Consider the following 235762-nt stretch of genomic DNA (forward strand, 5'->3'; position numbering starts at 1 on the left):
ACCCTAACCCTAATCCTAACCCTAACCCTAACCCTAACCCTAACCCTAACCCTAACCCTAACCCTAACCCTAACCCTAACCCTAACCCTAACCCTAACCCTAACCCTAACCCTAACCCTAACCCTAACCCTAACCCTAACCCTAACCCTAACCCTAACCCTAACCCTAACCCTAACCCTAACCCTAACCCTAACCCTAACCCTAACCCTAACCCTAACCCTAACCCTAACCCTAACCCTAACCCTAACCCTAACCCTAACCCTAACCCTAACCCTAACCCTAACCCTAACCCTAACCCTAACCCTAACCCTAACCCTAACCCTAACCCTAACCCTAACCCTAACCCTAACCCTAACCCTAACCCTAACCCTAACCCTAACCCTAACCCTAACCCTAACCCTAACCCTAACCCTAACCCTAACCCTAACCCTAACCCTAACCCTAACCCTAACCCTAACCCTAACCCTAACCCTAACCCTAACCCTAACCCTAACCCTAACCCTAACCCTAACCCTAACCCTAACCCTAACCCTAACCCTAACCCTAACCCTAACCCTAACCCTAACCCTAACCCTAACCCTAACCCTAACCCTAACCCTAACCCTAACCCTAACCCTAACCCTAACCCTAACCCTAACCCTAACCCTAACCCTAACCCTAACCCTAACCCTAACCCTAACCTAACCCTAACCCTAACCCTAACCCTAACCCTAACCCTAACCCTAACCCTAACCCTAACCCTAACCCTAACCCTAACCCTAACCCTAACCCTAACCCTAACCCTAACCCTAACCCTAACCCTAACCCTAACCCTAACCCTAACCCTAACCCTAACCCTAATCCTAACCCTAACCCTAACCCTAACCCTAACCCTAACCCTAACCCTAACCCTAACCCTAACCCTAACCCTAACCCTAACCCTAACCCTAACCCTAACCCTAACCCTAACCCTAACCCTAACCCTAACCCTAACCCTAACCCTAACCCTAACCCTAACCCTAACCCTAACCCTAACCCTAACCCTAACCCTAACCCTAACCCTAACCCTAACCCTAACCCTAACCCTAACCCTAACCCTAACCCTAACCCTAACCCTAACCCTAACCCTAACCCTAACCCTAACCCTAACCCTAACCCTAACCCTAACCCTAACCCTAACCCTAACCCTAACCCTAACCCTAACCTAACCCTAACCCTAACCCTAACCCTAACCCTAACCCTAACCCTAACCCTAACCCTAACCCTAACCCTAACCCTAACCCTAACCCTAACCCTAACCCTAACCCTAACCCTAACCCTAACCCTAACCCTAACCCTAACCCTAACCCTAACCCTAACCCTAACCCTAACCCTAACCCTAACCCTAACCCTAACCCTAACCCTAACCCTAACCCTAACCCTAACCCTAACCCTAACCCTAACCCTAACCCTAACCCTAACCCTAACCCTAACCCTAACCCTAACCCTAACCCTAACCCTAACCCTAACCCTAACCCTAACCCTAACCCTAACCCTAACCCTAACCCTAACCCTAACCCTAACCCTAACCCTAACCCTAACCCTAACCCTAACCCTACCCCTAACCCTAACCCTAACCCTAACCCTAACCCTAACCCTAACCCTAACCCTAACCCTAACCCTAACCCTAACCCTAACCCTAACCCTAACCCTAACCTAACCCTAACCCTAACCCTAACCCTAACCCTAACCCTAACCCTAACCCTAACCCTAACCCTAACCCTAACCCTAACCCTAACCCTAACCCTAACCCTAACCCTAACCCTAACCCTAACCCTAACCCTAACCCTAACCCTAACCCTAACCCTAACCCTAACCCTAACCCTAACCCTAACCCTAACCCTAACCCTAACCCTAACCCTAACCCTAACCCTAACCCTAACCCTAACCCTAACCCTAACCCTAACCCTAACCCTAACCCTAACCCTAACCCTAACCCTAACCCTAACCCTAACCCTAACCCTAACCCTAACCCTAACCCTAACCCTAACCCTAACCCTAACCCTAACCCTAACCCTAACCCTAACCCTAACCCTAACCCTAACCCTAACCCTAACCCTAACCCTAACCCTAACCCTAACCCTAACCCTAACCCTAACCCTAACCCTAACCCTAACCCTAACCCTAACCCTAACCCTAACCCTATCCCTAACCCTAACCCTAACCCTAACCCTAACCCTAACCCTAACCCTAACCCTAACCCTAACCCTAACCCTAACCCTAACCCTAACCCTAACCCTAACCCTAACCCTAACCCTAACCCTAACCCTAACCCTAACCCTAACCCTAACCCTAACCCTAACCCTAACCCTAACCCTAACCCTAACCCTAACCCTAACCCTAACCCTAACCCTAACCCTAACCCTAACCCTAACCCTAACCCTAACCCTAACCCTAACCCTAACCCTAACCCTAACCCTAACCCTAACCCTAACCCTAACCCTAACCCTAACCCTAACCCTAACCCTAACCCTAACCCTAACCCTAACCCTAACCCTAACCCTAACCCTAACCCTAACCCTAACCCTAACCCTAACCCTAACCCTAACCCTAACCCTAACCCTAACCCTAACCCTAACCCTAACCCTAACCCTAACCCTAACCCTAACCCTAACCCTAACCCTAACCCTAACCCTAACCCTAACCCTAACCCTAACCCTAACCCTAACCCTAACCCTAACCCTAACCCTAACCCTAACCCTAACCCTAACCCTAACCCTAACCCTAACCCTAACCCTAACCCTAACCCTAACCCTAACCCTAACCCTAACCCTAACCCTAACCCTAACCCTAACCCTAACCCTAACCCTAACCCTAACCCTAACCCTAACCCTAACCCTAACCCTAACCCTAACCCTAACCCTAACCCTAACCCTAACCCTAACCCTAACCCTAACCCTAACCCTAACCCTAACCCTAACCCTAACCCTAACCCTAACCCTAACCCTAACCCTAACCCTAACCCTAACCCTAACCCTAACCCTAACCCTAACCCTAACCCTAACCCTAACCCTAACCCTAACCCTAACCCTAACCCTAACCCTAACCCTAACCCTAACCCTAACCCTAACCCTAACCCTAACCCTAACCCTAACCCTAACCCTAACCCTAACCCTAACCCTAACCCTAACCCTAACCCTAACCCTAACCCTAACCCTAACCCTAACCCTAACCCTAACCCTAACCCTAACCCTAACCCTAACCCTAACCCTAACCCTAACCCTAACCCTAACCCTAACCCTAACCCTAACCCTAACCCTAACCCTAACCCTAACCCTAACCCTAACCCTAACCCTAACCCTAACCCTAACCCTAACCCTAACCCTAACCCTAACCCTAACCCTAACCCTAACCCTAACCCTAACCCTAACCCTAACCCTAACCCTAACCCTAACCCTAACCCTAACCCTAACCCTAACCCTAACCCTAACCCTAACCCTAACCCTAACCCTAACCCTAACCCTAACCCTAACCCTAACCCTAACCCTAACCCTAACCCTAACCCTAACCCTAACCCTAACCCTAACCCTAACCCTAACCCTAACCCTAACCCTAACCCTAACCCTAACCCTAACCCTAACCCTAACCCTAACCCTAACCCTAACCCTAACCCTAACCCTAACCCTAACCCTAACCCTAACCCTAACCCTAACCCTAACCCTAACCCTAACCCTAACCCTAACCCTAACCCTAACCCTAACCCTAACCCTAACCCTAACCCTAACCCTAACCCTAACCCTAACCCTAACCCTAACCCTAACCCTAACCCTAACCCTAACCCTAACCCTAACCCTAACCCTAACCCTAACCCTAACCCTAACCCTAACCCTAACCCTAACCCTAACCCTAACCCTAACCCTAACCCTAACCCTAACCCTAACCCTAACCCTAACCCTAACCCTAACCCTAACCCTAACCCTAACCCTAACCCTAACCCTAACCCTAACCCTAACCCTAACCCTAACCCTAACCCTAACCCTAACCCTAACCCTAACCCTAACCCTAACCCTAACCCTAACCCTAACCCTAACCCTAACCCTAACCCTAACCCTAACCCTAACCCTAACCCTAACCCTAACCCTAACCCTAACCCTAACCCTAACCCTAACCCTAACCCTAACCCTAACCCTAACCCTAACCCTAACCCTAACCCTAACCCTAACCCTAACCCTAACCCTAACCCTAACCCTAACCCTAACCCTAACCCTAACCCTAACCCTAACCCTAACCCTAACCCTAACCCTAACCCTAACCCTAACCCTAACCCTAACCCTAACCCTAACCCTAACCCTAACCCTAACCCTAACCCTAACCCTAACCCTAACCCTAACCCTAACCCTAACCCTAACCCTAACCCTAACCCTAACCCTAACCCTAACCCTAACCCTAACCCTAACCCTAACCCTAACCCTAACCCTAACCCTAACCCTAACCCTAACCCTAACCCTAACCCTAACCCTAACCCTAACCCTAACCCTAACCCTAACCCTAACCCTAACCCTAACCCTAACCCTAACCCTAACCCTAACCCTAACCCTAACCCTAACCCTAACCCTAACCCTAACCCTAACCCTAACCCTAACCCTAACCCTAACCCTAACCCTAACCCTAACCCTAACCCTAACCCTAACCCTAACCCTAACCCTAACCCTAACCCTAACCCTAACCCTAACCCTAACCCTAACCCTAACCCTAACCCTAACCCTAACCCTAACCCTAACCCTAACCCTAACCCTAACCCTAACCCTAACCCTAACCCTAACCCTAACCCTAACCCTAACCCTAACCCTAACCCTAACCCTAACCCTAACCCTAACCCTAACCCTAACCCTAACCCTAACCCTAACCCTAACCCTAACCCTAACCCTAACCCTAACCCTAACCCTAACCCTAACCCTAACCCTAACCCTAACCCTAACCCTAACCCTAACCCTAACCCTAACCCTAACCCTAACCCTAACCCTAACCCTAACCCTAACCCTAACCCTAACCCTAACCCTAACCCTAACCCTAACCCTAACCCTAACCCTAACCCTAACCCTAACCCTAACCCTAACCCTAACCCTAACCCTAACCCTAACCCTAACCCTAACCCTAACCCTAACCCTAACCCTAACCCTAACCCTAACCCTAACCCTAACCCTAACCCTAACCCTAACCCTAACCCTAACCCTAACCCTAACCCTAACCCTAACCCTAACCCTAACCCTAACCCTAACCCTAACCCTAACCCTAACCCTAACCCTAACCCTAACCCTAACCCTAACCCTAACCCTAACCCTAACCCTAACCCTAACCCTAACCCTAACCCTAACCCTAACCCTAACCCTAACCCTAACCCTAACCCTAACCCTAACCCTAACCCTAACCCTAACCCTAACCCTAACCCTAACCCTAACCCTAACCCTAACCCTAACCCTAACCCTAACCCTAACCCTAACCCTAACCCTAACCCTAACCCTAACCCTAACCCTAACCCTAACCCTAACCCTAACCCTAACCCTAACCCTAACCCTAACCCTAACCCTAACCCTAACCCTAACCCTAACCCTAACCCTAACCCTAACCCTAACCCTAACCCTAACCCTAACCCTAACCCTAACCCTAACCCTAACCCTAACCCTAACCCTAACCCTAACCCTAACCCTAACCCTAACCCTAACCCTAACCCTAACCCTAACCCTAACCCTAACCCTAACCCTAACCCTAACCCTAACCCTAACCCTAACCCTAACCCTAACCCTAACCCTAACCCTAACCCTAACCCTAACCCTAACCCTAACCCTAACCCTAACCCTAACCCTAACCCTAACCCTAACCCTAACCCTAACCCTAACCCTAACCCTAACCCTAACCCTAACCCTAACCCTAACCCTAACCCTAACCCTAACCCTAACCCTAACCCTAACCCTAACCCTAACCCTAACCCTAACCCTAACCCTAACCCTAACCCTAACCCTAACCCTAACCCTAACCCTAACCCTAACCCTAACCCTAACCCTAACCCTAACCCTAACCCTAACCCTAACCCTAACCCTAACCCTAACCCTAACCCTAACCCTAACCCTAACCCTAACCCTAACCCTAACCCTAACCCTAACCCTAACCCTAACCCTAACCCTAACCCTAACCCTAACCCTAACCCTAACCCTAACCCTAACCCTAACCCTAACCCTAACCCTAACCCTAACCCTAACCCTAACCCTAACCCTAACCCTAACCCTAACCCTAACCCTAACCCTAACCCTAACCCTAACCCTAACCCTAACCCTAACCCTAACCCTAACCCTAACCCTAACCCTAACCCTAACCCTAACCCTAACCCTAACCCTAACCCTAACCCTAACCCTAACCCTAACCCTAACCCTAACCCTAACCCTAACCCTAACCCTAACCCTAACCCTAACCCTAACCCTAACCCTAACCCTAACCCTAACCCTAACCCTAACCCTAACCCTAACCCTAACCCTAACCCTAACCCTAACCCTAACCCTAACCCTAACCCTAACCCTAACCCTAACCCTAACCCTAACCCTAACCCTAACCCTAACCCTAACCCTAACCCTAACCCTAACCCTAACCCTAACCCTAACCCTAACCCTAACCCTAACCCTAACCCTAACCCTAACCCTAACCCTAACCCTAACCCTAACCCTAACCCTAACCCTAACCCTAACCCTAACCCTAACCCTAACCCTAACCCTAACCCTAACCCTAACCCTAACCCTAACCCTAACCCTAACCCTAACCCTAACCCTAACCCTAACCCTAACCCTAACCCTAACCCTAACCCTAACCCTAACCCTAACCCTAACCCTAACCCTAACCCTAACCCTAACCCTAACCCTAACCCTAACCCTAACCCTAACCCTAACCCTAACCCTAACCCTAACCCTAACCCTAACCCTAACCCTAACCCTAACCCTAACCCTAACCCTAACCCTAACCCTAACCCTAACCCTAACCCTAACCCTAACCCTAACCCTAACCCTAACCCTAACCCTAACCCTAACCCTAACCCTAACCCTAACCCTAACCCTAACCCTAACCCTAACCCTAACCCTAACCCTAACCCTAACCCTAACCCTAACCCTAACCCTAACCCTAACCCTAACCCTAACCCTAACCCTAACCCTAACCCTAACCCTAACCCTAACCCTAACCCTAACCCTAACCCTAACCCTAACCCTAACCCTAACCCTAACCCTAACCCTAACCCTAACCCTAACCCTAACCCTAACCCTAACCCTAACCCTAACCCTAACCCTAACCCTAACCCTAACCCTAACCCTAACCCTAACCCTAACCCTAACCCTAACCCTAACCCTAACCCTAACCCTAACCCTAACCCTAACCCTAACCCTAACCCTAACCCTAACCCTAACCCTAACCCTAACCCTAACCCTAACCCTAACCCTAACCCTAACCCTAACCCTAACCCTAACCCTAACCCTAACCCTAACCCTAACCCTAACCCTAACCCTAACCCTAACCCTAACCCTAACCCTAACCCTAACCCTAACCCTAACCCTAACCCTAACCCTAACCCTAACCCTAACCCTAACCCTAACCCTAACCCTAACCCTAACCCTAACCCTAACCCTAACCCTAACCCTAACCCTAACCCTAACCCTAACCCTAACCCTAACCCTAACCCTAACCCTAACCCTAACCCTAACCCTAACCCTAACCCTAACCCTAACCCTAACCCTAACCCTAACCCTAACCCTAACCCTAACCCTAACCCTAACCCTAACCCTAACCCTAACCCTAACCCTAACCCTAACCCTAACCCTAACCCTAACCCTAACCCTAACCCTAACCCTAACCCTAACCCTAACCCTAACCCTAACCCTAACCCTAACCCTAACCCTAACCCTAACCCTAACCCTAACCCTAACCCTAACCCTAACCCTAACCCTAACCCTAACCCTAACCCTAACCCTAACCCTAACCCTAACCCTAACCCTAACCCTAACCCTAACCCTAACCCTAACCCTAACCCTAACCCTAACCCTAACCCTAACCCTAACCCTAACCCTAACCCTAACCCTAACCCTAACCCTAACCCTAACCCTAACCCTAACCCTAACCCTAACCCTAACCCTAACCCTAACCCTAACCCTAACCCTAACCCTAACCCTAACCCTAACCCTAACCCTAACCCTAACCCTAACCCTAACCCTAACCCTAACCCTAACCCTAACCCTAACCCTAACCCTAACCCTAACCCTAACCCTAACCCTAACCCTAACCCTAACCCTAACCCTAACCCTAACCCTAACCCTAACCCTAACCCTAACCCTAACCCTAACCCTAACCCTAACCCTAACCCTAACCCTAACCCTAACCCTAACCCTAACCCTAACCCTAACCCTAACCCTAACCCTAACCCTAACCCTAACCCTAACCCTAACCCTAACCCTAACCCTAACCCTAACCCTAACCCTAACCCTAACCCTAACCCTAACCCTAACCCTAACCCTAACCCTAACCCTAACCCTAACCCTAACCCTAACCCTAACCCTAACCCTAACCCTAACCCTAACCCTAACCCTAACCCTAACCCTAACCCTAACCCTAACCCTAACCCTAACCCTAACCCTAACCCTAACCCTAACCCTAACCCTAACCCTAACCCTAACCCTAACCCTAACCCTAACCCTAACCCTAACCCTAACCCTAACCCTAACCCTAACCCTAACCCTAACCCTAACCCTAACCCTAACCCTAACCCTAACCCTAACCCTAACCCTAACCCTAACCCTAACCCTAACCCTAACCCTAACCCTAACCCTAACCCTAACCCTAACCCTAACCCTAACCCTAACCCTAACCCTAACCCTAACCCTAACCCTAACCCTAACCCTAACCCTAACCCTAACCCTAACCCTAACCCTAACCCTAACCCTAACCCTAACCCTAACCCTAACCCTAACCCTAACCCTAACCCTAACCCTAACCCTAACCCTAACCCTAACCCTAACCCTAACCCTAACCCTAACCCTAACCCTAACCCTAACCCTAACCCTAACCCTAACCCTAACCCTAACCCTAACCCTAACCCTAACCCTAACCCTAACCCTAACCCTAACCCTAACCCTAACCCTAACCCTAACCCTAACCCTAACCCTAACCCTAACCCTAACCCTAACCCTAACCCTAACCCTAACCCTAACCCTAACCCTAACCCTAACCCTAACCCTAACCCTAACCCTAACCCTAACCCTAACCCTAACCCTAACCCTAACCCTAACCCTAACCCTAACCCTAACCCTAACCCTAACCCTAACCCTAACCCTAACCCTAACCCTAACCCTAACCCTAACCCTAACCCTAACCCTAACCCTAACCCTAACCCTAACCCTAACCCTAACCCTAACCCTAACCCTAACCCTAACCCTAACCCTAACCCTAACCCTAACCCTAACCCTAACTCTAACAAAAATTCTGACAAAACTTGCAACTTCAGGACATTTACCTACTTCCAGCTTCCAAATTGACATATATTCAATGGTGACACTCTGACAAAAATTCAGACAAAACTTAGACTATACATTGATTTTTAACCAACTTCCAACTTCAGGACATGTACCTACTTCCAACTTCCAAATTGTAGACATCAGCCAATTGCTGTTGGTGGACTTAGATTATACATTGATTTTTAACCTACTTCCAACTTCCAACTTCAGGACATTTACCTACTTCCAGCTTCCAAATCTACATATGTTCAATGGTGACACTCTGACAAAAATTCTGACAAAACTTCCAACTTCAGGACATTTACCTACTTCCAGCTTCCAAATTGACATATATTCAATGGTGACACTCTGACAAAAATTCTGACAAAACTTAGACTATACATTGATTTTTAACCAACTTCCAACTTCAGGACATTTACCTACTTCCAACTTCCAAATTGTAGACATCAGCCAATTGCTGTTGGTGGACTTAGATTATACATTGATTTTTAACCTACTTCCAACTTCCAACTTCAGGAAATGTACCTACTTCCAACTTCCAAATCGTAGACATGAACCGATTGCTGTCGGTGGACTTAGTGTTTGAATACATTTTCAACTTCCAAATTACTGATGTTTAGTTTTACCATGGAGTACTACTGCCCCTAGAGGTTTTTCGAATTACACTTCCAAATCCAGACGTACATTTTTTGGACTCAGTGCTGCCGCCCTTTAGTACGGGAGTACAAATTTCCAACATCCAAATTCAGCATCCAAATTCGAGCATCCAACTTCAACATCCAAATCCAGGGTCCAACTTCAGAATTCGAAGGTCCGACTTTACACCTCTTCAATGGTGACACTCTGTCAAAAAGTCCAAATTGGAGGGGGGTCAGTCGAGCTGAATCTTGACTTTCCAAATCGGGTATTAAACTCCATGTTAAATTGGCCTCAAACCTTAACCCTAACCCTCGTCGGACGACGTGGGGAGATCCATGAGATATTTCAATTTTCATAACCCTACTACTTAGTTTTATTCATTGTTTTATTTTACTTTATTATTATTATTTTGAAGTCAAAGTTATTATGTTAACATATTTGCTTGTGCCCGTGCCATCCACTCAACCTAACCCATTTGACTTTTATACCTGACCGGCAGAAAAATACACAAGTAAACGCATATTATGCAACCATACAGAAATACCATACTGAGCAAGGTGTTTCAAAGTTGACATTGAAGACAAAATAACGTGCATTAAATAAAAAAATAAATACTTTAATCAGCCGCAATGAGCATGAGGCTAATTGGTTTTATTGTTGTGCGCACGCACACACACCACGGCGGGTGCTGACTGACTGCTCACACACACCACGGCGGGTGATGACTGACTGCTCACTCACACACACACCACGGCGGGGGTGTGCGCGCAGACTAAGCTGTGTGCGCAGGCTAGACTCACACGTATCGGTTGAGCCAAACATTGTCAGAATAAGTGATGCCAGTTCCTGATTGTGGGTACTGATACTGGCTAGTATTAACGGCTGCACACAGAAACATGATTTGCATGCAAATATGTTTCTCCTTTATTTTATTTATTTTTTGCATGCATCTCTTGCGGGCCAGAAAAAAATTAAGAGGGGGGCCTGGCCTACAACATCACATCATTCCTCATCATCTAAAGCAATACATTACATAGAAGCAATGCTATGAATATATATCCATAAAACACTGGACAATACAACATATTAGGTGTAAAAGCAGTTAACAGAGAGGGATATGCATTGCCATTAGACACACGCACACACGGTAGCTTACTTTGAGTTGAGTCAGCGCTGTCCTCCCTCCCTGTACTCGGCATCCTTCCACTCACACGTAAACTCTTGTGAGTCAGGTCCTTTTCAAAAGCAAGCTGAATCAGCTGGGCCTTGCGTCTGTGCAGCAGCATGCTCAGAGAAGACGTTTTTCAGCGTTGTTTTCACACATTGCTGTGGAAGCTCCGAAAGTTAGGGCAAGGGTGTAGGCTGCGAGAACAGTCGGCATTGCCTGGAGTGCACAGTTGAATGTGCTAAGGATGTTTGCTCTTGTCCATTTGCCGTCTTCAGGGGGAATCGTGGTGTCATTCATTTCCTTAACCAGGAACTCACGAGCCACAGTATATTCAGATTCAGCCACATCACTTCCAGCTAATAGCAGGAGGAAGGTAACCTTTGATGGGTCCAGGAAATTATCGGACTGATTATTAGACTGTTGGTGGGCTTTTCAACCACTTACGAATATCCATGATGATGAACTACAAATTAAAGTAACCTAGCGAAAACGCATCCAGCTTCACTTTTCAAAAATGCGCGCTAACTGAGTACGCACCTGCAATTGGAACAGCAGCAGACTCCATGACGTCACCCGCTCAGCTCGTCTGTTAACTGTACTACGGCCTCATGTAGGCATATAACTACTGAACAATATAAACAAATGATACAAAACACCAACCACTTTAGTTTTAAAATAGTATGTTAATATTTTGAATCACACGTACGGCAAGCCAGCTGTACCCTACATATAAACAATCAGTGGCTTGTATGAGATTGCCGTTTCTCAATTTTACGAATTACGAACGAGCAAGAATAGAAACACACGCACACACGATCAGATGGAAATTATATAAAACAAAAACCCCTCTTTCATTTTAAAATAATAGTTTGTAAATATGTTCAATAGGCCAGACATTCCAGAAACATCTCATTAGAATACAAATGAAAATATTCTACATTTATAGGCTACCACTGCATGGAATAAAGCATCTGTCCAACATGTGTCAATAACATAATAGTTTTATGTCAACAAATGTCAATTAAATCCCAAGTGTGGAAAACCAAGCCACATACTTCTCATCACAATCGTTATATTATTAGCTGATGCTTTTCATGACAAATCAGGCATTAAAAAGTGGGTGATTTACAAACTGATTATCCAAGGTGTTCTCAGTCAGTCTTATTTATATTCTCATTTGTCAACATTTGAATAATAACCAGTTCGATCTCCACTCCTTGAGCAAGACAATGTCGAATGTTGACAAATGAGAATATAAATAAGACTGACCGACAACACCTTGGATAATCACTTTGTAAATCACGCACTTTTTAATGATTTGTAATTGTAATAATTGTTACATATACATCATTATAAAAATCTCGCCAACGGCGGTGCCGGCCAAGAAAGGCCGACAGCGCGCGTCAGGAGCGCTCGGGGTTAGGCGTCTTGCTCAAGGACACTCGACGATCAGCTAGGTTATGAGCGGAGATCGAACTGGTCACCTTGCGATCACCAGTCGACGACGCTACCACCTGAGCTAATTGCCGCCCCGAAATATTACGCAAAATTTGGTAATTTTATCATCGTACTCAACTAAATATGGAAAAAAAATATCAGACTCAGTTATTATTATCATATTATTCCCGTGCCAGTACTTGTCCTGTACCGAATTGGACAGCGTTAACAGACAGTTCCACTGTGCTGACAACAGTTTGTTAAGGAAGAAGAGCACTTCACCATCACGAAAGGAGGAGTCGTAAATTATGCCAGTGTGGTTTCCAGATCGGCTGGGGGAACGTCGTCTGCTGATTACGTCACACAATATCATTGGCTGTACGCTTGAATGGGAGTACATTGTGATTGGCTGTACGTCGGAGAGTTGTGATTGGCTGTTTTACGCTATTGCTCTGGCTGGATCGGAGAGTTTTTTTCCGGTGTTTCGGTCATCGACAGCAGCTATGGAGAGCTTTTACGAAGAAATTAAGTATTTCCTACAAAATAGGCTTTACCACACCTTGACCAACACTAGTCAATAAAATACACAATAAAAGGTAAGTCACACAGAATTAACTTTACTTAACTTTCAACAGTACTTCAAAATAAATGTAGTATATATGTAAGTTAAAATAAAAGGGTTATCATACTGCTGGTTAGTAAAAGCCATCCTAAATAACTCGGTTTTTAGCCTAGATTTGAAGAGGCCCAGGACAGAAATAATTCATTAAAGTCCTGGCTGTGGCATTTAACTAACAACAGTACTTCAAAATAAAATGTAACGTAAATGTATTTCTAAAGCACATTTAAAAAACAACATTTCACCAAAGTGCTAAAAAAATAAGAAAAGAAATACAAAATAAAACAAGTAACATTCATACATTTAAAAAGACGATAATAACAGTAATAATAATAAAGACAGTAATAACAATTGTAATGTTGGCCAGTGTCACATGCTGGCTCTAGCATGAACATGAAATGGGGGAGACCACGCCGTTTTGTAATAATAAAGAATTTATTAAAGTAAGATAATTTTACAGAGAATGAAATTAATTAAAGATAAACAAGTGTGGTGTAAATCAGTTAAATGTAAGTAACCCAAAAGTGTCAAGCAAAGTCAGTCTGTGTAACCAAACAAAGGACAACGAAAACCAACACGCCGGGAGGAGGGAGCGCCCTTGACTGTTGCGACTGCAGGCTTTTAACCTGCTGCCAAACCCGGCACACCTGAACTGCATCACCTATTAAGAGAGAGGGAAAACAGGCAAACCAAACAGCCAGGGTGGAGTCAAAGCAAAGGATGGAGTCAAAGACTCACCAGGGTCGTCACACCAGACGTTGCCACAATGCAATAAATCAATGTACAATCAGGGTCAAAAAAATAAAAGATGTGATAAAGATGAGGTAAAAGAAAGGTTATATTAAAGGCAATAGAGTAGAGATGAGTTTTAAGATTTGATTTTAAAATAGCTACAGAGGGGGACGATTGAATATGCAGCGGCAAGCTGTTCCATAGTTTAGGGGCAACAGCATATATTGTATGTCAGTTACAAACTTAATTTTTTGACAGTATATCTGCACATCTTTGCTTTGTTGCAGATGTCCCTCTTGCCTGTCCTCCAGCCCCCACACGTCGAGAAGAGCAGACACACGTTTGTGCCCAGAGGACTTTACTCCGTGAGAACTGTCACATGTTGGACTTTCAAATGTACTTTTGGAAAATCTCATGAAACTGTTATTGCTGTAAGTATATACATATTTCTTTTCTTGTTTCTGCATCCAAGGGTAACCTTGGCTTTGTTAGTTTCGATTGAATTTGCATGTTAAGTATTACCTTAGTTTGTTTCACTAGTCATTTTTGTTGTACATAGTCACTTTAAATTGTCACCTTTTTTCCCCATTTGTATATAGTCACTGTTAGTACCTGGAAGCAGTATGAGTGAGCTGCATTTCTTTTGACTCGTTTTCTCATGTATTTTGTTAGTTTAGGAAGTTAGTTTTAGTAATTGTCTTTTTTATTATTTACTACCTAGGGTTTAGGTAGCTTTCATTTCAAATCGAGTTTGTTTTATTTGAATATTTTGGCCTTGGTTCACTCCGAAGAGAAGCTTCCTTTTCAGTTTTGTGTATTGTTTGTGTACGCGTGTGTGGACTCCTATTTATGTTAGGCAAAACATTTACATAAAACGAATTGAGATTTTTCTGTTGAGTATATGTATATATGCACAAATACACACACACAGATAAGTGAAAAATATCTTAAAAGTATGTATATATGTGTATTTATTATATATTATATATAAATATATGTCTATATATATATATATGTCTATATATATATATGTCTAACAGTCTGAGTAAATAAGACAAATACACACACTGAGGTAACTGAAAATTAGCTCAAAGAAATGGCGTCTGTCGTGAAAGTAGAATGTAATTTAGTTTGTCCGAGTGGCGTTGCTGTAGAAAGCGCATTGTGTGACGTAATCCACAGACGACGGACCTCGAGCCGATCTGGTGAGGGCCGCTGAAACCCCGGTGTCCATCCTCACCGGAAGGGGGGAGGGGGTGGAGAGAGAGAGGCAGCAAAAATGGGCGGGCCCAATGAGAGACCCACCAGGGTCGTAACATTGGGCTAATGCCCTTTGAAAAGGACTGTTTTATTGAGCTTCTGTCGCATGTTGTAAGCTTAGTGTGGTCATTTGAGCAATGTAATGTAGCCTTAGCTTACAAAACAAGGACACAACTAGTGTTAGCAGCGTATTGTGGTGGCTGTCTGCGTGTTGCCGATGTGCTCCCTGAGCACCAACACATCCTCTGACCCGATCCACATCCGTACAATGTACAAGACCTCTAGCAGTTTGATTGGCTGTGATGGTCTGAAGCTAGCTGATGCCTGGCAAATGACCCACTCTGCTGCCCTGACGACCCTCACTGTGCCAGGTGGTAGCTCTGGTTCTTGATGGCAGATGCAGCGTCTGTCACCAGGCTGGCACGGCAGACATCACAGTACACCTTCTTCAGAGCCCGTCTCACAACAAATCCTGAAAGATGGGTTAGTATAATATCATAACTTATAATAATACGCGTGGGGAAATTAAGGAGACATTTCTTTTTTTGGACTGTCAAGATTCTTCTCTCACAGAGTTGACTATTGGCACTAGAAATGTACACGAGAGCGTTGTCCACAAGACCATCGTAGCGGACGGGAAGGTAGCTGTGGTCATGTACTAGGGCAGGAATGTCAGCAAACGGGGATGGAAGATCTTCTCCTCCTGCTAGAGAGGACATATCTCCAGCTGACAGGCTTGTAGAGGTGTCGATGACTGCTGATAGGGACTCTGTCTCATCCTGTGCAGTCACATTGCCGGGTTAGGGTTAGGGATGGGAGAAATTCCATGTGTTTCTCTACGGGAAAGAGTTTGTGATGGTGACGGATCACAAGCCACTCGAAACCATCTACTCGCCAAAGTCCAAACCGCCAGCGAGAACTGAAAGTTGAGCTCTGTGGCTGCAACCCTATCGTTTCAAAGTGGTGTATAAGCCAGGCCCACAGAATGCAGCTGATTCGCTGTCAAGCCTCACAGTCAAACCGCCCGTAGAGAATGGCACCATGGAGGAGCGTGTCTACTACGTGGCTCAACATGCAGTGCCCCATGCTTTCACACCACGACAAACGGAGAACTTGTCGGCAGAGGACCACACTCTTGCTACTGTACGGAGCAGTATCGAGACAGGTGACTGGAGTAAATGCGAGGCGGCTTACAAAACAGTCAAGACTGAGCTCTCCACTGTTGGGAAAATAGTGCTGAGAGGTACCCGGATGGTCGTTCCTCAGGCAGCACGCCAACAGACGCTGATGTTAGCGCATGAAGGACATCAAGGAATAGTCAAACAAAAACAAAATCTGAGAACACAAGTGTGGCGGCCCGGAATTGATCGTGAAGCAGAGAAGTTAGTGAGGTCATGTCACGCTTGTCAACTCAATAGCTTCACTTCACAGGATGTTCCTACAACAAGGTCCGAGCTCCCTGCTAAACCATGGCAGACGCTCGCAATGGGCATGTGTGGACCATTCCCATCAGGAGACCATCTACTGGTGGTGACTGATTACTACTCTAGATGGGTGAATGTCGATATCCTCAGAAGTCCCACATCAGTTAACATAATAAAATGTCTGAAACACCTATTTGCGACTCATGTGATCCCAGAATCTGTAGTGACTGACAACGGCACGCTGTTCGTGTAAAAATAATTCAATACATATCTGCAGGAGAGTGGAATTGAACATCGCTGTGTCACGCCATATTGGCCTCAGGCGAACGGGGAAGTTGAGAGACAGAACAGGACACTATGCAAAGCCATACGTGCAGCTCACGCTGAAGGCAAGGACTGGCGCAGTGAGCTTTTTCTTATGGCTTACCGCAGCACTCCACACTGTGTCACCGGCCACAGTCCGGCCGAGCTACTTTTCAACCGGCAAACAACCAGTTGCAACCGACTGGACAGGATGCTGCTGTTCGCAGGACTGATGCTGTGAGGAAGGAGAAGGGACGTGTGGATGCAGACAGAATCAGAACAGCGAAGGACAGCACTGTGAAGCAGGGTGACAAAGTCCTGCTCCGTCAGCAGAAACAAAACAAACTGTTTACACCGTTCGAACAAGACCCCTACATTGTGGTGGACCGAAAAGGATGTTCAGTCATTCTTGAAAAGGACGGCAAGCAGATAATGCGTCATGTGTCATTTGTGAAGCGGTGGGTTCAGCCTGAACCAGACACGGTCGTGCCAATCGGTGTGGCTGGAGAGAGGTTGGTCTCTCACAGCACAGCACCAGTTGAAACCCATGAACAGGACACTAGACCTCAGAGAACCAGGAGAATGCCAACTCACTTTGTTGACTATCGTTTAGACAGACAGTGCCATAAAGGGGCAGAATAATCCCCAGCATTTGTCTTAATGGCAGGGTAGTCCACCCCTCGCCATTCAGGTCATGTTTTGTTACGTAAAATGTTAAGGTTTTCTCTGAATTTAAGATTATATATATATAGACATATTTCTGTGACAATCTAAATGTTTGATTACATTTCTAGCTGTGCCTGAATGTCTGTTAACTATAGAGTTATGTTGAATATGGTTATTCCCAAGGGATGGTGAATAAGTAGTTGGAAACGTTATTACAGTATTAATGCTGAAGGTGTTTGTTAAATTAATTTTGCTAAGAGTAATACATGTGTGTCTAAGTTACTTGATATACTACTTGATAGTGATATGTTATTATCAACAGGAATTAACTGAGTTTCTGTATAAACAGTTTGTATTATTACAATTCATATTGATGTAAGTTATCATCTAAGAAGGGGAGGGATGTAGTGTATGGCATCCCACGTCAGATGCGTGTTGACGTTCAGTCATGCGCAGTTGTAGGTTACCGGAGGTGGAGTAATAAAGCGAGCATGTGAAACGGTCCCGGTGTTAATGTCGTTAATATTAATACGGTTTAAAACACTACAGTAAGAAACACAACCGTTTGTAAATCCGTCAAGATTTCAGCGAGATAAGAGTATTAGCGTCTGTGCAGATCACTGACTTACGTCCGCTACAACAATTCCACCAGAAAGCTTTACTGTGGTAAGATGGCGGCCTATGGTGACGTTCTAGATGCCGCCGTAGGGCATCTAGTTAATATATATATCTATGGTCTCACCGCCCTCGTTTATCAATCTCCCTCTCGCGTTCAACCAGGTGCGTCGCATTATTCACTAACTTTCTCCACCCCATAGTAGACTCCGTTCATCACAACACTCGCCTGTTTTGTTCTTCATTTCAATAAAGAATCTTTGTTTAGCACTTGTCATTTATTATAAAGACCGAGCATCTTACATGCGACTTCACTATATGAACTCGGTACTAAATCTACCCTGTATTAACAGTAATCACTCATTAGTAGGACCGCTACCGACACCTTGTGGCAACATGTGGAACTACATATATCACCACATCCCCCTTTCTCTGAAGCATGAAAAACTAAACGCATCACAAGTGTCAGTAATTACCTCAGACAACTTTTCCATTAAACTGCATGGACTTCTTTTCTCATTATAGGTAGTAACAACAAACATCATAACTCATTCTTGGTATTTAGTTATGTAAGAAAAAACACAATGGCTAATTAATTACTGTAACTAAACTCAAACATTAATGCCATAACACATAACACATTAACTCATTTCTTTTTTTTTTTTTTTTTACAGGTCAAGTCTCTCAGGTTTCTTGATATGTCTAGCGGATCTTCTTATCAGCATTTCACCTGGAAGAGAAGTATTAGTTAGATTATCAGTGTCTGTGTCTGTGTTGCAGTGTGCATTATGTGTGGAGATTGACTCGGACTCAGCTTGGGTTTGACTGAGCTCTTGGTCTGGAACAGTCTCTGGTGTTGCTGGTGTTTTCAGGAGACTGCGCCGGTTTCGCCTGATGATCTGTCCTTCTGGTGTTTTCACAGTGTAGGACTGTGGAGCGACCTCTTGAAGAACAGTAGCTTTCGTCGTCCATCCTTCAGGACTTTCAATCCTGACTGCGTCGTCCCTGGACAGTGGTGGAAGCGGCTTTGCTGTTCTGTCATAGAAATTCTTTTGTTTCATTTTCTGATGTTTCAGCTTTTGTTCCAGCTTTGGGCGTTTCTTTTGCTTTGCAGAGGTTGGAAGTGTTGTTCGAAGCTTTCTATTCATCAGCAGCTCAGCAGGTGACAGTCCGCATTCCAGAGGTGATGCTCTGTAGCTCAGTAGAGCCAGGTAAGGATCGGAAGCACTGTCTGCAGCCTTCTTCAACAGCTGCTTCAGGATGTGAACGCCTTTCTCTGCTTTGCCATTAGACTGTGCATACAGTGGGCTAGATGTGACATGCTTGAAATCATAGACTTTTGCGAAGTCTTGCCACTCCTTGCTACTGAAGCATGGTCCATTGTCACTCATTACTGTATGCGGAATGCCATGTCTGGCGAAGATGGACTTGGCATGTGTAATGACACAGTTGGATGTTGTGCTTGAGAGTAATGCCATCTCAGGGTAATTTGAGAAATAGTCAATTACTACCAAGTAATCCTTTCCTTTCAGGTGGAACAAGTCCATTCCTACTTTGTGCCAAGGTGTTGTTGTCACATCAGTTACCGTCATTGGCTCTTTTGTTTGTTTGTTTCTGTATTTCAGGCATGTCTCGCATTTGCCTGTCATGTTGTTAATGTCTTTGTTAAGTCCTGGCCAGTATACTGTGTCTCTTGCCCTTCTTTTACATTTTTCGACACCTAAGTGTCCTTCATGAATTCTCTGCAGTAGCTCTTTTCTAAGTGTGCGTGGAATGACTATTCTGTTTTGTTTTAACAACAGTCCATTGACTACACTCAGCTCACCTCTGACGTGGAAGAACTGTGGACAGGATCCTGCAGCCCATCCATCCCGGATGTTCTCCATGACGCGCTGTAGCTCTGGATCTTTCACCGTCTCGTCGATGATCTGCCGGGTCTTGGCGTCGGACACAGGAAGCGCTGCGGACACCGTGTTGACGTGCACCTGGACATCTTCTTCAGTCGTGCTCGCACAACCCTTGATAGGAGCTCTTGACAATGCATCGGCGAGAATGAGGTGCTTGCCTGGTGTGTAGATGAGTTCAATGTCATACCTCTGCATCTTCATCATCATGCGCTGTATCCGTGGTGACATTTCATTCAGGTTCTTTTTCATTATTGCAACGAGTGGACGATGGTCAGTCTCAACTGTGAAGGTGGGTAGGCCGTATATGTAGCTGTGAAACTTTTCAAGGCCAAACACTAATCCGAGACATTCTTTTTCAATTTGTGCATATCTGCACTCAGTCTCTGTCATTGACCTAGATGCATATGCTACAGGTTTCCAGTGCTCACCTTCGGCTTGTAGTAGTACCGCACCGATTCCATCTTTCGAAGCATCTGTCGACACCTTGATTCTTTGGGTTGGGTCGAAGAATGTCAGCACAGGTGTGGCAGTGAGTGCATCTTTGAGCTTTAGCCACTCGCGCTCATGGTTGGCTGTCCAGTTGAAGTTGTTTTCTTTGTGGAGGAGCTCACGCAGGTGAGTTGTTTTCGCTGAGAGATTGGGTATGAATTTCCCGATGAAGTTTACCATTCCCATGATGCGTAGGACACCTGGTTTGTCTGTGGGCTTTGGCATGTTCATTATGGCGTTGATCTTTTCTTCATCTGCCTGTATTCCCTGAGCTGAGAGCTTGTCTCCGAGGAACACGATCTCTTGAGCAGCAAACTGGCATTTGTTTTTGTTGAGCTTTAATCCATTATTTTGTATTCGCTCTAGAACACTGGTCAGTCTCTGATTGTGCTGCTGGATTGTGGACCCCCATATAATTATGTCATCTACATAGGCTCTTACTCCATCCAGGCCTTCGATGATGTGCTCCATTGCCCTATGAAAGATTTCAGAGGCGGATATAATTCCAAAGGGGAGCCTCTGGAAACAGTATCGTCCAAAGGGTGTATTGAACGTACACATCTTGGTACTGCTCTCATCCAGCCTCAATTGCCAAAAACCTTGTGATGCATCCATTTTTGAGAAGTAGCTGGCGCCTGCCATCTCGCTGGTGATCTCCTCTCGCTTGGGTATTTGGTAGTGTTCACGCTTGATATTTTCATTTAGGTCTTTTGGATCCATGCATATCCTAAGCTCTCCATTCTTTTTCTTTACGCAGACCATGGAATTAACCCACTCCGTTGGTTCTTCGATCTTTTTTATCACTCCAAGCGCCGTCATCCGCTCCAGCTCTTTCTTCAAGCTGTCTCTGAGTGCCAGTGGAACTCTTCTTGCGGCATGAACAACTGGCTGTGCGTTGTCTTTCAGTTGAATTTTGTATGTAAATGGCAGCATACCAAAACCTCTGAAGACGTCGGAGAAGTTCTGCACGATCGTGTCAGCAGAGTCAGGTGAGTCAGTCATGCTGGTGTTGATCCGGTACACTCTTTTCACTAGCTCCAAGCTTTCACAGGCTTTGTCCCCTAGCAGTGAATCAAGTCCTTCAGGAACAACTGAGAAGAGCAGGTGATGCACTTTATCCTTGACTGTGACTTCCAGCTTGCATGTGCCTAAACACTCAATGCTCTGTCCATTGTAGTCTTTTAGTGCGAGTGTTTTCTTCTGTATTTTTGGTTTTTCTCTCATTGCCTTCACATCTGACATGCTAATCAAGTTTGCTTTTCCACCAGTATCTAGCTTCATTGTAACTACAGTCCCATTAATTTGCAGTGGTGCTATCCATTTGTCTGATTTAACAGCATTTATCTGTGCTTTTGGTTCATCTTCACAGTTCACAGTGGAAATAAAGAATGTCTCACCTAATTCCGGATCTTCCACGACATTCACCGATCTTCCTCTCTGTTTCTCTTTTCGTTTCGAAAAACACTGTTTGGCAAAGTGATTATTGCCTTGGCAGTTGCTGCACTGCTTGCCGAAAGCAGGGCATTCTCTGGGCTTATGCTGTGTGCCGCACCGTTTGCACTGACACTGTCCCGTTTTCTGTCCACTGGAATGTCCTCGACGTGCATTGTGGTGCTTAGAAATGGCGCCAACATCTGCCATCTCTCGCAGGTTAGCATTGCTAGTCGCTGCTTCACTGAACGTTCGCACATGCTTTTTGCTTAGCTCGCTAGCCTGGGCTATTTTCACCGCTCCATCTAGCTTTAGTTCAGTCTCCCTCATCAGTCTTTCCCTAACCTTCTTGTCATCAATTCCGAATACGATCTGGTCCTTTATCATCGAATCTTTGAGGGTTCCAAAATTGCATGATTGTGCTTTTATCTTCAAGTCTGTGACGAAGCCGTCAACACTCTCCCCTGGCTGCTGCAGCCTTGAACGGAATACGTATTTCTCGTACGTCTCGTTTTTTTTTGGTGAACAATACGCTTCGAACTTGGCTAGCACTGTATTAAACTTGGATTGGTCTTCCCCATCCTCATATACGAAGGTGTTGTATACTTCAATGGCTTGTGGCCCAGCTATAGTGAGTAATAACGCTACCTTTCTTGCGTCCGGTTTGTTGTCCAGCCCCACTGCCTCGATGTAGAGCCGAATCTGTTGCTGAAATGTGCGCCAATTACTGTCGACGTTTCCCGTTAGCTTTAGGTGTCCGGGAGGTCTCATCAAGTTCTCCATCGTCGAATTTGTAGGCGACTGTCCGCTTTTCGAGAACCGAAACTCACTCACTTCACGTCTTTTACTCCTGGTACCATGTTTTGTTCTTCATTTCAATAAAGAATCTTTGTTTAGCACTTGTCATTTATTATAAAGACGGAGCATCTTACATGCGACTTCACTATATGAACTCGGTACTAAATCTATCCTGTATTAACAGTAATCACTCATTAGTAGGACCGCTACCGACACCTTGTGGCAACATGTGGAACTACAGATATCACCACACATATCACACTCACACACACATCATAACACACTGTAGCGGGCCAGTGGGTGTGGGGTTTCCACGCTACCAAGTTGAATAGACAAAACGACCCAACACACAGGGAGCAGTTCAAAGGGAGGGTTTATTTACAGGGAAACTAATTATCACCAGAGTGAAACAAAGGGTAATCCAAAGTCTGTGTTCAGGAGTCGTCGCCGGGAGGGTCCTCAAACAGGAAATGGTCGGTACACAGGTTGTCGATCTAAGTACCAGGTTTCTTACCCTCTTGGCCGTACAAGGTTTACAGAAGCTCACGCAGAGGCTCTCTGTAGTCGGCCATACCGAGCTTCCAGGCGATCACACAGATCCTGCCTGCTCACTAGCCCTAGCCCTAACTCTCGCTTGTGGTAGCCTGCTCCTCTCTTTATCAGCAAGCACCCTATCTTAATGGCCTCAGGCCTGCCTCGTTAATGGGAGGAAGTCCATATATGGCTTGGGAGTGGAGCCAGCAGGTTGCAAGACCTACCACTCCCCTCACTCCCTGGCATCTGCCACAACACGTACACACATACAAGATACAAGATAGTTTATTGTCATAAACACAATGGAAACATAGTTTAAACTGGGCAATGAAATTCTTAATTTGCAAGTTCCTTTCACCCAAAATATACTTAAAATAAAAGTAGATAAATAAACTAAGTACATAGTGCAAATGAAAATAAATACAGTTCACAGCATTGCATATAATGCAAATACACTGTGTCATCAGTGTTTGAGAGAGTCATTCAGCAGCCTGATGGCCTGTGGATAAAAACTGTTTTGAAGTCTGGTTGTTCTGGCTTTCATGCTCCTGTAGCGTCTGCCAGATGGTAGCAGGGTGAACAGTGTGTGCTGGGGGTGTGTAGTGTCCTTGGTGATGTTGTGTGCCCTCTTTTGCCCCTTTCACACCGCCGCAAAATCGGGGCCGGTTCCGGGCCAGTTCGGAGCTAGGGCCAGGGCTTTGGTTTCACACCGCCAAAAAACCGGCTCCGGCCCCTAAAAACCGGTTCAACTCTGGCCCCACTTTAGAGCTGGGCTAGAACGAGAACCGCTTTTACGCAGGGGGCAGGGGGCGGGGTTATCCCAGGAAGACCAACGAAGGGCGGCATTTTTAAAACACCGAAGTAAACAATGGACGTGAATCCGTGTATGGTTTGTTCTTTGAATATTCCGATTTAAAACAGTCCTTTTTTGTTTTTTCTGATTTTGTTTCAAATCTGAATATTCAAAGAACGAACCATACACGGATTGAATCGAAGTCGAAATTGTTGTTGTTGTGTTTGAAACTGGCGCGAGGGTTCTTCTTCTGAAGGTACGACCACACCAACCGCTCGCGTTGGATAACGCACCTAACCTTGTTAGGTGCGTTGATGACGCTTGATCATTGTGTGGTGGTTCAACGCTTCCAACGCGCCAACGCAGCTAGATGAGTCCATGTCCATGCAAGTGAACGGAGAATTCCCTCTTCGTCATAACTATCAAACCAAACATCCTTCACATTCACCGAGCGAACATTATGAAAGTAAAATGCACATTTCTCGCTAAAAATGTTTCCATAAACACATTTAATGGCGTAACTATGTTACTATTTCCACCCAGAATAAAGAAAGATGTCGGCCGTATCGTATGCTTCTGTCCAAGCTCACTACTCTCTAAGCGGAGACGTTTGCAGTGACGTCATGACGTTGCTCTCGCCGGCTCCGTGGCTGGCTCTCGCCGGTGTGAAACCAACCGGTTCTTAACTGGGGTAAGGCTGGAACCAGTTTGGAACTGGCCCTAGCACCAGCCCGGAACTGGCTCTCGGTTCTTTTTGGTGTGAAAGCGGCATTTGTAACCCGGGTGTTGTAAATGTCTTGAAGTGATGGGAAGGCTGCTCCACAGATGTATTGTGCAGTTTTAATCACACGTTGGACAGCCTTCCTTACCTGTACCGTGCAGTTTCCAAACCACACTGTGATGGAGTTGCACAGGAGGCTCTCCACTGTACACCTGTAGAAGTTGCTGAGGAGTTTGGATGACAATCCAAATTTCCTCAGCTTTCTTAAAAAGTATAGCCGCTGCTGAGACTTCTTGGCAATGTGCTGGGTGTTGTGAGACCAGGAGAGGTCCTCGCTGATGTAGGTGCCGAGGAATTTAAAGGTTTTCACCCTCTCTACCTGAGTCTCGCCGATGTGTAATGGACTGTGCTCACTTCTCTTCCTTGGCTCCATAATCAACTCCTTAGTCTTCTCTGTGTTTAAGGAGAGATTGTTTGTGTGGCACCAGGACACCAGCTGAGCCAAGGTGTCAGTCAGAGGGAAGGTGTCAGTCAGAGGGAAGGTGTCAGTCAGAGGGAAGGTGTCAGTCCGAGGATGAGGAGCTTCTCAGCCAGTCTGGTTCAGGTCTGCGTTTTAAAGAAGTTGCATCGCTTAAGTTTACATTAAAATAATATATACACACTATCTATTTCTGCATAATATGTACTTATGTATTCCATTAATTTATTGAAGTATAATCTATGTTATCAATTATGTTATAAGTATTTTTCTTCTTTCTAGGAGCGTATCATGAGCGTTAACCACCTCATAGGGTTAGGGTTAACCACCGCCTAGGGTTAGGGTTAACCACCTCCTAGGGTTAGGGTTAACCACCTCCTAGGGTTAGGGTTAACCACCTCCTAGGGTTAGTGTTAACCACCTCCTAGGGTTAGGGTTAACCACCTCCTAGGGTTAGGGTTAACCACGTCATAGTGTCAGGGTTAACCACCTCATAGGGTTAGGGTTAACCACCTTGTTGGGTTAGGGTTAACCACCTCATAGGGTTAGGGTTAAGCCATAGGGTTAGGGTTAAGCACCTTGTTGGGTTAGGGTTAACCACCTCGTAGGTTTGGGGATGTCCTGCCCATTCTGTGGATGTACTGAACCTTCTTTGTTCTCTTCCTTCTCAACTCTCTTCCTATGTCACCGCTACTAGATCAACAACTCCAACTCTGCTAGTTGGAGAGGGGAGCCCTTCACTGTCTCCCTCTGCCTCACTCCCTTCCTCTCTGATATCTCCCTCTCCCCCCTCCCTCCCTCCCTCCCTCCCTTCCTCTGATATCTCCTTCTCCCTCCCTCCCTCCCTCCCTCCCTCCCTCCCTCCCTCCCTTTCTCTCTGATATCTCCTTCTCCCTCCCTCCCTCCCTTCCTCTCTGATATCTCCTTCTCCCTCCCTCCCTTCCTCTTATATCTCCTTCTCCCTCCCTCCCTCCCTCCCTCCCTTCCTCTGATATCTCCTTCTCCCTCCCTCCCTCCCTTCCTCTCTGATATCTCCTTCTCCCTCCCTCCCTCCTTTCCTCTCTGATATCTCCTTCTCCCTCCCTCCCTCCTTTCCTCTCTGATATCTCCTTCTCCCTCCCTCCCTCCCTTCCTCTCTGATATCTCCTTCTCCCTCCCTCCCTCCCTCCCTCCCTCTCTGATATCTCCCTCTCCTCCCTCCCTCCCTCCCTCCTTTCCTCTCTGATATCTCCTTCCCCCTCTCTCCCTTCATCTCCATCTGCACCTCTAGCACTTCATAGGGTTAGGGTTAGGGCTAGCTAGAGGAAGGGAGAGGTTCAACTTAGGGTTAGGAGAAGGAAGAGATTAGGGTTAGTGGAAGGTAGAGGTGCTTTTCGACTTTTATGACCTATAAACGTTGTTATAATGATTGATAGTCATGTTTAGCCATACAAAAAAAAGGATGTAGATTTTCGGGAAACTCTTCCTCTCATCTGGGCGCTTTCAGCCTTCTCTGTCAACGCTCCGTTTCGTCCTTCTCTGCCTTCTCGCCCCCCTCCTGCCAACCCAACTCCGTTGTGATTGGTGACCTTCCTTGCAGCGCGCGCGGGCAGATTTGACCAGGCATATGGGGGCGCGGCAGGAGTGCCTCTATGTAGATGATTTCCCGGAAATGTGAACGAGTGAATCGCAAACGTTGTCCCTTGTGTTTAGCGCTCTGCACAGCCACCCCAGACTGTCAGCAGGGAATGCGTCGAAATGCATGTACGGCATTATTTGACACTTTAGTATGGTTAAACATGACTATCAATCATTATAACAACGTTTATAGGTCATAAAAGTCGAAAAAGCATAATAGGTCCCCTTTAAGGTTATGGCTGGGGGAAGGTGCATCCTTTACCCTCCGCTCCATCTATACCTGGGCTCCGGTCCAACTCTTACCTGCCTCCAGTCCATAATCCCACCCAGTTCAGGTTTTTCTAGCATGTGACGTGCGCCCTTCAGCACGCGATCTGACAAGGTAAGACGAGATGATGCATCTTATTTACCAGCGTCTAATTACCTCATCGCACGCCCCTTAAATAAAGATTGAAAGTAATCTCACTCACTCTGGCCAAGAGTTGTAACAATGGACATCCCATAGTAGGACTTTTCAAAATAGTCTGACGATTTAATGATTATCTAGTTGTAGAGCATTAAATAATGGCTAAGGTAATTATGCCTCACATTCAGTGGTGTAGTCTACGTGATACGCAGGTATACGCCGTATACCCACTAACGCACCAGGATTTGCGTATACCCACTTAAAAATGTGCACGGATACGTATCAATCGTCTTGTGACAGATCTTTCACTTCTGTCTTTATTTTTCGCAAATACCGGTTGGGTATAACTGCAATAAAATACTTTAAGCAGGGGAAGATATCTCCTACATTCACCATTCATAAAATTTCCCCTGCCCTTTCTCTGTTACGAAGCGCGAAGCTGCCCCTGCAACTCTGCACGTTAGTTGGCGGGCCGAGCCCCTCCTTCTCGCGTGTGTGTGCGTGTGTGTGTGTGTGTGTGTGTGTGTGTGTGTGTGTGTGTGTGTGTGTGTGTCAGAATCAGAATCACTTTTATTACATCTTATTGTACAGTACACAATAGTAAAAGTGTGTGTGTGTGTGTGTGTGTGTGTGTGTGTGTGTGTGTGTGTGTGTGTGTGTGTGTGTGTGTGTGTGTGTGTGTGTGTGTGTGTGTGTGTGTGTGTAAACCACATAACAAGTATTCAACAGAAGACAATGTTTTAATTCCACTTTATATCTCCTTGCTACTTTTAGATGAGAACCCCTGGCCAGCCTTTCAGACTGGGTGTCAGGCTAGGGAATTTAAAAACAGGCATCCTTGGTTAGAGTGGAGGGAAAAAAAAGTTAGTTAAATGTCAGCCAACATACAGTTGGTATGTATTGAAATTCATAATGTTAATCACTATGCAAATGATGGTATGTTAGATAACAACAGTAAGAGCTCAAATTAGAGCAATTGAAAGAGTGAAACATTAGTCTCCTGTCATCTTCTTCTCATGCACTGGTTAGCCATGGTTGTAAACAGTTCATTAAATTATTTTGAGTAGATTTTGTCCTTGTTTAGCATGTGCTATTGCTACTATAGATATACAAAGGACAACTTGTCATTTTTGTGTTCTATTTGTTCATAGTTATTAAAACTGATAAACCTACTCAGCTTTCCATGATTGTTGATAATCGTTATACTCTTAAATCAGCGGTTTGTAGACCCCTGCGTTGGTGAGACACCCCATAAGCGCCACACACGTACACGTACCGGTGGGACGGGTTTGTACGAGGCTGGGAGGGAATCATCACAGTATACCCACTACAATAAAATAGGCGGCACCACTGCTCACATTCATTCAGCCTCACTGTGAAATCGGAGTAATCAAATTTTAAGCAGGATAACTGCAATTTCATCCGCATTTTGCCGTCACCTGTGCCCCACTTAAAGCGATGTGTTCCTTTCATTTTGCAAAGTATGACCATTAGAGTCCTTCCTTTAATTACTGGTCACTTGGTCAACTCTGACCTCTGGCGGCCATCCTTTTCTCTAGCAGCTCGACGTTATGCAAGATATTTTTTTTAACGATCTAAATATAGGTTAGGTTTGAAGGGGGTATATGAGAGACTGAATCGCTACAATCTTTACTTTTTTATTTGTATTACTTTTATTTTATAGTATGATTACTTTGATGGGAAGGGGGGGGCGGTTTGTTCTAGAAACTGTTGCCTTGGATGACGTTGCTTAGCAACATGGAAGCGGTGGTTGCTCCTGTTGCCCAAGAGAACATAGTAGTCCCGTGCCCTTCTGACAGCGCATTGAATCCAAAAAAAGTAGTCCCCTACCCTACTGAAGCAGTGAGCAGGCTCAGGTCAGCAGTGTAGTCAAGGTGCACTTGAAGCCCAACGCTAAACAACTGGATGGGAAGCAGAAATGAAAGCTACGTTTATCAGGATAACAATACAATATAAGCATAATTTAAAAAGCCATTAGAGTCCATTTAACTTGTCTCAATGGAGAATCTCCGTCGAAGCAGTGAACCACAGAAGGTAATTCTTAATTTAATTTAATAAACCGTGAACAACGTTTATTTTGTTCTTCAATACATTAATGAACATTGATTTATTAAGGAAAGAAGACCATTGACCAACAGCGGATCGGCTTCATTCGTGGTTTCTGACGCAAAAACGTTTTGTTGATTATGAAACAAATAACTAATAACCGTTTTATTTTTTTTAAGTTTAAAAATGATTTGGTGCATTTTTCCTGTACACGTTTGAGTGGAACATTCCGATATTGGATTGTGGTAAATATAATAAATCGACGTTGGTTATTATACTTATTTCATATATCAAGACGAGACGGCTAATGCCGCCTTCAAAACGCTCGGAATTTCCGGGAGTTTCGGAGGTTCGGACCTAAAGCTCGGAGGAAAGTGCTTTGAACAGTTTTCGATGTGAACGCATGCGATGTGAACGCATTCACATCGCTCGGAATCATGGGAAAAACATTTTCGCAACATCAGAAAGTTCTGGTGAACGACATCTCATGACGCTCTGATGATTCTACTTCCGTTCGGCAACTGGGACCAGATTTTGTTAAGAAAGTTGCCAAGTTGGTGACATATTGTTTATTAGTTACACGCATGAACATAATATCAAGCATGCATTTTTGTTTACCATTAAACGTTGTGTAGTGGTAAACCAGCTCTAGATAAGGGCAGGTGTAGCCCTCCATACAGTGGCGATACAATGCACTTCTCATAATTAAAAGCAAAAAGAAAGTAGGTAATAGGCTACAAGGAAATAAAGGCTGGCAAACTTGAAACTGATCCTACTAAGTTCTGTTTAGTTCTGACTGTTTTTATCGTATAAAAAAACCCTACTGTGAAGAACTTTTAGATTCCGTAGCGTAAGCGTGAGTGTCATCACTGACCAGGCCTCTTGTTATACCAGGACCATGAACGCGCCTTTTCTCCAGGTCGCATGACGTCAACCTAGCCCAAAAGCACTTTTAACATTTAAAATCAAGATTTGGCTGTTTATCTTCCCCTGTTGTGTTTCAAAAGCCTGGGCTTATTGGTAACCTCATACTATTCCTGAATATTGAAATTAATTTGCTTTTCAAGGTTCAAGCTTGAAAAACTATTATCCCAGCAGCTACTGAGGATTTGGTTGCACCACTTTGTGTTTCTATCTTAAGGATGGAGATGATAAGGGCCCATTAGGAACCCTTCCTATAGCTGCAGGCGAGGTACCGTCAGACCTCTACCAAGTAAGACATTTCCATCACTTCACTCCTAGAGACACAAACCTATAGACCTATACCGTGAACATTGGGGCGTCAGATCGCACTGAAGCCTCCATTTTGGGAGTATTAAGCATAGTAATGATAATGGTGTTTAGGTTATTATTATAATTAGCTTTGGCAGCTTTGGATAATAGCGTCTGTAAAACGAGTGGTATCTGATGGCCCACACAGGATCTCAGCACTTGACGTGGGTTCTCTCCTTCCATGATTCCAGAGTTTCCTAAGGCAGAGTGAGTATCCCCCCATCATCCAGAACCAGTCCTGTCGGACCCTGGGGGTCCCATACAAAGAGCAGCGCCACCACCGCACCCCTAGCGAGTCCATCGCCAACAACTACAGCCCCTGCGCCTGCGACCTGAGGGTGCAACGTCTGCCACAGCGCCGCCACAGGAGGAAGCACGACCCCCCTAACCCTACCACCTCCTGTATCCTTCAGTTACCCTAACCCTAACCCTCCCACCTCCTGTATCCTTCAGTTACCCTAACCCCAGCCCTAACCCTCCCACCTCCTGTATCCTTGAGTTACCCTAACCCTAACCCTCCCACCTCCTGTATCCTTCAGTTACCCTAACCCCAGCCCTAATCCTCCCACCTTCTGTATCCTTGAGTTACCCTAACCCTAACCCTAACTTTCCCACCTCCTGTATCCTTCAGTTACCCTAACCCCAGCCCTAACCCTCCCACCTCCTGTATCCTTGAGATACCCTAACCCTAACCCTCCCACCTCCTGTATCATTCAGTTACCCTAACCCTAACCCTCCCACCTCCTGTATCCTTCAGTTACCCTAACCCTAACCCCAGCCCTAACCTTCCCACCTCATGTATCCTCAGGTATCCTTCAGTTACCTTAACCCCAACTCTCTGGGTTATGTACCCTGGGAGAAAAATAACATTTCATGTTTTTTATGTTAAAGGCAAAATTCCAGAGAATACTAAAAACAACCACAACCTCAAGGTGGTCATTTTACCCTAATGTTAACCTCTACCACTAAGTGGTCATTTTATCTTGACCTCAGCCTCTTTAGTGGAGGGAAGGAGAAATAAGTCGACATTCAGAGGAAGGTGATTATGCACAAGAAATACACAATTAACTTGAGAAAATATAATGTGCATACTATACATTCTGTACTACTATAAGCTTTACTATACATAATAAACTATACATATTATAATACTACCTATGCATACTATACTACTTCATACTATACGTTATATACTATACTACTATATACTATACTATACAAACTACTTCTATATATAATACATACTATACTATACATACAATGCTTCTTAATACAATACTACTATATACTATACATACTATACCATACATACTTTACTACTTCATATGCATACTATACATACTATATACTATACTTTACATATTATACTGCTACATACTATACTCCAAACTATTATACTATACTTTAAGCATCTTAGAGTACCATATTAAGCGCTATACAAATTTCATTTATTATTGTACTATATACTAGTAGGTTTAGTATATAGAAGTATTGTATGTAGTAGTATAGTGTGTATAGTATATAGTAGTATTGTATTTATAAGTATATGTATAGTGTGTAGTATAGTATATAATAGTATAACCACTCTGTGAGGATATACGATATAGCAGTATAGTATACTGTACATACTATACTACTATATACTATACATCGACACCTCGCAGTGAGGATGATGATGTCCCCTCCTGGCTGTGTGCAGGTTCAGGTCCGGCCCCAGGGACCCCCCGGGCCCCAGGGACCCCCCGGGCCCCAGGGACCCCCCGGGCGCCAGCAGGCGGCCCCTCAGCCCTGGAGAGCAGCTGGACCTCATGCGCAGTGAGGAGCGGAGAAGGGAGGCTGCCGGGACGGGTCCCAGCGAGAGAGACCTGGAGGTGAGTGTGAAGGGTTAGGTTAGGGTTAACCCTAACCTAGACCTGGAGGTGAGTGTGAAGGGTTAGGTTAGGGTTAACCCTAACCTAGACCTGGAGGTGAGTGTGAAGGGTTAAGGTTAGTTAGGGTTAACCCTAACCTAGACCTGGAGGTGAGTGTGAAGGGTTAGGTTAGGGTTAACCCTAACCTAGACCTGGAGGTGAGTGTGAAGGGTTAGGTTAGGGTTAACCCTAACCTAGACCTGGAGGTGAGTGTGAAGGGTTAAGGTTAGTTAGGGTTAACCCTAACCTAGACCTGGAGGAGAGTGTGAAGGGTTAAGGTTAGTTAGGGTTAACCCTAACCTAGACCTGGAGGTGAGTGTGAAGCGCACTCTCTCCGGTTCAGCATCAGACCCATTCGGTGGCCTGGGTTCCCTACGGCTCGGTTCATAAGTACGGTCCCTAAGTACGGCCCGTAATTGGTCGGGCTAGCATGTCAATCAAGGCACTTTACCTGATTAGTGGTTGGGTCCTGATGCAGAGTTAATGGATGCTGTGTTCCAGGCCTTCTGAATAACAAGACTTTAGGGTGACGATATTGGCCCTCTTTCTGCATTCATGCCCACAGAGGTACTTCCACTACGTGACCAACGGCATCCCTGCCTGCATGCTGGCCACCCTGCCGCCCCAACAGATAGACAACATCATGGGGCTGCTACCCCCTGTGGCCAGGGACAGTAGCAGCACCCAGAGCCTGCAGGACGCTCTGCTGCAGGAGGTGAAGGCCGACTACGACTTCAGTCTGAGGAAGAGCATCGGTATGGAGCAGGTCCACGCGCTCATGGTTCCCTCATGTTGCACTTATTATGTTGCACTTATCGAGACATCAACAGCCTACACATTTCACTTATGGAGGGTTCAGGCACAAAGCTCAAGGTAAAGCAGCTACTTGAAGGACACTGTGTCTGGCCTTTCACTGAAGGGGACTTGTGAGGGCATCATGAAAGTCATATAGAAAACTCCATCAGCCATTGATCGAGCTTGTTTACTTACGCCTCTTCTGTTTTATTTTTTATTTTCGTCTTTGTCCTTTGAATCCGTTTAATGTGACTCCTGCCCTTAAAGTCCTTGTGTTGAAGTGTGCTCTATCAGCTAACCGTTAAGGCTGTGACCGAGACCTCCCTCTACATCACGTTCTCCCGTCCTAACCCTAACCCTTAACCTAACCCTAACCCTAACCCTAACCGTTAAGGCTGTGACCGAGACCTCCCTCTACATGACGTTCTCCCGTCCTAACCCTAACCCTTAACCTAACCCTAACCCTAACCCCAGTGGACTACATCCTGAGGGACAGGGCGGAGCGCGAGCGCCTGCTGATCTCCAGCCGGCCCCGGCAATACCCCCGGAGGGTGATCCGCAGCCCAGTGCCCTGGAGCAGCCGGTACCGGGAGGCTCATGGGTGGCAGAGCCAGCACCTCTTCACTACCAACCCCATCATGCTGCTCCTGCAGGAAGTCTGGTTGACCAGGTTGGACCTCTGACCTCTGTCTCTTAACGTGAGCCTGTTCCTAAACGGGGGCATTTATCACAGCTCATCTTTTTTTCTCCCCACTTTTCCTTGTCCTGGCCCTCTAAGCTTCTCCTCCCTGAGGTTTGTGAGGCTGAAGGACCTTCTCTCCTCCAGTCTCCCACTCCTTCCGTCTGAGTTTGGAAAGCTGGTGGAGACACACTGCCAGGACGCCAGGAACAACCTCGTCAGCAGGTGAGCTCGGTCGGCCAGAAGCCATTTAAAGGGTTTCTTTTTCTAGCGTTTGTTGATATTTTCAAGGGTAGCGCCCGCCTGGATACCATTGTTCTGTTGTTGTTGCCAACTGCGTTTCAGACAGCGCAAAATGTTCCCATGCAGCTTTGTTCCAACCCTCGGCAGAAATGTGTAGGGAAATAATGACAAACCAATACTTTATACTGGCAGGCGAACAAATTGTGAAAGTAGTTTCAGTTGGAGTCCTTACAAATAAAAATAATATGTGATCCATATTCCCAATAGAGCACTGCTAAGATCATGGTGTGGACAGAAAAATCCTGGTTCCCGGTGCAATCTGGACATATTTAACCCGTTGAAATAACCCTCATCGGGGTTAGGGTTAGGGTTAGCCTAGGTTAGGGTTAGGCTAAGGTTAGCCTAAGGTTAGGTTAAGGTTAGCCTAACCCTAACCCTCATTGGGGTGCTCTTCCAGGTGGCTTCCACATTGCTGCTCCCTGCTTGGGGCCTTCAAGGGGCTGGGGGGCCCTCTGGGTCCGCAGAGCGAGGAGGCGCCCTCCCCGAGGGACCACAGCGAGTTGTTCTCCTGCGTGGGGGCCCTCATGTCCCTGCAGCTCCGCAGCCTGGTCATCGCCTCGCTGCAGGACCTCCTCCACTTCATCAGCCTACACCAGGTCCTACACCAGGTCCTAGACCAGGTCCTACACCAGGTCCTACACCAGGTCCTACACCAGGTCCTACACCAGGTCCTAGACCAGGTCCTACACCAGGTCCTACACCAGGTCTTACACCAGGTCCTACTCCAGGTCCTACACCAGGTCCTAGACCAGGTCCTGCACCAGGTTTTACACCAGGTCCTAGACCAGGTCCTAGACCCAGGCCTAGACCAGGTCCTACACCAGGTCCTAGACTCTGTCTCTGATGGTGACGCATAGCTTAGTTTAGCTTAATTTAGCTGATTTAGATTATCTGAGCTGAGCTGAGTTTAGTCTAGTTTAGCTGAACTGAGCTTAGCTGTTGTTCCAGCTAGTGTACTTTGGTTTGGATTATTCTAGTTTTGGCTATAATAGCTTGGTTAAGGGTAGTGTCATCTTCTTGGGTTTAGCCTAGTTTAGTTTAGCGTAGTTTGGTTTAGTTTGGTTGAGGTGAGTTCTCATTTTGTTTCTCTGCTCCAGGGCGGTAATGACCTGCTCCAGGGCGGTAATGACCTGCTCCAGGGCGGTAATGACCTGCTCCAGGGCGGTAATGACCTGCTCCAGGGCGGTAATGACCTGCTCCAGGGCGGTAATGACCTTGCCCAGGGCGGTAATGACCGGGCCCAGGGCGGTAATGACCGGGCCCAGGGCGGTAATGACCGGGCCCAGGGCGGTAATGACCTGCTTCAGGGCTTTGACGAGCTGCGCTTCGTGCAGCCGCAGCCGCTGCTGCTCAGGGTGCTGGCCGACGGCCCCCGGCTGGTCTTCAGGCCCAGCCTGCAGGAGTGCTGGGAGCTCATCCACAAAGCCTTCAGCGACATCCTCCTCAGCGCAGAGCAGCTGCCGCGGGTAGGCATCCCCGCTGTAAACCCCTGTAACCCTGACCCCTGTAACCCTAACCCCGCTATAACCCTAACCCCGCTATACACCCTAACCCTAACCCCGTTATAACCCTAACCCCGCTATAACCCTAACCCCGCTATAACCCTAACCCTGCTATACATCCTAACCCCGCTATACTTCCGAACCCTAACCTTTCCTCCGAGTATTTCCAGGTTATCTCATTAGCAAAAAATATTTCCTAAGCAAAAAACCGAATCCGTAGGGGCCCTCGGTACACTGAAGACCTCCAAGAACAACTCTTCTTCATGGGTTAGATATACAGGGTTAGTGTGAGACATACAGGGTTACGTTAAATATACAGAGTTAGGGTTTGGCTTCATCTAACCAGGATGTGAGTCCCTTGCCCTCTCTGCTTCTCCCCCGTCTAACCCTAGCCCTGTATATCTTGACCCTAACCCTGTATATCTTGACCCTAACCCTGTATATCTTGACCCTAGCCCTGTAGATCTTGACCCTAACCCTGTATATCTTGACCCTAACCCTGTAGATCTTGACCCTAACCCTGTAGATCTTGACCCTAACCCTGTATATCTTGACCCTAACCCTGTAGATCTTGACCCTAGCCCTGTATATCTTGACCCTGTACATCTCAAACCCTAACCCTAACCCAGGTGGAGTGCGAGCCATCCCCACCGAGAGCTAGCCTGTGGCTGGACGCGGTTCGGCCCAATGAGGCGCTGGTCACCAGTATCATCCAGCAGGCCCAGGACATCTTCCACCGCAACACGCTGGGGCCCAGGCAGTAAGACGTAATGTTATAATACATGTTACTCTGCCTTCACACCACCGTGGGGCCGAGGCAGTAAGACGTAATGTTATAATACATGTTACTCTGCCTTCACACCACCGTGGGGCCCAGGCAGTAAGACGTAATGTTATAATACATGTTACTTTGCGTTACCAAACGCGAATTTGGTCGCCTGGTCACGTTTCCGCCTAAGTTTGGTCGCGCGACCAGTCACAAATTCCGTTGCGGTAGTGATTTGTGAATGTTTAATAAAATAGTTCAACTCGAGTGACGTATCCCGCTACTAAATCTGCTTGACACGCTCGCCCGTACCAGGGCGTTCATGCCGCGCCATTCATCAAGTCGTGCCTCAGGTTTTTCTATCGAAAAAAGTTGTCTGGTACGCCTCTCTACGTTGACTTTGTATGGAGTCTTGTCGCCCTGTCGCTTTTGGTGTGAACGCAGCTTTAGATGATATTAATTACATTGTCTTAAAGTCCTAACATTAGATAACTAGCTTTTCATTGAAGGGTTAGATCTCATTGATCACAGGAGCACAGCATGTTGAAAGATAAGACCAATAGAATTATTTAAATTATTATCTATTGGTAAGAGGCAGCAGAGAGAGAGGTTTGATAAGGGGCAGCAGAGAGAGAGGTTTGATAAGGGGCAGCAGAGAGAGAGGTCATGTTTCCCGAAGCTCCGCTAGGCATTGGAAAAAACTACTTGATTCATCGTTCAGATCTACTTTATTTTGTTTTATTTAGAGCTGTCAAGCGATTAAAATATTTAATCGTGATTAATCGCATTAATGTCATAGTTAACTCACGATTAATCGCAAATAATTTTTCTATGCTAAATATCCCTTGATTTTTTGGTCCCATAATTCTTCTCATTTTAATTCTCTTATCAACATGGTGAATTGCATCGGCTTGCCTTGTGCAAATGATTTTTTATTGATAACGACATTGGCATATACTGATCAAAACAGGACGATACAAAAAAAAGAGCCTATAGTGCAATTAAACGACTGCTTTGAACAAATTTCATTTGAACATAGCAGTCAGGCTACTGCTTCTTTGTTTTGAGCCAAAGAAAAAAAAAAATATATATATATTTTTTTATTTATTATAAAATAATTGCGTTAAATTTTTTAACGACGTTAAATTTGGTTTGCGTTAACGCCGTTAATAACGCGTTTAACTGACAGCTCTAATTTTATTTCATGCTCATAATACCTAACAGTATATAGTTTGTTTCCGTCATCCTCCATCGCTTGATTCAACAATACATTTTGGCACTTTTTATGACTCCCGGATCAGCCCGCAGAAAAAGCCTTGGACTTTCCTATCGCCAACATGCCTCTGTACTCGGATATCTCAGGCACGGAGACTGGGAAATGCACAGACTGCAACAGACAGTGGCTTTATTTGAAACGAATTAGATATTAAAAAAATTAAAAGAATAGAAATTAGAAAAATGCAAAGGACTCCTCCAGGATACAGTGCCGATGGGTGAGTTTGCTGAGCTAACTCAGACAAATACACAACAAGATGATCAAAGCTACACTGTATCCTTCCCGAAGCTGGACAAGAGAGAGACAGTTCCAGCTGCATCTCACTGGCACAGAGTCGGCGCTAAGCCAAAACAACATACCAAAGTGAATCTGAGGGAATCTGAGCGTTGAGTGAACAAGTTCACTCAACGCCAAATGCTAAGCTACCCAAAGTTAAAGTTGCATGTATCAGCCGGATTAGCCCGTCACTGAAATGAACCCTGCCGCTGAAGAACCGGTTCCTGCCACTTCAAGAGTCCACGAACGCGCCTGCCAGCCATGCACCCTTGAGCCCCCAGATGGACGGACAGTGCGGACAGAGACGGAACAAGAACCAGTCGCCATGGAGCGTGCTGCGCATGTGTCGGCCACCCGTGCACCCCTGAGCCCCGAGATGCGTTCGGATGGACGGTGCGGACAGAGACGAAACAAGAACCAGTCGCCATGGAGGCGAGCTGCGCATGCGTCGGCCACCTGTGCACCCCTGACCCCCGAAATGTGTCCGGACGGACGGTACGGACAGAGATGGAACAAGAACCAGTCGCAACGGAGCCAACAAGGGCCCATCTCACAGAAAGCAGATGAACCAGACACTCTGATTGTTGGAGACTCAACCATCAAGGATATAACCGGTAAGAAGATCAAAACATGCAACAATATGGAATGGTTAGTGATATCAACCAGAAACTAGCCACAATCATATTGGAAAACCCCAAAATCTCACAGATTATTGTGCATGCAGGATTTAATGATATTCAAAGAGAACAGTCAGAACTTCTGAAGAGGGATTACACTGATCTATTGGATACACTGGAAAAAATACACATTAAGGCATTCATCAGTGGACCCATACCAGCAGTTGACAGGGGAATAAACAGATTCAGTCATCTACTTGCACTGAATATATGGCTTTCCAGAGTCTGCAATGAAAGAGGAAGGGGCTTTATTGACAATTTCAACTTATTCTGGGGGCGCAAATATCTTTTCAGAGCAGATGGCCTACACCCAAACAGGTTAGGCTCAAAACTGTTAAGGGACAATCTTCTCTTCTCGCTTTCCCACAAATCTCCATGGTCTGACGCACAGGCCACAGTCAGAGCACAGGTTGAGAAGAAGCGAGACTACAGCTTCCCAAGATGTTCAGATAGTCCCAAACATCTACTCTGCCACTATCTGACACACAGATAGCAGACAGCCCACAGACCTTGAAGAGAGACAACAGCCCGCCCGACGCCATCAACACTGTGCCTTCCCCAATCGCTGATGCTGGCTTTGCGAGGAACGGCCACCCCCCTCCTCTGCATTCCTCCTCTGCATCGACGATGACGTCCAGCCTCATCTCTCCCTTAGCCACAAAACAACTCCAGCCCCAATGACTCCTCCCTTTGCGATTTTCCAGCTGAATTTAAGAAACTGGAATATGTTGGCATCAAACTTGCATCTGTGTCAATGATAGCATCGCCACGTCATGGCCACAGGCTGATAACACCCAAGAGGATGGCGCCCCAGCGCCCCCCCCCCCCCCCCCCCCCTGTACTGATAGTAGTCCTGAGTATTACTGAGACAAAAAAGGGTTCAGCCGTAGACACAGTATAAAGGAAGTTTCACATTATCCCGTGAACCCAAGCCTACGTCAAAACAGGGCAACTTTTGCATTCATGCTGTAACCACTAAGAGAGTAAACATAGGGAAACGTAGACACACTGCTAACCTCACAAATGTCATATCTATTGCCTCCAAACCAAAAACAACCTTAAAGCCTATCAACAACACCATCAGGATGGCTCTACTTAATGTGAGGTCTTTTAATAACAAATCATTTTTAGTTAATGATTTTATTACCACTTCTAAACTGGATTTTATGTTTTTAACTGAAACATGACTGGAACAAAATAACAGTGCAACCATTCTGATAGAGACAGCTCCTCCCAACTATAACTTTTTTGATGCATGTAGATCTGGAAAAAGAGGTGGAGGGGTTGCTGCTGTATTTAAAAATGTATTTCAGGGGAAACAGATGTTATTTGGGGATTTTCCATCATCGAATACCTTAGTGCTGTATTGAAATGCTCCCCCAGAGTTCTCCTATTAATTATTTACAGGCCACCCACATATTCTGCACATTTTTTCGTTGACTTCACAGAATTATTGTCTAGCATCTCCACAGAATTTGACTGTCTAGTTATAACTGGTGACTTCAATTTTCATACTGATGATTTGAATGACAAGTGTGCAAAAAAACTTTTTACCATTTTGGACACATTTGAACTGTCTCAACATGTGAAAGAGGCTACTCATTGTAAGGGGCACACTCTAGACCTGGTTATCACAAAGGGCCTCAATGTTTCTGATCTCTCTGTGACTGATCCTTCCTTGTCTGACCACTTTTGTGTTTTCTTTAACATATCTTTTATTCCTGACATACAGACAAAATCAAATACTGTGAAAAAACGGTATATCAATGAAGATTCTAATATACTTTTTAAGAAGGCCATCTCCTTGCTACCACCTCTCAACCCATGTTCTGCTGATGTCATTGCACCTTATAAGGTTAAAACGATTTCTGGAAAGCAAAAGGCACCCTGGAGAAAAGCTGCTTCTGTAACAGCACAGAAAAAAGAATGCAGGAAGGTTGAACGCATCTGGCGTAAAACAAAACTTCATATTCACCATGATATCTATAAAGAGAGCCTCCGTGCCTACAATTTAGCCTTAAAAAATGCTAGAGAAACATTTCTCTCCAATATCATTAAAACCAACACTAATAATGCAAAAACCCTGTTTGCAACTGTTTACAGACTGACCAACCCCCCAACACAAATTTCACCTGATCTCCGTTCCACGCAGAAATGCAATGAGTTTGCAGCTTTTTATACTGATAAAATTGAAGGCATCAGACAAGCCATCAATATCTCCACTTCAAACAAAAATGTTGGACTACCACCCTGTTCAGGCAAAAGTAACGTGGCAAGTATGGCATGCTTTAATGTTATAGACTCTCAAAATCTTGTGGAAACTGTGACACAACTAAAGCCATCCACCTGTTGCCTTGATACTTTACCTACCAACCTCTTTAAGAATGTCTTCGACTGCCTAGCAGTAGACATATTGCAGATAGTTAACAACTCTCTCCAGTCAGGCAATTTCCCAAAAGCTTTGAAAACTGCAGTTATTAAACCCCTTTTAAGAAAGCGGAGCCTAGATGCCTCTATTATTAACAACTTCAGACCAATATCAAATCTATCCTTCATAAGTAAAATCATTGAGAAAGTTGTCCTCCAGCAACTTAATCACTTCCTGGCATCAACTGGTTGCTATGACACCTTCCAATCAGGATTTCGACCCCTGCACAGCACTGAGACCGCCCTTATTAAAGTTGTAAACGACATCCGTCTTAACACAGACTCTAGCAAAACCTCAATACTAATGCTACTTGACCTCAGTGCTGCATTCGACACTGTAGACCACACATTACTTCTGGACAGGTTAGAAAACTGGGTGAGGCTTTCAGGCACTGTCTTAAATTGGTTCAGGTCCTACCTACAAAATAGGAACTACTTTGTTTCCATTGGCGACTTTGTATCAGAATCAACCAACGTGACATGTGGAGTCCCACAATGTTCAATCTTAGGACCCTCTTTATTCAACATTTACATGCTCTCACTTGGGCAAATCATGCAAAATAACAATATTGACCATCATTGCTATGCTGATGACACACATCTATGTATCGCTATCACCAAATGACGATGAAGAATGGATGTGCCGAAATTTCCTTCAACTAAATGAGGACAAAACAGAGATAATTGTATTTGGTTCTAAAATGGAAAGGCTTAAAGTAACCCAACACCTTCACTCTCTGTCCCTGAAAACAGAAAAAAGATTTACATTTCGACAGTCACATCAAATGAGTTACGAAATCGGCATATTATCACCTTAAAAAATGTATCAAGACTTAGAGGGCTCATGTCCACCGAAGACTTATAAAAACTTGTACATACCTTTATCACTAGTAAGCTTGATTACTGCAATGGTCTCCTTACAGGTCTCCCAAAACAAACTCTGAGGAAGCTTCAGCTTGTTCAGAAGGCTAATGCTAGAGTTCTAACAAAGACCAAAAAATTTGAACATATTACACCAATTCTGAAATCGTTACATTGGCTTCCTGTAGGTCAGAGAATTGATTTTAAAATCATGTTGCTAACCTATAAATCCCTACATGGTTTAGGCCTGATATGCTTCCACTACATAAGCCTTCTAGACCACTAAGATCCTCTGAGACCAATCTGTTAATTATCCCCAGAGTAAACACGAAACATGGGAAAGCAGGATTTAGTTACTATGCAACAAATAGCTGGAATAAACTCCCAGAGGATTTAAGACTTGCCCCAACTCTGAGCACCTTTAAAACAAGACTGAAGACTTTTATATTTGCTTTAGCTTTCTGCTAAATCATAAATACATTGCACTTTCTAAAAAGCTTTTTTAACTTTGCCTTTATTTTCTATTTTAATACTAAAATGCCTTCTTAACTTTCTATTTTACCCATTTCTTTGCATATGTTTTCGTTTACTTATCTATTATTTTATTTTGTTGTATGACAATGTTTATATGTGAAGCACTTTGAGTCTGCCTTGTGTATGAAAAGTGCTATATAAATAAAGTTGCCTTGCCTTGCCTTGCCTTGCCTTGCCTAAAGAGACTCTGACCTTCGTAGGTATGTGAAGGTGTATGAGGAGTACAGCCTCCTACTGGACGGCCAGGCTGACCGAGACGTGACCTCCTTCCTGAGCGCGGAGCACTCTCTGGAGGGCTTCGCCAGGGTAAACACCTTTACACCAATACTTAACCCCACTCTCCTATGAGACTCTGGGGGAAACACTTCAACAATCTCAGCCGGTCTACTGTTCATTCTTGTGGTTTGTTTAGAAAATGGAGGCGATCAACGACTTGCGGCGTGAAATCACCTCTCTCCGCGTGACCGTGCCTCTGGCGCTGTTCTGCCTGTACGCCGGTGGCCTGAACGAAGACCTGTGTGAGCGCGCTGACAGACTGAAGAAGAGGATCGCCACGCACCTGGTGGACGACAACAGGAGACGCAACAAGAGGTAGGCTTCTGGTCCCTGAGCGTACCCCAAGTGTCTCTGGTCCCTGAGCGTACCCCCAGTGTCTCTGGTCCCTCAGTGTACCCCCAGTGTCTCTGGTCCCTGAGCGTACCCCCAGTGTCTCTGGTCCCTGAGCGTACCCCCAGTGTCTCTGGTCCCTGAGCGTACCCCCAGTGTCTCTGGTCCCTCAGTGTACCCCCAGTGTCTCTGGTCCCTGAGCGTACCCCCAGTGTCTCTGGTCCCTGAGCGTACCCCCAGTGTCTCTGGTCCCTCAGTGTACCCCCAGTGTTTCGGTCCCTCAGTGTACCCCCAGTATCTCTGGTCCCTCAGTGTACCCCCAGTGTTTCGTCCCTCAGTGTACCCCCAGTGTCTCTGGTCCCTCAGTGTACCCCCAGTGTCTCTGGTCTCTCAGTGTACCCCCAGTATCTCTGGTCCCTGAGCGTACCCCCAGTGTCTCTGGTCCCTCAGCGTACCCCCAGTGTCTCTGGTTCCTGAGCGTACCCCCATAGTGCGTCTGGTCACTGTGCAGTGATGTAACTTTGTGCTTAGTGATTTAACCTGTAAATATTGTATGCTTGATATTCTACTCATCCTACTGCTAAACTTAACCTGTTTAGAACCTTCATGAAGGTTGTGATTACATACAATTGTATCACAACCTCAATTACATGAAATACTTAATCAATAAAGGCAGGGATATGCTACCAGGAAGGGATAAAGAAAACCTTCTGAGTTCCTGTCAATGAGTCAACAAATGCCTTGCTTTTATTATGTCTTGTTGTCTTTGTGATCTCATCTTGATCTTAAATCTCAACAAGATCTTAAATCAATATCAGCTCAGAAAGCGATGCTGTGTTTGGCGTTTCCTTGCCCAGCATCTGTCAGCGCTATGAAGAGATAGTCCAGACCCTGTTAGGGAGCCCTGGTTCCACGGAAGAGCTGGTGTCTCTTGCCCAGTACCTGAAGAACGCCAGTGAGGTCACTGTCCACCGGCTGAGGGAGGAGATCCAGGAGGCAGCCCATCGACTGAGCTTCCTCCTGGACTGCGCCGTGCTGCCTGGTGGGTGATATCGTTATTACTGAGACTACTTGGAAAGTCATTTTCACGTAGACTTTGCATATTGGTACATATACATGCACTCCCAGGGGTACTCCCAGGGGTTCCCCACTGGGAGTGCATTGTTCAGGTCATGGCTGTGGCTCAACATGAATAGTCTCCAACCGTTGTTGTTTCTTCTTCTTTGTAAGAAGATTGAGGTCAGTCTTTGTTGTCCGCTCCTCGTTCCTCCAGCGGAGGACCTGAGGCTGAACGCCAGCGTGTTCAAGTGGCCCGACAGCCTCCTGGCTGTGATGGACCAGAGCAAGACACGCCTGGCCTCCTGCAGCTCACAGGCTGAGGACCACGTCTCAAAGAGGTGACAGGGCCACGGTCACATGAGGATGGGGTGACCTGTAGGCCCTCCTGTGGTGTTGGTTGACAATATGTAGGATTTTTACATTGCTTTATTTTTACTACTTGCATAAGCTTCAAATTTAAATTGTCTCTATTATTGGAGCGCTGGCACTGCAGTGCTCACAAGCAGCTTAAACAGGCTGCAGTTCACTAACCGGCCCGAGTCCTAGACAATGATGTCACCTAACAAACAAGAACAGGGAGGAGCTTTCTTAGTAGGTGTTGAGAAGGTAGGTCTCACACCGACCAGCTGAGGACCACAATCCCAAAGGACAAGCTGAGAAGCTCCATGCTTCTGGTCTCTGTCACATGGCAGGATAACACAGCTGGAGCAGATGTTGGAATGTGTGGAGCAGGAGATAGAGACGTTCAAGGAAAAGGAGTTGATGAGTGTCACGGAGATGAAGAACAACACAGAGCACCTGGAGAAGCTCACGGCCGTCCTGGACACTGCCTTCATCGAGCTGGAAGTAAGACAGGCGCTACATCTCAACGCTGACCTTGTCATTTGGCTTCTGATGCATTTCATGCAACGCTTCTCATAGGGGAGGCTCAGAACAGTCCAAGATATCGATATCGCAGCAACTACTATGATTATATTAAAGGACATGCGGTTCCTATAGATTTGTTTAGTTAGTGCATCGCAACAAAGTTGTTGCTTTGATTTTAGATCTTCTTTTTCTGCTCCTTCTATTACCCTATTTCCGACAACATAATTAATCAATACAAGGTCTTCCACTGATTATATCGAGCGTTGAGAGGAATGAACATGTCCTCGTCGCCGTGCCAGGACATCCACAAGGAGCAGAGCCTGCTGGAGCAGCCACCCAGCGAGTTCCCTGTTCTGCAGACGCTGGTGGGCCTGAAGCAGCCTTACGACCTGCTGTGGAGTACCGCCCTCAGCTTCTACCAGCAGGCGGAGGTCTGGATGAACAGTGGGTCCCTTCACACCGCACGCTTTGTGTGCGCTTTACTTCTACTTGTTGGGTTCCGATATCGGTTTAATGTTGTATCTGTTTTATTATTGGTTGCTGTTTCTTAGTTGTGTTTTCCCTTGTTTTGCCGTAATATTACAAACAAAAATCGTTATTGAGAATCATATGTTTCCAGGTGGATAAATATTAAATACTAAATACCAAAGTCTTTTTTATGGATCCTAATCCTAAACCATTTTTATTCCATAATGAAGCTAACCAGCACCATGATGTTCTGCTAGTCCAGAAAGCAACATTGAGCTTGGAGATCCATGTTCTCTCCGTCTGATCCCAGGCCCGTTCCAGAAACTGGATGCAGAGAAGGTCTGTGAGCAGCTGGACCTCATGTGGAGGACCGTGTACAAGCTGACCAAGCAGTTCTCCTCTCTGCCGGGCCCCCGTCGCGTGGCAGAGACCTTCCGCAGGAAGATGGACCAGTTCAAACAACACCTGCCGGTCCTCTCTACCATCTGTAACCCCGGCCTCAAGGAGCGCCACTGGGAGCAGGTCAGCCTCCTCCAGGTCCAAGGACCTCTAAGGACCTGGTCCAAGGACCTCTAAGGACCTGGTCCAAGGACCTCTAAGGACCTGGTCCAAGGACCTCTAAGGACCTGGTCCAAGGACCTCTAAGGACCTGGTACAATGACCTCTAACGACCTGGTCCAATGACCTCTAAAGACCTGGTCCAAGGACCTCTAAGGACCTGGTACAATGACCTCTAATGACCTGGTCCAATGACCTCTAAGGACCTGCTACAATGACCTCTAACAACCTGGTCCAATGACCTCTAACAACCTGTTCCAATGACCTCTAAGGACCTGGTCCAAGGACCTCTAAGGACCTGGTACAATGACCTCTAAGGACATGCTACAATGACCTCTAAGGACCTGGTCCAAGGACCTCTAAGGACCTGGTCCAATGACCTCTAAGGACATGCTACAATGACCTCTAAGGACCTGGTTCAATGACCTCTAAGGACCTGGTCCAATGACCTCTAAAAACCTGGTACAATGACCTCTAACAACCTGGTACAATGACCTCTAAGTACCTGGTCCAATGACCTGGTCCAATGACCTCTAAGGACCTGGTACAATGACCTCTAACAACCTGGTCCAATGACCTCTAAGGACCTGGTACAATGACCTCTAAGGACCTGGTCCAAGGACCTCTAACGACCTGGTACAATGACCTGGTACAATGACCTCTAACAACCTGGTCCAATGACCTCTTAGGACCTGGTCCAATGACCTCTGAGGACCTGGTACAATGACCTCTAACGACCTGGTCCAATGACCTCTAAGGACCTGGTCCAATACCTGCATACCATGATGATTTAGAGATGTAAAATGACAAAGACTAAGTTTCAACCTCAAAAGACAAAAAGTCCTTCTATAAACTGTCTACAGATGCTAAAGTTTGTATCTTAATTAATGCAAAGTTTCCTCCACTGCCATTCCTGTTTCTATTCATTAAACGTGAATAACCGCTAAAGTCTGACTGCTCTCCGCTCACTCTGCGCTCTCTCACTCAGATCAGCAGCCTCGTGGGCTTCGAGGTCCGACCCGATGGGGAAGCCTCTCTGGCGGCCATGCTGGAGCAGGGCCTGTCCCAGTTCTCAGACAGGTAGGGGGTGGGGGGGGGCGCTGCCGTGGCCATAAGGAGGCCACGCTGGGAGGAGAGGGGGCTTTATACATTTAAACTTACGATCGATAAAGTTTATTGTATAATAATAAATTAAATAATTATATTATTTATATATTGTATTTTGTGTTGGAAAATACACAGCTTCCATTGAACACAACATTACATGATTAGATTTGATACCATCAGGCGCATCCTGAGACATGGTACTGAAAAAACTAAACCTCTGCACCAAGGCAACACAAAGCGGGTCTCCTGTGATAAACATGAGGCAGGTGTCCTCTGATACACTGTCCGGGGAAAACTCATCATGTCTTAGGTTGGAAGAGATTGGAGCTTCTGCCAGTAAGGAGTATTCATTGGAAAAGGTCATGGAGAAGATGAAGAGCGAATGGGAAGAGCTCTGCTTCTCCTTCACGCCATACAGAGATACAGTAGGTCCACTCACTCACTCACTCAATCATTCACTCACTCACTTACTCACGACTAAGGAGACTTGAAGAACAGGCAGGTCAACTTCATGTGTCTTGATTCAATAAACATTTTCAAACCACTTTCTTCACTTTTTAAAGCTCTTTCTGTTCAAAGAAATACAATTTGTCGAAACAAATCCTATAAATAAACATGTTAATGCATTGATCTGGTATTTCAGGGTGAATTGTTGAAAGGTTAGAGGACAGGAGCGTCCTGGATGCTTTCTGATCCAGTTGCTATGGTTACTATGACAGCGGCCTCATCATTTATTACTGAGCCACACTGAATCTTTCATGACACTGCAGGGAAGTCTGCCTGTTGGGTAACAGAGGAGTACATGCACCTCTGAGACGTTAACCTAACCCTTTATATCTGAAATGAAAAACGCATCACCAGTGAATCCAGAAAGTCTGACATGGCATCAAGTGTCACTCAAATGTAAATATTCCATAGGTTAGTTAGAGCTAACCCTAACCCTATACCACACCATCTCATCTAACTGCAGAGGTAGGAGGGCATGGTGGAGTGGTTAGTTAGTGGATAGTTAGTTAGTTAGTGCTAACCCTAAACCTCATCCCCCCCCAGGGCACCAGCATTGTGGCGGCGGTGGACGACATCCAGGTGCTGCTGGACGACCACCTCATCAAGGCCCAGACCATGCGGAGCTCCCCCTTCATCAAGGCTGTAGAGGCGGAGTGCAGGGTAGGGCTAACCCTAGCCTCTTCATCAAGGCTGTAGAGGCGGAGTGCAGGGTAGGGCTAACCCTAACCCAGAGTTCCCGTTGTCCGATAATTACCGGTCTTGGACCGGAAAAAAATGAGGAGGACCGAAAATTTTAAATGTCTCCGGTCAGAATGACCGATTGTAAATAAGGCCCCGTCCACACGGAACCGAAACGGGCGAAAACGATCCGGTTTCGTTTTATGCTTAATGTTCAAGGTGCTGGTTCTCCACAGAAAAAAGTGGAGCGCATCAACCCTGCGCTCATACAGCATGCGTGCTGTATACAAACATTCAGTCACGAGGAGATTCAACCATTGAGCAGAACAAAATTGAGCAGGTCCTATGTTCCGGTTTTCCCCAAAAAGGGTCCTATGTTCCCCTGTAGCCATACATACCAGGGAGCATAGGACCCTTTTTGGGAAAAGCGGGAAACGAAAAGGGTCCTATGTTCCCCGCAATCTATCAATTTTTAAAAATATTTAAACTTTGACGCGGCATTCGCGTAATGACAGCCAATCGGCGTTCAACAGTGTGACATGTCTAACGTAACAGCCAATCAGTGTTCAACCGGCCAAGTGCAGTGCAGACAGTCCGGGGTGAACTGCAGCTTGGAGGAGAAAGTGATTGTTGCCGTTTGCGACTCCCGGAGCTCTTTATATAATAGTATATAATATAATTGTATAATAATATTACGGCCAAAAGCTCTGTGCACCTCCGGATGGCCGTAACGCGGGGGGCTCTCGTAGGGATTGGGCTTCTCGGGGTTTGTTTACCGGCGTATGAATAGGCTATACTGCGTCAGGTTCTCCGACGTCTCTCCCTCTTCCACAAAAGGTAAAGACATGCAATGGTAGTTATCTCGGCCGGAATTTGGCAGTAATGGTGGAAAAAGTAACAGACCAAGGAACATAGGACCCTTTTTTGGGAAAAGCAGGGAACATAGGACCCTTTTTTAAGAAAAGGGTCCTTTTTAAGTGCAATAAACACAGACAATATCTGACCGTTTTTTTTCCAATTTGACCGGTAAAATGAAACCTTCCCGGTCACATGACCGGCACCAATTTCTTCTAGCGGAAACACTGCCCTAACCCCTTCATCAAGGCTGTAGAGGCGGAGTGCAGGGTAGGGCTAACCCTAACCCCTTCATCAAGGCTGTAGAGGCGGAGTGCAGGGTAGGGCTAACCCAAACCCCTTCATCAAGGCTGTAGAGGCGGAGTGCAGGGTAGGGCTAACCCTAACCTCTTCATCAAGGCTGTAGAGGAGGAGTGCAGGGTAGGGCTAACCCTAACCCCTTCATCAAGGCTGTAGAGGCGGAGTGCAGGGTAGGGCTAACCCTTACCCCTTCATCAAGGCTGTAGAGGCGGAGTGCAGGGTAGGGCTAACCCTAACCCCTTCATCAAGGCTGTAGAGGCGGAGTGCAGGGTAGGGCTAACCCTTACCCCTTCATCAAGGCTGTAGAGGCGGAGTGCAGGGTAGGGCTAACCCTAACCCCTTCATCAAGGCTGTAGAGGCGGAGTGCAGGGTAGGGCTAACCCTAACCCCTTCATCAAGGCTGTAGAGGCGGAGTGCAGGGTAGGGCTAACCCTAACCCCTTCATCAAGGCTGTAGAGGCGGAGTGCAGGGTAGGGCTAACCCTAACCCCTTCATCAAGGCTGTAGAGGCGGAGTGCAGGGTAGGGCTAACCCTAACCTCTTCATCAAGGCTGTAGAGGCGGAGTGCAGGGTAGGGCTAGCCCTAACCTCTTCATCAAGGCTGTAGAGGCGGAGTGCAGGGTAGGGCTAACCCTAACCCCTTCATCAAGGCTGTAGAGGCGGAGTGCAGGGTAGGGCTAACCCTAACCTCTTCATCAAGGCTGTAGAGGCGGAGTGCAGGGTAGGGCTAACCCTAACCCCTTCATCAAGGCTGTAGAGGCGGAGTGCAGGGTAGGGCTAACCCTAACCTCTTCATCAAGGCTGTAGAGGCGGAGTGCAGGGTAGGGCTAACCCTAACCAGCATCTGTCTACAGTCTGCTCTCTGTCTAACCTCCCTAACCCTAACTCTAACCCACTAGTCTGCTCTGTGTCTAACCTCCCTAACCCTAACCCTAACCCACTAGTCTGCTCTCTGTCTAACCTCCCTAACCCTAACCCACTAGTCTGCTCTCTGTCTGGGCCAGCAATGGGAGGAGAAGCTGTCCAGCATGCAGGACATCCTGGACAGCTTGCTGCAGTGCCAGGCCACCTGGCTCTACCTGGAGCCCATCTTCAGCTCTGAGGACATCAGCGCCCAGATGCCCGAGGAGGGACGCAAGTTCACCATCGTGGACGGCTACTGGAAGGACATCATGGCTGAGGCTGTGAGGAACACGCACGCAAACTCACTCACTCAATCACTCTATCACTCACTCTATCACTCACTCTATCACTCTCTCATGTACGCACGCACGCACTCACTCACACACTCACTCGCTCACTCACTCACTCACTCACTCACTCACTCACTCACTCACTCACTCACTCACTCACTCACTCACTCACTCACTCACTCACTCACTCACATAGCCACAGCGCCCCTTGACAGAAGGGGACTACAAGCGAGCGGCCGTTGTGTCTCAAGGCCTGATTCCACCGGCGGACGCGTTATGGCAACGTTACGGCAGATACACACCACAGCAGATAGGTTCCACTCTAATCAATGAGACCATTTTCACCGGGCGCGGCTGCGGAAAGTCTCAGCAGCTTCCCAGGAGCGGCTCGCCGTGCCGCAGCGCTATCATTCCGTAGCATTTCTATTTTTGCCGCAAGCCGTTGCTGAACCGCGTCAATTTCAACAGAGCACATCGAGCAGGGCAGGAAGTGAAAAAGTAAAAGCCATAGAGCATCCGGTCAATTTTCAAAATAAAACACAATACTCAGCTCATGTAGCCTATCACAACTTCACATCAACATTATTACGTCAGGACCGGTGGCACCAGGTTAGCAGTCAATCAATCAAAGGGTCTCAGAGGGTCGGCAACATGGACGACGAGAGACTCATTGTCGAAGTTCAGCAACAAGAAGTCATTTATGTACCAAATCATCCTTTTTATAAGGGCAATGGCCGGAAGGACAAAGCGTGGCATTTAATTGCAGTCGTTTTGGGAGTGGAAGTTGAGTACATTAGGTTTAGGATTATCGCGTGATCTCGCGTGAATACGGCTGGCTCGCAAGGCAGCGTTGCGCTGCCGTAACGCGCCCGGTGGAAATGCAAGCAGGGCAAAGTCGCAGCCGTTCCGTGCCGCAGCCGTAACGCGTGCGGTGGAATCCCGGCGTCAGGTGAAGGACCCGCGGGTGCTGGCGGCCACGGCGCAGAGCAACATGCTGGGCAGGCTGACGGAGGCCAACCTGTTCCTGGAGGACATCCAGAAGGGCCTGAACACCTACCTGGAGATGAAGAGGCTCTACTTCCCCAGGTGACCCACCTCATGCTCCTCATCCATGGACTACTACTATACTATAGCCTTCCTATAGCCTCTCTGCAGTCCATGTTTGGAGGGGGGAACTGGAGCATGGACAACAGAAGACTCATCATTAGGGAAGTACAACTGCAGCTGTGCTGCGTGATTGGATGTCTCTCTTGACCAATCAGCTGTTCGATGTTCCTGGTGTGTGCTGTTGATAATATGAATGTTTGCCATGCACAAGCTTCCCAACAAAAGCTTTACAAAATCAACAGTAAGTAGGATGAATAATTTAAGCAAAAAATCAACCTAATATAGTGTTCCCCCTCGTCATGTCTGACCCTTGATTTATTATGTGATTGGCCTACTCTCTATGGTCCTTCATTTTGATTGGCTCCCAGGTTCTTCTTTCTGTCCAACGACGAGCTCCTGGAGATCCTGTCTGAGACCAAAGACCCGCTGCGAGTTCAGCCCCACCTGAAGAAGTGCTTTGAGGGTATCGCCCGGCTAGAGTTCAGCCAGTCCCTGGAGATCACCGGCATGGTCAGCGCCGAGAGGGAGACCGTGGCCTTCTCTGCACGCATCCAGCCATCCGACGCTAAGGTAGACCCCACTAAGGTAGACCCCACTAAGAGAGACCCCCACTAAGGTAGACCCCCACTAAGGTAGACCCCACTAAGGTAGACCCCACTAAGAGAGACCCCCACTAAGGTAGATCCCACTAAGAGAGACCCCCACTAAGGTAGACCCCCACTAAGGTAGATCCCACTAAGAGAGACCCCCACTAAGGTAGACCCCCACTAAGGTAGACCCCACTAAGAGAGACCTCCACTAAGGTAGACCCCCACTAAGGTAGACCCCACTAAGGTAGACCCCCACTAAGGTAGACCCCCACTAAGGTAGACCCCACTAAGGTAGACTCCACTAAGGTAGACTCCACTAAGGTAGACCCCACTAAGGTAGACTCCACTAAGGTAGACCCCACTAAGAGAGACCTCCACTAAGGTAGACCCCCACTAAGGTAGACCCCACTAAGGTAGACCCCCACTAAGGTAGACCCCCACTAAGGTAGACCCCACTAAGGTAGACTCCACTAAGGTAGACCCCACTAAGAGAGACCCCGCTAAGAGAGACCCCCACTAAGAGAGACCCCCACTAAGGTAGACCCCCACTAAGGTAGACCCCACTAAGGTAGACCCCCACTAAGAGAGACCCCACTAAGGTAGATCCCACTAAGAGAGACCCCCACTAAGGTAGACCCCACTAAGGTAAACCCATCTAAGAGAGACCCCACTAAGAGAGACCCCCACTAAGGTAGACCCCCACTAAGGTAGACCCCACTAAGAGAGACCCCCACTAAGGTAGACCCCACTAAGGTAGACCCCACTAAGAGAGACCCCCACTAAGGTAGACCCCGCTAAGAGAGACCCCACTAAGAGAGACCCCCACTAAGGTAGACCCCAACTAAGGTAGACCCCACTAAGAGGGACCCCCACTAAGGTAGACCCCCACTAAGGTAGACCCCCACTAAGGTAGACCCCACTAAGGTAGACCCCACTAAGAGAGACCCCACCAAGAGAGAGCCCCACTAAGAGAGACCCCTACTAAGAAAGACCCCCACTAAGACAGACCCCACTAAGGTAGACCCCCACTATAGCTCCATAAGGTCTGATAGTAGCAGGCTAGGCTACGCTAGTATAGCTCCATAAGGTCAGATAGTAGCAGGATAGGCTACGCTGGTATAGCTCCATAAGGTCTGATAGTAGCAGGCTAGGCTACGATAGTATAGCTCCATAAGGTCTTATAGTAGCAGGCTAGGCTACGCTGGTATAGCATCATAAGGTCTGATAGTAGCAGGCTAGGCTACGCTGGTATAGCTCCATAAGGTCTGATAGTATCAGGCTAGGCTACGCTAGTATAGCTCCGTAAGGTCTGGTCCTAACGGCATGCTGCCCCCTGGTGGACCTCCAGGGCATGGTGGAGAAGTGGCTGCTGCAGGTGGAGAACATGATGCTGAGGAGCGTGCGGGACGTGTCCCACCAGGGCCTGCTTCAGTACGCCCAGGTAAGCCCAGCCCCCGGCTCCATGTTTTGGTCTTAGTTGTGGTCCTTTTTGTTATCTCCTCACACTGGGGACGGTTGTAACTTGTGTTAGGGTTAGTGGTTAGGTTTGCAATGGTAAACCACAATGACGCCACCGTTCCTAACCCTCTCAGCCCCTGGACAGAGCCCAGATGAACGTTGCCCCCTCCCCCCCTCCTTAGGTACCGAGGAAGGATTGGGTTCTGCGCTGGCCGGGCCAGGTGGTGATCTGTGCCTCCTCCATCTTCTGGACAAGCGAGGTGTCGGAGGCCCTTCAGAGCAACGGCCTGCAGGTCCGCCTGAAGCCCATTGGCTCGGCTTCGTAGCCCACTGTTAACGTTTAATCTCCTGTGAGTGTTGGAGCTGGTGGAGGTGGTGATATTCTCCTCTCACCCATAGGCCTACGTTGACAAGTGCAACGCCCAGATTGGTGACATCGTCGAACTGGTGCGCGGAAAACTAACTGGAGGCGCTCGGGTGACTCTGGGAGCCCTGACGGTGATCGACGTCCACGGTGAATACCCCCTTCCAAGAACTGTGCCAGTGAGCCTAGGGCTCGTTCATGTTGAGATCCAGAGTAGGGGCCGGCTAGGGTAGTGGAGTACAACTGACAACCCAAAGGAACGGGGTTCAAACCCAACCCTAGTTTCTTCCCAAGTTTCTTCTTGTAGTTTTTATAGCTTTTTATAGCTGCTAGGCGTAAAGAGTTCACCGTTCAAAGCGGGATGTTTATTGCGGGGGAGGAGCCGCAAATTTAAATATTGCCCCCGTGTGAGTCTAAGCAGTAGCATGAGTCTAATGCCGCTTTTCCACCGCACATGTAGCTCGACACGACACGCCTCGACACGACACGACTCGACACGGTAGCAGCACGGGTCCTTTTCCACCGCAAATAGTACCTCCTGGACGTGGGCGGGGTCGGCTGCGCGAAAGGGCCGTGACGTATTTTTGTACGCGACGAAAACAACACCGACGCAACCCACACATGGACAAAACCCACATAACAACAATGGAGGACATCGATGCGATGGTATTCGTGTTCGTATTATTAGCTGGCATGTTGAAGAAGTTGAAGAAGTGGAATATGTTGGCTGCGGCGCTGCTATGGCTGTTACCAGCATGGTTGCCATGTCGCTCTCGTGACTTCGTCACACTCTCTGGCCAATCAGTGGCCGGCCGTCTGCCGACGTCACCTTTAGCATCGGCTCAGCCGCTTGGAACCTAGAGCGAGGCGGTACTAGAAAAAGCAGCCACTTCAGGTACCAGATACCATGTTTTCGCGGTGGAAACGCAAAAAATGCGAGCTGAGTCGAGTCGAGTCGAGTCGTGTCGAGCTGGTACCATGCAGTGGAAAAGCGGCATTAGAGTCTAAGCAGTACCATGAGTCTAAGCAGTACGGTGAGTCTAAGCAGTACAGGAGTCTAAACGCTACAGTGAGTTTAAGCAGTACCATTAGTTTAAGCAGTACATTGAATCTCAGCGGTACAATGAGTCTATGAGTCTAAGCGGTACGGTGAGTCTAAGCAGTAGCATGAGTCTAAACGCTACAGTGAGTCTAAGCGGTACCATGATTCTAAATGCTACAGTGAGTCTAAGCAGTAGCATGAGTCTAAACGCTACAGTGAGTCTAAGCGGTACCATGAGTCCAACCCGCCCCCCCACAGCCCGGGACGTGGTGGCCCAGCTGGCTGCGGATGGCGTGTGGTCGCTCAACGACTTTGCGTGGATCTCCCAGCTGCGCTACTTCTGGGAGGACGGCGACGTGATGCTGCGCATGATCACCACCTGCCTGAAGTACGGATACGAGTACCTGGGGAACTCCTCGCGGCTCGTCATCACGCCACTCACGGACCGCTGCTACAGGTCCGCGCAGCCGGGGGCTGGGGTCACACACCTCCTTCTATGGGTTAGAGTTAGGGTTACCCTGAGATTCTGAGGTTAGGGTTACCCTAACCCTAGCCCTAACCCTACCCTAACACTAACCCTAACCAGAGAGGAGGTAGAAATCAGGGGTTCAAGTCCCCTTTACTTCTTTACACACACACACACACACACACACACACACACACACACACACACACACACACACACACACACACACACACACACACACACACACACACACACACCATGTTTGCCTCCAGGACGCTGATGGGAGCGTTGAAGCTCAACCTGGGAGGGGCCCCTGAGGGTCCTGCAGGAACCGGCAAGACGGAGACCACCAAGGACCTGGCCAAAGCCCTGGCCAAGCAGGTCAGACCTCAGAGCTCAGGGGGGGCAGCTGTATCGCAGCGGGCCGGCGGGGGTGTCTGTGTGACCATGTGCTGTGCCCCCCAGTGTGTGGTGTTTAACTGCTCCGACGGTCTGGACTACAAAGCCATGAGCAAGTTCTTCAAGGGGCTGGCGCAGTCCGGGGCGTGGGCCTGCTTCGACGAGTTCAACCGCATCGAGGTGAGCCCGCCCCCTGGTAGCACAGACCCCACCCCCTGGCAGCACAGACCCCGCCCACTGGCAGCACAGTCCGGGGGAGATTAGGGAAGGGTAAGGGTTAGAGTTAGGGTTAGCAGATTAAGGGTTAAGGTTAGCCGATTTTGGTAAATCTGCTGATTCTCTGCTGTGTGTGTGTGTGTGTGTGTGAGTCTGTCTGTCTGTCTGTCTGTCTGTCTGTCTGTCTGTCTGTCTGTGTGTGTGTGTGTGTGTGTATGTCTGTGAGCGTGTGTGTGTGTGTGTGTGTGTGTGTGTGCTTGTGTGTGTGTGTGTGTGTGTGTGTGTGTGTCTGTGTCTGTGTCTGTGTCTGTGTCTGTCTGCGTGTGCGTGTGCGTGTGTGTGTGTGTGTGAGTACCAGGTGGAGGTCCTGTCGGTGGTGGCCCAGCAGGTGCTGTGCATCCAGCAGGCCGTGGCCAAGGACCTGAAGAAGTTCCTGTTTGAGGGCACAGAGCTGGCCCTCAACCCCACCTGCTCCGTGTTCATCACCATGAACCCGGGCTACGCAGGCCGCGCGGAGCTCCCTGACAACCTCAAGGTACCGCTAACCTCAAGGTACCGCTAACCCTGACCTCAAGGTACCGCTAACCCCAACCTCAAGGTACCGCTAACCCCGACCTCAAGGTACCGCTAACCCCGCCCTCAAGGTGCCGCTAACCTCAAGGTACCGCTAACCCCGCCCTCAAGTTACCGCTAACCCCGACCTCAAGGTACCGCTAACCTCAAGGTACCGCTAACCCCGCCCTCAAGTTACCGCTAACCCCGACCTCAAGGTACCGCTAACCTCAAAGTAACGCTAACCCCGCCCTCAAGGTACCGCTAACCTCAAGGTACCGCTTACCCCGCCCTCAAGGTACCGCTAACCCCGCCCTCAAGGTACAGCTAACCTCAAGGTACCGCTAACCCCGCCCTCAAGGTACCGCTAACCCCGCCCTCAAGGTATCGCTAACCCCGCCCTCAAGGTACCGCTAACCCCGCCCTCAAGGTACCGCTAACCTCAAGGTACCGCTAACCCCGCCCTCAAGGTACCGCTAACCTCAAGGTACCGCTAACCCCGCCCTCAAGGTACCGCTAACCTCAAGGTACCGCTAACCCCGCCCTCAAGGTACCGCTAACCCCGCCCTCAAGGTATCGCTAACCCCGCCCTCAAGGTACCGCTAACCCCGCCCTCAAGGTACCGCTAACCCCGCCCTCAAGGTACCGCTAACCCCACCCTCAAGGTACCGCTAACCCCGACCTCAAGGTACCGCTAACCTCAAGGTACCGCTAACCCCGCCCTCAAGGTACCGCTAACCCCGACCTCAAGGTACCGCTAACCTCAAGGTACCGCTAACCCCGCCCTCAAGGTACCGCTAACCGTACAGAATAGAAGAGTAAAGACTAGAATAGTACAGAATACCATTTTATAGTATAAAATATAATACCACAGAATATTTAGTATACTACAGATCAGAATATAATATTGCAGCTACAATATAATATTACAGAATGTTATAGAATAGAACAGATCAGAATGTAATATTACAGAAGAGAAAAGGATGGTAGAATACTGCAGTAAAATATGTTAATTGTTTTTGATTGAAACAAGAAATGTCTTGATGTATTTGATGTTTAGGCCATAGTGGCAGATGATTTAAAATAGAGTAGAATGCAAGATAATTCATAAATAAAATAGATTAAAACTTTATGGTTCAGCCTGGGCATGAAAGAAGAGAGAGGTTCTGCTGGACATCTAGTCACAGTGTGTGTGGTACACCTGGTCACAGTGTGTGTGGTACACCTGGTCACAGTGTGTGTGCGGTACACCTGGTTACAGTGTGTGTGCGGTACACCTGGTTACAGTGTGTGTGGTACACCTGCTCACAGTGTGTGTGGTACACCTGGTCACAGTGTGTGGTACACCTGGTCACAGTGTGTGTGGTACACCTGGTCACAGTGTGTGTGGTACACCTGGTCACAGTGTGTGTGGTACACCTGGTTACAGTGTGTGTGCGGTACACCTGGTCACAGTGTGTGTGGTACACCTGGTCACAGTGTGTGTGGTACACCTGGTCACAGTGTGTGTGGTACACCTGGTCACAGTGTGTGTGGTACACTTGGTCACAGTGTGTGTGTGATAGGCTTTGTTCCGCACTGTGGCCATGATGGTGCCAGACTACGCCCTCATCGGGGAGATCTCCCTCTATTCCATGGGCTTCACCCAGTCCCGCAGGTACGTCTCTTCCTCTTCCTGCCAATGCTACGTGGCTACATGTGCTCAGTAATCCTAGCCACATGGCAGGTGCGTAATGCTCTCCTCTGAAGGTGCTTCAACACTTCTCCAAGAAACACATGATAACACGCGAAGCATTCGGCCATGTAGCATTTAGCAACATAGCATTTATCCACGCAGCATTTAGCAGCGTAGCATTGGACCATGTACCATTTCTCGGGGTCATCCCTATGTTCCCCAGGTCCTATGTTCCCCGGGTACGAAGGGTTAGGGTCAGGTTTTTGGTTAGGGTTAGGGTAACCCTAACCCTAACCCTAATCATAACCAATCGGAGGAGAGCCATTCTAACCAATCACAGGCGAAGAAATTATTAGCTCGCCAGATCCTATGTTCCCCGGTCACATACAAAGCGGGGAGCATAGGACCCGGGGAACATAGGACCCGGGGAACATAGGTACGCTTCCCATTTTTCCATGTAGCATTTAGCAACGTAGCATTTAGCAATGTAGCATTCGAACATATCGTATTTATCCATGCCGCACTTATCAACATAGCATTTAGCAATGTAGCATTTGATCATGAGGTATTTATCCTTGTAGCATTAGAAGAAGTAGCCTTTAGTCAGGTAGCCCGCTGGCTCTGCTCCACCACCATGTAACCAGAGTGAACCTCCTCAGCCTGGCCGGTAAGATCGTGGCCACGTACCGTCTGTGCTCGGAGCAGCTATCCTCCCAGCACCACTACGACTACGGCATGCGGGCCGTCAAGTCGGTGCTGACGGCCGCCGGCAACCTGAAGCTCAAGTACCCTGCGGAGGACGAAGGCGTGCTGCTACTGAGGGCCCTGATGGACGTCAACATGGCCAAGTTCCTGGCCCAGGACGTCCCGCTGTTCCAGGTGCTCCCAGCAGGGGGCGTGGCTCAAGCCTGTTCTATGATGGTCTAGATTAGGGTTAGGGTTACCCTAACCCTAACCCTAACCCTAAAGAATGTCTTTATTATAATGTGTTGAGGGATACTTTAAACTGAACATTTTTGAATTGTTGAAAATGTTCCTGGCCAATTTGACATGAAGTGAGTGATGCCGATGCTGTGGTTGCTCTTAAGGGTATAATCTCGGACCTGTTCCCTGGGGTGGTCCTCCCCAAACCGGACTACGATCTGCTCTTCAAGGCTCTCAACGACAACATCTCCAAACTCAAGCTCCAGCCAGTCCCCTGGTTTATCTGCAAAATCATACAGGTACAAGGACACACCTGGTGTACAGGTACCAGGACACACCTGGTATACAGGTACCAGGACACACCTGGTATACAGGTACCAGGACACACCTGGTATACAGGTACCAGGACACACCTGGCTAGAGGTCACCTGTTCTTGTGTTCCTTCTGCAGGTGTATGAGATGATGCTGGTGCGCCATGGCTTCATGATAGTGGGGGACCCCCTGGGGGGGAAGACCTCAGCGTACCAGGTGCTGGCGGGGGCCCTGGGAGACCTCTACGAGGGTACGCTGCTCATCACATTCCTTCCTACGGTCCACCCTGGAGACGACGCCCTTTAGTGTCTCAAACGGTTTCACAGCTCCACGTCATACGGCCACCCTAACATGGCGTGGAAGTATCCGTTCATCCACCTTTCAATGTTTGTCATCTGGTGTTCCCCACCCCCCGTCCAGCCGGGCTGATGGAGGAGTGTGCGGTGGACTACTGCCTCATCAACCCCAAGGCCGTCCCCATGGGCCAGCTGTACGGCTGCTTCCACAGCGTGAGCCATGAGTGGTCGGACGGCGTGCTGGCCACCTCCTTCAGGGGGCAGGCCGCCTCCCTCTCCGACCACCGCCAGTGGATCGTGTTCGACGGGCCCATCGACGCCGTGTGGATCGAGAACATGAACACAGTGCTGGACGACAACAAGAAGGTAGGAGGACGGAGCACAGCTAGCCTGGTCCCTCTGGGGTTCAGGCTAACCCACCGTAGCCCCGGGGCTGTGGGCATGGTCCCTTGGGTTCAGGCTAACCCACGTAGGCCCGGGGCTGTTAGCCTGGTCCCTCTGGGGTTCATGCTAACCCACCGTAGCCCCGGGGCTGTTAGCCTGGTCCCTTGGGTTCAGGCTAACCCACCGTAGCCCCGGGGCTGTGGGCATGGTCCCTCAATACATTATGGCAACCACCATGGAGGGTGGCTACAATATGTATTGACAATCTGTAAGCATTGCGATACTTTTGTGCGATTACCACTGTAGGATAATATTATTTTGCTTCCACTTACGTTTTGTTGCGATCTTTTGGTTAACCTAATAAGAATTGCAGAAGCAAAGAATCCCAATTCTCTCATTAATCACCCTTTACTCCATCCCTGATGGTTTCCTGGTGCACAGTATCCTATGTGTGATTGCTCGCGCTCTCTCTCTCTCTCTCTCTGTCTCTGTCTCTGTCTCTGTCTCTCGCCCTCTCGCCCTCTCTCCATGTTCTTCCTGATGCTCCTGGTTCAGTTATGTCTGATGAGCGGTGAGATCATTCAGATGAGCTCCAAGATGAGTCTGATCTTTGAGACGGCTGACCTGGAGCAGGCTTCACCAGCTACTGTCAGCAGGTACAGTTAACTAAATAACTACCTAACTAACTATTGAACACATCGGACTGATAATGAATCCACTCTTAATGTACAGGACTAGTGAACACATCGGACTAGTGAACACATCGGAATAGTGAACACATCGGACTAGTGAATACATCGGACTACTGAAGACATTGGACTAGTGAAAACATCAGACTATTGAACACATCAGACTATTGAACACAATAGACTAGTGAACACATCAGACTAGTCAACACATCAGACTAGTCAACACATCGGAATATTGAACACATCAGACTAGTGAGTCCATTCTTAATGTGGTAGCCCGCTTTAAATTTGTATCTCTAAGTTAGCTTATAAACTAAAGTGATGTTTATATCACAGACCTCATACGAGCTCAAGTCCAGCGGTTCGGTTTCCATTAATCAATATGTTCCGTATAATGCAATGATGGCAGTATCATTATAGAGCAGCAGAAACAGCATCATCCAGTTTTCCCTTAGTTGGTATTGTGAGTGACAGGTGGCCGGCCTTTGCCCCAGGTGTGGTATGATCTACATGGAGCCCCACCAGCTGGGATGGACCCCCCTCAGAGACTCCTACATGGACACCCTGCCGGACAGCCTGGGCGCCCAACACAGGCAGCTGGTGAGAGTGTCCCCACAGTGGGGGGTGGTGGGAGGATTAGAGCTTACCCGGCTCCATGCCTAGGGTCTGCAGCCCATCTTTGGGGATCCGGTATATAGTCATGGCGGTCAGAGTTTGAGTTGTGACTGTGAGTGCGTTATTTCCTGTAGATAATGGAACTGTTCGATTGGCTGCTTCAGCCGTGTCTGGACTTTGTGGCCCGGGATTGTCGCTTCCTGGTCCAGACCTCCCCAATCCACCTGGCTGGCAGTCTGATGAGGCTGTACAGCTGCCTGCTGGGTCCGTTCACCGCCGTCTGTCTGAATCCATCGCTCTGTGTGTGTCTGAGTGCATAGCTGTGTGTGTGTGTGTGTGTGTGTGTGTGTGTTTATGTGTGTGTTTATGTGTGTGTGCGCGTGTGTGTGTGTGTGTGTGTGTGTGTGTGTGTGTGTGTTTATGTGTGTGTGTGTTTATGTGTGTGTGTGTGTGTGTGTGTGTGTGTGTGTGTGTGTGTGTGTGTGTGTGTGTGTGTGTGTGCTTGCTCTCCTGACTCTAGATGAGGTCGCTGCGTCGGGTGCTGATGGCTCCGAGGGCATGTCCAGCCAACAGACGACCATGTGGCTGCAGGGCCTCTTCCTATTCGCTGTGGTATGGAGTGTGGGCGGGACCATCAACGGGGACAGCAGGAAGAGGTTTGACGTCTACTACCGTCTTCTGATCACTGGCGCGGAGAGCGAGCACCCGCCACCCAAGAACATCCAACTCAGCAAGAGCAACCTTTTCCCCGAGAGAGGTGCTCTTTTATTCAGACCCAAACCTCAGACATGAGCCGTGACATTAGAGCTGTTAGTAACGCATGACGTGTCCCGATGGCTTCTAGGCAGCGTCTACGACTACTACTTCCACAAGCAGGGCCCGGGACACTGGAGCCTGTGGACGGACTCGGTGAGCAAGGAGGACAGCGTCATCCCCGCTGGCGCCAACGTAAGGTCTGGTCCTTCACTGGGCGGGGGGCAGGCGGGGGGCAGGCGGGGGGCAGGCGGGGGGCAGGCGGGGGGCAGGCGGGGGGCAGGGGGGGGGCAGGCGGGGGGCAGGCGGGGGGCAGGCGGGGGGGCAGGGGGGGGGGCAGGGGGGGGGCAGGGGGGGGGCAGGCGGGGGGGGGCGGGCAGGCGGGGGGGCAGGCGGCGGGCAGGCGGGGGGGCAGGCGGGGGGGGCGGGCAGGCGGGGGGGCAGGCGGGGGGGGCGGGCAGGCGGGGGGGCAGGCGGGGGGCAGGGGACTTTCATTATCATCATCCCCCATTCAGAACCCATTCACAGCTTCCAAACATCGTTTTTAGTATTCTAACTGTTTCCTCTTGTCTTGTTTTTTTTTAAATATAAAAACTCATCTTAGACACGCTTTACTCTGCTAACCTCACCCTTACTCTTATACACACTAGGGTTGCCACGGTGTCAACTCTCCTCTCACACTCCGTGACAGCGGCTGGCAGTGCGCCAATTCTCGGCGTCTTATAACGTTCTATATATAATAGTATATATATAGTATAATTAAGCAATAGATCACGCCAGGCTGTGGTATGTGCTCATTATACCCCTTCACAGTGGTATAATGAGCACATGCCACTGACTGAAGTGATCTATTGCTTTTATACAACGGTTACTGTTATGGCGAAACGAAAGTCATAGACACACTACATTTAAAAAGAAACCAAGAAAGTCAAAATAGCCGTTTTGTTAAAGAATACAAAAAAGTAGTCCCTCCTGGCTGCCGCTATGCATCGACGGTCGCTATGCAACACACTTTAGCGTCCCTCCGAGAGAAGGCTCCGATAGAGCGGTTCGCCGGCAATTTATCCTATGGAGCAGTTCACTCGCCGTGTGCCTAAGCTTTCGTTAGTCTCTCCATCGCCTTGCTCACTCCCGGACTAACAACATTTACACCCTCTCCATCATCCAACATATCTTTTACTTTGTAACTGTTTCTACTTCCAGGCGCGGAGTGATATGCAAACTTTCACAAAATGATCGGGCGTCATAGCAGTTGTGTATACGCTAGTTATACAACAGTTGGGAACCAATCAGATCGCTGGATTTAGGTCCCCCATTGTATAATATAATTGTATGTATCATAATATCACGGCCAAAAGCTCTGTGCGCCTCCGGATGGCTGTAGTGCGGGGAGCTCACGTAGGGATTGGGCTTCGCGGGGTTTGTTTACCGGCGTTGCTATGGTTAACGGTCTGGTAAGGAAGCACGTCAATTCTCGGCGCGACAATTCTCCGGCACAGAGCAGAACTGTGGCCTATTCTACACATTATAATTTTCTTAATTATAATATGATTCATTTTTACTGAATTTGCTTTTTATTACTGAAAAAAAAAAAAAAAAGAAACGGTGTTGCCGAGTAATCGGTGTTGGCCTCAACACCGGTAACACCGGTAATACCGTATACCGCGGCAACCCTAATACACACTTAACTGGGCCAACCCTTACCCTGACCCTGACTCTTATGAACACTTTATTCTGCCAACAGTAACCCCCGCCCACACTCCTACTGGAGCAGACCCTGATATTAGCTCCTCTATCTAGTTTTCACACCCATTGGCTGACCAAAATAAAGACACATTACACATTACATCTTATTGCAGCTTTAAGTCATCTTTAGGATGTTGGAATCCCGGCAAAAAAGGCAGGGGTCGGTTGTTCCCTGTGTGCAGGTGTCTGACCTCATCGTCCCCACCATGGAGACGGCCCGCCAGCTCTTCTTCCTGAGCTCCTACCTGGCCCACGAGGTGCCCGCGCTGTTCCTGGGGCCCACAGGCACGGGCAAGTCTCTGATCAACAACAGCTTCCTGGTGCGGCTGCCCAAGGAGCGCTATGTGCCGAACTGCATCAACTTCTCCGCCCGCACCTCGGCCAACCAGACCCAGGACATCGTCATGGCCAAGCTGGACCGCCGCAGGAAGGGCGTGTTCGGGCCCCCCGTGGGGAAGAGGTGTGTCGTCTACGTGGGTAAGGAACACAGGAACCGGACTACTGTTTGTTTGGGATGGATACCTTGTAGAATGATCAGTGTTATGTGGTAGTGCTGCTGGGTGCACTTGGAACAGGCACAGTTTATCGTATTGAATTCCTGAAAGAGCACCAAGCCCTTCCCTCTCTTTGACCTTTGACCTGTGTCGCTAGATGACCTCAACATGCCGGCTAAAGAAGTTTACGGGGCCCAGCCCCCCATCGAGCTGCTAAGACAGTGGATTGACCACCACCACTGGTACGACCAGAAGGACACCTCCAGACTGGACATCGTGGATGTTCTGTTTGTGTCTGCTATGGGGCCCCCTGGTGGAGGGAGGAACGACATTACAGGTGACGACTGTTGAATTATCCCATTTAGGATCTTCAACCACTGCAAATAAACCTTAAAGTGGATAGATGTGAGTGAGCTAAAATGTCCTCTGGAACACCAGGTCGCTTCACCCGGCACCTGAACATCATCTCCATCGACTCGTTTGATGACGAAACAATGAGCAAGATCTTTGGTTCCATCACTGACTGGCACTTCAGCAGAGGCTTTGAAGCTTCCTTCTCCAGGTAACATCAAGACCATCTTCTTCAGGGGACTGGCCTGGAAATAAGGCCATCGATAAGCTGGTGTGTGTGTGTGTGTGTGTGTGTGTGTGTGTGTGTGTGTGTGTGTGTAGGCTAGGGAAGATCATGGTGCAGGCCACCATGGCAGTTTATAAGGACACTATGGACAGCTTCCTCCCCACCCCGTCCAAGTCTCACTACATCTTCAACCTGAGGGACTTTGCCAGAGTAATCCGCGGCGTTCTGCTGGCACCGCACACACACATGCAGGTAAGGAGAGCAAACTGAATGGATTAGTGTTGCTATACTGGGTGCATCAATTGTTTAAACGATTCACATCTTTGGTAAATTCACCTTTAATTTAAGGTGGTTTTGATTTGATTTGTTCTCACAGGAAGGAGACAAGCTGATCCGTCTTTGGATACATGAGGTGTACCGTGTGTTCTACGACCGGCTCATCGACCACCAAGACAGGGAGATGTTCTTCAACATCGTCCAAGACAGAACTTCAAGTTTCTTTAAGCAGACCATCGACAAGGTGATCGATTATCCTGCATCTCTGCACACGCACGACGCGAGTGCACACACATAACAGAACAATAAGGTTTGATCATAAACCTTTTCCATGCCCAATATTCAGCTCTTGGGTCACCTAAGCCTGAACGGTAAAGTGGCAGACGAGGACATCCGCAGTCTGTTCTTCGGCGACTACGGCAAACCTGACGCGGACCCCAAGATCTACGACGAGCTGGGCGACCTGCCAGCCCTTCAGGGGGCGATGGAGTTGTACCTGGACGAGTTCAACAGCTGCAGCAAGGCGCCCATGGCCCTGGTCATGTTCCGGTTCGCCATAGAGCACGTGTCGCGGCTCTGCCGCGTGCTGAAGCAGGACAACGGCCACGCCCTGCTGGTGGGCATCGGGGGCTCAGGCCGGCACAGCGCCACCAAGCTGGCCGCCTTCATCAACGACTACGAGCTGTTCCAGATCGAGCTGACCAAGGGCTACGGCCTGGCGGACTGGCGGGACAGCTTAAAGAAGGTGATGCTGAAGACGGGCGTGGGGGGCCGCCGCCTGGTGTTCCTGTTCGGCGACAGCCAGATGAAGGACGAGGCCATGGTGGAGGACGTGAACATGCTGCTGAACACCAGCGACGTGCCCAACATGTTCCCCGCCGACGAGCGCGCCGACATCATCGACAAGGCGCAGGGCATCGCACGGACGGAGGGCAAGAAGATCGACGCCACCCCTCTCTCCATGTACAACTTCTTCATCGACCGTGTCAGGGCCAACCTGCACATTGTGCTCGGTAGGGTCACGCTCAGGACTTACCCGTGGTTAAGGTTAGGGGTAACCGGTAAGGGTTAGGGCTAACCCATGGTTAGGCTTAGGGCTAACCCATGGTTAAGGTTAGGGCTAACCGGTAAGGGTTAGGGCTAACCCATGGTTATGGTTAGAGCTAACCGGTAAGGGCTAGGGCTAACCCATGGTTAGGCTTAGGGCTAACCCATGGTTACGGTTAGGGCTAACCGGTAAGGGTTAGGGCTAACCCACGGTTAAGGTTAGGGCTAACCGCTAAGGGTTAGGGCTAACCCATGGTTAAGGTTAGGGGTAACTGGTTAGGGTTAACCGGTAAGCTTTAGGGCTAACCAATGGTTAAGGTTAGGGGTAACCGGTAAGGGTTAGGGCTTACTGGTTAGGGTAGGGGCTAATCCATGGTTAAGGTTAGGGGTAACCGGTAAGGGTTAGGGCTAACCGGTTAGGGTTGGGGTTAACCCTTGGTTAGGGTTGGGGCTAACCCTTGGTTAGGGTTGGGGCTAACCCTTGATTAAGTTTTGGGCTAACCCTTGGTTAGGGTTGGGGCTAACCCTTGGTTAGGGTTAGGGCTAACCCTTGGTTAGGGTTGGGGCTAACCCTTGGTTAGGGTTGGGGCTAACCCTTGGTTAGGGTTGGGGCTAACCCTTGGTTAGGGTTGGGGCTAACCCTTGGTTAGGGTTAGGGCTAACCCTTGGTTAGGGTTGGGGCTAACCCTTGGTTAGGGTTGGGGCTAACCCTGGGTTAGGGTTACTGTGCACTCATAAGAGATTCATTCTTGAGCTTCCCTCTAGGACGGTGAATTATTGTGCCTTTGGTAACACACAATCTTTGCTCCAATTTGAAAAGCCATGAGTCCCATCGGTGACTCGTTCAGGAACCGTCTACGGATGTTCCCTTCCCTGATCAACTGCTGCACCATCGACTGGTTCCAGGCCTGGCCCACGGACGCTCTGGAGATGGTGGCCTATAAGTTCTTAGAGGATGTGGAGATGGACGTTGACGTTAGACTGGCGTAAGGCTATAAAACACAACATCCTGTTCATCCGGCCCTCAGTGCCATGGCTCGCAGTCTGCTACACAGAAATAACCCTCCACTTGATACCAGAACTGATCAATCTTAATGGATTAATCAACACAGCCTTGTAATCAATTATCGGATTCTATCTTATGTGCTAGCCCTGTAGAATCAAGAATAACTATTACGTTTTTGGAACATTTTGAATATTTTAACTTTTACTATGTGCCCTCGGTTTCTGTGAGTTTATGGTTTTTTCTTGTCCTGTCTGGTTGTGCTGCAGCAAAGTCCTTTTTTCTATCTATATGTCTCAGTATCTGTATGTGTGTCTGTCTGTCTGTGAGTAAGGGTTAAGCCCAGAGACCACCTCAGACATTGATTTCTTATTGTCTCTCGTTGGGTTTCAGAGTGGTGGAGATGTGCAAGACCTTCCAGACAAGTGTTAGGGACATGTCCGAGATGTACTTCACCAGACTGAGGAGACACAACTACGTGACTCCCACTTCCTACCTGCAGCTCATCCAGACCTTCAAGGCTCTGCTGAACTCCAAGAGGGATGAGGTGCACACCATGAAGAACCGCTACATCATCGGTCTACAGAAGTTGGGCTTTGCGGCCTCTCAGGTGACCTTCCAGGACGTTCTCACCCTTTTCTCAAAAGCTTAATATTCAACATTTTGACCAACATGAGAGATGTTCTCTCTAATCACCTTGAACCAATCGACACTTTGGTTAACCTAACTCTGTTTGGGTCCCCAGGTGACCCTGATGCAGAAGGAGCTGACCGCCTTGCAGCCAGAGCTGATCAAGACCTCAGCGGAGACGGACAAGATGATGGTGCAGATAGAGAAGGAAACGATGGAGGTGGACGCAAAGAAGGAACTGGTTTCTGCGGATGAGAAGGTGGCCAATGACGCAGCCGCAGCAGCCAAAGCCATAAAGGTACTCTATACTCTCGGATAGGACATGGGAATTAATGGTACATGTTTTACAGAGCATTTACTTCTTAGTCATTGTATTGGATAATATTTATTAGATTATTGTTATGTTATCATAGTTTGCCGAGGCAGATGAACTCCCTCGAAGTATAAGGAAGAAAACGTAACAAGTGGGATTAGGGTAAGCGGCCTATGATCAGAGATGGAGGATTTCCTCTCCCTACTACGGTTCAGGACGAGTGCGAGGGAGACCTGGCCGAGGCCATGCCCGCCCTGGAGGCGGCCCTGTCAGCCCTGAACACCCTGAAGCCTGCCGACATCACGGTGGTCAAGTCCATGCAGAACCCCCCCGGACTGGTCAAGCTGGTGATGGAGTCCATCTGCGTCATGAAGGGCATCAAAGCCGAGAGGAGGCCGGATCCCGGTGGCTCAGGTAGGACCTCCAGACGATCCTCAGCCATTGATTAGACCAAGATAATTCTGTTGATCCTTTGACCCTTGTGTGGATCAGGCAAGATGGTCGAGGACTTCTGGGGTCCGTCCAAGAAGCTCCTGGGAGACATGAAGTTTTTGGACCACCTCAAAGCCTACGATAAAGACAACATTCCCGTTGCCTCCATCAAGAAGATCAGAGAGAAGTTCATCGACAACCCAGAGTTTCAGCCGTCCATTATCAAGAACGTGTCGTCCGCCTGCGAGGGCCTCTGCAGCTGGGTGAGGGCCATGGAGGTTTACGAGCGCGTGGCCAAGGTGGTGGCGCCCAAGAAGGCCCGGCTCAGAGCGGCGGAGGACGAGCTGGCCGTCCAGATGGCCACGCTGGCCGTGAAGAGGGCGGAGCTTAAGGAGGTGGAGGACCGCCTGCAGGGCCTCAACCACACCTTCGCCGAGATGAACGGCAAGAAGAAGGACCTGGAGGACAACATCCAGCTGTGCTCCCAGAAGCTGATCCGGGCAGAGAAGCTGATAGGAGGACTGGGAGGAGAGAAGCACCGCTGGACCGAGGCCGCCCGGCTGCTGGGAATCAGGTACTTGTTTTGCTGGGGCCGGATAGGGTTAGGGTTAACCCTAACCCTAACCCTAAAGGATTGGCTGAGGGTTTGATTAGCAGCCCAAAGACTCACAACCCACCTTAGCCAAATAAAAAATGCATAAATGATGGGTCGCTAAAATCCTTTGCTTACCAACACAGCAGTAACACCCTCGCATTGTTTAATGGCAATTAAAATGGCGATGCTGCTGGATTCCCTTTCATTTAGAACATAAGGCAGTTTAGCATTATGGGCAATAAGTGGTGTCCTCCTCCAGATACACCAACCTGACGGGCGATGTCCTGCTGGCCTCCGGCAGCGTGGCGTACCTCGGGGCCTTCACGGTCGACTACCGCATGGAGTGTCAGCAGAACTGGCACGTCCTGTGCAAGGAGAAGAAGATCCCGTGCTCTGAGGATTTCACCCTCGGCAGCACCCTGGGCAACCAGGTGGCCATCAGGGCGTGGCAGATCGCCGGGCTCCCCGTGGACTCCTACTCCACGGACAACGGCATCATCGTGTCCACCTCCCGCCGATGGCCCCTCATGATCGACCCCCAGGGCCAAGCGAACAAGTGGATCAGGAACATGGAGAAGGCCAACCAGCTGGCCGTCATCAAGCTCTCCGACGCTAACTTCATGAGGGTTCTGGAGAACTCTATCCAGTTCGGGACGCCGGTGCTCCTGGAGAACGTGGGAGAGGAGCTGGACGCGGTGCTGGAGCCGCTGTTGATGAAGCAGACCTTCAGACAGCAGGGCGTGGACTACATGAAGCTGGGGGAGAACATCGTGGAGTACTCAAAGAACTTCTTGTTCTACATGACCACTGGGCTGAGGAACCCTCACTACCTCCCCGAGGTGGCCGTCAAAGTCTGCTTGCTCAACTTCATGATCACCCCTCAGGGCTTGGAGGACCAGCTGTTGGGGATCGTGGCGGCCAGAGAGAAACCTGAGTTGGAGGAGAAGAAGAACCAGCTGATCCTGGAGAGCGCGGCCAACAACAAGCAGCTGAAGGCGATCGAGGACCAGATCCTGCAGGTACTCTCCTCCTCAGAGGGGAACATCCTGGAGGACGAGACCGCCATCGAGATCCTGTCCTCCTCGAAGGTCCTGTCGGAGGAGATCTCGGAGAAGCAGAAGATAGCCAGCTTCACCGAGACAGAGATCGACCGGACGCGCATGGGGTACCGTCCCGTAGCCGAGCACTCCTCCACGCTGTTCTTCTGCATCTCGGAGCTGGCCAACATCGAGCCCATGTACCAGTACTCCCTGGGCTGGTTCATCAACCTCTACCAGCAGTCCATCTCCCAGAGCGTCCAGAGCCAGGACCTGAGTGAGAGGATCGCCCACATCGTCCGCCACTTCACACTCAGCATGTACAACAACGTGTGCCGCTCCCTCTTCGAGAAGGACAAGCTGCTCTTCTCCCTGCTCCTCACCGTTGGGCTCATGCAAAGCAAGGGGCGCGTGGACCCCGGGGTCTGGCGCTTCCTCCTGACCGGGGGCGTCGCCCTGGACAACCCTCACCCCAACCCGGCCCCCGAGTGGCTCTCAGACAAATCCTGGTCCGAGATCGTCAGGGCAACCAAGCTGCCTAACCTGGGGGGGTTCTTTGAGCACGTCCGAGACCACCTCCCCCGCTGGAAGGCCGTGTACGACTCGGGGCGGCCCCAGGAGGAGGCGCTGCCTGACCACTGGGGGGCGCTGGCGGGCATGGACCGCCTGCTGATGCTGCGCTGCTTCAGGCCGGACAAGCTAGTGCCGGCCGTGGAGCAGTTCATCGTTGACAACATGGGGCGGGCCTTCACAGAGCCGCCCACCTTCGACCTGGCCGGGAGCTACAGGGACTCGAACTGCTGCTCTCCTCTCATCTTCGTGCTGTCACCAGGATCGGATCCCACTGCAGGTGACTTGCATCACTATTTGCATTTTTCCTTATAATTGTGCGATAAAATGTCTTTTTTCTACCACCATCTTTTTTATTGATATTTGTACATTGGTTGTATTGTTATTGAAATGTAATTACTGAAATCAAATCCATCCATTTCCTTTCCCTGATACATCGTCCTTATCCTGACCGGTTATGGTTGGGGTCATGCTTTGTTGATCTCACCGCTCTACACGATGCCTTCAGACTTCATTTATTCTGCATTCATACCTTCAGGTCTGCTGCAGTTTGCGGAGGACCTTGGGATGGGTGGTAGAAAGACGCAGACCATCTCCCTGGGCCAGGGCCAGGGTCCAATCGCCGCCCGGATGATAGAGCGGGCCCTCACCGAGGGCGTCTGGGTGGTGTTGCAGAACTGCCACCTGGCCACCAGCTGGATGCATGCGCTGGAGAGGATCTGTGTGGAGAACATCACCCCCGAGAATACGCACCCCGACTTCAGGTAGGGGCCCCTAACCCTAACCCTAAACCAGCCCCTAACCCTCACCCCGAGAATACGCATCCCGACTTTAGGTCTGAGCAACACAACACACAGCAACACAACACACAGCAACACAACACAAGGCAACACACAGCAACACAACACACAGCAACACAACACACAGCAACACAACACACAGCAACACACCGTAATTCAACACAAAGCAACACACAGCAGCACAACACACAGCAACACAACACACAGCAACACACAACACAGCAACACACAGCAACACACAGCAACACAACACACAGCAACACAACACACAGAAACGCAACACACAGCAACGCAACACACAACAACACACAGCAACACAACACACAGCAAAACGCAGAAACACAACACACAGCAACACAACACACAGCAACACAGATTGGTCTCCTGGTTGTCCTTTGTGATGTCAGCGTTGCCATGAAGTCCGAACACACACGGGTCTGTGCTAATCGGCAGATTGCGAATGTAGTCGACATAAGTCTGAAAGAAAAAACAATGTGTGTAAGATAAAGAATATCTCAATGGTGTATCTCAGCCGTAGAAGTCGTGGCTGTCCATGCCGGGCTTTATGCCGGAGCAGCCTAGGGCGTCACCGGACAGTACCTGGTGCGGGCCGTGGGGCGGGACATGGTACAGCTCCCCCTCACACAGCCGGTGGCCTGGCTGTGTGATCACATCCCAGCTGTAGAAGATGGAGAGCAGGGACACCAGCAGGCGGCGGTCCTTGTCATCCGTCACTCTGCCTCCGTAGTTACACTCCCCTGAGACCGGGCCGAGCCGGGTGCAGGGACAAGTGTTACGCTGACGGTTTGATCAATATACGGTTACACTAACGGTTTGTACTGTATAGCGTTAGGCTAACGGTTTGTACTGTACAGCGTTAGGCTAACGGTTTGTACTGCATAGCGTTAGGCTAACGGTTTGTACTGTATAGCGTTAGGCTTACGGTTTGTACTGTACAGCGTTAGGCTAACGGTTTGTACTGTATAGCGTTAGGCTAACGGTTTGTACTGTATAGCGTTAGGCTAACGGTTTGTACTGTACAGCGTTAGGCTAACGGTTTGTACTGTATAGCGGTTTGTACTACACAGCAACACAACACACAGCAACACACAGCAACACAACACAAAGCAACACACAGCAACACAACACACAGCAACACACAGCAACACAACACACAGCAACACAACACACAGCAACACACAGCAACACAACACACAGCAACACAACACAAAGCAACACACAGCAACACAACACACAGCAACACACAGTAACACAACACACAGCAACACAACACAAAGCAACACAACACACAGCGACACACAGTAACACAACACACAGCAACACAACACACAGCAACACACAGCAACACAACACACAGCAACACAACACAAAGCAACACACAGCAACACAACACACAGCAACACACAGTAACACAACACACAGCAACACAACACAAAGCAACACAACACACAGCATCACACAGCAACACAACACACAGCAACACACAGTAACACAACACACAGCAACACAACACACAGCAACACACAGTAACACAACACAAAGCAACACAACACAAAGCAACACAACACACAGCAACACACAGTAACACAGCACACAGCAACACAACACACAGCAACACAACACACAGCAACACACAGCAACACAACACACAGCAACACAGCACACAGCAACACAACACACAGCAACACACAGCAACACAACGCAACACACAGCAACACACAACAACACAACACACAGCAACACACAGCAACACACAGCAACACAACACACAGCAACACAACACACAGCACACAGCAACACAACACACAGCAACACACAGCAACACACAGCAACACAACACACAGCAACACAACACACAGCAACACACAGCAACACACAGCAACACAACACACAGCAACACACAGCAACACAACACACAGCAACACACAGCAACACACAGCAACACAACACACAGCAACACAACACACAGCAACACACAGCAACACAACACACAGCAACACAACACACAGCAACACACAGCAACACACAGCAACACAACACACAGCAACACAACACACAGCAACACACAGCAACACAACACACAGCAACACACAGCAACACACAGCAACACAACACACAGCAACACAACACACAGCAACACACAGCAACACTCAGCAACACAACACACAGCAACACAACACACAGCAACACAACACACAGCAACACACAGCAACACAACACACAGCAACACAACACACAGCAACACACAGCAACACAACACACAGCAACACAACACACAGCAACACAACACACAGCAACACACAGCAACACACAGCAACACAACACACAACAATGCAACACACAGCAACACACAGCAACACACAGCAACACAACACACAGCAACACAACACACAGCAACACACAGCAACACAACACACAGCAACACAACACACAGCAACACACAGCAACACACAGCAACACAACACACAGCAACACAACACACAGCAACACACAGCAACACACAGCAACACAACACACAGCAACACAACACACAGCAACACAACACACAGCAACACAACACACAGCAACACACAGCAACACAACACACAGCAACACACAGCAACACACAGCAACACAACACACAGCAACACACAGCAACACAACACACAGCAACACAACACACAGCTACACACAGTAACACAACACACAGCAACACAACACACAGCAACACACAGTAACACAACACACAGCAACACAACACAAAGCAACACAACACACAGCAACACACAGTAACACAACACACAGCAACACAACACACAGCAACACAACACACAGCAACACAACACACAGCAACACACAGCAACACAACACACAGCAACACAACACACAGCAACACACAGCAACACACAGCAACACAACACACAGCAACACAACACACAGCAACACAACACACAGCAACACACAGCAACACAACACACAGCAACACACAGCAACACAACACACAGCAACACAACACACAGCAACGCACGGAAACACAACACACAGCAACACACAGCAACACACAGCAACACACAGCAACACAACACACAGCAACACAACACACAGCAACACACAGCAACACACAGCAACACACAGCAACACACAGCAACACAACACACAGCAACACAACACACAGCAACACAACACACAGCAACACACAGCAACACAACACGCAGCAACACAACACACAGCAACACACAGCAACACACAGCAACACAACACACAGCAACACAACACACAGCAACACACAGCAACACACAGCAACACACAGCAACACACAGCAACACAACACACAGCAACACAACACACAGCAACACAACACACAGCAACACAACACACAGCAACACAACACACAGCAACACACAGCAACACACAGCAACACAACACACAGCAACACAACACACAGCAACACAACACACAGCAACACAACACACAGCAACACACAGCAACACAACACGCAGCAACACAACACACAGCAACACACAGCAACACAACACACAGCAACACACAGCAACACACAGCAACACACAGCAACACACAGCAACACAACACACAGCAACACACAGCAACACAACACACAGCAACACAACACACAGCAACACACAGCAACACAACACACAGCAACACACAGCAACACAACACACAGCAACACACAGCAACACAACACACAGCAACACACAGCAACACAACACACAGCAACACAACACACAGCAACACACAGCAACACACAGCAACACAACACACAGCAACATACAGCAACACACAGCAACACAACACACAGCAACACACAGCAACACAACACACAGCAACACACAGCAACACAACACACAGCAACACACAGCAACATAACACACAGCAACACAACACACAGCAACACAACACACAGCAACACACAGCAACACAACACACAGCAACAACACACACAGCAACACAACACACAGCAACACAACACACAGCAACACACAGCAACACAACACACAGCAACACACAGAAGCAACAAGTAATGGTCCTACTATTTGTTGTTTAGTCTTTGTTGACTTTGATCCAAGCGATTCGTATGCAGGTGTTAATGATGGGTTAGGATTAGGGTTAGGGTTATGGCTAACCCTAACCCTGTTAATGATGTCTAAAGGAAGACCCAGCCGTGAGGACAGAAAGGAGGGGTTATGAATCCAAAATGAATCAGATGATCTCTCCTCTCAGGTTGTGGCTCACCAGTTATCCATCTGACAAGTTCCCGGTCAGCATCCTGCAGAACGGCGTGAAGATGACCAACGAGCCCCCGAAGGGCCTCAGAGCCAACCTGCTGCGCTCCTATTCCAGCCACCCCATCAGCGACCCGGACTTCTTCTGCGGCTCCCAGAAGCAGGAGGTCTGGCAGAAGATGCTCTTCAGTCTGAGCTTCTTCCACGCTCTGGTCCAGGAGAGGAGGAACTTTGGACCACTGGGTGAGGTTAGGGTTAGGGTTAGGGTGGGGTTAGGGCGGGGTTAGGGTGGGGTGAGGGTTAGGGTTAGGGTGGGGTGAGGGTTAGGGTGGGGTTAGGGTGGGGTGAGGGTTAGGGTGGGGTTAGGGTGGGGTGAGGGTTAGGGTGAGGGTTAGGGTTGGGGTTGGGGTTAGGGTTAGGGTTAGGGTGGGGTTAGGGTGGGGTGAGGGTTAGGGTTGGGGTTGGGGTTAGGGTTAGGGTTAGGGTGGGGTGAGGGTTAGGGTGAGGGTTGGGGTTGGGGTTGGGGTTAGGGTTAGGGTTAGGGTGGGGTTGGGGTGAGGGTTAGGGTTAGGGTTGAATGAAAGTCATAGCGTCGACGCTTTCATCAAAGGCGTCTGGCAGTACCTTGAGCAAAGGCGTTCTTAGCCTACTGAGCACCAGTGGAAGTCAAACCCTCAACCTGGCGTTGTTAATGCCTTGCTCTGCCAGCTGAGCCTGCCAAGACCAAATGGACCAATGTAAGGTTTGTCTCTTAGCGTGTGCACTGATGGTTGACGTGTTTTGGCCTTAGGATGGAACATCCCCTACGAGTTCAACGAGTCGGACCTGAGGATAAGCATGAGGCAGCTCAAGATGTTCCTGGAGGAGTATGAGGAGGTGCCTCTGGAGGCCCTCACCTACTTGACGGGTGAGAGACCGTCTGTAGACGCTGCTCCTCAACTAACTAAGCCATCTAACCGATCCAACCCTAGATCCTTATCCTGTGATTAATGGATCAATTACCTATGAGATATAGATGAAAGCGAATGAGTGTCCTGCACAAGTTGATAATTATAATTGTGATATTATATTTGTTAGCTTTACCGGAAAAGCAACCAATAAAAGCTATACAGTATAAACCGTTAGCCTAACGCTATACAGTACAAACCGTTAGCCTAACGCTATACAGTACAAACCGTTAATCTAACGCTATACAGTACAAACCGTTAGCCTAACGCTATACAGTACAAACCGGTAGCCTAACGCTATACAGTAACAACCTTTAGCCTAACGCTACACAGTACAAACCGTTAGCCTAACGCTATACAGTACAAACCGTTAGCCTAACGCTATACAGTACAAACCGTTAGCCTAACGCTATACAGTACAAACCGTTAGCCTAACGCTATACAGTACAAACCGTTAGCCTAACGCTATACAGTACAAACCGTTAGCCTAACGCTACACAGTACAAACCGTTAGCCTAACGCTATACAGTACAAACCGTTAGCCTAACGCTATGCAGTACAAACCGCTAGCCTAACGCTATACAGTACAAACCGTTAGCCTAACGCTATACAGTACAAACCGTTATCCTAACGCTATACAGTACAAACCGTTAGCCTAACGCTATACAGTACAAACCGTTAGCCTAACGCTGTACAGTACAAACCGTTAGCCTAACGCTATACAGTACAAACCGTTAGCCTAACGCTATACAGTACAAACCGTTAGCCTAACGCTGTACAGTACAAACCGTTAGCCTAACGCTATACAGTACAAACCGTTAGTGTAACCGTATATTGATCAAACCGTCAGCGTAACACTTGTCCCTGCACCCGGCTCGGCCCGGTCTCAGGGGAGTGTAACTACGGAGGCAGAGTGACGGATGACAAGGACCGCCGCCTGCTGGTGTCCCTGCTCTCCATCTTCTACAGCTGGGATGTGATCACACAGCCAGGCCACCGGCTGTGTGAGGGGGAGCTGTACCATGTCCCGCCCCACGGCCCGCACCAGGTACTGTCCGGTGACGCCCTAGGCTGCTCCGGCATAAAGCCCGGCATGGACAGCCACGACTTCTACGGCTGAGATACACCATTGAGATATTCTTTATCTTACACACATTGTTTTTTCTTTCAGACTTATGTCGACTACATTCGCAATCTGCCGATTAGCACAGACCCGTGTGTGTTCGGACTTCATGGCAACGCTGACATCACAAAGGACAACCAGGAGACCAATCAGCTGCTGGATGGAGTGCTGCTGACTCTGCCCAGACAGTCTGGGGGCGGGGCCAAGTCCCCCCAGGTGAGCAGGCTCACCTGGCTCACCACAGACTTCACTAAGCCTTTTGTCTCGCCCTGCCCCATCACCTCTGATGTCTCTGATGCTCCAGGAGCTGGTGGACGAGCTGGCGGAGGACATCCTGTCCAAACTGCCGGCGGACTTTGACATGCAGATGGTGGTGGAGAAGTACCCGGTGCGGTACGAGGAGTCGATGAACACGGTGCTGAGGCAGGAGCTCATTCGCTTCAACAGGTCCGTTCACCAGGGTTAAGACATCTGCTCTTTAGGCGCCTTGCTCAGAGATGCTTCCACGTACAAATGTGCTGATTGGGGATCAAACCCAGAACCTTTTTGGGATGGCAGGGACCATGTACAGAACAGGTTCTATACCAGAGTTAGCTGAATAGCTCATTTGTATCTGTGGTCCATAACTTAGTTTTCTATTCAATACGCTCATCGTTATAAGACTGTTGTGACTCATCTGATGGTTCCAGGCTGACTCAGGTGGTGCGTCAGAGTCTGATCAACACCTGCAAGGCTCTGAAGGGGCAGGTGGTGATGTCTGCGGAGCTGGAGGGGGTCTTCAACAGCATGCTGGTGGGCAAGGTGCCCGCCTCGTGGGCCGCCAAGTCCTACCCGTCCCTCAAGCCCCTGGGCAGCTATGTGGCCGACCTGCTGGCCAGGCTGGCCTTCCTACAGGTCAGGGGTTTCAACGAGAGGCAGGCCTACGGCCTGATCCTCCTCTGTATAGGAGGAGTTCGGCATAAGCCTTGTGGCATGTGACGGCGGAGGTCTTAAGGGCCACTCACACTAGGGCCGTTTGCCTGTTCCGTGCTGCAGGAAGATTCAGCACGATTTCCCCCCTCCCCACTCCCCCCGCTGGCCCGTGGTCACACTGCTCCCAAAGGCCGTAGCCTGGGCACGATTGCTCCTTCATACATACGTCATAATACGATAAATACGTCCTCAACAAGCGTGGTGTCCAGCTGCGACTGAATGCTGTCGTCGGCCCAAATTTCAAGTAAACAACTCGACTTCACTATTGCACCAACGTAAACCCACTCGTGAACCGCTTGCCGCCATTGTTTTAAAACGATAGTTGTGGGGAAGAAGGGCATGGACCTATAAAGAAAGAAGGGTCGTGCAAGGACTACGTCATCCAGCTCACGTTGCGTATCCGCGCGTGTGCGCGTGTCATCTCATTAGCATCTGGACTTTGGCCACGGCACACCTCTCCCAAGTGTGCCGTGGCCAAGGGGCTGTTCTGTGCTGGAATACGGGATGGCCGTTGGTCAAACTAGCCAAACTTTCTAGACTTTAGTATGCAAATGAGCTAGTGTGAGTGGCCCCTAAATGTTAGTCTGTACGTTTGGGTTTGGCAGGGTTGGATAGCCGATGGCCCCCCTTCAGTCTTCTGGCTCTCTGGCTTCTACTTCACCCAATCTTTCCTCACCGGAGTAGCGCAGAACTACGCCAGGAAGAACACCATCCCCATAGACTTTGTCGGCTTTGAATTTGAGGCAAGTGTGGAAAAGCCACGACTCTCAACCCTTTCACACGTAAACCCAGCCATCATTTTCAAAGAGGAGAGGTTCAACAAGCTTAATGTTTCCAGGTGACCCGAAACGAGACCAACACCGACCAGAAGCCGGACGACGGGGCCTACGTACGCGGGCTCTACATGGAGGGGGCTTGCTGGGACCGGCACCTGATGGTGATCGGAGAGTCCCTCCCGAAGATCCTGTTCGACCCTCTGCCCGTCATCTGGCTCCGGCCCGGGGAGATGTCCGGGTTCAAGCATGAGAACGTCTACGTGTGTCCCGTGTACAAGACCAGCGCACGCCGCGGGACCCTGTCCACCACCGGCCACTCCACCAACTACGTGCTGCCCATCGAGCTGCCGTCGGACCGGGCCCAGAACCACTGGGTGAACCGGGGGGTGGCCTGCCTCTGCCAGCTGGACGACTGAGCAAAACCATCTCGGATTGGACGGAAGAGTTCTGAGAGCCATAGGACCGAGGAAATGTATCCATGTTTACAATATCGATGGAGTAGTCGATTGCTACATATACTGGAGAAGAAAATATTTTTAACGAAAATGACCTTAAGTACAAGTCTTAGCTCCTTGTACTTCATTTGTAATTCTTTATTTTACTACACTACATTCCAAAGCAAACATGTATTTTCTCTGTACAGATTAAAGTTAGGATGTAAAAGTTATTCTTTATAGTTCAGTGTGGCTGATGAAAAGAGGCTCAGGTTCACTGCACCATGCTAATGGGTGACCCTACTGGGAGATCAGGGTGATTAGTGAGGCTAACCTAACCCTACTGGGAGGTCAGGGTGATTAGTGAGGCTAACCTAACCCTAACCCTACTGGGAGGTCAGGGTGATTAGTGAGGCTAACCTAACCCTACTGGGAGGTCAGGGTGATTAGTGAGGCTAACCTAACCCTACTGGGAGGTCAGGGTGATTAGTGAGGCTAACCTAACCCTACTGGGAGGTCAGGGTGATTAGTGAGGCTAACCTAACCCTAACCCTACTGGGAAGTCAGGGTGATTAGTTAGGCTAACCTAACCCTACTGGGAGGTCAGGGTGATTAGTGAGGCTAACCTAACCCTACTGGGAGGTCAGGGGGATGAATCGCTGTCATCTTTTAGACTACACTTTAATGAATGAAATGTTTAATGGCCAGCTTCTAGGGTCTCGTGGGCTAAAGATTGGAAACTGGTAAAATGCACCAAACAACTATTTTAGGAGCTCTGCTAGGTTTTTAGTTAAGTATTGGACATTTAGTATTTTCTTATCTCTTTATTATAAACAAATAAATAAATGGCCAAATACAATGTGATGCTTTTCACATAACAATATAGACAGCTTTACTATAAATAAGGTGATAAGATATATACACACACACACGATAAACAATGTCACAGAACACAAATGAAAACATTTTGCAGTTCCTTTGAGTGTAGCCTGTGCTTTAACCGTAACACTTAAGTAACCTTTGCTCTCTGCAGCAGAGCTTATATTATATTTTTAAATGGCTGGAGAAGTGGTCTTCCCCTGACCCATGGCATGTGACCTCTGTAACATGACCGCCGTCGGGCTCCGGTGAGACTCAGGTGTCGTCCTGTGACTGCAGGTAGACTGGCTTGGCCTGTCTCCGCAGACGTTGCTGCCCGAGCAGCCTCCTGCCCTTCTGTGTGGCCAGGCCCATCGGCGGGAGGTACGACTGCAATTAGAATAGATTTAAAAAGGGTACATTGTCAGCTGACAGCAATGTGGTCTTTGTGAATACAGAACATGTTTGTACTTACTGCTCTTGGAAATGGATTCCTGTAGTGTAGACCTGTCAAAAGAAGGACATCTTTATGTGACATTATGACATATTGAAACATAAAAGTACTTGGACTAGTAACCAAAGCATTCGATTTCGTACCCATTTCTATCCTTGCTTCACACTCGTCTATGCACCTCTTGACGGATTCTTGATCTGTTAACTTAAGAAAAAAAAAGGATAATGTCACGAAGATTTCCCATATGGGGACAACAAGTGGCAAGGCATTTTCACCATCACAAAAACATTAATTTGAATACCTTTTGGTTTTGTCTGAATAAGCTGCGGGCTTCCAGGACAATGTAATTTCTCTCAGCCTCTGTGTCTTGTTTAACACCTGACTGGGCCTGCCAGTTTCGGGCAATTCGAAACAACCTCGAATAAAGAGACAGCACCTTGTTCCTAGTAGCAGCAGTCATTGGAACAAGTATGGATCCTTGAATACGACCTGCAAGTGACATAACAGGAATAACAGTCCTGAATTGTTGACCAAACATGAAATGAATTAGCATTAGTCTCGTTCATGCCGGTACAAAGCTTACATCGACGGTTTTTCATTACCAACCTTTAAGCTTGAGGTCATATTACGGATAGCATGTCAGAATATTTATTTCGATCCTGCTCGTGTTTATCATTTTGAACATCAGTTTGGAAAGAGTTCGGGTTTCCAGCTCTTCATCTACCTGTTAAGTTTGAAGGACCATGAATGTGTTGGAACAACAACTTTACAGGACGGGTTTGTCGCCCGATAATGACGTGTCCCTGCTGAGCGCATCATAGTATGATATAACTTTTTGTTTTACATGTGATCGATGGAGATCAATAAAACGTAATGTCATTTTCCATGCAGGTAATGGGACACTATTGCAGCAGGAAAAGTTATAAAATGGATGATAGAAAAAGAATTGCGGTCAAGCCAGCAGACACCTCGAGAACAACGGTAAAGCCAGCCGACCCAGTTTTCCGCTGTACGTGTATATACTAGCCATTACGGTAATATCGTCTCCAAACTGGTTTCAAAAATGTTTTTTTTAAACCAGTTCTGAGACGCTATTACCGTAATGGCTAGTATATATACGTACAGCAAAATACTGGGTCGGCTGGCTTTACTGTCGTTCTCGAAGTGTCGTCTGACTTGACCGCAGTAAAAAAAAAGAGACTTTAGTTAAATTGTATTATTTAAAATTTGGGAACAGCCAACCCCTAACATCACGCCCTGTCGAATCCCCAACATTTGGTCAGTGTGTGTCAGGGTTAGTTATTTGGGGTAAGTTAGTGTGAATAAACAGACCCTGGTCGTCCATGTGATGAGGAGGAGGAAGTGATGCACATTAATGTTCACTCAGAGGAAACTGACGCTCTCCTGCTCAGAACCAGATCTCCCGTTTCAAACTTTGCCCAGAAAAAGATCTGAACCAGAAAGGATCAACAGTCACCAAAGAACGATTGATCAACCGTCACCAAAGAACGAAGGCTTTCCCCAAAGTGGAGCAAAGTGTTTATTGTGATGAAGTCGGTAGCCGGGCGCTAGCTGCAAGCTAGCTGACCAGTACGAGCTGGTTCCAGCGGACTGGTTCCACTGGTCGGTCGGCCTGTAAACCACTGGGTTGGATCGCGGTTCTGTGATGCGACTGTAAACCAGTATCACGTCGTCCAGGTGAGTTGTGTCTCCGTGGTGTTTCTTTACTTACTCCAAGAAGCTAACTAGCCGAGCTAGCTATGGCGACGCCACAGGGCCAGTCCCTTTCTATAGCTTCTGTATAGCTTCTTTATAGCTTCTATATAGCTTATATCTAGATTCTTTATTTATAATATATAGCGTCTTTATGTATTATATATAGCTCTCTATATAGTTCCTATATAGCTTTCTACTTGGCTCTCTGTATAGCTTATATTAGCTATCAACATATCTGTAAAGCTATCTATATAGCTATATATATAGCTCGATACCTATTTAGATGGTTATTTATCTATATAACTATATAGTTGTATAACTAGCTATATATAGAGCTGTCTATATAGCTAGCTATATAGATAGCTCTCTATATAACTAGCCATGTAGAGAGCTGTCTATATAGTTTGCTCTATAGAGAGCTATATTGTGTCACATCTGTTGAAACGTCATTTAAAATCATGGATGATCCAGATACCTTCTTGGGACATTCGTGTTTATCAATTTGAGTTTTTATTGTGTTTTATTCCTTGCAAAGCTAGCTGACTCCGTCCTTGTTGTTGAACCCTGACTGTTAAAGTCCTGTTTCTACGGGGCTTACATGTTCGACATCAGCTTCATTCCATCGAGGACCACTTTGGAAATAAGTGGTTTAAGTAATGCCTTTAAGTGCTATCTGGGATTATTGTATATGTGATACTCCTTGGAGATGTTTGTAGTTACAATTCCTATGCAATGTTCGTTTTCGTTAACAGTATTGTATCTAGTGGGAGATGGAAGCATAATTCAACTTTGTACGTTAACTCAGAGGTGTCCAAACGGTTAAAAAGTATACTCGTCTTTCAGTTTTGATCCAGCAGTCACGAGTAATGTGTCTGAACATGCACTGACTTCTATGACGGGGAGGGTTCACAGTTATTAAAGTACTTGTCTCTTTATAGTTATTAAAATTGATATTGGATAAATAGGACTTAAAACCGACGGTTTTTGATGCATTTTGAAGGGAGAAAGGCAACCATTGGTTTACTTTGTTGTTATACATGGATTATACAGTTCATAATGTTTATGTTCTTAGTACACAATACACCTCCATGATAACCCCTGTAAACACTTTCTAAGGTGTGCGAAAACTGTGATTTGAAAAGCCTAAACCACTTGTGGATCTCAAATTAGTTAGTTGACAAAAATCGGTGTGCAGATTTGGGAGAGAGCTGCTTACATGTTGTGCTTATGATGACAAGATAATGTGCAACTTTCAGCAGATGTCAAGGTCAGCACAATGCATCAGGATAAGATGACCCGTCCCTTCATAGTGGCCTGCCTTGTCTGAGGACGGTGAGTCACAAGCCACATGAGCATCTTCCCTAAAATATTCAATTATGTGAATGATATGTTGGATATTAATTAAAAATATGATTGCATTAGCTAATTATCCTATTTGCTAACATAGGCAGCCTAGAGCAGAGGAAAATGTGTTGTAAATCCTATCTGGGGACTTAGTCACATGACACTACCCTCTTAGATGTATTCGCTTGGTCGAAAATGGTTCTGTTAACAATCTAAAGTTGTGTATTAAGAGGTCCTACAGACGTCTTGACTCTCATAGTTTATTTACACTAGGCTTGCTGACCACCACTACCCCATCACCAGTACTAAAGCGGCCCTCTTGCTGCCCTCCAGGGATCACCCCCCCGCTCTGCCCCAGGGCCACAGGGCTATGTGGAGACATCTCGCCTGGCCAGAGCAGAGGCGTCCAGGGGTCGCAGACGGCGCCTGACGCAGAGTGGGAGACATGGGCCAGTGTGTCACCAAGTGCAAGAACCCGACCTCCTCCCTGGGCAGCAAGAGCGGAGACAAGGAGGGCGGCTCCAAAGCTCACCACAAGAAGAGCAGCAGCAGCTGCGGCGGCGGGCACAAGGAGGAGACCAGCGCCTTGTGCAGCAAAAGCTCCGGCGAGCTGTCCAATGGCACAAAGGCCCCGGACGTGTCCCTGGAGACAGCCGTGGTCCCGTCGGTGACCCGGGACCCTCACCGGGAGGAGCCGGCGGCGGACCGAGACGGCCTCTCGCTGGCGCGCATCGAGCAGCTCTTCTGCGGCTACAAGGACCAGCAGGACGACGCCATCCTGGAGGAGGGCATGGAGCGCTTCTGCAACGACCTGCGCGTGGACCCCGCCGAGTTCCGCGTCCTCGTCATCGCCTGGAAGTTCCAGGCGGCCACCATGTGCAAGTTTACAAGGTGAGTTTAGGTGTAAGCGAGTCAGAAGCTGTGGTGGAGTCACTCTGTGTGACTCCTCTGCGCTCGCTGTGCCGTGGTCCGAGACGCCAGAATGGCCAGAGGGGGCGGGGCTTCTGTTACTGATATTGATCTTGGAGGGTAAATGCTGCACTGGGTGATTAATCACCTCTGGCCAAATGATGCAACGGCCTACATGGCGAAGGAAGGAAGTCCACCATATTCAGCCACTCTTTCCAACTAGGAGTCCCATAGGACATGGATCTGTAGGCTCTGAAACTGCAGTGAGGGCTCGCTGAATAGAGTTGTCTGTTGGCTTGCTCCCCTGTCCCCTCCTCCCCCTCCCTCTCCCTCCCTCTCGCCTGGGATCTTTAACTCAGCACTTTTCCATCCAACAATTGGAAACAACAGCCGTCCCCCCAGTCAGAAAAATGTTTCATTGTTGTTTGATGCTTGCTTACTCAAGCTGTTTGCACCGACAGCCTGCACTGTTGTTGTGGTTCAGCTGCCAAAATTGCCAGGAGAATGGGAAAGGCCAAAGATCTGTGAAGAGTTTCAGTCTGACTTGAGAGGTTATGACATAATTATCCCAGACCAGTCACTAAGGTTTCACTTCTCCACTTGGACACAATGATGTACTCCAGTTCTGAATCGTAACAAGGCCCATTTCAAGGCTCACAATGGGGTTGAGCTGGGATCAAGGTCACCAACTCCATGGTACTGACTCAGCACATGGTGTTGAGGGAGTAGGAAGGTCACCCAGCATCCACTCAGAGTGAAGCCTGACCAATGGCTTTGAAGAGCTGAAGAAGGCCCGGTAATGTTGCAATGGCTTAGTTTAGTTTATTTGTTTATAGTTCTATGGACAATCCCCTTTGATTAACTGTACAGTAAAAGGAGAAGCTTTAGCCTATTTGGCTAATTTCCAGCTTTAGTCAGTAAAATACATAAGAATAAAATACATTACATTTATAATTACAGCAGGCCAAAGCAGAAGGGGAAAAAGACAAGCAAACATATTTCACACAATTGGAGCAAGAACAAACAAACACAGATGATGGGAGAGACGTCAAGGCAGTTCAAGCAAAAAAAACTATACACCGGAGACGAGGGAAAAGAAGCCACAGAGGTCACATTGAAAGTACATACAAGACACCATGCATGCAGGTAGCAGAGATGGAGCGGCGGCAACAATGACTGTCACATCAAGCAGATGCATCGCCTCTGACCAGGGCTCGAGAGGGCTTTCACTAGGAGCACTGTGGCCCCTAACTGAAAACTTTAGGGGCGCAACCAGAAATTTTAGGGGGACACACTGTAAATCAACATGCCATCCAAATATTCACATTTCTACAAATTTTCACTGTATTACTAATAAATATATTGATAATAGATGCAGAAACAATGTGCTGTTCCACGGTTTCACGGGAGTGCGCCCGCTTGTCGTGCCCCTTGACAGGACGCTGCGCCTCGTCTCTGCCCGCTCGCCCTATCCATTGAGAATGCATTATCAGGCGCGACAAACGCCTCCCGTGTGAAAAGCCCTTTATGGCACCTGAAGCAGAGCCCTGCACGTGTTCGGGTACCCGCACAATTTGGATAAGACGGGTGAAAAATGATGTACTATGTCGAACACGGGTGCGGGTCGGGTCTGCACCTGAACAGCGCAGGTCGGTCGCGGGTTTTGCGAATGTGAGCGAGACTTCTCTGGTGCTGGATATGTTATTCAGGAGTGGTGGAGCCAACTAAAACGGTCAACAGTGGATGATGTGCTTTTTTGCACAGCAATCTAATAGCACCACGCCAAACACCACATAGTTTATTCCCCGGTGTTCCATCTAATGTATCTAATTTTCCTTCGGGTGCGGGTCGGGCGTCGATATCACTTTATAGCTATTCTGGTCGGGTGCGGAATGCGATTCGCGCGTTGCAGGTTGTGCATTTCTAATATATTACATGCAATATATATATTAAAATCGGCTAGGCTAAACTTGACCCTGTTGCACACTTTCTTAATGTGTGCTTTAAAAGAAAGATGAGAATCATTAATAATGCCCAGATACTTAAATTGTTGCACAATACAACTATTTTGACCTGTTTCCACTAGGAGTGGGAATCTCTTGGCACCTCACGATTCGATTCCGATTATGAGGTCAACGAAGCGATTATCGATGCCTCTCGATGCAACAATTTTTTTTATGTACATTTCTATGCGTGATTTTCAAAAATATATATATATATACAGGTGCTGGTCATATTATTAGAATATCATGAAAAAGTTGATTTATTTCATTAATTCCATTTAGAAAGTCAAACCTGTAGAATGTATACATTCATTCCAAACAGACTGATACATTATAAGTGTTTTTTGCCAAAAAGAAGATGATTATAGCTGACAACCAATGAAAACCCTAAATTCAACATCTCAGAAAATTAGAATATGGTGAAAAGGTCAGATATTGAAGACACCTGGTGCCACATTCTAATTAGCTAACTAACTCAAAACACCTGGAAAAGCCTTTAAATGGTCTCTCGTTTTGATTCTGTATGACACACAATCTATGGGGAAGAACTGCTGACTTGACAACTGTCCAAAAGATGACCATTGATACTTTTAAAGAAGGAGGGCAAGACACAAAAGGTCATTGCCAAAGAGGTTGGATGTTCCCAGAGCTCTGTGTCCAAGCACATTAATAGAGAGGCGAAGGGAAGAAAAAGATGCGGTAGAAAAGAGTGTACAAGCAAGAGGGATAAACGCGCCCTGGAGAGGATTGTCAAACAAAACCGATTCAAAAATGTGGGGGGAGATCCACAAAGAGTGGACTGTAGCTGGAGTCAGTGCTTCAAGAAGCACCACACACCGACTGTATGCAAGATATGGGCTTCAGCTGTCGCATTCCTCGTGTAAAGCCCACTCTTGAATAAGAGACAACGTCAAAAGCGTCTCGCCTGGGCTCAAGACAAAAAGGACTGGACTGCTGCTGAGTGGTCCAAAGTTATGTTTTCAGATGAAAGTAAATTTTGTATCTCCTTTGGAAATCAAGGTCCCAGAGTCTGGAGGAAGACAGGAGAGGCACAGAATCCACGTTGCCTGAAGTTCCAGTGTTAAAATTTCCACAGTCAGTAATGGTCTGGGGGTGCCATGTCATCTGCTGCTGTTGGTCCACTGTGTTTCCTGAGGTCAAGGGTCGATGCAGCAGTCTACCAGGAAGTTTTAGAACACTTTATGCTGCCTGCCGCGGACCAACTTTATGGAGGTGACGATTTCATTTTCCAACATGACTTGGCACCTGCACACAGTGCCAAATCTAACAGTACCTGGTTTAAGGACCATGGTATCCCTCTTCTTGATTGGCCTGCAAACTCACCTGACCTTAACCCCATAGAAAACTTATGGGGTATTGTGAAGCGGAAGATGCGAGATGCCAGACCCAACAATGCTGAAGAGCTGAAGGCCACTATTAAAGCAACCTGGGCTCTCATAACACCTGAGGAGTGCAACAGACTGGTCGACTCCATGCCACGCCGTATTGCTGCAGCAATTCAGGCAAAAGGAGCTGCAACTAAGTATTGATTGCCATACATGCTGAAACTTTCCATGTTCATACTTTTCAGTTGGCCCACATTTCTAAAAATGATTTTTTTTTGTACTAGTCGTAACTAATATTCTAATTTTCTGAGATACTGAATTTGGGATTTTCAGTAATTGTCAGTACTAATCATCCAAATTAAAAGAAATAAACATTTTCAAATATATCACTCTGTGTGTAATGAATTGATATAATATGTAAGTTTCACGTTCTGAATATAATTACTGAAATAAATCAACTTTTTCATGATATTCTAATAATTTGACCAGCACCTGTATATATGGGTTTGCTACTCAGAGTTTACTAATCACTTCCTACTTTTGTGATGATCATTAAAGACATCAACAGATGAATTAACTTATCTAATATTTCATAAGAGAGAAAGCTTTTGTCACAAATGTGACTTTGTATGAACAATGCAATAATCAATGCAGCTTGCATTATAACACAATATGGAAGCATGCAAAAAATCGGTTTCAGTTTTATTTTCTTTCTAATCTTTCTTTTCTATGTCATTAAAGGAAAAGCTGCTCTTGAATTAGATGGAGTTCTTGTGTCTGGCTGTGAGTTTGCCGGCATTCTATGCGTAGGCTGTATCGCAATTTTGTCAAGACAAATCAGATTGGCCAATACACACTGAAGATAAATTCAATGATTTTAAAATTACAAAAATTATCCCTCTGAAAAAAAATGCAATTTTTTTTCTTTTTTTTAAATTCTGATTATTAATTTATCTGCATCGAGACAGAATCGTTCTAGCGAGAATCGCGATGCATCGAAGAATCGATTATTTTTCCGACTTTACGAAGGTCTAAAATCACAGCCCCAACAAATCCTCCCTTGTCAACCGTTGCTCGGACCTCCTCTAGGAAGAAACCGTTCAAAGTGGTGGGCCCTGAAGCTGCTCTATTTAGGGCTCTGTACAGGATGTATGGCTTCTTTCATTAACTTGATCAAAAATATCCTTGCTAGCTTTGCTAATTAATGTGTCAACGAGTAATGGCTGTAATTCGTTGACTCATTTGAAGCTGCGTCTGATATAGTTGTAAATGGTTTCAATTAGGAGTGCAGCGGTACACAAAAGTCACGGTTCGGTACGTATCTCGGTTTGAAAGTCACGGTACAGGACGGTACGGTTCATAGTTGAGGGGAAAACTTTAAAAACTGCTTGTTTGTCAACAATGGAGAATGGCCCATAGATCAGCAGCAATGAGAACACCAATAAAACTTGGTTATGGCATTGCATTTCTGAATTCCAAGACGGGGGGTCGTTGAAATAGTGTCGTGAGCTGGGTTAGCACAGCTCGTTATTTTTTTTAAAGCAACGGTGCTAGTAACACCTGGATGGTGCCTTTTCAAATGCGTGTGCATGTTAAAGTGCTGTACGTAGACACGGTGAGCCCTCTCCATAGCCGGAGGGCCTGTCGGAGTCCCTCTCCGTAGCTTAGGTGCGCATCCAATATTTTTTAACTCTCCGTCGCCTATTGGTCGACGCAACGGAGACAGCAAGGGCTGTGATTGGTCATCTCTCCTCCGGTTTTAGTTTTCACCTTAATTACTTTACACATTGTTGACTTTGCACCTTAAGGACCAATAAAACACCAAATAAGATTTGAAAAGCTTTGGAAGTTTATTTACAACACTGCTTACATGGTTTGTATTCAACATCCCGACGGAGAGCTGCTGATGTTGTCCGTAGTTACGGAGTCGGATTATGGAGCCGGAGTAGTATACTTTGGCTAAATGGTCCGGGGGGAACTCCGACTTCAAGTTAAAATTCCGCATCGCAAAACAAGCCTTTACATTCGCCATATTAACGCTATGTACGCCACATTTATGCACCGCGCTCCACCTCTGTAACCGTCCTGAAGTCCCTGTACCGTGACGGTTCGGTACCAATACGTGTATCGTTAGGGTTAGAGTTACCCTAACCATAACCCTAGTTTCAATGAGGGAGCTTCTGGAGACTCTTGGCTCTCATTGGCTTCTCGGAGAACCAGCCCTGAACCTCTGTCCAGGTCATGGTCTAACCCTGACCCTTGACCTCTGGTCTGTTCACCACAGACCCTAACCATGACCCTTGACCTCTGGTCCGGGTCATGGTCTAACCCTGACCATTGACCTCAGGTCCGGTCACCACAGACCCTGACCCTTGACCTCTGGCCTGTTCACCAGACGCTGACCTTGACCCTGACCCTAACCCTGACCCGCTCAGCATCTCTCTGACGTCTGCTTTGTCCCCTCCGGCCTCCAGGAAGGAGTTTGTGGACGGCTGCAAGGCCATCCAGGCGGACAGCCCTGGAGGGCATCTGCTCCCGCTTCCCCTGCATGCTGCTGGAGGCGAGGGGGAGGAGAGCTTCAAGGACCTGTACCGCTTCACCTTCCAGTTCGGCCTGGACGCCGAGGACGGCCAGCGCTCGCTGCAGCGCGACATCGCCATCGCCCTGTGGCGGCTGGTGTTCACGCAGGACACGCCCAGCATCCTCGAGCGCTGGCTGGACTTCCTGGCGGAGAACCCTTCGGGCGTGCGGGGCATCTCGCGGGACACATGGAACATGTTCCTCAACTTCACGCAGGCCGTCGGGTCCGACCTGAGCAACTACAGCGAGGATGAAGCCTGGCCCAGCCTCTTCGACACCTTCGTGGAGTGGGAGACGGAGAGGCGCCGGAGGGAGGGGCAGCAGGGCGGCTGGGGGGGGGCTGAGACCAAGAGCTCGGACAGAGGGGGGCGGCGGCTCCCAGACCTTGGGAGGGCACTGACGGGGATCTGTCCATCATTGGATGAATATTAGTATTACACTTATGGCTATTCATTTCTCCACGGGATTCCCGTTGTAACCTTATTTGTTTTGGGTTATTGAAAGGGCTTTATGAACGGTTATATTTTGAGCAATTCTATTAACTTATTTGACCTTTTTTTGATTTAATTTTCCTTTCATGTGTTTTAAGTAATTGGGACCTGAGGTGCATTTTAATCATAACTAATTCATCCATTACAATAATAATAAACACAGATATGAGCAACGCAGGAAACAAAACATGCAGGAGGCAAGCCTTTCATTAACAGCTGGGCTCTTTGAACTGATGACTGGTTATTAAGGGCCAAGCAAGGGTCAAGAAGGGACAGTGGATACTCTCCGCCGTTACAATACGCTTTCACATCAAGACTTTATCCTCCGGGGGTCAGGGTCGGTTAAAGGAGGTCACCAACCTTATTGTAACATTGACAGAAGGCACTAGGTAGTACCTAGTGCTACCTAGTAGGTACTACCTGTAGTACTACCTACCTAGTGCCTAGTGCTACCTGGCGGGTGCTACCTGGCGGGTCGCGGTCTGCTTGCACTACCGAGGCATAAACTAATGTCCCACATTTCATCATGAGAAAATTATTTTTAGGATGATGTCATTTGCACGTTTTAGTCATTGATTAAGGATTTTGCCCTAGAGAATTTATTTTAAAACGCCCCAACCTCGTCCCCCAATCTGTATCGGTGAATGCTGCAGACGTTTAGTGCTGAGAAAGGCAGGGTCCCAGCCGTGACTAAAGCCATGTACCAGTTCCACCTCTGAAGCACACCTTTTGATGCTCACTGATTGCCAGGTTGCGGAAAAGGTGTACTATTATTAAAACGTGCAGGAATTCTGGCTTTATTTTCATGAGCTGCCTTATTTTATTTCTTGGAACATCAGAACAATTCATGCTAGGTTTGTCATTTCTTGAAATAGGAATCTTGCAGCAGGGTTAGGTTAGGATAAGGACATTTGGGTCAACCTCCCCTTTGACCTCATCTTGGATTTTCTTGTAGCATCTTCAACTGCTAGCTAGTATTGTGGCACTTGAGGAATGCGTTGACTCGTCAGTGTTGGTTGTAATAAATTAATGCACCAAAACGAATGGCCTGATAAGTCACCGTATATGTAATGCTTTGCAAAGAGTGATGTCAGCTGAACTCTAAAGTGTATAAACTTAAACAGCCTAGGGTGTTTTGGAAGTGATTGTTAACCAGGTTGTTTGACTTACCATGAGTCTAACTAGGTCCAGTATGGTAATGGATACCCATTACTTTATTACCTTATAACCACTTTACAGTGGTTTTGATTCAGACCCCTTTGTCCTTTTTATATCAAATGCATTGGTTTATAATGAATAAAACAGTGTTCAACTTTTAAAAGCGGACCATGGAATTTCTGCTGTCTTTGCATGTCGCACCCAAACTGAAGACCTGTGACTCTTGCCTCCTTAATATTATCGCTTAATACCTCTAAAGCATTATGGTTAGATGAACCCTGCCTCTCTAAAGCATTTCTCTCCGTTGTAGATCAGCAGTTGTTTGGGTTGCGAGCAGAGCAGGGGGCGTGTCAGGAGCAAGGGGCGTGTCTGGTCCGGCTTCGGCTCGCTATTGGCAGATGGCTTGCCTGGTAACCAACCAACGCTAACAACAACACGGTGCAAATTAAATTACATTCTCCAGAACGACACGAAAATAACGAATAATAATTAAAAAAAATACTTCGCATAATGTAAGTATTGTGGGAGTTGGTCATCCAGTCTAGTTGTCAAACTTTTACTGTATTCCACAATTACTTTATCTGCCAGAGTTCATTATAGCTCTTGTTAGCACGTTAGCTTACTTGCCTGCCTAGATGCTATTGAACTAGCCTTCGGTGTTAGATGATTATTAAATGATGGCAGGTTCACATTATGTAACAGCTGTAGGTGCGATTATTTATGTGCATTTTCTACATCATTTGGGTCAATTAAAACGAAAGGGCAATGGTCTATCTTAGCCCTCCCCAAAAATTGAATTCATTGATGGATCTGACGACCTCAACATTTGTATAATTAAGAGATAAAAATGAAGTTAAAAATTGATACCCTTTTAAACGTTTCATTATTAGATTTATGAGGGAGTAAAAGCTCATACGTGTCTTCAAATGATGGAAGATGCCATGGGCTGCGTTATATAACAAATCACTTCTCCTAAGATAGATAGATGAATACTTTATTGATCCCCAGGGGGAAATGGTCAGGAATAATGACCGAAACTGAAGAACGGTAAGCATCATCCATCCATAACACAACCCTGAAGAACGGTGGCTCACTCTGGATGATGGGTCCCTGAACATCATCTAACCCCAACCCTACTATGGATAGCGAGGTAGGCCGGCAATGTTTTTCTAAATACATTTTGTATTACGTTTGAAAATGCAAGTGGGCAAACAGGAAAAAAAAATTACTTGGCACATTACTTTATATGAGGCATTATCAAATGATGCTTCCAATATATTTTGAATGGGTCTATTCTCTCTCCCTTCTGTATGAAGTAATGTCCACTCTGCTCTTCTTTAAACCTTCTTCTTTTGGCTCAGGTGTTGTAGCCTGTCACACTGAGTAAGACATCTGTCATTCCCTTTGTCTTCTGCATGCCGTCCGTCATTGCTTGTGTTACAGAGAGTCCTTCTGTATTACAGACATGCCTATCTTTGCTTGAATAATCAATGTTGCATGTAACACAATCCTGGCTGAACACATTATGGCCAAGACTTCCCCTGTTCACTGATGGCTGCTGTGTATGCGGTTACATGGTTGATTAATAGCATCCATCCAGCACAATACATGAGAGTAAGGTAACCAAAGCACTACACATCTGCTGGACCTTCTCATACGGAGCCTGCAAAGCCTCAAGCCTCTTATGGGGCAGTGGGCCAAGGGCCGAAATTTCGTTTAATTTTTCTAATTCGCCATTCTTATGTGCAAATGTAGCTTTAATTATAATTACTGTTTTAGCGATAATGCAGGAGGGCTAGATCAATTAGGTTTAAATAGCATCCAGGAATGGTGCATCGATGAGAATGCAAGGAATGAGGAGGACGAGGAGACGTAGCTTGCTTAAGACTATTATGTTCAGCCTTGTTTATTTAAATACTCGGTAATGTCTTTCAGTTTCTATAAAACAACAGTAAAATAAAAACACCTTTATTTCTATGAAGCATAGTAAATAAATTACTACAGGCTAAACAACATATACAGTTATGCAAATAAATCAAACAGAGCTGCAATCACAACACAGAAAAAAGTCATACACAAAACATACACTCAGATACCCAGGAGCAGTCGTGTAGAGTTTGTTTATTTTGCCTGAGTATCTGAGCATACACCCCGTGCATGACTTCCCTCTGTACCACGACCACAGCTCTGCTTGATCTACCCATAAAAATAAAGGAAACAAAGTAACAGGCACTTACATTGTCACAAACTTAATACCCTGAGTATTAACTAAGCTGCCTAATCTGTGGATGGCACAAGCCTTTTGGCCTCTGCAGTCCACTCGCCGTCAGGAAACATGCAATGAAGCAGCTGTTGTGCTCTCTTGTGCCGATGCCGTTTTGCATATGGTTAAAACTGACCGCTTGTATGATGTCAACATGCTTGCAATCTTTTGGCTTTGCGTTGGCATGGTCCGGTAAAGAAAAGCAATACTTATCGGTCCATTCAGTTTTAAACTGGCGGTTCTCCTGGTTGACCTTCCTTTTCTTGGCAAATGGCATGTTTCTTTCATCAATTTTCAATCCGTAGATTTTTGACAAAGTTGTAATAACCTGGGATGACAGACGGATAGTGGGAAAGTGACAGCATGCGGCGGCTACTCTCTGGCGTGTGACGCTAGTGAAGGTGAAAACGCACGAAGCACGTCGTTACGTATGCACGCAGTAAAGTCAACGTTCAAGTGGATGGTGTGGGCTGAGGGGAAAATATAGCAGGTCGCGCAAAGAAAAAAAAAAAAAAAGTTTTTTTTTTTTTTTTTTGGAGACAACATGTGCATGCGCTGGGTCCACGCGGGCCGGACATTTGGCTCTCGCGGGCCGCTAATTGGGGTTCACTGGCCTAGAGCCTCGTATCGAGACCGCTTAGAGCCTCTTATGAGACCGCCTAGAGCCTCGTATCGAGACCGCCTAAAGCCTCATATCGAGACCGCCTAAAGCCTCTTATGAGACCGCCTAGAGCAGGGGTACTCAAGTAGAAATGATGAGGGGCCACAAAAAAATTTTTCAGTGACTCAAGGGGCCGGTCGGTATACGTGTGACTGAGGCCGATATATGCTCTGTTTTAGACGTAACGCGTAAGCACGTAAGATACATAACCCCCCCTTGCGCGGTAAAATATCCCCCCTTACGTGCTTAAGTGCGTCGGCCAAAATTCCTGACTATGCGACTAAAACACTACGGCCCTACGCAGCTCGCAAAGACTGTGATTGGCCAGCTAACCACATCCTTTCAGGAGTCTCACATTTCCGGTTTTACAGCATAATAGCGCCATTTTTAAAAGGCCGTGACAGAAGCGAATGAAGAATTTTGAAGAAGGAGAAGAAGAAAACACAAGAACGAATTATGATAATTATAAATATAAACAAGCCAGCGATTTCCACTTCCACGCCCACAGATTCGTTCGTTGCTCCCCCTACTGTTCTGGCGGAGAATCCCATTGCAACACGCGCAATCCTTAAGGAACCTTAAAGGAACCGTAAATCAAAACTTGTCTAAAACAAGTCCCTTGTGTAAATTACGTGCTTACGTCTCTGCGTCTAAAACGACCCTAAATCGGCCTTGACTGCTGCTGAGATGGACTGTCTGCCTCGAGTTTGGGAGGGCTGGAGTGGTCTGTGGGCTGGAGTGCTATCTGTTTATCGTTGCAACCCCCAGCCTCGTATTGAGATTGCGGCGCGCGGTTTCAAAATAAGAGCGCCCAGCACAATTTATTTTATTTTTTTATAATTAAAAAAACTTTTCAAAACAGCTCGAGGGCCATTAATAGACACCCCGCGGGCCACAAAAGGCCCGCGGGCCGCTACTTGAGTATGACTGGCCTAGAGCCTCTTATGAGACCGCCTAAAGCCTCTTATGAGACCGCCTAGAGCCTCTTATGAGACTGCCTAAAGCCTCTTATGAGACCGCCTAGAGCCTCTTATCGATACTTCCTAGAGTGGCTTATTGAGACTGATCGAGGTACAATGAGTCTGTTAGGTTTTGTCAGATTGTCTGTCTCTTTTCTATTCTCATCAATTATCCTTCTCATCTTAGTGTGTGTATGTGTGTGTGTTTGTAATACTGCTGTTTAATGTGAAGGAACACCAGAGGTGTCCGGGAGTGAAGCTCGGCTTTGCTGTGGAAGAGACTCTGGATGAATATTTAATTGGCCTTCAGCACAAAAACAGGTGAGGTGTGTTGCTGGTGGAGAGGTTCCGTTTCACAGGAGAGGCTCTCAACCTGCATACAGCGGCTCTGTGGTCAGAAAGAAAGGGAGCTGTTGGCTACAGCTGGGTTTACATGGGTAAAGATGTTAAACATGGGTAAACATTGGTAAACATGCTTTACCTTAAGTATTCTCGTTGTATTTGTATTATTTTGTACTCCAATGTCTCCGAAGTTGAATCTTGGCAGGGATCAGGGATAGGCTGAGGGTTAGTAAGTTGGTATTTTATGTGCGTTATTAACCCTCGTCATTCATTCATTCATTCATTCATTCATTCATTCATTCATTCATGACCTTCCTGGTTCTCCTAGAGTGCTCAAGCGGCTCCGGACCAAAGGCCGTGGGCAAATAGAGCTGGAGCGGCTGGAGCAGGGCTTCTCCCTCTACCTCAATGGGGCCAACGCCGGGGCCGGGGGCCACACGCCCAGGAAGCCCCCCAACCTGCCTCCGTCCGCCCCCCCCACCGCCAGGAGGGCCACTCACACTGCCGGTACGCACCCTGAACGCAGCAGCGCTCACAACAGCTGCAGTGTTCCATAAGAGACTACCCAGACCCCCACGAAGGGCTGGGGGCACACGCACTGGGCACCACAGAGCCACCCCCCCCTATCTTCCAGCCGGCATGGTACGGTCTCCCATCGCTGATGGACGAGTGACCTTCAGGATTACCTGAAGGCCTTTGGTCCTTCTGGGGTTGTGACTCTGTGTGTTTTCTCTTCTCTTGGGCCTTGTGTCTCCGGGACTCGTCTGCAGATGGTCTGAGAGGCAGTCAGGACAGCCTGGTTCTTAGCGGGCCCACGGGCCCCCAACGGAGCCAGACGGGCCCCCAACGGAGCCAGACGGGCCCCCAACGGAGCCAGACGGCCCCTGGGAAGGTCCAGAGAAGGGAATGGGTGCAGGTAGGGACTGCTGCTGCTGCTGCTGCTGCTGCTTTGCGTTACTGCATTGACTCCTGTGGATTAGTTTCATGCTTAGATATCTTTATCTACTTATTTCTCTATTTATTTTCAGATCTTCGGGTCATTTGATTTTGAAATCGAGCTTTGGTCACATGACCTGTAGGATAATGGGTGCATTGCAGTCAAGGTTGCTTGATGATTTAAATGTTTAAACGTATTCCGTATCTAAACTGCGGCGAGCCTTTGGACTCCACTGAGGGGAGGGGGGTGTGACGGGGGGTCTGACGGGGCTACAGGGGGGGTCTGACGGGGGGTCTGGGGGTCCCGCAGGCCCCAGTCAGGATCCGCACCGAGGACGGAGCCTGTGTGAGAGCCACCCCGGAGAAGCGCTACTCGGACGACTTTGAGCCTTACGGCAGCAAAGACATGGAGGTAGAAAAGCTAACCTAACCCTGTCCTCCCCCTCTGCCTGCTGGGGGGTAGAACTGCCTGTTCTCCTGCCTGTTCTCCTGCCTGTTCTCCTGCCTGTTCTCTCTGTTCTCCTGCCTGTTATCCTGCCTGTTCTCTCTGTTCTCCTGCCTGTTATCCTGCCTGTTCTCTCTGTTCTCCTGTCTGTTCTCCTGCCTGTTCTCCTGCCTGTTCTCTCTGTTCTCCTGTCTGTTCTCCTGTCTGTTCTCCTCTATGTTCTCCTGTCTGTTCTCCTCTCTGTTCTCCTCTCTGTTCTCCTGTCTGTTCTCCTGTCTGTTCTCCTGCCGGTTCTCCTGCCTGTTCTTCCTGTTCTCCTGTCTGTTCTCCTGTCTGTTCTCCTGCCTGTTCTCCTGCCTGTTCTCCTGTCTGTTCTCCTGTCTGTTCTCCTGTCTGTTCTCCTGCTGTTCTCCTCTCTGTTCTCCACTCTGTTCTCCACTCTCTGTTCTCCTCTCTGTTCTCCTCTCTGTTCTCCTCTCTGTTCTCCTCTCTGTTCTCCTCTCTGTTCTCCTGTCTGTTCTCCTCTCTGTTCTCCTCTCTGTTCTCCTCTCTGTTCTCCTGTCTGTTCTCCTGCCTGTTCTCCTGTCTGTTCTCCTGTCTGTTCTCCTGTCTGTTATCCTGTCTGTTCTCCTGTCTGTTCTCCTGTCTGTTCTCCTGCCTGTTCTCCTGTCTGTTCTCCTCTCTGTTCTCCTGTCTGTTCTCCTGTCTGTTCTCCTCTCTGTTCTCCTGTCTGTTCTCCTCTCTGTTCTCCTCTCTGTTCTCCTGTCTGTTCTCCTGTCTGTTCTCCTGTCTGTTCTCCTGTCTGTTCTCCTGTCTGTTCTCCTGTCTGTTCTCCTGTCTGTTCTCCTGTCTGTTCTCCTGTCTGTTCTCCTGCCTGTTCTCCTGCCTGTTCTCTGTTCTCCTCTATGTTCTCCTGTCTGTTCTCCTCTATGTTCTCCTGTCTGTTCTCCTCTCTGTTCTCCTCTATGTTCTCCTGTCTGTTCTCCTGTCTGTTCTCCTGCCGGTTCTCCTGCCTGTTCTCCCTGTTCTCCTGTCTGTTCTCCTGTCTGTTCTCCTGCCTGTTCTCCTGCCTGTTCTCCTGTTCTCCTCTCTGTTCTCCACTCTGTTCTCCACTCTGTTCTCCACTCTGTTCTCTCCTCTCTGTTCTCCTCTCTGTTCTCCACTCTGTTCTCCTCTCTGTTCTCCTCTCTGTTCTCCTCTCTGTTCTCCTCTCTGTTCTCCACTCTGTTCTCCACTCTGTTCTCCACTCTGTTCTCCTCTCTGTTCTCCTGTCTGTTCTCCTGTCTGTTCTCCTGTCTGTTCTCCTGTCTGTTCTCCTCTCTGTTCTCCTGTCTGTTCTCCTGTCTGTTCTCCTGTCTGTTCTCCTGCCTGTTCTCCTGTCTGTTCTCCTGTCTGTTCTCCTGTCTGTTCTCCTGTCTGTTCTCCTCTCTTTCTCCTGTCTGTTCTCCTGTCGGTTCTCCTCTCTGTTATCCTGTCTGTTATCCTGTCTGTTCCCCTGTCTGTTCTCCTCTCTGTTCTCCTGTCTGTTCTCCTCTCTGTTCTCCTGTCTGTTCTCCTGCCTGTTCTCCTGTCTGTTCTCCTGTCTGTTCTCCTCTCTGTTCTCCTGTCTGTTCTCCTGTCTGTTCTCCTGTCTGTTCTCCTGTCTGTTCTCCTGCCTGTTCTCCTGTCTGTTCTCCTGTCTGTTCTCCTGTCTGTTCTCCTCTCTGTTCTCCTGTCTTTCCCTGCTGCGGCGGGGAGGGGAGGGCTTTGTGTCAGGTGCAGCTGACTGACTCCCCGTCTCATGTCTCTCTGAACCTCTGAACTCTGATCAGAGGTCCGGTCCGCGGTCCCCCATCGCGCCCCGCGGGCCCCTGGAGGTGGACAGCGAGAAGGTGCTCCTCAGCATGGAGGAGATGAAGGTGAGAGGCTGGAGGATCTCTACTCTATAGCCACAAATCATTTGTTATATCGTTGTTGTAGGAGTATATCTAAGTATTTGAAGAAGTATTCTTATTGGCAACGTGGGAAAGTGCCTTCTTCTGATCAGCGACGTGCCTGCGACCTCTGACCTCCGACCTCTGACCTCCAGGTACTGAGGCGGAGCCTGGAGGCCAGCGTCCGCGGCGGCAGCCGGGGCTCCGCGGGGGAGGAGTCGGAGGAGGAGTGGGTGGAGGAGCAGATGGAGAGGGAGGAGAGCACAGAGAGCCTGGAGGAGCTGGGGATGGCCTCCTCCACCTCCTCCTCCGCCCACCGGCAGCCCCAGCCCCGCCTCCCCAGAGACAGGCGCTGCGCCCCGGCCGAGCTCATAGTGCTGGACTTTGGCCCGCCGCTCAAAGGTCAGCGATCTGTTGGTGGTGATGGGTCTGCTGCCCGCCTCACCAGCACTGATCTGAGGACAGGTCAGGGTTAACCCTGACCTGATGGGTTAGGGTTAACCCTGACCTGATGGGTTATGGTCAGGGTTAACCCTAACCTGATGGGTTAGGGTTAACCCTGACCTGATGCAGTGTTTCCCACAGAAATTTTGGAGACTACGGGGGGGGGTATGGAGCGATTGTTGACAGGGGGGGGGGGGGGGGGGGGGGGGGGGGGGGGGGGGGGGGGGGGGGGGGGGGGGGGGGGGGGGGGGGGGGGGGGGGGGGATATGGCGATTGTTGACGGGGGGGGGGGGGGGGGTATGTGGCGATTTTTTTTTTTTCCCAATGAGAGCAACACGAACTTCGTCTGAGCAAAAAAAATAAATAAATAAAATAAATTATAATAATAATAATAATTCATGTGCACGCAGAGACTATGGCGGCCGAAATTAGACTATGGCGGGGCGCCATAGTCTCGTCAATGTGTGGGAAACACTGCCTGATGGGTAAGGGTTAACCCTGACCTGATGGGTTAGGGTCAGGGTCAGGTTTAACCCTAACCTGATGGGTTAGGGTTAAACCTGACCTGACGGGTTAGGGTTAGGGTCAGGGTTAACCCTAACCTGATGGGTTAGGGTCAGGGTTAACCCTAACCCATCAGGTCAGGGTTAACCCATATGGTCAGGGTTAACCCTGACCCTAACCCATAGGGTTAGGGTCATCAGGTTAGGGTTAACCCATCAGGTTGGGGTCAGGGTTAACCCTAACCTGATGGGTTAACCCTAACCCATCAGGTTAGGGTTAACCCTGCCCAGATGGGTTAGGGTTAGGGTTAAGTTGCCAGTTGCCCATCCCTGGGTTAGGGTTAACCCTAATCATATGGGTTAGGGTTAACCCTGAGCAGATTGGTTGGGGTTAACCCTGACTAGATTGGTTAGGGTCAGGGTTAGGGTTAGAAGGGTCAGGTTTAACACTAGAACTGGTGTTTGTTTCCAGGGCGTACGGTTGACTGCTCTCTTTCCGCCAAGAGGAGAGACAGCGTTGAGACTTCCCTCTCCACCAAGCAAAGGAACGCTCAAAGTAAGTCCGTAGCAATATCCCACAGAACAATATAATATACATACTGTATGTATGTCATATATAATATACATACTGTATCCATGTCATATAATATAATATACATACTGTATGCATGTCATATATAATATAATATACATACTGTATGTATGTCATGTATAATATAATATACATACTGTATCCATGTCATATATAATATACATACTGTATCCATGTCATATATAATATAATATACATACTGTATGTATGTCATATATAATATAATATACATACTGTATCCATGTCATATATAATATAATATACATACTGTATGTATGTCATATATAATATAATATACATACTGTATGCATGTCATATATAATATAATATACATACTGTATGTATGTCATGTATAATATAATATACATACTGTATGTATGTCATATATAATATAATATACATACTGTATGTATGTCATATATAATATAATATACATACTGTATGTATGTCATATATAATATAATATACATACTGTATGTATGTCATGTATAATATAATATACATACTGTATCCATGTCATATATAATATACATACTGTATCCATGTCATATATAATATAATATACATTACTGTATGTATGTCATATATAATATAATATACATACTGTATGCATGTCATATATAATATAATATACATACTGTATGTATGTCATATATAATATAATATACATACTGTATGTATGTCATATATAATATAATATACATACTGTATGTATGTCATATATAATATAATATACATACTGTATGTATGTCATATATAATATAATATACATACTGTATGTATGTCATATATAATATAATATACATACTGTATGTATGTCATGTATAATATAATATACATACTGTATCCATGTCATATATAATATACATACTGTATCCATGTCATATATAATATAATATACATACTGTATGTATGTCATGTATAATATAATATACATACTGTATCCATGTCATATATAATATACATACTGTATCCATGTCATATATAATATAATATACATACTGTATGTATGTCATATATAATATAATATACATACTGTATGCATGTCATATATAATATAATATACATACTGTATGTATGTCATATATAATATAATATACATACTGTATCTATGTCATATATAATATAATATACATACTGTATGTATGTCATATATAATATAATATACATACTGTATTTATGTCATATATAATATAATATACATACTGTATGCATGTCATATATAATATAATATACAAACTGTATGTAAGTCATATATAATATAATATAAAAACTGTATGTATGTCATATATAATATAATATACATACTGTATCCATGTCATATATAATATAATATACATACTGTATGCATGTCATATATAATATAATATACATACTGTATGTATGTCATATATAATATAATATACATACTGTATGTATGTCATATATAATATAATATACATACTGTATTTATGTCATATATAATATAACATACATACTGTATGCATGTCATATATAATATAATATACATACTGTATGCATGTCATATATAATATAATATACATACTCTCTCAGCACATGATCCAACCAACAGTATGTAGTCTTTCCAACTCAAAGATGTCTGCTTTGGTTTTCCCTGCGTGTTGCCCTCACTGCAGTGATCTGATCGGGGAACTTCTTTGGAACAGGGCTAAACTAACCCTTTCCTCGTCCTCATGGTTAGGGTTAACTTACCCCTTCCTCGTCCTCAGGGTTAGGGTTAACTTACCCCTTCCTCGTCCTCAGGGTTAGGGTTAACTTACCCCTTCCTCGTCCTCAGGGTTAGGGTTAACTAACCCGTTCCTCGTCCTCAGGGTTAGGGTTAACTAGCCCGTTCCTCGTCCTCAGGGTTAGGGTTAACTAACCCCGCTCCTCGTCCTCAGGGTCAGGGTTAACTTACCCCTTCCTCGTCCTCAGGGTTAGGGTTAACTAACCCGTTCCTCGTCCTCAGGGTTAGGGTTAACTAACCCGTTCCTCGTCCTCAGGGTTAGGGTTAACTAGCCCGTTCCTCGTCCTCAGGGTTAGGGTTAACTAACCCGCTCCTCGTCCTCAGGGTCAGGGTTAACTTACCCCTTCCTCGTCCTCAGGGTTAGGGTTAACTAACCCGTTCCTCGTCCTCAGGGTTAGGGTTAACTAGCCCGTTCCTCGTCCTCAGGGTTAGGGTTAACTAACCCGCTCCTCGTCCTCAGGGTCAGGGTTAACTTACCCCTTCCTCGTCCTCAGGGTTAGGGTTAACTTACCCCTTCCTCGTCCTCAGGGTTAGGGTTAACTTACCCCTTCCTCGTCCTCAGGGTTAGGGTTAACTAACCCGTTCCTCGTCCTCAGGGTTAGGCATAACTAGCCCGTTCCTCGTCCTCAGGGTTAGGGTTAACTAACCCGCTCCTCGTCCTCAGGGTCAGGGTTAACTTACCCCTTCCTCGTCCTCAGGGTTAGGGTTAACTAACCCGTTCCTCGTCCTCAGGGTTAGGGTTAACTAGCCCGTTCCTCGTCCTCAGGGTTAGGGTTAACTAACCCGCTCCTCGTCCTCAGGGTCAGGGTTAACTTACCCCTTCCTCGTCCTCAGGGTTAGGGTTAACTAACCCGTTCCTCGTCCTCAGGGTTAGGGTTAACTAACCCGTTCCTCGTCCTCAGGGTTAGGGTTAACTAGCCCGTTCCTTGTCCTCAGGGTTAGGGTTAACTAACCCGCTCCTCGTCCTCAGGGTCAGGGTTAACTTACCCCTTCCTCGTCCTCAGGGTTAGGGTTAACTAACCCGTTCCTCGTCCTCAGGGTTAGGGTTAACTAGCCCGTTCCTCGTCCTCAGGGTTAGGGTTAACTAACCCGCTCCTCGTCCTCAGGGTCAGGGTTAACTTACCCCTTCCTCGTCCTCAGGGTTAGGGTTAACTAACCCCTTCCTCGTCCTCAGGGTTAGGGTTAACTAACCCCTTCCTCGTCCTCAGGGTTAGGGTTAACTAACCTGTTCCTCGTCCTCAGGGTTAGGGTTAACTAACCTGTTCCTCGTCCCCAGGGCCTGCGTCCCCCCGCGGCGCCCCCTCCTACGTGGGCAGGAAGTCGTGCAGCGAGGGCCGCGACCCGGAGGACGCCGCCTGCCGCGTCTTCCAGGCCATTCAGCAGGAGAACAGCAACACGGTACTGCACTATGCTAACGCTAAAGCTACCCAACGCTAGCTACGGCTAACGCTCAGCCACTCTGCTGCACACAAAACCACCTGCTCTCTGAGCCGCTCTCTGAGCCGCTCTCTGAGCCGCTCTCTGAGCCGCTCTCTGAGCCGCTCTCTGCTCTCTGAGCCGCTTTCTGAACCGCTCTATGAGTCGCTCTCTGAGCCGCTCTCTGAGCCGCTCTATGAGCCGCTCTCTGAGCCGCTCTCTGAGCCGCTCTCTGAACCGCTCTCTGCTCTCTGAACCGCTCTCTGAACCGCTCTCGAACCGCTCTCTGCTCTCTGAGCCGCTCTCTGAGCCGCTCTCTGAGCCGCTCTCTGAGCCGCTCTCTGAGCCGCTCTCTGAGCCGCTCTCTGAGCCGCTCTCTGCTCTCTGAACCGCTCTCTGAACCGCTCTCTGAGCCTCTCTCTGAACCGCTCTCTGCACCGCTCTCTGAACCGCTCGCTGAACCGCTCTCTGAACCGCTCTCTGCTCTCTGAGCCGCTCTGAACCGCTCTCTCTCACCAAACAAGCCAACAACCGAATGCTCGTCTAACAGACCAATACGTATAATGAGTGACAGTAACTTTAGTTATTAAGTAAATTATTATTTACAATAATTTTCCCTAACCTGGTGGGCAGAGCTGACCCTAAGCAGGTGGGCGGAGCTGACCCTAAGCAGGTGGGCGGGGCTGACCCTAAGCAGGTGGGCGGGGCTGACCCTAAGCAGGTGGGCGGAGCTGACCCTAAGCAGGTGGGCGGGGCTGACCCTAAGCAGGTGGGCGGGGCTGACCCTAAGCAGGTGGGCGGAGCCGACCCTAAGCAGGTGGGCGGGGCTGACCCTAAGCAGGTGGGCGGGGCTGACCCTAAGCAGGTGGGCGGGGCTGACCCTGAGCAGGTGGGCGGGGCTGCACCAGGTGGGCGGGGCTGCACCAGGTGGGCGGGGCTGCACCAGGTGGGCGGGGCTGCTGGCTATAACCCTGGTTCTCTTCAGGGCTGCGGAGCGGCCTCCCTGGTGAAGGGATCGCTGGTTAACCCTAACCCTAACCCTCCCTGGTGAAGGGATCGCTGGTTAACCCTAACCCTAACCCTAACCCTCCCTGGTGAAGGGATCGCTGGTTAACCCTTACCCTAACCCTCCCTGGTGAAGGGATCGCTGGGCGCTCACACGCAGGACCGGGACCACAGCGGCGTTACCAAGGCGATGCAGAGGATAACGCTCATGGGCCCCAGGTAAGCACGCACACACACACACACACACACACACACACACACACACACACACACACACACACACACACACACACACACACACACACACACACACACACACACACACTACTCCAGTCTCCTCTGTCCTCAAGGCATCAGCAGCAGCTCCTGGAAGCTCTGGAGAACCTGGAGAAGAAGCCCTGCTTCAGCCCCGCCCCCCAGGCCGGCCTGGAGCTCAGGAGGCCAGCGGTGAGAGAGAGGGAGAGGGAGAGAGAGACAGGAGAGAGAGAGAGAGAGAGAGAGAGAGAGAGAGAGAGAGAGAGAGAGAGAGAGAGAGAGAGAGAGATGGTTTGTTTCAGTGTTGTGTGTTTACCCCCCACAGCCGAGGAGGCCCGCCTCTGCCGAGCCCCCCCCTGCTATCTACGTCACCATGGAGATCCTGTCTAACTGGGGCAACGCCCTACAGGTGGGGCTGACGGAGGTGGAGTTCTTCTGCCCCAGGAACAAGAAGCTGTACGTGTCCCCGCACGACCTCGACATCAGGAACGCCCACTCCCCCGGGAACCTGGCGGCGCTGGTCAACGGCAAGGCCAAGGTCAGCCGCTGCTCCTCCTCCTCATGCTCCTCCTCCTCCTCCTCCTCCTCATGCTCCTCCTCCTCCTCCTCCTCCTCCTCCTCATGCTCCTCCTCCTCCTGCTGCTGCTGCTCCTCCTCCTCCTCCTGCTGCTGCTGCTCCTCCTCCTCCTCCTCCTCATGCTCCTCCTCCTCCTCATGCTCCTCCTCCTCCTGCTGCTGCTGCTGCTCCTCCTGCTGCTGCTGCTGCTCCTCCTCCTCCTCCTCCTGCTCCTCCTCCTCCTCCCTCTGGGGGTGTAATAACAGTAGCCTCATCATAAAAGGTGTGTGTGTGTGTGTGTGTGTGTGTGTGCGCGCAGATGGGGGGCTGTAGTGGGGGGCTATAACATGTTTGTGGTCTCGACAGACCACCAGGGAGCGCCACATGTGGGCGTGTCCCTTCCACCCGCCCGTCCAACTCTACTTCATCGTCAGGAATGCCGAGCGAGCCCCGGACTTCGGGATCTCCCGCATCAAGATCTGGAACTACAACCTCAGCCTCAGCGTTCGTACTCACAACTCACTCAAGGTTTTCTGTGGATGATTTCGGGGATTCTTTGAGGATCTGGTTGACAAGCTGTTGAGATAATGTAACTTCAATATTAATATCAGTTACTGAGCAGAGAGGGCCCCAGGACAGAGGGGGGAGGGGCACTGGACGTTAAGGGGCCTACACACCGCCCAGACTCAAACCACCGGCCAGCTGCCTTACCCCACCACGCTGTGGCCTCTCGTCTGACCCGCAGAAAAGTTGCATTGAAATACACCGGGAAGGCTACTGCCGACTACACAGTGGCGTGTACGTTCTGCGCTTGAGTAAGATCCAGTCTCAGGGCGCTGCTCCCCCCCTCCCACCCAGCGCCCTGATTTGCTGGCTAGCCAGTCAGGTGAATGAGCATAAACAGCATCAGTGTGCTAGCAGCACACAGCCAATCAAGAGTAGGGATGTTAACCGATGACCGTTTGACCGATGGTTACCGTATCAACGTTAACCCATCAATCTTGTCTCTTGTCGGTTAATGTTGGGGGTCAGTGTGGGCTGTGGAGTGTGTTGGTTAATGTTGGGGGTCAGTGTGGGTTGGGGAGTGTGTTGGTTAATGTTGGGGGTCAGTGTGGTCTGTGGAGTGTGTTGGTTTCACTTCACACTAAAGATGATCAGATGAGGCGACTTATTGGAGGTTGGACGGACACCCCGTCTCCAGCCCACTGGTTCATTTCTCCTCAAGTCTTAATGATTCCTGCATGCGAGCGGCGGAGAATATGACCTCTATTATTATGGACAGTAGACTGAACGCTATAAGACTACAGTCAGCCATCTCATTCAAAGATCTTTTAGTGTGAAGTGAAAAAAATTATCCCTCACACTAAATGTTTCCGTCTCCTCCGTCCTAAACAAGCGCCGTCTCTTCAGAGCTGTCATGTTCTTAAATGAGCCGCGGCAATGTTTCAAATGAGCTCCTGACGCTGCCCTCTTCCGATTGGCCCCTGGGGAATCCCGCGCAGGGTCTCAACGAGGTCCATCAGACCATTGTGGGCGTTGGAGCCCGCTCTCTACGCACGGTCACCTGCAGTGAGCATGCCTGGTGGTTCGATTCAAACAGGTGGTGCCGCGGTTAGAGCCACTGCCTCCCACTCAGAGAGAGTGTGTGTGTGTGTGTGTGTGTGTGTGTGTGTGTGTGTGTGTGTGTGTGTGTGTTGTGTGTGTGTGTGTGTGTGTGTGTGTGTGTGTGTGTGTGTGTGTGTGTGTGTGTGTGTGTGTGAGAGTCGGAGGCAGAACGGGAGAGAGATGAGCAGAGTTACCAAATAGCAGCCGGCTGGCGCGGCTCAAAATGGCTGTTATTTCAAATAGCACATTATAATCTGATCGGTTAACCGGTTAATGAGGCTCGGTGGTCAGTCAAGAATATTTAACATTTTCGCCATCCCTCATCAAGAGCATCCGATGGCTCCACTCCTCCCCCCGCCAACGCTCCCAGACGTTGCGTGTTGAACCGGACCAGACAGCGTCCGCGCGGTTCCAAAGCTTCCATCACAGCTGAACACGCGCCACAGATCTGTTCCCCATCTCGTCCGAGTCTCCCCAAACGTTTCAGATGGCCAACGGTTGGGCCGGTGTGTAGCAGCCCTAAGCCCCAGGCTGCCTAATGTGGAGCACAGAGAGATTAGCCTCAGAGGGCTTAGTGTCGTTGAGAGAGAGCCGGCCCCTCGCCGCCCACTGCACCCTGGGACGGCCCTCTGCCCTCTGCCCACTACCACTCTGCCCACTGCCCTCTCACTGGATGGACCTTCAGCTGGTGAGGTGTGTGTGTGTGTGTGTGTGTGTGTGTGTGGTGTGTGTGTGTGTGTGTGTGTGTGTGTGTGTGTGTGTGTGTGTGTGTGTGTGTGTGTGTGTGTGTGTGTGTGTGTGTGTGTGTGAATCAGTCCACTGTGGTTTGGATTAGCGGTTGGCTAACTGAGTCTCAGAACAGGCATGAATGTATTTCCGTTAGCCTAGCTTGCTGTTAGCCTAGCTTCGTGGTAGCTTCGACTCCTTCCCGGTCTGCGTTGAGCGATATATCTTTACACTGGGCATGTGCTGGGTGCTTCTGGTGTGTTCGGCTAGGATTTCACTTTCAAATGACTCCCATTCTTTGGAGTGTGTGTGTGTGTGTGTGTGTGTGTGTGTGTGTGTGTGTGTGTGTGTGTGTGTGTGTGTGTGTGTGTGTGTGTGGTGTGTGTGTGTGTGTGTGTGTGTGTGTGTGTGTGTGTGTGTGTGTGTTTACAGCCTGCAAGGTTTTGTGTTTTTCTGAGTTGGCAGTTGGACTGTTGTTAGAGTAAACTGAATGTGAAACGAAAAGCATTGGTAAAGGTTAGGTTCCCCAGAGGGCCGTAGGTTCCCCCCTGAGGGCCGTAGGTTCCCCCCTGAGGGCCGTAGGTTCCCCCCTGAGGGCCGTAGGTTCCCCCCTGAGGGCCGTAGGTTCCCCTTAAGGTTGCTCCAGGTTGAGTTCAGGTGAAGGTTCCCCCAGGTTCAGGTGAAGTTTCCCGAAGGTTCAGGTGACAGTTCCCCCAGGTCCAGGTGAAGGTTCCCCCAGGTTCAGGTGACGGTTCCCCCAGGTTCAGGTGAAGGTTCAGGTGAAGGTTCCCCCCGGTTCAGGTGACGGTTCCCCCAGGTTCAGGTGAAGGTTCAGGTGAAGGTTCCCCCAGGTTCAGGTGACGGTTCCCCCAGGTTCAGGTGAAGGTTCAGGTGGAGGTTCCCCCAGGTTCAGGTGACGGTTCCCCCAGGTTCAGGTGACGGTTCCCCCAGGTTCAGGTGAAGGTTCAGGTGAAGGTTCCCCAGGTTCAGGTGACGGTTCCCCCAGGTTCAGGTGAAGGTTCAGGTGAAGGTTCCCCCAGGTTCAGGTGACGGTTCCCCCAGGTTCAGGTGACGGTTCCCCCAGGTTCAGGTGAAGGTTCCCCCAGGTTCAGGTGAAGGTTCCTTCAGTCTGAGTAAGGCGGTGTTCCTCTGCAGAACCTGGATGTGGGCGCCAGGCACGTGAAGCTCTACCTCAACAGCATGCTGGCGTACGACGGCGAGCTGGCCAAGGGCTGCGGCGACCAGGTGTTGGACTACAGCACCGCGGTGGACCTGATGCCCCCCCCGGCCCCCGCCACCAGCCCGGCGCCAGGGGGCAGCCCCCTGGGAAGGGGCAGCCCCCGGCGCCACGACGACCAGCGGGGCCCTGAGGGAGGGGGGGACGCGCAGGACGGAACGCAGATCGCCCCTCTCCCGCCCATCGTACCCTCCCCTCCACGCCACTCCCCCGCAGAGAAGGACCCCCGGGACCCCCTGGACCTCTCGGGGTCCGAGGGGCCTCTCTCACTCACTGTAGCCATGGCGACAGTCACCACCCAGCCCCCCCCCCTGCAGGGCGGGCCCCCAGTGGCTGCAGCCCCCCAGCAGGGCGGCGCCGGAGAGGGAGCGGCCTCTCTGGCTGGTGCCCCCATCAGGCCCCCCCCCCCTCGGGCCCCTCCCCCTCGGGCCCCTCCCCGTCCCCCTCTCCCACCCCCTCCCTGCTCCCGGAGCTGGCCTGTGACCCGGGCCGGGCGTGCCGGGCGGGGGACCGGGGGGGCGGCGCTCCGAGAACGGGTCTGGACCCCCCCGGGTGGGGACCTGTTGGGGGAGGGGGGGCGCAGGGCCGACCGGCCCCGTCAGCGGGAGGCGGAGCTCGGCCCGTGGCGCTAGCCCCGCCCCCACCCGGCAGACGGAGGAGCAACAGGGAGGCGATGCAGGTACCCCCCCCCCCCCGGCGCTCCTCTGAGTGGGTTCTCTAGTTAGGGTCAGGGTTCTCTAGTTAGGGTCAGGGTTCTCTAGTTAGGGGCAGGGTTCTCTAGTTAGGGTTAGGGTTCTCTAGTTAGGGTCAGGGTTCTCTAGTTAGGGTTAGGGTTCTCTAGTTAGGGGCAGGGTTCTCTAGTTAGGGTTAGGGCTTTGACTTCGAACTTCGTGATTCGAATATAATTCGAATATCAAGAAAAAAAATCAAAATTCGAACGAATATTAGGCAGCCCTTAATATTCGAACCTGTTATGGGCAGGCCAAGAGGGAGAGACGTCGGAGAACCCATGCAGTCTATTCATAATATTCTAATGACCACGGAAGAGGCAGTGAATGAAGTATTGATTAGACAGCGATTTATTAGAAACATAATAAACCGTTGGAACACGCAAGACCGGTAACCACAGCAACGCCTGTAAACAAACCTCGCAAAGCCCAATCCAGGGCTGAATCCGAATACTCATACTTATAGTATGCATTTTGTAGTACGCCACAAATATAGCTCGTCCGAATGCTCAGTGTGCATTGTGTAGTACGGAAAACGTTTCCGAATGCGTACTACCGCCACAGTATACAACGGTAGGTCACTACGTTACCAGACTACGAGTCTGGTAACGAACGAAGAAGAGAGGGCTGACCCGACACTACCAACAGCGGCTTAGAAAGACGTCATAGAAAGCGGCGAAAAAAAGAGACATTAAAAAGAGTAAAAAAGTAAAGTAAGTAATTAAGTAAAAAGAGACATTTTTAATTTAATAGCAACGATGACAAGACGGAAAACAGGTAACTTATCAAGGTAATTTTGCCGGCATCCGAGGGGAGACACGTCATCTCCAAACATCCGGTGGAGTTACGGCGGTGTTCGGAAGAGTTCAGAGGCGTTCTACGCATAGCTGTAGACCGTTCTAGGCGTTCTACGCATAGCTGAGCATCAAGTAGTAGACACTGAACATAAATAGTATGTACTAAGTATTCGGATTCAGCCCAGGTATTACTGAAGCCATTTAATGGTCAAAATATTATTAATAGATATTCGAATATATTCGAATACTAATATTAATAAACAAACGAACTTCGAATATGATTTTTGGCCAAAAGTCAAAGCCCTAGTTAGGGTTAGGGTTCTCTAGTTAGGGTCAGGGTTCTCTAGTTAGGGTCAGGGTTCTCTAGTTAGGGGCAGGGTTCTCTAGTTAGGGTTAGGGTTCTCTAGTAAGGGTTAGGGTTCTCTAGTTAGGGCTAGGGTTCTCTAGTTAGGGTTAGGGTTCTCTAGTTAGGGGCAGGGTTCTCTAGTTAGGGTCAGGGTTCTCTAGTTAGGGGCAGGGTTCTCTAGTTAGGGTTAGGGTTCTCTAGTAAGGGTTAGGGTTCTCTAGTTAGGGCTAGGGTTCTCTAGTTAGGGTCAGGGTTCTCTAGTTAGGGTCAGGGTTCTCTAGTTAGGGCTAGGGTTCTCTAGTTAGGGTCAGGGTTCTCTAGTTAGGGCTAGGGTTCTCTAGTTAGGGTTCTCTAGTTAGGGTTAGGGTTCTCTAGTTAGGGTCAGGGTTCTCTAGTTAGGGTTAGGGTTCTCTAGTTAGGGTCAGGGTTCTCTAGTTAGGGCTAGGGTTCTCTAGTTAGGGTTAGGGTTCTCTAGTTAGGGTTAGGGTTCTCTAGTTAGGGTCAGGGTTCTCTAGTTAGGGTCAGGGTTATCTAGTTAGGGTTAGGGTTCTCTAGTTAGGGTCAGGGTTCTTTAGTTAGGGTTAGGGTTCTCTAGTTATGGTTAGGGTTCTCTAATTCAGCTACCAGAGGTGTGTGTGTGTGTGTGTGTGTGTGTGTGTGTGTGTGTGTGTGTGTGTGTGTGGGGGTTCTAGACGAGCCCCTCTCCCTGGTGGCCCCCCGGAGGCAGCGGGCCCCCCAGGCGGGCCGCCAGCAGGACCACACCCTGCGGGAGTCCTGGGATTCCCTTCTGCGCTTCAACCAGTGCCAGCGCGGGCGCATCTCCAACATGGGCCTGGAGGGGGACATCTTCGACGAGTTCCTTCGGCGGCAGGGCCGGGCCCCGCTCCGGACCCCCGTCCCCGGGGACCCCCTCGCCCCCCCGGCCACCGCCGGCCCCTCCCCGGGGGGCGCCCCCCCCCCGCCGTGTGAGGACGGCGAGGACGAAGCTCTGGCGGAGCGGGAGGAGGACTTCGAGATCCCGGTGCTGCCGCGGGGCCGCTGGCTGGTGGTCCACATCCTGTCCACCTGGGGGGACCGCCACTACGTGGGCCTCAACGGCCTGGAGGTGTTCAGCTCCAGCGGCGAGCCCCTGAAGCCCCGCCCTCATCAGGGCCGACCCGCCGGACATCAACGTCCTGCCGGCCTACGGCAGGGACCCCCGCGTGGTGAGCAACCTGCTGGACGGGGTGAACCGCACCCAGGACGACATGCACCTGTGGCTGGCCCCCTACACCCCCGGCCGCAGCCACGTCCTCTACCTGGACCTGGGGGCGGCCTGCCGCCTGGCCATGGTCCGCGTGTGGAACTACAACAAGTCCCGCATCCACTCGTTCCGCGGGGTGAAGGAGGTGGAGATGGTGCTGGACGGTAGCTGCATCTTCCGGGGGGAGATCGCTAAGGCGTCGGGGACGCTGTCTGGAGGTGAACCCCCTGTTTATAGTGAACCCCCTGTTTAAAGTGAACCCCCTGTTTAAAGTGAACCCCCTGTTTATAGTGAACCCCCTGTATATAGTGAACCCCCTGTTTAAAGAGCTAGTGAAACCCCTGTTTATAGTGAACCCCCTGTTTAAAGAGAACTGGTCTCTGGTCCAGGTGTGGACCAGGTGTTCCTCTGATGTAGTCCTTACTGGTCTCTGGTCCAGGTGTTCCTCTGATGTGGTCCTTACTGGTCTCTGGTCCAGGTGTTCCTCTGATGTAGTCCTTACTGGTCTCTGGTCCAGGTGTTCCTCTGATGTGGTCCTTACTGGTCTCTGGTCCAGGTGTTCCTCTGATGTAGTCCTTACTGGTCTCTGGTCCAGGTGTTCCTCTGATGTGGTCCTTACTGGTCTATGGTCCAGGTGTGGACCAGGTGTTCCTCTGATGTGGTCCTTACTGGTCTCTGGTCCAGGTGTGGACCAGGTGTTCCTCTGATGTAGTCCTTACTGGTCTCTGGTCCAGGTGTTCCTCTGATGTAGTCCTTACTGGTCTCTGGTCCAGGTGTTCCTCTGATGTAGTCCTTACTGGTCTCTGGTCCAGCTGTTCCTCTGATGTAGTCCTTACTGGTCTCTGGTCCAGGTGTTCCTCTGATGTAGTCCTTACTGGTCTCTGGTCCAGGTGTTCCTCTGATGTGGTCCTTACTGGTCTCTGGTCCAGGTGTTCCTCTGATGTAGTCCTTACTGGTCTCTGGTCCAGGTGTTCCTCTGATGTAGTCCTTACTGGTCTCTGGTCCAGGTGTTCCTCTGATGTAGTCCTTACTGGTCTCTGGTCCAGCTGTTCCTCTGATGTAGTCCTTACTGGTCTCTGGTCCAGGTGTTCCTCTGATGTAGTCCTTACTGGTCTCTGGTCCAGGTGTTCCTCTGATGTGGTCCTTACTGGTCTCTGGTCCAGGTGTTCCTCTGATGTGGTCCTTACTGGTCTCTGGTCCATGTGTCCCAGGTGTTCCTCTGATGTAGTCCTTACTGGTCTCTGGTCCAGGTGTTCCTCTGATGTGGTCCTTACTGGTCTCTGGTCCAGGTGTTCCTCTGATGTAGTCCTTACTGGCCTCTGGTCCAGGTGTTCCTCTGATGTGGTCCTTACTGGTCTCTGGTCCAGGTGTTCCTCTGATGTGGTCCTTACTGGTCTCTGGTCCAGGTGTTCCTCTGATGTGGTCCTTACTGGTCTCTGGCCCAGGTGTGGTCCAGGTGTTCCTCTGATGTAGTCCTTAATGGTCTCTGGTCCAGGTCTGGACCAGTTTGGGGACACCATCCTGTTCACCACGGACGATGACATCTTGGAGGCCATGTCGCGCTTCGACGAGACCTTCCCCAGCGAGGGGGGGGGTCCGGACGGCCTGGCCCCCGAGGAGGAGCTGCAGCGCCCCCGCACGGCGGACGGCGAGGGGGAGGAGAGACCCTTCACCCAGGCCGGCTTCAGGGAGGAGGACCTGGAGGTCAGCCCCCTAGAGCTCAAAGCGTTTGTGTTCCTGAGTGTATTTGACCCAGCTTGCCTTCAAAGTAAAAGCGCTTGTGTTCCTGAGTGTATTTGACCCAGCTTGCCTTCACAGTAAAAGCGTTTGTGTTCCTGAGTGTATTTGACCCAGCTTGCCTTCACAGTAAAAGCGTTTGTGTTCCTGAGTGTATTTGACAGAGGGTCTCTGTCCCAGGGAGGGGAACGCTGGTATCTTAAGGGAACGGCCTCGTATTATTAGAAGTGTACGTTGAGAGTAATGTGCTTATGGATATCTATTCGTATTCCAGTTTGAATGAGTAAGGGCAAAGTATAAATAACCTAATGCGATGTGGTGTGATGTACTGTATATCATTTCATTATAAAAGTTCTCATTGTAACGGTAAATTGTGGTATATCAAGAATCGATGAAGAGGCCAAAATATACGCCTATACCAGATCCTGGTAGTTTCATATGTAGACATATTACCCTGAACCTGTCTCCACATCCTCCAGCTGGAGCCGACTCTGGGCCCTGGCACGGCCTGGCACCAGCAGCCCGCCCAGAGCATGGAGCTCAATCCTGGGGTGTATACCGGCAAGAGTGAGTACCACACCTCCCCTCTAGAGAAGCACCATCTCCCCCCTAGAGATGTGAGTACCACCTCCCATCTAGAGATGTGAGTACCACCTCCCCTCTAGAGATATGAGTATCACCTCCCCTCTAGAGATGTCAGTACCACCTCCCCTCTATTGAAGCAACACCTCCCCCCTAGAGATGTGAGTACCACCTCCCCTCTAGAGATATGAGTATCACCTCCCCTCTAGAGATGTGAGTACCACCTCCCCTCTAGAGATATGAGTATCACCTCCCCTCTAGAGATGTGAGTACCACCTCCCCTCTAGAGATGTGAGTACCACCTCCCCTCTATTGAAGCACCACCTCCCCTCTATTGAAGCACCACCTCCCCTCTAGAGATGTGAGTACCACCTCCCCTCTATTGAAGCACCACCTCCCCTCTAGAGATGTGAGTACCACCTCCCCTCTAGAGATATGATTATCACCTCCCCTCTAGAGATGTGAGTACCACCTCCCCTCTAGAGATATGAGTATCACCTCCCCTCTAGAGATGTGAGTACCACCTCCCCTCTAGAGATGTGAGTACCACCTCCCCTCTAGAGATGTGAGTACCACCTCCCCCCTAGAGATGTGAGTACCACCTCCCCTCTCTAGATATGAGTATCACCTCCCCCCTAGAGATGTGAGTACCACCTCCCCTTTAGAGATATGAGTATCACCTCCCCTCTAGAGATGTGAGTACCACCTCCCCTCTAGAGATATGAGTACCACCTCCCCTCTAGAGATGTGAGTACCACCTCCCCTCTAGAGATGTGAGTACCACCTCCCCTCTAGAGATGTGAGTACCACCTCCCCTCTCTAGATGTGATTACCACCTCCCCTCTCTAGATGTGAGCACCACCTCCCCCCTAGAGATGCGAGTATAGATGTAGTAGAGATGTAGTAGAGATGTGAGTGCTGCGCCACCACCTGTTGATACGTTTATTATGGTTTCATAGTTTATAGGACTAATACTAGTTGTATCTATCCTCTTCTTCTACTGTATTTGTATTTTGAGGGACAGGTCATAATAATAAAATGTGAACTTGGTCTAGAGCTAACTGTATTAGCTCTAGCCAATCAGTGTTGATCTGTGTGGACCTCGCCATTCTACACCCCCCCGCTGAGTGCTCTGCCCCCCCAGGCCTCAGGCTGGAGCTGGTGCAGACCTGGGGGGACCCCCACTACCTGGGCCTGACCGGGCTGGAGGTGGTGGGCCGGGACGGGGGCAGTCTGCCGCTGGACCTCAGCATGGTGACCGCCTCGCCCTCCCGACCTCAACCAGCTGCCCGGGTACGGCCTGGACGCCCGCACGCTGGACAAGTAAGACCCGAGGCCTCGGCCCTCATTAGGTTAGGGTTACACTGGGTCCTTTAGTGGTCTGATAGGGTCCACTGGGTCCTTTAGTGGTCTGATAGGGTCCACTGGGTCCTTTAGTGGTCTGATAGGGTCCACTGGGTCCTTTAGTGGTCTGATAGGGTACATTGGGTCCTTTAGTGGTCTGATAGGGTCCACTGGGTCCTTTAGTGGTCTGATAGGGTACACTGGGTCCTTTAGTGGTCTGATAGGGTACACTGGGTCCTTTAGTGGTCTGATAGTGTACACTGGGTCCTTTAGTGGTCTGATAGGGTACACTGAGTCCTTTAGTAGTCTGATAGGGTACACTTGGTCCTTTAGTGGTCTGATAGGGTACACTGGGTCCTTTAGTGGTCTGATAGTGTACACTGGGTCCTTTAGTGGTCTGATAGTGTACACAATCAACATTGGAGAAGCCAGGTTCCGCATGACCTTGTCTATCTGGTGCAAGGTACCGAGTAGTACACATAGTACCATGACGCAGTAACATGACACAGTAACATGACACTGTAACATAGTACTATAGAGTGACAAAGTCACGCCCCTTCCGGTAGAGCCCATGGGACCTATGAGATCGAATAATATGAATTTGTTTCAATGGAGAGAAATTAATTATGTTCTGGTCCCAGTCTTTATCTGCCCCGGATTACACATATGTTGTTTGTGGATTTAAATTATTATTTTTCATGTCAAGAGTTTGACCGTTTATTGTGCAATTGTTCAGTTAAAGGCTGTAGAGAAAACACAATGAGAAAGACTACACGTCTCGTATGTGACGTCACGCTCTCTGCGACTGGCGTGGACAAGATCGACAATCTCCCCATCGGCATAACTGAAACTCTCCACATGCCCCGACTCATAATGGTTTTCATCTCTTTCGATGCTTTTATCCTCCCCTTGGGAAAAAGCGGTGAAGTGGAGCAGAGATCGCCATGTCTGTACCGGAGTTCAAAGTAAGGGTGGTGACGTATATCATTCGCGTCGAGAGCAACGAAGATCTCTAGTTCAGAAAGCGGCCTCGCACAATCTAATCAAACTTCTTCGTGAATTTTTTTAGTTTTCTTTGCATGAAAAATTATTATTTAAATCCACAAACAACATGCAGTGTGTGTAATCTGGGGCATATAAAGACTGGTACCAGAAGATAATTACTTTCTCTCCATTGTAACCCATTCATATTTTTCGATCTCATAGGTCCCATGGGCTCTACCGGAAGGAATTTTGGGAGCAAGTCACAACTGGAGCGTTGCAAGGGTGCCCATCGAAAATCTTAACTTCAAGGGGCTGTTGGCCCCGCCCCTCACCCCTTACCCGTCAACAAAACGGCTACCAGGACGACCCTCTGACAGAGAGGCGTAGACTGAGCCTAAATCTAGCTGTCTCTATGTAACTGTCTCCCTCTTTCTCTCCTCCCTCCTTCTGTGGTGTGTGTGTGTGTGTGTGTGTGTGTGTGTGTGTGCGTGTCAGGCTTGTGGATGGTCATAACCTCACCACGGAGGACCACCACATGTGGCTGGTCCCCTTCTCCAGCGGGGCGCCCCCCCCCACGCTCACTGTCTCCTTCCCGCGGCCGCAGCCCATCGCCGGACTGCGGGTCTGGAACTACAACAAGTCCCCAGAGGACTCGTACCGCGGGGTGAGCCCTAACCCTAACCCTGACCCCGACCCAGACCCTGACCCTGACCCTGACCCAGAGGACTCGTACCGCGGGCTGAGCTGGGTCTGGTCTCAGGGTCCGACTGGTCTACCCGGTCTGACTGGAGACCCGATCCGAGGGGTCCGACGGGTCTGACGGGTCTGACAGGTCTACCCGGGTCTAACCGGATCAGAGCAGGTAGACCGGATCAGACCGGGTCTGACCGGATCATGACAGGAGGTCGGCTGAGTTTCAGCCAATGGCAGGCTCTTCTGTGATAAAAACACGTTCTTTATAGACATTAATATTGGATTATTGATGTGGAGCCGGTCAACTTTAGGATTTGTTTAATCTGTGGAGGAGGGAGTTTGACTGAACTTGTGTTTGCACTGGTTTTGGCTTTTCTTCTTTGTGGAATAGGTGAATAATGAGGGTAATATTGAAAATAATGAAAAAAATCTCATCTCTTTGTGATGCAACAATTATCAAAATGAGCCCACCAGTATCCTTAGTTCTTAGTAAATGGTTTCTTTGGTTTCCTGACTGTTAATAACGTGTTTGTCTGCTGCTGGCGGCAGGTGAAGGTGATCCGCATGTTTCTGGACGACGTGGCCATCTCCCCCGCCGACGGCTTCCTGATCCGTAAGGGCCTGGGCCACTGCCACTTCGACTTCGCCCAGGAGATGCTCTTCATCGACGTGCTGCAGAACCCCAGGGAGCCTCACTACCAGTAGGCAGAGCAGGGCCCGCGGCCCTCACACCCTCCACACCCTCCACACCCCCTCACACCCCCTCACACCCCCTCGCACCACATCACACCCCTCTCACACCCCCTCACACCCTCACACCCTCCACACCCCTCACACCCCCTCACACCCCCTCACACCCTCCACACCCTCCACACCCCCTCACACCCCCTCGCACCACATCACACCCCTCTCACACCCCCTCACACCCTCCACACCCCTCACACCACATCACACCCCTCACCCCCTCACACCCCCTCACACCCTCACACCCCCTCACACCCCCTCACACCCCTCACCCCCTCACACCCCCTCACACCACATCACACCCCTCACCCCCTCACACCCTCCACACCCCTCACACCACATCACACCCCTCACCCCCTCACACCCCCTCACACCCTCACACCCTCCACACCCCTCACACCACATCACACCCCTCACCCCCTCACACCCTCCACACCCCTCACACCACATCACACCCCACACCCCCTCACACCCCTCACCCCCTCACACCCCCTCACACCCTCACACCCCCTCACACCCCTCACACCACATCACACCCCTCACCCCCTCACACCCTCCACACCCCTCACACCACATCACACCCCTCACCCCCCTCACACCCCCTCACACCCCCTCACACCCCCTCACCCCCCTCACACCCCCTCACACCCCTCACCCCCTCACACCCCCTCACACCCCCTCACACCCCTCACACCCCCTCACACCCCTCACACCACATCACACCCCTCACCCCCTCACACCCCTCACACCACATCACACACCCTCACACCCCTCACCCCCTCACACCCCCTCAGACCCCCTCACACCCCTCACACCCTCCACACCCCTCACACCCCCTCACACCACATCCAACCCCTCACGCTACCCCACACTGCAGGATACGGGGTCGAACCCCACACTGACGGACACGGGGTCGTACCCCACACTGTAGGATACGGGGTCCTACCCCACACTGTAGGATACGGGGTCGTACCCCACACTGTAGGGTACGGGGTCCTACCCCACACTGTAGGATACGGGGTCCTACCCCACACTGTAGGATACGGGGTCCTACCCCACACTGTAGGATACGGGGTCCTACCCCACACTGTAGGGTACGGGGTCCTACCCCACACTGTAGGATACGGGGTCGTACCCCACACTGTAGGATACGGGGTCCTACCCCACACTGTAGGATACGGGGTCCTACCCCACACTGTAGGATACGGGGTCGTCCCCCACACTGTAGGATACGGGGTCCTACCCCACACTGTAGGATACGGGGGTCCTACCCCACACTGTAGGATACGGGGTCCTACCCCCACACTGTAGGATACGGGGTCGTCCATGTCTTAGCTACACCGTCTGTTGACATAACTGTTGACACGGGTCTCGACCCCAGGACCCTTAGGGCTGGGCGTCCACAGCCCGTTCCTGGCTCTGATGCGTGTCCTGTTGATCCCTTCAGAAGAGGCGGGCCCACACCGGAGCTGGCCAGCAGGGACTACGAGGCTCCCATCATGCCTTGCGGCTGTATCCTTTGTACCATCATGCTGGGACTCAAGGGATTAGAAACATGGGGTCCAGTTGAATCGCTGTGTGTCCTCCGTGTGTTTATTGAAGGACATGTGTGAGGGTTTGTTTCCTTCACCTCTGACCCCGCAGTCATCTTCCAGCTGCAGCTGCTGAGCACCTGGGGCGACCCTTACTACACGGGCCTGAACGGCCTGGAGTTCTACGACCAGAACCACCAGAAGATCAGCCTCACTGACAACAGTATCCAAAGGTTACCACTGATCGGCAATTATTCAATTCAGAGTCTTTATTTACTTTTGTAAAATTTGGGCGCTTTGATGCACATTATTTTTTGGTAAATAGTTCAGGGTATTAGGAGAACAATACAATGAGCCCCATGGGTTATGGTCAGGTTTAGGGTCAGGGTTAGGGTCAGGTTTAGGGTCAGGGTCAGGTTTAGGGTCAGGGTCAGGGTCAGGGTTAGGGTCAGGCTCCTCAGGGCCAGCAGTCTTCCTCAGCCCCCCCAGACATCGCTGCGTTCCCAGACAGCGTCAACGTGCTGCAGGGTGTGAGCGGAGACGTCAGGACCCCCGACAGACTGGTGGACGGAGACAACAGCAACCTGGACGGACACCACACCTGGCTCGCCCCCGTGCTGCCCGGCCTGGTGGGTGGGGGGGGGCTCATGTGTTATGGTGGTCTTCTGTCTCAATGTAAGATCCCACGTGCATCGTCCTACCCCCTGAGCCGGCCCGTGTCGTGTGGCAGGTGAACCGGGTGTACGTGATCTTCGACCGCCCCGTCACCGTGTCCATGATCAAGCTGTGGAACTACTCCAAGACGCCGGCGCGAGGGGTCAAGGAGTTTGGGGTGAGGCCCTGAATCCAAAAGGTTGTTCTGCTCTTGGAGAACACCGAGCGACGGAGGTTCTTGTTCTTGTGCGTCCAGCTGCTGGTGGACGACCTGCTGGTCTACAACGGCGTCCTGCCCAGCGTGGGGCCCGTGTCCCGCGGCATCCTGCCCACCTGCGACCCCGTGGTGCCCTACCACTCCATCCTGTTCACCGACGACGCCGGCATCACCCACCGCGAGAGGAACACCGTCATCAGGTACCACTGGGACCCCCCCCTTAGTGGGACCCCCCCCTTAGTGGGACCCCCCCCCTTTGTGGGACCCCCCCCTGGTATGGTGCATCACACCAGGGACGGCCGACTTGTCCCTTCAACACACAAGTCCAAAGCGGACGAGACCCCCTGGAGTCAGGAGCCTCCGGGGGGGGGGGGGGTAGGGTTAGGGGTTAGGGGTCAGGGGGGGGTAGGGTTAGGGGTCAGGAGGGGGGGTAGGGTTAGGGTCGGGGGGGGTGGGGGGGGGGTAGGGTTAGGGGTCAGGGGGGGGGTAGGGTTAGGGGTCGGGGGGTAGGGCTAGGGCCAGCGGTTCCTCCTGGTGGTCTGAGCTGTGCTCTTGTCCCCCCAGCCCCCGTGGCAGCAGGACCCCCCCTCAGTGAGTATCAGCTCAGACCTCCAACCCCCCCATCGGCTCCCCCTAGTGGTGGACTGTAGTCACTTCACCAAATACCTCCTGTAGGACCTGGAGCCCCCTCCCCCTCATCCCCCCGCCCCATCTCCGTCTCCCTCTCCGTCTCCCTCTCTGTCTCTGTCTCCCTCTCCGTCTCCCTCTCTCTCTCTCTCTCTCTGTCTCCCTCTCCGTCTCTCTCTCTCTCTCTCTCTCTCTCTCTCTCTCTCTCTCTCTCTCTCTCTCTCTCTCTCTCTCTCTCTCTCTCTCTCTCTCTCTCTCTCTCTCTCTCTCTCTCTCTCTCACCCTTATGTTTTGCCCTGCAGTAACTTCGTGGAGGACCAGGATGTGAAGCTGACCAATGAGAATCAGATTGTTTATCACAACAAGAAGAAAGCGACTGCAGACCCGGGTGAGTCTGAGTCATGGCTGAAGCCATCGAACACGTTCCTCTTAACCCTTAACCCTTAACTAAACTCACCAACCTTTGGTTTCTTTGCGCCCGCTCAGCCCTGAGGCCGAAGACCTGCATGACGGACGCAGGGGGGAAGAGGAGGTTCTGACAGCAGCCAATCAGAGCCCTGGCCCCTCCCCCTCCCCTAAGAGGAGGTACTGACAGCAGCCAATCAGAGCCCTGGCCCCTCCCCCTTTCCTAAGAGGAGGTACTGACCAGCAGCCAATAAGAGCCCCTCCCCCTCTCCTAAGAGGAGGAACTGACCAGAAGCCAATCGGACCCCTTGCCCCTCCCCTTTTCCTAAGAGGAGGTACTGACCAGCAGCCAATCAGAGCCCATGGCCCCTCCCCCTCTCCTAAGAGGAGGTACTGACCAGCAGCCAATCAGAGCCCCTCCCCCTTTCCTAAGAGGAGGTACTGACCAGCAGCCAATCAGAGCCCATGGCCCCTCCCCCTCTCCTAAGAGGAGGTACTGACCAGCAGCCAATCCGAGCCCCTGGCCCCTCCCCCTTTCCTAAGAGGAGGTACTGACCAGCAGCCAATCAGGGGCCCCGCCCACGCCAGGGTAACCACTGGGGCAAAGTGGCCCTGCTCTACTTCCTGCTCATCACCAGGTCATGTGACTCATGCTGTTGGCTGCACCCTCCCCACATGATTGGTTGGTGTTTATACACACACACACACACACGCACATGCACACACACACGTTCTCTTCACCAACGGTGCACCTGAAGTCCATCACCATGGCAACGAGCACACCCTCCTGCTGACTCCGCCCGTCGTATTGCTATGCAGCCGTCAGTCTGTCACCTCACAAGGGGAGCACAATAGACTCACTAACCACCGTATCAGTCTATACCCTTATTCTCTCAAAGTGACCTTTATGGATTCATTGTTTTCCGTTAAAGAGAAAGATTTTTGCAGAATTATATGATGTTGAATGAATATAAATTGCCAGTCATGGTTTGGTCTAGCTGACGGATACATTTGATATTTTTAATATGCACTATTAAGATACCTCAAAGGGAAAATAGATTACAAATGGGGAAAAAGTTCTACTTGTAGTTCCACTACTTGTAATAGTTGTTTCTTTGTTTTCGTGTGGTACTGACTGAGGTAACTAAAACATGTGAAACATTTGACAGGAGGAAGTTCATTCACACATCAATAAAATGCAGTTTTATGTATTTCATCTCAATATGTTATCTTCTCTCTTCGTAGTTTTTTTTCGCGTCAACATCTTATTTTTTTAGCTTGTTCATTCGTGTGTACATTGGTTGTAGGATTATTTAAGTGTTAATAAAAAATGGGGAACAACGTTTCTGAGTTTGTTGTGGACTGAGAGCTCAGCACGAACAGGTTAGGGCTAGGGTTAAGGTAAGGGTTAAGGTAAGGTCGACCCTAACCCTAGGGGGCTAGGGTTAAGGTAAGGCCGACCCTAACCCTAACCCCGCCGCTATGAGTTCATGCATTGTAGTCTTGAGAAAGTGGGTTGCGGAAAGATATTCATATATATTTATATTAAAAACTACACAACATGATTTATTCTTTTTAATTATATTCAATACGGGAAAAACAAGGAAGAACAGCTCCATGATATTCAATAATTGAAGCGTTTTAATCAGACTTTGTTCCGTTGAATAATGTCTGCTGGCTCCCATGTTAACAGCAGCAGGTGGTGGAGGGCTGACAGTGTTCTCCACCCTCAGCTCATATCTTTCCTGGGAAGGTTCCGTCCGCTCGCTGATCCTCCCACTTCTGGACCTGAGGAGGTAAAGACGCTATTGGCTACGAACGGCAGAGACGCAATTGGCTACGAACGGCATGAGACGCAATTGGCTACGAACTTCCTCTGGTCCTTTAACCATTCTGAAGGGTTTCAAATCCACGACTAAAATGTGGACTATGAACTTCAAAACAATCGCTGGTTTGTGTTCTACCCCAATGATCACGCATGGTGAGTGATTTAAAAGATATTTACTCACACATGAACATGCTACCGAAATAAAATCTGAATCTGATGGTCACAGTCCACTCATCAGTGTGTGTGTGTGTGTGTGTGTGTGTGTGTGTGTGTGTGTGTGTGTGTGTGTGTGTGTGTGTGTGTGTGTGTGTGTGTGTGTGTGTGTGTGTGTGTGTGTGTGGTTAATGGTTACCCAGGACATGGGGCAGAGGGACTTGTACACCCTCCTGTACCAGTCACACGGAGTCACGTCCACTCCTTTGGCCGTCAGAGACTTCTGGCAGCGGTGGAAGTCTGAATGTAAAACAACAAGAGCCGCGAGGAAGGTACCTTTAGACAGCAAGCTTCACTTTGATGAGCACTATTAAAAAGGCATACTTAAAAGATGTACTCATATTCATGTATTGAGCTTAGCGAATTATAAAAAAAAATAGCATGCATTAATTTGTGTTCTTTTTAGGAGCATTTATTTGATGATTTGAGGCTTACCCAGGTAGTTAGACCAGCAGTTCTTGGTCTGGTTCTGATTGGGGAATCTGGCGTCAAACGGAGCCGTTCGGTAATTGTCGAGTTTGGTTTGAATGTCCTCCATCTTCAGACCTAAAAAAATAAATAATAATAACATACATTTGTGAATGATAATAGACAATAATGCAAGACACCAATGAATTAAATGAGTGGTTGTCTTGATTGAATAGCATGCTCTACAACAAAAATAGCTAGGCCTAGTACAGAAACGTGAGCCTGTCAGTCAACCACAAAGATGATTGACAGGTGTTTACCTCGAGCTCTTTCCTCCCTGTTCATTAACATCTATACGTTTCCTCATAACAAAGGTAACAACAGGTATTTAAATTGGCATGTATTTGATCATTATAATTAATACAATTGAAATTGAAAGATTCGATATGTCTGCCTATATGCTATAGCAAGATATAGAAAGTAGTACCGAGTGTTTTACCTGCAGGACGCTGGTTCAGAGTGACGCTAGAACTCATAGCAGGTGAGACACGCAGCAGGTAAAACGTGCGGTCCTGCGGCGACGTGATGGCGGCCAAGGACACGCCCGAACGACTGACGTGAACCAGGCTGATCACAGGCGGCCGGTCTGATCACAGGCGGCCGGTCTGATCACAGGCGGCCGGTCTGATCACACGCGGTCGGTCTGATCACACGCGGCCGGTCTGCTTCGCTTTGGATAGCCTCACACATAGCGTCATGTGGAAGCGTGAATATATTTAAGGGATAATGTATAGAACATGATGACCTGAACATTATCCGGAAAATAAGGCCCGACAGTGCGAACCTTCGCGTCGGCGATATTGCCCGGCGACGTTCTATCCCGCTTATTACACAACTACTTGCCAAAACGAAAAAATAACTTCGTTTAGGGTTAGAGCCGTGTAATAAATATATTTATTAAGGACTGTCTGTGTCTGTGTCTCTCTCTGTGCCTCTCGCTCTATCTATCTATCTATCTATCTATCTATCTATCTATATATATATATATATAGATATCTATAGATATCTATATAGATATATCTATATATATAGATATATATAGATATCTATATATATAGATATATACAGATATCTATATCTATATATATATAGATATAGATATCTATATATATATATATATATAGATATCTAGATATATATATAGATATAGATATCTATATATATATATATAGATATCTAGATATCTATATATATATCTCTATCTATCTATCTATCTAAAAAAGATAAGAAAAGCCAGATAGTTAGGGAATTAACCGGTTTATTATTCAAATAAACATGACAAGTGAAGACAGTTTACCCATTGAATGCCCAAAGCTCCCGTCACCTTCAACCATTTGTAAATGTGTAAATAAAAAAGAATGCATAGTCATAACAAAGACATGAGCAACTCTGAAACACGGAGAGCAGCATCACAACATCCCATAGTTAGCGTGCACTAAATTCATCCCTAGCTCCAGCCTCTTGGACTAACCTAGTTCACCTGAACCGATTGTCACTCTTTATGTCGGAGGCCACGTTGGCGACGCCCAAGTTAGTCCGCATGATAAAAGAAACATTTACATCAACCAGCGCAGAGTAAAGCAGAGTGGAGGTAGGTCCCCCCCCCCAGAGTGGAGGTAGTGCCCCCCCCCCCAGAGTGGAGGTAGTGCCCCCCCCCCATAGTGGAGGTAGGCCGCCCCCCCCCCCCCCATAGTGGAGGTAGTGCCCCCCCCCCCAGAGTGGAGGTAGTGCCCCCCCCCCCCCCCCAGAGTGGAGGTAGGCCCCCCCCCCCCCCCCAGAGTGTAGGTAGTGCCCCCCCCCCAGAGTGGAGGTAGTGCCCCCCCCCCAGAGTGCTAGTATTCATTGAAGCTGATTGTGGGACGTCTTCGTTCTCCGGACCCCAAAGCGTTGAAGCGTCGACTCAGCAGCAGGGTTTCTCCCCCCCCCCCCCCCCACCAGGTCGGAGGTCACAGGCACAGGGTTCAGGGTCTGAGGGTCCGAGGGTCGCGGCCGCTATTCGTCGCTGAAGCGCAGCCGGCTGAAGGCCTGCTTGACCATATCGTCGGTCTCCGTGGTGACGGAGAGGCGGTGCACGCGGCTGATGACCACGTCGTCCTTCAGCTTCCTCTTCCTCAGCATCACGCCGTCAACGCCCTCCGTCAGCAGGAAGTAGCAGGCATGGCGGCCGCGCTCCAGCAGGGTGGCTGCGCGCCGCGCCGCGCACACACACACACACACACACACACACACACACACACACACACACACACACACACACACACACACACACACACACACACACACACACACACGAACGAACGATACTTCCATTATGTATATAGAATATTTGTGGATGATTCTAATATAAATGCGCTCCTCTCCTCACCCCTGAAGGCCAGGATGTGCTCCATGACGTTGGGGGTCTCCATGATGTTGGAGGTCTCCAGGAGCACGGAGGGGTGCAGCGGGTGCAGCATGTAGGAGCGGCAGTCTCCAGGGGCAACCTGACCACCAGAGGAGGGAACAGATGAACAATAACCCATTGAGAGGGTTAGGATTAGGGTTAACCCATTGAGAGGGTTAGGGTTAACCCATTGAGAGGGTTAGGGTCATAGGCGTCGATTACGGGGGGGACGGGGGGGGCATGTCCCCCCCCACTATTTGAAATACGAATTTTGTCCCCACCAGTTTTAAAAATGTGCAAACCAATTGCGACTGAAAAAATCCCCACACACTCAACCGAAATCGTCGAGTCTAAAATCATGCGATAGGCGCGCTCGAAGACATCATTTATTAGATAGGCCTACCTAATAAACCGTTGGAACACACAAGACCGGAACCCATAGCAACGCCTGTAAACAAACCCCGACTCCCGAGAAGCCCAATCCCTATGAGCTCCCCACGCTACGGCCATCCGGAGGCACACAGAGCTTTTGGCCGTGATATTATACAATTATATTATATTATATATTATTATATATAGAGCTCCGAGAGTCGCAAACGGCAACAATCACTTTCTCCTCCATGCTGCAGTTCACCCCGGACTGCACTGAACTGAGTTGACCGTTGAACGCTGATTGGCTGTTACGTTACACATGTCACTCAGTGGCCACGCTGTTGAACGCTGTTTGGCTGTCATCACACGAAATTCGTGTCAAAGTTGAAATATTTCAACTCGAGCGAATTTGTCGCGCCACAAATCCCCGTGAACGCGCTCGCCTGTGCACGGCGAAAGTGTGGCGCGACAAATCAAAATAATTCGGCCGATACGCACAATAAATAATGAAGTAACTTTCAATGTACATTAGCTGTATTATTATAATTATTTCTGTATTTCTGTATTTTGAAATTGGTTTACGTAAACTTTGCTGCTGGTTCTGTTTGCTCGTGATGACCTGGCCAAAGGTTACCCACGGTCCTAAGCGATTGTGATCTGATTCTGGTTGGTGCTCCAGCTAGTATGCATTGTATAGATTGCAGCTAGAAGCAGCTACACACGGTGCGATTGCTATGCCAATGTGGTTATAGTTGTTTTGTCTGATTGAGATATGTGAAGACTTGGAGCCTGGTAGGCCTATCCTGACATAAATATGTTCTCGCATAACCTGTGTGATTATCCTAAACTGTCTGGGATTTTATTTGCGGGCAATTTGCTTATGATGTAACGAGTGAAGTCTACATTGGTCCTTCGCAAGTGTTTACTGGTGGTCAGGATTTGGCAGATGCAATTCTCCTCTGGGCGCTTGTTTTTTTCTTCTTTTTTTAATGCAGCATAACATATGCTACCAGCAGCCCTTGCTCGTTTTCAAAAGGCTGATGCTCAGTACCTCGTTTCATTTCGTACCCCCTTTACAGTCTGGCATTGTTTGTCTGGTAAACTTTGTTGATGTCAAGATAAGTGTTAAATTGCCAACAATGTTCTTTGTCCTGTGTGCATTAGTATTACATATCCCGAGCCAATACCCTGGTGTTTCCAACGCCGTTTTGCAAAACAAGCCAAAACACAAACTGTGGTTTTCAATTTTTTTTGTTCAAATAGGATTTTCAATACCTGACAATACACTGTAGAGCATATTGTAATGCAGCGTTGAATGGATGAATAGCTTACATAAGGGTACCCAGCACTTTTCAAACCACACTCAAGCTTATGGTTATTGTCCCCACCACTTCTAAAAACAAACTGACGCCCTTGGTTAGGGTTAACCCATTGAGAGGGTTAGGGTTAGGGTTAGCCCATTGAGAGGGTTAGGGTTAACCCATTGAGATGCCCCCTATAGAGGGTTAGGGTTAGCCCATTGAGAGGGTTAGGGTTAACCCATTGAGAGGCTTAGGGTTAGCTCATTGAGAGGGTTAGGGTTAACCCATTGAGAGGGTTAGGGTTAGCCCATTGAGAGGGTTAGGGTTAGCCCATTGAGAGGGTTAGGTTAGCCCATTGAGAGGGTTAGGGTAGCCCATTGAGAGGCCCCCTATAGAGGGTTAGGGTTAGCCCATTGAGAGTGTTAGGGTTAGCCCATTGAGAGGCCCCCTATAGAGGGTTAGGGTTAGGGTTAGCCCATTGAGAGGCCCCCTATAGAGGGTTAGCCTGACCCTGAGCCTACAGGCCGATTCAAACCTCCGGATCCCGACGATATTCGTCGATCCGTACCCAGCGTTGTCTCCGGGGACTACCCTTCCTACCTCCGTCCGGTTTCAGCGTTGTTATTGATGTTACGCAGTACATCCTCTAGAGGGCAGTGACTGTCGTGTCACAAATTAACGGCATCGACAATCGCAAACATGGCATCTGTAGAGGAGAGGGTTTTTGCTTTGTGTCATCCGAAATGGGCAAAAAAAAAGGTGCATAAAGGGTAGGCCTAGGCGGTGGTGGCATGTGACGGCCCCTCACCAACCCGCAGATTCTCTCCTCAAAATGTTGCACCATTTTTTAATGACCAGTTACAAACTCATTGCCAAAGCAGGGGGACGATAAAATAAAAAGGTCAGGTAAATCGTATAATATAAGTATAAAACGTTCAATACAATATATATACACATCTTAGATATTATACTACTATCTATGTTCACGAATGGTCTGACTTCTGACTCTACTGCCGCCTCGATTTCCGTTGGTATTGCTCCGTTTCTCCCGGAGCACCTCCGGGTTCATAAACTCAGAGGTGACGGACAAAACGACCTCCAGGGCCGGACTAAAGGGTTCCTAACCGTACCCTAACCCTACAGAGGGGTAGCCTGATCCTAACCCTGACCCTAGAGAGGGTTGACGTCACCCTGACCCTAACCCTGTCAAACAGGTCAAAGTGCATTCAAACACAACCACTCCTGTTCCGCCTTGAAGCAGAATGGCAGTGTTGCTTTGGTGTGTGGTTGATGGCTGGTTTAGGCAGAGTGTGTGGTGTAAGTGATTAAAGCTGGTTGAAGTGGTTTAAGTGGTTTAAGCTGGTTTTAAGTGGTTTAAGCTGGTTTAAGCTGTTTAAGTAGCCAGCAACCACACCCAGTTTGAAGCCTGACTCGGAGCGTTGGTGAGAACTCACCGAGCGGTTTCCCGCGGGGGGCAGCAGACCCCAGAACATGAAGACGGAGACCGAGTTGAGGGTGAGGACGGAGGCCGGGGGGGGGGCACTCCGGGCCGGGCAGCATGCTGACCTCCCACAGCAGCGCCCCCGACGCCCCGCTCAGGACCACCAGCTGAGGACGGAGAGCAGGGTGAGACAGAGGCCGGAGCCCCCGGGCACGGCGGCTGTCGGCCAACACTCACCCTCCGGCTGCCGTTGCCCCCGTCCTCCTCCACCACCACGTCAGGGACGCCGTCTTTGTCAAAATGTCCGAAGGAGGGTGTCCTGGACGGACAGACAGACAGCAGAACCATTACGACCCGCCATGACACACCAGCACACGGCCACGTGGACCTACCTGGAGACCTGGTGGACCTACCTTGAGACCTGGTGGACCTACCTGGAGACCTGGTGGACCTACCTGGAGACCTGGAGGACCCTACCTGGAGACCTGGTGGACCTACCTGGAGGACCCTACCTGGACCCCTGGAGGACCCTACCTGGACCCCTGGAGGACCCTACCTGGACCCCTGGTGGACCTACCTGGAGACCTGGAGGACCTACCTGGACCCCTGGTGTGTGGCCCTACCTGGACCCCTGGTGTGTGGCCCTACCTGGACCCCTGGTGTGTGGCCCTACCTGGACCCCTGGAGGACCCTACCGGGACCCCTGGTGTGTGGCCCTACCTGGACCCCTGGTGTGTGGCCCTACCTGGACCCCTGGTGTGTGGCCCTACCTGGACCCCTGGAGGACCCTACCTGGACCCCAGGTGTGTGGACCTACCTGAGGACCCCGGAAGTGTTGAGGCCCCAGAGGCGCTGCAGCTTGTCTCCGCCCAGCAGCACCAGCTCCCCCCCGGCCACCAGCAGCAGGCTGGACGGCTTCTGGGGACTCCCCGTCCGCACCACCTCCCTCACAGAACCCTGCCTGCACCCAGAGACACAGGGCTGTTCACCCAGAGACACAGGGCTGTTCACCCAGAGACACAGGGCTGTTCACCCAGAGACACAGGGCTGTTCACCCCCAGAGACACAGGGCTGTTCACCCCCAGAGACACAGGGCTGTTCACCCAGAGACACAGGGCTGTTCACCCAGAGACACAGGGCTGTTCCCCCAGAGACACAGGGCTGTTCACCCCCAGAGACACAGGGCTGTTCACCCCCAGAGACACAGGGCTGTTCACCCAGAGACACAGGGCTGTTCACCCAGAGACACAGGGCTGTTCACCCCCAGAGACACAGGGCTGTTCACCCCCAGAGACACAGGGCTGTTCACCCCAGAGACACAGGGCTGTTCACCCAGAGACACAGGGCTGTTCACCCAGAGACACAGGGCTGTTCACCCCCAGAGACACAGGGCTGTTCACCCCAGAGACACAGGGCTGTTCACCCAGAGACACAGGGCTGTTCACCAGAGACACAGGGCTGTTCACCCCCAGAGACAGAGGGCTGTTCACCCAGAGACACAGGGCTGTTCACCCAGAGACACAGGGCTGTTCACCCAGAGACACAGGGCTGTTCACCCCAGAGACACAGGGCTGTTCACCCAGAGACACAGGGCTGTTCACCCCAGAGACACAGGGCTGTTCACCCCCAGAGACACAGGGCTGTTCACCCAGAGACACAGCACTGTTCACCCCTAGAGACACAGGGCTGTTCACCCCCAGAGACACAGGGCTGTTCACCCCCAGAGACACAGGGCTGTTCACCCCCAGAGACACAGGGCTGTTCACCCCCAGAGACACAGCGCTGTTCACCCCCAGAGACACAGGGCTGTTCACCCCCAGAGACACAGGGCTGTTCACCCCCAGAGACACAGGGCTGTTCACCCCAGAGACACAGCGCTGTTCACCCAGAGACACAGGGCTGTTCACCCCCAGAGACACAGGGCTGTTGACCCCCAGAGACACAGGGCTGTTCACCCAGAGACACATGGCTGTTCACCCCCAGAGACACAGGACTTTTCACCCAGAGACAATAAAAATAAAAAGAATAGGGTTGAGGTGAATAGTGAGAGATAATAGAGGTGAATAGTGATAGAGATAATAGAGGTATAACAGTATAGTATATAATAGTCTTCTTACGTGTAGACGGGCATGAGGTCAAAGGTGTGATTGGCTCGGCTCTCCCAGTGGCGGTCCTTCTTAAGCCCCGCCTCCAGGCCTTTCCTAGCCTGGCCGGCCACCCTCCACAGCCCCACGCCGTACAGACCCGCCTCTGAGGACCCACACAGCCCAGGGACTGAGGTTAGGGTTAGGCTTAGGGGGTTAGGCTTGGTTAGGGTAGGGGGTTGGTTAGGTTTAGGGTTAGGGGGTTGGTTAGGGTTAGGGGGTTGGTTAGGGGTTTGGTAAGGTTTAGGGTTAGGGGGTTGGTAAGGGTTAGGGTTAGGGGCTTGGTAAGGGTAAGGGGGTAAGGGTTAGGTCAGGTGAGTAAAGATTGGGGGGGTCTGTGGTCCCAGTTGCACTGGCCTATTGTACCTTGTGTTGTAGAGGTGTGATAAGAAATGTATGTGTGTGTGTGTGTGTGTGTGTGTGGTGTGTGTGTGTGTGTGTGTGTGTGTGTGTGTGTGTGTGTGTGTGTGTGTAATGGTTGATGAATGTGTGATAGGTGTTTGATGGATGTGTAATGAGTGTGTAATAATTGAAGAATGTGTGTCGTGGGTGTGATGCATGTGTAATGAATGTGTAACAGGTGATGAATGTGTAATGAATGTGTAATAGGTGATGAATGTGTAATAGGTGATGAAAGTGTAACGGGTGATGAATGTGTAACAGGTGAGGAATGTGTAATGAATGTGTAACAGGTGATGAATGTGTAACAGGTGATGAATGTGTAATGAATGTGTAGTAAGTGATGAATGTGTAATAGGTGATGAATGTGTAATAGGTGAATAATGTGTAACAGGTGAGGAATGTGTAATGAATGTGAAACAGGTGATGAATGTGTAACAGGTGATGAAGGTGTAATGAAAGGGTAATGGGTGATGAATGTGTAATGAATGTGTAATAGGTGATGAATGTGTAATGAATGTGTAATAAGTGATGAATGTGTAATGAATGTGCAATATGTGATGAATGTGTAATAGGTGATGAATGTGTAACAGGTAATGAATGTGTAACAGGTGATGAATGTGTAATGAATGTGTAACAGGTGATGAATGTGTAATGAATGTGTAATAGGTGATGAATGTGTAATGAATGTGTGATAGGTAATGAATCTGTAATAGGTGATGAATGTGTAACAGGTGATGAATGTGTAATAGGGGATGAATGTGTAATGAATGTGTAATAGGTAATGAATGTGTAATAGGTGATGAATGTAACGGGTGTTGAATGTGTAACAGGTGATGAATGTGTAACAGGTGATGATTGTGTAATGAATGTGTAATAAGTGATGAATGTGTAATGAATGTGTAATAGGTGATGAATGTGTAATGAATGTGCAATAGGTGATTAATGTGTAATAGGTGATGAATGTGTAATAGGTGATGAATGTGTAATGAAAGTGTAATAGGTGATGAATGTGTAATGAATGTGTAATAAGTGATGAATGTGTAATGAATGTGTAATAGGTGAATAATGTGTAACAGGTATTACGTATTTCTTCAAGGAAAGGTTCAAAATCCGGGATTGCTTTTAACTCAGTTTATTATTTAGTTTATTGTTAAAGTCTGCATGTTTCGGCATGGTAACTGGCTATGGAACGAAAGTCTAGGAATCGTGTAGAACACGTGTGAGAGATAATAACTCTGGCTACTATGGGCCACGGGCAGAGGCCCGTGACCCTTCGCGGGTGTCGCTGAAAATCTCTGGCCCCTTCACCTAGTGTGCACAGGTAAGGGACCGTCAAGTGGGCGTGGTGGCTTCGGCTTCTTCAGGTGATGCCTTCTGTGGTGGAGCCGCCTTCAATAAGGTCTTGCTCCCCTAGTGGCTATGTATAGTATTTACGGCTTGTATGTTTGGTCCTGCTTCATTGGGTCTATGTGTGGGTAGCTTAGATTCTTAAAATACGTAACACAGGTGATGAATGTGTAATGAATGTGTAACAGGTGATGAAGGTGTAATGAAAGTGTAATGGGTGATGAATGTGTAATAAGTGATGAAAGTGTAATGAATGTGTAATAGGTGATGAATGTGTAACAGGTGATGAATGTGTAACAGGTGATGAATGTGTAATGAATGTGTAACAGGTGATGAATGTGTAATGAATGTGTAATAGGTGAATGTAATGAATGTGTAATAGTGATGAATGGTGATAGGTAATGCATGTGTAATGAATGTGTAATAGGTGAATGTAATGAATGTGTAATAGGTGATGAATGTGTGATAGGTAATGAATGTGTAATGAATGTGTAATAGGTAATCAATGTGTAATGAATGTGTAATAGGTGATAAATGTGTAATGAATGTGTAATAGGTAATGAATGTGTAATGAATGTGTAATGATATGTGTAATAGGTGATGAATGTGTAATAGGTGATGAATGTGTAATGAATGTGTAATAGGTGATGAATGTGTAATGAATGTGTAATAGGTGATGAATGTATAATGAATGTGTAATAGGTGATGAATGTATAATGAATGTGTAATAGGTGATGAATGTGTAATAGGTGATGAATGTGTAATGAATGTGTAACAGGTGATGAATGTGTAATGAATGTGTAATAGGTGATGAATGTGTAATGCATGTGTAATAGGTGATGAATGTGTAATAGGTGATGAATGTGTAACAGGTGATGAATGTTTAATGAATGTGTAATAGGTGATGAATGTGTAATAGGTGATGAATGTGTAATAGGTGATGAATGTGTAATGAATGTGTAACAGGTGATGAATGTGTAATGAATGTGTAATAGGTGATGAATGTGTAATGCATGTGTAATAGGTGATGAATGTGTAATAGGTGATGAATGTGTAACAGGTGATGAATGTTTAATGAATGTGTAATAGGTGATGAATGTGTAATAGGTGATGAATGTGTAATAGGTGATGAATGTGTAATGAATGTGTAACAGGTGATGAATGTGTAATGAATGTGTAATAGGTGATGAATGTGTAATGAATGTGTAATAGGTGATGAATGTGTAATAGGTGATGAATGTGTAATGAATGTGTAACAGGTGATGAATGTGTAATGAATGTGTAATAGGTGATGAATGTGTAATGAATGTGTAATAGGTGATGAATTTGTAATAGGTGATGAATGTGTAATGAATGTGTAACAGGTGATGAATGTGTAATAGGTGATGAATGTGCAGTGGGTGTAATTAATCTAAGGTGGATGTGTAATAAGGGTGTAATGAGAATGTATTAGGCATGTGGTACGTGCAGTCAATGTGTACTGGGTGTAATGTATGTGATAGGTTGTGGTGAATGTGTGATCTGGTTCAGGATTTTTCATTCAGGCCTGTGGGTGTGAGTGCATGTAAATGGGTGGTCTATAGGTGTTCTATGTGTCTGTTAGGGGGTGATCTATTGGTGTTCTATGTGTCTTTTAGGGGGTGGTCTATTGGTGTTCTATGTGTCTGTGTTGGGAGGTGATCCTTTGGTGTTCTATGTGTCATACATTCATCATTTTTATTTTACTTTACATTTAATTCTTCATTGTTCAGGCATCACAGAACTTTCATGGTCATAAATAAAAAGTACGAACTGCAGTTTAATTTCTTTGTTTGTTCTTAAATTGACGTAGAATGGAGCAAAGACTCCTGGGATTGGGAAATGCGTTTATCCAATAAACAGATTGAGGTCAAGTCTATTTTCGAAAAAATGTAGGGGGATATATGAGTGGCCCCACGTCGAATGGTATGACCCAAGATACGTCAGACAGAGAAAGCGCGCATATTCGACGGTACCGCCATGGCAACACCATTGCTACCTCTCATTGGCTGAATCTTTGAGAACGTTGTAGACTAAATCAATATAAGTCGCGGGGAGACGAAGCTCTGTTCGTTTTTATATTTTATTTACATGACCATATTTTTGGTTTATGTTAAAAAAAAAAGAATCAAAGAACCAGTTCTTCTTGTTTTGGGGAACCAGTTCTTGTCGTTCACGTTCGGGATTCGTTCGTTGTAACGAATCGGTCGCGACCGACTCATCCCTAATGTGTGTGGTTTGAAGTAGTTTGTGATAGACGGTGGTGGTTGTGTGGTTAGGGAGTTAGAGTTATGGTTAGGGGGTTAGAGTAAGGGGGTTAGTTATGGTTAGGGCTAGGGGTAGGGCTAGGGTGAGGGTTAGGGGATTAGAGTTAGGGGGTTAGAGTTAGGGTTAGGGGGTTAGGGTTAGTGTTAGGGTTAGGGTTAGGCTCACACCATCCCTCTGGTAACGACCCCCACCTCTCTGGAGCAGGACAAGGTGCGCCCCCTCATCCGTGGTGTGGAGCAGGTGGTGCCCGTCGAGGCCACGCCCACTGAGAGCCACGCCCACTGAGGCCCCCAGCTGCTCGCCAGTCCTCCCAGAGAGGATCCACACCTGGGTCTGCAGACACAAGAAGGGAGAGGTAAAGAGATACACAACGACACTGCACACCAACTCATTAACAGGATAGAACACAGCCACAAAGAGAGATAAAGAGATACACAACGACACTGCACACCAACTCATTAACAGGATAGAACACAGCCACAAAGAGAGATAAAGAGATACACAACGACACTGCACACCAACTCATTAACAGGATAGAACACAGCCACAAAGAGAGATAAAGAGATACACAACGACACTGCACACCAACTCATTAACAGGATAGAACACAGCCACAAAGAGAGATAAAGAGATATATAACGACACTGTACACCAACTCATTAACAGGAGAGGACACGTCCCAGCTTTAAGTTCAGAGACCCAAGAGAGGGATATAGGTCTGTCCATATAGGTATGGGTTAGGGTTAGCACAGCTATAGACCCTTCTATATAGGTATGGGCTAGGGTTAGCACAGCTATAGACCCTTCTATATAGGTATGGGTTAGGGTTAGCACAGCTATAGACCCTTCTATATAGGTATGGGCTAGGGTTAGCACAGCTATAGACCCTTCTATATAGGTATGGGCTAGGGTTAGCACAGCTATAGACCCTTCTATATAGGTATGGGCTAGGGTTAGCACAGCTATAGACCCTTCTATATAGGTATGGGCTAGGGTTAGCACAGCTATAGACCCTTCTATATAGGTATGGGTTAGGGTTAGCACAGCTATAGACCCTTCTATATAGGTATGGGCTAGGGTTAGCACAGCTATAGACCCTTCTATATAGGTATGGGCTAGGGTTAGCACAGCTATAGACCCTTCTATATAGGTATGGCTAGGGTTAGCACAGCTATAGACCCTTCTATATAGGTATGGGCTAGGGTTAGCACAGCTATAGACCCTTCTATATAGGTATGGGTTAGGGTTAGCACAGCTATAGACCCTTCTATATAGGTATGGGCTAGGGTTAGCACAGCTATAGACCCTTCTATATAGGTATGGGCTAGGGTTAGCACAGCTATAGACCCTTCTATATAGGTATGGGCTACCTGGGGGCTCCCCGGACACACCAGAGCCACCTCCCCCACCCCGTCTCCATCCAGGTCTGGGAGCAGCAGGACCGGCAGGGTGCTGTTGGGTCCTGGGGGGTGGGGCCGCTTCCAGACCACTTCGCCTGGACCCTCACACGGCACGGAAGCAGAAAGAACACATCAACAACAACAACAACACATCAACAACAACACATCAACAATAACGCATCAACAACAACACATCAACAACAACGCATCAACAATAACGCATCCACAATATGACATCAACAACCACATCAACAACACATCTACAACAACACATCAACAATAATGCATCCACAATATGACATCAACAACCACACATCAACAAAACATCAACAACAACACATCAACAATATGACAACAACAACACATCAACAATAACACATCAACTATAACACATCAACAACAACACATCAACAATATGACATCAACAATAACACATCAACAACTCATCAACAAGGCGTCAAATCCACAGAAAATAACTCATCACTGAACCCCAGCGTCACTGAACCCCAGCGTCACTGAACCCCAGCGTCACTGAACCCCAGCGCCACTGAACCCCAGCGTCACTGAACCCCAGCGTCACTGAACCCCAGCGTCACTGAACCCCAGCGCCACTGAACCCCAGCGTCACTGAACCCCAGCGTCACTGAACCCCAGCGTCACTGAACCCAGCGTCACTGAACCCCAGCGCCACTGAACCCCAGCGTCACTGAACCCCAGCGTCACTGAACCCCAGCGTCACTGAACCCCAGCGTCACTGAACCCCAGCGTCACTGAACCCCAGCGTCACTGAACCCCAGCGTCACTGAACCCCAGCGTCACTGAACCCCAGCGCCACTGAACCCCAGCGCCACTGAACCCCAGCGTCACTGAACCCCAGCGTCACTGAACCCCAGCGTCACTGAACCCCAGCGCCACTGAACCCCAGCGTCACTGAACCCCAGCGTCACTGAACCCCAGCATCACTGAACCCCATCCAGACATGTGATTTAGATCAGCTATGGTTGCTGCAGACTGCTGCCGTTCAAATCTATTTTGAGAAATATTTCATGAATTCTTCACAGCTTGTAAGTACATAATCCTGAGGAGATAAACAATGGAAAGTAAAAACTCAGACATTTGTCCGTACATCTCTACGATTGTTTTCAATGGTAAACCAGCCTCAACCCTCAGCAGAGAGACAGAGAATAGAGAAGGTTGAGAGATATCTATGAGGTCTCCTGGGACCCCTAGCTGGTCCCTATACCAGGTATCTTTCCTAAGTTCTCCACAAGTCCCTTTGGATAACAGCTGTAACAAGCTGTTGGAAATAGAGGATGGCGTATCAAGACATGAGAGGCTCACCGTTGGTCTTGTCCAGGGCTGTGAGCCAGTCCGAGTGGAACAGGAGGCAGTCCCAGCCTGCGGACTGCTTCTCCCCCCCCAGACCACACTGAGCCCAGTGGAGCTCCGGAGCCAGCTGCCGCTCCCACAGCGTCTCCCCGTCGGTCCCAGCCACCGCCACCACCACCACCCACGGCCTCGGTAGACCTGCGCACACAGCGCAGCTTGAGGCTCTCATGAGCGCCAACGGGGCAGGGGGGACACTGATTTATTCAGCTCCAGCTGGATCAGCTCGATCTGCTCTATAGCAGGGGAAGGGGAGGGACGCTGTTTGACCCCAAGCTGAGACCTTATTGGCCGCCTGCCTAGCGCCTTAATGACATGTGTTTAAGTTAACAGCTGCTTTGGATAAAAGCACCTTCACAATGAATCAAAGACTGTATTAAAGCCGACATAGCCGCACCTTCACCCGCAAACGTGTTGTTCTGGGAGCCGCCCGCCTCCTTCAGCACGAACACAACATCCATCACTTTGTCTTTGTTTGCATCTTCGATAGCTAGGAAATCGTATGTGGCTGTGAACAGGAGGGAGGACAGAACAGGGGGGTTAACCTTCACCTACAAGACTTCCAGAGACGATGCAGTCAGGTTCTAGACCCATAGAGTGCGCCTGTCCTCACAGGCCTGGTAGAAGGTCATGTTCCAGGTGGACAGGTACTGCGGGCGGACAGGGCAGGGGATGACGAAGGAGAAGGCGAAGACGATGGTGAGGCACAGGAACAGGGAGAAGAAGAAGATGGCCGTCCGCCAGTGGGAGAGCTTGGCAAAGGTCAAGCCTTCCCTGCAGCTCGTCTTCAGGTCCATCTGGGAGGCCGTGAGTCCAGCCTCCACCTTGTCCGCTCCACCCTTCAGGGGCTCCACCTCCGTGGAGGTCTGTGTGGCTGTGGAGTTCTCCATGACGGCCTCACAGCATTACGACCTGACTGTTCGGAAACACAGACCCAATGCCAACAGGCCTCAGTCCTCCTACCATGTTGTTCAATAACAGCTGTTAACTGTGTATGCACATTGTAGGCAACAGTACAGTGTATTCAGTGATGTTTCTCAAATATGAAATACACATTGTCATCGATTGAAAGCCCTGGCCGGGACTGACACACAGTTACTTCTGCTTCACTGGCCTTTGTGGAGCTGAAACCTATTCAGAGGAGCCGGCAATGACTCCAGTGTTTTCCCAGCGAAACAACAAAAAGCCATAACAGACTCATGCCATTTGAAGACCTATTATGTGCCATATACGCAGTCACATATGGCACGATTCTATTCGTTTTGTATCAGTGATCGTACAGTGTGTCGAAAGCATAACTTTATTTCAAATTTACATTATCTGGGCCCAATTAGGCCTACTTACCGACCGGGCTAGAATGTCAAAGCTGTCAACTTGGCTGTCTGTTTGAGTTAGGTGACCAACTATATGTAGCAGAGACAAGTACGGCAGACGCAGAACCTATATTAGAGCAGATTCTATGATAAAACGACGAATAGTGACTTTAGAAGAAACATATGTATATTCTTACTTTATTCCTCCCTGCCGTCTTTGGTAGCTAGATGCTAAAACTAGCCTTCAGGTGTTCGCCCTGAACTGTCAGCCAGGCGACATCAACAAACAGAACCATCTTCTCCGTGATTGGTTCGCCCGCTGGCTCTTGGTTGTGATTGGCGGGTTCATACCGGACATTCCATTGACTGAAAACCGGAAGCTGGCGGGCGGTTCACGGAAGAGAAGCTCGAAGTGGCGTCTCTAGGAAGAGTGGATATATTTCAAATATATAACATAAACCAGGGATATTGTGTGCATCGGCCGGGAGATAGGGAGACGCTGGAGAAGAGGCACGCGAGATGTCTGCTCAAGCTCAAATGAGAGCTCTGCTCGACCAGCTCATGGGAACAGCGAGGGACGGTGAGTGGAGCAGGGTGCTAGCCGAGCTAGCTACTTAGCAAGATGGCGCCGTCGTAAAGGCTCGTTGTGTTGTCGGGATGAACCACCGAGGGATGAATGGGTGACTGCCGGCGGCTGTGTTCTTTATGTAGGCCAGTCTCGACCACCTCCTTAATGTTTGTATCCATTGGGGTTCGCCCACTGTTTATTTTCAATCGTGACACGGAGTTTCTGATCGGATGTATTGGACGTCGACTCCCGCTTCCTAGAGTTAACCCTAACCCTAGGGTTAACCTCGACCCTAGCGTTAACCCTAACCACAGGGAACGGGTCTGAACCCTCGGAATTTGGAGAATTGAACCACAAAACCCATTTTCTAAATAGTCTGGTTACCCTAAATTGTCAGATATAGGCAAAAAAAGCATTAACCCTGCTATGTCGGTAGAACCAAAGGAATGGTGAATATTGTGTAGACCTATTTAATAGGGCGGAACCTTATGTTATTGTTAACCTTGCATTTCTTCTTCGAACGTTTTTTTTTGTGGATACAAACATTAATTAATAAAGCAGTATGGTGTCTTCTCAACATACATGGCGACCTATTTACATCCGAACCAACCCGCACAGAAGAAGTTCATCTTTTCTTTCAGTTGAATGGGTGGAAATTCGCTAACTTCTGGCTCATTTCAATCTTTTTAGAATAGGATCCTCATAGTGTGATTGACGGTGTGGTGTGTTTGTGGGCGATTGTGTTGAGATATTAAATTCATCCCATACATATGTTGCATACAAACTGAACAATTCTGGCCCCTTTATTCTATTCATAAAGGTTCAGTATCTTTGCCAGCCTACATCAATCTGCAAAGGAGTTGCAGAAAGCCTCATGTTCATCGAGCCGTGAGTCACACATGATTTTTAAAGCTGTTATGATGAATATCCAAACCATTTATTTGCCTTCTGGACGTTGTTTTTTTTTTATCACACAAAATGGCTAAATCTCCAGTGGCACTAGATTAACAGTTTGGAGCTTCAGTATAAAGACGTGTGGTCACGGTCATTAGAGCAGTTCTCAATGCTCCGACATACGTCTGTTTCCACAGGACCTGTTAGACACACAACATTTTGCACAGATCCTTTGCAATCTGACTTTTGTGTATGACTCCTAACTTCTTACTACAGGTATGGGCAAGAACACTGTTCCCATTTATACTTTTCAACAGCGGGTTTAGAACTCTGCCGCTGGGGTGTTGAAGATGCAGAGGGGTACAGTATATGGTGCAGAGCGCAGTGTGTATGAACTAACTCTTTCCTTCGTTTTCACTTTTCTTTTGATTCTGTGTTTTTTGAATTTCTTTTCAATGTCCCACATCTATTAAGGACTTGGCTGGAGCGTACTTCTGGAATGTTAACCTATATTATACCATAATTCCAAAACCAGCTCTCAACTGTGTAGTAGTAACAGCTGGGAACGCTGACATCCAGCGAGAACATTCCAGCAGCTAGCCCTTTCCCCACCTGTCCACCCCAATCCACCTAGACCTCACTAGTTCAGCTTTACCGCTCGCTGCTTGAGTTCAGACACAGGGGCCTGAGTCTTGTATCACGGGCAGAGCTAAACTCATCTTAAGCTGAACCTCATTCCAATGTTTTATTAATGAGGCATTGGGTCAGGTAAGCTACACTACTGGAAGGCCATCTGATTATTGGACTGTTGAGACTTTGGTAACTGATATCCCCTCACATTTGCGTGTCCTGGTAAGCTGCTGTCACCGCATATCTTAACTTCTAGTGTACATTGTTATTCACTTTGGATGGAGCAATTCCTTGAAGTTCAGCCGTAGGGATGAAGTTAGGCCTCTGGCCACATTGGAAACTGACTGGAAGACAATAACGCAGTAGATGAGTAGGTTCTGAAGCCTCGCAGCAGGTAGCCGGTATGAAAGGGGTCGCTCATTGGCTGTTCTTGGACTGTTTCAGGCGATGAGACGCGGCAGCGCGTCAAGTTCACGGACGAGCGAGTCTGCAAAAGCCACCTGTTGAACTGCTGCCCTCATGACATCCTGTCTGGAACGGTGAGCGGCGTGTGTGTGTGGTACAACAGTTATCCAAGCTTTAGTTGTGGCCTTCCGGGTTTTGGCCACCTGTTTATTGTCCATGGCAACAGCCCCAATAACATGTGTTTGTGGTCAACAGCGCATGGACCTGGGGGAATGCTCCAAGATCCACGACCTGGCTCTGAGGGCCGACTACGAGATCGCCTCCAAGGATCGGGACCTGTTCTTTGAGCTGGACGTGAGTTTCTCTTTTTGGGGCAACGGTCGTTTTACTAAGTATTAAGCTCAATTATCTAGGGTTAGCTTCTATTCTTAGTTAGTATTTGGCTAGTGATCTAAGGTCTCCCCTCCTCCAGAGTTAGGTAGCTGTTATATTTATTAGTTAGTAAATAGTATTGAGGCAGTGATCTAAGGTCCTCCCCCCTGGGTTAGGCTGTAGTTAGTTAGTTAGTAATAGTATTAAGGCAGTGATCTAAGGTCTCCCCCCCCCAGGGTTTAGCTGTTGTTGTAGTTAGTTAGTTAGTTAGTTAGTAATGGTATTAAGGCAGTGATCTAAGGTCTCCCCCCAGGGTTAGCTGTTGTTAGTTAGTTAGTAATAGTATTAAGGCAGTTATCTAAGGTCCCCCCCCCGGGTTTGCTCTTGTTAGTTAGTTAGTTAGTTAGTAATAGTATTAAGGCAGTGATCTAAGGTCGCCCCCCAGGTTAGCTGGTTGTTAGTTAGTTAGTTAGTTAGTTAGTAATAGTATTAAGGCAGTGATCTAAGGTCTCCCCCCCCCCAGGGTTAGCTGTTGTTGTAGTTAGTTAGTTAGTAATGGTATTAAGGCAGTGATCTAAGGTCTCCCCCCAGGGTTAGCTGTTGTTAGTTAGTTAATTAGTAATAGTATTAGGCAGTTATCTAAGGTCCCCCCCCCCAGGGTTAGCTGTTGTTAGTTAGTTAGTAATAGTATTAAGGCAGTGATCTAAGGTCTCCCCCCAGGGTTAGCTGTTGTTAGTTAGTTAGTTAGTTAGTTAGTTAGTTAGTTAGTTAGTTAGTAATAGTATTAAGGCAGTGATTTAAGGTCTCCCCCCAGGGTTAGCTGTTGTTAGTTAGTTAGTTATTAATAGTATTAAGGCAGTGATCCAAGGTCTCTCTCCCCCCCCCCCCAGGGTTAGCTGTAGTTAGTAGTTAGTAATAGTATTAAGGCAGTTATCTAAGGTCTCCCCCCCCCCCCCAGGGTAGCTGTTGTTAGTTAGTTAGTTAGTAATAGTATTAAGGCAGTGATCTAAGGTCTCCCCCCCCCCCCAGGGTTAGCTGTAGTTAGTTAGTTAGTTAGTAATAGTATTAAGGCAGTGATCTAAGGTCTCCCCCCAGGGTTAGCTGTTGTTAGTTAGTTAGTAATAGTATTAAGGCAGTGATCTAAGGTCCCCCCCCCCCCCCCCCCCCCCCCCCCCCCCTCCAGGCGGTGGACCACCTGGAGTCTTTCATCGCAGACTGCGACCGCCGGACGGAGCTGGCCAAGAAGCGTCTGGCGGAGACGCAGGAGGAGATCAGCGCTGAGGTGGCGGCCAAGGTGACGTCCAGTGACAGGCCCGCTCTACAGCTTCAGTTATTCTGAACTAGATCATACCTACCTAAAGGGTGGGGGTTTATAGAGAGGAGAGGTCACCATGACAACAGGCGGAGAGAGGGAACGTCTCGGGTCGAACTAGAGAGGATTTGATGTCTGTTAGTGAACAATAAGACCCTAAATGACTCTAGCACAGACCGTAACACAATCTAAATAATATTCAATATTTAAACATTTGGACCTTTCAAAGCTAAACTCAAACACTGCACCCGACAGCGAAACATAAAACCTGGCAGCGCATAGTCTGTATAATAGCGCATCAAGATTCTTTTCAGGCAGGATCACGATTTTACCGCAATTCTTTTTTATGTTGGTTTCGAAGTCTATTTTGCAAGTAACTGAACAGTACAACCAAACTAATTTCCCTATTTAAAAAAAAATCTAGCCCTAAAAGCAGGGGTTGACACTAAGGTTTCAAAAGCACTTGCCCATCGGGCAAGTACAGGTCAGGTTCAACTTGCCCGAATGTAATGTTCACTTGCCCAAATTATAATCAGAATCGTGAACGGGCCTCTTTTTGCCAGGCACCCGGCCTGGTTTTGGGGGGGCTCAGAAAAATTCTCCTAGCTCAGACTGAAGCTGAATGTTAGCTTCAGCACATAAAAAATAACAAACTTCTCTTTGTTTATTTATTTATCGAGCGCTCACATCGTGCCATGAAGTGATTTCAGTCCACCGTTCCAACCTATTAAAGCTATCGCCAAGTTATATGTAGACCTGCATGATTTTATGCAAATGTACATGACTAAATGTCAGAGGTAGTAGCAAAGATATGTCTTTTTAACTTTTAAGTTTCTTGTAGCTCTAACTGAATAATCACAATCGCGTTTCTAGTAGGGTTGTCAGTCACGATACTGGATTTTCTAACTTCAATACTATTCCTGGAAAAAGATCGATATTCTATACCATTTTTGATATCAGGGGAAAAGTTTTGTTCAGGAAAGAACATAACAAAAGTAAATAGATTATATCTCCACAACTGCAAGGGCGATAATGTCATCTTTGGGCCAAAAGAAAGATTGTTGTGCAAGTGAAATATTCAATGGGGATAATACTTGGTTAAAGTGAATAAAGCCATGGAACACAGCATAAGTGGAAGATAACATTTCCACCTGAAATAATTATCAGTATCAGTTGGTCGTTATCAGTTGGGAGCGCTGTCTTACTATGAGACACAAATAAAGGTAGATATCTTACAATTTTGACACTTGACACCTCTATTTAAAGTTCAGGGCAATTGAATGCACCAAGCCAAACACTCGCAAATAAATATATGGCCACTAGATTGCGCTGAAGAATATGTTTTCTGATTGAAGGCAATTTACCTATTTCCTAAGAACCTTCTCTTATTCATTGATTGAAAACACCATGTTAAGTTGCAAAATTTGGGCCAGATACTGGATAATCTGTTTATGGTGGTTTTATTAGATCAGAATCAACTTTGTGGACAAAAATCACAAAGGTAATACTTCATTTTTGGTTGTTAAAAGAAAAGGGGACGTTTCTTCTTAAGTTGTTATTTGCGAGTTTTAGTCACAGAATGATATGGTTTGGACTGTTGGAATAAGTGGAGGCTCAGCTTTCATGTAATATATAGTTTGTGAGGGTCCAATTTCGTGAAAAAGATTGCTATTGTTTTGTGCATGTGCACAGTTATGAAACCCAAAACCGTGTTCTTGACTTTCCTTGATAATTTGCCTCAATCCAAAGTACTTCCAAACTGCACTCCTCCATCACTACTCCATTTAACTTCTACCTAAACCGTTCGCGGAGGTGCTGCACTTGAGATGCTAGCTGTGTTGGCTAACCTTTAGCGAATCACTGCAGAGACCGCACTGCGAGTGAGTGACAGAAGGCGGGGCTATATTCGCACTGAAGCGATGCGTGTCTGTTAACTCGCTTTTCCGAGAGAAGAGAAGACAGCGCGCTGATCAATTGCAAATATTTCTATTTTGTGTGGTTTTGAGGAACAAAAGGTTGTTCTGCCGTTTCTAAAAACATTTGAATAAATAGCTTTTATATTAACATCCACCCAAAATCCACTTGCCCGTTCGGGCAACGAGGAAAAATCTCAACTTGCCCAAACATTTTTTTTACTTGCCCCGGGCAAGCGGGCAACCGTTAGTGTCAACCCCTGCTAAAAGGTAACAAAACTGAAAGAACTAACAGACCATTTAGGGCAAAGTACTAGGGATGGGCACGAGTAGTAAATTCCAAACTCGAGTCATCGAAGGAATTCCTCGAGGTTCAATGAAGTACTCGTTTAATCGAATCTATTTTTAGAATGCAACGCATCTGCAGCAGGAATAGGCCTAATAATGAACGGCAATATTAACAACCAAACATGTAATGTTAATATATGTTCAAAACACATTTTCCTTACAAAAATAAATATGCGTCTCACAATTTAAATCACGTCGAACCAAGGCCTGTAACGGTTTAAAAAAACTAAAACTAAACAAGTAGCCTAACCATTGCAAATAATTTAAATCTGCAAATAAAACGGCAGCAAATGGAATATGGAAATACTCAGCGTTGTGATCTTCTTTACACGGCCGGGACGACAGCTGCGTCTTGCGGCAGTGAAAATAGCCGACACACTTGGTTGCTGCGGGTCTGCTTTCCCGAACTCACCGTTGTGTTTCAGGAGCATATGTTGCCGCATAGTACTTGTAGTACTCTGGTAGCTCGATTTTGCTTGGCATATTTTACGTTTCACCTTATGATCTCCTATTTCTTCAAAGTATTTCAATTATTCGCTGCGCTTTGCTTTAACCCACATCCCTTAACTTTTTAATTCTGGCGTAGCCTGCACACGGCACGGAACGCGCCACACAGAAATGGATACATTTCATTTGCTTGTGCCTACGGCATGCGTTAGTGGCGCCGACAGAAAAATTGATAGATTTGCTTCAGAAAAACTTTGTTTGTGTGTGTATATGCAAACTCAAGTTGGCCTGTCCCACCAACCGAGTTCATTTGTAACGAGCAGTACTCGAGTAATCGATTCCTCACGCCCATACCCTACAAAGTACCTTTTCCAACAGATCTTTAATGATAGTGCAAGTCTGCCATGTATGAGCAGTCGCGTTCCCCAGTCTTCTTGTGACAACGGAAACACGTGTGCAAGCCGTGCATCGCACACAATCCACCCAGCACGCTCACGTGCATGTAACGCAATGCAAGCGAGCGATGGAGGACGTTAAGAAGAAATTAAGAAGTAATTGAGAGAATAGCGCCGGACAGTCTGATTAGTTTTTTCAGTTATCATGGCCTTTTTGTGAAATTTATGAAGTTACGATTGAGCCTCTTATGCTCGCAGTTAACGCGTGCTTGAGGCGCTGAGCAGGGTGACAATTCCATAATGCCTTGCATTTCGTTTAATAAAGGCGTGCTTTCACACACGTAAACGTGTCATTACTATTCTGAGAAAAGATGGAATAACTGTGTCGAGCTTGGTTTCTCCTCTGTCGGACGCGGGCCGGGACAGAAACATGCGGGCCCGTTCCGCACTCTAGTATGAGCCATGGAACCGTAACTTACTGACTGTGCACTGTAGCAAGATACTAGCGATCTGTAAAGGCAGATCGCGGGGAGACAAGGGAGACATTTGAATCCTTCACAATCTAATATTGCACACCCCTAGGCCAGGGGTCCCGTGGAGATGGGGTTCTGGACCCTGACGGGGGACAGTGATCCGATGGGGTCCTGACGCTGAGCTACTGCAGCACAGCGGTCAGGACCCTAGCGGACAGCCTGCCCTATCCTGACGCCTGTTGTCCTGCTGCAGGCGGAGAAGGTCCACGAGCTGAACGAGGAGATCGGCAAGCTTCTGGCCAAGGCGGAGCAGCTGGGCGCCGAGGGCAACGTGGACGAGGCCCAGAAGGTCCTGCAGGAGGTGGAGAAGGTCCGCACCACCAAGAAGGACGCCGAGGTGAGGAGACGGCCACACCGCCTCAATGTGTTCCTCATGGCGTTCCTCATGGTGTTCCTCATGGCGTTCCTTATAGTCATGTGGTGTTCCTCATAGTCTCATGTTGTTCCTAATGGTGTTCCTCATTGTCTCATGTTGTTCCTCATGGCGTTCCTCATAGTCTCATGTTGTTCCTATTGTGTTCCTCATGGTCTCATGTTGTTCCTAATGGTCTCATGTTGTTTCTAATGGTCTCATGTTGTTCCTAATGGTCTCATGTTGTTCCTAATAGTGTTCCTCATTGTCTCATGTTGTTCCTCATGGCGTTCCGCATAGTCTCATGTTGTTCTAATTGGCGTTCCTCATGGTCTCATGTTGTTTCCTATAGTGTTCCTCATTGTCTCATGTTGTTCCTCATGGCGTTCCGTATAGTCTCATGTTGATCCTAATGGCGTTCCTCATGGTCTCATGTTGTTCCTAATGGCGTTCCTCATGGTCTCATGTTCTTCCTAATGGTGTTCCTCATGGTCTCATGTTGTTCCTAATGGCGTTCCTCATGGTCTCATGTTGTTCCTAATGGCGGCGTTCCTCATAGTCTCATGTTGTACCTAATGGCGTTCCTCATAGTCTCATGTTGTTCCTAATGGCGTTCCTCATAGTCATGTTGTTCCTAATGGCGTTCCTCATAGTCTCATGTTGTTCCTCATGGTCTCATGGTTTTCTTCATAGTCTCATGTTGTTCCTGATAGTCTCATGGCGTTCCTCATAGTCTAATGTTGTTCCTAATGGCGTTCCTCATATGCCGCTTTTCCACCGCACATGTAGCTCGACTCGACACGACACGACTCGACACGACTCGACACGGTAGCAGCGCGGGTCCTTTTCCACCGCAAATAGTACCTCCGGGACGTGGGCGGGGTCGGCTGCGTGAAAGGGCCGTGACGTATTTTTGTACGCGACGCAAACAACACCTACGTAACCCACACATGGACAGAACCCACATAACAACAATGGAGAACATCGATGCGATGGTATTCGTGTTCATATTATTAGCTGGCATGTTGAAGAAGTGGAATATGTTGGCTGCGGCGCTGCTATGGCTGTTACCAGCATGGTTGCCATGTCGCTCTCGTGACTTCGTCACACTCTCTGGCCAATCAGTGGCCGGCCGTCTGCCGACGTCACCTTTTAGCATCTGCTCAGCTGCTTGGAACCTAGAGCGAGGGCGTGGTACTAGAAAAAGCAGCCACGTTCAGGTACACAGATACCATGTTTTCGCGGGTGGAACGCAAAAAATGCGAGCTGAGCCGAGTCGTGTCGAGCTGGTACCATGCAGTGGAAAAGCTGGCAATAGTCTCATGTTGTTCCTCATAGTCTCATGTTGTTCCTAATGGCGTTTCCTCATGTCTCATGTTGTTTCTCATGGTCTCATGATGTTTCTAATGGCGTTCCTCATTGTCTCATGTTGTTCCTCATTGTCTCATGGCGTTCCTCATGGTCTCATGTTGTTCCTAATGGCGTTCCTCATAGTTCATGTTGTTCCTTATGGCGTTCCTCATGGTCTCATGTTTGTTCCTTATGGCGTTCCTCATAGTCTCATGGCGTTCCTTATGGCGTTCCTGATGGTCTCATGGTGTTCCTCATCTCACGGTGGGACCGATGGGATTGATCTAAACGGGTGAAACCCTTCCTCCTCATCTCTAAATGTTGTCTCCTGGCGCCCCCTCAGGAGGATTACAGGAACTCCATGCCCGCCTCCAGCTTCCAGCAGCAGAAGCTGAGGGGTGGCGAGGTCTGCTCTGCCTATCTGGGTCTCCATGACAACGACCCGCCTATGCTCTCTGCTCCGATCACTTTGGCGGGAAGCTGCACCTGGGCTTCATCCAGATCCGAGAGAAGCTGGACCAGCTGAAGGTACGGACCGTCTGGAGCCAGACTGTAGACCTCCACCTCTCCTAACCCCCCCAGATACAAGGGTTAGGGTTAGGGTTAGCCCTAACCCTCGTATCTGGGTTAGGGTTAGCTGAACCCTAACCCTAACACAGATACATGGGCTGCAGCAACACGTCTTTACCTCTCGTCTCTGGGGCCCCTCACAGCCTTTCTATTGAGTCACTATCTGACGTCCATCTTAATCTCTATCGCATGTTTTGCCGGGTTTGGTTCTTCTGGAACCGGTGCTCCGGGGCTCGTGGAAAGGAGAACCCGTTGAACCAAATGTTTTATTCTGACCAGAAAACGGTGGTGGAGAAGCAGGAAGTGAGGAACCAGGAGAGGCTGAAGAGGAGAGAGGAGCGAGAGAAGGAGGACAAGGTGAAGAAGAGGTGAGAACCCCAATGGTGCAGTGACCTTAGTGGAACCCTTACCTGTTACTAACAGTGACCTTAGTGGAACCCTTACCTGTTACTTACAGTGACCTTAGTGGAACCCTTACCTGTTACTTTACAGTGACCTTAGTGGAACCCTTACCTGTTACTTACAGTGACCTTAGTGGAACCCTTACCTGTTACTTACAGTGACCTTAGTGGAACCCTTACCTGTTAGTTACAGTGACCTTAGTGGAACCCTTACCTGTTACTTACAGTGACCTTAGTGGAACCCTTACCTGTTACTTACAGTGACCTTAGTGGAACCCTTACCTGTTACTTACGTGACCTTAGTGGAACCCTTACCTGTTACTTACAGTGACCTTAGTGGAACCCTTACCTGTTTACTTACAGTGACCTTAGTGGAACCCTTTACCTGTTAGTTACAGTGACCTAGTGGAACCCTTACCTGTTACTTACAGTGACCTTAGTGGAACCCTTACCTGTTAGTTACAGTGACCTTAGTGGAACCCTTACCTGGTTACCTTACAGTGACCTTAGTGGAACCCTTACCTGTTACTTACAGTGACCTTAGTGGAACCCTTACCTGTTACTTACAGTGACCTTAGTGGAACCCTTACCTGTTACTTACAGTGACCTTAGTGGAACCCTTACCTGTTACTTACAGTGACCTTAGTGAACCCTTACCTGTTAGTTTACAGTGACCTTAGTGAAACCCTTACCTGTTACGTACAGTGACCTTAGTGGAACCCTTACCTGTTACTACAGTGACCTTAGTGGAACCCTTACCTGTTACTTACAGTGACCTTAGTGGAACCCTTACCTGTTTACTTACAGTGACCTTAGTGGAACCCTTACCTGTTTACTTACAGTGACCTTAGTGGAACCCTTACCTGTTACTTACAGTGACCTTAGTGGAACCTTACCTGTTACTTACAGTGACCTTAGTGAACCCTTACCTGTTAGTTACAGTGACCTTAGTGGAACCCTTACCTGTTACTTACAGTGACCTTAGTGGAACCCTTACCTGTTACTTACAGTGACCTTAGTGGAACCCTTACCTGTTACTTACAGTGACCTTAGTGGAACCCTTACCTGTTAGTTACAGTGACCTTAGTGGAACCCTTACCTGTTACTTACAGTGACCTTAGTGGAACCCTTACCTGTTAGTTAAAGTGACCTTAGTGGAACCCTTACCTGTTAGTTAAAGTGACCTTAGTGGAACCCTTACCTGTTAGTTAAAGTGACCTTAGTGGAACCCTTACCTGTTAGTTAAAGTGACCTTAGTGTAACCCTTACCTGTTAGTTAAAGTGACCTTAGGGTAACCCTTACCTGTTAGTTACAGTGACCTCAGGGTAACCCCTACCTGTTAGTTACAGTGACCTTAGTGTAACCCTTACCTGTTAGTTACAGTGACCTCAGGGTAACCCCTACCTGTTAGAGTGACCTCAGGGTAACCCCTACCTGTTAGTTACAGTGACTTTAGTGTAACCTTACCTGTTAGTTACAGTGACCTCAGGGTAACCCCTACCTGTTAGTTACAGTGACCTCAGGGTAACCCCTACCTGTTAGTTACAGTGACCTTAGGGTAACCCTTACCTGTTAGTTACAGTGACCTCAGGGTAACCCCTACCTGTTAGTTACAGTGACCTTAGTGTAACCCTTACCTGTTAGTTACAGTGACCTCAGGGTAACCCTTACCCTCAGGGTAACCCTTACCTGTTAGTTACAGTGACCTTAGGGTAACCCTTACTGGTAGTTACAGTGACCTTAGTGTAACCCTTACCTGTTAGTTACAGTGACCTCAGGGTAACCCTTACCTCAGGGTAACCCTTACCTGTTAGTTACAGTGACCTTAGGGTAACCCTTACCTGTTAGTTACAGTGACCTCTGTTTTTTGCAGAACCAGATCAAAGAGCAAAGAGCATAAAAGGTAGAGTACCTCCTCCTGGTTCTAACCTCATTACCTCCTCCTCCTGGTTCTAACCCTCATTACCTCCTCCTCCTGGTTCTAACCTCATTACCTATCCTCCTCCTGGTTCTAACCTCATTACCTCCTCCTCCTGGTTCTAACCTCATTACCTCCTCCTCCTCCTCCTGGTTCTAACCTCATTACCTCCTCCTGGTTCTAACCTCATTAACTCCTCCTGGTTCTAACCTCATTACCTCCTCCTCCTGGTTCTAACCTCATTACCTCCTCCTCCTGGTTCTAACCTCATTACCTCCTCCTCCTGGTTCTAACCTCATTACCTCCTCCTCCTCCTCCTCCTGGTTCTAACCTCATTACCTCCTCCTGGTTCTAACCTCTTAACCTCCTCCTCCTGGTTCTAACCTCATTACCTCCTCCTCCTCCTGGTTCTAACCTCATTACCTCCTCCTCCTCCTCCTGGTTCTAACCTCATTACCTCCTCCTCCTCCTGGTTCTAACTTCATTACCTCCTCCTCCTCCTGGTTCTACCCTCATTACCTCTTCCGGTTCTAACCTCATTACCTCCTCCTGGTTCTAACCTCATTACCTCTTCCGGTTCTAACCTCATTACCTCCTCCTGGTTCTAACCTCATTACCTCCTCCTGGTTCTAACCTCATTACCTCCTCCTCCTGGTTCTAACTTCATTACCTCCTCCTCCTGGTTCTAACCTCATTACCTCCTCCTCCTGGTTCTAACCTCATTACCTCCTCCTCCTGGTTCTAACCTCATTACCTCCTCCTCCTGGTTCTAACCTCATTACCTCCTCCTCCTGGTTCTAACCTCATTACCTCCTCCTGGTTCTAACCTCATTACCTCTTCCTGGTTCTAACCTCATTACCTCCTCCTCCTCCTGGTTCTAACCTCATTACCTCCTCCTCCTCCTCCTGGTTCTAACCTCATTACCTCCTCCTCTTCCTCCTCCTGGTACTAACCTCATTACCTCTATCTCCTCCTCCTGGTTCTATCCCAGGTCCCGCTCCCGCGAGCGCCGTGCTAGGAGGCGGTCGCGATCCCCCATCCCGCGAGAAGAAACGTTTCGCGTCCCGCGAGAAGAAACGTTCTGTGTCCGCGAGAAGAAACGTTCTGCGTCCCGTGAGAAGAAACGTTCTGCGTCCCGTGAGAAGAAACGTTCTCCGTCCAGGGACCGCGAGAAGAAACGTTCTGCATCCCGGGACCGCGAGAGACGGCGGCGCCACCGCAGCCGGTCCCGTAGCCGCAGCCGCAGCCACCGCCACGAGCAGAGCTCCAGACACAGGTAGCACAACCCTACACAGGGAGGGCTCCAGGTAGACAACCCTACACAGGGAGGGCCCCAGGTAGACAACCCTACACAGGGAGGGCTCCAGGTAGACAAACCCTAAACAGGGAGGGCTCCAGGTAGACAACCCTACACAGGGAGGGCTCCAGGTAGACAACCTTACACAAGGAGGGCTCCAGGTAGACACAACCCTACACAGGGAGGGCTCCAGGTAGACAACCCTACACAGGGAGGGCTCCAGGTAGACAACCCTACACAGGGAGGGCTCCAGGTAGACAACCCTACACAGGGAGGGCTCCAGGTAACACAACCCTACACAGGGAGGGCTCCAGGTAGACACGACCCTACACAGGGAGGGCTCCAGGTAGACAACCCTACACAGGGAGGGCTCCAGGTAGACACGACCCTACACAGGGAGGGCTCCAGGTAGACACGACCCTACACAGGGAGGGCTCCAGGTAGACAACCCTACACAGGGAGGGCTCCAGGTAGACAACCCTACACAGGGAGGGCTCCAGGTAACACAACCCTACACAGGGAGGGCTCCAGGTAACACAACCCTACACAGGGAGGGCTCCAGGCACAGGCAGACCCTCCCCCCCTGACGTTGTGGGGTCTCCCCCCTCTCCTCTCTCCCCCTGACGTTGTGGTGTCTCTCCCCTCCCCCCTGAAGTTTGTGGTGTCTCCCCCCCTCTCCCCCTCCCCCCTGATGTTGTGGTGTCTCCCCCCTCTCCCCTCCCCCCTGACGTTGTGTTGTCTCCCCCCTCTCCCCTCCCCCCTGACGTTTGTGATTGTCTCCCCCCTCTCCCCTCCCCCTGATGTTGTGGTGTCTCTCCCCTCGCCCCTGACGTTGTGTTGTCTCCCCCTCTTCCCCCTCCCCCCCCTGATGTTGTGGTGTCTCCCCCCTCTCCCCTCCCCCTGACGTTGTGTTGTCTCCCCCCTCTCCCCCTCCCACCTGACGTTGTGTTGTCTCCCCCCTCTCCCCTCCCCCCTGCAGGCATGCAAAACTAGTCACTTTTCGGCGAAATTCGCTGTTTGAAGACAAAATTGACCACTTGTGTGATTCGTGGAGATCCGTTGAGAAAACATTTGGGGGGGGGGGGGGGGGGGGGGTCTGATGGCCAGCCATGGAGTCCTTGTAGCGCCTGCTAATACATTCTTAATGGATAGGCGAGCGGACCAGAGAGAAGACGCAGGCATTCTGTCAGGAGGCACGACAAGTGGGCGCACTCCCGTGGAACTGTCGCTTCCGTGCTCGTCGAACACATGCGCGCGCTCGTGAAGCCGCGCGGCCAGCCGACAGCGCGAGCAGAAAGTCGCCCTACCATCTGAAACGGCCAAGCGTGAGCCAGCGGAGCCTTTAAATGCCTCGATTCCACGAGCGTTTCCACCGCCAACAGTACCCTCATGGTAGGCCGGATGTCGATCGCCGCGGCAGCTACGTAACATCCCGAAGGTGAACGACGAGAACTGATTCCCAAAACAAACATAACAAAATGATGGTCACGTAAATAAAATATACAAACGAACAGAGCTTCGTCTCCCCGCGACCATTATATTATCTAAACGTTCTCATCGATTCAGCCAATGAGAGTCCAATCACGTTGCCATGGCAACGCGAGGGTAAACAAATGATAAGGCACCACCACACAAGTTAACTAACGATCGATGTAGGCTTCAATATCATGCAAGCACTTTGTTTTCTTTTTATTTTGTTCTACATCACAATTGCATGCTTTAATAAAGTATTGTCTTTAATAGGTCCATGCTCCACCTCCTTGTTCGCCCAAGCTAACGTTTTACGCGACATGTCCATTGTCCAGAATAATACCTCGCGGCTTGTTTTTATCCCCATGTCACGCCCACTTTTGGCGGTGGAAACGCGAACCGTGCCTCAACTTTGCGAACCGAACCGAACGCACCCTCCGGTGGAAACGCGCCAAAAGAGAATTTTTCAGCCGGTCACCAGTTGTGTTGATGCATACTAGTCGATATAGCCGAGAGAAGTCGCTGTTTTGCAAAGCGGGCCCTTGAGACACTGGTCCAGGCCAAGAAGAAAAAGAAATAATGGCATACTCCTATTGCCCTGTCCTCCCACCTCTTTTTATTCTTCTCAATATTCTTTCTTAATTTTGTAATAAGTTGTGTACCTATTGGGGCTGCCCTTGCGCATAACAAATTAATGCTTTGTTCGTAATTGTGCGCAGTCCTGTAATTTTTTTTAGCTTGTGACTAACCCTAATACATTACAAAAGTAATAAAAAATGTAAAAGAAAACTCCCCGGAGTATAAACCTGGAACCCTATAGTGGGTCTGTGTTTTTCTCAGCTAACGCATCATTCTCACCTTTTTCGACCCGAGCCAGTTTGCATGCCTGCCCCTAACGTTATGTTGTCTCCCCCCTCTCCCCTCCCCCCTGACGTTGTGTTGTCTCTCCCCTCCCCCCTGACGTTATGTTGTCTCCCACCTCTCCCCTCCCCCCTGACGTTATGTTGTCTTCCCCCCCCCCCTTCAGGGAGCGCAGAGACGTCGTGAACGGCCGGTCGGGACCCCCGGCGAGCAGACGAGCGGGGTTCAGGAGACTTCTGATGTCCACCCCCCTCACCCTCACTCCTGGGGAGGCGGAACCCAAATGTGTCACCGTACAGCCGCAAGCCCCGCCCCCTAGAGTCATGATTTATTTTTTCATTTTTAATTGACGGCTCTTCCAGCCAACAGCCTTCGTTCTCACCCCACTCCCACACTTCATCCATTTATATACACTTATTCTGTTTGGCCCAATGTGTAAAAAAAATAAAAAGGGCCGCCCACCATCAAGGGAAAAGGTGATTGAACCTGTATGCAACTGGATCTGTGAGCCTCCCCACGGTCCCTTGGGTTAGACCTTGGTTTAGACACGGTCCCTTGGTCTAGACCTTGGTTTAGACACGGTCCCTTGGTTTAGACATGGTCCCTTGGTTTAGACCTTGGTTTAGACACGGTCCCTTGGTTTAGACCTTGGTTTAGACACGGTCCCTTGGTTTAGACACGGTCCCTTGGTTTAGACACGGTCCCTTGGTTTAGACCTTGGTTTAGACACGGTCCCTAGGTTTAGACCTTGGTTTAGACACGGTCCCTTGGTTTAGACCTTGGTTTAGACACGGTCCCTTGGTTTAGACACGGTCCCTTGGTTTAGACACGGTCCCTTGGTTTAGACCTTGGTTTAGACACGGTCCCTAGGTTTAGACCTTGGTTTAGACACGGTCCCTTGGTTTAGACCTTGGTTTAGACACGGTCCCTTGGTTTAGACACGGTCTTTGATACACATGATGAATGTAAATAGACGTTGGATATGAAGGAGGCTGTTGTTATGTCCAGCTGCTCTCTTAAGACGCCATGTTTAAGTTTGTTATCCTACACCAACCTCAATAAACACATTAATACGATTTTTATTCTGCACCAAGCTAAGAAAACACATTAAAATAGTTTATTATCCATCACCAAGCTAAATAAACACATTCAGCGCTTGTGTCCGTTACCTTGGGGTATAGCGTTACCTTGGGGGTTAGCGTTACCCTTGGGTTGGGGTTACCACAGGGCTTAGCGTTACCCTTGGTTTCAGGTTACCTTGGTGTTTAGCATTACCTTGGGGGTTAGCGTTACCTTGGGGGTTGGCGTTAACCTGGGGGTTAGCGTTACCTTGGGGGTTTAGCGTTACCCTGGGGGTTAGCGTTAGCTTGGGGGTTAGCGTTACCTTGGGGGTTAGCGTTACCCTGGGGGTTAGCGTTACCTTGGGGGTTAGCGTTACCTTGGTGTTAAGCGTTACCTTGGGGGTTAGCGTTACCTTGGGGGTTAGTGTTACCTTGGGGGTTAGCGGAGGGAGGCTGATGGAACCACATGGCGTCGAGGGGCAAGCAGTTTTTTTTAATTGGTGCAAGACGTGCTCGTATTAGAATTTATTTTATATAATAGTAGAGGAACTTGGTATAGATGTGAAGTAATTGGCAAACGGTCTTTGGTTTTTTTTTTTTTTAATTTGTACGTATCCATTTCACATGTTGCTTCGCGAGTTGTAATGGTTTGAAGACCGTGGTGAAGTCGTCCTGTTGCTTATTTACCTTTTTTTTGCGGAAATACTTTTTTGAATCCCCAATAAAGTTATTCCAGCCTTTTATTTTCATGATGTCTCATTCCCTTTCTTACAATATACACATAGGGATAGTCTTTGAAGCAGAAGCAGCACTCGGCTGTTAAAACGGATGTACAAGAGGTATTTTAAATAAAAGATAAATAGATTTTAAATTGACCTTCAACAGAGTGGATATGTAGAAACAGTTGTGCAAGACCAGCAATCCTCCAATAGCGGATTATTTCAGGAAGAAGAATAAAAATGCTGAAATAAATCAGGGAGGCAAAATTCGTGGCCAACCATGTTTGAGGAGGCTGTACGTTCTTCACTTTCTACTGACTGGAGTATGGTTCTAGACGGTCGAGGACCAGGGCCAGGGTCCTGGTAGATGAACGGGATGCTTTGGTGTTCAGAAGATCCGCCCTCGTGGTAGGAGGAGTTAAGTATCATAATGTTGTCGTGTTTGCCTGGCTCTTCAAATCTACTTTCATCTTCTGCTTCTCCATGACGGCCTCCAGCTCCGTGGCGTTCCGGGCATCCTGGAAGAAGGTAAGAGGTGAAGAAAAGGGTATTATTTCGTTAGTTCTTCCACATTGTGGTCATTATTTTAATTACCAGGCGCATTCTGAACGCATTATTCAATCCGTTGTGTGGACAGCTTACCTCCAGCAGCGCCCTCTGCACCTCCAGCTGGCTGTACACTCTGGCGCCCTCTTCAGGAAGCACGGCGCGTAGCTCCTCCTTGTTCAAGGAGAAGAGCTGTGCGCCCGTCAGAACGCCGAGGCACTGCGCCGCCCTATAGTTTAGTTAGTTTCGTTTTTATTTCGGCATCGTGGCAGGTGCATGAAGACGGCATACAGAAGTCCATCATCGCAAAAAATGAATTACTGATGCTGTTACAATTAGAACATATTTAAAATTCAACTTAATATTTGTGACATAAAAATAGAAGCTACAAGCTAAAACAAACGGGTACAGTCCATTGTCATTCATTGCACATATATGGGATTGGAGATCTTCTGTCTCAGTTCTGTATCTTGGGAAGGACAGTTTGCTTACATTTCTCATTGTTCGTTAAGTCAGTTTTTCTCTTTCTGTATTTGTTTCTGTAATTTGACTACACCAGTTTTCTGGCTAGTTTTCTAGATATAGTTGTATATAGAACATCCCCAACATCACCTCTCCAACTACATATTGTTAATATCTCACTGAGGCACATGGCCGTCCTGAACACGGAACAACATCTCATTTAGCGTCAACACTCCCAACCAAGGGTCTGGACTCTACCAGTCTCGGTTCTCTAGAGGTCCAAAAGGGTCTGGACTCTACCAGTCTCGGTTCTCTAGAGGTCCACAAGGGTCTGGACTCTACCAGTCTCGGTTCTCTAGAGGTCCACAAGGGTCTGGACTCTACCAGTCTCGCTTCTCTAGAGGTCCACAAGGGTCTGGACTCTACCAGTCTCGGTTCTCTAGAGGTCCACAAGGGTCTGGACTCTACCAGTCTCGGTTCTCTAGAGGTCCAAAAGGGTCTGGACTCTACCAGTCTCGGTTCTCTGGAGGTCCACAAGGGTCTGGACTCTACCAGTCTCGGTTCTCTGGAGGTCCACAAGGGTCTGGACTCTACCAGTCTCGGTTCTCTAGAGGTCCACAAGGGTCTGGACTCTACCAGTCTCGGTTCTCTAGAGGTCCACAAGGGTCTGGACTCTACCAGTCTCGGTTCTCTAGAGGTCCAAAAGGGTCTGGACTCTACCAGTCTCGGTTCTCTGGAGGTCCACAAGGGTCTGGACTCTACCAGTCTCGGTTCTCTGGAGGTCCACAAGGGTCTGGACTCTACCAGTCTCGGTTCTCTGGAGGTCCACAAGGGTCTGGACTCTACCAGTCTCGGTTCTCTGGAGGTCCACAAGGGTCTGGACTCTACCAGTCTCGGGTAGATCTAGATCTAACCCTGGTTCTAAAGGTCGACTTACGGCTCGGTGAAGCCCTTCCCCCGGAGCCAGCTGGCCACCTCGTCTGGGGGGGAGTGGTAGTCCAGTGGCGCGCTGGTCTCGCTGGAGCGGGGGATGACCAGGGCGGGCTTGGTGAGGGGGTTCCTCCCATTGGTCAGCCTCTGGAGCAGCTCGTCATTCACCTGCATCGCTTCAGGAGGAGACACGTCATCAGGGTTAAGGAGGCCAATCAGGAGGGGACGCGCCATCAGGGTTAACGAGGCCAATCAGGAGGGGACGCGTCATCAGGGTTAACGAGGCCAATCAGGAGGGGACGCATCATCAGGGTTAACGAGGCCAATCAGGAGGGGACGCGTCATCAGGGTTAACGAGGCCAATCAGGAGGGGACGCGTCATCAGGGTTAACGAGGCCAATCAGGAGGGGACGCGTCATCAGGGTTAACGAGGCCAATCAATGGATCAGAACGTCCATTAGGGTTAGACGGGTAAGGGTTAGACACTAAGGTTAGGGTTAAACACTTACGGCTTAGGCACTAAGGGTTAGACTCTAAGGTTAGGGTAGACACTAAGGGTAGGGTGAGGGTTAGACTCTAAGGGTAGGGTGAGACACTAAGGGTAGGGTGAGACACTAAGGGTAGGGTGAGGGTTATACACTAAGGGTAGGGTTAGACACTCAGGTTAGGGGTAAGGGTTAGACTCTAGTATTCGGTATAATGTATACGATATGGATCCAATGTCCATCTCTGGGTCGGTGGGCTCACCTTTCTCTGAGTCCTCGCCACTGGCCATGAGGTGCTGGCCGTAGGGCGGCAGGCCGCGCGGACGCTGGCCTGGCGACTGGTGCACGGTGGGGGGGCTGGGCGTGGCTGCCGAGGACGTCTTGGCCAGCGGGGGAGGGGCCGGAGCCTGGGGGGGGGCAAACAACCACATTAGGGGGATATGAGTGAAAGGGTTCATTGCGTGCAGCCTTGGTTTGAATCTTGAGTTATTCCTTCTATTATGTTTTCTGTGTGTATCTGGCTGTTTGTGTGCACACATAGACGCCTGTGTGTGCGTGCGTGCGTGCGTGTGCGTGTGTGCGGGCCTACCTTGGGTGGTCCCTGCCCCCCGTCAAGGGGGTCTATGTGTGCGATCGGCTCCAGGATGTTGGACGGGACGAAGCCCACCTCGTTGAAGCGGTTACGACACTTCCACCAGCGCTTGGACGACTCCAGCACCTTTCAGACGCACAAGTCAGCGTGATGGTGCCTCCACCCGAACCGTAGCTCCCCCCTAAGCCTGCTCAGACCAGCTGGTCGGATGTCCTCTAAACGAGACTCCGTTTAAGAAACTAATCTGTTGGACCTCAGCTTGGTGAGGCTGAACTAACGATCTCCTTCCGCCATCCTCTGGACGACCTTAGCATCGTGGTCTACTATATAGGTTAAGATATGAGCAGTTTACAATGGGTGTGTGTGTGTGTGTGTGTAGTGTGTGTGTAGGACTGCTCACCTCCAGTTTGTCTCCCTGCTGGACCGACAGCTCGCTGCTGTTTCTCGCCACAAAGTCGTAGCTGCAGCTGTAGAGTCGCTCGGCCCCGTCTCTGAGGAGGAAGAGCACAGAGCAGCTGACCTCACAGCCACGAGGAACCAACCAACACCAGACTGACCTCACAGCCACGAGGAACCAACCAACACCAGACTGACCTCACAGCCACGAGGAACCAACCAACACCAGGCTGACCTCACAGCCACGAGGAACCAACCAACACCAGACTGACCTCACAGCCACGAGGAACCAACCAACACCAGACTGACCTCACAGCCCGGGGAACCAACACCAGGCTGACCTCACAGCCACGAGGAACCAACACCAGACTGACCTCACAGCCACGAGGAACCAACCAACACCAGGCTGACCTCACAGCCACGAGGAACCAACACCAGACTGACCTCACAGCCACGAGGAACCAACCAACACCAGGCTGACCTCACAGCCACGAGGAACCAACCAACACCAGGCTGACCTCACAGCCACGAGGAACCAACCAACACCAGGCTGACCTCACAGCCACGAGGAACCAACCAACACCAGACTGACCTCACAGCCACGAGGAACCAACCAACACCAGGCTGACCTCATAGCCACGAGGAACCAACCAACACCAGGCTGACCTCACAGCCACGAGGAACCAACCAACACCAGGCTGACCTCACAGCCACGAGGAACCAACCAACACCAGGCTGACCTCACAGCCACGAGGAACCAACACCAGACTGACCTCACAGCCACGAGGAACCAACCAACACCAGACTGACCTCACAGCCACGAGGAACCAACCAACACCAGGCTGACGTATCAGGGGGACTCACCTCTCGTCTGCCAGGGGGGGGGAAGGCCGGACCACCGACTGAGACTGCTGCTGGGTGGGGGGGAGGGAGAGAGTTAAAATAGAGGGATAGCTAGAATGGATATATGAGGGAGAGGGAAAGAGAGGGAGAGGGAGAGAGGGAGAGAGAGACCCCTACTCTCCAGGGCGTACCTCCTGTTTGGCCCTCAGAGCTTCGTGTTCGTGCTCGGACTCCACTGGATCCTCCCACAGCTGACCATCCTCCCGGACCGCCTCCGGACGCCAGCCACCGTAGAAGACCGGAGAGTATGGAGACACCTGGCCCAGCTCACACCTGGAGGAAGGGAGGGAGGGACAGAAGGATGGAGGGAGGGAGGGAGAGAGGGAGGATGAGTTAATGCCATCAGGGTTAATAGCAGCCGTCACTTGGAGTAAAGGTGTGGTCTATTGTAGTGTAGTGAACTGTTCATGTGGTGTATAGTTTAGAGCTGTATGTTAGCGTAGCTGAGGGGTTAGCCTAGCTGAGGGGCTAGTGTAGCTATGGGGCTAGCGTAGCCGAGGGTTTAGCCTAGCCGAGTAGTTAGCCTAGCCGAGGGGTTAGCGTAGCCGAGGGGTTAGCGTAGCCGAGGGGTTAGCGTAGCTATGGGGCTAGCGTAGCAGAGGGGCTAGCGTAGCTGTGGGGCTAGCTGTGGCCCCTGAGTTCCACTGACCGGCCCAGCGTCCAGTTGGGCCCCAGGGACGTCCAGAGCTGCTTCTCGTCCTCCCCCAGCGTGGCCCTCAGCAGGGAGACGGCCGCGCTGCTCAGGGCCGGGCTGGACACCGAGGCCCCCAAGGCCGGACCCCCTGTGGTCCTCACCACCTGCACACACACGCACACACACGCACGCACACACACACGCACACACAGGCACACACACACACACAGGCACACACACACACACAGGCACACACACACACGCACACACATGCGCACACACAGGCACACACACAGGCACACACGCACACGCACACGCACACGCACACAGGCACACACACACACACACACACAGGCACACACACACACACACACACATGCACAGACGCACACACACACACACACACACACACAGGCACACACACGCACACACACACACACACACACGCACACACACACACAGGCACACACACACACACACACACACACACTCACACACACACACACATGCACAGACGCACACGCACAAGCACAGACACATGCAGACACACACGGACAGACATGTAGGCACGCAGACACACACACAGAAATACACAGAAAAAAATATATAGCTTTTTCCGAGTTACGTGATTCATTTTTGTTTCTACAAATCCTTTTAGTCTAATAGTCTAATTCTAATATCTTTCTGGCAATATTTGCAATCATGTTTATAATTACGTTTCACCTTCACAAAGCAGAAGGAGATTAATTTATTGTAATAGTATTGATGTATCATAGTTTCACATAATCGTATAATAACAGTCCCATAGTCTCGTGCTCTCTCCCTTTCTCTACAAAGGAGTGGTAGCAGTCAGCACACAGACACACCGTGCCAATGTCAACAAGAGAACCAAAGGGAGAACTTTAATGTTTCGTCATAGCCTTGGTTTGAACACTTGAACAATAGAGAAGGTTTTATTGTAGAAACACGGTAACTGGCAGATAGAGGGACGTAGAGTCTGTTCAGAACCGAGGTGAGAACGTCCCAAACGAGCCCAGAGCAACCCGCTCCCCGTCCAACTCTGCTTTGTGTAAACAGCAGCCGGCAAAATGCAACTAGGAGCGTTCCACTGTTTAGACCAACAACATGCTGATACACACAGTCGCCCTCCCAGAGTGATACTAGGGTTAGTATAGGGTCATGGTTAGGGTTAGTATACGGTTAGGCTCACTCACCATATCCAGAGGCCTGAAGAGGTAGTGGACCAACTCCTGGGATGAAGGGCTGGCGATGGCGGACTTCAGACGGGCCTAGAGAGAGAGGGAGAGGGAGGGAGGGAGAGAGAGGGAGGGAGGGAGAGATAGAGAGGGTGGGAGGGAAGGGGGGAGAGAGAGAGAGAGAGAGAGAGAGAGAGTGGGGGAGAGGGGGAGGGGGAGACAGGGAGGGAGGGGGCGAGAGAGAGAGAGAGAGAGAGAGAGAGAGAGGGAGAGAGAGAGGGAGGGAGGGGGCGAGAGAGAGAGAGAGAGGGAGAGGGGGAGAGGGGGAGGGGGAGAGGGGGAGGGGGAGGGAGAGAGGGTGAGAGAGAGAGAGAGAGAGAGAGAGAGAGAGAGAGAGAGAGAGAGAGAGAGAGAGAGAGAGAGAGAGAGAGAGGGAGAGAGGGAGAGAGGGAGAGGAAGAGGGAGAGAGGGGGAGGGGGAGAGAGGGGGCGAGAGAGAGAGCTATCCAAGTTAGAGCCAGACTGACAAAAGAGGTGTAGGCCAACATTCAGATGTGATTAGACTCTTTCTCACCAGGAGGCAGAAGCAGTATTTAAACTTCTGGAATATATCCAGGAACTCCTCCTGGGACGGGGGGCGGGCGCGGTCTGCCAGGAGGTCATCTGTTGTCAAGGGAACCAGATAGAATGAGTTTTGACAGCAAGATACACAACTCCTCCTGGTAGGCTGAGGGTTAGCTTCGTATACCTTTAGCTTCTACACTTATTAGATTAGGTTAGCTTTGTATTCCTTTACCTTAGGGTAAGCTTAAGGGTTAGCTTAGGGTTAGCTTTGTATTCCTTTACCTTAGGGTAAGCTTAAGGGTTAGCTTAGGGTTAGCTTTGTATTCCTTTACCTTCTGCCATTTGCTTTTTGCTTTTCCTCTTCTTCTTCTTCTTCAGGCTTAGGGTGCCGTTTGCCTCGGCGGCCTGCTGCAGTCTGGACAGGAAGCACTCCATGTCGTCGAAGCAGTGGTTGAGAATCCTCTGGAGACGAACAGGAAGTACAAACACATTCAACGTCTCCCATTCACTAACCCTAACCCATTCACCAACCCTAACCCATTCACCAACCCTAACCCATTCACCAACCCTAACCCATTCACCAACCCTAACCCATTCACCAACCCTAACCCATTCACCAACCCTAACCCATTCACTAACCCTAACCCATTCACCAACCCTAACCCATTCACCAACCCTAACCCATTCACCAACCCTAACCCATTCACTAACCCTAACCCATTCACTAACCCTAACCCATTCACCAACCCTAACCCATTCACTAACCCTAACCCATTCACCAACCCTAACCCATTCACCAACCCTAACCCATTCACCAACCCTAACCCATTCACCAACCCTAACCCATTCACTAACCCTAACCCATTCACTAACCCTAACCCATTCACTAACCCTAACCCATTCACCAACCCTAACCCATTCACCAACCCTAACCCATTCACCAACCCTAACCCATTCACTAACCCTAACCCATTCACCAACCCTAACCCATTCACCAACCCTAACCCATTCACCAACCCTAACCCATTCACTAACCCTAACCCATTCACTAACCCTAACCCATTCACCTAACCCTAACCCATTCACCAACCCTAACCCATTCACCTAACCCTAACCCATTCACTAACCCTAACCCATTCACTAACCCTAACCCATTCACCAACCCTAACCCATTCACCAACCCTAACCCATTCACTAACCCTAACCCATTCACTAACCCTAACCCATTCACCAACCCTAACCCATTCACTAACCCTAACCCATTCACTAACCCTAACCCATTCACTAACCCTAACCCATTCACCAACCCTAACCCATTCACTAACCCTGACCCATTCAATAACGTTAATGTTTATTTACTAACGTTTCACTAACCCTAACCCATTCACCAACCCTTAACCATTCACCAACCCTTAAAGAGGACCTATTATACTACTTTTCTGGTCTTAATTTCTTATTAATGACTCCTATAGCGCAACCTGACACGAATCACAGCACAAAAAACGATGTCGATTTTCGGGAAACACTTCCTCTCATCTGGGTGCTTTCAGCCTTCTCTGTCAACGCTCGGTTTCGTCCTTCTCCGCCCCCTCGCCCCCCTCCTGCCAACCCAACTCCGTTGTGATTGGTTACCTTCCTTGAAGCGTGCGCGCGGGCAGATTTGACCAGGCATATGGGGGCGCGGCAGGAGTGCCTCTACGTAAATGATTTCCCGGAAATGTGAACGAGTGAATCGCAAACGTTGTCCGAGTGTTTAGCGCTCTGCACAGCCACCCCAGACTGTCAGCAGGGAATACGTCGAAGTGCATGTGCGGCATTATTTGACCCTTTAGTATGGTTAAACATGACTATCAATCATTATAACAACATTTACAGGTCATAAAAGTCGAAAAAGCATAATAGGTCCCCTTTAACCATTCATTAACCCTAACCCATTCACTAACCCCTCTCGGGATCCCTCCCACTCAGCAACCCCAGGTGTTAGCTGTGAATGGAGCGGTCCGGGACGTACCACTTCTCTGTCGGCCCTCAGGAAGGAGACGTCAGCTCCTCCGCTTACACCGTTAGCTGTCAGGGAGCAGAGGGTTAGGGTTAGTTAGTGGGTTAGGGTTAGTTAGTGGGTTAAGGGTAGGGTCCGGGTTAGTAAGTGGGGTAAGGGTATGGTCCGGGTTAGTTAGTGGGTTAGGGGTAGGGGTAGGGTTAGGGTAAGTAATCGGGTTTGTGTTAGTTAGTGGGTTAGGATTAGGGGTAGGGTTAGTTAGTGGGGTAGGGGTAGGGTAGGCGTAGTGTTAGGGTTAGTTAGTGGGTTAGGTGTAGGGTTAGGGTTAGTTAGTGGGTTAAGGGTAGGGTTCAGGTTAGTTAGTGGGATAGGGGTAGGGTTAGGGTTAGTTAGTGGGTTAGGAGTAGGGTTAGGGTTAGTTAGTGGGTAATGGGTAGGGTTAGGGGTAGGGTTAAGGTTAGTTAATGGGTTAGGGTTAGTGAATGGGTTAGGGTTAGGGGGTAGGGTTAGTGTTAGGGAACATTACCTCATCCATTTAGTCTTTAACCGCTCCCGCTTTCGCGAACGACTCCCACGCACCCTCCCCCTCCATCATGTGTACACGCACGCACGCACACACGCACGCACACACGCACGCACGCACGCACGCACGCACGCACGCACGCACCTACCCTACATCTCCCCCCCACCCATCTCAAAAACAAACAATGCAATCTCTGTGCTCCTGAAATCCTTCAACCTTAAATACTTCACTGTACCTCCACCACCACTCTCTCTCTCTCTCTCTCTCTCTCTCTCTCTCTCTCTCTCCTCTCTCTCATCTCTCATCCTCCTCTCTCTCCTCTCTCTCTCTCTCTCTCTCTCTCTTCCCGCTCCCCATCCCTCCCACCCTCTCCTCTCTCTCTCTCTCATCCCCTCTCTCCCCATCTCCTCTCTTCTCTACTCTCTCATCCTCCTCAGTCTCTCTCTCCTCGCTCTCTCTCTCCCCCTCCCTACCCACCCTACTCTCTCTCCCCCCCTCCTCCCATCTCCCCTCTCCTCTCTCTCTCTCTCATCTCTCTCTCTCCTCTCCTCTCTCTCATCTCTCTCTCTCTCTCCCTCTCTCACTTCCCCCTCTCTCTCTCTCCATCTCCTCATCTACTCTACCTCTCTCTCTCTCCCTCTCTCTCTGTCCCTCTCTCTTCTCTCTCTCTCTCCTCTCTCTCTCTCTCTCTCTACTCTCTCTTTCAGTCTCTTCTCTCTCTCTCCTCTCTCTCTCCTCCCTGCTCTCTCCCCCCCCTCCCTCCACCCTCTCTTCTCCCCCTCCCCTCTCCCCCTCTCTCTCTCTCTCTCTCTCTCTCTCTCTCTCTCCTCTCTCTCTCCTGTCCTCTCTCTCCTCTCCTCTCTCTCTCTCTACTCTCTCCTCTCTCTCTCTCTCCTCTCTCTCTCTCTCTCTCTCTCTCTCTCTCTCTCTCTCTCTCTCTCTCTCTCTCCTGTCCCTCTCTCTCTCTCTCTCTCTCTCTCTCTCTCTCTCTCTCTCTCCCCCCCCCCCCCCCGTGTGAAAGCAAACAGCCCCTACCTCTGGGTCCGGGGTAAGGGGGGGGGCCGGCGGGCGGGGCGTTGGGGGCGGGGGCGATGGGGGGGCTCGGTATTCCGTAGGGGTCGATCATGTTCTCTGCACTCTGAGCAAACCTGGAGAGGGACAGAGGAGAACCTTAGTAATGTTGTCTTGAGGACAGCCTGCAGACAGACAGCCTGGAGACAGACAGCCTGGAGACAGACAGCCTGGAGACAGACAGCCTGGAGACAGCCTGCAGACAGACAGCCTGGAGACAGCCTGCAGACAGACAGCCTGGAGACAGACAGCCTGGAGACAGACAGCCTGGAGACAGCCTGGAGACAGACAGCCTGGAGACAGACAGCCTGGAGACAGCCAGAGAGCTAGTGATGCTGTGAGGAGGACAGTGGCTCCTCCTCTTTCAGCCTCACCTTCACTTAAACATGACGACGATAATAACAACGTTTTACAGTACAAACAAGAGAAGAGGCTATACAACACAGACCTTCACAGACACACAATTCTTGTCAGAGACTACTCAGACTATAGCTCCGTTCTTTAAAGGACAGAGCAGCTTTGTTGTCACTGACAACCATCTCTCACTAAGCTGTTGAGTACACAAAGACCCGCCCATGTGGCCGCGAGTCAGGCCTGGGTCAGGTGGGACTCCCGGTGCCATCGAGAGAAACAGCCTCGTTCTCCAGGTGTGCTCCAGTCTCAAGGCGCCCAGGGCAGCTGCACATCATTCCAGACCAAACTCAGAGGCGACCGCGGTCATATCATGCCTAGCATTCTACAGTTCAGACTATTGAGGTTAAACTGGTCACTTCCACATCAGCCGACGGATAACAAAGAATCAACAGGTTGAGCAGAACACACACTCGGAGCTCCTGTAGAACGAGTTCCACACAGAACGGTAGAAGAGGAAGGGATTCAAACAAGTTCCCAACTCAACTCAATGACTTTCAATTGAATTAGGAATTAACTTGTTCCTTCCTTTTACAACAGTATGAAGTCTATAAAATATAATTCAGCTGACCTCCCAATGGAGGGCAGGCTGATACCACAGACTGCAGATCAATCCCTGGGATTGATCCTCAATCACAGGGATATCCTCAAGTAAGGGAGATCGTCTTACCGTATCGCTCGTCCTCTGGGTCCAGCTGGAGCCACAGAGGTAGGCGCTCTACACTCGGTGAGGGTTACTAGCCCCAACGCAAGCAAACACCGCCACTCTCTCTGTCTCTCTCTGTCACTCTCTCCGTCTCTCTCTTTGTTGCTCTCTCTGTCTCTCTCTCTCACTCTCTCATCTGTGCTCTCTGTCTCTCTCTGTGTGAGTGTGTGTGTATCTCTCTCTCTTTCTCTCTATGACTCTCTCGCTCCTCTGTTCTCTCTCTGTCACACCTCCTTAAGTTATGTAGAAAACTGGTCAAACCGGTTGGTCCTCCCTCACTCCCTCTCAGCTGCTTACACACCCCTATGTGTATGCCCCTCCCTAACTACTCTCTCTCTCTCTCTCTCTCTCTCTCTCTCTCTCTCTCTCTCTCTCTCTCTCTCTCTCTCTCTCTCTCTCTCTCTCTCTCTCTCTCTCTGTGTTGAACACTGAATAGAAAATAGAGGGATAGCTAGAATGGATATATGAGAGAGGGAGAGAGGGAACCCAATCAAGGCCCAACAGTCTATTAAGGGTAAATTACCCAACCCAACCATCCACCCCGACCCAAGGAGTCAGTGTGACTAGTGCTCATAATTACCTGAGTGCCTCTGGCGTCTCTGTGTTCCTATTGGAGGGCGAGGGCGAAACCACGAGTGTGATGTCATCGCGGATCCTCTTGGCCTAGGAGGACATCTTCATGTTCATCCAGTGTTTCAACACTACAACACGTGACACCAGAGAGCCGTCCTAAGAACCGTACGAGTGGCTCACCGCCTCGCAGCTGAAGAACAGCACGTCAGAGCTCTCCTGGTCCGAGCCGCAGACCAGAAGCAGCAGGCTGGGGAACTCGGGCACGGAGAAGATGGCGTCGCAGCGATGGACCACGCCCACGGGGTAACGCTCCAGCTCCTCCTGTTGGCCAGGGGAGCCGTCACTTAGCCGCCCACAACCAGGACTAGGCCCGCCCTTTAGTCTTTTAGTTACTTAATGTTTTATCTTTAATTTATAGACCCAATGGTTTCCACTGAAACCATTCAAACCACGAACAGAAACCACCGACCGTCAGGGGAAGGATGAACCAATAACAGGAAGACCGGTTTAATTCCTTCAGCTTTATGCAGACTAATGAAGGAGTTGTGACGTGAGCCTCCAACCCCTGACCAACCCCAAGACCTCATGGTGGATCCAAAGGGTCCCCAGCCCCAGCTCAGACCCAGGGGGACCCCCCAGCCCCAGCTCAGACCCTGGGGACCCCTAAACCCTAAACCCCCAGACCCCGGTGGTCCCCCAAACCTCGGCGGTCCCCCAGACCCCGATGGTCCCCCAAACCCCGGGGGTCCCCCAGACCCCGATGGGTCACCCAAACCCCGGGGGTCCCCCAGACCCCGGGGGTCACCCAGACCCCGGGGGTCACCCAGACCCCGGGGGTCACCCAAACCCCGGGGGTCCCCCAGACCCCGGGGGTCCCCCAAACCCCGGGGGTCCCCCAGACCCCGGGGGTCCCCCAGACCCCGGCGGTCCCCCAGACCCCGGGGGACACCCAGACCCCGGGGGTCCCCCAAACCCCGGGGGTCCCCCCCCCAGGCCCCGGGGGTCCCCCAGACCCCGGCGGTCCCCCAGACCCCGGCGGTCCCCCAGCAGACGGACCTTGGTCTGGATGTCCAGCAGCCGGAGGGCGGCGGGCCCCACCTCCAGGACCATGCACTGGCTCCACAGCTTGTCGGCCTTGGCCAGCTGGCAGAGGCGTGTCCGGGCGGCCTCCACGTCCGCCACCTCGCTCCGCAGCGAGAAGGTCAGCAGGTGCTGGAGGGGAGAGGAACCTGGACTGAGCCACACCTTCAGCAACGCCCCCTACAACCTAAGACTAGGCTCAGCCTCAACCTAAGACTAGGCTCAGCCTTGGGCTCCTCTGACAAACCAACTTAGTCTACGGCCCTTTGGATAAAAGCCTCAACGCTTCCATCCTTTTGTCCCGTTTCCAGCTGTGTTTGAGACCCTAACTTTAAAGGGACACTGTGTAAAGATTACTCCCAACCAGTGGTACAATTGTATATTGCATTCAAACTAATAGTGCTCGCTTGTTCTAAAACTACGGTGGGCAGTATGTGCCAAGAAGCTGTCATGACATCCAATGCTACCTCATCGAGTCATTCGAGTGATGATGAGGTTCGTTATTTCAAACAGATTTCAAACTGCAGTGAATCATTAGTGTAAGCTAATGATGGATGAGTAATTCCTCGAGCAAGATAGTGAATTATTTCAGTCATCATTCACGCTGGCTCAGAGTGAAAACGCGTTTGCATTACCTGAACCACGTAGTGCTCTTTGTCCCTCTCGGCAGTTCATAGACCGGAAGAACATGGAAGCCTCCATGAAGCTTACCCGTCCTATGTAACTACATATTAATTATTCTTCGCTAAGGAGGATAAGTGCGATTTTTGGCAGAGATAATTTTACACCAATGAGGACTTATTTATGAATGAATACGTTGATTTGAGGTTATAAATGACTTAAAATGTTACACAGTGTCCCTTTAACTTGCTCTAGAATCTAGACCAATAGGATGGGGTCTATCAGAGGTTTGTTGATAGACCCCCTTTGCTGGTCACTAATGATCACAGAAGTATCAGGGCACTCAGTACTCACATTACCGATCAGAGGAGTATCATGGTACTGAGTACTCACATTAACGATCAGAGGAGTATCATGGTACTGGGTACTCACATTAACGATCAGAGGAGTATCATGGTACTGGGTACTCACATTAACGATCAGAGGAGTATCATGGTACTGAGTACTCACATTAACGATCAGAAGAGTATCATGGTACTGGGTACTCACATTAACGATCAGAGGAGTATCATGGTACTGGGTACTCACATTAACGATCAGAGGAGTATCATGGTACTGAGTACTCACATTAACGATATATTTTGGTTTGCTTGTCATGGCAGTGGGCGATGGGGCCGGTCTGACTGGCTGGCTGAGGTTCTCTGATGGGGTTCTCTTTGTTGAGGTTCTCCTGGATTGGGTTCTCTTTGTTGAGGTTCTCTGATGGGGTTCTCTTTGTTGAGGTTCTCCTGGATTTGGTTCTCTTTGTTGAGGTTCTCTGATGGGGTTCTCTTTGTTGAGGTTCTCTGATGGGGTTCGCTTTGTTGAGGTTCTCTGATGGGGTTCTCTTTGTTGAGGTTCTCCTGGATTGGGTTCTCTTTGTTGAGGTTCTCTGATGGGGTTCTCTTTGTTGAGGTTCTCTGATGGGGTTCTCTTTGTTGAGGTTCTCCTGGATTGGGTTCTCTTTGTTGAGGTTCTCCTTGATGAGGTTCTCCTTCATAACCTGGGAAATAAATAAAGTTTTCAAGATAGCTTGAGCTTGTTTCATTTGGAGCAAAAAGAGACTTTGTCCAAATTGTCCGGGAACTGAGACCCACAACCTGAAGAGGAGGGAGGGGTCAGGTGTTGTGTTGTGTTGTGTTGTGTATGGTGTTGTGTTGTGTTGTGTATGGTGTTGTGTTGTGTTGTGTTGTGTGGTGTTGTGTTGTGTTGAGTTGTGTATGGTGTTGTGTATGGTGTTGTGTTGTGTATGGTGTTGTGTGTGTGGTGTGTTGTGTTGTGTATGGTGTTGTGTTGTGTTGTGTATGGTGTTGTGTTGTGTATGGTGTTGTATTGTGTTGTGTATGGTGTTGTTGTTGTGTGTTGTGTATGGTGTTGTGTGTGTGGTGTGTTGTGTTGTGTATGGTGTTTTGTTGTGTTGTGTATGGTGTTGTGTATGGTGTTGTGTATGGTGTTGTTGTTGTGTGTTGTGATTTGTTGTGTTGTGTTGTGTGTTGTGTATGGTGTTGTGTTGTGTTGTGTTGTGTATGGTGTTGTTGTGTGTTGTGTATGGTGTTTTGATTTGTTGTGTTGTGTATGGTGTTGTGATTTGTTGTGTTGTGTATGGTGTTGTGTTGTGTATGGTGCTGTGATTTGTTGTGTTGTGTGTTGTTTATGGTGTTGTGTTGTGTTTTGTTGTGTGTTGTGTTGTGTATGGTGTTGTGTTGTGTACGGTGTTGTGTTGTGTATGGTGTTGTGTTTTGTTGTGTGTTGTGTTGTGTTGTGTCTGGTGTTGTGATTTGTTGTGTTGTGTATGGTGTTGTGATGTGTTGTGTTTTGTTGTGTGTTGTGTATGGTGTTGTGTATGGTGTTGTGTTGTGTATGGTGTTGTGTTGTGTATGGTGTTGTGATTTGTTGTGTTGTGTATGGTGAGTCTAAAGGAAACATTGTTCTGATACCTGTCACCATACACCTCTCAGGTATGGCTGTTCAGGGTGCAGTCATGACAGTGTGATGTTAATCGTCCTTTTATAGCCACGCCTCCTCATCAGTCAGCGTTCCACTCCTATTATTCTCCCTCCTCATAACCAACGTGACTCAACAGTCCTTTCACGGTAAGGACTCTTATTTTGGTAGAAGTCCACGCTAACCTCCTGTCCAACCCTCGCTCTCGCTCATTCACTGGGAGTGTGTGTGTGTGTTTGCGTGTGTGCGGATGTGTGTCTGTCTGTGTGTGTGTTTCGCTGAGAGCAACCTAACCGGTCTGTCGTCTCCAGGACGTCCCCAGTCTGACCTGAGGTCTGTCTCAGTGAGTGTTGAGGTTGTCCCAATGAGAAAGCTGTACTTTGCTGTTTGAATTTGGTCGTGTCTCGGTTATAATACCGATCCTATGCTGTGATGGCCCTGATGTTGACCAGCCCTCCCTGGAGATGACCAGGACCCGGCATGTGGTTTATGAGCGCCCTAACCAGACCATGACTTAGGAAGAGTATTCACGGATTAATGTGTTAACTGCAAACCCAAGCTTTTGTCCTTCGTCTAAAGTGATATCATATCATAATAACAAAAGCAATGTGTAGGACAGATAATAAGTTACTGATATGAACTTACCTTAGTGGGAGTAGGATGTGGTTCTCAGGTCAGCCTTGTGGAAACTCCTGCTTTTCTTATTGCTATAAGGTCTTCTAGAAAGGGGCGTGTCTCTCTGGCCACACCCACTGCGCTCCACTAAGCCTCAAATATCTCAATATCTCTCACCTCATTCTCTCTCCCTTATCGCAAAGTGCACACACACACACACACACACACACACACACACACACACACACACACACACACACACACACACACACACACACACACACACACACACACACACACACACACACACAGTCGCCATGCACACACACACAAAGTCATAGTCACCCGCACAGTCACACACGCACACAGTCACACACACACACACACACACACACACACACACACACACACACACACACACACACACAGACACACAGACAGTCAGACACACATACACACACACAAACTCACACACACACACACACACACACACACAGTCACACACACATACACACACACAGTCACAAACACACACACACAGTCACAAACAAACACACGCACACGCAAACACACACGCACACACAGACCTTTCTCACACAAATGGAACATTTTATGAATCATGTTGATAAGGTTTACATAAATCGGTCTAAAAAGCCAAGGGGAGTGATACTATTATACTACTATAATTATACTATATATACTGATACTATTATACTACTATAATTATACTATATATACTATATGCTACTATAATTATATTATATCTGCCTTCATGAGGCAATGAAATGTTCTAATGTGAACTATCATCTCAAGGAGTTTATCACGTCATTGCGCGTCATGCAGGTTTCAGGTCCGACAGAAAGGAGCATCGCAGCGCTGTCGGGCCGTGGCGGTGGGCGGGGCCTACTGGCTGCACCGCGCGTTGCCTCTGGATGATCTTCAGGACCTGACTCTTCAGGACCGGAACCCTTTAAAGATCTGAGTCCTGTGAAGAAAGGTATTGTTCTGTCTTTATATGTGTGTTTCATGTGTGATCGATCCTCCAGTTGGCCGGTCAGCATGCTGCTAAGGTACGGACCGGGACGGTAGTCTGGTGCCGTGGCGTGCTACGTGGCGCAGAGCGCAACTAGTTAAAGAACTAGTTAAAGAACTAGTTCAAGGTTTGATTGGTACGATATTATTTAGAATGATGACCATGGTTATAAAGCGCTATGCTAAAATAACGGATACAAGATGTCCCTTAATTAAGTAGAGTCAGTCAACATTGCGATCAAAATAAACTAGGCAGAAGTTGCCACGTGTTGACTTTCCTGAGCCTAAAGACATTAAAGTCCTTCAGACTCTTTGAATTAATGTCCTTCAAATAATTACGCTTTGATTAAATGTCATTAATATAATTACGATTTGATTTATCTCCTTAATATAATATACGTTTTGATTTAATATCCTTCAGACACTTTGATGTATATCCTTTAGTTTAGACGCTTTCACTTGGACCCGCGGGTTAGGTTAGTATGTCAATCAGTCACTATCTAGTTCACAACAGACTGAATACCTAAACACAGAATACACGCAAGGTATTAGTTAGATACAGGGTGTTTAGGGTTAGTTAGATACATTCTTAGTTAGGGTTAGGTAAATACATTGTTACTTAGACTTCGGGTTAGTTAGATACAGGGTTAGTCAGGGTTAGGTTAGTTAGATGCATTGTTGGTTAGGATTAGTTCGATTTATTGTAGGTTAGGGTTAGTTATATACATTGTTAGATAAGGTTATGATTTGTTAGATAGGCCTACATTGTAAGTTAGGGTTATGTTAGTAAGGGTTAGGGTAACTTAGATACATTGTTAGTTAGGGTTAGTTAGATACATTGTTAGTTAGGAGTAGTTAAATACATTGTTAGTTAAGGTTAGGGTTAGTAAGATACATTGTTCGATAAGGTTAAGATTTGTTAGATACATTGTTAGTTAGGATTATTGTTATTTTAGTTAAGGTTAGGGTTAGTTAGATACATTGTTAGATTCATAGTTGGTCCTCCAGTCTGGACCGTTTGGGCGGGGCCTCAGTCACCATGGCTATTGCATCATCCGGAAACAACGCATCGTGGAGCACATGAACCTCACACACGGACTGCATGAAGCTGACGCACGGACAGAGCGTCCACACATCGGAGCTCTAACCGAAGTCCTGATGCTGAATCGTTATTTTAGCGGTGTTCTCGTGCAGCTCTTTCGCTCCGATCTGCTCAGGATGCATGAGAAATAGCAGGATCGCAATCTTTACGCAAGTCCCGCTTGGCGGGACTTCCCTTTCTCTGTAGTCGGTCTGTAGGACTCTGTCTGGTGAGAACACTTATATTCTGTTCTTTTAGATTCACTATTATTTTATGAACACTTAGTTGATGTGTGTGTGTGTGTGTGTGTGTGTGTGTGTGTGTGTGTGTGTGTGTGTGTGTGTGTGTGTGTGTGTGTGTGTGTGTGTGTGTGTGTGTGTGGAGGGGGGGGGGTTTGTGTGTGAGAGAGATAGTATTTTGTCATAATAATATTGATGTATTGATAGATGCACAATACAAGATATTATCAGGGTTATGACCATAATATTGTACATCTGTATGATATATACATTTTTTATTGACGTTCCCATGCAAAGCATCAGAAGAGAATTCTGCTGTGGAACACATGTCAGTCCTTTAGTTAAACGCTTGGACCAACAAGGGGCTAGTCATTAGCTGCTAGTCATTAGCTGCTAGTCATTAGCTGCTAGTCATTAGCTGCTGCTAACACACTGCCGCCCCCCCCTCAGATGGAGAAGCAGCCCTTGCCGCTGGAGGGTGCAGAGGTCGCGGCGTCGCTGTTGGGGGCCAACGGCGCCGCAGGAAGCAGCGAGCTGCCGGTGACTTCCTACCCGTCGGAGCCGCCCGCCAGGGACGGCTGGAACAGCAAAGTGGAGTACTTCCTGGCCCAGGTGGGCTTCAGCGTTGGCCTGGGCAACGTGTGGCGGTTCCCCTACCTGTGCCACCAGAACGGAGGAGGTGAGGACAGCGTCTGGGGAACGTTGATCCTTCTTTGGGAGCGCTGAATCTGTGTGATTGTGAGCGGTGTGGTTTCAGGGGGCGGGGCCTCTAGTGGGGGCGGGGCCTCTAGTGGGGGTGGGTTCCTAAGCGCTGCCTGCTCTCTGCATCCAGGACGCCTTGACTCAAGTCTAAGATGAGGAGTCCAAAATTATTAATATCGTTCAGTTCTCCATCTCAACACATTCTAACGCTCCCAGACCCCCTGGTCCTAGTGGAGCCTCCTGGGTTAAAGGACGAGGGCGAGGTCGAGGGCAGACGCTGTGGGTGACTAACACAGCGTTCCTCCTCAGGAGCGTTCCTGCTCCTCTATGTGACTCTAACACAGCGTTCCTGCTCCTCTATGTGACTCTAACTCAGCGTTCCTCTTCAGGAGCGTTCCTGCTCCTCTATGTGACTCTAACACAGCGTTCCTGCTCCTCTATGTGACTCTAACTCAGCGTTCCTCCTCAGGAGCGTTCCTGCTCCTCTATGTGACTCTAACTCAGCGTTCCTCCTCAGGAGCGTTCCTGCTCCTCTATGTGACTCTAACTCAGCGTTCCTCCTCAGGAGCGTTCCTGCTCCTCTATGTGACTCTAACTCAGCGTTCCTGCTCCTCTATGTGACTCTAACTCAGCGTTCCTCTTCAGGAGCGTTCCTGCTCCTCTATGTGACTCTAACTCAGCGTTCCTCCTCAGGAGCGTTCCTGCTCCTCTATGTGACTCTAACTCAGCGTTCCTCCTCAGGAGCGTTCCTGCTCCTCTATGTGACTCTAACTCAGCGTTCCTCCTCAGGAGCGTTCCTGCTCCTCTATGTGACTCTAACTCAGCGTTCCTCTTCAGGAGCGTTCCTGCTCCTCTATGTGACTCTAACTCAGCGTTCCTCCTCAGGAGCGTTCCTGCTCCTCTATGTGACTCTAACTCAGCGTTCCTCCTCAGGAGCGTTCCTGCTCCTCTATGTGACTCTAACTCAGCGTTCCTCCTCAGGAGCGTTCCTGCTCCTCTATGTGACTCTAACTCAGCGTTCCTCTTCAGGGGCGTTCCTGCTCCTCTATGTGACTCTAACTCAGCGTTCCTCCTCAGGAGCGTTCCTGCTCCTCTATGTGACTCTAACTCAGCGTTCCTCTTCAGGAGCGTTCCTGCTCCTCTATGTGCTGCTCATGCTGCTGGTGGGAATCCCGCTGTTCTTCCTGGAGCTGGCGGCAGGCCAGTCCATCCGGCAGGGCAGTATTGGGGTGTGGAAGCACATCTCCCCCAAGCTGTGCGGGATCGGCTACTCCAGCTGCGTGGTACGTCCTCAACGGGCTCCGCGGAGGCGGGGTCTCTTACCGGCTCCCGGTGAACTGGTGACCTCGTCTAGGACGTTGGTTCCTGCTCAACGCTCTGGTGGTCAGGCGTGGTCTGACCTCCATTCGGTTGCTGAGCACAGCTCTAGTTCTGTCTTTGTTATGTCCAACCCAGGTGAGCCCATGACAACTGCACTGACTAGGCAGCTTCACCCATTAGTTATATAATAAACCTGACCCTCTAATATATATATATATATATATATATATATATATATATATATATATATATATATATATATATATATATATATATATAACCCTAACACAAAGGGCCAATGTGTTAATTTCAAAGCTCTAGCTACAAGCTAAAGAAGACCTCACGCTGGTCTCTCCATGCAGGTGTGTTTCTACGTGGCGGTCTACTACAACGTTATCATCAGCTGGAGTCTCTTCTACCTGGGGAACTCCTTCCAGAGCCCGTTGCCTTGGGAACAGTGTCCGGAACAGGGCAACATAACGGGTAAGGACGGACACTGAACCGTTCTAACACTAACCAACCCCCGTACCCCCTGCAGTCCTCCAGATGACCCTTAGGGGTGCCGTACTCCACTGCCTCTAGGTCAGCATTATTGTGAGGTTACTAAGACCGTTTCTCCTGAGACCGTTTGTTGTCGTTGCCCCAGTGGCAGAGTGTGCGGCCAGCGCCCCCACCACCTTCTTCTGGTACCGCACGGCGCTGGACGTCACAGACTCCATCGAGGAGACGGGCCAGCTCAACCTGTCCCTCACCTGCTGCCTGCTAGCCGCCTGGACCGTCGTGTGCCTGGGCATGTTCAAGGGCATCAAGACCTCCGCCAAGGTACCCCCTCGCCCCTGGAGCAGATCAACCTCAAAACAAAGGACTCACTTCCTGTGGGGTGGTTTAGCTTTAGATGGAGCAGCTGGTTCCCCGTTGTGGTCCAATAGCTCTGCTGTTAGGTTACCTTGGTAACCTTGGTTACCTTGGTTACCTGCTCTTCTCCTTTTTAAAGCCGCCCTGTGTATCAGAGTTCAGCGATGAGGCTGTCTCTAAAGGGACGCCCGTGATGGACTGATGAGATACTGATGGACCCACAGACGAACAAGACACACACCAGGGTCAGGGTTAGGGTCAGGGTTAGGGTCAGGGTTAGGGTCAGGGTCACCAATGTCGTAGGTTGTACCGGTGTGCGTTGCTCAAGAAGTTTCCCTCGGAGGATTTATAAAGTGAACCTATAAATATGTCCTCCATGTAGTAAAGGGTCAAACGGATTCTCTTTTGGTTCCACTGACTGACCTCTGACCTCTGACCTGCTCCCTGTCTGCAGGTCATGTACTTCTCGTCCATCTTCCCCTACGTGGTACTGCTCTGCTTCCTGGTGCGAGGCCTGCTGCTGGACGGGGCGCGGGAGGGCATTGTCCACATGTTCTACCCCAAGGTACGGGGCGAGAGAGGGGCGGGTGAGGGAGGGGGGAGAGTGGGAGAGGCGAGAGAGGGAGAGAGGGGCGAGGGAGGGAGAGAGGGGCGAGGGAGGGAGGGAGGGGCGAGAGAGGGGCGTGGGAGGGGCGAGGGCATCGTCCACATGTTCTACCCCAAGGTATGGGGCGAGAGAGGGAGGGGGGAGGGGCGAGGGGGAGGGGCGAGAGAGAGGAGAGAGAGGGGTAGGGCGGGAGAGAGAGGGGCGAGAGAGGGAGGGGCGAGAGAGAGGAGAGAGAGGAGCGAGAGGGGTAGGGCGGGAGAGAGAGGGGCGAGAGAGGGAGGGGCGAGAGAGAGGCGAGAGAGGGAGGGGCGAGAGAGAGAGGGGAGCGAGAGAGAGAGGGGAGAGAGAGGGGCGAGGGAGGGAGAGGGGAGCGAGAGGGGAGGGGAGGGGAGCGAGAGGGGAGGGGCGAGGGCATTGTCCACAGGTTAGGGTAAGGGATACTTTACTACATGAACCTTACATTACATAACAGTCTGTCTGTGGGTGTTGGGTTGACCCTTGACCTCTGACCCCTCCCAGCTGGAGATCTGGGGCAGCGTCCAGGTGTGGCGGCAGGCGGCCACGCAGGTGTTCTTCGCCCTGGGCCTGGGCTTCGGCTCGGTCATCGCCTACTCCTCCTACAACCCTCGGAGCAACAACTGCCACCGTGACGCCTTCACCGTGTCCTTCATCAACTTCCTGACCTCGCTCCTCGCCACGCTGGTGGTCTTCTCCGTGCTCGGCTTCCGCGCCAAGAACACCGTCATGACCTGTGTTGCCAGGTAACCGCCTCCTGCTCCGGCCCCCCGCTGGCTGGGGGGGCCGGATGGTGTAGTGCTGTCACATGTCATCAATAAACAGGCTCCTCTGCTCCGCAGCAACGTGGAGCTGTTCTCCCAGCAGTACGGCCCAGGGCCCGGGCCGCAGGAGAGATGGGTGCCCAGCTTCAACGTCTCTGAGCCGGGTTCTGTGGGCCTGGCGGAGTACCGGAGCTGGTTCCACGCCCACGGGGCCCGCGGCCCCTGGAACCTGACGGACTGCGACCTGGAAAAGGAGATGCAGAAGGTCTGAGTCCTGCTTCTCCTTCACCGCATTAGTTGAACATGAAGGATATAGAACCAGTTCACCCAGAAGGTTGTGCATTCTGCCCTGAATGGGGGCCAGTGGCAGACCGGGAAGATGTGATAAAAGATGATAAGAAAGAGAGAGGTTCTTCTGCCCTAAAGGATGTTCCTCCTCTCCTCAGGGGGCGCAGGGCACCGGCCTGGCCTTCATCGCCTTCACAGAGGCCATGTCCCTGCTCCCCGGTAGCCCCTTCTGGTCCGCCCTCTTCTTCCTCATGCTGCTGAACCTGGGCCTCAGCACCATGTTCGGCACCATGGAGGGCATCCTGGCGCCGCTGGCCGACAGCTTCAAGGTCCTGGCCCGCAACAAGACCAAGCTCACGGGTAGGACGCCCCCCCCCTCGCGGGCCGACCCCGGGTGTGGCCCCGTCTCTGGCTAGCGAGGCGGCGGGCGTGTTCCTCACAGACCTCTCCCCCCTCCTCCCAGTGGGCGGCAGCGTCCTGGGCTTCCTGATTGGCCTGCTCTTCACCCAGCGCTGCGGGAACTACTTTGTGAGCATGTTCGACGACTACACGGCGACGCTGCCCCTCATCATGGTGGTGGTCTGTGAGACCTTCAGCGTGTCCTGGCTCTACGGCGCCGACAGGTGAGGGCCCCCAGCACCCCCCACACCTTCCAGAGGTGTGGTTCTAAAGCGCTGAAGGTGGTGGTGTGGGCCACGTGCTGAGATCTGGTCGTGTGTGAAGGTTCCTGGACGACATCGAGGGCATGCTGGGCTGGCGTCCCAGCGTCGTCTACAAGTACCTGTGGAAGTACGTGGGCCTGCTGGCCATGCTGGGGCTGCTGGGCGCCAGCCTCATCCGCATGGTGCTCCAGAGACCAACCTACCTGGCCTGGAGCCAGGAGAAGGTACGTAGCCCTCTGGGGCGAGGTGGTCCTCATGGTGGAGGTGGAGGTGGAGGACCGATGTGTTGAGTGGAGGTGGTGTCCTCGTGTTGGAGGTCCAATGTGAATAGTGGAGGAGGTGGTGAAGGCGGAGGAGGTGGTGGAGGTCTGGTGTGTTGAGTGGAGGTGGAGGAGGTGGTGGTGGTGATCTGAGGTGGAGGTGGTGGTCCGGTGTGTTGAGTGGAGGAGGAGGTCTGAGGTGGAGGTCTGATGTGGAGGTGGAGGAGGAGGAGCTGGAGGAGGAGGTCTGATGTGTTGAGTGGAGGTGAAGGTGGTGGAGGTCCGGTGTGTTGAGTGGAGGTGGAGGAGGTGGTGGTGGTGATCTGAGGTGGTGGTCCGGTGTGTTGAGTGGAGGTGGAGGAGGAGGAGGTCTGATGTGTTGAGAGGAGGTGGAGGAGGTGGAGGTCTGATGTGTTGAGTGGAGGTGGAGGAGGTGGTGGTGGTGATCTGAGGTGGAGGTGGTGGTCCGGTGTGTTGAGTGGAGGTGGAGGAGGAGGTCTGAGGTGGAGGTCTGATGTGGAGGTGGAGGAGGAGGAGCTGGAGGAGGAGGTCTGATGTGTTGAGTGGAGGTGGAGGAGGTGGTGGTGGTGATCTGAGTTGGAGGTGGTGGTCCGGTGTGTTGAGTGGAGGTGGAGATGGAGGAGGAGGTCTGATGTGTTGAGAGGAGGTGGAGGAGGTGGAGGTCTGATGTGTTGAGTGGAGGTGGTGGTGGTGATCTGAGGTGGAGGTGGTGGTCCGGTGTATTGAGTGGAGGTGGAGGAGGAGGTCTGATGTGTTGAGAGGAGGTGGAGGAGGTGGAGGTCTGATGTGTTGAGTGGAGGTGGTGGTGGTGATCTGAGGTGGAGGTGGTGGTCCGGTGTATTGAGTGGAGGTGGTGGAGGTGGAGGAGGAGGTCTGATGTGTTGAGTGGAGGTGGAGGAGGTCTGATGTGTTGAGTGGAGGAGGAGGTCTGATGTGTTGAGTGGAGGTGGAGGAGGTCTGATGTGTTGAGTGGAGGAGGTGGAGGAGGAGGTCTGATCTGTTGAGTGGAGGTGGAGGTGAAGGTGGAGGAGGTGGTGGAGGTGGCGGAGGTGGCGGTCCGGTGTGTTGAGCCTCTACTCTCTGCAGGCGTCTGAGGAGAGGCTGCAGTACCCGGACTGGGCCCTGGCGCTGCTCTCCCTGCTCATCCTCTTCGCCATGATGCCGGTCCCCCTGGGCTTCGTCCACGCCACCCTGCGGAGCCGTGCGGCGCGGGGGGCTTGGGCCCCCACCGGCTTCCAGGCCGTCCCCACCGCCGACGAGTGTGAGACCCCCGTGACGGACGTGGAGCAAACGGCGGTGTAGCTGAGATCCATCGGCCGTTCGGAGGTTCAGGATCGATGACATCAGAGGTGAGCAGTGAGTCTCGCTACGATGCAGCGTATTGATCGGCTCAGTGATCGATCAATACGCTACGATGCAGCGTATTGATCGGCTCAGTGATCGACCAATACGCTACGATTCAGCGTGTTGGTCGGCTCAGTGATCGATCAATACGCTGTGATGTAGCGTAACGCTGTTGGTGTCCAGAGGGCCCCAAGCGGGCCCCGAACGTCTCAGGTATCGGGGGGGGGGGAATATGGGAATACCATCAGCTCCTGATCGGAATACCATCAGGAGCTCAGGGTGCAATTTTGAACAAAGAGTAACTAGGCCATCTTTATGTCTGTCCATACTGGTCATTACCGAGGCCACTGGTTTGTGTGTGTGTATACTGGTCATTACCGAGGCCACTGGTTTGTGTGTGTGTATACTGGTCATTACCGAGGCCACTGGTTTGTGTGTGTGTATACTGGTCATTACCGAGGCCACTGGTTTGTGTGTGTGTATACTGGTCATTACCGAGGCCACTGGTTTGTGTGTGTGTATACTGGTCATTACCGAGGCCACTGGTTTGTGTGTGTGTATACTGGCCATTACCGAGGCCACTGGTTTCTGGATCCATTCACTGGTCTTGGCTCACCGGTCCATCCGTCCATGTTCTATTCTTTCTTTACTTGCTGCTATCTGCTTCTGCAGTGTTCAGTGTTTTCTTGTTTTACTTATTTTGCGATGTCAAGACTTTTATTGGGACCATTTACTGCTGTGCTCGTGTCATGAATGATCTTTATTCCTGTATTTATTATAATTTCTCTCTGCTCTTTTTGTTTTTGTCTTTAATCTATGATAAGACGCCTGCTTGGTTGTCTTTCTTTTAATTTATTTGTGTTTCTAATTGGTTGAACGAGCTGATACGTCTCGTCTTAACTGCGTCCAACAGTTCCTTCTGTATTAATCCAGGCGCATGCCGTCCGTGTGGGCAGGTGGGGCAGAGAACTCAGAGCATGCTCCCAACAAAATAGTTCCTCAGTAAATCATTGCTCCAAGTTTATTTTTAATAATTTGATTTTCCGACTAACTATCTATAGTTTCTGTACGCTTTCCAACTATTTTTGGTCTCTTGACATAAAAATTTGGATGATGGTGGGCAATGTTGGGGCAGGGCAGCTCGGTGACCACGTTCCTCCGTATGTTTATCGCTCATCCCTGCAGGCTGCAAAAGAATTGCAATCCGCGTTATAAGACGCCTAAATGGTCGTAAAGCAGACCCCGCGGTCATATTCTAGAACTGTTGTTGTTTGACCTCAAATTATTCCACGCGTATCTTTCATCGTTTCCATATCAGATGCAGATATGGCGAGTGGTTTTGCACCAGTGATTAACAGTGTTGAGATTCTGTTAAAAACATTTCAGAGGTTAAAATTGAAAGAAGTTAGAAATCAAACAACTTGGCCCAGACGGACCTAAACATTATCCAACCAACGAAGGATAGGGGGAAAACTTACAACATAATTTTCTCCCGAGCATGGCATGAAAAGAAATAATGTCTATGTGGTTGCTCAAAGAGAAACACTGTTTTGTTTCCCATGTCTACTTTTTTGAGCAAGTGTGTGAACAAGACAGGGGGATATATGAACCACGGATGTGAGTGATGTGAAGCATATATATATAATACAATATTATGTATGTATATAATATATCCATATTACAAAAACAAATTTTGGGTGTGGACATACGCCAGTAGTTTCTGCCCCACTGAAATTTAGGGTCACCGCACGCTACTGATTAAATCATCTCAATATTGACCTCTAAAGAACAATTTGTTTTACCCTCTTCTTAACAAAAGGTCCTTTGAAATTGTATATAGTGTTAAAATAAAGAGAGTTCTGCTTTCTGATCCATGTATTGGCTATGGTTGTTTGACAGCTTTGATTCCATGTATTGTTTTCTGAAAATCTTTTTACTTTAAAGGGTCTTTGTCAAATCTCTTGAACTCTTACTACCTGCACACAAACCAGTCCAAACTTATCATTTGCTCTATGTTTTGGTCAGCTGAAGCATATTCCAGATTCTGATTATAGTTTCTGGTTATACTCTATACAAGTGTAACAGCCAGATCGTTTTACAAATATCTGTTCTTTGACATAATGAATTGAGGTACTTTTTTAAAATATCTGTTATTTTTAATGTTTGACTGAACAAATGGTTTTGTTTCCACGCGGGCAAAGTGGTCACAAGGTTTCAAACGTTACACCAAGTCTTTTGTGGTGGAAATCAAATCGAATTCTGTCGTACAATGAGATGAAAATACTCTTTTGGGAGATGTTTTTTAAAGGGGACATTTACATCACTAGGTGGACACGCCCACTAGTGATGTCAGATTTTCAAAAGGGCTTGTAAGGGCCAATCACACTCACACCTGGTTGTATGATATGTCACCTAAGTTGATGTCATTCCTGTGCTCTTTTTATCTATTGCTGTCTTGTTACAAATTCGTTTTAGGTACTTATATTTGATAGTGGTTTAGAGAGTTGGATTCAAAGCTTACGTATTTTCTTGAAGCAATAGTTTTGCGTTTCATTTTATGCGTTCAACATTGAAAATGTATGGTTTGTACATTTGTTTAGCAGGATACTCTTCTTTTTTTTATCTGTAAAGTTATAGCTCTACAATTATAATGTAAATAAATTGATTCATGTTTTGAAATACTTTTTTATTGTGTTCCTTCCATTATTTAAAAAATTATGTCTAAAGTCTGTTGTTTGCATTCTAAGTATTATTTTATTGTATAAATTAGGCTAAATTGAACCCTAACCCCTGTTATATGTATACATTAATATTTTTTGATAAATTGAACCCCATTGCCTTAGTTAACATACACACCATTAGTCATTTTTTACTAGACCATTAGATGTATCTTTATTAACTGTTTGTTTACATTTATCTTCATTGAGTTAATTATTGTAGCCTGTTGCCATAGTTGTCTTTTATTTTAAATCCGGTGTCTTCTGTAGTATAAACAGGCTCCAAAAGAGGGCGCTGTTGCATACAACCGTTTTTTAATTTGGCCGGGACGTTGAGTTTTGTTTCTCTTAATTAAGAAAGGGTTCTTATAATCCATAAACCTTGTCTATATGCTCTACAAAACGCCACAAGTGCTGTCCAACGTGCTTCCAGAGGCGTGGAACACAAAGGCGGCTTCAGGGTGGAGATGAGCAGATGTATTCCCACTAATGAGCAGAACGTCTGGGTTCGTCTTGGAAACATAAATCTCCTGGGTGTGTGGTTGCTATGGACGTGGTCTCAATTAAATCACACTGAGCAGGAAGGAGGAGCCTGTTCACGGCAGAGAGCAGAAGCTCACCTGAACACTTCACACTGAGAGACGCTGACCGCCTTTACACCAGGTAAACCCAGACCTTCTACCTGTTAGGGTTAGGGTTATCCGTTAGGGTTAGGCTTAACCTAACCCTTCACACCAGGTAAACCCAGACCTTCTACCTGTTAGGGTTAGGCTTATCCGTTAGGGTTAGGCTTAACCTTTCACACCAGGTAAACCCAGACCTGCTACCTGCTAGGGTTAGGCTTACCCGTTAGGGTTAGGGTTAGGCTTAACCTAACCCTTCACACCAGGTATACCCAGACCTTCTACCTGTTAGGTTTAGGCTTATCGGTTAGGGTTAGGGGAGCCCTTTTCTATTAGGGTTAGGCTTAACCAAACCTAGATAGACTTCCATCGATTAGGGTTAGAGTTAAAGTTAGCCTAACACTTCCTGTGGGTGCTGAGGATGATGATGTGTGCTAGGGTGGCGTGTAAATGGTTCCTATTATGTCTTCAATCTGGTGATTTATACTCAACAGCAGAAACGGCGACGGGCGTTCTGAGGCAGACTAGTTTAATCTCGTCGTGGACTAACAAGTTGTGTCACATTGTGAAAACGGAGATGAGTTTGCACTCGTCTTTTTGCCAAACAACTCAACCCTAAACCGGTGATTAAGGGTTAGGGTTAGGGTAACCCTCGTCCATTAGGGTTAGGGTTAGGCTTAACCCTAACCCGGTGATTAAGGGTTAGGGTTAGGGTAACCCTCGTCCATTAGGGTTCAATAAGAACAGAAGCAGGAAGGGGAGACGGGGTGGGCAGGCTGATGTCATGGTTCCTCCCCCTCCCAGGAGAACCCAGCATGCTGCGCCTGGTTACCGTCTGCTTGTTGCTGCTCCCAGGCCTGGGCTGGGCCCAGAGCTCCCAGCAGGGGGTCAGCGCCCCCGGGCCCCATGGGGCCTCCGGCCCGCCGCACACCCAGGACCCGTCACACTTCCTGAGGAACCAGCAGTCTGGTCACCTGACCGCCGAGACTTCCTGTGAGTAACTGCCACACACTACCTGAGTTACCGCCTTAGAAATACAAACTACCTGAGTTACCGCCATAGAAATACACAAACTACCTGAGTTAGTGCCATATAAACTACTACTCTAGCCCATGGTGGCTATCCCAAGAGCTAACCATTTCATATGTCGCAGAGCCTAACAACGTCAATACTTAACCTAGGAACACAATGTCAACCATCAACGGCTACGCTATTTCTTGTTTCAATGACTAAACGATTGGATTGGAGTCCTGGGGTCCACAGACCTGGAGCAGGGCTCCAACAGAGTGGTCAGGGTTAGCCCTAACCCTAACCCTGACCCGTTCTCATTAGTCCTCTGGTCCTCAGACCTGGAGCAGGGCTCCAACAGAGTGGTTAGGGTTAGGGTTAGCCCTAACCCTAACCCTGACCCGTTCTCATTAGTCCTCTGGTCCTGAGACCTGGAGCAGGGCTCCAACAGAGTGGTTAGGGTTAGGGTTAGCCCTAACCCTGACCCGTTCTCATTAGTCCTCTGGTCCTCAGACCTGGAGCAGGGCTCCAACAGAGTGGTTAGGGTTAGCCCTAACCCTAACCCTGACCCGTTCTCATTAGTCCTCTGGTCCTCAGACCTGGAGCAGGGCTCCAACAGAGTGGTTAGGGTTAGCCCTAACCCTAACCCTGTCCCGTTCTCATTAGTCCTCTGGTCCTCAGCCCTGGAGCAGGGCTCCAACAGAGTTGGTCTGTTCGTGGTGGCGGCCGTCGGGACGATGGCGCTGATGGTGGCCGTGTTCTGCATCTACAACAGGTTCTACAGCAGGCAGCAGTACCAGCACGCCCAGCTCCAGGACCACTCTGGTAACCCAGGCAACCCAAGGAAGATCTGCCTATCATATTGTCCTGTCCTGTTTTCCCAAGCATGGATATTAGATCATATTTTTTACAGATCTTTATTCATAGGAATCAAATTTGTGTTTACAGTTCAGAGATTTTTGAAGCTATCGGGACAGCTCCCCCCCCCCCCCCCCCCCCCCCCCCCGCGCAGGCTTCGTCCAAAACACGTGACTCGCTAGTTTTAGCTTGCTAGCCTTAGCTCGCTAGCTTTAGCAGCACGTTTGTTAGCCATGAGGAAGATCAGTGCCGTGTTCCAATATCCATACCATCCGTGCTTATTGGCCTTAGTTTGAGTACGTAGGGCGTTCCGATTCAGATCGGGCGAAAATAAGTGTACTGAAAGGACCCGGATCGCGAAGTGTGTGGCGTTGTACACTTTTCGTACTCAACGGCAGCCATCTTAGCTACGTAGCGGAAGAGGGCGGAGACAGGCTGAGCCAAAGTCGCCGCATTTTCATCATAGCCTGCATTAATAGTCATTTTGTAGTTTTTATAGCTTTTATAGCTTTTTATAGCTGCTAGGCGTAAAGAGTTCACCGTTCAAAGCGGGATGTTTATAGCGGGGGAGGAGCCGTGGCGGCAGTCGTGATCGTAATTTCCGGTCAGTGCACCACGGAGTATTCGATATGGAAGAACACTGACATCTGAAAGTTTGCGCACTTAGTGAGTGCGGATAGTGTACTACGTTTAAGTGTACTCATGGAAGTATGGATATTGGAACACTAATCAATGAGGTCATGGCGGCGTGAGCCAGGGAGGAAGGTTAAAGACAGGTGAGCCAGGGAGGAAGGTGACAGACCGGTGTTCCTTCCAGGCCACACCCTCGGATCGTCTTTCACTAGATTTGGTATTTGGTTTATTAAAGGGATACTTTACCGGTGGAGACATGAATCTGTATTGAAGGTGGGTCATATATTTAGTGGAATAGTAACATAATTTTCAAATTTTGTGCCTCCATGACCGAGAAAAGGCAGACAGTAACTTTTTGGTGCTTGCGGATTGAAGAAGACAACTCCCACAATGCCAATCAGTGTTCACTCCCTGAGAACGTAACATAACAACCAATCAGCGTTCACTGCCTGAGAACGTAGCATTACAGCCAATCAGCGTTCACTCCCTGAGGGACGTAGCATAACAGCCAATCAGCGTTCACTGCCTGAGGGACGTAGCATAACAGCCAATCAGCGTTCCCTCCCTGCAGTCCAGCGTGAACAGCAGCATGGAGGAGAAGTGATTGTTGCCGTTTGCGGACTCCCGGAGCTCTATTTCTAAATAATATAATATAATATAATATATAGGTATATAATACAATATATAATATCACGGTTAAGGGCTGTGGGCGCATCCGGATGATATCATGGATTGAAAACTGTCGGGTTCTGGGACAACAAGTAAAAACTCGTAGTGAGGATTATCTCGGCCAGAGTCCTGCACGGGTTCGGGTACCCGACGGGTGAAACGCACAATTTCGATGAAACGGGGAAAAAGTTATAAAGGAACTGTGTCGGACACGGGTGCTGGTCGGGTCGGACGCCTGAACAGCGCGGGTCGGTCGTGGGTTTGCGATTGCGAGCGAGACTTCTCCGGTGCTGGAGATGTTATTCAGGAGCAGAGGAGTAAACTAAAATCATCCACAGTGGATGATGTGCTTTTTTTGCAAAACAATCTAAAGCACCACGCCAAACACCAGATGGTGTAGTTCCCGGTGTTCCATCTAATGTGTCTAATATTCCTTTGGGTACGGGTCGGGCGTCGGCATCAATTTAGAGCGGGTCTGGTCGGTTGCTGAATGTAATTCTCGGCTATGGGTTTGCAAAATAAGACCCGTGTACGATTCTGGGCTATGGTGGAGAAGGAATTGGGCGAAGAAACGTTGGCTTTGACCCTCTGAGGTCCATATTGAACTGCATCTTCAGATTGATGTGGAACTGCGACCGCGACATGGAGGGAGCCCCGCTGCCTCGACATTGCCCTCTGCTCGCTGCCCGCTGCCTCGACACTGCCCGCTGCTCGCTGCCCGCTGCCTCGACACTGCCCGCTGCCTCGACACTGCCCGCTGCCTCGACACTGCCCGCTGCCTCGACACTGCCCGCTGCTCGCTGCCCGCTGCCTCGACACTGCCCGCTGCTCGCTGCCCGCTGCCTCGACACTGCCCGCTGCGGGCAGCGGGGCTCCGGCGGAAGACAATCGCTGTCCACAATAGGGGGCAATGATCCCTTTTCCTCCATGTCGCAGTTCAGCCTACTTCAGATTGATGTGGAAGTGGAAGAACCAGAGACGTCGGAGAACCCTACGGAGTCGTTTGAGATGATATTATTTATAAACGAATGCGTCGGGTTCTCCGACATCTCTCGACTTCAGAGAGTCAAAGCGAACGTTTCTTCCCCCAATTCTTTCTCCAACATTGCCGAGAATCAATGCACGGGTCTCCACTTCGGCTGTTTCTCATTGCAAATTTGCTTCTACCATGCTCAGAGGTTCGTGTCGGTCTAGTTCTCTAGCTAAGCGGTGAAGAAACATGGTGGGCATTGTGTTTACATCTCGTACGCAAGCTCCTGCCCCCTCCTTATTGGTGGGCTTACAAATTTGCAAAACCAGTGGTTTTTAGTCCTCCGCCCTTCTAGCAGGCAAGCAAATATCTACTGACATGACGTCAAACGCGTCATTTAATGTCAGGTTAGGAGAAATGTATGGAGTACTGGGCCAAGGGAAGACTATGATAGACTGAAGGAAGAAAAAACTTTATTAAAATACTATCATAGTGATCTTATAATGATAGAACGCCGGTTCTGTATCGGTGAAGTATCCCTTTAATGGGTTATTAATTGCTGTGTGAAGAAAATTTCAACAAGTATGAGACAGTGGCCCTCATTTATCAAACGAATGTAGAAATGAGCGCAAATCTGAACGCATGCTTCATCTTACGATAGGACCCACGTGAGATTTACGAAACCTTCGTATCACACCAATCCCAGCGTACGAAGGATCTTGGTGTTGATAAATACGGCGGCTGAGATCGATCGTAATTAACGTAACACGCCCATATAAAAGCACGTCTTCAGAAGTCTCGCCCCTAACTTTTACGACATGGAGAAACGTCCAACGGTAAAATAGAGGAATTTTTCCGAGACCCAAATGGAGACGCTCGGGTCACTGGTGGATGCGAACCGTCTGGTTTTATTTGGTAGCCTAAAAGCTGGCATTAAAGGCCAGCAAAAGAATGCCATATGGAAGGAAATAACTGTTGCAGTTAATAGTGTTTCCAATGTTCGTCGGGCTACGGAAGAGGTTTGTTAATTAAATTAATTAAATAATAAATTAAATGTACAACTTCTGTTATCCAGCTTAAAACATTTCACATATATGCTATTGTTTGCATTCCGTTAAAGTTATTTAATTCCGAATAAGGTGAAGAAAAAATGGTCCGACATGAAGCTCAGCAGCAAAAAACGTGTTGCGGCTGTGAAGCGGGCCAAGCAAGAAACGGGAGGAGGCCGGTGCAGTGCGACTGCAGCGTAACTCACCGAGATGACTCTGACCATGTAGTGCGCCCTGATGTAGACGATGCCCAACGTTGCTATTTTGGAAAATAAAATAATCGTGCGTGTCCCCAGGCCATCGGGCTACCATGTTCAGGATTGACATTCTGGCATCGCAAATAATTGGAACATTAACTGAATGGTAGCTTTTGCGGTTGATGTACGCGTAATCATTAATAGATGGTTCATACGCACATGGGTATACTCAACCGCACCAATCACATTTGGAAACCTAGCAATAGCATAAAAATCCCGTTTGATTCCAGTTTGCTGATCGTTATTATATGGGAATTTAACATAACGTTCGGAGAGGGACATTATAGCTGCCAAAACTGCTGGCATGGTTCGGCTAATACTTGGCTGGGAAATAGCAGACCTGTCCCCGATCTCCCGCTGTAAGATCCCGGTGGCCAAAAATCCCAAGGTAGAGCAAACCTGCACAGGTATTGCGTTTGATCGCCTTGTTTCTCGCCTTAACTGTGGCTCCAAAGCATTGCATAGCTCCACCAGGAGATGCCTAGGGAGACGAAAACGACTCAAGAGCCATTCATCGCCCTCCTTAAAAGAATCGGCGCGGTCTCGAAAAACTCTCTCGTCTGTGCGTTGAGGTCCTTAACAGAGCCAGATCTGCCATCGCTGAGACACGACCACCTATTTGGCAAAGCTCCTGTATAGACAGCTGAATAAACATTTCACCTGTCACATTCTAATTATTTTCATAGCAATACTGTTTTTAATTAGGCCTGACTTGATTGTAATTGTTTGAACGGCTGGGCTAATTCAAATTTATATAGTAATTAATACAGATGTTGAACATGGGCTACTTGTGCTGCACTATTCATCATTGAAATCCCCGTATGTTGCGCCAAAAAAACTTGCGTACACGAGCTCAGACCTGACGTGAGATTTCATCGCAGCCTGCGCTCACGTTCAAATTGATAAATGCCAAGCTCAACGTTGAAATGAGCGTACGTCCATTTTACGCACGTTTTCTGTCGTACGCTCGTTTGATAAATGAGGGCCATTATGTTTAAGAAAGGAACGGCCAATCCTTTCTTTGAACGAGTTGACCTCTGAGCTGATTTTGATGAAACCATTTGGTCCCTCTCTCCCCATCGTCTGTCTGTCTGTCTGTCTGTCTGTCTGTCTGTCTGTCTGTCTGTCTGTCTGTCTGTCTGTCCATCGCCCCATCCTCTGTCTGTCTGTCTTTCTGTCTGTCCAGAGTTGACCCTTGACCCCCCAGAGAACCCCCCCATGATGTTTCTCCAGGGCCCGTTGGGGGATGGGCGAGAGAGGCCGGGGGGATACGGCTCGCTCTCCGCCACGCCCTCCGTCATCTCCCTCCCCCCCACCCTTCCCCCTCCCCCCCGGGCCTCCCCCTTCCCTCCCCCCCACCGCCCCCCCCACCCCCTCAGAACCATCTCCGCCAAAGACCTGGAGAAGAGCTTCCTCTGAGGACCTGGACCCCCTATATCCAGACCTCCTAGAAATGGACCCCCTGGACCCTCTAGACCCCCCGGACTCCCCTGGAGCCTTTGAACCCCTAGATCTGGACCCCCTAGACCCTCTGAACCCCCCAGACTCCCCTTGACCCTCTGGACCCCCCAGACTCCCCTGGACCCTAGACCCCCTGGACCCTCGGGACCCCCTGGACCCAGACCCCTACCTTGTAGAGACCTGTTCTGTTCGCTGACCTTTGACCCCAGCCCTCATAGTGTGTACGGTGACCTCTGACCCCAGTGCTCCTAGTGTGTATAGTGACCTTTGACCCCACTGTGTGTACTTGACCTCTGACCCCAGCCCTCAGTGTGTATGGTGACCTCTGACCCCACTGGGTGTTAGGTGACCTCTGACCCCACTGTGTGTCCTCTGACCCCACTGTGTGTCCAGTGACCTCTGACCCCACTGTGTGTCCAGTGACCTCTGACCCCACTGGGTGTACAGTGACCTCTGACCCCACTGTGTGAACTGTCTCTCCTCCACTAACAGCAGGAGCTGCTCCTCTATGATCCTCCTTATCAGGTGATGAAGAGTAGGTTAGTGTTAACCTGGGGTTATCATTATACTGTATATATCAGGTGATGAAGAGTACCTGGTAGGTTAGTGTTAACCTGGGGTTATCATTATACTGGATATATCAGGTGATGAAGAGTACCTGGTAGGTTAGTGTTAACCTGGGGTTATCATTATACTGGATATATCAGGTGATGAAGAGTAGGTTAGTGTTAACCTGGAGTTATCATTATACTGTATGTAGGCCTATGTTCTGAATATAAATACATATAATTTAGCACTACTCCCATTAAAAAAAGAAGTGAAACTAAGTGAAAAGATTTAAAGAACTAAATGCTATTAATTGAAATAACCTGTTTTAAATAAAATTCGTCTTGGACTTGACTCAATAAGATGGAATGACTCAATAAGCACGTTTGAACACTAGGGCGCTGACAGAACCCGCCCCTCCCGTCTTCATAACCGCAGAATTCTACAAGGCTCTTAAATTCTGCTCTGGTCGCTATTTATATGGTCCCAGGATAGCAAGTTCCGGAATAGTCCCTGCTTAAAACGTCGGGCTTCCGGCCAGTGAGTGACGTAGCGGCGCTCCCCGCTCCCAGGAGATTAGCGGTAATCCGTTCAGGTCCGCGGCCAGCGACACGAGAGGTCTGGACGATGCCGAGTTACAAACGGGACACATTACAAAGTGAGGAGGATAACGGAGCTTAATCTTTTCTTTTTATTAACTATAGAAAATAATGATTAGCCAGAAAAATGATTTGTGTAATCTTAGTTTATAAATCCTTGTAGAGTTGCCTCGGACCAACTTTTATTCCACTATTTTCCTGGAATCCGATGCGTTCCCCACAAAAATAAGAAGGGGATTCCGTCCTTACGGGGTCACACGTTGGAGTGAAAAGAGGGAAGAGTCGAGAGGAAGCTCTGCGCTCATAGCGAGAGGACACACCGCGGGGAGTCTGGAGCTGAGAGGATGGAGGTCCGGCCAGACAGGTTCAAGATCGTAGCCGCCAGGACCCTCGGGAAGATTTATGGGTAGGTACCGGGAATATAAACCTTTACGCAGCCTGTGTCTCTCACATATAAAGTATATAATATATCATGATGAAATATACAGCAGCGCTGTGGTTGAATTCCCGCAGACTAAACGGAGCATCTGGACTAAAACTAAAAAGATAAAAAATCCACGGAACAGTTTATGAATGAGAAGAATGCTTCGTTGCGACTATCCGTTATTTTAAGTTGATGTTCGACTCGTAAAAATAGATAAGGGTTACCACAGAATGCTCATCATTACACTATTTAAATAGAATTGTTCGTTAGAAAGTGTGTAAAACGGGAAAAGTGGTTTGAACTGATCTGCTTTCAGGCTGAATCCATTCTGTTTGCTTTTGATCAAACACCATCTTTACTGTCTGGTTGGTGATGGTGAGACTGATTCTCTTCAGTAGCCTAATGTAAACCCAATGTAAACCCAATCTAACATTAACTTTAGTCCATACTGTGACTTACAAACCAAATGTTGTCCGACTCTCTTTTCTTCCACTCGGGATTTAAACACATAAATCCCCTCCCGAAATAACCTCCTCCTGCTCCTCAATCTGTCTCTAAGTCCTCGGCGGCACCTTGGCTGAGGCGCACCTATCTGGTGTAAGTAGCCTCTCTGCACCCTCCGCGGTCCCTTCTCCTCCCCCACCCTGAAGCCTTATAGGTTGGATTACAGCTACCGGGACGGGACGGAACGGTGGGGGGTGACAACGGGTCCGCGTTGAGCCTTTATTTCCTCCCAAGCACGTGCTGCTTGCTCCCCTGACGCGTTTTCGTAGCAGCATGTCGTGCGTAATGCAGCTTGTCTTAGTTCGTCTCACGCACTCCTCCGGGCTCCGGCCGTCCCATCGGCCTCTCGCTCTTAAAAACAGTACATTCGGTTCCGTTCTACCATGCTCTATTCGGTTTAGTTCTGTTCTATTCTGTTATAATTCTGTTCTATTCATTCCGTTTTGCGTTATTCTATTATTTTTCTTTGGGGGCCGTTATTGTACCACGTGTGGCTGAAATGATGGGTATTTCATCTTTATCATCAAATTTTCTGACTCCGCCTGTGTCCTGATGAGTCCTGACGTCAGGAGGTCTCACAGATCCATCTAGACCTGGTCTTCAGTGATCCACCTAAACCTGGTCTTCAGAGATCCATCTAGACCTGGTCTTCATAGATCCATCTAGTCCTGGTCTTCATAGATCTATCTATTCCTGGTCTTCACAGATCCATCTAGACCTGGTCTTCACAGATCCATCTAGACCTGGTCTTCACCGATCCATCTAGACCTGGTCTTCTCAGATCCATCTAGTCCTGGTCTTCACCGATCCATCTAGACCTGGTCTTCACACCTGGTCTTCACAGATCCATCTAGACCTGGTCTTCATGGATCCATCTAGACCTGGTCTTCACAGATCCATCTAGACCTGGTCTTCACAGATCCATCTAGTCCTGGTCTTCAGAGATCCATCTAGACTTGATCTTCACAGATCCATCTAGACCTGGTGTTCATAGATCCATCTAGACTTGGTCTTCACAGATCCATCTAGTCCTGGTCTTCACAGATCCATCTAGTCCTGGTCTTCACAGATCCATCTAGACCTGGTCTTCACAGATCCATCGAGACCGGGTCTTCACAGATCCATCTAGACCTGGTCTCTCTCTCCTCCCCCAGCTGAACTCTGCTGCTGCAGTCTCATACGACCTTGACTCTCTCACTAGGAGCTTACGTCGCTCTCCGGGGGCTCCACCTCCAGCAGGTCCTCTCTAAGCTAACCCTAACCCCCCAAGGCCTGAGCAGGATGGCCCTGACACTCAGAGGGGGAGGGTCAAGGTGTCAAAGGTTAGAACCTAACCCAACCTCACCTAACCTAACCCAACCCTAACCTAAACTAACCTGTCCTAACCCTAACCTCAACTAAACTAACCAAGCCCAACCTAACCCTAACCCAACCAAAGTGAAAATAAGCTAATATTACTGAAGGCAGGCTAGCGCTAGAGAAACAGGCCAGCAGTACGGCTCCAGAAGGCAGGCTAGAGAAACAGGCCAGAAGTAAGGCTCTAGAAGGCAGCTAGAGAAACAGGCCAGCAGTAAGGCTCTAGAAGGCAGCTAGAGAAACAGGCCAGCAGTAAGGCTCTAGAAGGCAGCTAGAGAAACAGGCCAGCAGTAAGGCTCTAGAAGGCAGCTAGAGAAACAGGCCAGCAGTAAGGCTCTAGAAGGCAGCTAGAGAAACAGGCCAGCAGTAAGGCTCTAGAAAGCAGGCTAGCGCTATAGATACAGGCGTGATGAGGGCCTTGTGTGAGACTGAGAAGGCCGTGAGCTTAGAGAGAGACAGGGTCAGAAGATGTGAAGAAGAGCACCAGCAGGAAGGAGAGAGAGAGAGAGGGGGAGAGAGAGAGAGAGAGAGAGAGGGGGGGGGGAGCGGGGGAGAGAGAGAGAGGACAGAAATAGTCAGTGAAAGAGTCAGAGATATTAATAATTCAACAGTGAGAATCATTAATACTTGATCAATGTCAGAGCCCATCCGACGAGCAGTAGGCATGAGGCTTTACAACCACGCTCCTCCTGATACTCCTCCTCCTGCACCTCCTGCTCCCTCTCCTCCTCCTCCTGCTCCCTCTCCTCCTCCTCTTGCTCCTCCTGCTTCCTCTCCACCTCCTCCTCCTGCTCCCTCTCCTCCTCCTGCTCCTCCTGCTTCCTGTATCTGTGTTGACCTTGTGCTCATCTTGGATGTCACCAGAAAGGACATTATGAGGAAGGGCGCAGATGTTCTCCATCGCTGACTCTGTCTTATGCCGCTTTTCCACTGCATGGTACCAGCTCGACTCGACTCAGTTCGCATTTTTGGCGTTTCCACCGCAAAACATGGTATCTGGTACCTGAAGTGGCTGCTTTTTCTAGTACCGGCTCGCTCTAGGTTCCAAGCAGCTGAGCCGATGCTAAAAGGTGACGTCGGCAGACGGCCGGCCACTGATTGGCCAGAGAGTGTGACGAATTCACGAGAGCGACATGGCAACCATGCTGGTAACAGCCATAGCAGCGCCGCGGCCAACATATTCCACTTCTTCAACTTCTTCAACATACCAGCTAATAATTGTATGTCCTCCATAATTGTAATGTCCTCCATGGCAGCAGCACGACCCGTGCTGCTGCCGTGTCGAGTCGAGTTGAGCTACATGTGCGGTGGAAAACCGGCGTTAGTGTTGTTCCGTTAAAGTTGACCTTGTTTCACCCAAAATAGCCAGAAGCTAGTGGACTAAACCAGGGATCTGTGTCCGTCTGAAGCTAGTGGACTAAACCAGGGATCTGTGTCCGTCTGAAGCTAGTGGACTAAACCAGGGATCTGTGTCCGTCTGAAGCTAGTGGACTAAACCAGGGATCTGTGTCCGTCTGAAGCTAGTGGACTAAACCAGGGATCTGTGTCCGGCTGAACTGACCCAGGGAGCACATGGCAGCGGTTGGTGGAAATCCACCTGCACACAAACATGCACGCACGCAACCAGGCAAACACGCGCACGCACACATGCATGCACACACCCTGACGTCCAAAAGTTGGCGCCAAGCCGGTGATCAATGAGCTGCTGATCGATGGTCTGCTCTGCTCTACACTCCATGGGTAATAGATGAACCACCGCGATACATATTTGATGTCTCCAAGACAGGAGGCTGGAGAGGTCATACTCATCTCAGCCGTTGCTAGGGGAACAGTTGGGAGGGGAGAGCCCAAGGAAGGGATGGAGGAAGGGAGGAGGGAGGAAGGAGGAGAGAGGAAGGAAGTAGGAAGGGAGGAAGGAGAAGGGAGGAAGGAGGGAGGAGGGAGGGAGGAAGGAAGGCATCCAGGGCTTGACGCAGGTAGAGTAGATGTCCGAGCTGTGTGTCAGGACAGGAAGCTGTGAGGACAGGAAGCTGTGAGGACAGGAAGCTGTCAGTCCAGGGGGGTCCGTCTGTCCAGCCCTGGTGGCGGGCGGTAGAGAGCGGAGGGTGGGCGCCGCGCTGCTGGAAGGTTCTAGAGCGAGGTGATGATTGGGGAGGTGTGTTGAGGAGAAAAACCAATAAGGACGACCGTGGTTCATCTACGGGCTGTACGCATCATTCACACAGAACATTGGAGTTAGGTCCAAACATTTGCATTTGAGGACGTTAGAAACAAAAGGATTATGCAAATCAAATTGATTGAAAAATGAAAAATCCCTTTAATATATTAAAAGCTTTCAGCTGATACAGAAAACGTTTTATTTGTCTATCCAGTTCTAGGTTTCAGAAGTCTGAAGGGTTTGAGAACATTAAAAACCATCAAGAAACATCTTCAAGCCAAGCAACGGCCGGCCACCTTCAGCCCAGCGTTAGAGAGACCAGCTGTCTCAGCGTTAGAGAGACCAGCCGTCTCAGGGTTAGAGAGACCAGCCGTCTCAGGGTTAGAGACCAGCCGTCTCAGCGTTAGAGAGACCAGCCGTCTCAGGGTTAGAGAGACCAGCCGTCTCAGGGTTAGAGAGACCAGCCGTCTCAGGGTTTAGAGACCAGCCGTCTCAGGGTTTAGAGACCAGCCGTCTCAGCGTCAGAGAGACCAGCCGTCTCAGAGTTTAGAGACCAGCCGTCTCAGGGTTAGAGAGACCAGCCGTCTCAGGGTTAGAGAGACCAGCCTTCAGTGTTAGAGAGAGACCAGCCGTCTCAGGGTTTAGAGACCAGCCGTCTCAGCGTTAGAGAGACCAGCCGTCTCAGCGTTAGAGAGAGACCAGCCGTCTCAGGGTTAGAGAGACCAGCCGTCTCAGGGTTTAGAGAGACCAGCCATCTCAGCGTTAGAGAGACCAGCCGTCTCAGCGTTAGAGAGACCAGCCGTCTCAGCGTTAGTGAGACCAGCCGTCTCAGGGTTAGAGAGACCAGCCGTCTCTGCGTCAGAGAGACCAGCCGTCTCTGCGTCAGAGAGACCAGCCGTCTCAGCGTCAGAGAGACCAGCCGTCTCACAGTCACTGCCCCCCCCCCTCCCCGCAGAGCGCTAGAGAAGAAGCAGGAGAATGGAGAGACCCTGGAGCTGTCGGCTGAGGGCCGGCCCGAGCTGCTGGTGGAGAAGGAGATGCCGGTGGTGGACTGCACCTGCTTCGGCCTGCCGCGCCGCTACATCATCGCCATCCTGTCCGGACTCGGCTTCTGCATCTCCTTCGGGATCCGCTGCAACCTGGGGGTGGCCATTGTGAGCATGGTGAACAGCCACCGCGAGCTGCGGGACAACAAGGAGGTCATCGTGGTGAGTGGGGGGGGGGGGGGGGGGGGTCAGCATGGTGAAGTCAGTTCAGTCCGAATAGGTCTTTCCTTCTTGGTTCCTTCTTGTTTCTAGCCTTAGCTGGGGGGTGGAGCTCATCCCCCCTCATGTTGGAGTCCTATCCAGTGTGTGCGGTTAGTGGTGGTCTCTGGGTGTTCTGGTACTGTGTGAACGCCGATGCTAAGCCCAGACAAAGGAGGTTTATCTGGCTCTCTTAATCACCAGCATTATGTCAAAAGGCTTTGAAGAGTGAACTAAACAGCAATGGGGATTGGCTGACACCAGGCAGGCCTTCTGATGAGGGTGATACTCCCTCCACAGGTTAGCTAGGGTTATCTAGGGTTAGCTAGGGTCAGCGTAGCGCGGTTATGAAGCTCTCTGCACATGCCTCAAGTAACCGCAGCGCTTCGTATGCTAGCTCCAAGGCAGGTTGTTCGTTAAGTTAGGTAGTTAGTTAGTTTAGACCAACACAGAGGTGAGGAGCAAGACCCTGCTGGTTATAGTTAGGTTTAGGGTTAGGGTGAGGGCTAGGGTGAGGAGCTGGACCCTGCTGGTTATGTGTTGGCAGAATAACACCATCCCAGTGGACTGACTATCCATCACCTCAGCAGTGTTGTCTGAACAGCTGCTGACTCCCTGTCGGACCCACAGAGTGATATATGATATAGAAAAACTTCTTTCCATTTAGTTACAAGGTTGGTCCGTCCTTGCTGCCGGCAGATTCTGCAGTGGGCTCATGTGATAGGCCTTTCCTGTACTAGTATTTATTTGATTGATTTTCTATAATGATAAATAACATTCACCGGAATACAGGAACTCTCTCTCAGGATGCTTTAGATTCCTGCTGTGTGTTCCCTCCCTCCACCCTCCCCTTCCAGTTCAGTACAACCCGTCTGGTGTCGGGGTTAGGGGTACCCCTAACTCTGACCCCCTGTGCCCCCAGGAGGCCCAGTTCGACTGGGACCCCGAGACGGTGGGGATGATCCACGGCTCTTTCTTCTGGGGCTACATTGTCACCCAGATCCCCGGAGGGTTCATCTGTCAGAGGTTTGCCGCCAACAGGTCAGTGTTCATCTTCCAGACCGGCTGTTTGTCCACGACAGATCAGAAGGTGACTCTCTCCTTTCCCTCCTGCCCCAGAGTGTTCGGCTTCGCCATCGTGGCCACGTCCTGCCTCAACATGCTCATCCCCTCGGCCGCCCGGATGCACTTCGGCTGCGTCATCCTCGTCAGGATCTGCCAGGGCCTGGTGGAGGTGCGGAGAACGTCTCCTCCCGGAGCAGCAGCCTGTTGACTCCTCTCAGCTCTCCTCATAGAGGGACGCTGTCTGTCGCTGTGCAAGTTTTGTAGAATTTGTCGCGCCACAACAAGATAACCACCATTGCATGTCTTTACCTTTTGTGGAAGAGGGAGAGACGTCGGAGGACCCGTCGCAGTATATTCATAATATTGTAATGACCACGGAAGAGGCAGTGAATGAAGTATTGAATAGACAGATTTATTAGATAGGCCTACCTAATAAACCGTTGGAACACACAAGACCGGAAACATAGCAACGCCGGTAAACAAACCCCGAGAAGCCCAATCCCTATGAGAGCTCCCCACGCTACGGCCATCCGGAGGCGCACAGAGCTTTTGGCCGTGATATTATATATACAAATATTATATTATATACTATTATATTATATATAGAGCTCTGGAAGTCGCAAACGGCAACATTCCCTTTCTCCTCCATGCTGCAGTTCACCCCGGACTGCACTGCACTAGTTTGACGGTTGAACGCTGATTGGCTGTTACGTTACACCTGTCACTCAGTGGCCACGCTGTTGAACGCTGATTGGCTGTCATTACGCGAAATTCGCGTCAAAGTTGAAATATTTCAACTCGAGCGAATTTGCCACAAATCCTCGTGAACGCGCTCGCCTGTGCACGGCGAAAGTGTGGCGCGACAAATCAAAACTTGTCGCCGGTTTTCTCTCACGAAAAAGTCGCCTGATACGCGTCTCTACGTTCACTCTGTATGGGATCTTTTCGCCCCGTCTCGTTTGGTGTGAACGCACAGTTACGAGCTCTATAAGGAGGGAGAGGGGGGGAGGGCGTCCCTCTCTAAGGAGGGAGAGGGGGGGAGGGCGTCCCTCTATAAGGAGGGAGAGGGGGGGGAGAGTCTCCCTCTATGAGGAGAGAGAGGGGGGGAGAGCGTCCCTCTATGAGGAGAGAGGGGGGAGAGCGTCCCTCTATAAGGAGGGAGAGGGGGGGGAGGGCGTCCCTCTATAAGGAGGGAGGGGGGGGAGAGCGTCCCTCTATGAGGAGAGAGAGGGGGGGGAGAGCGTCCCTCTATGAGGAGAGAGAGGGGGGGGAGAGCGTCCCTCTATAAGGAGGGAGAGGGGGGGGAGAGCGTCCCTCTATGAGGAGGGAGAGGGGGGGAGGGCGTCCCTCTATAAGGAGAGAGAGGGGGGGAGGGCGTCCCTCTATGAGGAGGGAGAGGGGGGGGAGGGCGTCCCTCTATGAGGAGAGAGGGGGGGGAGAGCCTCCCTCTATAAGGAGGGAGATGGGGGGAGAGCCTCCCTCTATGAGGAGAGAGAGGGGGGGGAGAGCGTCCCTCTATAAGGAGGGAGAGGGGGGGAGGGCGTCCCTCTATAAGGAGGGAGAGGGGGGGAGGGCGTCCCTCTATGAGGAGAGAGGGGGGGAGATACTAATCCACTTTGCCGCCTCCACTACCTCTCTACAGTTGAAAACATATGCTATACATTTCGTACATAGGGTGTATTTAAAGTGAATTCCCTAAATTATAAAATAAAGCAGGTTTGACCTTGCTTTAGCATTTTGAAATCATCATCATTCTATTGGGATTAATGGCGAACAATTCTGCAATTGGCTTAGTTATTTTATAGACAATATGCAGAATCCTTTTACTTACGAATCACATGATCGGCCAATTTTGCCAGCACGCCTCCCTAGCCTTATTATGTGCAACTGTGTTGCCCCTAGCCGTTATCTGATTCTTGAACTCCTCATGGGAGTTCATTATGACTATCTGTCCCCCATGAGTGAAATATACTGCCCGTAATCTATCCATTTTGTAAAGATGAGTAAAATGACGCGATAAACGCCCGTTTCATGGGAACGTGCGTTGAAAATTAAGTGGAAAACCGGGATTGACAAATTGACTCGTAAGTGAGCTTCATGGTACCATTTAACTCTGATCGCGAGTTGCGTATTTGTCAATCCAGGTTTTCCCAAGAAAGCCTGGGTATGTTCAGCACGCTTCGTAGTTTACCCCACTGGCTGCTCTCCTGGGTTTGATCTTTTATTTGGTCTTGTTGTTTACTAGGGTTATGGGTTAGTAAGGGTAAGTGAGGGTCATTCTTGGTTAGTTAGGGTTAGTAAGGGGAAGTCTGGGTGAGTTAGGGTAGGGTTAGGTAAGGTGAGAGAGGGTTAGTCAAGGTTAGTTATGGTAAGTAAGGGTACGTCTGGGTTAGTTAGGGTTAGTTATGGTAAGTCTGGGTAAATTAGGTTTGGGTTAGTTAGGGTTGGTTAGGGTTAGTAAACGTCAGGTTAACCCAGCTCACCTTGCTGATCTCGAAGCCAAACACCTCCTCAAAGTAGGCGGGCTGGCTGATGAGCAGCAGGTAGAAGGTCCAGCTGCGGCAGAAGTTGGCCACGATGGTGGCGTAGACGGGCATGGAGGTGAAGAACGCCCGCCACGGGGTGTTGAACTTCTGCAATGACAACAGGTAGTCAGTGTCACACGCCTCTAGAGTGAAACCTGCTCCTAGGACATTTGGACTTAGGGTTAGGGATAGTTTATCTAAAGAATCGATAGTGACGAAAACAAGCTCCATGACGGATAATGAACCACAGAATGGAAACCTTATCAGATTCTATCTTCTAGTGTGAGATAGGACCGGTCCAAACCAGAACACGCCTGCTTCTACACAGGTGCAAGAATATTAATGTGTGGCACGACAAAACTTCGGCAACAACGCGAACGGGCGACAAATTTTCCGTTTGGTGTGAACGCACAGTTAGTCCGCCCCTTCCAGGAGACCCCCCATGGGACCTCTGGGCTAGGAAAATATGAATGGGTTTCAAATGAGAGAAAGTCATTATCTTCTGGTCCCAGTCTTTATACGCCCTGGATTACACATATGTTGATAGTTTTGATAATGTTAGGTTTTGTGTGAGGCCGCTTTGTGAACTACAGCCCCTCGCTGCTCTCAACGCGAATGATATACGTCACCACCCCTCTGATAGACATAGTGATCTCTCTGCTCCACTTCACCGCTTTTTTATATTATATTGATTATATCATTAAGTTTATTATCATATGGTTATGATTGTTATTATCTGAATTATTATTATTGTCATTATTATTATCAATATAATTGTATTATTAGTGTCTTTGTTGTTTTTTATTGGGTTCAGTGTGATTGACATCTTCCCTGTCCAATAGGGCGTCTCCTATCCAGCGTGCCATGGAATATGGGCCAAATGGGCCCCGCCCCTGGAGAGAAGTCGCCTGGCAACCACAGCCTTCTGTGGTGAGCACACATCACTGTGGTTGCTGGTTACTGGTTAATGGTTACTGGTTACTGGCTCTAGCTAGGAACTAAGGTTGCTTGTGTAACCCCTTCTTCCACATGTCTCGTCGTGTGTGTGTGTGTGTGTGTGTGTGTGTGTGTGTGTGTGTGTGTGTGTGTGTGTGTGTGTGTGTGTGTGTGTGTGTGTGTGTGTGTGTGTGTGTGTGTGTGTGTGTGTGTGTGTGTGTCCGTAGGGTCCTACGCGGGCGCGGTCATCGCCATGCCCCTGGCCGGTATTCTGGTGCAGTACTCCGGCTGGTCGTCGGTGTTCTACGTCTACGGTGAGCTCGCGTCACACGGGGTCAATCTGGGCTCTTTCCATCCCTGGCAGGTAGTTTCGGGGTGCTCTGGTACTGTTTCCTGTCTGACTGTGTGTTCCTCCATACTGTTTCCTGTCTGACTGTGTGTTCCTCCATACTGTTTCCTGTCTGACTGTGTGTTCCTCCATACTGTTTCCTGTCTGACTGTGTGTTCCTCCATACTGTTTCCTGTCTGACTGTGTGTTCCTCCATACTGTTTCCTGTCTGACTGTGTGTACCTCCATACTGTTTCCTGTCTGACTGTGTGTTCCTCCATACTGTTTCCTGTCTGACTGTGTGTTCCTCCATACTGTTTCCTGTCTGACTGTTTGTTCCTCCATACTGTTTCCTGTCTGACTGTGTGTTCCTCCATACTGTTTCCTGTCTGACTGTGTGTTCCTCCATACTGTTTCCTGTCTGACTGTGTTCCCCATGCAGGTACTTTCGGGGTGCTCTGGTACTGTTTCTGGGTGCTGGTGTCCTATGAGAGCCCGGCAGCGCACCCCACCATCACCGAGGAGGAGAAGAACTACATCGAGGAGAGCATCGGGACCTCCACCATGAACACCACCCCCGTCACGGTGGGTCCCAGAGTCTCTCCTGGAGCTCCGTCAGTCACTAGGGAGGGTGGGGGTCTACAGAGAGACCTGGTGGGGGTCTACAGAGAGACCTGGTGGGGGTGGGGGTCTATAGAGAGACCTGGTGGGGGTCTATAGAGAGACCTGGTGGGGGTCTATAGAGAGACCTGGTGGGGGTGGGGGGTCTATAGAGAGACCTGGTGGGGGTGGGGGTCTATAGAGAGACCTGGTGGGGGTGGGGGTCTATAGAGAGACCTGGTGGGGGTGGGGGGTCTATAGAGGGACCTGGTGGGGGTGGGGGTCTATAGAGAGACCTGGTGGGGGTGGGGGTCTATAGAGAGACCTGGTGGGGGTGGGGGGTCTATAGAGGGACCTGGTGGGGGTGGGGGTGGGGGTCTACAGAGGGACCTGGTGGGGGTGGGGGTCTATAGAGAGACCTGGTGGGGGTGGGGGTCTATAAAGAGTCCTGGTAGGTGGGGGTCTATAGAGAGACCTGGTGGGGGTGGGGGTCTACAGTGAGTCCTGGTACGTGGGGGGTCTACAGTGAGTCCTGGTAGGTGGGGGTCTATAGTGGGTCCAGGTACGTGGGGGTCTATAGTGGGTCCTGGTGGGGGGTCTATAGTGGGTCCTTCTAGAGGGTGGGGGGTCTATAGTGGGTCCAGGTACGTGGGGGTCTATAGTTGGTCCAGGTACGTGGTGGTCTACAGTGGGTCGAGGTACGTGGGGGTCTATAGTGGGTCCAGGTACGTGGGGGTCTATAGTGGGTCCAGGTACGTGGGGGTCTGTAGTGGGTCCAGGTACGTGGTGGTCTACAGTGGGTCCAGGTACGTGGGGGTCTATAGTGGGTCCCTATCAACTATCCCATAGTCACCATCACAGTGATCTCCAGCACCCTGATGTTAAAACATCCGGAGTATGAATGTTGCTATAAATAGATCATGTTGTTCTTGCGGAGCAAAGCACACGCTGCAGATGTAGTCGCACTATTTTGGACTCAAAGTCTATTTTAGGAGTCGAGAATTCAGATTAATATTCTTGCACCTGTGTAGAAGCAGGCGTGTTCTGGTTTGGACCGGTCCTATCTCACACTAGAAGATAGAATCTGATAAGGTTTCCATTCTGTGGTTCATTATCCGTCATGGAGCTTGTTTTCGTCACTATCGATTCTTTAGATAAACTATCCCTAACCCTAAGTCCAAATGTCCTAGGAGCAGGTTTCACTCTAGAGGCGTGTGACACTGACTACCTGTTGTCATTGCAGAAGTTCAACACCCCGTGGCGGGCGTTCTTCACCTCCATGCCCGTCTACGCCATCATCGTGGCCAACTTCTGCCGCAGCTGGACCTTCTACCTGCTGCTCATCAGCCAGCCCGCCTACTTTGAGGAGGTGTTTGGCTTCGAGATCAGCAAGGTGAGCCGGGTTAACCTGACGTTTACTAACCCTAACCAACCCGAACTAACCCAAACCTAATTTACCCAGACTTACCATAACTAACCCTAACTAACCCAGACTTACCCTTACTTACCATAACTAACCTTAACTAACCCTCTCTCACCTTACCTAACCCGACCCTAACTCACCCAGACTTCCCCTTACTAACCCTAACTAACCAAGACTGACCCTCACTTACCCTTACTAACCCTAAATAACCCATAACCCTAGTAAACAACAAGACCAAATAAAAGATCAAACCCAGGAGAGCAGCCAGTGGGGTAAACTACGAAGCGTGCTGAACATACCCAGGTTTTCTTGGGAAAACCTGGATTGACAAATACGCAACTCGCGATCAGAGTTAAATGGTACCATGAAGCTCACTTACGAGTCAATTTGTCAATCCCGGTTTTCCGCTTAATTTTCAACGCACGTTCCCGTGAAACGGGCGTTTATCGCGTCATTTTACTCACCTTTACAAAATGGATAGATTACGGGCAGTATATTTCACTCATGGGGGACAGATAGTCATAATGAACTCCCATGAGGAGTTCAAGAATCAGATAACGGCTAGGGGCAACACAGTTGCACATAATAAGGCTAGGGAGGCGTGCTGGCAAAATTGGCCGATCATGTGATTCGTAAGTAAAAAGATTCTGCATATTGTCTATAAAATAACTAAGCCAATTGCAGAATTGTTCGCCATTAATCCCAATAGAATGATGATGATTTCAAAATGCTAAAGCTGCTTTATTTTATAATTTAGGGAATTCACTTTAAATACACCCTATGTACGAAATGTATAGCATATGTTTTCAACTGTAGAGAGGTAGTGGAGGCGGCAAAGTGGATCAGTATCAACCCAGCGACCGGGGTTCTACTCTCGCCGGTCCATCTTCATTCCTTTTACCCCCAACCAGGATGTGGTGCCAGCACGCCCTTGAGAACATGGGTTCAAGTTTGAAATAAGCATGAAAATATCATTCCATAACCTTTAGTGAATAAGTATTCCATATTGCATATATATGAACACGTATTGACACATATTAACACGTATTATACCATGGTCTGGGGGAATACTTGATTCTGATTGGCTGCAGGATGTGCATTAACCCCTGATATACGGACACCTGCTAAGTAGTTCCAGTCAAATTGTCTCATCAACCTTCAAAACGAGACCTGGTAAACTGTGAAAAATGCATTAAACTGTAATCAGAAAAACGCGGTTATATGCTATAGACCCTATAGTATCTGTGGTATAAAGGCTGGGACGACATTCAAATTATAAATATGTACACTTTATGCTGAAAGTATAGACCGTCGCGATTCCCATTGAAACGAATGGCGCAGTGATTAAGTCTTCAAAACGAGAGCTGGTCAATTGTGAAAAATGAATTAAACTGTAATTAGACAAAGCGTATATATGCAATAGACAGTAGAATATCTGTATAAAGGCTGAGACGAATCTATAAATATATATAAATATGTACAATGCATAACGTTAGCTCTCTGGCTCATAGCTGAGCGGACTAGAATACCTTCCGTTGCCAAGTCATAGCTAAGGTCCATCCTATTTACTGGAGGAGTGAAGAACGTTTCCGTTGCATGAGAACCTGACGGGGGGGTAATGATTGTTCCAGGAATTAGTCAAACCCTCAGGCGTTACCAGGGAAACAAAGTCATGGCTTGTGAAAAACGTTTTATTTGGATTGTAAAACGCATTAAAAATAGAAATGAATGGTCTTCACCGACGAGGTGTCCATTATCAGGAATTAATGGACGATGCGGAGGCCTTAGAACTGTCCGACGCGCAGCGGAGGACGGCGGCCTCTGCGAAGTCCGTTTTACATTCCAAATACAACAGATATTAACTGATATGAACACATGTGAACAGATATGAACAGATATGAACACGTATTAGCACGTATTAACAGACATTAACATACATTAACGCATATGAACACATCTGGACAGGTAGGAACAGGTATTAACACGTATGAACACACATGAACACGTATGAACACATCTGGACGAAGGATAATAGAGTGTCTTCATTTTCTTATTTCATTCTTATTTAAACCAGCAGTGGTCCCTGGAGATCCGGTCCCCACACAAGTTGCATTTATCTGAGTCTGTCTGGAGAGACATGAGACGTTGGTTCCTTTTGTTCTCTGAACCTCCTCTCCTCGTTGCCCTTCTCCCTCGATGAATACGTTTCTAAATGGACTTTAACCTGCGCTGCGTGTTTAGGTGGGCATCGTGTCAGCCCTCCCCCACCTCGTCATGACCATCATCGTACCAATCGGAGGGCAGCTGGCTGACTACCTGCGCACCAATCAGATCATGAGCACCACCAACGTCAGGAAGCTGATGAACTGTGGAGGTGAGACGCAGCAGTATTCATGTTTTCACCTGGTCTATTATCTATCTCATTATGTGTCTACATGTGGAAGATATTCAACTCTATTCATGTTCTCACTTGGTCTATTATCTATCTCATTACGTCTCTACGGGTACAGAGGACATGGAAGGTACTCACCTCAGAAGGTTTTGGTGTAAAGGATGTGTTATTTTGGGCTGTGTGGCTCAGCGGCGCTCTGTCACATCCCGACTCATGTCTCCTTACTGTTCCTCTCACCGTGAACACATCCCGTCTCACGTCTCCTTACTGTTCCTCTCACCGTGAACACATCCCGACTCACGTCTCCTTACTGTTCCTCTCACCGTGAACACATCCCGACTCACGTCTCCTTACTGTTCCTCTCACCGTGAACACATCCCGACTCACGTCTCCTTACTGTTCCTCTCACCGTGAACACGTCCCGACTCACGTCTCCTTACTGTTCCTCTCACCGTGAACACATCCCGACTCACGTCTCCTTACTGTTCCTCTCACCGTGAACACATCCCGACTCACGTCTCCTTACTGTTCCTCTCACCGTGAACACATCCCGACTCACGTCTCCTTACTGTTCCTCTCACCGTGAACACATCCCGACTCATGTCTCCTTACTGTTCCTCTCACCGTGAACACATCCCGACTCACGTCTCCTTGCTTTTCCTCTCACCGTGAACGCGTCCCGACTCACGTCTCCTTACTGTTCCTCTCACCGTGAACACGTCCCGACTCACGTCTCCTTACTGTTCCTCTCACCGTGAACACGTCCCGACTCACGTCTCCTTACTGTTCCTCTCACCGTGAACACATCCCGACTCACGTCTCCTTACTGTTCCTCTCACCGTGAACACATCCCGACTCACGTCTCCTTACTGTTCCTCTCACTGTGAACACATCCCGACTCACGTCTCCTTACTGTTCCTCTCACTGTGAACACATCCCGACTCACGTCTCCTTACTGTTCCTCTCAGTGTGAACACATCCCGACTCACGTCTCCTTACTGTTCCTCTCACCGTGAACACATCCCGACTCTCTGGAGAGGTGTCACAAGGAGCCCAGAGCTTAACATCTGATCATTAGCAGAGATCACTGTGAGCTTCAGTCAGCCAGTTCTCTCAGCCTCTCGCGTTCCCTGGACTGTTCCTGCTCCACAGATCGATGGGGCTGAGGTAACCCGAGAGGCTTGCAGAGCATCGTATTGAACGCAGCCAACAGTAGCCCGGGGCTCAGCGATAAGAATAGACCGAGCTTCATTATGGGTGCATAGTGTTGAAGTCCCCACAACTGCCTCAACTCTGGGTTCTCCCTCTGGGTTCTACCTCTGGATTCTCCCTCTGGGTTCTACCTCTGGGTTCTCCCTCTGGGTTCTACCTCTGGGTTCTACCTCTGGGGGTTAGGGTTCCAGCGGGGTTGGACCCACAGCGGGAGGGCTCTGGGTTCCCAGCGGGGTTGGACCCACAGCGGGAGGGCTCTGGGTTCCCAGCGGGGTTGGACCCACAGCGGGAGGGCTCTGGGTTCCCAGCGGGGTTGGACCCACAGCGGGAGGGCTCTGGGTTCCCAGCGAGTTGGACCCACAGCGGGAGGGCTCTGGGTCTGAGACGTGGTCTGGGTTCGACTGAACGGACGGTAGTGAAGGGCCGGCGCTCTGGAGGAGGTTGACCCCTGACCTACGACCTACCATCCTCCCCCCAGGCTTCGGCATGGAGGCCACTCTTCTGCTGGTGGTGGGCTTCTCCCACACCAAGGTGGTGGCCATCAGCTTCCTGGTGCTGGCCGTGGGCTTCTCCGGATTCGCCATCTCAGGTGAGAGGCTGTGGGCGTGCCCCCCCCCCCCCTTCTGATCAACTAACAAAATAAGTAAAATGGTATATATTAAGTGATTATATTATTATACAATTATATGTACGAAAATAAACCACAAAGACTACAGACAGATAATAACTAAAAATTAGAGCTGTTAGTTAAACGCGTTATTAACGGCGTTAACGCAAACCAATTTTAACGGCGTTAAAAAAATTATTGCGCGATTAACGCAATTATTTCATTTAAAAAATATATATATTTTGTTTTTTCTTTGGCTCAAAACAAAGAAGCAGTAGCCTGACTGCTATGTTCAAATGACATTTGATCAAAGCAGTCGTTTAATTGCACTATAGGCTCTTTTTTTGTATCGTCCTGTTTTGATCAGTATATGCCAATGTTGTTATCAATAAAAAATCATTTGCACAAGGCAAGCCGATGCACTTCACCATGTTGATAAGAGAATTAAAATGAGAAGAATTATGGGACAAAAAAATCAAGGGATATTTAGCATAGAAAAATAATTTGCGATTAATCGCGATTAATCGCGAGTTAACTATGACATTAATGCGATTAATCACGATTAAATATTTTAATCGCTTGACAGCTCTACTAAAAATACATCAATTCTACATTCAGAGTTAGCTTCCCTTTGAGTAGAAGGTCGCTGACAGCCTGATCCTCTGAGGGCTCCCGTCTCCCTCAGGGAGGCAGGAGCTAGAGGACCAGAGAACCCCAGACCGTCTGACCCTAACCCCCTCCTCTCCGGCAGGGTTCAACGTGAACCACCTGGACATCGCCCCGCGCTATGCCAGCATCCTGATGGGCATCTCCAACGGCGTGGGCACGCTGTCGGGCATGGTGTGCCCCCTGATCGTAGGCGCCATGACCAAGCATAAGGTAAGGGTTGGCCCCCTACCCCCTACCCCCTAGCCCCCTACCCCCTAGCCCCTAGCCCCTAGCCCCCTACCCCCCTACCCCCCTACCCCAAACCCCCTAGCCCCTAGCCCCTAGCCCCCTACCCCCCTACCCCCCTACCCCCCTACCCCAAACCCCCTAGCCCCTAGCCCCCTACCCCCTACCCCTAGCCCCCTACCCCCTACCCCCCCTAGCCCCCCTACCCCCTACCCCCTAGCCCCCTACCCCCCCTAGCCCCCTACCCCCCCTACCCCCTAGCCCCCTACCCCCTACCCCCCCTACCCCCTAGCCCCCTACCCCCTACCCCCTTGCCCCCTAGCCCCTAGCCCCCTACCCCCCCTAGCCCCCTACCCCCTAGCCCCCTACCCCCTAGCCCCCTACCCCCCCTGTATGGATGGGTTAGGATTACGTTGTGTAGGGGACAGTATCTCTGTATGGATGGGTTAGGGTTACGTTGTGTAGGGGACAGTATCTCTGTATGAATGGGTTAGGGTTACGTTGTGTAGGGGACAGTATCTCTGTATGGATGGGTTAGGGTTACGTTGTGTAGGGGACAGTATCTCTGTATGAATGGGTTAGGGTTACGTTGTGTAGGGGACAGTATCTCTGTATGGATGGGTTAGGGTTACGTTGTGTAGGGGACAGTATCTCTGTATGTATGGGTTAGGGTTACGTTGTGTAGGGGACAGTATCTCCGTATGGATGGGTTAGGGTTACGTTGTGTAGGGGACAGTATCTCTGTATGGGTTAGGGTTACGTTGTGTAGGGGACAGTATCTCTGTATGTATGGGTTAGGGTTACGTTGTGTAGGGGACAGTATATCTGTATGGGTTAGGGTTACGTTGTGTAGGGGACAGTATCTCTGTATGGATGGGTTAGGGTTACGTTGTGTAGGGGACAGTTTCTCTGTATGGGTTAGGGTTACGTTGTGTAGGGGACAGTATCTCTGTATGGATGGGTTAGGGTTACGTTGTGTAGGGGACAGTATCTCTGTATGGGTTAGGGTTACGTTGTGTAGGGGACAGTATCTCTGTATGGATGGGTTAGGGTTACGTTGTGTAGGGGACAGTATCTCTGTATGGGTTAGGGTTACGTTGTGTAGGGGACAGTATCTCTGTATGGATGGGTTAGGGTTACGTTGTGTAGGGGACAGTATCTCTGTATGGATGGGTTAGGGTTACGTTGTGTAGGGGACAGTATCTCTGTATGTATGGGTTAGGGTTACGTTGTGTAGGGGACAGTATCTCTGTATGGATGGGTTAGGGTTACGTTGTGTAGGGGACAGTATCTCTGTATGGATGGGTTAGGGTTACGTTGTGTAGGGGACAGTATCTCTGTATGTATGGGTTAGGGTTACGTTGTGTAGGGGACAGTATCTCTGTATGGATGGGTTAGGGTTACGTTGTGTAGGGGACAGTATCTCTGTATGTATGGGTTAGGGTTACGTTGTGTAGGGGACAGTATCTCTGTATGTATGGGTTAGGGTTACGTTGTGTAGGGGACAGTATCTCTGTATGGATGGGTTAGGGTTACGTTGTGTAGGGGACAGTATCTCTGTATGGATGGGTTAGGGTTACGTTGTGTAGGGGACAGTATCTCTGTATGGATGGGTTAGGGTTACGTTGTGTAGGGGACAGTATCTCTGTATGGATGGGTTAGGGTTACGTTGTGTAGGGGACAGCATCTCTGTATGGATGGGTTAGGGTTACGTTGTGTAGGGGACAGTATCTCTGTATGTATGGGTTAGGGTTACGTTGTGTAGGGGACAGTATCTCTGTATGGATGGGTTAGGGTTACGTTGTGTAGGGGACAGTATCTCTGTATGGATGGGTTAGGGTTACGTTGTGTAGGGGACAGTATCTCTGTATGTATGGGTTAGGGTTACGTTGTGTAGGGGACAGTATCTCTGTATGTATGGGTTAGGGTTACGTTGTGTAGGGGACAGTATCTCTGTATGGATGGGTTAGGGTTACGTTGTGTAGGGGACAGTATCTCTGTATGGATGGGTTAGGGTTACGTTGTGTAGGGGACAGTATCTCTGTATGGGTTAGGGTTACGTTGTGTAGGGGACAGTATCTCTGTATGGATGGGTTAGGGTTACGTTGTGTAGGGGACAGTATCTCTGTATGTATGGGTTAGGGTTACGTTGTGTAGGGGACAGTATCTCTGTATGGATGGGTTAGGGTTACGTTGTGTAGGGGACAGTATCTCTGTATGGATGGGTTAGGGTTACGTTGTGTAGGGGACAGTATCTCTGTATGGATGGGTTAGGGTTACGTTGTGTAGGGGACAGTATCTCTGTATGGGTTAGGGTTACGTTGTGTAGGGGACAGTATCTCTGTATGGATGGGTTAGGGTTACGTTGTGTAGGGGACAGTATCTCTGTATGGGTTAGGGTTACGTTGTGTAGGGGACAGTATCTCTGTATGTATGGGTTAGGGTTACGTTGTGTAGGGGACAGTATCTCTGTATGGATGGGTTAGGGTTACGTTGTGTAGGGGACAGTATCTCTGTATGGATGGGTTAGGGTTACGTTGTGTAGGGGACAGTATCTCTGTATGGGTTAGGGTTACGTTGTGTAGGGGACAGTATCTCTGTATGGATGGGTTAGGGTTACGTTGTGTAGGGGACAGTATCTCTGTATGGATGGGTTAGGGTTACGTTGTGTAGGGGACAGTATCTCTGTATGTATGGGTTAGGGTTACGTTGTGTAGGGGACAGTATCTCTGTATGGGTTAGGGTTACGTTGTGTAGGGGACAGTATCTCTGTATGGATGGGTTAGGGTTACGTTGTGTAGGGGACAGTATCTCTGTATGGATGGGTTAGGGTTACGTTGTGTAGGGGACAGTATCTCTGTATGGATGGGTTAGGGTTACGTTGTGTAGGGGACAGTATCTCTGTATGGATGGGTTAGGGTTACGTTGTGTAGGGGACAGTATCTCTGGATGGGTTAGGGTTACGTTGTGTAGGGGACAGTATCTCTGTATGGATGGGTTAGGGTTACGTTGTGTAGGGGACAGTATCTCTGTATGGATGGGTTAGGGTTACGTTGTGTAGGGGACAGTATCTCTGTATGGATGGGTTAGGGTTACGTTGTGTAGGGGACAGTATCTCTGTATGGGTTAGGGTTACGTTGTGTAGGGGACAGTATCTCTGTATGGATGGGTTAGGGTTACGTTGTGTAGGGGACAGTATCTCTGTATGAATGGGTTAGGGTTACGTTGTGTAGGGGACAGTATCTCTGTATGGATGGGTTAGGGTTACGTTGTGTAGGGGACAGTATCTCTGTATGGGTTAGGGTTACGTTGTGTAGGGGACAGTATCTCTGTATGGATGGGTTAGGGTTACGTTGTGTAGGGGACAGTATCTCTGTATGGATGGGTTAGGGTTACGTTGTGTAGGGGACAGTATCTCTGTATGGATGGATTCATAAATGAGGCGTTATTGTGTTCCAGATAATAGACAACACTAGTGATCAGTCTTGAACCAGCCTAGCTTCTCCTCAGTCTTTCTAACGGAGCCCCCCCCCCCCTCTTGCCTTGGCCCCTGCGGACCCTCCGGTCGGACCCCAGACCCGGCAGGAGTGGCAGGGGGTGTTCCTCATCGCCTCCATGGTCCATTACGGCGGGGTCATCTTCTACGGTGAGTGTGCCGCCGCCCACTGGGAACGCATCTCCTGAACCAGTTCACCATCAGTGTTCAGGAGCCATAGTAATAGTTATAGTAATTAGTAATAGTAGGACGTGCTGCAATATATCACAGCGTAAATGCAGAGGAAAGACCAGCAAGCAACTTCCTCCTCATCGTAGTCGTTTAGACGCAGATAGCCCATATCCCATAGCACCTAGCACCTAGCACCTAGCCCATATTCCATAGCACCTAGCACCTAGCCCATAGCACATATCCCATAGCACCTAGCCCATAGCACCTAGCCCATAGCACCTAGCCCGTAGCATGTAGCACATAGCCCATAGCCCATAGCACCTAGCACCTAGCCCATATCACCTAGCACATAGCACCTAGCCAATAACACCTAGCACCTAGCCCATAGCACCTAGCACCTAGCACCTAGCCCATAGCACCTAGCCCATAGCACCTAGCACCTAGCCCATAGCACATGGCACATGGCACATATCCCATAGCACCTAGCCCATAGCACCTAGCCCATAGCACCTAGCACATAGCACATAGCACCTAGCCCATAGCACCTAGCACGTAGCACCTAGCACATTGCACCTAGCACATAGCACCTAGCACATAGCCCATAGCACCTAGCACGTAGTATGTAGCACATAGCCCATATCCCATAGCGCATAGCACCTAGCACCTAGCCCATAGCACCTAGCACATAGCCCATAGCACCTAGCCTATAGCACCTAGCACCTAGCCCATAGCACCTAGCACATGGCACATAGTACCTAGCCCATAGCACCTAGCACGTAGCATGTAGCACATAGCCCATAGCACCTAGCACCTAGCACCCAGCACATAGCACCTAGCCCATAGCACCTAGCACGTAGCACCTAGCACGTAGCACCTAGCCCGTAGCACCTAGTACATAGCACCTAGTACCTAGCACATAGCCCATAGCCCATAGCCCATATCACCTAGCACGTAGCATGTAGCCCATATCCCATAGCGCATAGCACCTAGCACCTAGCACATAGCACCTAGCCCATAGCACCTAGCCCATAGCACGTAGCCCATAGCACATTGCACGTAGCATACAGCACATAGCTCATAGCATGTAGCACATAGCACGTAGCTCATAGCATGTAGCACATAGTACTCTAAAGTGTTGTCCCGACCGCTACCACCGACCCCTAACCCCCGACCCCTGCCCCCCGACCCCCGACCCCTGACGCCTGACGCCTGACCCCTGACCCCTGACCACCGACCCCTGACCCCTGCCCCCCCCGCTCCGCAGGCCTGTTCGCGTCGGGGGAGAAGCAGTGGTGGGCCGAGCCCGAGACGCTCAGCGACGAGAAGTGCGGAATCCTGGACGAAGACGAGCTGGGCAACGAGACGGAGGAGCTGTACCGCTCCACGGGGGGGTACGGAGCCACCAGCCAGGGAGGGGCCGACCCCAACGGGGGGGCAGCGGGGGGGGCAGGAGGGGGAGGGGGAGGAGCCGGAGGGGGATGGGTGTCGGACTGGGACAAGACTGAGGAGTACGTCCAGCCGGCAGGAACCAATAACTTCCTGTATGGCGACGAACCGGAGGAGCTCAGATGAGGAGGAGGAGGAGCAGAAGCAGCTCTGTGGACGGTTGGTGTAGCAGCACAGGAGGGGGGGTGATGGTACTGGCGGTGCTGGTTGGAGCAGGAGGTGCTGGTTGGAGGCGTCCGACTGCAATGTTAAAGTGAACTCTTATATATTAATAAATCAATAAATAATCAATGTGGTCTGCCCAGCAAGGGCAGAGACTAATGACGACAGGTTAGTGGAAGGGCGTGTGTGTCGGTGTGTGTGGTCATGTTGGCGTGTGTTCATGTGTGCGTGTTGGTGTTCATGTTTGTGTGTGCTTTGTTTTTGTGTGCGACGGCGGATCCTGTTGAGCCCAAAAGCCTCCCGGTAACGCCAGATTAACTTCTCCATTTGGGGTTGGGTTAACTTTTAAGATGCGTAGTTACGTTATGATCCATTTATTTTATGTTCTGTTTTTATTTAAAGGGTTTTTAGTGATATTCAAATCTTTCAGGTAACTAAACAGTAGGCAGAAATTAGGTCTCAGTTAGCTAAGACCACTTTTATCACTTAAACTATAACCTAATAATCTGCAGACTTTGAGGATTTGAACGTGTGCCAATACGAATGACGAGGGGTTGTGGTATTGGTTGTGTTTAAAGGCTTACAGAAGAAAGTCCTTAACACCCACAGAGTTCATTCATTTATATTGTTTCATGTCCGAGCAAGTCCATGCAACAAAGAGTAGCTGCACATGCTAGCCCCCCGGTCCCCCCCGCTGTCTGTCAGTTCATCGGGTCCACGCTCTGAGACGGGAGGCGAGGCTCCTCTACGAGGCTCCTCTACGAGGCTCCTCTACCAGGCTCCTCTACCAGGCTCCTCTACGAGGCTCCTCTACGAGGCTCCTCTAGGAGGCTCCTCTAGGAGGCTCCTCTAGGAGGCTCCTCTACCAGGCTCCTCTAGGAGGCTCCACTAGGAGGCTCCTCTACGAGGCTCCTCTACGAGGCTCCTCTACGAGGCTCCTCTAAGAGGCTCCTCTACCAGGCTCCTCTACCAGGCTCCTCTACGAGGCTCCTCTACGAGGCTCCTGTCTCTGATAGAGGAAGGAGCCTCGGCTCGCCTCTCAGATCTGCTATCACGTGTAGATCAGAGAATCCTTTTGACCAGCAGGACTCTGATGAGACGGGCGTGGTGCGGGCGCCATTTATTTTGTATGTATATATACATATATTAATGTGTATATATATATATACATATATATAGTATTTATTTGTTTTTCTGTCATATATATATAGGATCTTCTGTGAAAAACAAGGCTTCTATGTAGAAAGCCACCAGTAGTGTAAAGTTTTAACCTCACAATAAATAAGAAGCTAACTTAACGTTGGCAGGTGTTCACCGTAGTGATGGCTTCTCTCTAGAAATTTGAAACAAAGTTTGCGGACTCCAAAGGGATTAGAAGGCGATCTGGATATTGTGTTGCAGTGACTCAGCATTTAACACGAGAAGTGATGCTGCGTTCTCGGACAGCAAAAGAGAGACAACACATGAGACAGAGGCAGAGAGGAGAAAGAGAGGGAGACAGAGAGAGAGGTAGAGAGGAGAAAGAGAGAGAGACAGAGAGAGAGGTAGAGAGAGGCAGAGAGGAGAAAGAGAGGGAGACAGAGAGAGGCAGAGAGGGAGACAGAGAGAGGCAGAGAGGAGAAAGAGGGAGGCAGAGAGGAGAAAGAGAGGGAGACGGAGAGAGGCAGAGAGGAGAAAGGGAGAGAGACAGAGAGAGGCAGAGAGGAGGTAGAGAGGGAGGTAGAGAGGGAGACAGAGGGAGGAGGTAGAGAGGGAGGTAGAGAGAGGCAGAGAGGAGAAACAGAGGGAGACAGAGAGGCAGGGAGCGAGAAAGAGAGGGAACCAAGTCCAAATAAAAATGAAGCAGAATTCACGCAGCCAGCCACCAACATAGTGGGTTCACGGTCATTTCTATGTCCACATGCGGGCGTCAGTAAATGTGTGGGCGTGTGTGTGTGTTTGTGTGTTAAATGGTTGTTATCCATGTGTTAGGGTCGCGGGGCCACGTGCTGGGTCCCAGTTCAGCCCCAGTGGTTCCCAGCTAAGCCCCAGTTATTCCCAGTTCTGCCCCAGTTGTTCCCAGTGTATAATAAGAGACGTTAGGATTCTTACTGGTTTCACTGTTTCTTCTTCATTTATTTTTATTTATTTATTTTTGGTCACCAATGTATATTGATAAAAGAAGTTTGTGGAAACTGATCTTGTCTAATAAAAGGTAGAGAGGATAAACGTTGTGTGTTGTCAGCAGGAGACTCAACGTCTGCCCTGATTGGTTGGCTCGGGTTTCTCTGTCTGCCTGGGCTGCCAGGCAGCGCATCGATCGCTGCTAACGGAGACACACAGAACCGAAGAACACATGGAACCTGAACAGTAGAACACAAGGAACCGGATCAGTAGAACACACGGAACCGGAGAAACACACGGAACCCGAACAGTCTAACACACAGAACCGGATCAGTAGAACACACGCAACCGGAACAGTAGAACACACAGAATCGGAGAACACGTGGAACCGGAACAGTAGAACACACAGAACTGGAACCGGAGAACACACGGATCAAGAGAACACATGGAACCAGAGAACACATGGAACTGGAACAAACGGAACCGGAGAACAACCAGAACCGGAACACATTGAACCCCAACAAACCGGAACAGGGGAACACACGGAGCCGGAACCGGATGGGACTTTTTGATCATAACTTCGTTAGGGTTCGTTAGTGTTAGACTAGGGTCATGGTTAGTGTTAGACTGGGGTTAGGATATGTGTTGTTAGACTAGGGTTAGGGTAAGTGTTAGACTAGGGTTAGGGTAAGTGTTAGACTAGGGTTAGGGTAAGTGTTGTTAGACTAGGGTTAGGGTAAGTGTTGTTAGACTAGGGTTAGGTTAAGTGTTGTTAGACTAGGGTTAGGTTAAGTGTTGTTAGACTAGGGTTAGGTTAAGTGTTGTTAGACTGGGGTTAGGGTAAGTGTTGTTAGACTGGGGTTAGGGTAAGTGTTGTTAGACTGGGGTTAGGGTAAGTGTTGTTAGACTGGGGTTAGGGTAAGTGTTGTTAGACTGGGGTTAGGGTAAGTGTTGTTAGACTGGGGTTAGGGTAATTGTTGTTAGACTGGGGTTAGGGTAAGTGTTGTTAGACTGGGGTTAGGGTAAGTGTTGTTAGACTGGGGTTAGGGTAAGTGTTGTTAGACTGGGGTTAGGGTAAGTGTTGTTAGACTGGGGTTAGGGTAAGTGTTGTTAGACTGGGGTTAGGGTAAGTGTTGTTAGACCAGGGGGTACTGGTAACAGAGGTTGTAGAACCTGTAACTCGTCTCATCCGGCACAAACAGGGTGACTGCTGCCCTCTGCTGGAGCCTTCTTAGAATCGTCCACTTCGTCAAGTATCACAAAGTATGATACTATCATCATTCATGTTATCATTGATAAAACGAACAGGAACAAACACCTATTATTATGTTAATCATATTAACACAAGAACCCAGATCTGATATTTTATGTTCTCAAGTATTCTGTTTGGAGTGGAGCAGCGTCAAGGTTCTACTGCAAAAGAATTCACGGAGATTTCTAGAAATATTCAGATAAATATATTAATCAATCAACTGATCAACTGATAATACCTAAAATAACTCGCATATTTGATTCTTTAAATGGTCACTTAGTCTAAATTGTCGCTGATGAGCCGTCCCTGTCTCCAGTTACCTGTAATGGCCACTAGAGATCACCAATGCATTGATCTGTCGGTCATCTGGCATTATGAAGTGTATATTTCTAAAGAACCAGAAATCTTGAACAGAGTTCTGTTATATATTCTCCCTGGGGTTAATATTTAACAGTGAATATCACAGGTTTCAATTCTATAATTTTTAATTTGCTCTGTACATTTGAAGTACTGTCTTTATCATGCTACTTATCCTAATAACATAAATAGCATCTTAACTTCTCAATATTATACAAAAATAATTATAATCTTAGCATCTCCAAATTGTATATATAATATGAATCTTGACATCTCAATATTTTATTAATACATCAATGTTAACGCCTCTATCTCCATCTTTCTATTATGCAATTGCAACTCATTGACTCGCTCTCCTCTCTCTCTCTCTCTCTCTCTCTCTCTCTCTCTCTCTCTCTCTCTCTCTCTCTCTCTCTCTCTCTCTCTCTCTCGCGCACATGCCTCAGCATATTCACGTGCTCTGCATCAGTGGTTCCCAACCTTTGACTTCAGAAGTTCTGTTAAACTATAATCACAACGTTTCGCAGACCGCTTCAAGAGTAGGGTTAACTGAGTCACCAGTGAGTAGAATCGCCCTCGCTGTCCCTGACCCCACCCACCTGGGACCACACCCTCCTGGGGCCACACCCACCTGGGACCACACCCACCTGGGACCACACCCATCTGGGACCACACCCACCTGGGGCCAGCTCTGTCCCTGACCACACCCACCTGGGGCCACACCCACCTGGGGGCAGCTCTGTCCCTGACCACACCCACCTGGGGCCACACCCACCTGGGGGCAGCTCTGTCCCTGACCACACCCACCTGGGGCCACACCCACCTGGGGGCAGCTCTGTCCCTGACCACACCCACCTGGGGCCACACCCACCTGGGGCCACACCCCATGGGGGCCCTCTGGGCCCCTGAGAGGAGGCTCCTGGTGTTCAGCTGGCAGTGTTCAGGTGTGCGGAGACGTTATTTTACCTGGAAATGATGAGAATGCGACTTCATCTACACCCACATGGGGGAAGTCCTGTGTGTGTTTGTGTGCGCTTGTGCGTGTATGTGTGTTGAGCTGCTCGGTTTTGGGACCTCAGTGGTGGAACGAGCTCCCTGCCGCCCTCAGGACCGCAGAGTCGCTCACTAAAAGGACTCAAGACTCACCTGTTCAGAGTCCACCTCGACTCTGCATAGCCACCTTTCCTCTTTCCTCTTCTGACCACCATTGTACACTGTATTGTATTGTAGTGAATTGTATTGTGTTGTAGTACTTAACTGTGTAGCAACTGCAGTAGCTGCTATCATGTCTGTAATACGGGGAATTGATTAACCTAGCGATTGTGGTACTTGCACTTGGTTCTATGAACATCCTTTCTGTACCGACAGCGATATATTGATGCACTTCTTACGACAAATGTACTTATTGTAAGTCGCTTTGGATAAAAGCGTCTGCGAAATGCCCTAAATGTAAATGTAAATGTAAATGTGTGTTTGTAGAGAGAGAGAGAGAGAGAGAGAGAGGAGGTTAACCGGGTAGAGAGATAATAATAGTCTACAGGAGCAAGGGTGAGTGTGTGTGTGTGTGTGTGTGTGTGTGTGTGTGTGTGTGTGTGTGTGTGTGTGTGTGTGTGTGTGTGTGTGTGTGTGTGTGTACCGGGGTGAGTTGTATTTGTGTGTGTGTGTGTGTGTGTGTGTGTGTGTGTACCGGGGTGAGTTGTATTTGTGTGTGTGTGTGTGTGTGTGTGCGTGTGTGTGTGTGTTACATAGAGAAGAGAAGATGGAGACATATAGAGCGCTGAAGGGGTGGAGCTTCACAGTAGAGAGAGCGAGAGAGAGAGAGACAGTTACAGAGAGAGGTACAGTTCTGCAAGGCAGAACTGGAGAGACAGTGTCCAATGGAGGTACTAGGAGAATGACAGAGAGAGAGGTTGAGAGAGAGAGAGATAGAGAGAGACTGTGTGAGTGAGAGAGAGAGACACAGTGTGTCCAACAGCCTGGTGAAAGGAGAGACAGACAGACAGTTCACCATGGGCAGCTCTCAGCGAAGGGAGTGTGTGTAGAGACCAGAGGAGTTACTGCTATGCTCTGCTGGATGAGTTCCCTCCTACATCTCTTCTCCTACAACTTGTACAGTAGGAGCTGGCTGCAGAGTGGATGAGGACCCCCCCCGGCTGACTGCAGGAGGAGGTAGGTCCTTTCACCGCAGACAGACACAGCTCTCTGTCTGTTGGAGCGCTACGACAGGCATGGGTCCTAGGTCTGCTACCGTAGCGTGGATGTGTGTCAAACTGCTCTTTGAAGTCCTGAGCACAACTGTTTCTGAGCGTGGAGTCGCAGTGTGTGCTTGTACCAGTGTATGGGGTTGTGTTTGTGTGTGCATGTGCATTTGTGTATTTGTGTGAGTTGTATTTGGTTGTGTGTGAGTATGTGTACCGGTGTGAGTTGTGTGTGTGTGTGTGTGTGAGTGTGTGTGTATGGTTATGTGTACCGCTGTGAGTTGTGTGTGAGTGTGTGTGTCTTGGGCCTCATGATGGACTGCATGTCCTGCAATCAGCATCCAGCACTGGGTCGCGGTGTCCCGGCAGCAGCCATTAGGAGGTAAACGTGTTCTTCATCGTTAAAGCAGGCAGCAGTTTGAATAGAAAGACGTCTGACGCTCTTCTCTTCACTATTGCTTTTAGGGTTTGATTAAATGATGCGGCCATAATTCCTACCCCCGTGCCTCACTGCACATTCAGGGGCTGGGTTCTTACTCCAATGATGGTCCTGATGCCAATGTGGCTGGATTATTATGCAGATTGGGCTAACCTTATTATATAGATTTACAGTTTGACCTCACCTTTAGTGCTGAGATATGACGGCGGGCTGTGTGACGTAGCGTCCACTGGCTGAGGGGGTTAGGGTGGTGGAGCAGGAGAGGAGAGAGGAGAGAGGAGAGAGGAGAGAGGAGAGAGGAGAGAGAGGAGAGGAGAGGAGAGGGGAGAGGAGAGAGGAGAGAGGAGAGAGGAGCGGGGAGAGGGGAGAGGAGAGAGGAGAGAGGAGAGGGGAGAGGAGAGAGGGGAGAGAGGAGAGGGGAGAGGAGAGAGGGGAGAGAGGAGAGAGGAGAGAGGGAGGAGGGGAGAGGAGAGAGGAGAGAGGAAGGGAGAGGAGAGAGGGGAGAGGAGAGAGGAGAGAGGAGAGGTAAGAGGAGAGAGGAGAGAGGAGAGAGGAGCGGGGAGAGGAGAGAGAGGAGAGAGGAGAGGAGAGAGGAAGGAAGGGAGAAGAGAGAGGAGAGAGGGGAGAGGAGAGAGGGGAGAGGAGAGAGGAGAGGTAAGAGGAGAGAGGAGAGGAGAAGGGAGAGGGGAGAGAGGAGGAGAGAGGAAGAAAGGGAGACAGGAGAGAGGGGAGAGGAGGGGGGAGAGGGGAGAGAGGAAGGAAGGGAGAGGAGAGGGGAGAGGAGAGAGATGTCTGAGAGCTCATCAACACCCTGTCTCTCATATATTTGTGTGTCTTGTCAACAAAGCCAGAAATCATTACCTGCTGTTGCTGTTGAGGGTGTGACCTGTGAACCTCCTCCCAGACTCCCACTCAATGCACACACAAACACAAGAGATAATGTATATATGTATAAAAACAGAAAATAATACAATTGAACAAAGTGAGTCAGACATCCATCCCTCCTCCTAGCTCTACTGTACTCCACTGTACTGTTCCTCTGCTCCCCTTAATGTGAGCTGGAGAAGAGGAGGAGAGGAGCAGGTCACAGCACGAGATGGGACTCTGCTGTGGGGCGCATTAGAGAGAGAGAGAGAGAGAGGGGGGGGAGGGGGATGTCTTGGGGGTCGATGGTCAACTCTGGAAAGAGAGCGAGAGGGATGCAGACAGACAGACAGAAAGGGAGGGAGGGAGGGAGGGGGTATGCTTGGGACTGCTCCCGGTGGCGTCCAATAAATAGAGGCAGCTAACACACACGTACACACGTACACACACACTTAAGGAGCGAGCAGGCCTAAGCGCACGCCCTGGTGCCTAATGCTCTCCTCTGTGATGGAGGCTGAACCCGCTGACGTGTTGTTGGTTCAGAGTGGGCCGGCCTGGGGGGCTCATTACACCGTACCCAGATTACCTGGAGCGGCAGTGGGGGGCTCCCAGGGGGCTCCCAGGGGGCTCGTTAAGACGCTCGTTAAGACGCTCCTGACGCTGCAGCTCTCCAACCGAGTCTGTGGGGCCCCTGGGGCAGCAGGATGCCACCGGCACAGAGACCGGGGCGGTACGGCCACTGGTACGGCCACTGGTACGGCCACTGGTACGGCCACTGGTACGGCCCCTGGTACGACCACTGGTACGGCCCCTGGTACGACCACTGGTACGGCCCCTGGTACGGCCACTGGTACGGCCCCTGGTACGGCCACTGGTACGGCCACTGGTACGGCCCCTGGTACGACCACTGGTACGACCCCTGATACGGCCACTGGTACGAGCCCTGGTACGGCCACTGATACGACCCCTGGTACGGCCACTGGTACGGCCACTGGTACGGCCACTGGTACGAGCCCTGGTACGGCCACTGGTACGACCCCTGGTACGGCCACTGGTATGGCCACTGGTACGGCCACTGGTACGCAGGTGCGGCCCGTACCGCGTGGAGCCCTGAGGGGGGGACATCGATCCAGGCTGCCTGGGTGTGCCAGGAGGTTATTTGCTCGTTGCAGTGCAGAGCAATATATCCACATATGTATATTTATAGATATACATATCTATAAATATACATGTATATAGATAGATAGATAAATACATATACATAGAGATAATATTTATATCTATATCTGTGACCTGCTTCCATTGTCTCTGGCCTCAGGTCTTCAGGCTGGAGCTCTGGGACTCTTCTAAAAAAGTGGCAAGATGTCCTTGAAATGGTGGCTTGGTGTGGTGGATATTCTGAGAGCAGCAAGCTGGACCTGTTGTTTTGCATCCCTCTCTCTTTCTCTGTCTCTCTCTGTCTGTCTCTCTCTCTGTCTCCCTGTCTCTCTCTCTTTCTCTCTGTCTCTCTCTCTGTCTCTCTGTCTCCCTGTCTCTCTGTCTCTCTGTCTCTCTCTTTCTCTCTGTCTCTCTCTCTGTCTCACTGTCTCTCTCCCTTTCTCTCCCTATCTCTCGCTCTCATCTCGCTCTCATCTCTCACTTTCCCTCCCTCCCTCTGCATCTCTTCCTCCTCTCTCATCTCTCCCTCAGCCTCGTTCTCCGGCTTCTCCCTCTCCCTCTCTGTCTCTCTCTCTTTAGATGCCCTTTCTTTGGTTGAGTATTTCTGTGGGAGGTGACGTCTGGAGTGTGCCTTCAGTTTGGTAGAGCAGCCCAGGTCATATCAAACTCTTCATCTAATAATAGCGTCCAACTGTCACTCAAGTGTTTTAAAATGGTTAAAGAATTAAATTCCATAATAAATATACTTTTAACTATGGAAATATTATTGCGTAACTACATTTAATTATGTATATTCATCCCAAAAGATTGGAAATATTTGATCTAATTGGTCATATTTAACCTTGATGTAGTGCGTTAAGAATGGCAGCAAAACCATACACGATAACCCTTTTGTTAAAAGCCCCTGAATCTAAAGAGGAAGCCTCATTATTATGGGGTGGAGAGGGAACTCTGAGACGTAGGAGTGGGGTGTTCGGCCCCATATGTGGGCCACACTGAGACTCCCAGTCTGCCGTGGCCGTGGATAGGCTCCCAGAGCCACTCCATGCCCCACTTACAGCCTGAAGCCTGGCCTGCTTTCACCATCCAGACCCTCCCCCTGGAGGTTATGTTATATCTGTAGATGTTATATCTTTGATCAGTACTCACCACAGCAGAGCTGATTGAAAATTCAACACCTAACAGTTGTCCTTCCTTTACTTATTATGTTAGAATAACTTACAAGAGAGGATTTAAAGTAACCATCTACCATGCTATGCTAGCAAGGCTATTCCCAATGTGCCTCTGGGTTTAGTCCCTCTAGACCTCTGGGTTTAGTCCCTCTGGACCTCTGGGTTTAGTCCCTCTGGACCTCTGGGTTTAGTCCCTCTAGACCTCTGGGTTTAGTCCCTCTGGACCTCTGGGTTTAGTCCCTCTGGACCTCTGGGTTTAGTCCCTCTAGACCTCTGGGTTTAGTCCCTCTGGACCTCTGGGTTTAGTCCCTCTAGACCAGGGGTGCCCAACCTTTTTTGACCTAAGATCTACTAAGTAGCCAACCTCCCGAGATCTACCAGCAAACCTACCTTCAACAGCGGGGGGGGGGGGGGGGGGTGAAGAACAGTTGTTGACGTGTTGACGGGGGGGGTTGTATCGTGAACCTACGGACTTCAGTGGGGGTTTCATTCCGTCTGCGCACGGCACCTTCTCAACGATAATCAATAATCTTCCTCCCACTCAGGGTGAAAATGGTAGGTCTTAGCTCGTTTCCCCTCAGCCATGCCAACGTTTAGGAGTGTGTAACTACTGTTGACGGCTTTCAACTGCTGTTAACGGCACATGTGCTACCGCGCGTATATGTCCTGCGCAAATTTAATTTTAGTAAAAAAAAAAAATAATAATAATATTTTTTTTTTTTTTTTTTTTTCACCCCTCGCGATCGACTTGGGATCTGTCGGCGATCTACTGGTAGACCGCGATCGACTGGTTGGGCACCCCTGCTCTAGACCTCTGGGTTTAGTCCCTCTAGACCTCTGGGTTTAGTCCCTCTAGACCTCTGGGTTTAGTCCCTCTGGACCTCTGGGTTTAGTCCCTCTGGACCTCTGGGTTTAGTCCCTCTAGACCTCTGGTTTTAGTCCCTCTGGACCTCTGGGTTTAGTCCCTCTAGACCTCTGGGTTTAGTCCCTCTGGACCTCTGGGTTTAGTCCCTCTAGACCTCTAGGTTTAGTCCCTCTAGACCTCTGGGTTTAGTCCCTCTGTAGTCCAGCTCCTAACTAGCGAATCAAACCCTTCTGTCCCGGGGTTAGTCCAGCTGCTAATCACAGCGTATCAAACCCTTCTGTCCCGGGGTTAGTCCGGCTCCTAATCACAGCGTATCAAACCCTTCTGTCCCGGGGTTAGTCCGGCTCCTAATCACAGCGTATCAAACCCTTCTGTCCCGGGGTTAGTCCGGCTCCTAATCACAGCGTATCAAACCCTTCTGTCCCGGGGTTAGTCCAGCAGTTTCCGTTGAAGGTTGTCTGCTGGGGGCTGGGAGGAGAGGAAGATGGAGGACGGGTTACCGCTCCACTTCTACGGGACACAGAAGTGGGACAAGCTGTTCTTTGGACGGCCTCCAACTCTGATCTACTGAGAGTACATCTATACACACACTCTGCCCTACATAGAGGAGGGAGGAGGAGTACAGAACAGAGAGAGGAAAGGCAGGGAAGATAGAACAGAAAGCATGATACCAATGATTTGGGATGTGACCAAATGCCTTCTGAAGCTGGTGTGTTTTGTTTTTGCTCCAATAGTGGGACAAGAAAAGAGACCTGAGCAAATATGCTGGTGTGTAACTTCCTGTGTGGCACCTCCTCCCATCCATGTTTCTGTCCCAATGGACCGTACAGACCCAGGCTAGCCAACACTCAGGGATGGACCGTACAGACCCAGGCTAGCCAACACTCAGGGATGGACCGTACAGACCCAGGCTAGCCAACACTCAGGGATGGACCGTACAGACCCAGGCTAGCCAACACTCAGGGATGGACCGTACAGACCCAGGCTAGCCAACACTCAGGGATGGACCGTACAGACCCAGGCTAGCCAACACTCAGGGATGGACCGTACAGACCCAGGCTAGCCAACACTCAGGGATGGACCGTACAGACCCAGGCTAGCCAACACTCAGGGATGGACCGTACAGACCCAGGCTAGCCAACACTCAGGGATGGACCGTACAGACCCAGGCTAGCCAACACTCAGGGATGGACCGTACAGACCCAGGCTAGCCAACACTCAGGGATGCCCATAACCAGCCATCCAACCATTATGCATTGCTAAACTGCGATACAAGTGCTAAATAGGGAGATAATGTGGAATATTGAAAACAAGACAAAAATGATAAGACTTCCCTTTATAAAATATCCGGAGGGTCCCGGATTTATATTTTAAAGGTAGATTCAAACAAAGAAACGTTTAATGGATTAATTGGAAGATAAGGAGAAGAACAAAAAATTATGAGTTTGTTTTAAGATTTTGTTTAATGATATTGACCGAAGTTTTCAGTTCCTCTGGCAGGGAAAATGTAATCCGTTAAATAGTTTCAGCAGATACAAATGTTTGATTGATTAGTATCTCTCTGACATTCATCTGGTACATGAGTAGGTATGCATTGGGCTGGAGTGGGGGAGTCAGCGAGGAGCTGAAGAGGCCCGATAGGCTCAGCCTCAGACTGGGGACTTCTGTATGGACTGTTATTATGTTATTCATATTACTGTTATAATGTTATACATATTACTGTTATAATGTTATACATATTACTGTTATTATGTTATTCATATTACTGTTATAATGTTATTCATATTACTGTTATAATGTTATACATATTACTGTTATTATGTTATTCATATTACTGTTATAATGTTATACATATTACTAGGGGTGTAACGATTCATGCGATGCATCGATGAATCGATTGTCAGTCCTACCGATTCAACTAAATCGATCTGCTAAAATAAATAAATAGAATGAATCGCTTTGGCTTCACCAATAATCGATGTAAATGCTTTAAATCGTATGAATCGATTATGATTAATGTTTTAAGACTTAGTTTACACGTTTATTTTGTGAAGTGCAGCTCTGTAATCCGTAACTCTGTCATCAGCTAGTCAGCTTGCAAGGAAGTCCCACAAGAGTTTTTTTTCTCCCTCACCCTCTACTGGTGCATTTCAAACATGGCAGAGAGCGGCAGCGAGATTGTTAATGCACCAGCAAACTTGAAATCCAAAGTGTGGAAGCATTTTGGCTTCGCAAAGAATAATGGTAAAATTGACAAGGGGTGTCACATTATTGCATGTTTATTTCACGGATATTGAATTTCGGTTCAAAGTTACTGAATCGAATCGTGGTTTACAGAATCGAATCGAATCGTTCCAAAAAAAAAAATTGTCCTTCAATCGAATCGCCAACTACTGAATCGTTAATCGAATCTAATCGTCTGAAGCCAAAGATTCACACCCCTACATATTACTGTTATTATGTTATACATATTAGTGTTATCATATTATACATATTACTGTTATATTACTGTTATTACATTAACAGGTCTTAACAAGGCGCTCGTTAAGACAGCCGCTCGTTAAGACCGCCGCTCATTAAGACTGCTGCTAGTTAAGACAGCTGCTGGTTAAGAAAGCTGTTAGTTAAAGCCGCTAAGACCTGTTGCTCGTACCAATTGGTTTTGAATCGTTTTTGTCTCATGGTTCTCATGCATTCAGATCAAAAGCATAACTGTGAATGAAAAGAACAATATACAATATATATTAACAATATATACTGTAGATATATATATTTAGACAGTATATATATATATATCCCTAACCCTAACCCTATATATATATATATCTACAGTGTATATCTATAACTAAGGAGTAGATGATGGATGGATGACGGAGGTTACCCTTCTCTGTCGTCAGAGGCTTGTGGGACGGCTCTGGGGGGTCTGCCTGTTCAGGGGTCCCAGCTGGGATGTGGGGCTGCATTAGCGGAGCGAGCCTGCCACACTGATGCTCATTTGGATGGTGTAGGGTTAGTGGGAGCGGGACGTGGACGATGTATTGGGTTAGGGTTAGGGTTAGGGTTAGTGGGAGCGGGACGTGGACGATGTATTGGGTTGACCTTGTGTGCTAACATCTGAGTGACGTGGAATATGACTCCACGATGTGGAGTCATTACCCTCCTGTGTCGTTCTCTTAGTGGGTCATTTGACTTTCTCCCTTATTTCCTCACAACTGCTATCTCTGTTTAAACCCCCTTCTCACTCTTTCCTCCCTCCTCATAAATGTGTCCAAACGGATTAGCATGCGTCTCCATTCAAAACTATTTTCTTCTCCTTTCTCTCTCTCTCTGCTCCCATTGAGTTGTCCTCTTTCATTAACCCTTACCCTCACCCTCACCCCTAACCCCTAATCCCCACCCTCACCCTAACCCTAACCCCTTACCCTTATCCCTAATCTTAACCCTAACCCCTAACCCCTAACCCCTAATCCCTATTCCTTAATCCTAACCCTAACCCCTAACCCTAGCCCTAACCCTAATGCTAGCCCTAACCCCTAACCCTAACCCTAACCCTAATGCTAACCCTAACCCTAATGCTATCCCTAACCCTAACCATCTGAAGCCAGACCCTATTTTGTTAGATCTGAGGGGTTGGCGTTAAGGTGGGGGTTCGAGGTCAGGGTTAGGGTGGGGGTTAGAGGTCAGGGTTAGGGTGGGGGTGGGGGTTCAGGGTTAGGGTGGGGGTTAGGATCAGGGTTAGGGTGGGGGTTAGAGGTCAGGGTTAGGGTGGGGGTGGGGGTTCAGGGTTAGGGTGGGGGTTAGGAGTCAGGGTTAGGGTGGGGGTTAGAGGTCAGGGTTAGGGTGGGGGTGGGGGTTCAGGGTTAGGGTGGGGGTTCAGGGTTAGGGTGGGGGTTAGAGGTCAGGGTTAGGGTGGGGGTTAGGATCAGGGTTAGGGTGGGGGTTAGAGGTCAGGGTTAGGGTGGGGGTTAGGGTTCCAAACAGCTTATTGTCCCCACCAGATGGGGATGAAGAGCCTCAGTTAGTTTGACCGTGCAGCTGCTCCTCTCTCAGTGGCTCCGGTGTGGATGAAAAGTTACTATTCTTGCAAATCTAGCTTTACTTTACTGATCTAGAATCTGATCGCAGAAGAGCTGAAATTGGGTGAGAGGCGCGTTTTCTCTCCTTTGCTTCATGTTTAACAATTATTCGCCGAAGAATAATTGTGAATAATTGTTTTAATATATACTACACATGAACACTCAACACTTTTACTTTTTAATAAACAAGATAACACTTTTTGACGAGATTTATTTGTCAATCATGGGACATTGCCCAATATCCCGAGATAGCGAACCAATCAAATTGCGCCATCTTAGGAGGTTCACGGGTAGCATATACTACCTAATTGATAACATCCTCTTGAGTTCGTCTCTGTACCGAGACAGGAAGGCGTAGCTCCGTCCCCTAGGAGTTCAGCTCTCTGTGTCGGACCGCTGGATCCGAGACCAGACTTTTTTTTTTCTCATTTTGGAATCATCCAAAAAACGATTGTAGAATGAGAAGGAGGCTGGCGGTTATTGAGAAGTCCACTGATCATGACGGAAAAATACTCCCACCAGTCGCTGATGAGCAACTTCACTTTGAGATTATACATCCCTCACTTCATCCATCTCACAATGTGTCTATTAATCGCTGTCCTGGCCACACAAGACACTAAACTCAATACCCTGCATCAACCAAGTTTGGAAGATTCATGGACTTTATATATAGACCAGTCTCCATCAGCCTGTATTCCCCTACGCATTCCCAGTAGCTAAATGGGAAATGTGGAGCAGTTCGGAGGGGCACATACGTGTACTATGAGAAGCTCTGGCTGCCATGATCACACTCTTCTCTGAGTGAAACAGCACTTCTCTCTGATCACTCCTCTCTGATCACTCCTCTCTGAGGTCACTCCTCTCTGAGATCACTCCTCTCTGAGGTCACTCCTCTCTGAGATCACTCCTCTCTGAGGTCACTCCTCTCTGAGATCACTCCTCTCTGAGATCACTCCTCTCTGAGGTCACTCCTCTCTGAGATCACTCCTCTCTGAGGTCACTCCTCTCTGAGGTCACTCCAATCTGGGTTAAAGAGCAGTCCTCTCATCTCTCACTCCTCTCCTCTCTCACCCCTCTCTCACTTCTCTCTCCCTCCTCTCTCCCTCCTCTCTCTCCTCTCTCCCTCCCCTCCCTCCTCTCCCCCCTCCCTCCTCTCCCCCTCCCTCCCCTCCCTCCCTCCCCTCCCTCCTCTCCCCCCTCCCTCCCCTCCCTCCCCTCCCTCCCCTCCCCCCTCTCTCCCCCCTCCCTCCCCCCTCCCTCCCCTCCCTCCTCTCCCCCCTCCCTCCCCTCCCTCCCCTCCCTCCCCTCCCCCCTCCCTTCCCTCCCTCC

At 49.1% G+C, this 235762-nt stretch overlaps 10 protein-coding genes across 14 annotated transcripts; 6 read left to right on the forward strand and 4 right to left on the reverse strand.

The window, feature by feature from the left end:
• The first annotated feature begins 29186 nt into the window (after window positions 1-29186).
• dnah3 (dynein axonemal heavy chain 3) lies at window positions 29187-81599 on the forward strand. Its single transcript, XM_030340918.1, has 61 exons — window positions 29187-29592; window positions 30746-30817; window positions 31068-31288; window positions 32576-32747; window positions 33352-33541; window positions 34056-34251; window positions 34360-34485; window positions 34961-35159; window positions 35850-36029; window positions 36695-36825; window positions 43083-43188; window positions 43295-43473; window positions 44346-44530; window positions 44762-44885; window positions 45240-45393; window positions 45714-45858; window positions 46193-46404; window positions 47429-47520; window positions 47858-47972; window positions 48598-48714; window positions 50891-51070; window positions 52029-52165; window positions 52555-52756; window positions 54125-54217; window positions 54417-54527; window positions 54634-54748; window positions 55899-56097; window positions 56379-56487; window positions 56572-56685; window positions 57080-57256; window positions 58839-58930; window positions 59608-59827; window positions 60037-60171; window positions 60324-60435; window positions 60606-60847; window positions 61421-61521; window positions 62049-62154; window positions 62304-62433; window positions 62690-62926; window positions 63014-63117; window positions 64851-65145; window positions 65320-65499; window positions 65601-65724; window positions 65835-65991; window positions 66116-66259; window positions 66362-67028; window positions 67883-68048; window positions 68459-68675; window positions 68811-68993; window positions 69224-69422; window positions 69501-70014; window positions 70295-71922; window positions 72181-72406; window positions 76685-76929; window positions 77477-77593; window positions 78524-78681; window positions 78805-78972; window positions 79061-79203; window positions 79446-79650; window positions 80334-80471; window positions 80567-81599. The coding sequence occupies exons 1-61, from the start codon at window positions 29557-29559 to the stop codon at window positions 80918-80920; spliced, it is 12096 nt and encodes a 4031-aa protein (XP_030196778.1). The 5' UTR covers window positions 29187-29556; the 3' UTR covers window positions 80921-81599.
• A 149-nt stretch (window positions 81600-81748) lies between these two features.
• Window positions 81749-83107, reverse strand: lyrm1 (LYR motif containing 1). Of its 2 annotated transcripts, none has more exons than XM_030340690.1 (5): window positions 82857-83107; window positions 82552-82739; window positions 82394-82454; window positions 82272-82303; window positions 81749-82186 (listed from the first exon to the last, which is right to left on the reverse strand). In XM_030340690.1, the coding sequence occupies exons 2-5, from the start codon at window positions 82708-82710 to the stop codon at window positions 82073-82075; spliced, it is 366 nt and encodes a 121-aa protein (XP_030196550.1). In that variant the 5' UTR covers window positions 82711-82739; window positions 82857-83107; the 3' UTR covers window positions 81749-82072. The 2 variants fall into 2 exon arrangements, with proteins under 2 accessions (XP_030196550.1, XP_030196551.1); XM_030340691.1 differs by having other exon boundaries at window positions 82975-83086.
• Window positions 83108-83380: 273 nt separating this feature from the next.
• On the forward strand, window positions 83381-93963 carry dcun1d3 (defective in cullin neddylation 1 domain containing 3). Its single transcript, XM_030339811.1, is given in 6 exon segments — window positions 83381-83948; window positions 85223-85298; window positions 85644-86201; window positions 92043-92085; window positions 92087-92132; window positions 92135-93963. Coding segments are annotated over 4 exon segments (981 nt in total). The 5' UTR covers window positions 83381-83948; window positions 85223-85298; window positions 85644-85755; the 3' UTR covers window positions 92581-93963.
• Window positions 93964-94166: 203 nt separating this feature from the next.
• katnip (katanin interacting protein) lies at window positions 94167-125380 on the forward strand. Its single transcript, XM_030340919.1, is given in 33 exon segments — window positions 94167-94309; window positions 94806-94947; window positions 97913-98001; window positions 98351-98529; window positions 98793-98938; window positions 99269-99370; window positions 101215-101301; window positions 101472-101718; window positions 102736-102819; window positions 105879-106000; window positions 107160-107242; window positions 107374-107470; window positions 107604-107816; window positions 108201-108338; window positions 111321-111719; window positions 111721-111786; window positions 111886-112081; window positions 113966-114408; window positions 114410-114734; window positions 116012-116220; window positions 116733-116820; window positions 117980-118107; window positions 118109-118158; window positions 119659-119827; window positions 120406-120557; window positions 122048-122112; window positions 122245-122355; window positions 122622-122761; window positions 122863-122964; window positions 123043-123203; window positions 123568-123594; window positions 123933-124018; window positions 124117-125380. Coding segments are annotated over 32 exon segments (4569 nt in total). The 5' UTR covers window positions 94167-94309; window positions 94806-94935; the 3' UTR covers window positions 124170-125380.
• A 215-nt stretch (window positions 125381-125595) lies between these two features.
• cox6b1 (cytochrome c oxidase subunit 6B1) lies at window positions 125596-127145 on the reverse strand. 2 transcript variants are annotated; one of them, XM_030339813.1, is made up of 4 exons: window positions 126984-127145; window positions 126512-126622; window positions 126216-126316; window positions 125596-125823 (listed from the first exon to the last, which is right to left on the reverse strand). In XM_030339813.1, exons 1-4 carry the CDS (start codon window positions 127018-127020, stop codon window positions 125770-125772), a joined length of 303 nt encoding a protein of 100 aa, XP_030195673.1. In that variant the 5' UTR covers window positions 127021-127145; the 3' UTR covers window positions 125596-125769. The 2 variants fall into 2 exon arrangements, with proteins under 2 accessions (XP_030195673.1, XP_030195672.1); XM_030339812.1 differs by having other exon boundaries at window positions 126972-127078.
• A 1157-nt stretch (window positions 127146-128302) lies between these two features.
• Window positions 128303-142648, reverse strand: fam234a (family with sequence similarity 234 member A). Its single transcript, XM_030339687.1, is given in 13 exon segments — window positions 128303-128727; window positions 128910-129027; window positions 132055-132144; window positions 132146-132208; window positions 132279-132360; window positions 132859-133002; window positions 134159-134291; window positions 138412-138553; window positions 139591-139715; window positions 140962-141147; window positions 141404-141514; window positions 141620-141922; window positions 142517-142648. Coding segments are annotated over 12 exon segments (1662 nt in total). The 5' UTR covers window positions 141897-141922; window positions 142517-142648; the 3' UTR covers window positions 128303-128536.
• Window positions 142649-142689: 41 nt separating this feature from the next.
• On the forward strand, window positions 142690-156009 carry luc7l (LUC7-like (S. cerevisiae)). Its single transcript, XM_030339688.1, is given in 10 exon segments — window positions 142690-142899; window positions 144856-144950; window positions 145072-145170; window positions 146372-146482; window positions 150330-150473; window positions 152182-152289; window positions 152292-152366; window positions 152688-152776; window positions 154684-154713; window positions 155721-156009. Coding segments are annotated over 10 exon segments (1101 nt in total). The 5' UTR covers window positions 142690-142838.
• Window positions 156010-159980: 3971 nt separating this feature from the next.
• On the reverse strand, window positions 159981-176547 carry LOC115530874 (epidermal growth factor receptor kinase substrate 8-like protein 1). 2 transcript variants are annotated; one of them, XM_030339686.1, is made up of 19 exons: window positions 176457-176547; window positions 174456-174870; window positions 173184-173339; window positions 172308-172448; window positions 172135-172217; window positions 170402-170514; window positions 168856-168911; window positions 167177-167306; window positions 166855-166943; window positions 166300-166374; window positions 165101-165249; window positions 164583-164724; window positions 164413-164459; window positions 163553-163643; window positions 163150-163278; window positions 162823-162967; window positions 162083-162251; window positions 160780-160912; window positions 159981-160655 (listed from the first exon to the last, which is right to left on the reverse strand). In XM_030339686.1, the coding sequence occupies exons 2-19, from the start codon at window positions 174483-174485 to the stop codon at window positions 160563-160565; spliced, it is 1971 nt and encodes a 656-aa protein (XP_030195546.1). In that variant the 5' UTR covers window positions 174486-174870; window positions 176457-176547; the 3' UTR covers window positions 159981-160562. The 2 variants fall into 2 exon arrangements, with proteins under 2 accessions (XP_030195546.1, XP_030195545.1); XM_030339685.1 differs by having other exon boundaries at window positions 164413-164462.
• Window positions 176548-177306: 759 nt separating this feature from the next.
• Window positions 177307-188300, forward strand: LOC115531205 (sodium-dependent neutral amino acid transporter B(0)AT2). 2 transcript variants are annotated; one of them, XM_030340335.1, is made up of 12 exons: window positions 177307-177423; window positions 179229-179457; window positions 180606-180763; window positions 181163-181283; window positions 181447-181622; window positions 182110-182220; window positions 182782-183023; window positions 183120-183306; window positions 183488-183689; window positions 183793-183952; window positions 184053-184215; window positions 185359-188300. In XM_030340335.1, exons 2-12 carry the CDS (start codon window positions 179229-179231, stop codon window positions 185572-185574), a joined length of 1965 nt encoding a protein of 654 aa, XP_030196195.1. In that variant the 5' UTR covers window positions 177307-177423; the 3' UTR covers window positions 185575-188300. The 2 variants fall into 2 exon arrangements, with proteins under 2 accessions (XP_030196195.1, XP_030196194.1); XM_030340334.1 differs by lacking the exon at window positions 177307-177423 and adding an exon at window positions 177911-178768.
• An 8686-nt stretch (window positions 188301-196986) lies between these two features.
• LOC115531585 (vesicular glutamate transporter 1) lies at window positions 196987-221261 on the forward strand. Its single transcript, XM_030340938.1, has 13 exons — window positions 196987-197412; window positions 202404-202656; window positions 203615-203733; window positions 203812-203926; window positions 207125-207212; window positions 207446-207532; window positions 207989-208131; window positions 209390-209539; window positions 211811-211943; window positions 213652-213762; window positions 214532-214659; window positions 218251-218320; window positions 219606-221261. The coding sequence occupies exons 1-13, from the start codon at window positions 197351-197353 to the stop codon at window positions 219911-219913; spliced, it is 1767 nt and encodes a 588-aa protein (XP_030196798.1). The 5' UTR covers window positions 196987-197350; the 3' UTR covers window positions 219914-221261.
• The last annotated feature ends 14501 nt before the right edge of the window (window positions 221262-235762 follow it).

Source organism: Gadus morhua, chromosome 18 (genome assembly GCF_902167405.1).
Source record: "Gadus morhua chromosome 18, gadMor3.0, whole genome shotgun sequence".
Lineage (NCBI taxonomy): Eukaryota > Metazoa > Chordata > Actinopteri > Gadiformes > Gadidae > Gadus > Gadus morhua.

Coding starts and splice junctions, on each gene's coding strand:
- dnah3 (XM_030340918.1), top strand. CDS start 29,557: ATGGAGAATCTCCGTCGAAGCAGTGAACCACAGAAG. Junction 46,405..47,428: donor AGGAGCGCCACTGGGAGCAG/GTCAGCCTCCTC, acceptor TCTCTCACTCAG/ATCAGCAGCCTCGTGGGCTT. Junction 69,423..69,500: donor GCCGGATCCCGGTGGCTCAG/GTAGGACCTCCA, acceptor TGTGTGGATCAG/GCAAGATGGTCGAGGACTTC.
- lyrm1 (XM_030340690.1), bottom strand. CDS start 82,710: ATGACTGCTGCTACTAGGAACAAGGTGCTGTCTCTTTATTCGAGGTTG. Junction 82,455..82,551: donor TATTCAGACAAAACCAAAAG/GTATTCAAATTA, acceptor TTTTTTCTTAAG/TTAACAGATCAAGAATCCGT. Junction 82,187..82,271: donor GGAATCCATTTCCAAGAGCA/GTAAGTACAAAC, acceptor TTCTAATTGCAG/TCGTACCTCCCGCCGATGGG.
- cox6b1 (XM_030339812.1), bottom strand. CDS start 127,020: ATGAGTTCTAGCGTCACTCTGAACCAGCGTCCTGCAGGTAAAACACTC. Junction 126,623..126,971: donor TCCTGCAGGTAAAACACTCG/GTACTACTTTCT, acceptor TTATTTTTTTAG/GTCTGAAGATGGAGGACATT. Junction 125,824..126,215: donor CCCTCTGCCCCATGTCCTGG/GTAACCATTAAC, acceptor TTACCTCCTCAG/GTCCAGAAGTGGGAGGATCA.
- LOC115530874 (XM_030339685.1), bottom strand. CDS start 174,485: ATGACAAGCAAACCAAAATATATCGTTAAT. Junction 168,912..170,401: donor CCCTTACCCCGGACCCAGAG/GTAGGGGCTGTT, acceptor GCTCCCTGACAG/CTAACGGTGTAAGCGGAGGA. Junction 166,375..166,854: donor AATACTGCTTCTGCCTCCTG/GTGAGAAAGAGT, acceptor CTCTCTCTCTAG/GCCCGTCTGAAGTCCGCCAT.
- LOC115531205 (XM_030340335.1), top strand. CDS start 179,229: ATGGAGAAGCAGCCCTTGCCGCTGGAGGGTGCAGAGGTCGCGGCGTCG. Junction 179,458..180,605: donor GTGCCACCAGAACGGAGGAG/GTGAGGACAGCG, acceptor GTTCCTCTTCAG/GAGCGTTCCTGCTCCTCTAT. Junction 183,953..184,052: donor TGGCTCTACGGCGCCGACAG/GTGAGGGCCCCC, acceptor TCGTGTGTGAAG/GTTCCTGGACGACATCGAGG.
- LOC115531585 (XM_030340938.1), top strand. CDS start 197,351: ATGGAGGTCCGGCCAGACAGGTTCAAGATCGTAGCCGCCAGGACCCTC. Junction 209,540..211,810: donor TTGGCTTCGAGATCAGCAAG/GTGAGCCGGGTT, acceptor CTGCGTGTTTAG/GTGGGCATCGTGTCAGCCCT. Junction 213,763..214,531: donor CTCCGGATTCGCCATCTCAG/GTGAGAGGCTGT, acceptor CCTCTCCGGCAG/GGTTCAACGTGAACCACCTG.